At 36.9% G+C, this 258,872-nt stretch overlaps 1 protein-coding gene across 1 annotated transcript; it reads right to left on the bottom strand.

Annotated features, from left to right (window-relative positions):
- Positions 1–64,812: 64,812 nt before the first annotated feature.
- LOC150090538 (ATP-binding cassette sub-family C member 1-like) lies at positions 64,813–253,398 on the bottom strand. The gene is made up of 31 exons (XM_090378379.1): positions 253,314–253,398; positions 239,039–239,215; positions 231,448–231,573; positions 226,811–226,948; positions 218,014–218,127; positions 207,197–207,258; positions 205,239–205,373; positions 197,882–198,076; positions 197,354–197,528; positions 194,654–194,908; positions 176,535–176,600; positions 169,763–169,900; positions 153,881–154,027; positions 150,149–150,233; positions 138,730–138,923; positions 135,706–135,882; positions 131,350–131,517; positions 125,847–126,055; positions 120,201–120,312; positions 117,935–118,030; positions 109,716–109,836; positions 103,353–103,497; positions 103,040–103,205; positions 93,526–93,725; positions 87,083–87,209; positions 85,194–85,295; positions 81,132–81,275; positions 77,821–77,979; positions 72,558–72,724; positions 67,873–68,067; positions 64,813–65,129 (listed from the first exon to the last, which is right to left on the bottom strand). The coding sequence occupies exons 1-31, from the start codon at positions 253,356–253,358 to the stop codon at positions 65,018–65,020; spliced, it is 4,452 nt and encodes a 1,483-aa protein (XP_090234505.1). The 5' UTR covers positions 253,359–253,398; the 3' UTR covers positions 64,813–65,017.
- Between the last annotated feature and the right edge of the window lie 5,474 nt (positions 253,399–258,872).

The raw sequence follows: 258,872 nt of genomic DNA, 5'->3' as shown, positions 1-258,872 counted from the left end.
GGCGGCGTTGTCGAAGACGGTCAATCAAAATGGCCAAAATGGCCACATGAACATTATTATTATTTTAGGGTTACCCGTAATTAAATACATTAACCCGTATATGTGTCTGTAAATTGCGTATGTTCTATGGTTGATTTGCCTTCTTTGCTGAACGAAAAAACCCCAGTTACTGGGGAGAAACCATGCACACTATGCCCCATCTGCCTCACCCTAGTTACGCCACTATTCATCAGACCAGGAAAACCTTTTCCAGTCGGCCAATGTCCAGAAACGGTGCCCCCGTACCCACTTCAGGCAGAGTTGTCGAAGACGGTCAATCAAAATGGCCACATGAACATTATTATTATTATTATTTTAGGGTTACCCGTAATTAAATACATTAACCCGTATATGTGTCTGTAAATTGCGTATGTTCTATGGTTCATTTGCCTGCTTTGCTGGACGAAAAAACCCCAGTTACTGGGGAGAAAAACCTTGCTATCTACGCCTGAGACCAACTAACTCAGCCACGGAGTGAAAAAAAGCCCATTAAAGTTCCTCGCGTCATCGACGGGATTCGAACCCAGGCCTTTTCCATCCGGTGTTGGGAGGACGGTGACAATACCACTGTGCTACCCGCGCAGACTGGCCACATGAACAGGTCGCCTACCCCGTAGGCCTATCCGCTGGACAGTGTTCTTGGAACTTGGTGCTCCATGGTTGTCCTTCCGCACTTTTTGCACCGCTGCCGCCCACTTATTGTAAATGACACCTTTCTGGTTGAGGGATCGTGAGCCGTCTGTTGTCAAGGTTACCAACCACCGTTCACCTCGACTGTCAACCAGTAGTGATCTCCTGTCCCTGCACGTCGGGTGGTTGTATGCCTTTCTTCATACCATTCCCGTCACATTTTCACTACGGTGGCCTTCGAACCGACAATAATGCTTGCCGTTGCCGAGATGCTGGTCCTGCCTTCCTAGTGCTGCAGACCGTTCCCCCTTCAAACTCCGCCTGGTTATTTCCTTTCCCCATTGCACGTGCTTAGTACTAACGAAATGACAGGCACTATCCTTGCCGTCACTACATATGCTGCGTCGGTCGCTGACATCACTCCTAGGTGCTGTAGGATACATCCACGCTTGGAGACAGGTGGTCATAATGTTTTGTCTTGTGAGTGTATGTTTCGTCTTCCATGTTTCATTTGCCTGAAAGCAAGGTTGTTTCTCATAATATATACAACAATTCAGGTGGCGATGCTATGAAGAGACAGTAGCCATTGTGGCTTGCTAATCATCGTTTTTAGATGCATAATTAGTGTCATTCTTTCTAGTCAATAATGGGTGCACAAGCTGTATATAATCACTGGTTATATACAGCAGAGATCTGTATATAATCACAGTGATGAAGTTATATCAGTTACCCAATACAAGCGCGCAAAGTTTATAATAAAAAAAAAAAAAGTTTATAATAGCACTTACCAACTTTGATATGTTAAGCCAGTTCCACTGATTTGGTGGTGCATCACTGGATTTTATCTTCTTGAACTTCCACGGTGCAAGAATCCACAGAACGAGGCAAGGAACATAAACAAGTATCGTTTGTTGAAAACATGGCGTGAAGTCAGGAAGGGTAGAATTGGAGTGCAAATTACTCCAGCTGCTATCCTGTAGAAAACGAAAACATGAAGATTTACTGACATGCATTGCTGACAAAAGAAAAAGACTATGTCTGTGATATTTCAGTTTTTATGAGGTGAAGGACGAGGGTACGAAACTGCAAGCACTTCGAGTGACTGTGGTTCAAGCTCGCTTGACTACTAAATACGGAATAATTCTTATGTTCTCTCTATCTTGTGAATTCCACTGTTATGTGGTCTCCCCAGAGTATAAACAGAAAATTTATTTTATTTCTTTATATTTAAATTTTTAAAGCGGGGTTTCCAAATAGTTTAAAACAGTTTTTATGTACGATATTAAAAACACACACAACACACACACACACACACACACACACATATATATATATATATATATATATATATATATATATACATACACACACAAAAATTTTTATTAAATTCAATAGGTATAGCTTAATGCTTCCACTTTAATGAGATTTCACATAATTCGAAAACAGGTATCTCTGGGGGGCGTCACTAAAATGGAGGTGAATAACCGCAACCTACAAAGGAACCTATCAGTCTCTATATATAGCGAAGTCAAACAAAATCCAAATCATAATAATTCCATATTTACAAAATACAAAATTTAAAATACCGAAATACAGAAAAATACCAAATTTTAACAGTTATTATTGAATTAGGCTTACATTGAAAGGCACGTCATCATGGGGCTAGCGCCTCTCAATATATGTCATCATTAACAACATAAGCTATCTGTTAATAGCTTATTACATATATCAATAGATTTGCAAAGCGATGGTCCTTATGCAGCGAAAAATAATAAGACAAAAGCCTAGTACTCGCAGTGATTCCCTGACTATTATTGGCCTCGTGGTCCTTCAATTTTATTTTATTCTCTCACCCCTATTTTACTTTTATTTTTTGTTATTTTATTGGTTAAGTTCATTTTCACTCGACTGGTTTGCCATGCTATACTGGCATATATATTTTTTAAGTTTATTATGTAGTGGTTTGTGCTTTTCTGCTGCCACTGACGTTAGCTTTTCTACTATTTTTTCTTATTTTTTATTACTTTTATTTTTTACTCCTCTATTTAATTTTTGGATTATATTTACATGGTAGTAGCGTGACGATCTGCTAACACTCCGTCCGTACTGCCATCATAGTCTAATTTGAAAGAGATTGTTTTTGCATGGGTATGGCACTTCCATCATTTCTACTACCCAGGTAGTATGAATGCATCGTTTATTCATATCATGAACACCTTCACAACGAGTTGCCTAGGTATTGCACTACTTCAAATAAGTAACACTTCTCTGGTAGAGAAGACTACTGTTACTTATTCTCAGATGGGCATCACCACCCAGACGGCACCGTTTGAAATATGGTATGGGATAAAGATCTCAGTTATCCTCATACTATCCTTATTTGAGTTAGAAAAGCAAAAAAGATGTAGGAAGGTGATAGTAGGAGAGGAGGTGAAAGAAATGCCATCGAAGGAAGAAAGAGACAGTTACTTCTTCAACTCACACCACCAAAAAACTCATAAATTCCTCGAATAGGCAACGATTCCCCAGTAGAGAAGATTGTTGTTACCTATTCTCGGAAACCCCGTAGCCATCAGCCCCACTCCCCGAGACGGCATCGTTTTGAGATATTTGAGATATGAGATATTGTGAGGATAGCTTTTGTCTTATTATTTCGCTGCATAAGGATCACCGCTATGCAAATCTATTGCATCGGCTGTTTCATTTTAGTATCATTCCCTCGTTGCGTGGATTTGTTTAGCGTTAGAAATGCAGTGATTCCCTGACTATTATTGGCCTCGTGGTCCTCTGTCGAGATGGGGCATAATGGTCAGTTTATTTTATTTGATTAATTATGATTTTTAGTTTATTTGGTCGCATATCGCTGGTAGTCAACGCTTCCACTTTAGTGAGATTTCACATAATTCGGAAACAGGTACCTTCGGGGGGCGCCACTAAATTTCTTTTGACTTGGTTTGTATTTTATAAATTATATTAGGAACGTTGCTTCAGCAGTAGCCTCTTTATTATTCCCCCCCCCCGTATTTTACTTTTATTTTTTTTTTATCTTATTGGTTAAGTTCATTTTCACTCTACTGGTTTGCCATGCTACTGGCATATACACTGTGCTGCCACTTTATTAGGTACACGCCTGCTGTGCACACAAATGGTTTGTCCCACAACGTTGCAAGTCACTTGACCACAGTTGTGGATATAAATGCAGTATCAGTTAAGCATACAAAACAGTAGCAAGAATGGGGAAAAGGAGTGATCTAACAGACTTCGAACATGGCATGGTAGTAGGTGCAAGACGTGCTGGACAAAGCATCTCTGAAATGCCAGTTCTCCCGAACTTTTCACGCACCACAGTTTCAAGGGTGTATCGAGAATGGTGCAACGAACAGAAAACATCCTCTCAACGGCACTCATGTGGAAGAAAATCGCTTGTTGATGAGAGAGGTCAGAGGAGGATGGCTAGAATTGTGCAAGGCCATAATGTCGCACATCACGTCAGAGTACAACCTTGGTGCGCAGAACAAAATATCGCAACGGACCACTAGTCGCACTTTCTCGTGAATAGGCTACAACAGCCACATCGCGTACCTTTGTTATCAATGAAGAACAAGAGAACATGCCTCCTGTGGGCACAGCAACACCAGCACTAGACTATCGAGGATTGGAAAACAGTTGCTTGGTCTGACGAGTCGAAGTTTCTGGTGCATCATGTTGATGGTAGGCTCAGAATTTTGCGAAAACAACGTGAATACGATTACTATGCAAGGTGGTGGGGACAGTGTTATGGTGTGGAGAACGTTTTCTTGGCACACGTTGGGTCCATTGATATCCATAGATTCACGTCTGAAAGCCACATCGTACCTAAACATCGTTGCTGACCAAGTGCATCCGTTCATGTTGACAGTTTATCCTCAGTCAGATGGTTACTTTCAGCAGGATAATGCGCCGGTGCACAAAGATCGAATCACTATGGAATGGTTCCGGGAACATGACAATGACTTTTCTTTGCTGCAGTGACCAGTCCGCGGATCTCAATCCTATTGAACATCTTTTTGATGAGCTGGAAATGGCTGTTCGCTGCAGGCCTACACCTCCGTCCACCTACACGCTGCAGGCCTACACCTCAAGGAACTGCGTTTCACACTCATGGCTGCATGGTACTCCATTCCTGCACAACGTTTTCAGCATCTTGTTCAATCCATGCCTAGACGAATTCAGGCTGTTTTAAAGGCGGCTCAACGCGCTACTAGGTAGGTGTACCTAATAAAGTGGCAGCACAGTGTATTTTATTTAAGTTTATATATATATATATATATAGTTGTCACATATATATGAAATATATGTGACAACTAAACTTTAAGTATACATTTTTCATTATATAAAGCTACCTTTAAAACGATATAAGAGAATATTATACAAACCAACTATAGATTACCTGAAATTTACAGTCACGATGTCTCGTGATGTTAGTTGCTTCAGCATAAGTTCTAAACAATCGAATCAACTTTCGTAATGCACTATTCACACCACCCTTTATGCAACCTCGCTTTATGTAGATTCGTTGTAGCGCAACTCCGTCTGAGGGACAATTGCGGTCAATTGTGCAAAACGAGGCGTAATTAGGGTTGATGGCACCCAGGGCATATTAAAAAAAGGGCGCCCCTTGAAAACTGTTATTTTGGAATTTTTGCATTTGTTAACCATAAAAATGCCCATTTAGACAGATATCTGGTGAAGATGCAGTAGAATTACTGCAGCTTTCATAAGTGTATGCGTGCACAGGATACCAAAATCGAAATTAGCTGCCTGGAGATCGTTAGTGACATCAGGTGGGAGGGCTGCGTTAACGCTACGGCCAAACCGGCCATGGCCGGGAAATTCACGCGAAGTGGGTCCTCATTTTCAGTGTAAATATTTTCTAAAGTAGTGATAAAAATTTCTAATAATAATAATAAACCAAGAAAACGTGTAATATAAAAGCATTCTTAAACTTAACTTGCTAATTAACGTGTTTAATTTTTTTTTCTTATACCTTTTTATTGTACAATAAATAAGTTAAAAGTTTCTTTTGAAATTGTTTTTATTATTATTTTATTTTTCAAGTCAAAAAACAAAACATTTTTGACCTCGCAGTTTACATTTTTAAAAAGGAATTATTATTCAAAATATAAATATAAAAAAAAAACCTGTGTAGTATTTTTATTTATATGTATATGTGTAATATATATATCTATATATATGATATGTAATATCAAATTTAAATATGGCCAGAGAAGGGGCCTCAAATTAAATTATGGCCGGGGGCCTATTTCATCCTTAATCCGGCCCTGTCAGTAGATAATAACACCGTGGGGCATTGTATATAAGCTGTGTACTGGAAGAACAAAATGTATAATGGTGGCACAGCGCACGCAAAATATATAGAAAGTATGTCTAAGATTTTGGATCATCTGATTGCAGATGCAGCCTTTGTTCAAGATGAAGAGGGACATGTGATGAAAAGGCTGAATCATTCTTACGTTAGAGTACAGGATCAAGATCCCTTTAGTTTGTATGAGTTCGGTGATGCAGTGCACCGAATAAGGAATAATAAATGCCCGAGGATGGTCCTCATCGAAAAAGAGGTAATTGAACCGGCCCGTCGGCTGGTACCGAGGATTTTTCTTGAGCTCTTCAATAGCTGCCTACATGAGGGATCTTTCCATCACTATAGAATGACGTTTTGCTAAAGCTACTATTGAAGGCACTATCTAAGCCAAAAAAATGATCCTGTCTTATCGACCAATTGCTGTTCTTCCTAGATTAGCAAAGATTTTTGAGAGAATGCTCGGGAAGGATCATGAATTGTACAGAAAGAAACCTACACTGGTCGAGAAAGATCATGGATTGTACAAAAAAAAAAGAAACCTACACTGGTCTGGCAACAATATGGATTCATTTAAGGTTGTGGGACAGAAGATGCGCCACATATTAGGGCCGAACAGTATGTCCTTGGAGTCTTTATTGATTTTGACTCCGTTCTTCACAAGTGGTGAAGAACTACTTTAAACGCTGTACAGTAACGTCAATCATCGGTTGGTTCGATTATATGAGAAGTGACCAGAAGATACCCACAGGCATGGTTTTTGAACCGCTAATGTGGAACTCAGTTCTGGAGGACTGGTTGCGTAAGGACTTTGAGCATACAGCGATGGTGGCGTATGCTGATTGACAGATGCAACTAGGTCACGACGCATTTTATATGAGCTTAGTAAGTGGTGTAGGTTAAACAAATTAACTGTTTCAGGAATTAAAAACAAGAAGAGCCATTTGTCAAGTGGAAGCCCTCCAGTTGCGAGAATGAATAGGTTGAGGCAATTATAATATCTGGGAGTTATTTGATGGTTCTTTGATTTTCAACTTGCATATGAATATGTATCATAATTTTTCATATGAAGGATTGTGCTGTGCGACATAATAGAATGAATTCGTTTCCATAGGAGCGGGCAAGGATGTGATGTTCTGAATCTGGGTGGGTGTCCACTCCTGCTTCCACGTCACTGACGTCTTCAGTTTCCTCTTGATATCCCTTGGCAATTCACGGGGCTCGGCACTGTTGTGATTGTCATGGGCAGCGCCTTGTGCTGATTCGTGATATTACAGAGCTCTAGTCCTTGTGCTGGCAGTTCTATCCTAGGCACTTGTGGTGCAGGCGTTTTTCAGCACAGTACCTAGTTCTTACAGGCTCTGGGATGTAGATTCTTGAAGAACTTCCTGGTATCGTGAGGATTTCCTTACTCACCTTTCATTTCTGATTTCGAATGCTTTGCTGTAGCCATCTTAATTAATGATGCTGTGGACTTTGAAATGGGCTGACAGTTATTTATAAACCGAACTTGGCCACTTTAACCTGGACGTCTCAACCAGGACTTTAAACTGCCTTCTGTATGTATTTTATTTATTTATTTTATTATTATTTTTTTTGTGTGTTGCTTTAATGTGCGTGTTTCCGCCCTGCAATTTGGCAAAAGCAAGGGAGGGGTTACATTATAATTATGTAAATTATCTGTAGATTTAACAGTGGTGTTGCGAAATTTAGGCAGCAACTGCTTAATGCAATAAATAAATAAATAGCGCAAGTACCGTAGATAACTGTTTGTTGTTGTAGTAGGGTTTTTAGGGGCATCAGCGATTAAGGCCATACTGCCCCGTGTGTATACTATCTGTAAATCGTGTGTGTGTTCTGTGGTCGATTTTCTGTTTGCTGGGCGAAAAACCCGAGTTACCAGGAAACAAAACCGTGTTACCCTCGCCTGAGACGGACCCACTCAGTCATGTGGAAAAAGGCCCATAAAAATTCCTCACGTTATCGACGGGACTCGAACGCGGTCTCTTCTATCCGATGTGGGGAGGACGCGATTCTATCAACTGTACTAGCGACGAGGCCACACAACAGGTTGAATTAATCCTTCTAAGCAAAGTAGCTCTTTGTGTTATAAACTGTCTGTGATCACCACTCTTTGTGATGATCACAGACCAAGGGTTATCCCGTAAGTTATTTCAGGGTTTGCAGCCCGCATACAGTGCAAATCGGCACTAAACACCACATTTTGATTGTGTATTTTGTGCCATAATGCACAATCGCACAATCTTATGTTACTGTTTATTAGCTGTCCCTTCTTGGTAATTTATTTACGGATTTAGTTAAGTAATAACCCTTTAAAAAGAATAATAATTTTTAAATATGGCTCCTAAACGAGTCGTAAGGTAAAGTTCATCAAAAATTCGGCATAATATTGTATGGGTGAGTTGTTGTTGTAGTAGGGTTTTAGAAGCATCGGCGACTAAGGCCATATTGTTTCGTGTATACTGTCTGTAAATTTCGTGTGTTCTGTGGTCAACGTTCTGTTTGCTGGATGAAAAACCCAGATTCCGGGAGAAAACGCCATTGATATCCTCGTCTGAGACGGACTAACTCGGCCACGTTGTGAAAAATATCCATAAAAATTCCTCACGTCATCGACGGGCCTCGAACTTAGGTCCTTTCCACCCGGTGTGCGAAGGACGGGATTCTACTGACTCTGCTACCCAGGAGGGCCGGGTGTGTTTATCCCGGAGGTAGCATCAATTTAGATGTGATCGTCCTGAGCATGAATTTGGCTTTAGCGAGTCATTTGTAAAGCCAACTGATAAAAATCAGAACAATGCCATAACATTAGCATTTTTTTTTTAGCATTAGCAAAGGCACATGATGTAAGAAAGCAAGCTTATATAGCATCAGCCGAAAAAAAAAAAAAAAAAAAAACGATTATTTCATCCATCCCCTCGCTCCAAATGTTTGTCAAATTCTGCCTTGAATCTATTTAAGCTATCAACTTCTACAAAGAAAGATGGAAGTTTGTTCCAGCAATCAACCACCTGCTGGCTAAAGGCAAACTTCCGCACATCTATCCTACAACGGTCTTTCCTCAATTTCAATTTATGCCCTCTCAGGCAATTATTCTGAGCAAGAGGAAGAATCCCATCAGTGTTGAGCTTGCTCAAACCATTCAAGGCTTTATACACCTCAATAAGATCACCTCGCAGGTGCCTAGTCTCCAGACACTGTAATTTTCAAAACAGCCTTTCTTCGTAAGAGCAATCCTTTATTCCATTCACTAATTTTGTTGTTCTTCTCTGTACTCGTTCCAACAACTCTACATCCTTCTTAAAATGAGGCCTCCAGACCTTTATGCAGTACTCAAGGTGTGGCCTGACCATTGCCTTTTACAAGGGGATAATCACTCCTTATCCCCGCTAGAAAAATTCCTGCAAATCATTGACAAGACACCATGAGCTACTCTTGCAGACCGTCTGCACTGCTCAGAAAACTTCATATCTACCTGCACAATTACGTAACCCCAGGTCCTTTTCACTCTCTACTACTGTCAGTGTAGTACCACACAGTTGATACGTTACTCTGCGGTTACTGCTTCCCATATGCAGTATTTTACATTTGTCAATGTTAAACTTCAGTTGCCACTTCTCAGCCCACCTGCTCACCTTTTCTAGATCCTGTTGCAGCAGCGTACTGTGATTAATGTCATTAACAACCCTGCCGACCTTCGTATCGTGTGCAAACTTGGACATTAAGCCTGATATACCATCATCAATATCATTAATAAATACAGAAAACAATAATGGACCCAACACCGAACCCCGGGGGAATCAACTAATAACATTAGTCCACGAAGAGCAGTGTCTACTGATTACCACTCTCTGTTTTCTCCCACTGAACCATCCATTTATCCATAGCAGCAATTTGCCTCCAATGCCATGCTGCTCCAATTTGTGCAGCAGTCTTCCATATGCAACAGTATCAAATGGCTTTCTACGGTCCAAATATACGATATCAAAATTATTCTTTGCATCCAGTTCCTTTGTGACCACATCATAGTATCGAATCAAATTAGTCAGACAAGACCTCCCCTTAACAAACCCATTCTGTGTCTGAGCTATAACTGAAGTCTTGTCTAGATGGTCCTGCAATGCTTCTTAAACCAGTGTCTCCATTAATTTTCGTGGAACAGAAGTTAAACTAACAGATCTGTAATTAACTGTCTCACTTTGTTCCACCTTTGTGGATTGGGGTGACATTTGCACATCTCCAGTCCATGGGTACCCTCCCCTGAGTCCAAGGAAGCTCTCATAATTATGGCCAAGGGTTTGCTTACTTTCTTTGCTGCCTCCTTTAATATAACTGGATAGATTCCATCAACCCCAGGTGCCTTTCTTATGTTTATTGTCAACAATTTCTCCTCCACTTTACTCTCAGTTATTACAAGATTATCTAGCTTACTGCCAGAGTTTAATCCACCTCTGGCATTCCCCTCCATGAATAACTCCTCATGTGTGAATGTAGATGCAAAATATTCCTTCGGGCGAGTCGTGACGTTACGTGCAAGACAAAGCTTATTTGCTACGTATTTTGTGAGACATATTTTTATAAGAAAATTCGATCCTGTATAACAGAATAAGCAAGAGTGGGTTCTTTGTGATAACACTCTTGAATTCGTTACGAAAGGAGTTATTATTATTATTATCATTAGCTATATGGTGCAAGGAAGCCTGAGGCTTTTGCTGCACCAACCAACCAAAAAAAAAAAAAAAAAAAGAAAAAAGTTCCTGCTGGATTACCCAGAGAGAGAGAGAGAGAGAGAGAGAGAGAGAGAGAGAGAGAGAGAGAGAGAGAGAGAGAGAGAGAGAAAGAGAGAGAGAGAGAGAAAGAGAGAGAGAGAGAGAGAGAGTCAAAAGTAGAAGGGAATCACCAAGAAAGTGAAGAATGATGAAATCCAGCTCAGGATGTGGCATGTTGATGAAATTATTTTGCTTGATGGAAATTACAAAATAATGGATCGCCAGAAAAATGAACTGACAACTGTATGTAGTTTGGACTAACTATGGGATAAATTGGCTGCATATTTCAGTAGGGTGTATGTCACGAACTCAACTCTCCTTTAATTGGTCAACTTTTAACAAGAGTTTGTCACCTGCTATTCTAAACGAAAAAAAAAAAAAAATAATAATAATAAATAAATAAAATAATAATAAATAATAAAATATTGGTATTAATGTCCCCACGCGAGTTCTCATAATCGTAAGCGTATATTATATTTGTAGAAGTGTGTTCACGGGCTGATTTTCATGTTGTTCGGGGCTGAAAAACCCTGTAACCACTCCCTTAGATCGGCTAACTGTAACTCCGAAACCTTTAGGAATTTCTCTGGTCGTCGACGAGAATCGAAGCCAGGCTTACCTTCGTGTCAGCCTAGTCTATACGACTAGGCTGACACAAAGGGTTTTTTAAACGATAGCAAATCCAACCATCTCATTTAGCTGAAAGTTAAATTTACTTTATTGATAAAATATTTTAACTGATATGATACAAACTGAGATAGGTAGTGCATACGAGTGGTAATATCCAAGTTCTGTGAATAATTCTGATAACTGTGTCCAACTGCGGTCGTGAAGGTCTTTGTCGTGCAACAATTACAGTATTAACATTTTCATTAAATGAGCAATAAAAAATTCTCCCTTCTCCTGATCTACGCAGTACATGTGAGCGTCTGCGCGTGTAGCACAGTGATATCGTCACCGTCCTCCCTACACCGGGTGGAAAAGACCCGGGTTCGAATCTCGTCGACGACGCGAGGAACTTCAATGGGCTTTTTTCATTTCGTGGCTGAGTTAGTCGGTCTCAGGCGTAGACAGCGAGGTTTTTTTCCCAAGAAACTAGGTTTTTTCGTCTAGCAAAACAGGCAGATCGACAGACAACACAAGCAATTTACAGACAAAATACATATATGGGTATATATTAGAAATAATGAGTGGCCCTAATATAATAGTTTGAGTACGTGTGAGCAACACATTTATGATGCTAATAACATATCCAAAACGACTAATTATGATGGCCTCTACCCCAGTGGGCAGGAGCAGCAGTGCGTAGCACACGCTTCTTGATTAGACCGGGGTTCGAGCCCGTGACCACCAAATACGGAGGATGCGGAACTGATAAGTACACGTATAAGAGCGCTTGCGCGAGTTGATGTATGTCGTGTTCGGTTATGCTCTTCATAGATAGCAAGTTTTAGTTACTTATCCTTGACTGTACAGCATGATTCAAGTACCAATAGATTCCTCTTCTTCCGCCCAACACGGATGAGCCATCATCTCCATCATCAAACAAACAGGTACTTCATGTTTTATACTTTTTTATGCTATTGCTTCCATTATATTAGCTCTAACCCGTATACAGCCAGCAAACACTAGTGCCCTAAAGGCATATGACGACATCGTGGTCAACCTTGAGAAGTCACAAAGCCCTGCGCTGCTGAACCCCCAGGGTACGTTAAATTCTCCTATTCTTTCAGCTTTAAAAACTTCCCTCTCAGCAGAAATACAGTGGTTGTATCAATACTAATCTTCAGAAGTGAACATAAAGGCACTGAATAACCCGTCTTGTTCCGACCCCCACAGGCAAACCATCGTCAAGAGAACACCTAAAATACAAGCGGTTTTAATTCTTCGCAGAAAAAGTAATTAGTCGGACAAATTTCAACCTAAAGGCAAAGTATAGCAGAATCAAAATATTGACAAGCCCTCCCACGTGCTTCCGTTGTAAAGTTGATCAGGAACCCTCATTAAACAGTTCAGGCCAATCTCTCATTCTTCCAGCCTCTTGAAGCTCATGGAGAAGACATTACTTTCCACCATCACCAATCAAATCATGCCTCACAAACCTCCACAGATTCACTACAGCAGAAATCCAGTTATTGCTATGGATAAAGGTATGGTCAAATAACAGGAGACAGAGTGGTTATTAATGGCCGCTGCTCTTCATGGATTAATGTTATTAATGGATTTCTCAGGGTTCGGTGTTGGGCCCCTTACTGTTCCCAATATTCATTTATAATGCTGATTAAGGCATATTAAGTTTATGGTGGCATTCGTTCGCATTTTAATCACGATAAGTGAACACTTGCAGTCGATACCGGATGAGAAAATGAAACTAAACACAAGAGGTTAGTGACACTAACCTCTTTCGTTTCACTATCCTCGATGCTATCATAAGGCAAAGTGCCAAAATCTTGGAATATACTGAATGGGCCATTCCGTATATGCATACCAGGTCAAGAACAAACTGATATTATGGTGCTAGCTGATATCAAGAAGCTAGCTAGTAAACATAATAGACGCAAAGAACTCTGAGAGAGCCATGTCGGTAAGTGACGTAACAATACACCATTAAAACACTAAATTCTACGAAGTAAATTCACACGACAAGAATAAATAAATCCTGTTCAGATCCCTATAGATTGGAGATGTTCAAATGTCTTTCCTATTCACAAAGTGGGTGATCAAAGGGCGAAGTGATTACAGACGTAGACGCTTGACTTTCTGTTCCAGGAAAATAATGTCAGTAGTTAGAAGTTTCAGGATCACCTTGACAGGAATGCAATACACTGCAATCATAGCAGGCATTTTAAGAGGCAGACTTGTCTGACTAATCTGATTACTTAATATGATGCAGTAACAAAGGAACTGGATGCAAAAAATATTAACATCATATAAAATTTTCTGTTAATACTCTGAGACGACCAAACGGAGTTCACAAGGTAAAGAGAATACAAGAAACAGCACCGTATTTAGCAGTCACGGTCTTGAACCCGGTCACTCAAGGAACATGTACTTATGCACCCTCTCGCTTGACAGTCTATGGCGGCATATACTTAGATTTTAGTAATGTCCTTGATATCACTCCACATGAAAGACTCCTGCAAATTGGAGCAGTGTGACTTTGGAGCCAGTTATTGCTACGGATAAAGGGATGGTCGAATAACAGGAGATAGAGTGGTTATTAATGGCCGCTGCTCTTCATAGATTAATGTTATTAGTGGAGTCTTCAGGGTTCGGTATTGGGCCCCTTATTGTTCCCAATATTCCTTAATAATGCTGATGAACGCATGTTAAGTTTATTATCTGTTTGCTGGCAAACGGATCTCTCATTCTTCTCTCATTCTTCTCTCATACAATAGACAATACAAATCTGGGCAGGATGATTAATGACAGTAATCACGATGTACCATTCCAACAAGACCTAGATAAATTAGGTAGGCGGTCTGAAAAGTGGCAGGTGAGGTTTAACATTGATGAATGCAAAGTACTGCATTTAGTTAGCAGTAATACTAAGATTTTAAATACGGTCGTAACCCGCATTGGACCAGCGTGGCAGATTATAGTCCATTTCCCTCAACATGAAATGAATCGTTGAGGAGGATTCCATCATACAGTGGATTGATAATGGCTGCAGTTTACTTTTTTTTTTTTTTAATGCTAAGATTGTATACCAATTAGGTGATACTGCACTCAAGGTGATGAAAAATGAAAAACACATAAGAGTAATTGGCTGACATGAAGTTCTCTGAGCAATGCAAGCAGGCTGATAGAGCAGAGACAAAGAGGTGACTGTTCTGTTGTACAAGGCAATAGTTAGGTTGCACCTTGACTACTACATACAGGTTTGGAAGCCTCATTTTGTAGAAACTCCGAGACCAGATTGAAATGTTTTAAGTCTTTAAATGTATGAGTAAACTAAATGTTGATGGCATTCGTCCTCTTTCTCGGACAGCACACGCAAGGAAACATACATTTAAATGGATGCATTTTAAAACATTTGGATTTAAAATTGGACTGAATTTTAAAGAAAATGGATTTAAAAACAATACATTTAGATGATTGCAGGATGGATTTGAGAAATTTTGTTTTCACTCAAAGTAATTGATTGTTCGAACAAAAACTTCCTTTTAGTGCTGTGAAAGTGAGTGGTTTGAATAAATTTAAAAAATTATTAAAAGGATGGGCAAATTAAGTGGGTAGTTTTTGTTTGTTTTTTGGCTGATGTATAAGCTCGCTTCTTAGCATCTTATTGTCATTACCAACACTAATACTAAAATTGATTATAACCAGCTTTTATAACTTTATAATAAAAATTGCATTCGTCACTTTTCAGTTAAAGAATATTATAAAATCTGAAAATCGTATGACTTTTTCTTATTTGCGCATGGACTTATGTTTTGCATTTTTATTGTTCGCTTGGGTTATGTTTGTTATTAGGAGCATTAGCAACTAAGGCCATATTGCTCCGTGAATATGCGGTGGTCATTTCTGACCTTTCCGCATCCTCCGTATTTGGTGGTGACGGGCTCGAACCCCGGTCTAATCAAGAAGCGTGTGCTACGCACTGCTGCTCCTTCCCACCTGGCTACGGAGGCGCCTTGCTTGGGTTATAGTTGTTACAATGAAATGCAGTGCGTTATCAGACGTATAAGGACACCAAGAGATACACGTATTCATATTATTATTATTAGCCATATGGTGCAAGGAAGCTGAGGCTTATGCTGCACCAGCGAAAAAAAAAATATTTGAGTTACTCTGAGAGAGAGAGAGGGGGGGGGGAAATCACCAAGAAAGAGAAGAATGATGATATCCATCTCAGGACTCTGAATAAATGTATGGGCTCATACATACTCACATCTGGTTAGTATGTATGAGCCCCCCTGGCCCACTTTTGCCTTTGAATACAGCATATAGACCACCGCAAACTTTCCACCAATTTTTGCAAGTTTCAATAGAAATATTTTGCCATTTTTAATGCAAGAAATCTTTTAACACAGCTGCTGTACATGGTTTCCACGGTTTAAATGCAATTAAGAGCGTTGAGCCGATAGTTCCAGTTGTAGCATATTGATCCCTTCAGACCAGATCATCACACTTTATGACAGGGAATTCTCGCAGAAACATGTATGGCTCTTTACTATAATATTTTATCAGCGCAGAATTGTTTAGACTGTAGCCAATGGTGTGTTTAATTCAGCGGTCCAAAGCCATGCCATGAAAAGTATCCCCATACTCTTGAGCCGGCCTAGATTATAATTAGCTGCAGCTGCATAAAATTAATCTTGAGAAGTCTCATTACTGTATACATTTGGTAACCAAATTCGTTGCATTTTTGGGTGGCACAGAATTATTATCATGATAGGATCCATAAAATTGTGCAAAAAAGAAATAAAAAAAAAGCATATCTAATAGTTATACACATACTTTTGTACAATTTACTGTTTGTATAAATCTACTTACCCATAGAGATGTATTACAGTAATCTATTTCAATTGTCATCGCTCATCAACTGTATTTAGATTCCTTGAAGTCTTTTCGCTGATACTTAAAAAAAATATGAATTTTAATAAAACGGAACTAACAGAATCGCAACTTATATGTATACAGTACATTGATAATGAACACAGATAAGCTATATAGCAAGTACTAAATAATCTCTCCCCGTGAGTTTGACATCACATCATATAAGTTATACACGTGACTGTTTCTCAGATCTATTTTTGCTATTCTATGATCGATAAGATATGCGTAACACGTAATGATAACATTTAATACGAATGAGATAAAATTGAAATTCGCTAATTTTCATTTTTTTTTAAAATACTGCTCTGTATAATAATAATGGACTTTCTTCTTTTTTTTTTTTTTTTTTTTTTTTGGTGTTTCCAAACACAAAAAAGTATTTGGAACCTAAGGATTTAACACAGAAAAGACACTGCCCATAAGTTACTCAGATGATGCTTGTAAGGTATTGGGAATACACAGTAAATGCATACCGAAAAGGGTCGGCGTCGACTAGAATGATTTTTAGTGCTCCTTAGTCACCTTAATTTTCAACCATAGATATTGATACTGTAATTCCAAAGAGTTACATAATACGCCCGATATGCGACAAAAGACACAAACAGCACTAACTAGGAATACTGTACCACAGAGAAATGTTAGTAAGAAAGAATGTTTGTTAATACTATTTTATTACCTCCAGGGGGCGGGCCGTCCCGAGGGTAAAAGGGGTGCACTCTCACCGGGCGTCAACGTTCAAGGGGAACTTGAAAACCTGAAACTTGCATGTACATATGAAGAAAATTTTAAAGGGGGGGTGCCAATTTTCAATTGGCGAATTGATTACCTCAGGGAGGTAATCAATTCGCCAATTGAACCTAGGAACCTAGGTTCAATTGGCGTATTGAACCTAGGTTCAATTGAACCTAGGAACCTCCCTGATTACCTCAAAATGATAATGTTTTTCCGCCGTTAGTACTGGCTGATAATGTTAATTAGTTCATGTTTTTGTTTATTGATGCTCAGTCTTTTTTAAAATATAAATTAAACGTATCTTTATTCATTCTAAATACACTGAAAAAAGTCGCTCATGTCCTTTTAATTTATTAAATACATTGATGGTATTCATCAATAAATAAATATCTGTTTTTCTTCTTGATATTTAGTTATCTCATACAAATTAGTTATTTCATATTTGAATATTGAACCTTCAACTTTAAAATTAGTTTTAAAATTATACATAAATTAAAATTATATACATTTCATCACACAGCTATAATGCAGTGGAGTATATTTAAATGCTACTAGGGAAAAAAATGCAGTTTGGTTACATTTTAAGATACAATCAGATAAAAAAAAGTACTTGTGAAGCTTAAATATGGAGAAAAATATCTCTACCCATTGATAAAAAATAAATAAATAAATAAACCTGTCATACTTTTTTAAATTAAACTCGCCTAAAAGCTATGCCGAAGGGAAATAAAAATGAGAATAGTACTGTAAAATTAAACACGATATTAATTCGATCTTAAAAATAGCAAGAGCTTCAAATGGAGTAACTCACCTTGACTATTATAATTAGTTAAATGTGTGCATTTGAATTATTAACAGTTAAACCATGTATTTGTTATCACAGAGCGAATAGCTAATCACGCGACAGTTAAGTGAAACTTCATTCTGGTTCTCGCTCTCCGCAGTTCCGCTTTAACAGTACCCCCCTTTCCAATTATTACGCGACCTTCGTTCTGCTACTATGCAAGTTTATAATTTTTTTTTTGCATAATCGGTTGAAGATGTGACTTCGAAAACATGGTTTGTTTCTGATCGGTGTTTACTTTTGCTGAAACAAACGGGTTCCACTTTGCCGGTTTCTCCGTTCTTTTTCTTTACTTTTTTTGTTTTTGTTTTGTTTTTTTTATCGCTTTCGTCTGAACAGGTTTTCAGTTGCAGTTAAGTCTTCCCACAGGCAAATAACCATATAGAGCAAGTGAACGTCATTCGCGGTCAGAGACGTTTTTATAAATTTGTAGACTCTAAACTGAATACCTGTACACCTGCAATTGCAAAGAGGTTCGGAAAGATCATTTTCCCGGCGCTCGCAACCCTGTTGTTAATATGGCGTGAAACAGGATAGGAAAAGGGAGTTCAATTCGAAGACTTACAAAAAACTTTGAGATTTGCTCCTTATTTGGAAAAAAATCGCAAGTTGGTAACTAAGTAGTTTTATAAAATTTTTGTGTGGCATAGGCAGTCGGTCCCAGACGAGGGTAGCATGTTTATTTTATTTTATTATTATTATTTTTTAAATTTTTTTTACCGGAAACTTGGGATTTTCATCCAGCAAAACAGCAAATCGATCATAGAACACACGCAATTTAATATATATGGCGCAGTATGGGCTAAGTCGTTGACGCGCTTAAAACCCTACAGCAACAACAACAACCAACTAATTTTAGTATTGCGGTTATTCGGGATTTCCATCCAGCAAAACAGCAAATCGATCATAGAACACACGCAATTTACAGACGTAATATATATGGCGCAATATGGGCTAAGTCGTTGATGCGCTTAAAACCCTACAGCAACAACAACCAACTAATTTTAGTATTGCGGTTATTCACCTTGTGTATTTATTTTTTCCAACAGCGCATTGCCGACCGGGCTAGCCGGGTGGGTAAAGTGCCTGCCTAACAACCCAAAGGTCGCGGGTTCGAATCCCGCCTCGGGCTTGGATCAAAGTACTGCAAAAACCTTGGGAGGTGCATTATGGCCACAGAAGCCGATGCACCAACAACTACCAAAAAAAAAAAAAAATAAAAATAAATAAATAAGAGCGCATTTGAACGAACGTTAATTTCTGAGTAAAGGTAGTTTAAAACCGGATTTCAAACCTCATGCTGATTTATTTTTGCCCTTGAAATCTACCACTGGTTAATATGTGAAGCAACACAACTTGTCCTCCTTTCTTCCCAAGAAAAGAATGATTCATAAGATGCAGACTGATAACAGTAACTTGTCTGGTTGTAAAATATTTACAATGGCATTGCACAATATGAAGAGAACTCAACAGCACCTATTCTCGTCAGTAGCTCTAGTATAATTGGAAATAGCTGATATGAAGACCTCGCATAACAAACCGATTACGTACTCTGGTAGATCTTAATTTAAGTCTTTATTTTTAATTGTGACGTATACCAATATAATAAATAGTGCATAAATGAAACTCTGTCCAGAACAACCATTCACTTGTATTGAAAAAAAAAAAAAAAAAAAAATGTAAATAAATAAAAACTATTTTTAGTGCATGAACGCGGAATGTGAATCACAGGGGTGTAACAAAAACAGACGGACCTTGGAGCAAAAGAGGCGAGAAACCATAAATTATTTTTGTCTCCTCTTCGCCAGATTTCTGAATGCTCCTACGTGATCTATAATAGCCATACTAAATCAGCCGTCGGGTCAACTGACTCTTCGGCCCACAACAGTGGCAGACCTGGCGGTATGATAGTTTCGCCACTGCATCTGCGTAGTGTAACTTTTTATATTGTATACAGAGTCAATAGTTAAATAAAATAATGAAATACATGTTGTTCCAGAATAGCTGTTATTGTTGTTGTTCTATTTAGGGGTTTTGGCACAAGGGCATCGTGGGCCATACTGTGCCTGTTCATGATTTACTTATGAATAATTTTACATGTTATTATGATCTGAGACAGTTATACAAATTTATGCTTTCAAATCGTTAAACAGTTCTTCGAAATTTGCATCATTGCCAAGAATATATGATAAAGTTAAGGGTTGGATAGAGCGCTAAAGCTGGATTTTCGGATAGTTGAATGTTGGGGACTTTCAATAAGAATATGCTTTATTGTTAGTTGCGACTGGAAAAAGAAACATCGAGAAGAGTTCTCTCCCATAAGCAATTACAGATGAGTTGATGCGGAGTCTTGTTAGAATCACTTCTCGCCTGCTTCTCCTGAAACTATATGCCCACAGTTGTGGCTGTTTTTTTTTTTTTTTTTGTTTTTTGCAACAGTTTACGAGTATTGTTCATTTGAGTTTGTCAGAGTTGAGACCATTGTTTGCTATATGTTGTTTTAATAATGGATTTGTAGAAATTGTAGGGCACTTTCAGTTGACAGAAAGATCCAGTGTTGGTATGTTTAACAGCGTCATCTGCACGCACGTTATTGTTTTTTTTTTTTTTTTTTTTTTATGTAAACCCCAAACACGAGAAGTATTAGAAACTATAGCACTTAGTACTGTACCGTGCTTGGGTTGGAGGTTGAGAAGACGAAAGAAGATATTTGTTGACATTATAACTTTAATATAACTGGATTTATCCAGTTATATTAAAGGAGGCGGCAAAGCAACTAAGCAAACCCTTGGCCATAATTATGAGAGCATCCTTGGATTCAGGGGAGGTTCCCACGGACTGGAGATGTGCAAATGTATTCCCAATTCACAAACGGGGATCGAAGGGTGATGCGAGTAATTACAGACCAGTTAGTTTAACTTCTGTTCCGGGTAAAATAATGGAGTCACTGGTTAAAGATGCATTGCAGGATCATCTAGACAAGACTACAGCAATAATTCAGACACAGCATGGGCTTGTTAAGGGAAAGTCTTGCCTGACAAATTTGATAGAATATTATGAATGGAGTCACTGGTTAAAGATGCATTGCAGGATCATCTAGACAAGACTACAGCAATAATTCAGACACAGCATGGGCTTGTTAAGGGAAAGTCTTGCCTGACAAATTTGATAGAATATTATGAATGTGATTACAAAGGAACTGGATGCAAAAATAATTTTGATATCATATATTTGGATTTCAGGAAAGCTTTTGACACTGTTGCGCATGGAAGTCTATTGTACAAATTGGAGCAGAATGGTATTAAGGGTAAGTTGCTACAATGGATAAAAGGATGGTTGAGTGGAAGAAGACAGTAGGGTGGTAATCAATGGGTGCTGCTCTTCGTGGACTAATGTTATTAGTGGAGTCCCACAGGGTTCGGTGTTGGGTCCACTGTTGTTTCGTATATTTATCAATGATATTGATGCAAGTATATCAGGCTTAATGTCGAAGTTTGCAGATGATACAAAGGTTGGCAGGGTTGTTAATGACAGTAATGGCAGTGTGCTACTGCAACAGGATCTAGATAATTTGGGCAGATGGGCTAAGAAGTGGCAACTGAAGTTTAACCTTGACAAATGCAAAGTACTGCATATGGGTAGAAGTAACCCCAGAGAAACGTACCAACTGTGTGGTACTACACTTAAGATGGTAGAAAATGAAAAAGACCTGGGAGTTATTGTGCAGGCAGATATGAAGTTTTCTGAGCAATGTAGACATGCTGCCAGGGTAGGTCATGGGGTTTTGTCAATGATATATAGGAATTTTGCTAGCAGGGAAAAGGAGGTAATTATCCCTCTGTATAAGGCAATGGTCAGGCCACGCCTTGAGTACTGCGTACAGATCTGGAGGCCTCATTTTAGAAAGCATGTAGATTTGCTTGAGCGTGTACAGAGAAGGGTAAGAAGATTGGTGAGGGGAATGAAGGGATCCTCTTCCCAAGAGAGGCTTAAGTTCTGCAAATTGCAGTGGTTGGAGACTAGGCACCTGCGCGGTGATCTGATTGAGGTATATAAGGCCTTGAATGGGTTGAGCACGCTGAATTCTGATGGGATCCTTCCACTTGTTCAGATTACGAACCTAAGGGGGCATAAATTCAAATTAAGAAAAGACAGATGTAGAATAGATGTGCGGAAATTTGCCGTTAGCCATCGGGTGGTTAATTGCTGGAACAAACTTCCATCTCTCGTTGTGGAAGTTGATAGGTTGAATAAATTTAAGGAGGAACTGGACAGGCTTTTGAAGGGAATGGTGTGATTTTTTTTTTTTTTTTTTTTGGTTGATGTTGCATAAGCTGATACACATGCTTTCTTGTATCACATGACACTACTACTACCATTAGACTTGAACTTCTGTAGACTGTAATTTTCAGGAAATACGTATGAAGGAAAGTTGTTCCAGAAAACAGCAATTGAATGAATAAACGAGCAAGATAAAAAGTTGGCTCTGTGAGTTTAAAGTTGGACAGTAAATGGACGTTGGCTGGTGGCGAAACGTGTTCGGACTGTTTTGAAAGAGAGAGAGAGAGAGAGAGAGAGAGAGAGAGAGAGAGAGAGAGAGAGAGAGAGAGAGAGCGGGAATTACAGAAGTCAATTCAGAAGAACAGTGCCCATGGAAGTATCTGTAGAAGAGACATGCAGCAGAAATAGTACGTCTATGAGACAGCGAGTGGAGAGACTCTCTTAGAGATGAATCCTTAATTAACCTAACTGCCCTCTTCTGAATGGAATCTAGAAGCCTGAGAGAGGTTTTGGGGGCACCACCCCAGATATGGGAACAATATTCCATGGCAGGGCGGATTTGCGATTTATACAGAGTGAGCAGCTGTTTGGAAGAAAAGTAACGCCGAGAGCGAAAGAGAAAAGCAAGTTTTTTAGGTGCAGAGGAAGCAATATTTGTAATGTGCTTGTGCCAAGAGAAATTAGAAGTCAGGGTAATCCCCAAAAGAGATATATCATTTTGCCTAGAAATCGGAGTGTCACTAAAGATAAGCATAGGAGCAGAAGAATACTTTTTGCGAGATATAAGACAAGACTGAGTTTTAGAAGGGTTGAAATCAACAAAGTTGTCTTTGCCACACTGGAGAATTACCTGAAGATCGGAATTTAAGGAATTGGTAGCAGATTTTCGAGAGGTTGAAGCTGATTGAGCAGGACAAGGTTTCTCAAAATCGAAAGTAGAATGCAATGTGCTATCATCGGCAAAACTATGGATAGGATTTCCAGTCAATGAAGAAGGTCATTAATATACAAGAGGAAAAGAGTGGGGGAAAGAACTGCACCTTGGGGGACACCAGGATTAGTGGAGAAGTCAGAAGACAGAGAGCCATCTACCATCACCCTCAGTGAGCGATCAGAGAGAAAACTGGATAACCAATTACTAAAAACAGTTGCAAAACATAAGATGGAAGCTTGTTTAGAAGACCTTTATGCCAAATACGATCGAAAGCCTTTGAGATGTCAAGAGCAACTGCCTGTTTCACCGAACTTTTCCATTGAATTTGTCCATAAATGGATAACATAAGCCAAAATATCACCAGTGGATCGATACTGACGGAATCCATACTGGCGGTCGTTGATCAGACGGAAGGTTTCTAGGTAGTTTAAGAGTTGGCGGTTAATTTATTTCTCCATTACTTTAGAAAGAGTAGAAGTAATTGCAATGGAACGATAATTGGATGGGAGGGATTTGTCATCCTTTTTAGGAACTGGCTGGATATGAGCAAATTTCCAAGCAGAAGGAAAAACACCTTTGGAATAAGAAAGTGAAAAAAGGCGGAAAAGAATAGGAGTATGTTCGGGAGCACAGGTTTTGAGAACAAGTGGAGAAATGCCATCGGGACCTGGAGCTTTCTTAGCATCAAGATTCGTCAAAATCCTTCTGACATCCTTTTGACGAAAGACCACAGGAGGCATTGAATGGAGCGTGTTGGGAATGGTGGGTGTTGGAAGATATGAGTTGGAAGAAAAATGGGATGCTAGCAGTTAAGCTTTATCCTTGGCTGAAGTGACAACAGAACCATCTGGTTTGGACAGATGTGGGAGCAGAGATGGTCAAAAGTTGCAGACAATAGCTTTGGCAAGAGACCAGAATGCTCGGCTGCCATTAGGGCAAGAAGCAAGTTTTCTACTCTTAGCCTGTTCAAATTCTAGTTTGGAATGATTAATAACTGCTTCACAATTGTTGCGAGCTTTGGTGTAGGCAGAAAATGAAACTGAAGAATTAGAAACAAGCCAATTACAATATGCAGCTTTCTTCTCTTGAACAGCCTTAGCACATTTATTGGAAACCCAAGGTTTAGATAAAGGACAAGATTTTAAATTGGAGTGTGGGATAAAGAATTCCATTCCTGCAAGAATAATTTCACTGACACGATCTGAGCAAACGTTGACATCAGAAGTTTTGAAACAGTAATTCGACCAAGGAAAAGAAGAAAAGAAATCTCGCAGGTCATCCCATTTTGCTTTCTTAATGCCAAACAACACGAGGTTGGGAATATCCATGAGATAAAGGCTCCTTTGGAGAAGAGACAATGACCAAGTTGTGATCTGAAGTGCCTAAAGGACCTCTCACTTCGACTGTGTACTTAGAAGAGTTGTTTGTGAGAAAAAGATGAACCGTGTTGGCTGTATGATTAGGATTGTTCGGTATTCTTGTAGGTAAATGAACAAGCTGCGTAAGGTCATTAGTAATTGCAAAAGCCTCAGCATCTTGACCAGCTGGGTCGGTGTGACTAGAAAACGGAAGCCAGCTAGAGTTGTGAACATTAAAATGACCAAGGAAAATTACCTCCCTGTTAGGAAAGTTGGACTGGAGAAAGTCAAGGTGCAAAGAGCTCCAAGTGATTAGTGGAGTTGGGAGAACGGTATAGACAACAGATGAATTTGACACAATGAGGTAGAGAGATTTTAAGCCAGAGAAGATCAAAGAGAGGAGATTCCAAATTGCCAAGTCTCTGACAGGGAATATCAGAACGGACATATGCACAAGTACCACCTTTGAGGCGAAAGGAATCATATAGCGAATAATTTGGGCATCTGAGATGAGCAGTACTTGAATCAACCGATAACTGAGATCTTGTCAGAAAAAGTACATGGGGTTTGGCAGACTGAAAGTGGAAATGGACATCGTTGAGATTAGAATTTGCAAAACTTAAGCCCCTCTTGGTAAGCGCCCCCCTTTGTTCCATTCAGTAATCTTGTTGCTCTTCTCTGTACTTGTTCCAACAGGTCTACATCCTTCTTAAAATGAGGTCTCCAGACTTATATACAGCACTCCAGGTGTGGCCTGACCATTGCCTTATACAAGGAGATAATCAGCTCCTTATCCCTGCTAGAATAATTGCTGTATATCATTGACAAGACACCATGAGCTACTCTTGCAGACCGTCTGCACTGCTCAGAAAACTTCATATCTGCCCGCACAATTACCCCCAGGTCTTTTTCATTCTCTACCACTGTCAGTGTAGTACAATACTTTATGTTGATACTTTAGTTGATACTTTACTCTGGGGTTACTGCTTCCCATATGTAGTACTTTCCATTTGTCAATGTTAAACTTCATAAGAATGGGGAAGTGATGGCGCCTGGATGCACCGTGGGACGAAAACAAGCCTGTGGCAGCAGCGTCATGCTTTTGGCGATGTTCTGCTGGCTGGGATACGCTGGGTCCAGTCATCCATGTGGCGGGCATTCTGACGTCTATCAGCTACCTAAACATCATTGCTGACCAGGTACATCCTTTCATTGCAATGGTCTTCCCCTCTGGCAGTGCAGTCTTTCAGCAGGATAATGCGCCATGCCACGCCGCCGAGACTGGTCCGCGGAACATGAGAAAGACTTCCAGGTATTGCCCTGGCTTCCAAATTCCCCAGACATGAATCCCATCGAGCATCTGTAGTTTGTGTTGGAACAACAACTCCGATCTGCGGCGTCTCAAGCACGGACCTTACAGGAGTTAAAGGATCTGCTAATTACATGTAGGTACCAGATACCACAAGACACATTTAGAAATCTTGTAGCGTCCATGCCTCGCCGGGTACGAGGTGGTCATAATGTTCTAGCTCATCGTTGTACTTTATAGTAGGGCATTAGCTGCCAATGCGCCATTAAAAACCAAACCAAACCAAACTTTATAGTAGTCTTCTGCTATTTGAATTATGCCTTCTCTGCTATTTATAGGTATCCATCACTATTCTTCAGATTTAGTATCATTCGTCTTTCTGTATTACTGCTCATGACTACTGATTTAAGTCCTTTGTTTTCCCTTAATACTTGTTCTACTTTTTTTGTGTTAACTTTTATTATATCCTCTCTCAGCCTCTTTCTAATGGCTTTCCATAACTCAGTATCTTCCCCACTCAAGCTGGGGGTCTGAAAGCCTTTTGTAAAAAGGGCTATCATAGAAAAATAAATAATAATAAACAAAAATTTACTAAAATAATATAATATAATAATATTATTATTAATAATATAATAATATTATTATTAATAATATAATAAAATATATATGAGCAGTGTGCGAAACTCAAATTGGTTGGGTGTATATTCCTATTGTGAAACTTCTCGAATATTCACTACCAATTCCTTAAATGCCGATCTCCAGGTAATTCTCCAGTGGGGCAAAGACAACTTAGTTGATTTCAATCCTTCTAAAACTCAGTCTTGTCTTATATCTCGCAAAAAGGATTCTTCTGCTCCTATGCTTATCTTTGGTGACTCCTATTTCTAGGCAAAATGATATATCTCTTTTGGGGATTACCTTGACTTCTAATTTCTCTTGGCACAAGCACATTTCAAATATTGCTTCCTCTGCATCTAAAAAACTTGGTTTCTGCTTCATGCTTTTTCTACATGGACACTGTTCTTCTGAATTGTCTTCTATAATTCTCGCTCTCTCTTTCAAAACAGTCCAAACACGTGCCACCACCAGCCAACATCCATTTACTGTCCAACATCAAACTCACAGAACCAACTTTTCATCTTCCTCGTTTATTGCTATTTTCTGGAACAACCTTCCTTCATACGTATTTCCTGAAAATAACAGTGTCAAAAAATATCCTCTTTCGTCTTCTCAACCTCCAACCCATGCACGGTGATAAGTACTATAGGTTCTAATACCTCTAGTGTTTGAGGTTTTCATAAAAAAAAAAAACAAAAAAAAAACAAACAAACAAACACAGCTGTCAAAGGCACACGTAATGGTTATGTGTAAATGAAAAGTTTACTTCCACACATCGCTTTTATTTGAACTGTCTATGGAAAGACACCACTCTTCTGGTTGTGACTATTACTAATTTCTTCATAAAGACTAATGAAATCAAAACAACAGACAGAGTGAAACAAATCATATGAATTTTGTACGCATTACAGCTTTCGATTTTCGATCATATGGATCGTACTGCGCCCACTGAAGACTGATGCCGAGTACTCTGTGCTAAGGCTTGCGCTTATGTTAACTTAGATACAAATACCGTTATTCACAACTCTGCCTAAGTTGCTAATATCTTTATAAATTGTATAACATAACTTGAATAGGTCAATCAGCTATACATTTGAAAATTTCAGATACCGACAGGACAGCTGTTTCAAACATTACTGGCTTGGCAGCTGGTGAGTGATTTCTGTTAGAATCTGACTGTGAATGTATAAGTGTAAGTGGAAGTAAACTTTTCATTTACATATAATGTTACATGTGCCTTCAACCCCTAGAACCGGACTGCGCCTGCTGTAAGCAGTAGAATACTATAAGATTGCAGGGGACATTTCAACACTAAAGTTAAAATCAAATATATGATTGAAAATCGAACACAGTAAGGCGTATCAAATTTATTTTTATATCAATTTCTGCGTTGAAATATTTCCTGCAGTGTAGAACTGTGTTGTAGTACGTTCGGCAGAACTCATTTACATTTATACGAAATCCAGGTTTGGCAAAGCCTAGATGCTGGATTCAGACATTTTGTTCAGCACACATTTCCAAATAAATGAAAGAGAGTATTATGAACAAAATAAGACGATTTGCATTAGAACTAACGAAACATCGACAAAAAAAAAAAAAAAAAAAAAATCAAATCAGGCTCCATTTTTGAAATTTCTATTTTAAAAACGAATATGCGATACTGTTGATTGACTTAGTATAATTAGAAACACAAACAGCAGAAGATGTTTACTATATACAGTACTTGTCAAAAAATTGCATCACTTGCAATTTTTTACCAATTTTCACCGGATTTCGGTGAAAGTTGGCAATATATCATATATGTTTTGTAATAGCATTACCCTGTTGCATCATCCATTCCTAGCAAGCTCTCTTAGATTGATGCCACGCGCCATACATTATTGCATCACCCTAGCGGCAGCATAAATACAGTGCATATGCCACGTACCCAGTATTCTATGCCGTTGCAATGGCTGAGTTTTCATAATTAACACTTAGGAAAAGTGCTGCGTTTAATGCAGAGGGACATTCTACGCATGAAAAACTAAAAGGATTCACTATAATCAGTCAACAGTGGCACGTTTATTACGAAAATTATCAGACATTAGCAGTCTAAACAGAAAGGAAGTGAACATCCACGAATATCTTCTGCAGTGCAGGATAGATTTTTGGTCCGCCTGTGTGTCAGAAACAGATCGTCATCAACAGATTTCAAAACAGCATGGGAGGAGGATACAGTAGTATTGTAAAGGCAAGTACTGCTATAGTACGTAGATGCCTTTTCTCATCGGTATTAGTAGCACGTCGCCCAAGATAAAAGCCACTTTTAACACAGAAAATTAAAGCCCAGCGTCTAAAGTGGGCAAAAGAGCATGCTAGTTGATCTGAGGATCAGTGGAAACGTGCTGGTTTCTCTGGTGAATCAAAATTCATCTTGCATGGTTCCGACGGCCAGAAGACTGTTAGATGAAAAAGAGAAGTAGAATGTCATCCTAACTGCATCGTCTCCACAGTGAAACATTCTGCATCTCAAATGATATTATTTCACATAGAGGAGTTGGTTATCCTGAATTTGTGAAGGGTATAGTGAATGTTGAGGGGCACAAGGACATTTTTGAGACAAAATTACTTCTCACAATTAGAGATCACTATGAGGATGTTGCCAATTGTATTTTTCAGGACTGTGCTCCATGTCAGAGAGCTAAAACCGTAAATACTACTTCATAAAATTAGCAAAAGTTTTAAATTTATGAAACGTCGCAGCCTTGCTTAAACGAATGTAATTTAGTTTGCTGTCGTTGATGTCCACAAGTGCAAAAATGGTTGAAGGATAAATCAATTCACACAATAACATGGCCTGGGAATAGTCCAGACCTCAATCCAATTGACTTGTTGGAACAAGAGTGTTTCAGTAATGCAAAAGAAACTAAAAACACTTAGCTTCGGGAGACATTAATCAGTGTTTGGTATCATGAGATTTCCCAGGAATGCATTCGGAACCTTATCGAGTTGATGCCCCTGCGATGTGCAGCAGTCATCAAAACAAGAGGTGGGCCAATGAAATATTAGTGTATATTTTCTTTTCTTTTTTTTTTTTTTTTTGGTTATATACCTGCCTGTCGTCCTAGTGTGAGCAAAGTAATGAAAAAAATAAATAAATAAATAAAACATCACTGCTTTCATAGAATTTTTGTTATTTTATGAACCATAAGTAACATGCTGTTATATTGGAGAAAAGAACTTATTTCATTGTATATTTACCCATAAGGTATAAAAGTAGATTTTTCTGCAATTAATACTTTCATATGCGTATTGTTATTACTTATGTTCTTTCAACTATTTCTAAAAGATTAACTGCCAATATAAGGACAAACAACCTAAAAAATGAGTTGGTGCAATTTTTTTGAGCACTGCTGTATTATTTTTCAATTAGAACAAATGAAGTTTTTGACGAAAATTATTTAAAAGGCCAGTCGGATTTTGCTCTAGCGAAGCAAGTTTAATGCTTGGTTGCAGATCTTGAGTTCATACACGTCTAATTGACAATTCCAAAAGGATTCGTCCTTATTAAAACTGGTCGAGTTTTCGGATCAAAACGGGCAGCATGAAGGATCGGAAAAGGTGTACGAGCATTCCTGCACTTTTCGAAAATTTTACGAAAAATAAAAATTTTGAAATGGAAAACTGATTAAAAAACAAGTGCTATCTAAAGGACTTGGCTTTATTGGTAGATACGAGGGGGTATAAAAAAGTTTGTACCCTGACCTAAATAAAACATCATTAGGAAGATGCCGTTTTTAATATAAGTTGTCTACATATTCAATAACTAACACGTGAAATTTCATTCTCGTAGGTGATCGTACACCAGAGGAGGAGCCCAGAATCTGAGGAAGGACGCTATGGTTGACAAAGTGGAGTATCGAGCAGTGATCAAGTTCCTGCATTTACTGGGCAAGAAAGCTCAGGAAATTGACGAAGAAATGAAAGCTGTGTATGGGCAGACTTGTCCATCCTATGACACTGTAAAAAAGTAGAAACGGGAGTTCCAGTGCGGTCGTACAAGTGTCTTGGATGAGCCAAGAGAAGGAAAGCCATCAACATCCACCGACAGTGAGACGGTTGCAAAGGTTCAGCAGCTGGTGCTGAGTGACAGACGTGTGACAATTCATTTCATCGCAAATGCAGTGGGAATTAGTTATGGGTCTGCCTACAACATTTTACACATAAACAAAAAAAATAAAAAAAAACAAACTATTATTTTTAGGCCACCCAAATAACTAAATTCATCTGCCGTGCTGTGTGTCTTATGTCTGTTATTGCATGTGTTCTGTGGTCGATTTGTCTGTTTTGCTGGACAAAAAACCCCAGTTTCTAGGTGGATAAAAACCTTGCTATCTACGCTCGAGACCGACTAACTCAGCCACGGAGTGAAAAAAGCCCATTAAAGTTCCTCGCGTCATCGACGGGATTTCAACCCGGGCCTTTTTCACCTGGTGTGGGAAGGACGGTGACGCATTTTACATGGCCATCTATCTGCACATGTCTAAGGTCTCCGCACGTTGGGTTCCAAGATTGCTGACGCCTTTGCAGAAGCAATGTTGATGCAATGTTCTCGCCAACTGTTGGATTTGTGTAATGCGGATGTTGAGAACGTTTTTGATCGGTTGGTGACAAATGACGAATGCTGGGTATGATCCGGAGACTAAAGACGTCAAATCAGTGGAAGCACACCTCCTCCCCACCTCTCAAAAAGGCAAAGACCACTCCATATGCGAAGAAGGTGATGTTGTTCGTGTTTTTGGGACAGAAAATGGCTTATCCTGACAGATTACTTACCTCGTGGTTCCAAACTTACTGGAGAATACTACAGAAATCTTTTGAAAAAGTTACGCGATGCTTTGAAGGTGAAAAGGCGTGGATTGTTAACCAAAGGTCTTCTGTTGGACAATGCACCGGCTCACATGGCCGTTGCCACCACCAACTTTGTTGTCCAGTGCGGCTTCCCACGCTATTCTGCTGACCTAGCGCCGTCTTGTTTCGAGAAATGAAGAAACCATTGCGTGGACACCGCTTTGATTCGTCTCAGGAAGTCATCAACGAAGTGGAATCGTGGTTTCAGGCAAAAAGTGCGGATTTCTATGATCAAGGCATTAAACAAGTGATCCATAGATGGGAGAAATGTGTTACTATACATGGAGAGTACATAGAAAAGGATTAAAGTTCCTGTGAAGTTTCACTTTTCTAGGGCTATTATTTCTAGGTAAGGGTACGAACTTTTTGATACCCCCACGTATATTACACAAAATTTTTGTGTTGTCATATGCTTTAAAATCAGGATCACAGAATATTGTAGCAGTCGATCTACAAGATGAGAACGTTTCCAATCTTTAATTAGAAAACTTAATTAAAAGAACTACATTGATATAAAAGAATTATATCAGCTTTCCAACAATAAAAAGTTTACATTATCACGAGAAACAAATGGATTACAAGGTACAGACCAATGCCTTTTCAAAAATATGTTTTGAAGAAAACACAATGTACGGAAGTTTTCCAAGAGAAGATTGATAAGAAACGTCATAAGTAAACATGCGTGCGAGATTATTGTACATTGGGCATATTTTTTAAGAAGGATAACTATAATAATTTAGTAGATGGTTCTAAGATTTACGATCTCCTTGACTTATTAGAATCGAAAATGTAAGACACAGGAGAAATACTCTCCCCTATGGAAGAACGGCGAAGAGAAATTGCAGCATGGCGAGTATACTGAAAGATCGACAGTGATTTTTTCTGATGAACACACATTTAGTGATAACAGGACGTCTTTGTCTGTTAAACATATCGGTGATTTCGTAACAGTATATTTAATTGACCAGCCAGGCGACGACCCCGGGATCAAGAACCCTACGTGAAACATGGTTATAGAAAAGATTCTGGAAATAATCCGTCCGAGTGAAAAAAAAAAGAAACAAATAACAAATTAGTTAATGCAGGCAGTGCGTTACATTTCGGGCGTAGTAGCAGCTGGTATTATTTCATGATTTATAACAAAAAGAAATCCTGTGTTGTTTCTTGTATTCTCTCAACCTTGTGAACTCTAACTATGTGGCTGTGCCGGAGTATAAACAGAAAATTTATTTAAAACTCGAGCAAAAGCAACGACTTTTATAGGCAAACCGAGAACATTTCGTTTCTGCGCATCCGCCATACTGTTCCTTCTTTCAGTTAGCACACGGCAACGTAGCCGAATGGTCAAACGCGAAAGTACATTAATGCAGGTTTGAGCTGACTGTAGCTGCATTCGCTTGTAGCACAGTACATATGAGTACTGTCCTTCCACAACGGGAGGAAAAGGACGGGGTTCAAATCCTGTCTATGACGCGAAGAAATTTTGTGAGCTTTTTTCACAATATGGCTGAGTTAGTCGGTCTCCGGTGAGGGTTGCATGGTTTATTGTCCAGCAGACAAATCGACCACAGAACACATTCAATTTACAGACACAATATATACTACGCAATATGTTACTGATGTCACTGATGCGCCTAAAACTACTACAACAGATGCTAACCCTCCTAAAAGGATTCTATGCTACAATGAGCATCGATGAGAGACGGGTGTACATATATGAGAAGAGTACATCGAGAAGACTGCCTAATATGAAACAGGTAAGACTATATAAGACTATATAATCACACACTACAATCAAAACTTGAGGTGAAATTTGAATCGAGAAGTTAGGAGAAAAAGAAGTCTGATCTAGGTCACTGTCAGCCTACTCTAACGATGTCTCCTGCTCCATGCCACAGTGCTTTGGGGGGTTCACCCTTTTAGAAAGTCACCCAGTTGTCAACATTTCTGGGTCCATCGGTCGGATGCAATACCAGTTTGTTGGAAAGATTTCCAAGCTCCTACTCTTAAAAAAAAAAAAAAAAAAATCAAAGGTTTCCACCCATACTTTTCTTCCTTATATTAATGATCTTTCATTGATTGAAAATCTGTTCGTATGCTTTTGCTAATGATAGCACACGCTCCACCTTCCGGTTTGAGGGTGGAGCGTGTGCGATCATTCTCCGGAGTGGGGGGGAGAGGAAAGAGAGGACAATGGAGAAAAGTTAACCTCAATCCTGAAGCCAGTAATGTCTTATTAACAATAATAATTTTCATCTGCAAGTCGTAAATGGTTTAGGTACTCTCCGTTCACATTGACTCCTTTCTGCGACCAGTCTAATCTTCTGAAAGCTTCCTCAAGGGTAGCAGTAAACAGCTTCGGAGATATTGTGTCGCCTTGTCGAACTCCTTTCTCGATTTTAAATTTCCTACTGTCTTTGTCTAGTCTAATAAAGAAGGTAGCATTCTCATATATTTTCTTCAAAATCATAATATGTGGGGTATCTGTGCCTTGTCTTTCCAGTGCCCGAAACATTGCCTTATGCTGTATGGAGTCAAATGCCTTTTCATAATCCACAAATGCCAGGCCTAATGGTGTTTTATATTCATTTGCTTTCTCCATTAGCTGTGATATTACGTGAAGGTGATCCATAGTTGAGAATCCTGTCCTAAAGCCAGCTTGCTCTTTCGGTTGATTCTCATCAAGTATTCTTTCTAATCTGTTAGTAATGACCCTTGTGAACAACTTGTAGATGTGGGATAACAAGCTAATTGGTCTATAATTTCCAATTTCTGATTTATCTCCTTTCTTATGCAGCAAAACTATGATTGCATTATTCCACTGCTTAGGCGTCACACATTTTCTAATGCACTTTGTGAAGAGCCGTGCCAGTTTTTGTGTTATGTCTCTTCCTCCCAATTTTAACAAGTCTACAGTAACTTCATCTTCTCCCGGGGCTTTCTGATTGTTCATTTTCATCAACGCATGTTCTACCTCATCAGGAAGAATATCGGGTATGTCGTATGTGTTGCTAATTTGCAATCCATCTTCCCCACTGCTGGCATCATTCCCTCGCTCCTTGTATAATTCTCTATAGTAGTCTTCTGCTATTTGAATTATACCTTCTCTGCTGTTTATAAGTAAACCATCGCTATTCTTCAGTTTCAGTATCATTTCTCTTTCTATATTACTGCTCATGGCTGCTGATTTAAATCCTTTATTTTCCCTTAATGCTTGTGTTAAATTGTGTTAAACCTTCTTATGTCCTCTCTGAGTCTCATCCTAATGGCTTTGCATAACTCAGTATACTCAATTTTTTCCTTGTCAGTATTTATCTTGCTCTTCATTTTTCGCCTTCGGTTCATCATGACAAGTGTTTCTTGACTGATTTTTTCCTCTTTGGATTTCTTTTTCCCTATAGGTTTCTTGGGCTTTATCACTTTCAGAAAGTTGTAATATTCCTCGTCGATATCTTGGTCCTCAGTAGTCTGCAGAAGATCAAACTTGTTCTTAAGTTCCAGTACATACTGCTTTTTCTCCTCTTCTGTTATCTCGAAGACCTTTGTATTATTTACTCGAGTCAGTTTTTTCCTTTCCTTTCCTACATCTATATCAAGTGTACATCTTACCATTCTGTGATCACTTCCAACATTTACCTTATTCAGGACGGTAACATCATTCACAATATATCTTCTGTTAGTGAGGATGAAGTCGATTTCATTAGTTGTTAATCCATTTGGACTCTTCCATGTCCACTTTCTGTTCACCCTTTTCTTGAAAAAAGTGTTCATTACTGACAATCCTTGAGATTCTGCAAATTCCACAAGTCTTTCATTTCTTTCACCAATTCCAAAATTTCCTATCGTTTCTGTGCTGTTTTGTCTTTTTCCAACCTTGGCATTAAAGTCCCCCATAATAATAATGTATTGGGTTTTCTACTCATCTAGAAAACTCTCAATTTCGGTGTGCATTTCTTCAACCTCTTCATCATCATGGCTCGATGTTGGTGCATAAATCATTATAACCTTTAGCTTATACCTCTTAGAAATCTTGAGTATTAGTCTTGACACCCTTGGTGATGTACTTTTGAATTCCAAAATGTTGTTTTTAAAATCTTTATGGACCAGAAACCCAACTCCACCTTCACTTCTTTCGCTGTTTCCATTGGTGTACAGTAGATTTCCACTTGATAAACTTATAAGTGATTCATTACTTCTTCTTGTTTCAGCCAAACCGATGATATTCCAATTCACATTTTCTAATTCCTTTTCCAGCTCTAATATCCTGTCTTCACTGATGAGTGATCTTACGTTGTAGCAGGCCAAGTTCAGTTTCCGTACATGGCAGCCTGGTCGTACCCAGAGATTCTTAGCACCCTCTGCTTCCACTCTGATCCTCTCGCTGCCTAAGAGGGGGAGTGAAAGCCGCTGGGGACTGAGGGCCATTTGTTTTGTCGTGCTGTCATATGCTGGAGGGTTTGGTCTTTTCCTCTTCACGCTGACCAGGCGTCTTGAAGAGAACCACTCTACACGTTCGTTACCACCTAAGTGACGTAACAGGGCTTACCATCGAGAAGGTGTGCATGAGTGGATTTTAGGGAGGCAGGCCAACCGGACTTCTCCTAAATCTTCTGTAATAAAAAGATATTGGATCCATCAGTGTTTTAGACTGAGTGTCTGATAACACACATGATACCTGTTCCCCTCTAAGCCCCTCCCAGTTGTGGAGTTTTAGGCGCATCAGGTACGCAGGCCATATTGCGCGTGTTCTGCAATCATTTTGCTGGACGGAAAACCCGAATATCCAGCAGAAAAAAACCATGCAACTCTTGTGTGAGACCGAAAAAAAGCCATGTTGCGAAAAAGGCTTATAAAAATTCCTCACGTCTTCGTTGGGAGTCGAACTCAGGTCTTTTCCAGCGGTGTTTGAAGGACGGTGATTATACCACTTGCGCTACTCTCACAAACAGGACTCTTCTTTGATTAGCTCTAACTTCTGACTTTTCTTAACAAAAATATTTCACAAATATCGCATCCTTCTGTATCGAAAAAACTAGGCTTTCCTCTTCGCTTTCCGCATTATTTTTTATTTTGAGCAGTTGTTAATTGTGCACAGTAGTGATGCGTTCCTATTTGCCGCCAGTAAGCAAAATAACACTTGCTGCCCTAAATGTTGAATACTGATAAAAATAAATAAATTTTCTGTTTATACTCCGGGACGACCAAACGGTCAGAGGAGTTCACAAGACAGACAGAATACAAAAAACAGCACTGTTTTCAGCAGTTACGGGCTTGAACCCCGGTCACTCAAGGCACGTGTACTTATGCACCCGCGCGCCTGACCACTAGGCTACGGATAAGCGTTAACCAATCAGAAAACAATATTAAAAAAATTTCGGCGCCCTCATGAACTGCGCCCGCAAGCGACGCTGATCTCGCCTACCCATTTGCGGCGGCCCTGATTATACACATCAAAACCGCCTTACTACTGAATGCTGTTTGCACATCTAGAGAGGTTTCTTCCCAAACCATTCCAAACGAGATTTGGAATGGTAGGTAAGAAACTTCTGGAAAAAAAAAAACGTTTGGGAAGAACACTGTCATGTTGTGTTCTATGTAGAAGTGTAGCATGGCCATCTTTTCCATTAGGCACTATGTTAAATTATTCCTAAGGCCTTCGAAATATAGGGATCCAAAAAAAAAAATAGAATTCAACAATTTTATTCAACAATAAAATTCTACAAACTAATTTTTAAGCACAGATTTCTAAGATAAATTCTTTGTTCAGTTTTTTTATGTTAGCATCATCATTAACAACGTCATCAAAGTCCGTATTGTGAGTAAGTTAGTGTTGGAATAAGTGAGTAAGCTCTGTTGAAATAACTTCTAAACCAAATTTATAGAAACCCTTTCAAATTTCTTTAAATGCAAAAAAAAAATAAATAAATAAAAATAAATAAATAAATAAAATAAAATATAGCGCAAGGGTATTAATATGCTCGTTATAATGTAGCGAGGCTCGGAATGAAGCATACCAGTTCTGCGAACACGAAAATCGGGCCCTGGCAACCAGATTAATTAATGACTCCCCCCCCCCATCTTGTACAAACTCATACAGGTCCTCAGTTTCGGCCTCGTGCCTTTTTCTATAGATATTTCCACGGGTAATGTTCATAACTATAATTCCAAACACTGAATTAATGTGTTCTTCCTCATTTTTCCCTTCCACTTCTGTTCTTTGGAACAACCTTATCTGAAAATTACAGGTGGGTGGTGAAGTTCCCCCATGCGAACTGTAAGTTCCCCCCCCCACCATATTTACCAATTTAAAAGCTGTCGCGCTTAAAAAGAAAGATAACAAGACTGAATCCCATTTCAATTTTGAATAGCTTGGTTCTGTAGTTACCAGTATCAGGTAGGATGTGAAGGTTGTCTCGCTCCCAACGTGCGCACTTTAGTTTTTCTTCTGCCCTACCGTATTTACCAGTTTATAAGATGTCACGCTTAAATTAAGTTGTTTTCACGATTGTTGAATTACTATACATTGTAAACAAGTACCAAAAACTACTACATTTCGATTACTGTTTATTTGTAATTAACATGTTTTTGCGAACAATTCATGCACTATGTGTAAATTTATCAATTTTTACATTTTCTGAACTTTATATAGAAAAAATAATAATAATATTAACTGTTTATAACTCTGGCGTGATCCGTGGACGTGTTTTTTATGAGTTATTTAACTGTTGCATTAGAATTTAATTTAATTTATTTATTTTTATTCTGGAGTACAGTACATCTTGATTTATATTTTAAATGTACAGTATATGAGAAAGTAAGTTTCACTTAATGTTTCATTTTCTTCTTTATCTGAGCTAAGCAACTTCCCTTGGACGACCAAGTGGGATGCATCCGTTTATTTGATAAGTGCACTCGCACCCAACTTAATTAGGGTATCTCCCTCTGCCTAGATTTTCATGGCCTTGAACTTGCTTTACGTTGGGAAACGATGTACAGTACTATGCATAGTAGTACAGTCTATCCTCGTATAGCACGATAGTTGCGTTCCTAGAAACCATCGTGCAATGCAAAATCGTGCAATATAAACAACAGGCCCTATGGGAAAAGTAGGGTTAGGTGCCGACCACCCAAGATTTAACACACATTTGGAACCAAAACATTACCAAACACAATAAATAATCGGGTAATTTTAATCGTTATAAAATACGTAAGTATTTTATAACGATTACGTATTTTATAACGATTAATTAATCGTTATAAAATACGTAAGTATTTTATAACGATTAAAATACGTAATAAAAATAATATTATATTATAATAAAGTATTTTTTAATACTAAAAAAGTATTTTTTACGAATAAAATACGTATTTTATTCGTAAAAATTTATTATATTAAATAAAATAGTCGTAATAAAATACTTAACGTATTTTATAATACGTAAGTATAAATTATAATACGTAAGTCGTAATAAAATATTGCTAATGCTTTTGTTTCTATCGTAAGCAGACTTGCTTTTTGTTTGATTTTCTATCCAAACAGATGACAGCCGTTCCATCTCTTCCAATTCTTGTGTCTTAATCTAATGGATATTAATTACACTTTGAGTTGTTCCCGCTATGAAAGTTGTTTTTATTTTCGCTGCATTCTTTGTAATTCTCGGCGTTGCCTCATTTAGGTCTGTAGCACGTGCAATATCACATGGTCTTTAATTTCGCTCAAAGCGTTTCACAATTTCGTATTTTTTTCTCTATCGACAGAAGAGGACTGGCCATAAGCCTTACGGGGGAAACCACGTAAGGCTTCCCCCCTTACGTGGACCGGAGGCCGGTGTGATTTTGGCCATAAACCGTAGTATGAGGCCACTACAAATTTCCCCGGGTAAGAATTTTTGACCCAGTCCGCCTCTGTTTATCGATATTGCTTCTTTTTTTTTTTTTTTCTCTCTGAATCTGCAGTGTCTTAGCCAGGACGCTTCCTTTTCACACCTTTTAAGTATTTTACTAATTTTTACGGAATAAAGCACAATTACAAAATGAGGAGGCACGCTTGATACACATAAACAAAGCTGCGCGCGTGTAGCAACTGAATAAATAACACCGTAAAGGCCGAGATACATTATTAATGAACACCTCACATTTTACTAAAGCACATTTCTGGAGGTTACTACCATAAAACAATAAAAACAATTTCCAGTTGCGTTTCTGCTAGTGGAATCTGTTATAAACTGGTAGTAAACTCCATCTAATTGCATTTGCGATTATACCGATAGCTGGAATTGTGTTGGTTTTTACGTTATTATGGTGAAATGTGTTTCCCCTTCACTGATATAAAACACATAAATACATTTTCAGACTCTTCTTCATTGCTATCGTGTTGCGTTCAGTTGGGGTGATTCCGCGTTCGACTGCCATTTCTTGTAAACACAAAGGCGAATCGTGTATATCGAATTCGGTTCGTGTTATATAAGATAACGTTCCCCTATTTATAAATCGTGTATGATCGAATTCGTGTAATGCAAACACGTGCTATACGAGGACCGACTGTACAGCGTTTTCCAGCCATTATAATAACAAGGTTTGCCTTAACTTGAAGAAAATACTTGCGCTTTTTTTAGGAGTAAAAAAAAAAAAAAAAAAAAAAAGAGTATAAACAAAGGAAATTAAAAAGAAACAATAAAGGGTTTATTTAATATTGAAAATATTTAAACCAAACACAGTGAGGTATTCAGAATTCTTTTTTTTTTTTTTTTTTTTTTAATTAGACACCCACTTTCATATTGTGTCCTCTCACCATCATTTCAAAAGAAAAAAAAAAAAAAGTGGCCAAATTCGGGACCCCAAGCAATTGTTGCGAATGGATAACTGCTTCAGCGAGACAGAGACTCAAGTTTCGTGGTGGTGTCCTAATACAAAACAAGTCTACGTGACAATGCCCGCTGAACCGGAATCTCTAACGTGACAGGTGAACTATCACAAATGAACTATCGGACCGACTACGGTGTCAAGAGGGGTCATCTGATAGTAGACGACATTCATGCATGCATGTTTTATGAACACAGTAGGCTATACTTATAGGGAATAAGCTTTTTAATTTGAGACATTCCCAGATGAAGAATTATAATAATAATCGGGCAATTTTTAGTTTCTTTCCTTCTTGAAGAGAAACCGAATGTCAACAATTTTCTGCAAGAAATAATTATAAAATGAAAAAAAAAAAAAATAAAAAAATAAATAATAATAAAACAAAATAAATTAATTAAAATGGAATTTGGGTTATTGGGAATTTGTGAATTTGGAATTGTCAACGTTAAACTTCATTTGCCTGACCACTAGGCCGCCGTAGCCTAGTGGTCAGGCGCGCGGGTGCATAAGTACACGTGCCTTGAGTGACCGGGGTTAAAGCCTGTGACTGCTGAATACGGTGCTGTTTCTTATATTCTGTCTATTTTGTGAACTCCTCTGAGCGTTTGGTCGTCCCGGAGTATAAGCAGATAATTTATTTATTTGCCACCTCTCAGCCCATCTGCTCAACCTTTCCAGATCCTGTTGCAGCGGCATAGCGTCAGTAGTGGCCTTAACAACCCTGCCAACCTTTGTATCGTCTGCAAACTTGGACATTAAGCTTGATATACCATCACTAATATCATTTATAAATACAGAAAACAACAATGGACCCAACACTAACCCTGAGGGACTCCACTAATAACATTAGCCCACGATGAGCAGTGTCCATTGTTACCACTCTCTGTCTTCTCCCCCGCAACCATCCCTTTATCCACAGCAGCAATTTGCCTCCAATGCCACACTGCTCCAATTTGTGCAGCAGTCTTCCATGTGCAACAGTATCAAAAGCCTTTCTAAGATCCAAGTATATAATATCAAAGTTATTTCCTAAATCCAGTTCTTTTGTGACTACATCATAGTATCCAATCAAATTGGTCAGGCAAGACCTGCCCTTAACAAAACCATGCTGCGTCTGAGCTGTAACTGAATTCTTGTCTAGATGATCCTGCAGTGCTTCTTTAACCAGTGCCTCCATTAATTTTCCTGGAACAGAAGTTAAATGTTCCACAGGCTCTCTCTGTTATAGTGTAGTGTGCTTGCTGGACAACGTACACTGTAAACCGTATGGCTTCCAGGCAAGGTCAAACACTAATTTAGGTACAGTGTATCCAGAAAACCTGGATTTTATATGATCGACTAGTGTTTTATTTTTAGGGCTACAATCTCGTGTCCTCAAATGTTATCCTAAACATGGAGGATAGATCCGCAACAACAAGAAGGCCCTGTGATTTTCACTCTAAAATCCTCCTGGAAGTTAGATCTTAGAGTGCCGCAAAATTATGGTTTGTTTTCTCTATAACTTATGTTGTGGATTGTGTGTGACTAGAGAATGGTCATGAGGCAGAAGTAAACAAATAAAACATGATTTATTAAACATAAGCACATATTATACAAATGAGTGAAAGGAACAAATAATTGTGTCTTCAACGTGTAATCTATACTTTTAACTCTAAGTAAACAATGGATTAATGTGATAATAGTACATGTCTGCAGATTTGTCTACGTTCTTCATGAAGTCTTGGGGAGGACAGCTATTGCTCGTACTCTATGTAGTTAACGGATATTTGGCTGTCCGAACATTTTAGCATTAATGCTGGAGGACATGTATTTGATAATCATAACTAGTATTAAGACATTTATAGTGATGGGACATTCCATTTTAAACTCTAGGAGTTAAATGTGATAATACTGATACTTATTAAAATATGTCTCTTGGAGGAGAGATGTATGTGGGTGTCAACCGTAGAAAAGAGGGGGGGGGGGAATGGTCTTATTGTTGGTCAGTTTCGTTAGGTTTATCCTCTAAAATAAGGGTTAACTTACCAGAAAGCCTTGTCTTTCTCCAGGGATTAAAGATTAGACGTAGCGGATCATCAATACTGTAAAGAAGACGTTCTTTTCTTGATTCTCTCTCTCTCTCTCTCTCTCTCTCTCTCTCTCTCTCTCTCTCTCTCTCTCTCTCCTAATTCCTCTCTTCTCTACGTCTCTTTACTGCCACAACCACACTCCACATAACGAAGGACCACCATCACCGTCGCCAGAATGCCCAGAAAACAAGAATGATCCGCCAGAACCCCTTTCTTTTCCCTCCTCAAAATATATATGTCTTCCCCTTTTTTTAGATTAGAATCCTCGTATTGGTCTAAAGGCTAATTTCGTGGGGAAAAGAAATTCCCAGGGACTGTTGTGCTAGAAATCTGTCGCAATCAAAATGCAATTCATGAGGGGCAAAGGGGAACTTCATATTTGTATCGGGTTGCGTCTCTAGACTGTCCAGCGGTAATCACTAGATCTAAAGTCTGTTCATTTCTACCTATTTACATTTACAGACAACAATCACGAATAACGACCTCTCGCTACTAACTAGTGGAGACGTAAGGGTGGTGTAATGTTTCACGACTGCTTACGTGCGAAAACGAAAGTAAAACACGGCCTTCTGCCGATCATCTTACACATACAGGCAGTGACTCAAGTATTGGGGGTCTTGAAGCAAAGATTGCATCTTATAGGCAAGCCAAAAGGAATAAAAATGAAAGCATTTTTATATAAACTCACAGGTCTATAATTACTTGTGTCAGCCTTTGATTCTCCTTTGTGAATTGGGGTCACATTTGCACATCTCCAGTCTATGGGTACCTCCCCTGAGTCCAAAGGACTCTCATAATTATGGCTAAGGGTTTGCTTACTTCCTTTGCTGCTTCCTTTAATATAACTGGATAGATCCCATCCACCCCGGGTGCCTTTTTTATGTTTATCCTCAACAATTTCTCCTCCACTTTCCTCTCAGTTATTACAAAATCATCTAGCTCACTGCCAGAGTTTACTTCACCTCTGGCATTCCCCTTACTGAATAACTCCTCATGTGTGAATGTAGATGCAAAATACTCGTTTAGTTTGTTAGCTACCTGAGCAGGATCCTCAACTGTTGAACCATCAATATCCAGTGGACCAATCTGATTCATCCCTTTCCTTCTAGAGTTTACATAGGTAAAGAACTCTTATCTGTTTTTCTTTGCATCCTTTGCCAATGATTTCTCATAATCTGCCTTTGCCTTCCCAATCTCCTTTGTGACTTGGTTACACACCAGCTTATGTCTATCATAGGCTTCCACGTCACCCATTAATTTATATGGATCCCATGCATTTTTCTTCTCTGCCACATGTCTCATTAGTTCATCTGATAACCATTTAGGCCTAAACCTTGAACAATATTTCTTAGTTGGTATGTAAAGCCTGGTAGCCTCCAAAATTAGTTCCTTGAATGCTTCCCATTTTGAGTTTGCTGTTGGTAACATAATCAGTTGGTCCCACTGTCTAGAATTTAAACACTGTCTCAGACCAGCGTAGTAGCCTTTACAAAAGCAAAAACCCTTCCCTTTACCCCTGATGATAGTTACCTCTTTGAGTAAATCCCACTTCAGCACACTGTGATCACTGCCACCTAGTGGTTCCTTTATCTGCAGATTCTTAATGCATGAAGAATCACTACTGATAATCAGATCAAGAGTATTACTCCCTCTAGTTGCCTTCCAAACATGTTGATGAAGAAAACAATCATCCAATAAATCCACAAAACCCTTGCTAGTGTGTGAGTGAAAATCCACAAATTCCAGTCAATATCTGGGAAATTATAATCTCCCATTATAAGACTCTGATTTACTGGTCCACCCACTCTATTTCCCTGTACAGTTTCTTATTATACTCATCAGAGTCATTAGGCCGATAGCACATACCTACTCTCAGTTTTGATCTTCTAATGCTTATGTCACACACCAAACTGACTCAGTTTTGATCTCCTAATGCTTATGTCACACACCAAACTGACTCAGTTTTGATCTCCTAATGCTTATGTCACACACCAAACTGACTCGACACTGCACTGTCCAGCGATGTCGACTGGCTTCACTTCCTTGGATTTTATGTGTTTCTTAACTAATAGCATAACCCTCCTCCCTTCCTATCCTGTCTATCCTTTTTGTCGATGTTGTACTCCCCAAATTCCAGTTCTGCATTACTTATATCTGTATGACACCACGTCTCTGATATCCCAACAATATCTACCTTTGATGTTTTGAGCAATACCTGAAATTCATCAATTTATTTACCAAACTCCTAGCATTGGTGTACACGCAAGTATACATGCACCTGTTCCTATTCTTAGCTACCCTAACACAACTCATGTGTTTACTTGTATTGCAATGACTCCCAGCAGTCTCTGAAATACCCTGCATCTTGTTTTCCAGGCTGCTGCTCATTCCAATAGAAGCAGTGCAAGAATCACTTTCACCTCTGCCAGTGGCTACTATTAATCTATTAGTCCTTGTATCCCCACCCCAAGGTAGCAGTTTTCCGACCCACCTAACACTGCTTCGATAGCATCAGCAAATATTCTTGCACCCTTTCTATTTAAGTGTATCCCATCTCTGTAGAAGCAGTCTCTCCTGTTAACAAGTACAGAACAGGATGTGAAAAATTCTACCCCTTGAGCCTTGCATAATCTCTCCAGGGCCGAATTGATCAACAGGGCTCTCATCATATACTCCCTCCTATCGTGTCTGGGCAGAATTGCAGACACTTTCAAATTCACTGCTTTTTTTCAACAGTGACCTGTACTTGTTAAGTAATTCCGCCGGTCTCCTACTATTAATATCATTAGTGCCAACGTGTACAACTATGTGCCCTTAAAAGATGATATCCGCTCTACAACGTAATCAACCTTTGCCCCTGGCAGGCATACCCTGGTCGTGTTCCACCTATCCTTTTTACATAGCATGTTCCCCGTTTCCCTGACAATAGAGTCACCAACAACTACTAGTTCCTGTGGGACCGGCGCATTCTGCCTTGGGGGTTGCCGCTGTGTTGCGTGATGACCAAGTACAAACTCTGGCGTTGATGTGGGCAGATGAGAGCTTGATGGGCCCCTCAATTTAGATTCTTCGAGGATATCCACCCTGTCCTTCAAGCTCTCATAGAGGCCCAAGGTTTTTACATTTTCTAATTTGATCCAAGCCCGAGGCGGGATTCGAACCCGCGACTTTTGGATTGCCAGGCTAGCTCGGCTAGCCCGGTCGGCAGGGGATAAACTGTAGATACAGTATGCCCATATATAAAGTAGAACAATCAGAAGAAATAGGGAAACTCCAGTTGCAACCATGAAATATGGCCGCTGATGCCCCATCTCTTCAGGAGAAAACATAAAGGCATTCAAGCAGGCCAATGCCTCTTAATCTCGAAATTGAAAGGTACTTGCACAGCGAAAACATACCGAACTCCCCAACTGATTCCACAAACTGGTTTCGCCTGAGGAGAAAGATGGACAAATTCTCAAGTTTTTAAAAAAAAGTAAGCAACAATGCATATTTATATATATAATAAATTGTAAAAACTGTATATTAGTGTATAAAAATACTGTAAATATAATGATATATCATTCGTTTCTTTCTGTTGCTGTGCACTATTAAGGCACGTGCCTCTAGTTCAAGCTTAGGATTTTATATTCTGCGTATACGGCATTCTTTTAATCATTACCGATATCCTTAATATTTAGTAATTTCAATTAATAAAAGAGAAGAAAAAATATAATCACCTTCTATTAATTATTAACTAATTCATTATTAGTGTGGGGACGGGACAACTTTATAGAGATTATGATGTCATTGACCGATAGATGGCACTATGGAATAAAAAAAGGACAAGAATCATGCGTTACATGAAATTATTTTAAATGAACTTTGCCACTAAGAAATCTCTTACCGTTTTGTGAAAAAAAAACAAAACAAAACAGTTTTCCTCATAAATGTTAGATGGCAATACTAGTCTTCATTTTGTTCAGAAATGAAACTCGTACAAATTTAGCATTTACTTCAAGAGGCCATATTTTCATTGTTAACAGATCCCCACAGTCAAACACAACATAAAAAAAGAAGAAACTGATTTCGGTGTTTTGCCTTATTTGCATGCTTCGCCATCTGTTGGGCGATTTTAGCAATACGAATTGAAAGAAAGAAATGAAATACGTATTAGTTAATGCGATAAAGCGCACATTTCATTTAGAATCATAGTGTCATGCGTTTTAGGCTGTTCATTTCCCCCTTTTGTTAAATTCCTGTCCACACGCATTTTTTGTTTCGAAATTGCAAGTTTAATAATTTACAATACCGAAAGAAATTATTGTTAACTTGCATAGGGTTACAATAATTTGCAGTCCTATGCACTTTGAGGGAAAAAAAAAGAGAGAAGACAAAATCTGCTTTTAACTATTAATTAATTCATTATTTCTACAGAGGTTAAAGAACTTTCGAAAGATTACCATATAGTTCGACTGACATATGGCATTACAGTATATCATAATGATATAGTGCGATGGAGATTTATTTAGTAAACTTATTTAATATTTGATCGATACAGATCAAATCCAATTAACAGTTTATTTTGGGTTGAGATTTTAGAATTTGCGCCAAGGCAACTATGGCTTTATTATTGTTTAGTTTTTGTACCAAAGCAAATGTGGCTATAAGAGTCAGAGTTATACTGGTGTTCAAAGAAAGTGCAACACCCCTTAAAATTGCAATTGTCATCCGAATAACGTAAATATATTGCAACATTTCTTACAGGTTGCATCAGATAAGATTGACACGCGCGTAGGTGATGACGTAATATTGCATCAGCTGTTACTTTCAGCTATATAAGCACACTCTGCAAGAGTTGCAGTCATTCCTTCTTGTGTCGGGATGACGAGTTACGTGCAGTTTACGCCATGAAGAAAGAGGGCCATTGTTGCTTTACGTGAGGAAGGATGTTCTTCCCGTTATATTGCTTATAGAGTGTCTTGCAATCAATCGACAGTGAATAGATTTCTTTCCAAACTCAAGAATACTGGTTCTGCTGATAAGAAAAAAAGGAACCGGACGCAAACGTCCGGTTCCTTTCTCAACGCCAAAACAGGACCGGGTCAACGCCAAAACAGAACCGGGTTTTGAAGCGCTTATGCCTTAAAAACCGTAAAGCTTCTTCATCTGAGCTCAAAAGAGAATGGGAAAAACATATAGGAGTGGTAGCAAGTGCAGTCAGAAGATGCCTCTTCAAAAATAGACTTGTAGCCCGTCGTCCTAAGAAGAAACCCCTCCTCACAAAAAATGAAAAAGGCCCGATTAATTTGGTGTAAGGAGCGTATCAAATGGATCCCCGAGCAGTGGAAATCAGTTATTTTCTCGGATGAGAAGAAATTCAACCTACATGGCTGTGAGGGGAGACAAACGATTCGCCGTAGACGTGGTGAAGAATACTATCCAGACTGTATGGTGTCTACAGTGAAATTCCCACTGGATACCTGGCTATATTGGAAGGCAAATTGCTGCCAACCATTAGAGATCATTTCAACCTGCCATGTAACTGTATCTTTCAGGAAGACCCTTCTCCTTGTCATCGGGTTAACTACAGAAGTGCCTTAAGTAGGGGCTCTAGTTATTTTAGCTTCATTTCTGCATTAGAGGTTCAACAGTAATGTGTTTACATTTGTTACAGGTGAAAAAATGGTTGGAAGAACGTTCCATTACAACTCTTAGCTGGCCAAGAAACAGCCTGGACCTGAATCCTATAGAGAACTGTTGGCATCGTGTAGAATTTGCAGTTGCCAGAAAGAAACCAAAGACCCTTTGTGAACTTCAGGAAGATATAATTCGTGTTTGGAACCACGAACTATCAGTTGATTATCTTCAGAAATTGATCTTGTCAATGCCTCGACGGTTCAACTAAAATATTAGTTTGCACCTGGTGAATTTTCATTTTGGTTTCCATTTAAAATGATAAACTGAAGCAAATTGAGGGCTTCTGATTTAGGTCCATAATTGTCGTGTTCACCAAATTTGTTGTATAAAGGTTGAAAATGCTTATTATGGAATATTTTGAGAGCACCTGTCAAATATTACTTAGCTTTACCTTAACTATTAATAAATATGTTTTGATTATATTTCTATTTGTGATGCTAGTCATTAATGTAACATACCATCGCGAAAAAGAGTTAGAAATGTTACATTCCTAGGTGATGCGCTTTCTTTGAACGCCAGTGTATATGTCTCTAGGCTGTGTGTGGGTACTGTACTTGGTTTTCTGGATGAAAATTCAGAATTACTGGGGAGGGAAATGTAGCCTCAGTGTAAAAAACAAAATATTTCTCTCGTCTTGAAGAGGCTGTAAATTGGTCTTTTCCACAGATCGTTCGTAACCTCTGTGCAAATCATGCGTCGCGGTAGCACACCGGTTATAATCACTGTTCTCCTCACACCAGGTGAAAAGGCCTAGATTCGAATACGGCTAATGGCACAAGATACTTTTAAGGACTTTTCACTCCATGGCAGAGTTCGTCGGTCTCAGGCGAGGACAGCTGGGTTTTTTTTTATCCCGGAAACTCGGGTTTTTGTCCAGCAAAACATGCAAATCGACCATTGCAAACATACAATTTAGGAACAATACATATGGGTAGAATAGGGTGTTCCCGGGTAACTCTAATTTGACAGCTTTTCTTGGGCAACTCATGAAATACTTTCAAGTTCAGTCGACTATGGGAACTAGAATGATTATAATCACCACCCTTCCTAGCAGCGAGAGAGAGAGAGAGAGAGAGAGAGAGAGAGAGAGAGAGAGAGAGAGAGCAAAATCTGTGACACTTCATGTGGATTGAGAGATGAAAAGACAATACATTTTTGACATTTTGTTTCACAAAAACCAAATGTATCTATATATACATCAAAAAGGTTTTCCTCAGTGATATTTATTCGAGCCAATGCGAGAAGAGGGCGAGGCAGTTATGGCACTACAAATGCAATTAATTATTTACAACTGCCTCCATAACGTTCACTAACCTCGTGCACTTGCTTCCCTGTCTAACATTTGACGTTCCATTGTAACGATTTTTGTGTATTAATGAATATTGTATATTTGAATGAAGATATGAAGTTTTCTGAGCAATGTAGACAGGCTGCTAGGGCAGGTCATGGGGTTTTGTCAATGATATATAGGAATTTTGCTAACAGGGAAAAGGAGGTGATTGTCCCTCTGTATAAGGCAATGGTCAGCAACGCCTTGAGTACTGCGTACAGGTCTGGAGGCCTCATTTTAGGAAGGATGTAGATTTGCTTGAGCGTGTACAGAGAAGAGCAACACGATTGGTGAGGGGAATGAAGGGATCCTCTTACCAAGAGAGGCTTAAGTTCTGCAAATTGCAGTGGCTGGAGACTAGGCACCTGCGCGGTGATCTGATTGAGGTCTATAAGGCCTTGAATGGGTTGAGCACGCTGAATTCTGATGGGATCCTCCCACTTGTTCAGAATACGAACCTACGGGGACATAAGTTCAAATTAAGAAAGGATAGATGTAGAATAGATGTGCGGAAATTTGCCTTTAGCCAGCGGGTGGTTAATTGCTGGAACAAACTTCCATCTGTCGTTGTGGAAGTTGATAGATTAAATAAATTTAAGGAGGAACTGGACAGGCATTTGGAGGGAATGGTGTGATTTTTTTTTTTTTTTTTTTGGCTGATGCTGCATAAGCTCCTACACTTGCTTTCTTGCATCAAGTGCCACTACTACTACTACTACTACTACTACTACTACTATTTGTAAATACAGTAATTTAGTATTTTTTAAATATTATTTATGCTTTGTAAATATTTCAGTGAAGTATTTTAGTCCTGTTCTTTCGGATGCAACAATATTCTCATGCATTAGCCTCCGTAGCCAGGTGAGAAGGCGCAGCAGTGCATAGCACGCGCTTCTTGATTAGACCGGGGTTCGAGCCTGTCACCACCAAATACGAGGATGCGGAAAGGTCAGGGAATGACCACCGCATATTCCCGGAGCAATATGGCCTTAGTTGCTAATGCTCCTAAAAACCAAATAAACAAACAAACTCATGCATTATGAAACCTGAAACAAAAGGCCTTTTCCTAAGTGACCTATGTAAACCCAGGTAAATAATTATGCTGTGATATTTATTTCACCTTGAGAATTCCGCGCACTACAAATGCATAAGTAAATAATTACATAGGTCATTTCCTGATTAGATATTGATCATAGTGACATAGTGTTTTTTATCTGGTGGAACCGTGGATCTCCCCTAACACTGCGTTTTTACTCTGTGTAGAATACAATACTCTGCACAAGGCCAGGGTGTGCGTTAGTGTGTTTTGTGAAGTATTAGTGTGGGTTGTGTTGTTCCTCTTGCTACTTAGCCTGGGGGCCTGTGGAGAGCCACTAACATCCTCAGTTTCCATCACTGCCCTGGGGAGGCGGGCCTGGATACATTAGGAGAGAAGAAAGCTCTGGCGGGGTGAATCCTGGTGTAGCCTAGTCATCCAAGGAGAGCCCAAAAAAAAAGAAAAAAAAATTATTGGAAAAGAGATAATGGGGGGATAAGAAGAAAGTGGAATAAAAGGAGCAGAGAACAGAAGGGGTAATAGTTGAGGTACTTGCCTGATTTGAAAGGGGAGACAGTAAGGGGAGGGTGGTACAGGATGCCATCCTGGTCCAGAGGGGTGGGAGTTGAAAGTGGCTGGTGGGGTGAGCCATCATGCAAAAGGGGTAGGGGCCACCCAGGTTAGGGGAAGGGGATTGGGAGAAGGAGACTCAACCACCCCATGTGGTAGGAATAAAAGAACCCAGGGAAAGAGATTCTTGTGGTGGGGCGGGCTTTTTTCAGCTCTATTTCACACTGGTCTGGGGGTTACCCTAATGGCCAGTGTCAGCGTCCCACACCATGCCAGCTACGAAAAGCTACAGCACGGTGTCAGCTTGGATAACTATGAGGGCCTGCATAGCCATCAGTCTGTCCAGGGAAGAGGCTAAGATAGAACATGCAATTAATAATAACTTTCATTCACTCAACATTCACACAATTTTACTTTTTATAGTATTTTTTACACTTTCTATTATTTTCTTTTATACAGGGTGTCTCAAAAATATTGGTACAAACGTTTAGGGGAGGTAGGTAACATATAAAGGAATGTGAATCGCATAGGAACCCATAACCGGAAACGTCACCATAAGTCGGTACACGGCGCTGTTCATCAGTTCGCAAGAGGAGAGGGAAAATCTCTGGTTTACTCATTGAAGCAGTAGTCGCCGCACGAAGAGCATGCATCGATATACGAACTGTGAGCTGGCAGACATGCACCTAGTGTATGGATTTGCAGAGGGCAATGGATGAGCCGCTCAATGAATTTATGGAGAACGCTTCCCAGACAGACGTACCTTTTGTTTGCACGTGTGCATCAAAATTTGTGCGATTATGGGTCATTTAGAGGTAACAGGAGTATTGCAGGCAGACCACGTTCGACGCGAACTCCCACCATGGAAGAAAGTGAGTTGAATGACGTCCAGAATAATCCTACTACCAGCACGTGCCGTTGCCTCTTCCTTAGGAGTGTCCCGTTGCAGTGTACAGCATGTCTGGCATGACGATTCCTTACACCCCTTTCATCTCCAGAGGGTTGAGTTACTGCTCCCCCAAGATCATCCTGCACGTGTGGCTTTTGTGCAGTGGTTTCTCCAAGAAAGTGTTCAAGACTTGAATTTTCCAGCCTGTTTTGTTCACGGATGAGGCTTATTTCACTCGGGAAGGCTTATTCAATCAGCAAAATGCTCATGTGTTGTCATGTGTTGGCTCGTGACAACCCACATGGTGTGCGCCCAACAACATCACTTCGCAATAAATGTGTGGGCAGGTATGGTCGGTGATTGCTTAGTCGGCCCATACCTGCTACCATCCCGCACAAACTCCGCTAAATATCTGATCTTTCTTGAACAAGTTCTACCAGGGTTACTTGACGATGTTCCAGCAAATGTGAGACGCAACATTTGGTTTCAACATGACGGGGTGCCTGCCCATTATGGAAGACGTGTTCGTGACCATTTAAACAGGTGTTTTGGGCGTCGATGGATTGGCCGTGGTGGACCCGTTGCCTGACCCCCAAGCTCACCTGATTTATCAAGCCTTGATTTCTTTCTGTGGGGGCCATCAATTCCAGGTGTGTTCGACCGTGTCCACCAATCCATGTTTATGGGTTATGGGTTCCTATGCGATTCACATTCCTTTAGATGTTACCTACCTCCTCTAAACGTTTGTACCAATATTTTTGAGACACCCTGTATATTAGATTATTATATCGATCAGTGCATTTTGACAGGTGTGTCTTTTACGTAGAAAAGATTTGATTTACTCCATCCTACCTCTACATATTACATAGAAAAGCATGCTGCTATTTGGTTTTTTTTTTAGGATCATTAACAACTAAGGCCATATTGATCCAGGGATATGCGGTGGTGATTCTCTGACCTTTCCGCATCCTCCGTATTTGGTGGTCATGGGCTTGAACCCCGGTCTAATCAAGAAGCGTGTGCTACGCACTGCTGCTCCTGCCCAACTGGCTACGGAGGCGCCAGAAAAAACGTGCATGGGCGAAGCCCTCTAGTGCGTATTAAAAAAAGTAGTGTAGGGTTTTAGGAGTATCAGCAACTAAGGACATATTGCTCCGTATATATTGTCTGTAAATTGCGTGTTCTTAGGTTGATTTTCTGTTTGCAGAACGAAAAACCTGAGTTTCTGGGAGTAAAAACCATGTTACCTTCTCCTGAGACTGACTAGCATTAGCGTTAGCATTAGTAGAGGCATATGATCCAAGAAAGCATGCTTATGAAGCATCAGCCAAAAAAAAAAAAAAAAAAAAAAAAACACTTCCACTTCACCCCTCCGTTCGTTCGAAATAGCTGTCCAGCTGAGCCTTAAATTTATTTAGGCTATCAACTTCCACAACAGGGGATGGAAGATTGTTCCACCAACCAATTACCCGCTGGATAAAGGCAAATTTCCGCACATCTATCGTACAGGTAAGGTATGTTCGTGTCAGACGGCACCTGGGATTTCTCCCATCTCCGCGTGTGTTTCGCTGTATCGAGGACAGTACACTGTCAAGCCAGAGACATCTATCGTACATCTGTCTTTCCTCAATCTGAATTTATGCCCTCAGGTGATTATTCAGAGCAAGACGAAGAATCCCATCGGCATTGAGCATGCTCAAACCATTCAAGGCTTTATACACCACTATCAGATCACCTCGCCGGTGCCTAGTCTCCAGACACTGTAATTTGCAGAACTTAAGCCTTTCTTAGTAAGAGCAACCCTTTGTTCCATTCATTAATCTTGTTGCCCTTCTCTGTACTCGTTCCAGAAGCTCTACATCCTTCTTGAAATGAGGCCTCCAGACCTGTATACAGTACTCAAGGTGTGGCTTGACCATTGCCTTATACAAGGGAATAATCATCTCCTTATCCCTGCTTGAAAAATTCCTGTATATCATTGACAAGACACCATGAGCTACTCTTGCAGCTCGTCTGCACTGCTCAGAGAACTTCATATCTGCCTGCACAATTACCCCAAGGTCCTTTTCATTCTCTACCACTGTCAGTGTAGTACCACAGAGTTGATACGTTGCCCTGGGGTTGCTGTTTCCCATATGTAATACTTTACATTTGTCAATGTTAAACTTCATTTGCCACCTCTCAGCACATCTGCTCAACCTTTCCACATCCTGTTGCAGCAGCATAGCATCAGTAGTGTCCTTAACAACCCTGCTAACCTTTGTATCGTCTGCAAACTTGGACATTAAGTTTGATATACCATCATCAATATTATTTATAAATACAGAAAACAATAATGGACCCAACACTGAACCCTGAGGGACTCCACTAATAACATTATTCCACGATGAGCAGTGTCCATTGATTACCACTCTCTGTCTTCTCCCCGTCAACTACCCCTAATAACTCGACTAACTCAGCCACGTTGTGAAAAAGGCCCATGAAAATTGCTCAAGTCATCGACGGGACTCGAACTCGGGTTTTTTCCACTCGGTGTGGGGATGACGGCAATTCCACCAAAAAAAAAAGGCATAAAAAATAAAAAATCAAATACATAGGATATATGTAAAGCGATCTGCAGTTCTTATAGCAGCAAATTATTTCCATGAAAAACAACACGTGTTAATGCCAGAAGATTATGAAAACATGCTTTTTGTTTTCAGGAAATAAATATAAGAATAATTTTTCAAGAGAAGTAGAAAGGATATATGAAAAGTAAGTATTTAAGTGTAGTTGTTGCAGACCCCGGTGTTTTCCCCATTGGCCGCTTTTATACCTCTGCTTATGGGTTATAAGCAGAGGTATAAAAGTTTCACAACAAGAGGTATCTCTTGTTGTGAGACTTGTATAATAACTGGTCACGTGCGTGTAGTGTTTTGTGTGTAAATTTTGTGCTCTGTTCTGCTGTTATGTTGTGTGATGGGCGTTTGGCATCTTACCAAAAGTCTCATTCAGGATGGGACTTTTTGTAAGATGCCAGGATATCAGGATCAGCAACCAGAGGAAGCTCCTCAAAGACATTACTGTCCTCTTTGAGGAAAGGGTCCAAATATCATGGACCAAATCTCACCCCATCAAACTCCATTAATAGGGAAAGATTCATCATTAACAAATATATGTACTATGGGCAATCAGTAGTAAGTCCAAGTTGGCTTTAACAGTTCACCAAACAATACAATTCCAAAAGGATAATTCACTGGAGCAGCATGCTCAAGGATAAAAAAAAAAAGAATCTTCAGAGGCAGTAGAAATCCAGTAGTTCTAATATAAACAATAACATTGTTATCATCTAATACAAGTAATCACTGTGAGAACTCGTAGTTAGAAATCACTTTTCTGTACACCAGCGTTGAACTTCAAAGAGTCACAAGAAAAAATCTATCATGAGTTAACTGATCATCTCTCCTTTTGAAGACACGAGAAGCAAATGTATTAAGAGCATTAAATACAACCTGAGGTTGAACAAGTAAAGGTTTATTTTCATTAGTGAAGTGCCGCGGAGTAAGCCGAAGTTCTTGTCTATAGTCCAGCTGGTAGTGTCAATCAAATAAGATTCATGTTCTCTTCATCCCCACACAGACAAAGTGCAGTAGGAGACAGTCCTAGTTTAAGTTTAAACAGTTTACTATTAATGCTGCCATCTGTTTCAATGTAGATGGAACACAGTCTTTTCCTTTCAGAAGCCACAGAAGCACTCAAATCAAGCTACACATCTTACAAGGAAATGGCGTACTTTCTTCAGTTGATAACTCATGTATCTGTATTGGATCTTATAATGTACTGGTAGTTTTCCCAGCAGAACCTGTAAAGCCATAGTAGATGTATTTTTCATCCAGCAAAACAGGCAAATTGACCATAGAACACACGCAATTTACAGACATAATACACAGCAGATGAATTTAATTATTTGGGTGGCCAAAAAATAATAATTTTAGTAGATATAGTCCTATATGCTCTAGACATCATCATGAGGGCAGCATGCTGGGCCTGTAACAACTGTTTAATCACAGCAGACTTAGTTCTATAACCCCAAGCACCAGCACCATAGGTAATAATAGACAAAAAGACAATTGAAATATACTCTGAGAGAATGACCTCTCAGACCCCACTCCTTTCTGGTTACTAATCGTAATCTTGCTAGAATTGATTTACATTTTCCTTTATGTACCTTACATGAGGCAGAAAACTTAAGGTGTCATCAAGGTAGATGCCTAAATACTTAGTTGTGGAATTATACTTAATGGACTGCCCTCAATACTTGAGAAATGGAGGATGCCCCCTATCTAGCTTATTTTTCAACATCTGAGACCTGGAGTTTGTGTATTTCAGACCAAGTGGAAAGTTCCTGCAATACATGATTGGTCATAACCTTCAAAGATGTTATTGAGTTTCCCTGCACAAGAATGGTAAGGTCATCAGCATCTTCAATCATGGTGATTGCTTCAAATGATCTGTTAAGCCAAGAGTCAAATACAAGATTCCAACAAAGGGGACCCAATATTGACCCCTGTGGACATCTTCGTGAAACATTCCTGGAGACTTGTACAGATCCAGTCTTGATGACCGGGCTAGCCAGGTGGGTAAAGTGCCTACCTGGCAACCGAAAGGTCGCAGGTTCGAATTCCGCCTTGGGCTTGGATCAGAATAAAAAAATGCAAAACCTTTGGGAGATGCATTATGGCCACAGAAGCCACTGCGCCAACAATTAACAAAAAAAAAGATCCACTCCTGACATTTATGGAACGATGTGAGAAATAGTTTGACAAAAGATTGTATATTACTCGACACTTTGGCCTCCAGGGAAAATCTCCTTTGAAGTACACAAAGAGGCCAAACAAATATTTAGTTGTAGTCTGCACCTGTGATGCTAGAAGAGAAGCAATTGCATCCTCCATACCCTTGCTATGTGTAAATCCATATTGCACCGGAGACAGAAGTCTTTTATTAGTGTAGGCAATCAAAACCTATCAAGCAATAACCTCAAATGCCTTGCCCAAAACAGGGAGCAAGGCAATAGGCCTGTAAGAGGATAGATCAGACTTGGCCTTCTCTATTCTTTTTAGTAAGATCTTCAAATTAGCAATCTTCCATGCCCTATTAAAAATGCCCTGCAAAAGATACGAGTTAAACAAAACAAGGATAACAGCAGGAACAATCTTCCACACCGGTTTAATTGCATCAACCTCCAAACCATCATTACTTGGGCATTTTCCAGAGTGCATTGATTTGATAGCAGAGTCAATCTCCTCTATTGAGAACGGGGGTTCATCAGGAGAACCGGTATGGCCAGAGTTTTTCATTTTGATTTCTGCTTGCATGGGATGAACACAATTCTCATTATCTTGATTAATAATGACATCACGAATCCTATTAATAGTGGGTGCCCAAGACAAATTATCCTGATCTCTCACCCTGATAATCTGCCAATGCAAATTCACGTTTGGAAGAAAGACAGAATTACAGATGATAATTCGGAAAAACAACGCTTGCAGATAGCATAGTTGAGTATAATCGTGAATCTTCCACACTCGACGGAAAAGTGCTCAATTCAAATCTCATTGATGATGTCAGGAATTTTATGGGCCTTTTTCACGTGGCTGAGTCAGTTTCGGGAGGTTTATTTCGACATGGTTTATTCTCTTTGTCCACCAAACAAGCAAATTGACCACAGAACACACCCAATTTATAGGCATGATATACATACAGTGCAGTATGGTCTAATCACCTAATACCTTATAACAATCTACAATTGTAAGAATAGTATCCATGGAAATATCCAAAGAAAGGGCATGCAGCAAAAACTGAACAACAGTGATAGGGAATAAAGCTGGGCTAGTAAAAAAGGATAAGTTAATTATCCCAACGACTCTTTTGGATAGAATCAATGAATTTAAGAAGTTTTGGAAGCATCATCACTGGCTGATTTAGGCATTACTGGGGTAAGATGCTGTTTAGTAGTTTGGTATTTAGTGCACTCCCTTCCCAAATTATATCTAGTGCATAATATCAAGCAGCAACATAAAAGTACATAATAGTATGCTAATGTTTTATGCATGTTATTGAATACAATAGTGTATTTTTATGCTATATGAACTCTAAAAAGCAGTCCCACATAGGATCCTGTAGGTGCTTAATCCTCTGTCGGACATTGCCCTGTATGAGAGAAGTGTTTTCTCATATGAACAATGTTCCTTAGTGTTGTATATTTGTGATTTGTAAATTGCTGTTCAGTCATGCTCAGAGAGAGATTAGTTATTCGTGATGTTCTTATTTCAAGAATGATGAAGAGTCAGGATTATCTCCAGTAACATGTATTCTTGTCTTGAAATTATTGTTGAAGATCAGAATATCAGCTTTTTTTTTTATTTGTAAAAATTAATCAGGATCAGAACTTTTAAGTGCAGTAGCAATTTTCTGCATAGATGAATAAAATCACCATTCTTTCCAAACCAGGTGGAAAAGGCCTGAATTTGAATCCTTTCAATGATGCAAGAAATTTTTATGGGATTTTTTCTTCAATGTGGTTGAATTAGTAGGTAACAAGTGAAGGCTCGGCCACATTCATAGCCGAGTGGTGAGGAACGGGAGTGCAGTAGCACACGCTCTTTGAGTAGACCGGGGTTCAAGCCCCTGACTGCTGAATACGGTCGATCTGCCAACCCACACTGGACCAGCGTGGCAGATTATGGTCCATTTCCCTCAGCATGAATTGTTGAGGAGGCTTCCATCCTGCAGTAGGTGATAATGGCTGCACTATATTTATTTTATTTAAGTGAAGGCTGCATGGTTTCATAACCTGGAAACCTTGGTTTTTCATCCAACACAGGCATATCAACCCTAAAATGCACATAATTTACAGAAACAATATACTTTCTCATAGCTTTAGTTGCAGTGGCACTTAGTACACTCACACACAACATAACATTAATTCCAGTCTGAGTTCAATGGTGATCTTCATAGACATTTCACCACTCAAGCAGTGTAAGAACTTAAGGAGGGCAGTGTTCAAATTAAGTGAAATATGTTGGAACTAGTTAGAGAAGCATTTGTTCACATATGCAGTACATCTATTGATTGTTCCTTTTTAAAATTCTGGGATGCAGAACACAGTTTATCAGTTTTAAAAACTATATAGGAAAACTGTCAAAAAGGAATTTTGTTTGCAGATACTGCCATGGACTGTTGCAGACCACTATTTATAGACACAGTAATTTTCTCTGCCAAGAGCACATTCTGTATTTATAGAAAAGAAAGCCAATAGTGCAATGTAATTTTTCAGTCAGTTTGCTGTTTATGGGAAAAAAAAAATGAGTTTCCAGGAAGGAGAAAAAATATACAACTCTCACTTGAGACAGTCTAACTCAGCCATGGGGTGAAAACAGCCCATAAAAATTCCTTCATTGATAAAAGATTCAAACTTGATTATGCCATTATGTGATTGGCTTGCATATTACACAGCACTTAAGTTTCATGTGGTTATTTTACCCTTCTTTAGCAATTGCAATAAGTATTTACTGAATGTTCTTTTTTCTGCGATGTAGTGGGTCGAGATTGTCATCCTTCATTACCAGACTTAACCGAATTAGAATTCTTTGGTTGTTTTCGGTGGATTATTTTATGCATCTGATAGAACTGTCACAGTGGGACAGTTCTATCAGATGCATAATTCATGTTGTGTAGCTGTGTACTCATTGTTTATTTTCATCTTTGTGCAGGCAGAAAAAGGAAGCCCATGGGAACCCTGACTTCCTCTACCACAGTTGTTTTAGTAGGGTTTTAGGAGCATCAGTGACTAAGGCCATATTGCTCCGTGTATTATACTGTCAGTAAATTGTGCGTGTTCTGAGATCGATTTTCTGTTTGCTGGACAAAAAAACCCAAGTTTCCAGGGAGAAAAAAAAAAAAAAACATGCTACCATCACCTGAGAAAGACTCAGATACATTGTGAAAAGGTCCATAAAATTCCTCACATCATCGATGGGATTCAAACTGAAGTCTTTTCCGCCCGGATGGGGATCCTACCAGGTTTGCTGCCCTTGAGGGCCCTATATCTGAGATCAGTAAGCTATGTTGAAGAATTTTTAGTGTCAACAAGAGAGAGTTGAACCTAGTCATTCCCCAAATGAATGACAAGTTGCGAGTTAATTTCAGTGTCAAGGAGTATAATTTTTGTTTTCAAGGTTACAAAATTGAGGGATCATTAAATGTTACAATTGATGCTATTCTCATGACGTTATGCAACTTATAGCACCTGGTATTTTATGCCACTATGGGCATCCAATAGCAGGTGGCATAAAATACCTTTGACAGAAACCATGCATTTCTGTTTTTATACAACTTCTGGGCATTTTGGATTATTTAAATTTTTTTTTTTACTGGACACTACCGTTTTTTTTATTGTATAATTCTGTAACTAAAACTTTTTTTTTTGGTATATTTAAAAAAATAAAAAAACCCAACAAACTTGGCAAAACCAAAATATTACCCTTGAGTATCAAATAAATCATGATGAACTGCATACTCAAACTGATAAGAAATTTTACACCATATTGTTAACAATAGCTGGATACTTGCATGTTTCAATGGACCTTTTATTGATGCAATACTCAAGAGTACTCCCGAATAACATCATTCTGGCTTGTCACATGCATCAGTAGTGTTATGTACACACAATACAGGACACAAGCAAGTGTGGTTGATGATCCTAGGTGCTATAGACTGCTATACAGGAACAGTCCTTCCACAATTTGAATTTATACCCCTTTAAATGTGTAATCTGAGCAAGAGAAAGAATCCCATCAGCATTGAGCTTGCTCAAACCATTCAAAGCCTTATACACCTCACAGGTGCATAGTTTCCAGACACTGCAATCTGCAGAACTTAAGACTTTCTTGGTAATATAAAAAAAAAACAAAAAAACTGCAGCCATTATCAACCCACTGCAGGATGGAAGCCTCCTCAATTCATGCTAAGGAAAATGGACCATAAGCTGCCATGCTGTACAGTGCAGGCTTGCAGATCAACTGTGTTTAGCAGTCAGGGGCTTGAACCCCGGTCTACTCAAAGAGTATGTGCTACTGCACCCCCTTCCTGACCACTACTACGGAGGTGTAACCTTTCTTGGTAATAGCACCTCTATATTACCAAGATGACCTCAGGTAGAGGGAACAGGGTTATTCCTGTCCAGTTATACATTAAAGGAGGCAGTGAAGAAAGTAAGCAAACCCTTAGCCACAATTATGAGAGTATCCTTGGATTCAGTGGGGATCCCAGTGTACTGGAGATCTGCAAATGTATCTCTAATTAACAAAGGGAGATCAAGGGGCAACAGGAGTAATTAGAGACCTCTCAGTTTAACTTATGTTCCAGGGAAAATAATGGAGTCACTGGTAAAAGAAGTAATGCAAGATCATCTAGACAAGACCCCAATTACCCTTCAAACAGCATGGGTTTGTTAAAGTGGAAACCTTGTTTGACCAATTTGATTGGTTACTATGATGTCTCAAAGGGACTGAATGCAAAAAATAACTGATATCATATACTTGGATTTTAGGAAAACTTTTGATAGTGTTGTATATAAAAGACTGCTGTACAAATTGGAGCAGTGTGGCATTAAAGGCAATTTACTGCTATGGATAAAGGGATGGTTAAGTGGAAGAAGACAGAGTGGTAATCAATGGACATTACTCTTCATGGACTGATGTTATTAGTTGAGTCCCCATGGTGCAGTGTTGGGTCCATTGTTGTTTTCTATATTTATCAATGATATTGATGAAGGTATATCAGGCTTAATGTCCAAGTTTGCAGACGATACAAAGATTTGCAGGGTTGTTAATGATAATAATGACAGTATGCCACTGCAACAGGATCTAGGAAAGGGCAGATGGACTCAGAAGTGGTAACTGAAGTTTAACATTGACAAATGCAAAGTACTGCAAATGGGTTGCAGTAACTCCAGAGAAACGTACCAACAGTGCGGTATTACACTCAGGGTAGTGGAGAATGAGAAAAACCTAGGCGTAATTGTGCTATTAGATATGAAGTTTTCTGAAGAATGCATGCAGATAGAGGAGAACAGGTTCAAACATTTTTACCAGGGTAAACTTGTAGTAGCCTCATACTAGTGTTTGTGGCCAAAGGTTTTCCGGCCTCTGGCGTTTTCCCTTTAAGTCTAATGGCCAGTCTGCCTCTGAATGGAGACAGGATGCTAGGACAGCTCATGAGGTTTTGTCAACGATATACTGGACATTTTCTAGCTGGGATAAAGAGGTGATTATCCCATTGTATAAGGCCAGGCCATCTCGAGCACTGCATACAGCTCTGGAGGCCTCATTTTAGGAAGGATGTGGAGCTGCTGGAACGAGTACAGAGAAGGGCAATGAGATTGGTGAGGGGAACAAAGGGAACTTAAGCCCTTACCAGTAAAGGCTTAAGTTCTGCAAATTGCAGCATCTGGAGACTAGGCACTTGCTAGGTGATATGAGAGAGGTATTTAAGGCTTTGAATGGATTGAATAAGCTGAATGGGATTCTCTCTCTTGCTTATTCTACACTTGTGAGAGGGCACAAATTCAAATTGAGAAAGGAGGGTTGTGGAATAGATGTGTGGAAGTTTGCCTTCAGTCAACAGGTGGTTGATTGTTAGGACAAACTTCCTTTTGTTGTGGAAGTTGAGTTTAAATAAATTCAAGGAAGAACTAGACAAAATAATTGGATGGGAATGAATAGGTGAAAGGGGAGGTGCCGTGTTTTTTTTTTTTTTTGCCTGATGCTGTATAAGTTTGCTTTCTTGCATCATTTGCAACTACTGATGCTAATTAAAAATGATAGTTGCCAAATGAAAAATATAGTTGTAAAGTATTAAACTTGCATTAAATAAAACCTTAAATTTTATAAATTTCTGATTTGAACTAAGTACGACTATTCAAATTATTAAAAGATCATGCTATCCTCTTAAAATAAGAGGTATATGAATGATACTGACCTATACGGACAATTAAAATTGAGTCTTTCAAACAAAGTTCAATTATCTTTTCCAAGATTCATTTATTTGAAAACAGATCAAGAAGTCACCTGCAGTCCTTTAGAAATATTAGTCAAAATTCGGGAGTAAATGTATCAATCTGAATATTTCGTGTGTGTGTGTTTGGTGGGGTGGGGTTTACATAAGTGGGTGGATCTGTTTCTAGAAGTCATCTCACATACACTTTAAATAATGCATCCTTTTATAAACGAATTGCCTTGAAAAATCTCCTATCTGTGTTTCCAGCTAATAGTAGACTGTTTTAATAAGAATTCTGTTTATGCATGGGTAATGCACACGCACAATTTTTATTACCAAGGTAGTTTTAATTATATCTCATATTGTGAATACCTTCACAGCGAGTTGCCATGGTATTGCACTGCCTCAAATAACGCTTCACTGTTGGAGAAGACTAACGTTACTTATTCTTGGTGGATACCACCACCCAGGCAGCAATATTTTTAAGCTTGTTGGCTTCTCATCAGTGGGTGGGCAGGTACCCTGTTGTTGCAATAGTGACAACTCAATTATGAAGTATAACTCCACAATATGAGAGATGCCTGATGGTGTGTGTGGTTTAATCTAAAGGATATTTCTTGGCTAAATGCTTAAGAGTATGAAGAAATTTGTATATTCATGCACACACATTGCAACAGGATACCTGCCTACCCACCAATGAGAAGCCAAGAAGCTTTAAAACAGTGCCATCTGGGTGGTGGTATCTGCCGAGGATAAGAAACAGTCTTCTCCATAGGTGAAGCATTACTTATTCGAGGTAGTGCAATACCATGGCAAAATCGTGAAGGTATTCACAATGAGATATAATTAAAACTACCTCGGTAGCAGAAATTATGTATGTGTATTACCCATGCATGAACAAATTTCTTCATACTCTTAAGGCATTTAACCAAGAAATATCCTTTAGAGTGTTTTAATAGATGGCATTATGAAAATCAGATGAGCATATCACTGTCAGACATCATCTGACCACAGCTTACAGAATTCAAAATTATTCTAAAATTTGGATCCAGATGTTGATGAAATCAAATTAAGTTATAAATAGATTTAGAGGTTATTGAAACAAAAAAGTAATCAGTTTTTTTTTTTTAATATTTGAATAGAAACATTAAAAATATCTAAAACAATTACTATATTATCCAGACTATAAGAGGCACTTTTTCCCCTGGAAAATGTCTAAAATTCCCATGTATCTTAAAGTCTGAAGATGCATGCAGTGATTTCTTATCTTTAATTGTGCATACAGACAGTATGGACAAAATGTCAAGATGACTTTCTAAAAAAAAAAAAGAAAAACTAGCTCTTTTATTGTGTGATCATTTCAGATCACATATAAGAGGCAACAAAAAGGATAGTTGCTAAATTAAAATGGAAAGTCAGCAGTAATTTCAGGAGACTTTAGCCAACTGCAATCATTGGACATCTCAGTTAACAAACCCTTTAAATTATTCATACGAATAATGAAACAAATGGATGACGATACAAAATCATGATTTCACACCAACAGGATGAATGAAGCAACCGCTTCCTGGGTGTATGACTTGGTAAAAAAATTAGTGTGAGTTAGTGAAACGCAAGATAGTTGCCATGCCTTTCAAGAATTGTTGAATCAGTAACACATCTTGGATGTGTCCCAAAGATGACCCATTCTTCGAAGCAAGTGGGAGCTTAGACTATAATATCAGTAATAACGAGTGTGATGGTGATAGTGGCAATGCATGATTGGCATTATGAGTATAAGGCTCATTTTGTAATGAAATTTTTTTTTTTAAAAACACTCGTGAATTTGCAATCAAGTATTTTTTCTCATTTTTTGCCTTTCAAAATATGCATGCAGCTTATGACCCAGTGTTATCTGGAAAACGCAGTATGTAAAATAATAAAAATCAAACAAACAAGTTATATTTAATAATGATTAATTTTTAATGAGTTTCGGTGAGAACATTTTTTTTATAAAAACTTAATACGAAAAATTGCAAATCCCAATTTATAAGTGGACGTAAGTAGGCGTGGTCGTGGTCAGAGAACTTCATTGATTGGGTGTGAATCTCTGCATTCTTCAGCCCATTGCTGCAGTGTTGTGAGGGAAACTGACATCCCTCAGTGAGAAAGCTGTCATGCTTGTCTGGTTCATACCTTGCTTTTCTCTTATAAAGTTCAAGTAAGACCAGCATCTTTGGCCAGACAATAAAAATGCGATGATGTATTTTGTAGTAGCTGACTGGGATTTCCATCTTCTATGACTTGACCACTTGATAAAACAATTACTCTGCAGGAAAAAAAGAAGAAAATATTGATTAAGACTAAAAGTAAATACAAATGTTGAATAAAGGAAGGAATTCTTGTTCTCATAAAAACCAGACAAAATACTGCCTATTTTTGATGACACAAAAAGAATTTCTTAAAAATATTTTGTTAGAGGATTTATACTTATAAAAAATGATGCAATTAAAACTGAGCACTTTGTACTATATCTAATATCACAAAATGCTTGAAAAATTTAGAAATGTTTTCAATAAGTTTATTCATGCTAATTAAGTCATTTTTGTGGTTGAAAATATACTTTAAAAAATGCAAGTCAGTCTGATATATATATATATATTTTTCATATGAAAATCCCAAAGCACAAGAGGTAAAACAATTACTCTGCACAAGAGGTATTTAAACCTATAGTACTTAGTACCATGCATGGGTTGAAAGTTAAGAAGATGAAAGAAAACACTTGTTGCCAATAGACTTGAATTTCTGTAGATATAATTTTCAGGAAATACATATGAAGGGAGGTTGCTCCAGAAAACAGAAGTTGAAGAAATAAATGAGGAAGAAGAAAAGTCTGTTCTGCGAGTTCAAAGTTGGACAGTAAAAGGATGCTGACTGGTTGCAGCAGGTATTCGAACTGGTTTGGAAGAAAGAGCGGGAATTATAAAAGCCAATTCAAAGAACAGTACCCATGGAAGTATCTAGAGAAAAGGCATGCAGTAGAAACAGAATGTCTATGAGACAGAGTGGAGAGACCTTTTCTTTCCACTTTTTCATTTTTCTGTGATTTCCTATGCCAATGATTTATTAACTGTAAATAAATAAATACTATAGGAATGAATGAAATGAAATCAACTGTTCTGCTATAAACACTGGACATAAGAGGGACAACACACTGTGTGTGTACGTTCACAATATCGGCTTGAAAATGATAGTTATATGTCTTGTCATGCATCAAGGCAGAAATACAAAGTATTACGATTTTTTTTAGCAGCTCAAGCTGCTAAACCAGTGAAAATCCACTGCAGGAAGAATGCCATTTAGGGTGACATGCTTGATCATCATTTGGAAGTGTGTGAAAAGGGTTAGGATAGCCTACAGGATTTTACATTACTCCTCAACAAGTGCAAATACACTATATGAGGGGAGGTAGAAAAGTTTGTGGCCTAAGAATGAAAGAGCAGTGGTACAGTTAAATTTATGTACTTAATGTATAATGCTTTAAGTAGTAACCTGCCATGTTTCATGCAGTTTCAATAAGGCTCTTTAATTACAGGTCCTGAAGTCAACAAAGTTGTGCGAATGAGGAAAGACAGACAAAAATCAGTCATCATACAGTCATCCGATATTTGGGAAAAAAGGGACTGATGCCAAAGGCAATTCATGAGAATATGGTTACAACACTAGGGAAAGATGCCCCTTACTATTTCATGGTTAAGCAGTGGGGAGAATTTAAATGAGGGATGGAGAGCCTGGAAGATGACCTACATTGTGGAATACCTGCAACATCCATTGTTCCAGAAGTCATTGACAATGTGAATGATCTGGTGATGTGATTGACGAGTGACAGTTCAGTACATTGCCAGCTTCTTGGGAAGCTCATCTGAATGTGTGTGCAGCATAATAACAGAGGTTCTCACTATGAAAAAGGTGTCAGGACGATGGGTCCCAAACTTGTTCACACCAGATCAAAAATGCAAGAGTTGTCATGTCAAGTGAACATCTGCATTGTTTTCAAGCATATCCAGCAAATTTCCATGCAAGTTTTTGACTGTGGATGAAATGCAAGTCAATCACTTTCAGCACGAGACAAAGGAGCAGTCCAAACATTGAAAACATAGCTCTTCAGCCCTTCTCCCCTACAAAGAAAGCCAAGTTGATTCAGTCTCCTGGCAAGGTGATGGCAGTGGTTTTTTTTGAATGTTGTAGTGTTGCTAGTGAATTAGCTTCAGAATAGCCAGACAATCACAGGGCCATATTACACAGGCAAACTTTGTGAGGCATTTGCATGAAAATCTCAAAGATGAATGGCAAGGAAAACTCTGCAAAGGAGTATTGTTCTACCAGGACAACTTGCCTGCACTGCATAGTGCAGCCATGGCGGTGCAGCTTTGACCATCCCCATATTGACCAGATCTAGCACCATTGGACTTGCACCTATTTCCTTATCTGAAAAAAATACCATCCATTTTCCCACCAACAGTGACATGATTGCTGCAGTGGATGCATTCCTGGAGATTCAAAGAACTTTCTTTGCAGCTGGAATTAACAACAGTGCGGCATCAATGACCACACTAATGTCGCACATTTGTCCACAGGGGACAAATGTTGAAAAGTAACATGTTACAAGACTCCTCAAAACTCAAGCCACAAACTTTTCAAACATCCCTTGTACAATCACTCCTGAATACACCATTGAAACAAAGTTTGGCTCAAAATAAAATCTGAGAATAACATGCAGCAATTTCACTGTATTGTTGAATGTGTGGTTCTGTACATAACTTAGTACACATGGAACTGAGAGTCAAAGTGTATGTACATTCGGTGATGAGGCAGCTGAACAGATTAGGTGGAACAGATGTGTATCAACATATCTAGTTCTACTAGCCTCCATCATGGCAGGAGTAAATCATGGGTGACCATGACATGGAGTGACAAAGTTGTTTAGTAACTAACTAGTTCAGTAGTTAAGATAAATAGATATTTATTAATGCAATAAAAAAAATTTAAAAAAAAGACTTCCTTTATCTTACCTATCATAATCTAATATCGTATGTAATCGGTGAGCAATAGTGATAATAGTGCAGTGAGAGAATTCCTCTTTGATAGTATTCTGAATTAGCTGATCTGTTTCCAAGTCTACTGAAGCCGTTGCCTCATCCAGAATCAATATCCGTGTTTTTCGTAATAATGCTCTAGCCAAGCACACCAACTGTCTTTGTCCGGCACTAAGTAGAAAGAATGAAATTAAAAACTTAATTACCAATTAATTATTAATAATTCCAATTTAAAATGGTTTTAATTCTTCTGGAGCAAGAAACAATGCTATTACAAAAATATTATGATAGTTTTTGCTCTACTAACTTGTGACACTTCAGGAACCTTTCTAGTTTCTTCTTTTACCTTTAGTTTTGGAAGGGAATCCAAATGATCAATTATGAAACCTTGAAAATACCCTAAATACAACTTGGTTTACATGGAGTTTAAGTTTTCAATGGACCCCACTTTACGATATTAATCCATTCCACAGGAACCGTTGTATTGTGAAAATATTGTAATGTAAACCCAATATAACATGTTTTTTGGTAATCCATTCCAAGACGTTGGAAGTTGAAAATTTTGCTATATAACTAAGCTATTTATCTCTCTAAAGGGTAAATTTTTATAGTGGAAATTGTATTAGTTTTATGTAGAATACTGAATAAAGTAAAGAAGTGTCAAGTGTGGGATTTCCCTCATCTCCTCATTTGCTTTCATTGTGGATGTAACATCCACAATGTAACATTGGGCCTATACAGTTCACTGTATAGGCCAGAGATTTAAAAGTGTATGGACAGTGCATATGTGTAGTGTTATGTATCATTATTCATCTGGCCATTTAGCTGCTGAGGCCCAATGTTGCCCCGTGGAGGCAGACCAGGTACACCAATATTTTGAGACAAGTACTCTGGCAGGTCATACCACCTAGTTTCCTGAGATTTTGGTGGCTAGGACCTATATGATTGTCTAGATTAATATGTACATTACTGTATTATTATTTGTCCAGTCCGTTAAATCTGAAATCTGTTATATCGGGGTCTGTTAAATCGAGGGATTACTGTGCATACTTTATTGATATCATAGACAGAAATAGATAAAGGCAACCTACAGTTTAACCTGTTTTATTGAAATTTCCAAAATAAAATAAAACAATAAAATAAATAATAACATAAAATAAAATAAAATGCACATAATGAAGTAATTTTGTATAATTCATGCTTCTTTCTCTTCCCACCATTTTGGATTAACCTCAATACAGGAACTCCCCGACTTACGGAAATTCAACTTTACGTAAGTTTTTGCTGGCCAATGCAAACTTAAAAAAATCGTGGAAATGTATTTTGCATCCCGTAGGAATAAATGGAGGTATCATGAAAATATCATAATGTGAACCCAATAACACTTTTTTTTTTTTTTTTGTAATTCTTTCCTTGGAAGTTGAAAATTTAGTTATATTACTAAGCTGTTTATCTTTCTAAAAGTTCATATTTATAATGGAAACTGCACTACACTTTCATTGTTATCATATGTTCCCGTTATAAGAATCAATTACGAACACCTTTGTGATATTTTTCTAAGGCGCATTCAGGGAGGTCACGACCATAAAACAATTTGCACTTTCTGGTTTATTGGGCTTTTCTGTTAGTGCATCTAATTATAAATGGGTAGTAAACTCGATCTTATTTCATTTGCGATACCAATAACTGCAATTGTGTGGGTTTTTACGCTGTTATGGTGAAATGTGTTCCCTTTACTGAAATCTTCAATCATAAAAAAAATTTTTTAAAACTTCTCTTTATTCCTATTTACGTATTACAATGGTGAAGGGAAAACAACCAACGAAAAGTGCAAGTGCTGGCACTGCTAGGAAATGAAACAAAATTGATTTAGAAATGAAGATGATTAATTAAGTACGAAGCAGGACAAAGTTTGTCATCTATTGCACAGAATTAGTTCTCGCTGATTCAATGGTGAATACTATTTTAAAGGACAGTGCACGTATAAAAGAATATGACAAAGGATCAACGCACTTAAGATCAACAGTGATCAAAAAAAACAGCGTTCAGGTGGTATATCGTAGATGGAACAGCTGTTAATAATATGGATGGAAAATCAGATTCAGAAGAGAGTGCCCCTGAGTCTAATGACCATTCGAGCAAAAGCAACAAGTATTTATAAAGGGCTCTAATGCATTAAGGGCTTATGCCTCAAGCTGCGAAAGAGTTAGACTATGTATATCTTAGTGTACTTGCATCATTTATACACAGCCAATTATAGATTAGCAAATTTGCAATAGCGGCATCGTTTAAGTTACATCTCATATTGTGAATACCATGACAATACCAATGTAACTTAAACGATGCCGCTATTGCAAATTTGCTAATCTATAATTGGCTGTGTATAAATGATGCAAGTGCACTAAGATATACATAGTCTAACTCTTTCGCAGCTTGAGGTGTAAGCCCTTAATGCATTAGAGTCCTAACTTATATCATACACCATCCAACATCTCTCATATTGTTGGGATATACTTCACAACTGTTTTGTCATCATTATATCACTTGCGTACCCACCCACCCACCGAAGAAGGGCCAAATAGCCCTGAAACAGTGTCGTCTGGGTGGTGGTATCCACTGAGAATAAGTAACAACAGTCTTCTCCTTCGGGTGAAGAATTACTTATTCGAAGTAGTGCAATGCCATGGCAACTCGTCATGAAGGTATTCACAATATGAGATGTAACTTAAACGATGCAAGTGAACTAAGATATACATAGTATTTATAAAGATATTAAGAATAAGTACAGCGAACCCCAACCCAAGTTCGTGGCAAGCAACAGGTGGTTTAATAGGTTCAAGCATCGTGCTGGTTTCCACAATGTTAAAGTATGTGGTGGAGTCGGCAGTGACGATTCTGCAGCTGCAGAGAAATTGTGATGTGCTGAAAAAAAAATATTGATGAAGGTGGCTATTCGACAGAGCAAATTTTTAACATCGACGAGACTGCTCTGCATTGGAAAAAAATGCCATATCGAACACAAATTGCCAAAGAGGAAAATACAATGCTAGGTTTCAAAGTACCAAAAGATGGGGCTAATGCAGCAGGAGATTACAGATTAAAACCACTGCTTGTGTAGCATTCTGGAAATCCTTGTGCATTTAAGAGCATCAATAAAGCCACCCTACCCATGCATTTCTGATCGAACCAGAGAACATGGATAACAATATCTCTTTGAGGATTGGTTTAAATGCTGCTTTATTCCTGAGGTTGAAAAATATTGTAAAGACAACGACGTTTCTTTCAAGATTTTGCTTCTATTATAATGCTCCTGGACATTGTACACATCTAGATGATTTCAATTTGAACAAGAGTCATATTTCTACCGTCAAACACGACTTCACTCATCCAACCTATGGATCAGGGTGTAATTTTGAATTTAAAAGCATACTATTTGCGCACAACATTTGCTCAGGCATTGTTTTCGGTACACAATGAGAAAAATTTTACATTAAGACACTTTTGGAAATCTTACAATATTTAACCTGGCATCTTAAACATTAAGGCCTGGGTGGAAATTACTAAAAGTTGTTTAAATAGCACATGGAAGAAAATATGCCCACGGCATGTAAAAGGCGAATCATATGAAGATGCTATAAATAAGATTGTAAAGGTTGCTGAGCTACTTCAGTTGGAGGTTGTTGCCAAAGACGTGCAGGAGTTAGAGAGAAGGAATTATCTAACAAAGAACTTATTACTTCCAGGCAGCGATAGTGAAATAAAAAAAATGCTGACGAAGCTCAAGATGAACCAAAGACGCTTCATCACCAGAGAGATGGCAATGGCATTTTGTGAAGTTGCATCAGCAAGGGTGAGGTTTGAGAAGCTGGATCCTGACAGCAAACGATTCTTAAAAGTTAACAGAGGGGTGAATGATATGCTTGCTTGCTACAAAGAAATCTACGATGAAAAGAAAAAAGCCACGGTCCAGTCATCCATTAATATGTGTTTCGTAAGATTGAGCGGCCGACCCCTTCCACAGCCCTCAACCTCCGCATCGGCTGAAGATGTTGATTCTGGCAACAATGCTCAAGAGGTAAAACTTACTGATGTTATGCTTGTCTCCTCTTTTTTTTTTTTTGTAATTTTATAATTTTTAAATATTTTAAATTGCAAGCTTTTGTAATTTTTTTCTGTGCATGAAAAAAAAAAAAAAAATAATAATTCTATTCACATGTTATTCGTTGAACATTTCTTTTTTTCTGTGCTAAATAGCCAAGAAGCACTTCACATGTGGCTTGTTGCAATTTCGTTATCAGCTCCCAAAAATGTTGTGGGAGTTACAAATAACAGATTCTTTCAAAGCTACTAGGACTAACCAAAACAGTGTGTTATTTGTTTTGCTGCATAGCAACAGCATATAAAGAGATGGTATTGTTACTAAAAACTTTTTAGTAACTAAAAACTAAAAACTAAAAAGTTTTTGGTAATAATACCATTATAGTTTTACTTTAAGGTACTTAAGCTCTCATTAGGTTAACTATTTTTAAGCTCTAATAAAATTTCACACTTGGCTCAATTCCACTGCACCCTATGGGAGGTTAATTAAGTAATTAATAATGTTAATGCTATATCAGTTGTCTACTGAATAATTAATGCATATGAGTTGCCAAAATACCTACCTTAAATTTTCTCCACCTTCTGTAACTGCATAATCTAAACCTTCTGAAAGTGATGATACAAACTGTTTTAAATGTGAATGTTCCAAAGCTATCCATATTTCATCATCAGAATGCTCTTCCCAAGGATCAAGATTAAGGCGCAAAGATCCAGCAAATAAAACAGGATCCTAAAACAGAAATTTAAAAATGCTTTAATGACTGTATTATAGAGTTTTTTTTTACCATAGCATAAAAAATTAATCCAGTGACAATATTAAATATTTGATAACCATGTTCCATTTCAAATTGCTATATCTGAACTATTATACTTAAATTAAACATTATATGGAGACACTCTTGACATGACAGCAATATTTAATCAACAAAATTCGTAATTAAAGTGAATCATCAGTAACTTGTAGCTTGAATAGAAATAGGTGCTATTAAACTACACATATGACGAATAAAGTTTACTAAAGATTACTGAATGCAGGGGAGTACCAGAACTGGATAATTCACAACACTAAAATTTAAAGGGGAAGATTCTGCCAAGGAGAATTTTAAATAGTTAAATTGCGACGTAAAAATTAAATCATTAAGATATAGCAGTTAAAATTATAATAATGATAAATAAATTTTCTGTTTATGCTAGGAGGATGGCCACATATGGTTAGAACCAAGTTCAACTCAAAGCATGCATTACTGTAGTCATATTCATTTGAATACTCTGATGTCACAACCTAAAATTAACTGAATTTATATAAATCAAAACCTCAAAAGCTAGCATACACTTAATTAAGGAAATATAAACTGTCAACACAGTTTAAAGAGATCCATAAAACAAAATAAAATTGAACTTCAAAATAACTAATAACACTATAAATTAATATCAGTTGACTACTGAATAATTATTTATGTGAGCTGGCAAAAGCCTTATTTGTGTGCATCACTAAAAACAAAATAAGTCTGCTACATAACCTCTTAACACCTCATATTGTGATGCAAGTCACTATGAGTTGCCTTGTTTTTGCACTTCACATTAAAATAGTACATATTGCTATTTATTTTTTATTCATGTCACTATGATGAAACTGTATGCATTACTACATTCAATTTCTGTTTTGGGGCTACTCTAGTCTCTCCACTGATGGAAAGGTTGACTTTGTCTTCAAGGTTTGGACTTCCATTCATATTGGAGATGACACTGTCATCTACAAGTTTACCCAAATTGCTAATATCATTTTAATAACACCAAACCTTGAAGGCTAAAAAATCAGTCTCTGTCATTGAAGGAACAAAAGCATTCCCACAACAGAATTAAATACAGTAATGCAAACAATTTCAGTTATTTCAATGCTGCCCTGAATTATAAACTTCGAAACATTTATTACTTTCTCGTGTAGGATAGAAGTGGGCCAGTATTAGGGGTTAAAAGCCATATGTAACTTTTGTTATGTGTTGTATTTTAAATGTAAGTTTTTCTTCCATATTCCATTTGTAGGCTCACTTAGGCTCAACACATGATTCAACAGTTAGAGGCTGCTCATACAGGCTGCCTCTAACCCGAGTGAGCAGTAAATCTTGAAACACCTATCTCGACAGTCACTTAATTTTAAAAAGATAGCAACTTCAACTTTTTGGTGATGCTACTTACATTAAAACAATTTTAGAAATTTAGATTGTCTCTAACGTCAATATAAGCTGAAAGTCTTATCTTTTTTGTGGGCGAGACTAAAGTATCCAAAACAGATATTTAATGCAGCAATGCATGCAACTTTCTAATTTATTTCAATGCCTGCAATGAAATATAACCCTGCAACATCTTGTCATATTCTTCACAATCTTCTGGTCTAGACCAGAAGACTGAAGAATATGACCAGGGTCTTTACATGCAGATGGAATGGGCAAGCAAGCGTGAATGTCTTATTATGGATGGCTTTAATCTGCCCCAAATTGATTGGAATAAGTGGGAAAAACTCATCATGGGGAAAAACTTGACTTTGCATCAGTCTTTACTGACAAAGACCCTTCATGCTGAGAAGAGGCTGTGCGAGTTAAGCTGAGCTATATGAAATTAAGTGATTTCGCAATTACAGATGACTGTTTATTAGAAAAACGTTTGCTCAAGTAAGACTCCCAGAGTTGATGGCATATACTCTGTAGTTTTGAGAGAGAGCACAAGGGAGTGTATTGAACCATTGAGGTTAATTATGAGGGCATTTTGGACTCAGGGAAGATTCCTTTGGATTGAAGGAGTGCCAACGTATCACCAATACATAAAAGCAGTTCTAAGAGTGAAGTTGGTAACTACAGACCAGTTAGTCTGACTTTAGTGGTAGGAAAAATCTTAGAAGCAATGATTAATAGGGACATTTAGGTAGATATGGCATTCTGAAGAACATACAACATGCTTGAAGGGAAAATCTTGTTTAACTAAAAGGCTATTTTAACACAGTTACTCATGAGCTGAATTTTGGGAACAATTTTGACATAGTTTATAGAAAAGCATTTGACTCAGTATTGCTAATAGTAGTGCACTAACACATTGACACTAATGTGTTACTGCACTCTTTTCCTTGACCAATCTTTAAGGAGTAATGCTATTTATTTGAAGTCCAACACCGAGACATGTGATGATAATTTTTAAATTTTGCAATTAAGTTAAAAAGACATGAGGCATTAGTATATTATGACTGTAAACTATATTCTATAGTTTATTTGCCTGTTTTGTGGTATGAAATGTCTTGTATCTGACACCAAGCAATTTGGCAACAGTGTGAGAAAAAAAAAATTTCCTCTTGTGTAGATGAACCCAAGCTATTTCCATATTTGTAGAAAGAAAACAATTGTGTGTGCCCTGTGCTAATTGTGAGGGCAGCATATGAGATCATGCTTCATAACATGAGATGTTCACTGCATTTTGTAGCAAACTTAGTGTGCTATGTACACAAATTAAGTTTTTGCCAACTTATGTGCTTTAATATTTTTCAGCTCTTGTTTGCATGAAGCCTTTGTTCTGAGTTTACTTGAAATTACTGAATTATCTAATACATAATTTGATTTTCATAAGAATGTAAATCATACCTGTATTTATTTAATTTTTTTATTTGAAAAATATGAGAATTAACTCATACCGTTTTATAGGAAGTTCTTCGGCCTGACACTCACACATCAAACTAATCAAATTAATACATTATATGAAACTAAATTTATGACACGATATTATGATTTAAAGTTGTTATTATATATACGGGTTTCTTAAAAATAATCCTGTATTCAATTTCCATAATCTACTCACTGCCAAAAGGAAGAGCAAAGTGAAGTCAATGTACATCAACATCAATGTACCACCACAACTAAACCATCCAGCAATAATGGAGGGGAAATTGAAGACAATTGTCAAATTTACTAAAATATTTTAGATTAAACTTCTTAATAAGGGACAAAGTTATTTCGGGATGGTCCGTGCTCACAAGAAGTAAAGTGACACTTAACAATCTCCACTCTCTTTTATACTATAGTAATAAAGTAGAAAGGATTGAGCTGTATTGCTCTTATATATTTTGAAATCTAAATTTTTTTATTTACTTTGTTTTGGTGCTATATTACAGGGATTTTTGGGAAGTTCAGTTTGCAGTTATTTATCACTGTGGAATTTGAAGTGATAAACAATTCATTAATCTCAATTAGTTAATTGAGATATCTTAAGCCCAATAAATTGCTGCAGTTAGTAAGAAAGGAATATAGAGTAACATATGCTATTTAAATTTAAGGAAGAACTGGACAAATTATTAGAGGGGTCAGACAGGTGACATGGAAATGTGTTTTTTGTTTTGGCTGATGCTGTATAACTTACTTTCTTGTATCATTTGCAACTACTATTAAGACTATTAGTTTTTTAAAGTATAAAAAAAAATCATGATACCTTTATAGTCACTAGTCACATTTTTTTAAAGCAAAGGATATGCTGCAAAATCAAAATCAGTGAAATGAACTTCCACTTAACTGGTTGAAGCCAAAAAAGGCTACTCTTTTGGCTTGAAGTAACAATACATAAAAAAAAAAGTAAAAAAAAAAAAAAAAAGTGGCCATTTATTAAACATAAAAAGTAATTTTTCAATTATAGGTAAGTTACAGACAAATCTAGAGATAAACTGAAATATCTCTTAAACCTTGCAATTTAGGGAGGTACATGAGGCATGGCAATAAAGTTCCTGAACTGGTGCTATTGTAGTTCACCATTCCCCCAACTGATGGTGGTACAAAGTTTGTCTAGTAGGCTGATGGGCTGCAAGTAACAACCAGGTTCGTTAGTAGCACTAACATTCCGTGTCATGATTTTGCAAGAGCGATGAATGAATATCAAATTTTACTTTAAACTGGGAAAATTTGCAATGGAATCATATGAAATATTAAAAACTGTTTATTGTGATGAAATGTTAACTCACACTAGTGTGTGTTTCAATGGTATAAGCAGTTTCAAAGATGGACTTTAGGATTCCAAGAAGGGAATTGCAAAAGTTCAGGGAAAGTGTACAAGAAATTGTTGTTTGACCCTCAGATGATGGCTAATGAGTTCGATATGAATAAGGAAGGTCTGTGCAAAATTTGTCACAGCCTCATGGATGAGCAGAAGCAGTGAACATGTGAAGACTTCATCCAGACTTGTCAAGGCAATCCTAATTTCCTTGACTGTAATGTCACTGGAGATGTGTTTCAGTACACCCCAGAGAGGAAGCTTTGGAGCATGCAGTGGACTTCAAAATCATCACCAAGGCCCAAAACATTTCATTTACAGAAGTGCAGGATCAAGAGAATGCTGATCATGTTTTTCACGAAAGTGTGACTCACAAGGAATTTATACCTGAAGTGGTGAGAGTCAATGCTGCATTCTCTGTACAATATTTCAAAGACTATTGAAGCAAACTTCCGGAGTAAGGCCGCAATTTCAAGAGAAAGGCATTTGGTTCTTGTTGCACAAAAATGCTTCTGCCCATTAACTGTCAGAAGTGATAAAATACTGACATAAATGTGTCTTTAAAACAAAAAGCATCCCTGTTAGCAAGTTTCCACATAACTGAATTAATGCTCAGACAGTTTTAAGTAGGATCATTATTTTATGGCAATCGGATAAGTTTAAAGTGGCTGAACCATAAAGGGTGGGTGGAGAAGGGTATCTCAAAAGAGAACATTTCAGCTGGAGGATTAGTTAAGTGAACATTAGTTAAGAAAGAACTTTCATTATCTTTCCATTACTACATTATACACAGTGAAGAGATCTCACCTGAGGAATGATAGATAATGATGATCGTAAAGTATGAAGTCCTATTTTGGTAATATCTACATCATCAATATAAATATGTCCTCCAGTAGGATTAATAATTCTAAATAAACACATAACTAGTGAAGATTTTCCAGCCCCAGTCCTGCCAACAACTCCAACCTACAATAAAGATTATTAAAAAAATATTTAATATTAATAACTAATGAGAATATGAAATAATAATAAGAAATCTCTGGAAATTTATTTTTGAATTTGCAGAATAAGGATATTTCACACACAAAAGAAAAATTAAACTAAAAATTTTAAGCAATACTGAAAGTATGTTATTTTTCTATTAGCCATATGTTTTACACATGTAGTGTGTGCTTATGGGAATTAACACCAATACATCAAACAAACACCATAGGCATGTTTCTGAACGTATCGGCAAAGTTATCTGGAAGAGTCAGGTGTAGGCATAAAGGAGTCAAAATATGGAGATCATCTGATTGCAGAGTGTGGATTTATTAGGACAGGATGTGCTGTCATGGGCTTGTGCAAGTATGTTAGATTTTGGTTGGTTTGATGACCCAACTGTTAAGACAATCGATTATAAAGTTCATCTTAGCCGTTATGTAGCATATTTCTACATAAGGCTAATTTTTTTTTATTATTAAATGATATAAGTTAGTTTGGAGAGATTTGTAAGGAACTTTTTTTTTTAATCCATATTACAATACAGATTTATATCTGTGAGATGATCTGTATAACTGTTGTCATCCAAGTTATACCCAGCAGGTATAAGGTAGTTTATAATCATTAAATTTTTAACAGGTTGCTAGATTGGTAAAATTCAGTGTTGAACTATCAGACTTCTTTTAACTATTTTCCTTCGTTGAAGGATGCTCACTCTGTATTCTATCCTATTTCCTGTTAGATCTCTAACAGGAAATAGAATAGAATCCAGAGTGAGCCCCCTTTCTTCTAATGCTTAATTTGACATTATCTATCCAATTTCCTCATGGTCTGCCTCTAATCCTGTTATTGCTTCATGATCATGACATTTCATCAACTAAAAATATATATCACAATCATTATTTTTTTTTGGCTGGTGCAGCATAAGCCATAGGCTTTCTTGCACCATGCGGCCGTTACTAATACTAAACTGCTGAAATTTGGGAATATATAGTGCCCACCACAATCAAGCAACATTACACAACTAAGTCTTGGCTGTTTAAGTGGAATGCCTTTAAATACCATCTTCCTTCTCAGCTGTGTACCATTGACATGGCCTAGACACTGAGTACCATGTCTTTCAACACCAGCACTGGATGCCTAATTACCATCACCAAATTTCTGGGTTATGTTTCAGTGGCACATATCACAGCCATCACTAAGATCATCCTCAGAACTTAGTTCTAATCTCCAATGATTGCATCTGTGTGATAAGCTTGTATCATTACAATGTTCCCACAGGTTTAGTCCTTGGATGCTGACTTCACAAAACTTGTTACACATAGAGTATAGGAACAAGATTCTCCAGCAAGGCTTCCCTGTCTAACCAGGTATTCCATTCTACCCCAAGACTTTCTCTCTCTCTCTCTCTCTCTCTCTCTCTCTCTCACTCTCTTCATTTGTTATGAGATTTCTATTGCTTCCATTAGTTAATTCCATTTACTTTTTAAAATTCTCAGCTCCATGAGTTAAAACAGGCCTGGAAACAGAGTTTAATCAAACAATTTTTTTTTTTTGCTTATTTCAGTACAAATGAGTTAATTTAACTGGCTTCATACACTTCCTGCTTTAGTTATTCTGCTGTTTATTTATTTCCATGGATAATCTTCCATCGTCATTAAAGACTGTTCTTAGATACAAAATTACTAATTTGTTCTAAATTTTGGTTATTTATTAATAACTAACTATTCCTTATCTCTCTAAACTTTCATAACTTTTTGCATTAATTGTAAGAAATGCAAATTATGTATTATTTTGTTATTATTGTAAAAAGCAGTTATTTAATTATCATTGATGATTTCAGAAATAGTTACATATTTCTATTCTCACCGTGAATGGAGGATATTCAGGGTTGCATCCTGCCTTTAGATTGTTGCCACAGTCAACCCAAGAAACATGGCTGCAGATATGATTCAACAGAATGTGTAACTATTTGCATTGCTGTTTTTACAACATAGTATTAGTATTAGTAATGGCCATATGGTGCAAGGAAGCCTAACACCATATGGAAAGCCCAAGGCTGCACCAGCGAAAAAAAAAGCAAAATAATAATAATAATAAAATGAAATAAAATAAATAAATAATAAGAGAAAAGGAAATAGACAACCTATGCACTTTCTTCCTCCCATAGGTTAATATCCATCTGACCTACGAATTTCTCCAAATTGTCAGCCTCAACCACCCATGTAGGTAACTTATTCCAGTAATTTATAACTCACTGGCTAAAATAACTGAATAATTTATGTTTGTTACTATAAATGTTAAGGTAAAGTCAAGGTCATTCACTAGCTTTTCCATATAACACTCTCACTACAACACCACTCTCAACAAACTGCTGATCTAAGAAAGCAATTCTTACTTTCAGCAATCAGTACCATGAATTATGCAGGTGAAAGGTATATGAATGCACTCATGTGAAGTGAGAGAGAATGAAGAGGGAACCTAGTGAATGACCTTTAACTGTTTTAACTCTAACAATTTATTTTTATACACTGCTTTACAACCTTGAATTTTATTATATTTTATTTTTAAATTCATTTACTGCTGTACCTCAACTATTTGCTTCGTTATTAAATTCAGCAAAACAGTTACATCACTGAAACTGTGAAATGAAATTACATATGCACAGTTCAGAAATCCACAACAATTCTAGAGCAGAGGATCCCACATATTCAAATGCTGGAAAAACTTGCATTTCTAGGCAATTGTGTGCTAAAGTAATAAAAAATAAATAAATAAAACAGGAACTGAAAAATTAACTTGCACTAATGCTTTCTGTAAAAGTGTTTTTTTATGAATTAACTCAACTAGCAATCATGTGGGAGTGATTTTAAATCTTCCTTTTTTTTCTTTTTCTTTTTTAATGCTTAAAAACTACTCTCCCCAAGTGAAACTGTTTCAAGATGACTTTTTGTTGATTTCACTATTAAAATGAATTTTCGCGCAAATGGCCACCAGGTTTAAAATGACAAAAAAAAAAAAAAGGAAAGAACAACCTGTTATGCATAAACGACTAAATTAATACAGACTAAGAGAACAAACAGCTAAATCATTTAAAAATTTCTTCAAGCATTCTAGCCCAGCCTAAAAATCCATACTTTTTCTTGTGGCTTTATATGGAGACTAATATTACGTATGACAGGATCTAATCCTTCTCGATAAGTAGTACTGTAGTCTTCAAGTGTAATGGCTCCTTCTTTGGGCCATCCTGGAGCAGGTTTATACTGCTTTTCCCAATCATCCTGCAAAGGAAAAATTTAAATGTTATCCTTATTCCCTCAAAGAAACTATATTAATTTTTCTATTATTTATTCTTATTTATATAAAAATTAATCCATGAAGGCAAAGAAAAATATAAATTCAAAAGTGCTAAGCAACAGATATATATAATCATATCATTATAATTTAAAATTATTGACTTGAATGAACACCCAACTCATTATCACACAGAATGACTTTAACACTGATGCATTCAACTACTTTAGTTTAAAATAATTGAAACACACATTTTAGGAGGATCGTTATTCTTATAAATTTAAGCAAAACAGGTTTGAAATATTTCTAGAAAGTGTGGTATTGGTTACCTTTATCTATTTAAAATTTCATTACTTTTATTTATTATTATTATTTTTTTTTTTTGCAGTTTGAGTCTTTATGAATGCATTTTTACCTACGGAAGACAAATTTCAGGAAAGAGCATTTGTCTGGTCATTTCATAATGTAGCAAGGGCCACATTACATAATGACAAGTGATGATAAAAGAAGTATTTATAAAATGATTAAGTGGTTATTCCTTAGACATTGTGATTTCTTCTAGGAGGAATTATTTTTTATTTTATTTTGATTCTACAGAAGATTATTGCAAATCTGCACAATCATATTTACACAAATTTAGACAGTTTATTTATTTTGAATGCATTGAGTAAAAAGATGTATGCACAGAGTTTACAAAAATAAAATAAAATTTGTAGGTTGTAATTGATCAAAATCAGTAATTGTAATTAGTCAATAATTAATAATATCTAAGATAGACAGTAAATAAAACTGGACTACTAAATAATAAGAATTAACAAATGCTACTACAAAAAATAAAAAATGAACCAGTCCAAAATTTAAAGCGAATCAAGCCATTCTAATAGTAGTAGTAGCAGCAGCAGCAGTGGCATTTGATGCAAGAAAGCAAGTGTATGAGCTTATGCAGCATCAGCCAAAAAAAAAAAAAAAAAAACCACACCATTCCCTCCAAATGCCTGTCCAATTCCTCCTTAAATTTATTCAACCTATCAACTTCCACAACGACAGATGGAAGTTTGTTCCAGCAATTAACCATCCGCTGGCTAAAGGCAAATTTCCGCACATCTAATCTACATCTGTCTTTTCTTAATTTGAATTTATGCCCCCTTAGGTTCGTAATCTGAACAAGTGGAAGGATCCCATAAGAATTCAGCGTGCTCAACTCATTCAAGGCCTTTAGATAATGCCTCATTGGTACAATTATGAGGAGCAGTGATTCTTCCAGGAAGGCCCTGTCGGGAGGTTAAGCCAGATAATATATGTGAAGCATCTTCTACAGTTCCACAAGCTCAGGGGGAGAATCCCTGAAGCCCCATCTATGTTCTGATTTGGCACACATAACACAATCAGTTCTAAAGCGGTTTGTTTTCGTCATAAATATCTTAGAAGGTCAAATCCTGCTATGGGTTTGTCTACTCTATCGATAAGATGGGAGTTGGGGATCTGATTAGAATTAAGATCCCATTCTTGCTGCTAAGCAAGATGGGTTGGGATATCCTGTTCAAATAGTGAAAGATCATTCCAGATCAGGTGCCTGCTGTTCAGTCATGGAGGAGGTGCATTCCAGATGTCATTGTGCAGAGGTAGCTCTGTCCTGGTTTGGATATGTTGCAGCTGTTTAACTGTCTTTTTCTGTCTTCGAAGGTGGGGAGGTGTGATGTTCGAAAGGACTGGCATCATTGTGCCAGTGATGTTTCTCATAGTTCGATTTAGTTGGGTGTCGATGAGGTTTGTGTGGGCAGAATTTTTCAAAACTGGACAGCAATACTCTGCAACAGAATAACAAAATCCAAGGCCGGAAGTTCTTAAAGTATGGGGATTAGCTCTCCATCTAGATCCAGAAAGCATACTCAGTAAATTATTTCTTCACCGGTTTATCTCTCACTTTTAGAAAGTGGTGTTTGTAGGTCAGTGAAGATTTAGACAATGAAGTATACTATATACTTGCTTAGGAACACTGCATAGGTTATTTCCAAATAAACTAAATTTGGGCAATTTTATTAGTAAGGACTATTATTTCACAAATGTAAGCTTCTACATTTGGGAAATAATAACCCAAAAATAAGGTTGTATACTAGGTGAAGTAGAGTTAAAGGGTGTAAATGAGAAAAGAGACTTTGGTGTTTTGATAAAGTCACACATGAAGAATGGTGTAAGTCAATGATCAGGAAGCAGTTGTAAAACTACCATTACTTCAAGATCCACAAGTGCAGTTTTGCAGTTTTTCCACTACCAGGACAACATCAATTGTCTCAATGATTCACCAAACCTTACCTCTTGTTGAAGAAGTAAGGTATAATGGAACTATAAACCTTCTTGAAGAAGGTTTATAGTTCCATTATAAAAGTGGATGGCAAGACTTCATTTGGAAAATTGCGTTCATGTTTAAAGGCCACATTTAATGAAAGATATTGAGCTTGACAGGGCGAAAAGAGCATACATATGAGAAGAGACTGCAAAGATGTAGGTTACAGCCAGAAATGTTAAGTGTGGCTTAATTAATCAATGTCAATTCCTTCAATGTAGTAGTAGTAGTAGTGGCATGTGATGCAAGAAAGTAAGTGTATGAGCTTATGCAACATCAGCCAAAAAAAAAAAAAATAAAATATCACACTATTCCCTCCAAATGCCTGTCCAGTTCCTCTTTAAATTTATTTAACTTATCAACTTCCACAATGACAGATGGAAGTTTTTTCCAGCAATTAACCACCCGCTGGCTAAAGGCAAATTTCTGCACATCTATTCTACATCTGTCTTTTCTTAATTTGAATTTATGCCCCCTTAGGTTCGTAATCTGAACAAGTGGAAGGATCTCATCAGAATTCAATGTGCTCAACCCATTCAAGGCCTTATAACACCTCAATCAGATCACCGCACAGGTGCATAGTCTCCAGTCACTGCAATTTGCAGAACTTAAGCCTCTCTTTGTAAGAGGATCCCTTCATTCCCCTCACCAATCTTGTTGCCCTTCTCTGTACACGCTGAAGCAAATCTACATCCTTCCTAAAATGAGGCCTCCAGACCTGTACACAGTACTCAAGGCGTGGCCTGACCATTGCCTTATACAGAGGGATAATCGCCTCCTTTTCCATGATAGCAAAATTCCTATATATCATTGACAAAACCCCATGACCTACCCTGGCAGCCTGTCTGCATTGCTCAGAAAACTTCATATCTGACTGCACAATTACTCTCAGGTCTTTTTCATTTTCTACCACCTTAAGTGTAGTACCACATAGTTGGTACATTTCTCTGGGGTTACTTCTACCCATATGCAGTACTTTGCATTTGTCAAGGTTAAACTTCAGTTGCCACTTCTTAGCCCATCTGCCCAAATTATCTAGATCCTGTTGCAGTAGCACACTGCCATTACTGTCATTAACAACCCTGCCAACCATTGTATCATCTGCAAACTTTGACACTAAGCCTGATATACCTTCAATGTTAAAATGATATCATTGGATAACTGCAATTTTCACACACCAGGAGGCATAAATATAAATTATTGAAGAAAACTGATAAACTGGATCTTAGAAGGTTTACATTTGATCAGTGTGTTTATGACCCACCAGAATAAACTGTTTTTGAGGTTGGTTGAAGCTGACAGTGAAATTTAACAGGCAACTGAATCAGTATCTTATGGCAGCAAGAAGACTACAATAAGAGTGATATGGTGCAGCCCTTATTATATATTTGACCATTCATTATGGCTCGCTTATGCAAAAGAAGACAGAACTGCTGATCTAGAGTAAACAGTACTTGCCTTGCCACAATGACTATTATTAACAAGAGACCATGGTTAAATAAGCTACAGAAGATATATCATATATAATAATTAAAGACAATAATAAATAAAGAATTCTCACCTCTAATTCAATCTGAGAATATTCCTGGACTCTTTCCATTGCTACCATACTAGTTTCCAACTGTGAATTTATCCTCACTAGCCATCCCATACCATCAGTCAACTGAATTGAATTTCAGAAAAAAAAAAAAAAAAAAATTAAACACTATTTTTTAAATAACTGTTCTTTATACAAAATTATTATACATTTAAATAAAATAATGTGAAATGAATTGTTATTTTATATAAAAAGGTAAATTTTTATTTATTTATTTATTTTTTGGAACTGTTTTTTTTTCAAACAATGTATACCAGCTTGGCAATTCTGAAAAACTTATAATTTTGAATTAAGTTACCACTAACCATTCATTAAAAAGTTTATCAAAGGGAGATTCACAGTTTATCAAAGGGAGCAATATTTTGTTCAATAATTTTTTTTAGAGTTAGTGCAGTTAGAGAAAAGGAAAAATAAGAATTATTAAATAAATCTAATATATACTTATTGGAATTTTTCTTTATATTCTAAGAACTTATTTAAAATTCATTAGGGAGAGCTAAGAGATGTGCGAAACAAACTAAATAAAAAGTTTGTAAAATTTTTGCAAAAGATATGGAAACAGAATGGTGGAAAAACATTTTGGAATTCCATTAAATTTCAGAATGGGGGGGGGGGGAGAAGAACTATACCTGAGGTAATTCAAAATGGAGGCCAAGTTAAAACAAAAAAGAAGGCTATTGCAACCCTTTAATTTATTCTCCTTATTCATATTTTCTGAGAAAGAAAAACAATGCCACCAGCATTTAGTTTATTCAATCATTTAAAGCTTTAAGCATTTCAATCAAGTCTCCTTGCAGAACTTAATTCTTTAATGGTAAGAATACGCTTTTGTGTCCTCGGCTAGTCTAGTTGCACTCCTCTGCACCTTTTTCAACAGTTCCATATTTTTCTTAAAATAAGGCTCCCAGACCTGTATGCAGTACTGAAGACTCAGCCAAACCACTGAAATATACAAAGGGGTAGTCACCTCCAAACTGTTTACAACATTCATGTTGTAGACAAAGCCTCATGAAAATTAGATAAACAAAAAACAAAAGTTATGACAATTGTGAGAAATAAGAAAGTCAATGCATACACACTAAATAACCAAAAATTGGAAGAAATTAGTAATTTTATATATAGAACATATTCCAGGTTTTTCATGCAAATTGTTCGAAAAACCTTGTACAGACACAATATACAATGGTGCAACATGGTCTAAGTCACTGATGGGTCTAAAACCCAAGGATGACACCATCTAGAAACAGTTGTTGATAATGGAAGATTAGACAAGGATATAAACAACAGAATAAGTAAAGCAAGAAATGTAAAAAGCCAGTTAAACAAATTCACTTCTAGCAAAAGAGAAAGCAGCAAAAAGACAAAATTAGTACATATAATTCAGTTTTTAAGCTTATTTTAAGCTGTGGAGCTGAGAATTGGGTAAAAAAAATATGAATTAATCAAAAATTAGAATTTCAGAAATGAGAGTTTGAAGGCAAATTAAGTTTGTATGTTCTTTTTTTTCTTATGCCTCACGTCATGTAGCTTTTACATCTCACCTGACCTTTTTTAACCTTTTTGTTAACAAAAGCATAAAAATAAAAGCACAGACTTGCACAAAAAAGCAGCAGATATGGTTCTTTTCTTTACTCTTTACAATATTATTATATTTAGTATGATGATATTTTTATATCTTTATATTAAGTGGAATTTTCTTAAAAATCTAAATGAATACCAAAATATAATTTTAGCATTTTGGAACCAGATATATTTCTTAATTTTTAATTAAACAAACTGAAATTTAGGTGGCATCTAAATATATAATAGTCACTATTTATTTTTAAGTATACTACATTAGGGATAATATTCACCTCAAGAGAGTACACAAGAGCGAGACCTACAATGCCTGCATTCAAACTTTCCTTGCCAATGACTGCTAGGAGAGCAGTTGTTATTATAATGATACCTCCAATTAAATACAAGGATTCCTCCATCCATCTGAAATGAATAAAAATTTTCAAATTATGATTATGGTTCTTTACAGAGTACTGTTTTAAATCAACACTTAAAGTTGGAGAATGTTATCATTTATCAGATTATACATACTGGCCTAATCACAGACATAACATGGAAGGAATATGAATAAGAAATAGACTACATGAATTCTATTTATGGATTATTTCTATAAATAGAATTCATATATTCAGAACTCAGTTCATTCACCATTGAATCCTGAATAATTCCATTATTCATTAATCCAATTACCCCATTCATTAATCGAATTACACAATTCATTTAACCCAATAACCTTCTCTTCCTTTCATAAGCCTTCCTCTTTCTTTTTCATCATTTCTAAGTAATCCTGATAAAATCTATGTACAACTCTTACACAAACTAATTTCTTGCCAATTTGAATATGTCTGATCCCATAGCTACATATGGCATCATGAGTATGCATCTATACAATAACTATTTTCCTACGCATATTTTTAATTAGTAATGACTTGTTTATAGAAACCACACTTCCAGCTGTAGGTAGCATTTTCATGTGATAACACAATACAAATCTTCACTACTTCCAAAAGGTCTCTACAGTTCTCATTCCTATCAAACAACTATTATAAACAGCCAATTCCTGTTTAATAACAAGGAGACAAATAAAATCTTGGAATGGAATCCTGAAGATCTCTCTACAGCTCTCATTCCCTATCAAAGAACTATTATAAACAGCCAATTCCTGTTTAATAACAAGGAGACAAATAAAATCTTGGAATTGAATCCTGAAGTTAAACAGTTGTCTTTGAAAATTCCAAGAAGAGAATATTTCTGAAATTTTCAGGTACTTCACCCTTTATTAGATTCATATTATTGGAAAATGATGCAAGAAAGTAAGCTTATATATCATCAAAACAAAAAAAAAAAAAAAAAAAAATGATCTATATCATCTACCCTGTCTTTTGTATAATCCAGTGGTTCTCAAACTTCTTTTTGACCACAGCTTCCTTGGTTCGATAAACTCATCCCCAGTGCCCTCTACCCAACGCTATAAAAATCATTATTCAGACTAGCAGTTTGCATGACTCACTAAGGAAGATAATGCAATAAAATTCAAAACAGTAACAATTAATTGCATATTTTTTCAAAATACAATGAAAAACTTTTTAGTTTATAATTAATTCAACAAAATTGATGCAACAAAACCTGATCCAGTGATACCAGCTTTTCAAAGTGATAATCATTTAGCAAGAATCTTAGCTACCACATTTAGTAACTACAATAAGTTCTGCTATAACACAGTACATATGTTCCTAAAAATCTCTGCGTTATGGTATTTCGCACATTAAAAACAATAGGGCTTATGGAAAAAATAGAGTAGGGGCAGAGCACTCAAAAAAAAAAAAAAAAAAAATGTTTCGTGGGGTAAGTAAAACACTAAAACAAAGAAACCCAATAATTTTCTAATACAGGCTTAAACATCTTAAATTTCTAATAAATAAATAAATATTACAGTAAATATAGAACAGTAATATATACACACTAACTGATATTTTTGTTTACTGACTTTTTTTTTTGGATTGTAAAATATAAAACAGTAAAAAAGATAAGCAATCAATAACGACAAACACAGCACACACAAATTGCACAAGTGAGATACACAGTAACATTTATGTGTGCATTAAAACAGAAATCTTAAAAATTAGGATTGAAGTGAGATTCTGAAAATTTATTTATGTTTTTTACATGATTGAAGATTTCATGGAAGGGGAAACACATTTCACTATAATATTGTAAAAACTCACAGAATTCCAGGTATTATCACAAATGCAATAAGATCAAGTTTACTACCTGTTTTATAATTAGATTGCACTAACAGAAAAAAAGCCAGGAACTGCAAATGGTTTTTGTTTTATGGTAGTGACCTCCAGAAATGTGCCCCTATGCTCAATGCTATCCCGTCTCACAAAATTTCTGTTCAAACAGAAAAATGTGAGCTCCTGAAAACATGAGTTGGCCTACATTATCACTTATTATCTTGTGAATACAGCGAATAACAACAGTGTGTCTCTTACCAATACAACTACGGCAAAAGGGAAATATAGCCCTTACACATTTGACATTTTTTAAGCTTCGTAAACTTGTATGTATTGCTGCACAGGTCTCTAAGTTTAGCTTGGTGGTGGGTTTTGCATTCACCTGGTGTTACTCGCAGACGAAATTGCGTTATACTCTCATTGTTCCCTAATACATCAGTTGTGTTAGAGTAAATTTCTGTTGCAAAAATGCACGTTATAGCAGAACTGACTGTACTTCATTGTTCAATAAATTCTTAATTCAGTAGATGGGGCTTGATGAAGTGATAGTTTCCCAATGTCTGGTTTAAAGTAACTTACATGAGTCTTAAATCAGCATGTTTAGTAATCTGGAGTTGAATGGAAAGAAGTTGGATAACCTAAAATTACACGGCACCAAATATGATGTTGGAAATGCAACAATGAGCTGATTAACCACTCTGCATAGTGCAGAATTGATTGTGATCGGTAATTTCCTTCTGTTACAACTCTTGGTACTATTTCTTAAACTCTGGCTTCAGCTCAATGTCATTTTGTACCTCAGTTACTTCTTATTCCACTATGCTAACTTTCTCAATATCTGAAAATGGATTATCACACAATCTAGAATTTCCATCAAAAAAATATCCTCAACTTGCTCAGACATATCTTTATGCATTACTTTGCAGGTCACGAAAAACCAGCAGATCATCATCTTGTATCCCACTTTTCCCTTCTAGTTCATACAGGCTTGGAAACTAGTATAGCTGACTGCTTATATTGCGCTTGAATAGAGTTAACTTTAAAATGAATTAGAAATAACAGATTTGGCCTTAAGAGATTGAACTCACTTCCTTGCAACTGAAAATTCATTTCACTGACATCTGCAAATAGTTTAGTATTAGCCAGATAGTGCAAGGAAAATGCAGGCTTTTGGTGCACCAGCCAAAAAAAAATAAATAATAAAAGGAAAAGCACATAAACTGAGCAATATCAGCACACCATTGGCTATTGCAATATTGCTGATATTTTGCCATTGAACCACTGGCTACTGCAATATTGCTGAGATTTTTGCTGTGTCAATTGCACTGTCACTATAAAAGCTGTATACTTGGTTCACAGTTTCATATGTTTTTTTGCAAAAATACTAAACTACATAAAATAACTTTAACAATGTTAAAGTTATTTTATGTAGTTTAGTATTTTTTTATTTGCTTATGTTGAAGTAATTTTATCTAGTTTAGTATTTTTATTTGCCTAAATTCAAAAAATAGCAAGGGCTTAATTTTTCAGTACTCACCTTGATCAATCTGCAATTGTTATGGTTTGAATGGCAAGAGGTAACTAGCTTTAAGGTGATTGGTTCTTAAATTAAGGGGTGGGCAAATAGTAATTATGATGGAAACGGGATTAAAATATGCGCAAGGAAGTAGAAGTGCACTAACTCCGGTCCTTGGTTGTCATTAAATTGGGTTAAATTTGGAATCTCTAAATAGTGGATAAGCCAAAAGTCATAACGAAGGACTTTCGTTAAAAAACTTCTTCAATTGGCAAGTTAAATGAAAAGGGAATGTGTACTGTATTTAAAAAGAATTTTGTAATCCCGTGATGCACTTTGTTACTTGCGGGACTCTCAGATTGGTGAGATTCCCAACCGGAGAAAGATTGAAGGGGAGTTTTGCATTTATAATATTTAGATCGGAGTGGTGATGAAACCATTCTATAATGAGGGCTTCGAATTGTAAAATTTGTAACTGTTTTTTAATTTTAATATGGTAATAGCTGAGTCAACTAAGGGAGTATGGTTGTTGGAGTGGGCATGTAAAGTAAGTTCAGTGCTAAGATTGTCCAGTTCTGAAGCTATTGTAGTGATAGTAGGCTCTGGTATTGGATGATTGGGTTGAACCGAATTTGGTTGTAGTACTACCAATGTAACAGGCGTTACAATCATGCTGACATTTTATTAAATAAATAATATTATTCATTTCACTTGGATATTTATGTGTTTCTTTATATTTATCGAAAAGTGATCCGAGTTTGTTATAACTTCAAAGTATTTTTATTTGCTTATTTTGAAGTAATTTTATCTACTTTAGTATCTTCCACAAGAAGAAAAGGTAAAATTTTTTGAAGATTATGCTTGCTCAATTTTAATTCTTTAGTTTATGAAAAACAAAAGATCATTCTTAATGTGTTTACTGATAAAATTTTACCCTAAAGGGTTGTTATAATGGATCTCCAGCCTGGGACATCAGGACTGAAAAGGAACAGGAATGGACAATATACTGAAGCTGATGACATTGAATTGGCTCGTTATAATATGTCATCTGATACTGAAACAGAATTCTATCCAAGTTATGCAGATTCTGAATATCATTCAAATGCATCTATTAATCAAACAACAGATACCAGCATACTTGGAGTGATAATTCTTCACAGATGAAATCCCTTGTTCAAGTACTTCAGAGAAGTGCCCCAAGGAAAATATAAGTGGTTGCAAACATGTTAAGGAATTTTTCAATATGATTCCATATCTCCACAGTTTTTTTTGTATTGAGCCATTCTTGTCATCACACATTGCGAATTTTAAAATCCTGTAAACAATGCATGCTGAGCTGAAGAACTAATGAACAGATAATAATGAATGTGGTATACTATACAAAGTCTATCCAGCAACATCCATCCCTGTCTTTACTGATCCACAAAAAAGATGTAACCTCCTTGTTCCCAGGTCCAGCAACTTTTTCCCCTTTGGCCAGTGAGTAATCTCGCATAGTGCTGAAGACAACTTGAAATTCACATTTGGTCCATTCATAATTATTTGAATCAATTTATTAAGTGGTAACATAGAAATTCCATCTAAAAAAAATTTGACTTTCTTTAATAGAAGTTCACTTTAAGAGATATGTGAAAGAACAATCCAAATTAGGCCAACTTCTCTTGGATAATAAGGATTAAAATCACATGGATGATTTCAAAACAAAACAAGGTAAACATCTTAATATCCTGCTTTTTCTGTTCACTAGTATGTTAAAAACAATTTCTTTTTCATCTGATAAGTAAGGTAAAACATCATTTGGGCATGGAATTTGGTATTTATGCTTGCAACTTAGGCCTATTAAAAAAATAAATAAAAAAATAAAAATAGCAGTCACAAGAAGATTAAAACATTTACTACACTTTTTTACCCATGTTGCTCAAAATGATAATCTTTTTACACACCTTACAAAAAGCGTGGACTTTCATTTGGAACAGCATTGATCCACAGTCAAGCCAGAGCTGATTGAACAACCTCTTGTTGTCCATATTTACTTCAGAGGTTATTTTCCTGATCCAGGAAGACAGTTAATTTCTGTCAAGTTCTTTTCCTAGTTATATTAACTTGACATGGCCACAAAAATTAAATAAAGAAATAACACCTGTTTCCAATAGCCACTTGTAGCAAATAAATAAATTCATTTATTTATTACAAAGTTGTAATAAATACATGAATAAATTAGGCAGTCAGTAGCTCCTGTTGTACAAGCCAGCTAAGAGTTTCACAAAAATGAGGACCTGCACTATTACATTTTACAAAGCAATTCTATTAAAACAGATTTTAGCAGACTGAGTAGCCACAGAATAACTTACTTCTGTGGTAAAAGCCACTACTAGCTCCTGTTGGATAAAGGAATGCCAACTGAAATGGGTCTAATTTGCTGAAAGGGGTGGCAATTCCTTTTGCCAAGCTAGAACCATTTCAATAAAATAAAACAAAATATTGCGCTGTTTATAATTCCTCATTATTTCTATTTTTGTCCAATTTTTATCATAATAGGCTCTATGAGCACCTGTTCCAACTTTCAAAATATTTCACTGGCCTTCCAGTTAGGCTCCCCCTGTCATAGTATGACACTGTATACAGGTCAGTGGTAACAGTCATCCCACATTTTATGGTATGTATTATAATCACCTTTCCCCACAATGTCTCATTTTTAGTCCTCTACTATTAGTTCTTATTACTTTGTAACTTTGTTTTTCTATTTCAAGGGGCCAACACACCGTGAAAACCAGTGAAATATCCTGTAACGGTTCCCTACGCTACATGTGGCTCCCTAGTTATGTACAGCTTCATACTCAGCCTTTAAACTTCTATTCATTAGTTCCTCAAGCATTCCTCATACCAAAGATGATTACAAGTATTAACAAGGATTTCTTATGTGAAGTAATTTTATTATATTTATAAGCTTCAATTTATGTATCTCTATTATCTAAACACAAGTTACCTGTTAGCATTATTTTCCAGGTAGTAACAGTTGCGGTTCTTATCTATGTTGTTGTAACATTTCTTGACAAAGAAATCTTCAGCATTAAATGCCTTAATAATTGTTGTCCCAGAAATAGTTTCACTGAAGCTAGAATATATTGGTGACATAGTGAGAGATGTGAAACTCCTTAATTGCCTTGATGTTGTAACGTAGAGTTTCTGGGATAAAACACAAAAAAATAAATAAATAAAAACAAAAATCAAGTATCAATAAGGGGCAGCTATTCTACCTCAATTATACATACAAATTTAAATTATTACTTTAATTGCACCAGACCTTCCACTCATATACAAATGAATATTTATCTGTAGAATATGTTCATTGGGCCAATTTTGAAGGATGAAAGACCCTGCTGCTTTTTTCTTGAAATCACCCAACCACAGCCTGATTGAAGAGGCCTTTAAGAATTCCTTCACCCATTGATGGTAACAAAACCAAGAACATATCAAATGAGTTGAAGACAGCTGACACGATGCATCATGAAAACTAAGCTGCCACAGAGGACCACAATTATACACAGTTGTACTGAAGTATTAAGTGGTTCTGAAGTAACATACTATTATTTACTTGAAATTATACATGACGAGGTTTCACAGGCAGATCCCACCTTTTGTATTATTATTTTTAATTATAACTTTGTATAAGCAAGAACAGTTCTTTCTGTTGAGCAGTTGATGCCATTGCAATGGTTCAATAAAACATTGTTCAAATTATTATGCAAAGTAGTTCCTTGTCTTGATTATTTATTTATTTGACAAGACATATTTATGGATGATATTACTATCACAGTGCATGAGTGCATATCGGAAAATATGTATGAAATAATAGGAGAAATACAGTAAAGCAAGAAGTTATAAAAAAAAAAATTAATTATTACTAAACAAACCAAATTACATTTAATAAGCATTGGAGTCCTTGTAATTCTGCTTGGTATAATCAAGCAGAATTAAAGTTGAAATATTTGCATATGCATAATGCCAAATTTTATGGCCTCGATAGTTGAGTGGTCAGGAGTGGGAGTGCAGTAGAACACACACTCTTTGAGTAGACCAGGGTTCAAGCCCCTGACAGCTAAATATGGTCAATCTGCCAACCCACACTGGACCAGCGTGGAAGATTATGGTCCATTTCCTTCAACATGAATTGTTGAGGAGGCTTCCATCCTGCAGTGGATTGTTAATGGCTACAGTCTACTCTTTTTTTTTTTTTTTTTTAAATGCCAAATTTTACTGTGCTTAAATGATTTTATAAATTCAGAAATGGAAGAGAATATCAGTTTTATGTTTATATCATGTTTATGTTCCTCCCCAGCAGAATTAATAAAATTTGTTGTTCCCAAAATTAAAAAAAAAAAATTACTTTACTGAAATTCATCAGTAAAAGGTTATGCATTTGTATACTAAAACAGAACACAAAAAAACTTTTCAGAAATGTAAAAGAAAAATTTAATGTCACATGGAGGCTGTCAGACCACATGCTATTAATTTTCTAACAGTTGAGGTGCCACTGTCACATTAAAAATATAAATATGAAATATCATACTAACGAATTCCCCTATACAAATTTAGAAAAATAGCAGACAAGTAAAATAACACTACTTTGGCCATATACAAGGTTATTCAAAATGAAGTCTGGGGTTTCAGTACAGGAATTATTTGAAACCCCGGACTTCATTTTGAATAACCCTGTATATTGTAAACAGTATATACAGTGGCAGACAAAAAAATTACATCACCTAAAAAAAAGTAACATTTGCAGTGAAATACATAAGTTATTGTTTGATTAGTCATTTTGTTTGTCGCAAAGCAAAAGGTATTGCATCAGATGCTTCTATTGCAGACAGTAATTGCAAGGTATTGCATCAGCCGTTTCTATAAATACGGCATTGGTAGGGTAACATGCTCATCAGTACCTTTTTTGCAGAGGTGTCAGCATGGCTCCATATGTTCAGTTGATACTAAGAAAAAACAAAAAACAAAAAAAAAAAAAAAAAAGTGTACCTGTTGCTCTGTCCCAGGAAGGGCATCTTTATCTATCGCTGATAAAATAGGCTGCCACCAGTCAACAATATCCCGGGTGTTGAAATTAAAGCATGAAACCCGGTGATGTTAAGAGACCTGGATCAGGCCGTAAGAGAGTGATTATGCCTTCCCAAGATCAATATTTGAAACGGTTATACATTCGTAATTACCATGCTAGTGCTCCTGATCTAAAACTGAACTTTGAGATGGCCTCTGGTGTTGAAAAAAAAAAAAGTGCATGAACTATCCAAAGATTGCTTTTGGAATGTGGTACGCATGCCTATTAGCCCAAGAAGCCTTTGTTGACCCAACAAATGAGGAAGAAGTGACTTTCTTGGACTAAAGCGCATGTTTCATGGACAAAAGAGCAATGCGACACCACCTTTCCTGACAAATCGAAATTCAACCTGCATGGCTCAGATGGGAAGCAATATGTCAGAAGATGAAAACTGGAGGCATACCATCCTGAATGCATGACACCGACCATAAAGTTCCCTGCCAATCAGATGGTCTGGGGATGCATAACAAGCAAAAGGGTGGGCTGAATTAAGTTTATTAATGAAACGGTGAATGCAGAAACCTACACTGCTATCTTGGAGGTGTGCTTGAAACCAGTTATTAGGGATCACTACACAGACGTCCAAAACTGCATTTTTCAACAGGATTCAGCAACTTGCAACATAGCAAAATTGGCAAGTTTATGCTATTTAGATTTAATGAGTTTTTTTACTTTTACTTGTCAAAGGATAGTCAACATGGAAAGAGGTTACAGCAACGAAGAGTATGTGACATGCACTTCATGTATGGTAAAGCCAATGGTAGTGCACCCAAGGCCACATGTTTGTACCAAGAAGCATTTCCCTGCCGAAGGCAGCCCAACAGGTGCACATTCGTCAGAGTACATCAACGCCTTAGAGAACAAGGGCACTTTGCATATGGAGTACGAGCAGGTAGGCCCAGAAGCATAACACCTGATGTTGAGGAAAGGGTGTTAGAAAGAATAGAACAAAATCCAGGAATTTCAACAAGGAGGGTTGCTCTGCAAGAGTGTGTGGCGAATTTTACATTGCCAATTACTGTACCCCTACCATATCCAGTGTCTACAAGGTCTCAGCAATACAGACTACACTCCCAAAGTGCTCCCATAGTGCGGATCTGAACAGAAAATGTGCATTATCTCGAAATTGGTTCATTTGCAGCCTGATGTTCACTGGGACTTTTTTGCTTATTTAATTTGTACTTTTCACCTTTAAATTATTAACCATCATTTTTGAAACACCCTGTGTGTGTGCGTGTGTAGAAGATTTTTGCTTAATCCTATTGATCTACGACAGTGGTTTCCAAACTTTGTTACTAAGCCCCTTTTAAAAAAAAAAAAAAATCTAATCTTGGTGCCTCACCCCCTTTATTTCATAAAATAATACACACATTTTTAAATGGTAAAAAATGTATTAATACAAAAAAATGAAAAAAACATAATTGACAGAATAATAACAAGGTTTTACTATATATATATATATATTCATTTTTAAATTAATTTGTTTTTAATGCGATGGATGTGCTTGTTTATCAGCACAAAGTATCAAATCTAAGTGTCATTGAGGAGAGTGCTACTCGTAGCTATTTTTCTACTACTAAATGGGCTCGATATTTGGATTTCATTGCAGCTAATGCAGAAAATCCCGTTTTGCATAAATATGATGTTACGAATGGCAGCAGTACTTTGCGCTGCTTTGCTTGACAAAGTATTATATTCTTCACTTCAATTCAACCAAAACTAAACTAGGGTTTCACTCTGAAATTTTTGTTTCAAGCAAAGCAAAGCAATGCAAGTCGCATGATAATTCTATCAATTTTTCCTTTTCAATAGTTGTCAATCCAAATTCATCATCTTGTTCATCGAAAAATTTGATTTCCATAGCTCCAATTTTTTTTTATGAATGCTTTCACTGTCTTTTTGAATCAGTGAATGCATTTGTGGTCCTTGCATTAATTTATTCAAAACACTCAATTTTCCAAAAATTTCAACCAAATAGGAAAGTTTAACAATAAAGTTAATCATTCCTAAATAAATTTGCCTCTTCATTATGATTTTCATCAAGAAAAATTGCAATCTCTTCTTTGAGTTCAAACACCCTTTGAATCACTTTTGCATGAGATAGCCAGCACACTTCACAATAGTATAGAAGTGAGGTATAATTAGCTTCCATATCTTCACACAGCTTTGCAAACAACCTAACCTTTAAAGGACTGTTTTTTTATGTAGTTTATAACATTCGTAACTTTTGTAAAAATGTTGTTAAGTTCCTTGCTCATATTTTTTGACACAAGAGCTGTTCTGTTAAGCATGCAGTGCGTCCAGATAACTTCGGGTGCTTTCTTTTTAACTAATGCTTGAAGACCTGCCTTGTGTCCTGACATTGACTGTGCTCTCTCAGTACAGAGTCCAATGCATTTATTCCACTTTATGTCGTTCTCGTCAAAAAAGTGCCAATTATATTAAAAATTTCATTGGATGTGGCCTTTCGAGGAATGGGGTTGCAAAATAATATATCTTCCATTATATTAGTTTCTGCAACATAACGAACATATGCAATTAAATGAGCATCTTTAGCTACATCAGTTGCCTCATCTACTTGTATGATGAATTTCGAAGTACACAGTCGAGAAACTAACTGATCGCAAAGATCTTCAGATGTATCATCGATTCTTCCGCCAACTGTATTATCATCAAGTGGTATTTGTCGCAACTGTTTCGCCGAACATTTTAACCATATCAATAGCTGCTGGCAAAACTAGAGTTTCTCCTATTGTGTGTGGTTTTTTACATTTTGCGATTCTGTAAGAAACTTGGTACGATGCTAGCGATGCATTTGATGGAACAGAAACTATTTTTTTGAACATTTGCTTTTGTTTATTAAACTCATCTAATTTTCTTTGAAAAAATTCTATGGGCTTACCAACGTATTCAGAATGCATAGTTTTAAGGTGCCGTTTTAATTTGCCTGGTCTCATTATCTGCAGCCAAAACTTTCATATAAAACAAACACATTGGTTTTTCCAAGCCATCTATAATTCCCACTACCTTTATTGTATCAGCATCAGTATCTTCATTATTAGTGGATTTTCTCTTGTAACCAGTCAAAAATTTATCCATTCGTCTAAATATATTAGGATTAAATTTATATTCTTAAAAAATACAACTTCTAAATTACTAACGATTATTATCAGTAAGTAATCACACCAAAAAACAATAAAAAGCACAATCGCACACTGCTGAAACTATTTTTAACCATGCAGCTAATGCTATACTATGCAATTAGCATTAGTAGAAGCATTTGATGCAAGAAAGCAAGCTTATGCAGCATCAGCCAAAAAAAATAAAGTAAAATAAATAAATAAAAAATAACCACTTCCACTTCACCCCTCTGTTCGTTCGAAATACCTGTCCAGCTGAACCTTAAACTTATTTAGGCTATCAACTTCCAATCTACCTATATATGTCATACATAGTACACACTAAATTATATATATATTACATTACATCATATCAATCATAATTCATCAATCCATTTCAGCAAAATATAATTTTTTTTTTTTCCAAATAAATCTTTTTCTCATGTTTATATCGAAGTTACAGTGAGATAGGTGGCGGTAAATACTTTAAAAAATATGTTATAAAATTTAATGTTATGTTATGAAAGTTTATTTATATGTATATATATTTTTATTTATATATGTTATGTTATGAAAATTACATTTCCGTTAAAACTTTTCGCGCCTCCTTTTGCACTAGTCCGCGTCTCCCCAGGGAGGCATGCCTCTCAGTTTGGAAATCGCTGATCTACAGTATACACGAGAAGTGAATTTGATGAAAAAGATAAGAAATGTAGCGGTTTAGGATGAAGTGACCAAGTAAGATACATGAAAAAGGGGACCGATAGTTGGCAAAAACTTAAAATAAGAAATGAAAAGCAACCAAATATAAGACTACATTGCAGTGTTTTTCACAATTTCAGTGTCTTCATCAGAGGTCATCCACCAAAATTATGAGAAAGACAGCAATGTTTTTGCTTCTGTTTCTGACATGTTCTGAATGCTATGGTGCATGTGTGCTGTAGATACATGTTAAGAATGAAATTTGAAATTTTGTGGCAAAAATACAGTCTAATCAATTGTAATTATATTATGTAGGGCATACAGATCATGGATGACCTTACAGAAGCAAGTAAAAAGAATTGGGAAAAAAAAAAAACCTGAAGTAATAATATCGAAATGTAGGAATAGTCAAGAAGAAAGGAACTTACCATTACCTTGTAAGACTGAAAATGGCCAAATGACCAAGATGGCAGCATGCCAGTATATTTATGTATAGGTATGCTAGTAGTTCCTAGTGTTAAAAATTGGTGTAGGAAAAAAAAAAAAAAAAAATTGCATGGTATGGTGTCTGTACACTAGTTGGATGTATAAATTAAAATGCAGTATGTGGTGATGAATGCTGTTAAATACACGGTGTCCAAACTTCCTAGGATAGTTGAGAGATATAATAACTTACAAAGTAGCAGTGAAAAGCAGCTAAACTTTGTTAAAGCGAAAAATAGATTGGCTAAAGTAAGAAGGTAGTATCCTGCATATTGTGTTCGATAAACTAATGGCTCACGGGACATAATAAGTAGGGACAAGTAAAGCAGAAAGATGAATGAAGTAGAGGTAAGTAGCTGGGCTCTAGTAGTTCGGGGTTGCAAACCCATTCCTATAGTTAGGACCCTGAATGAAGGTCCGGGAGTGAGTACATCATGTATTTAAGGTCAGTTGTGTGGGTGAGAAAAATATGTGATAGATAATGAAATGAAAATTAAAAATTAAATTAAATACACTTATTACACTGTGTTAGGCCAATTAGTGGGTACAGGTTTTCTAAGCTGTAAGACACCACAGAGGCCTAGTGTATTGTATATACACTATTTACAAACTTGGTGTACATGGGTCTTTGTCATCAATTATTGCTGATTATGTTTTCTATATTGATGTCACATAGTTTTTTTATGTTTGACGATGTTGAGGGCTTTACAGAAGTGGTAGCGAAGATATGCTGTAGGAAAAAGGTTGTTTGTCAGTTTTTTGTATAGCATCTTGATGTTGTTGATGCTTATTTCCTTACTGCTGCAGATGGTTGCTATTCTGATGCTTTGTGTTAGTATAACATTGGTATGCACTCCTCTAGATATATTGGAATGCAGTAAATTTTAATACAGTAAACTTCATGCACTGTATGAAGTTTACTGTATTAAAATTGAATGCATTATGTTTGTTGTACAGGTTGATGGTAGCTTTGTTGTTTATCACTGCAATTTCAAGATCCAGGAAATATGCTGTAGTATCATTGTTGTTTGTTTTTTCTAGTTTGAGTTCATTGGGGTATAAGTGTCCATATTTCTTGATGAAGTTCGGGCAGTTAATAACTATGAGGTCATCTATATATCTGTAGAAGTTAAGCTCCTGTGGAAATGAATTTTCAGAACAATATAGATATAGGTTTGCTATTATGCATGAAGCAGGCCTTCCCATAGGTGTTCCCCATTAGCTTTTAGATATACTGTCTTGCCATTGTATACAAAGTTATTGGAGATGCATAGGTTCACTAGGTTGTTCCAGTAGTTGGTACTGCAGGTTATATTCTCAATATATATTTTGTGTATATATCTTTGAGTACTGTTTTTAGCTTGGTTTGGTTAATATTTGTAAATAAGCTGTGGAAGTCAAAAGTTTGTATACTGGAAATGCTGTTATTCTGTAAGGTTAATACTGGTAGGTTGTTAGGTCTAATGCAGTGTCCCTGCTAATTTGCTAATGCAGTGTCCCTGATCCATAATCAACATTATCTTCCCTCTATGATTACGTCTTAATTATTTCTTCTTATTATTTTTTATTATATATATATATATATATATATATATAAAAAAACACCTTAAAACTGCAGCCATTATCAACCCACTACAGGATGGAAGCCTCCTCAACAATTCATGCTGAGGGAAATGGACCATAATCTACTCAAAGAGCGTGTGCTACTGCACTTCCGCTCCTGACCACTTGGCTACGGAGGCACTAGACAGACAGACAGACAGAGAGAGAGAGAGAGAGAGAGAGAGCCCTCAATAATAATACAGTAATGTACATATTAATCTAAACCAAATTATTTTTTATTTATTTAGGTTATACAAAACTTCAGTGTTATTAGTAATTAAAATTAATAATAATTGCCTATTTCCATTATTGTTTTGATAATTACCTAGTTTTATTTTTATAATCCAATTCAGGAAAGTGTAGTCAGGAAATTTTTTTATTCTTTCTGAAAATTTGTTTAAATAGCTGTTTTCCCATATTACAGATAAGAGCAGTCGGTGACTTGCAAGCTGAACAGGACTTGAGGCACTAAACTGCAGGTCTACAGACTCGCTTTGTTTAGGTTTCAGTCTGCCTCAAGCTATCGTGCGGTCAGATTGTATACAGAGTGTTTCTGTGATTTCTGAATTGTGACTTCATTTATTAAATAATTTTGGAATCCTTACAATTTAAAATGGCATCAAGTGATAGAGGAGTTAAAAGAAAGCGTGTGAACTTAAATTTGGCACAACAATTACAGCTAATTGAGAAATTAGAACAAGGCATCTCAGTAGCACGTGTTTGTGAAATTTACGACGTAAAAAACAAACTCTTTCTGATATCCGTAAATCAAAAGCCAAATTGCAACATTTTATATTTATAACAGAATATTACATATTCTTTATTATAATTTAATAATTTTATGTTGTACAGTACTGTATATTGTATTAAAGCTTTTTCTTTGCATTAAGAACAATAAAAAATGCCCTCCCCACCAGGTTACATTCGATTTAACAGACATTCAGCATTAACGGACACCCCTTCTCCCCTATTAGTCCATTAAATTAAGGGTTTACTGTATAGAGATAATGTGACACTATTACCAGAAAACCTTAGACCAAAATTAGTCACTTGCAATGATGTAACATTGTGGTATTCAAGCCAAAACATTGCTCAAATGGAAAGTTGTGAGTTTAAATCCATAATGGGAGCAGAAATTATGTAAACAGTTCTTACAGTGATTTGGAACTCTGAGGATCAAATATGAGGGTAGCAGGTATGCTGAAATAGCAGTCAGAAATTATGATATATTAAAATAAGCTGAATATAACTTGAGCTACTGGCATTTGTCTTCATTTCAAAAATCCACAAAAAGCTTCACATTAGTCAAAAGTATTTATATCTAATTACAATTAGATTATATTTTGCAATTACTCATTAGTGTCAATTTTAATTAATCACAAGTAGAAAAGGACCTTAGACCAAAAACCTAATCAGCACTCAAACTAATATAGAACTTTTTTTAATGTACTTTTTTTTTGAAATTCTCAAAGCTCTCAACTTCTTACCTGCACAGTATAGTACAATATTATCAAAGGCGGTACAGCAATCAGTGAATAAACAGTTGTCAAAGAAATGACCACAAGTACACCAGGTATCCACAGAGCTGTACATAACCAAAAGTTCATATTGAAAGGAATTTCAATATCCACAGACTCCATGTCATTGCCAAATCTATATGAAGAAAATAAATTATATTTATTTAATCATTTAATCATTAAATAAATTTATTTAATATTTATTTAATCATACATAACATGATTAAATTACCCATTTTACTTATTGACAAATGTAAATCAACATTCCTTATTTCTGATTTACCTGTTTACAATTCTTCCCATTGGAGTGGCATCAAAAAAAGAAAGTGGAGCTCTTAGAACACGATTAAGTAATCTTTCATGTAAGAAGGTAGATGCTTTAACACCTCCTGAATATGCCAAGAGTGCTGTGACTACTATAAATACACCTGAAAATAGAAATATTTATTTAAAGATGCTTTTCAGCTCTGATAATAACTAAATTATCTTATTGACACAGGAACAGGCCCTAAGAGAACATTAGAAGTTTTCCTATATGAAGAGTATATGAGTATAATGAGGCCTCCAGGTCTGGAGGCCTCATTATACTCATATACAAAATTCAAAATTTTGCAAATTACAGTGTCTGGAGACTAGGCACCTGCAAAGGTGATCTGATTGAGGTGTATAAAGCCTTGACTGGTTTGAGCATGCTCAATGCTGATGGGATTCTTCCTCTTGTTCAGAATAATCACCTGAGAGGGCATAAATTCAAATTGAGGAAGGAGAGTTGTAGGATTGATGTGCGGAAGTTTGCCCTTTAACCAGCGGGTGGTTAATTGCTGGAACAAACTTCCATCTGTTGTTTTTTTTTTTTTTTTTTTTTTTTTTTTAGGAGCATTAGCAAGTAAAGCCATAATGCTCCTGGGATATGTGGTGGTCATTCCCTGACCCTTCCGTATCCTCCTTATTTGGTGGTCACTGGCTCGAACCCCAGTCTAATCAAGAAGCGTGTTACACGCTGCTGCTCCTGCCCACCTGGCTACGGAGGCAGCCAATCTGTTGTTGTAGAAGTTGATAGCTGAAATAGATCCAAGACTGAACTAGACAAACATTTGGAGTGAGTAGATGGATAAAATAAGAATGTTTTTTTTTTTTTTTTTGGCTGATGCTATATAAGCTTGCTTTCTTGCATTATGTGCCTTTGCTAATGCCAACTACAGCACGGGTCAGGACACTTTATAAAAAACACCTGATAGTGAGCTCTGTTAATCAGTGTTACTTTTGTTCTTCAGATGGGAAAAGCAGTGGACTTAAGCAAGTTTGACAAAGGCCAAATTATAATGGCCGAACAACTGAGTCAGAGCATATCCGAATCGGCACAGCTGATGGGATGCTCACGGTCAGTCGTGGAAAATTTACGGTCATGAATTTTCCTACCTTTTGGTACTAAAAGTGGTTAATACCATAAGATGGGAAAATTTATGAACCACCAGTGAGGTGTTGGACGACCATGGCTCATTGATGTTCGAGGTGGCGAAGGCTTTCCTGGATGGTATGTGGCAACAGATGGATGATTGTGGCACAACTTGCCAGTAATTGGAATGCTGGTGATGGGAGTAAAGTGTCACCACACAGTACATCGAACTCTGCTGAAAATGAGGCTGCATAACCACAGGCCGCTCCGAGTGGCCATGCTAACCACAGTTCACTGACGACAGCGCGTACAATGGGTATGCGAGTATCAAAACTGAACCTTGAGTGATTGGAAGAAGGTTGTCTGGTCCGATGAATCACGTTTCCTGTTGCACTATGTGGATGGCTGGGTAAGTGTGCGTCATTTACTTGGGGAAGTGATGGCACTTGGATGCACCATGGGACAAAAACAAGCCAGTGCTGCCGGTGTAATGCTTTGGGTGATGTTCTGCTGGGATAACCTAGGTCCAGTGATCCAGGTGCCGGGCACTCTGATGTCTACTACCTACCTAAACAACAGCCCTTTCATGGCAACGGTCTTCCCCTCTGGCGGTGCAGTCTTTCAGCAGGATAATGTGCCACCACACCACCTGGATTGTTCGAGACTGGTTCATAGAATGAGGAAGACTTCCAGGTATTGCCCTGGCCTCAATTCCTAGACATCAATCCCATCGAATATTTGTGGTTTTTGTTGGAACAGCAACTCCAATCTGCAGAATCTCAACCACGGACCTCACAGAAGTTAAAGGATCTGCTGGTTACGTGTTGTCTAAATGTCTTGTGATATCTGTTGGCCAGATATCACAAGACATCTATAAATCTTTTACCATCCATGCCTCACCAGGTACGAGCTGTTTTGGCTGCACGTGGAAGACCAACGTCATATTAGGTAGGTTCATAATGTTTTGGCTCATTGGTGTATAAGCTTGCTTTCTTGCACAATATGCCCTACTAATGCTAATGCTAAAAAAAGAAAAGAAAAAAAAAATCCTCTTAAGGTATGGAGTTATTTTTTAAATATTTTATGGAGGGTAGGGGGAAAATTGGTTACTATATTAATTACTTTGATCATACTGTGCCAATTGCTACAGTATATTACTCCACTCCCCTGCCTGAGATTGGACTAATTACTGCTCCAATCAAAGAAGTCGTTCAGAATTCCTCTGATCCCTGATGAAATTTGAACCCCAACCATTCCAAATGAGGAATTTACTGCTATGAAAGGATATTAAGGTACGAATGAACAGTCAGTCATTCTCTATTTCCACATCATTTCCCTCTTCACATTTGGACATGAATCAACTTGTAAGCTGATGAAAGTTAGGCTATTTAAAAAATGCTGAGATAGCATATCTGAATATAACCAGAAATTTTGTAAATAGTTCTTATAGTGAGTTGGAACTCTGAGGATCAAATAAGAGGGCAGCAGGTATGCTGAAATAGCAGTCAGAATTATGATATATTAAAATAAGCTGAATATAACTTTTAGAATTAAAAGTTATATTCAGCATGACGTTGATGACGTTGTAGAGCGAATATCATCTTTTAAGGGCACAAAAGGTGATATAGTTGTACACGTTGGCACTAATGATATTAAGAGTAGGAGACCGGCAGAATTACTTAACAAGTACAGGTCACTGTTGAACAAAAGCCGAGAATTAGGGTTGAATTTGAAAGTGTCTGCAATTCTGCCCAGACACAATAGGAGGGAGTATATGATGAGAGCCTTGTCGATCAATTTGGCCCTGGAAAGATTGTGCAAGGCTCAAGGGGTAGAATTTTTTTCAGCCTGGACTGTACTTGTTAACAGGAGAGATTGCTTCTACAGGGATGGGATACACTTAAATAGAAAGGGTGCAAGAATATTTGCTGATGCTATCCAGGCAGTGTTAGGTGGGTCGGAAAACTGCTAGCTTGGGGGGAGACAAAGACCAATAGATTGACAGTAGCCACTGGCAGAGGTGAAAGAGATTCTTGCACTGCTTCTATTAGAATGAGCAGAAGCCTGAAAAACAAGATGCATGATATTTCAGAAACTGCTGGGAGCCATTGCGGTACAAGTAAACACATGGGTTGTGTTAGGGTAGCTAAGAATAGAAACAGGTGCAGGTATACTTGCGTGTACACCAATGCTAGGAGTTTAGTAAATAAATTTGATGAATTTGAGGTATTGCTCAAAACATCAAAGGCAGATATTGTTGGGATATCAGAGACGTGGTGTCACACAGATATAAGGGATGCAGAACTGCAATTTGGGGAGTACAACGTCTACAGAAAGGATAGAGAGGATAGGAAGGGGGGGAGGAGTTATGCTATTAGTTAAGAAACACATAAAAACCAAGGAAGTGAAGCCAGTCGACATCGCTGGACATTGCAGTGTTGAGTCAGTTTGGTGTGACATAAGCATTGGGAGATCAAAATTGAGAGTAGGAGTGTGCTATAGGCCTAATGACTCTGATGAGTATAATAAGAAACTGTACAGGGAAATAGAGTGGGCCAATAAATCAGAGTCTTATAATGGGAGATTTTAATTTCCCAGATATTGACTGGAATTTGGGGGCTGGTCACTCACACACTAGCAGGGCTTTTGTGGATTTATTGGATGATTGTTTTCTACATCAGCATGTTCGGGAGGCAACTAGAGGGAGTAATACTCTTGATTTGATTATCAGCAGTGATTCTTCATGCATTAAGAATCTGCAGATAAATGAACCACTAGGTGGCAGTGATCACAGTGTGCTGAAGTGGGATTTACTCAAAGAGGTAACTACCATTAGGGGTAAAGGGAAGGGTTATTGCTTCCGTAAAGGCGACTACGATGGACTGAGACAGTATTTAAATTCTATACAGTGGGACCAACTGATGATGTTACCAACAGCAAATTCAAAATGGGAAGCATTCAAAGAATTAATCTTGGAAGCTACTAGGCTTTACATACCAACTAAGAAATATTGTTCAAGGTTTAGGCCAAAATGGATGTCAGATGAACTAATGAGGCATATGGCAGAGAAGAAAAATGCATGGGATACTTACAAATGAACACATGACACAGAAGCCTATGATAGATACAAGTTGATATGCAACCAAGTTACAAAGGAGGTTAGGCAGGCGAAGGCAGATTACGAGAAATCCTTGGCAAGGGATGCAAAGAAAAACAGCAAAGAGTTCTTTACTTATGTAAACTCTAGAAGGAAGGGGATGAATCAGATTGGTCCACTTGATATTGATGGGTCAACTGTTGATGACCCTGCTCAGGTAGCTAACAAACTAAATGAATATTTTGCATCGACATTCACACATGAGGAGTTATTCAGCGAGGGGAATGCCAGCGGTGTATTCAACTCTAGCAGTAAGCTACAGAATCTTGAAATAACTGGGAGTAAAGTGGAGGAGAAACTGTTGAAGATAAACACAAGAAAGGCACCTGGGGTGGATGGGATCTATCCAGTTATATTAAAGGAGGCAGCAAAGGAAGTAAGCAAACCCTTAGCCATAATTATGAGAGCTTCGTTGGACTCAGGGGAGGTACCCATAGACTGGAAATGTGCAAATGTGACCCCAATTCACAAAGAAGGATCAAAGGCTGACACAAGTAATTATAGACCTGTGAGCTTAACTTCTGTTCCAGGAAAATTAATGGAGGCACTGGTTAAAGAAGCACTGCAGGATCATTTAGACAAGACTTCAGTTATAGCTCAGACACAGCATGGTTTTGTTAAGGGGAAGTCTTGCCTGACCAATTTGATTGGATATTATGATGCAGTCACAAAAGAACTGGATGCAGGGAATAGCTTTGATATTATATACTTGGATCTTAGAAAGGCTTTTGATACTGTTGCACATGGAAGACTGCTACACAAATTGGAGCAGTGTGACATTGGAGGCAAATTGCTGCTATGGATAAAGGGGTGGTTGAGGGAGAGAAGACAGAGAGTGGTAATCAATGGACACTGCTCATCGTGGACTAATGTTATTAGTGGAGTCCCTCAGGGCTCAGTGTTGGGTCCATTATTGTTTTCTGTATTTATAAATGATATTGATGATGGTATAGCAAGCTTAATGTCCAAGTTTGCAGACGATACAAAGGTTGGCAGGGTTGTCAAAGACACTACTGACACTATGCTGCTGCAACAGGATCTGGAAACGTTGAGCAGATGGGCTGAGAGGTGGCAAATGAAGTTTAACATTGACAAATGTAAAGTACTACACATGGGAAACAGCAACCCCAGAGCAACGTATCAACTCTGTGGTACTACACTGACAGTGGTAGAGAATGAAAGAGACTTGGGGGTGGTTGTGCAGGCAGATATGAAGTTCTCTGAGCAGTGCAGACGGGCTGCCAGAGTAGCTCATGGAGTATTGTCAATGATATACAGGAATTTTTCCAGCAGGGATAAGGAGGTGATTATTCCCTTGTATAAGGCAATGGTCAGGCCACACCTAGAGTACTGTATACAGGTCTGGAGGCCTCATTTCAAGAAGGATGTAGAGCTGCTGGAACGAGTACAGAGAAGGGCAACAAGATTAGTGAATGGAACAAAGGGGTGCTCTTACGAAGAAAGGCTTAAGTTTTGCAAATTACAGTGTCTGGAGACTAGGCACCAGCGAGGTGATCTGATAGAGGTGTATAAAGCCTTGAATGGTTTGAGCATGCTCAATGCTGATGGGATTCTTCCTCTAGCTCAGAATAATCACCTGAGAGGGCATAAATTCAAATTGAGGAAAGACAGATGTAGGATAGACGTGCGGAAATTTGCCTTTAGCCAGCGGGTGGTTGGTTGGTGGAACAGACTTCCATCCCTTGTAGTGGAGGTTGATAGCCTAAATAAGTTTAAGGCTCAGCTGGACAGGTATTTTGAACGAACAGAGGGGTGAAATGGAAGTGGTTTTTTTTTTTTTTTTAGCTGATGCTGCATAAGCTTGCTTTCTTGCATCAAATGCCTCTACTAATGCTAATGCATTTCAGAATAAATTTTTCTTTTTTTATTATTATTATAAATTCTGATAAATTAAAAATTAGTTTAAATTTGCATTTGATCTTGACTTTCTTTGATTAATATTTTGTTCATACATCAAATTTAGGTCTATCACTATTCCATTTTCTTAACCATAATATCTAAACCTATCTGGAGAAAATTAAAAAATCAACAAAAAAAAAAAAAAATAATAATAATTAAGACAAAATGGTTACCTTGCAAAAGTGTAAATAATCCGTAAATTCCAAGTCTCAAGTTTCTTTGATTAAAATCTTGTTCCCCATTAGATTTTGGTTTATCATCACTCCATTCACTTAGCCATACACCTGAGGCCATCTAGAGAAAATTAAGAATAAGTACAATGATTACATTTATTTATTTATTTGAATATTAATACAACCCTGAATAAAATAAAATGGACAACATTTAGTGAATGCAAATTATTTTAGAAATAAGTAGTCTAGATTACACTGGTCAACACATAAAATGTTATGAAAATGAAAATACTAATCAAAATACCTAATCTTGACTAATTTTATGCTGATGAACACAAAAATCACATTAAAATTTGTCGATTGGCTCCTGTTTTCAAATTACAGTTGAGGTCTCGTATTAGCTAGTTACTCTACATTATCGACTATGACTCTTGGCAAAATGCATGGCAGCACCACAGTTTCAGTACAACTGTGCTTTTCTCACGTGATTGGCAGATGTTGCTTTGTTCTGCGTCATGTGATAAGTTGTCACCTCAAACGTGTCTTCAACTCTTTGCAGTAATCCTCGAATACAGCTAGGAGAGATTTGTCTCAGTTAACAGTTGTTCTCTGTGAGATTCCTACTTTTTTGTGCAGTATTTGTGTCGTGTAAGATTAATATGCCCCATAATTGTGAAGTCTGGATGACTTCTGTTATGTATGTGGATAAGTCATATTAGCTTCAAGAAAGTATCGATTCATAAAACGGCCTACTTCTTGTACTTTGGGTGTAAAGTAGGCGACCAGGACAAGAACTGGGCTCCACACCTATGCTGCACTACCTGTTCATCAAAACAACAAGTGGATGAATTGAAAGGGACGTTTTATGCCTTTTGCAGTGCCCATGGTAGAGAAGGAGCCAACAAATCACGTCACAGACTTACTTCTGAATGGTGTCTCCTATTAGAAAAGGGATGACAATGAAGAAAAGTGGACAGTGACATACCCAAATATACCATCTGCAATTCTTCCCATGCCTCACGGTGAAGTACTACCTATTCCTGAGCTACCCGACAGTTTTTTGTACACTCTAATGAAAATGAAGACACTGATGTACATCAATCTGATATACATAAAGAAGTACAGCAGCCATCTACATCAAGGGATCCACCATTTTGTCAAAACCTTTATCCTTTTGCACCATATGTTGTTATTATTTGGTTTTTAGGAGCATTAGCAACTAAGGCCGTATTGCTCCGGGAATATGCAGTGGTCATTCCCTGACCTTTCCGCATCCTCCGTATTTGGTGGTGACAGGCTCTAACCCCGGTCTAAATCAAGAAGCGTGTGCTACACACTGCTGCTCCTTCCCACCTGGCTACGGAGGTGTCCTTGTACCATATAAGATCACAGAAAGTGAGCTTAATAACCTCATCAGGGATCTTGAACAGCCAAAGAATAAGGTAGAACTGTTGGTCTCGAGACTATAACAGTGGAATCTTCTAGATCATTCTGTGAAAGTGACAAAATTTTGTACTTGAAATAAAGACTATGATAAATTCTATCAACCAGAAGGTGAACTCTTTTTTAAGGATATTGATGGCCTAATGGCAGCAATGAACATGAGGCACGTTCCCAAAGAATGGTGACTATTTATAGATGCTTCTAAGGTTAGCCTTAAGGCTCTTATCACACAATTGAAATATGCTGCCTTCAGTACCTCTTGTGTATGCTGTCCACAAAAAAGAAACATAAGCAAACATGGAGAACATCCTCTTATCAGAAGTATGGGTGGCAGATATGTGGTGATTTAAAGGTAATCACCATTTTATTAGGACTACAAAAGGATTACACTAAGTATTGTTGCTTTCTCTGCTAGTGGGATAGTCATGCCAAGGATATGCACTACAAGAGGAGGAGTTGGCCTCAATGAAAATCATTAACACCTGGAATGAAGAATGTAGCATTGGAACCTCTGGTAGAACCAAATAAAAAGTTTTTCTTCCACTACTCCACATCAAACTGGGGCTCATGAAAAATTTCATGAAGGCTTTGGAAGTGCATTCACATACTTGCAAGAGAAATTATCAAGGCTTAGTACAGAGAAGATTAAGTCAGGCATTTTCATTTTTCCACAAATAAGGCAACTTTTCAAAGATGAACAGTTTGAATGTGTCCTTAGTGATATCGAGAAATCGGCATGGAAAGCCTTTCGAAATGTTTTGACTGGTTTTCTAGGAATTGTTAAAGTAGGCAACTGCAAGTATCTTGTGGAAGGTCTCATTACTTCTTACGAAAAACTGGGGTGCAACATGTCATTGAAGATGCATTTCTTGCATTCACACCTGGATTTCTTCCTTCCAAACTGTGGTGCCATCAGCGATGAACATGGTGAGCTCTTCTATGAGGGTAGTTCAATAAAGATTTGCCCTCACCTACTTCCATATATTGCAGAGTCATGATATTTTGTGTGTAGCATCATACATATCTCTGTACTAAAGATATAAAATTTCAGCCCTGTGTCTTCATTTGTTTTTCTCTTGCAGAGCTAAATGTGTGACAAAGTAGCATCATGGACAAAGTTGAAGCCAGAGCTGTAATCCAGTATCTGTTTTTGAAGGGGAAATCTTCTAAAGAAATCCACGAGGAGATGACTGCTTCATCCGTATAAGGATGAAGCCCCATCCTATGCCATTGTGAAGCACTGGCATAGACAGTTTAGGTGTGGTTGGACATCGGTAGAATCTGAGCCCATTCCAGGTCATCCCCATTCAGCCATTGATGACAGCATGATCAGAAAAGTGGAGTCTTTAATCATGAAGATTGCCAGATATCTGTGCGTGAATTGTCCCAGGAGATGAAGATTAGTGTGGGCTCTGTTGAAACAGTCCTTCGTGACCAACTCCATTTACGGAAATTGAGTGCAAGATGGATTCTCCGATTATTGACTGGTTTCCAGACGGCTGATCGATAACAGAAATCACAAGAGTTGCTAGCACTGTGCCAAAAAAGCAGCCCATGGAACAGCGATATCATGGTTCCCCTTCCCCCAAGAAGGCAAGGGTCCAAGCATCAGCAGAAAAGGTCTTGCTGACAGTGTTTTGGGATGAGAAAGGCATAATAATGACTGATTACCTGCTGAATGGTAGAACAATTAGAGATGCCTATTATGCCAACTTACAAAATTATGGGAGAAAATCAAAACATGTAGGCGTGACATGCTGTCCAAAGGTGTGACAATGCTTCAAGACAATGCCTCAGTCCACACTTCTGAAATTGCAACAACACAAGCTTGTGGATACGAAATACTGCCCCATCCAACCTACTTGCCCGATCTTGCACCATCTGACTCCTTGTTTCTTTCCCTCAAATCATTTCTTCAGTGGACCCACTTCCCTGACGATGAGACACTCATTTCTGCAACAGAGTCATGGTTCAAAAATCAACCTCACCACTTGTACAAAAATGGTATCCGTAGTCTCATCCATTGATGGGAAAAATATGTAAATCTGCATGGTGGCTATGTAGAGGAGGACTAAAACCTGTGCCAAGAATCAACAGGCTAGCACCTCTGCAGCTAGGTCAGGGAGATTCTTTATTGAACCACCCTTGTATCAAGATATTGCAAGCGATGGAACAAAGATACAAAAGCAAATGGAGTGCCATTATGTTAGCTGATTATTGTTGGATGGTGAAAAGGGATGCTCCTGAAGCTGAATACAGGTGAAAAGGTCCCATGTCTGATACAGATATGTTCGTAGCTACATCTTACTGCCATATAAAAAAAATACCTTGTATAAATATAAAAAAACTACTTTTTTTTTAAAACAAGAGCCAATCTGCCATTTTAAACACTATTTCTATGTTTAGCACCCCAATATCTATAAAGTAAACTTACTTTCATAACCTGTAAAAAAGATATGATCCAAAATTTGTTGTTCAGTGTTATCTGTCATACAGTATCAATCACAAATAATGCAGACTTTGACTTATGTTGCTGTTATTCATTATAAACTCTTGTCTATGGGAACGGATGGTGAATCAGTAAAAGGTTCATTATGATGGTTTTCTTTACACACTTTCAACCTGAAACATTATCCATGCCTTTAATTATAAAATCAAATGTTAGATAAGCGATTTCAACTAACTTCAACAGTATCAATGATTATTTCCTGTTGTGCAGTCAAGCTGAACAACATTAATAAAATTCAAAAAAGATAAAGCTTACGTGAGATTGTAACATAATTTTCATGTAACTTCTAAATTGCACTGTTGGGAAAAAAAAAGGGGGGGGGGAGCTATATTCATTTTGTTATAACAATGGGACACCTCACTCAAAAATGAGACATCTGGTAACCCTACCTTATGATTATCTGCATAGCCAGATGCAGACAATCTTAAGGTCTAGATGACAACTGGAAATAATTAAAGGAAGTCAGACCTGACACTGGGTAAGTTAACCAAATCTAAAGTCCTGAATATATATACAGTGGATTTGGGCCACCGGTTAATCGGGACAGCTGTTTATTTGGGGCAAATTTAAAAAACAGAACCCAATCGAGAAAATAGCCAGGGTTTACTTTGCTTAATTGGGACAACATGCCGTTTAATCGGGGCAGGAGACCGCAGCATTGGAGATTACGCTACAATTGTCTGCGACCGTACTGTGTGGTCGGTATGGAGATCACAACCATAAATTTCTGGAGGTCACAACCATAAAACAATTAGCAGTCACCTGTTTATTGGGCTTTTCTGTTAGTGCAATCTATCATAAATGGATAGTCAACTCAATCTTATTGAATTTGCGATAATACCGACAGCTGAAATTCTGTGGGTTATTATGGTGAAATGTGTTTACACTTCCATGGAATCTTCAATCATATAAAAAAATTAAATTTTCAGAATCTTCTCTTCGTTCCTATTTTTAAAGCTTCGTAATGTGTTACTCAGTTCTCACTTGCACGTATCGTGTTACTTGCAATTTGTGTGTGTGTGTGTGTGCCGTGTTCTTTGTTATTGATTGCTTATCTTTTTACTGTTTTAAATTTTAACCCCCACTCACAAATGTCAACTAGTTAGTATGCACATAATAGTACATATTAATTATTCCGATTATCCAAATCATTTAATTTTTTAATTGGTAAGGTAATAAAGGGTAAATTCATGCTTAATATATTTTTTACTTTTATAGCCTGTGGATAATATTCCACCTATTTTGGCTAATTAGAATATATATATTGCTTAATAAAAATCATCATATAGATTAACTAAATGCTTTTCAAGTGGGTGGCAAGTGATAGCCACTATTCCAGCATGGAGGGAGAACCTGGCATGTAACTCCAGCCTACTTATGAAGCAATTCTAAACATATTAAATAAAAAAATGACTGGTATTAACAGTCCCCAAGTATGTGTTCACAGGCCAATTTGCATGTTGTGCAGGCTGAAACACCTGTAATAGCCCACAAAGGGGAAACCATCCCCCTGAAATTGGCTAAATACAAGATAAGTTTGAAAAGTTTGTGGCCTGAGTATGAAGAGTTTATCTCAACATAGTCCCCTTTGAAGTCGATACACTTTTGCCACTGACATTGCAATGCATTGATTCCAGAAGAAAACTTTCTTCTGGGCCTCCAAGAATACATCCACTGCAGTAAAGACATCACTGTTGGAGGAAAACTGGATGCCAACCAGGTATTTTTTTTAAATTAGGAAATAGATGAAAATCCAGTGATGCTAGATCTGATGAGTATGAGGGATGGTCCAAGGTTTCAAAGGTGCACTCATGGAGTGCAGCCATGGTACTATAGACTTGTGAGGAGGTGCATTGTCCTGGTAGAACAAGATTCCTTTGCCAAGTTTTCCTTGGAATTTGTCTTTGATGTTTTCATGCAAATGCCTCAAGGTTTGTATAATATGCCCCTGTGACTGTCTGGCCTTTCTGAAGGTAATCCACCAGCAACACTCCACAGCACCCCCAAAACTGATGCCATCACCTTTGCCAACGGAAGGAACTGACTTGGCTTTCTTTGGAGGGGGAAGAAGAGATGTGTGTGTGTGTGTGTGTGTGTGGGGAGAGAGAGAGAGAGAGAGAGAGAGAGAGAGAGAGAGAGAGAGAGAGAGAGAGAGAGAGAGAGAGAGAGAGAGAGAGAGAGAGAGAGAGAGAGATACACCTTTGCCAGGTCTCTCTCTCTGTTTATTCCAGTAATTAACAGATCATCAAATAAGATGAAACTTCATACAATCCAGTCTAAATTTCCTTGTAATTTGAATTTATGACCCATTTATTCACTCCAAAAGTTTGTCTAGTTCAGCCCTGAACTAGTTTCCTCTCTAAGGTACCTAGTTACCAAATTTTGTAGCTAAAAGTCTCTCCTTCATATGGGTATCCCTTTTGCTGATTTCTAACTGTGTACTGCTATTCAAGAAAAACACTCAAACTCTACATTTTTTTTTTTTTTTAAAGGTGTAGTCTTTGTACTTGAACACAGCATTTCAAGTGCAGTCTTATGATTGCCTTGTACATGGAGATTAGACCTTGCTATCTTTACAAGCAACTGTTTGGTAAATCACTGACAAGACACCATGGGCCCTCCTTGGCACCTGTCTGAAATGCATGGTGTACTTCATGTCCGCTAGTACTGTAAACCCTCAAACCTTTCTTCATTTTTTTTATTATTTATTTATTTTTTTAATTTGACCACACCAAGTGTGGTGAGTTATTTTGGATTGCTATTCCTGAAGAAGCACTGCTGAGCACTAATCATTAACTACTCTCTTGATCTTGACTGACATTACACCCAGTGTATTCATTCATTCATTCATTGATATCATTTAAAAAGATCAAGAACAGTGATCCCAGTACTGATCCTCTGGGGGGGGGCCTCTTCTCACATTAGCCCAATCTGTAGATTAAACCATTAATCATAAAGCTTCCCTGCAGCCACCCTGTGATCCATCTAAGGATTTTCCATGTGATTCAAACATGTTTCAGTTTATACATTAATCTCATGCAGGACTTGTGCATTATAGCCATTGTTGCTGATGCACCAACAACAACAACATGCAGAACTGAGTGAAATGCTTTGCTGAAATCCAAATAAAAAATGTTTAAACTATTTCCTACATCCAGCTCATGAGTGACTGTGCCAAAACAGCTAACTAAGTTGATTAAAAATGATTTTCCCTTTGGAAAATCATGTTGCATTTGCTTAGAATTACATTTCTATCTAAACAACCTGTATTATATTCTTGTTCATTGACTTCATGATATTTTATACCATTCTATTATCTAGGAAACTGGTGCTAGGATGGATAAGTATATTAAAGATGGATTTATTTATTTCAAAAAGTGAGACATTTAAAAAAAGTGATACACACTATCAAAGACAGTCAAAACATAAACACAATTTAATTCCACGTGCTCTTCACTTATATTAATACTGAATATCTAGAAAGCCATATCACAAAGGATCCTGCTGGATACTTTAAATGTCTATTGTATGTTTGATGTGTATGGTATGATACTTTAAATGTTTATGGTATGTAAATGTTTAAATATCTTTAAATGCTACTTGGCCACAGCTTGATACTTTAAATGTCTCAAAGTTCCAAGTGATTTCAATTCTCCTAATGCAATTACATTGCTTAACTTCTAAAATACCAAGCATTCACCTATGTTGTTGTTGTTATTTGGTTTTTAGGAGCATTAGCAACTAAGGCCATATTACTCCGGGAGGGGGGGGGGGAATATGCAGTGGTCATTCCCTGACATTTCCGCATCCTCCGTATTTGGTGGTCTTGGGCTCGAACCCTGGTCTAATCAAGAAGTGTGAAGTGTGTACTATGCACTGCTGCTCTTGCTCACCTGGCTACGGAAGGTACCCAGTCAACTATGATTTTTTTTTTTTTTTTTTTTTTTAGTTATAAGACTACCTGTGGAGAAATGTCTTCAATTAGACTGAAATTCTAAAGATATATCCACATAACTGAAACTGATACTGTCCCTATTTAAATATAAATTGTCTGTATTTTTAATATTACATTATTATAATGTTTTTTCTAGGTCCATCTGGCACTGCTGTATTTGATGCTACTTATGTATGCTTATTAAAGGATGTTGTTATTTATAATTGCAATGTAGGGCATCAAATTATTTATAGAACTCTGATTCAGTAAAAACTGTACATTGAAACATAAAAAATTCGATGCTTAATGATAATAGCAAGGAAACAGTCTTACCTCAGATGCACAATAAATAGCTGCAGCCAATACTGTAATAATAAACAAGATAATGCCCATGTAGCTGACATAATTGAGGTATATTCTGAAGTTAACCTAAATAAAAGAAAAAACAAATAGGAAATTACAAGAACATTATTTTAATTCATATAAAATACAAACAGTTTAAAAAATAAAAATTAAGAGTTACAGAATTATAAATATTAGAAAATTCGCAATTTCACAGACTAAAATTATTATAAAAAATTCCATATCATAATAAATGGCATAAATATTGATTCTGACTGTCGATTTTTATTATTTTAACACTGATAACTTTTGCTTTAATGCTAAAATGATGAAGTGATTTCAACTTTGTGGATGAAGTGATTTCAACCATGGCTGGATATGTTTTCAACATATCCAGCCATGGTTCCATGGGTAGTGTGTGTGTGTGGCCAGACATAATGAAGTTGTAGGTTCAAGCCCATAAACTGCTTTAAAAAAAAAAAGTCCTATTGTGACTGATAATCTAGCTGCTCTTAATACTTCAAGGTGTATGCAGCCACAACTTTTTAAACCCTTCTGGCCTCAGCTGTCTAGACAATAAATGAATTTTTATAAGGGCAGGAAACACATTTTGTCTTTGTAGACCTTGAAAAGGCCTACAATTCAGTTGACATTAGCAGACTCTGGGGACTGATGCAAAGGATGAATGTGAGCAATTCTATCATCAATTTGATTAAGAGAATGTATAGAAGTTTCAAAGCAGCTTAAGTGTGGGGGACTGCTATTGGCTGAGTCTATAATATCCAAAGGCCCCTCAGACAAGGAAATGGGATGTCACCGACCTTATTTAAGATCTGCCTTGATGCGGTACTAGCCTGTTGCAATGCTTTGTGTAGAGCTATGGGAATTCAGATTGGGGACAGTGTCATTCATTCACTATTATTCTATTATTCACTAATGACCAAGTGATAATTGCTCAGGATCGGGATGACAACACAGATTTCATGATGAGGAAATTGGTTGATGTTTACAGCATGAGAAATCTTAAAGTTAATTTTACAAAGACAGAGTATTTGGTAGTTGGTGGAGAAGGCAGAGACTTGGACCTTTTAGTTGGGAAAGTCAAAGAAGTAGACCACTTCAAATATTTGGGATCTGTTACACAGAAGTCAGGAACATGTGAGAAAGATGTAAGTGATCTTATTACCCAGGCTTGCACTTCTATTAGGCAACTGAATGGTGTGTTGTGGAGTCAACACATTCAACAGGAAACCAAGAAGATGATACTCCTAATGACAGTAGAGAGCATTTTGATGTATAGTGAGGATGGATGTTGAGTGAGAGGCAGAAGAATCATAAGAGCTGTGGAGATGGATGGGTTACAATGGCACCTGTGTGTGTCTTGCCTTCAAAGAGTTCAGAATGAGATCATCATGGAGAGATTCAATTTACGAGAAAATATAGTGGATTGCATGGAGTGTGGATGTTTGCAGTGGTATGGGAACATCCAACAGATTCCCCAGGAAAGTTGGCCTAAGAGTGATGAATTGGTCACCACCGAGAAGACAAAAGAGGGCATGGTCTTGACTTACGTGGAGAAGAAGAGTTGTGGAGGCGTGCGAGCCAGAGGGTTCCTGGGTCAACTGTTAAGCAGTGGAGATAACTTCAAAAGTGAAAGTAAGTAACAAACAAAGCACAAATATATTATGTTTATTCTACAGAGAGTGGTGGCCATAGCAAATTTTATGTTTAATTGGTTCCTTACTTCTCTTAATGTCTGGAGCAGATCAGGATATCCAGTGATATTTGGCTAGGATAGCAATCAGTGATTGAAGTATGATTTCTTTTCAGAGTTCACAAAGTGCTGGTATTCCTTGAAAAGATCGTGCTTGTGGACTGTTTCTTTTTGTGTTATTATTTTAGTAGTGCTTGTTCTTTGGGGAATTAAATAACCAAAGCAACACACATTCAACCAAAGCAACACATTCTATGAATGTGTGTTGCTTTGGTTCTTCTCTTTTCTATTCTTAACCTTATGTTTATTTTATCTATTTATTTTTGTTTTGACATAGGAGTGGTTAGGTCCACAGGAGCAGAATAGCACCTATAACCATATTAACAGCAAATAATAGTTTCCACTATTTTACATCTCCATCACAAAAAGCAATATATATATATATATATATAAAAGAAAAAATAACTAAATAAAATTATAGAATAAATGCTATACATAATTATAAAATAAATGCTGAATAACTAAATTTGAAGTAATAATTACCCTTCCAAGTTGCTTTTTTTCCAATTCTGTTAAATAAACTATATCATCCTCATTTGATAGGACAGCAGTTTCTTCATGCTTTGAGAGTCTGGAAATTTCTCTACACATCTGTCTATTTTCAAATAAAAAGTTCAGAATTAATATAATAAATGATAAACAAATTGTAACTAATCATTTTAATCAATAAAATAAAGTAATTTCAAGAAATAGGATATGCTGTAAAGTTATAATTTCAACATTTTTTTTTTTTTTTTTTTGGATTTTGACTTTCCAAATGAAATCAATTCTTTTAAAATTTCAATAAAAATTAAGCTTTATCTCTCAAATCAAAACAGTTCTATTACAACACTGATAATAATTTTCATCAGACATGTTTAAGTGAGCCCAATAACACTCAAGAATATCAAATATTGCAAGATAATCAATTAAAAATTTACAGTTAAAATATCTATTTCATTTTTAATGTAACTGTAAATGAAATAGCTTTTGAACACCTTCAATACACCAAGTGAGGAATGTAATAAAGTTTAAAATAATTCTAAAAGAAATTAATAAAATAAAAATATCCTCAGAAGAACATGCACTGACTGGCTTATTAAAATATAGATATAAGGGGCATTGTAATAATGGATTCAACATCCACATTATAGTGACATAATTTCAAAACTTTTTACATCACTTTTTTTATACAGTGGATTCCAGTTATTTGGGACAAATATTAAAGAACAGAATCTAATCGAGAAAATAGTCAAGTTTTCTTTGCTTAATTGGGGCAGGAGACCGCAGCACTCGAGATTACCCTATGATTGTCTCTAACCATACCAGGTGGTCCGGTCAGATTTCTGGAGGTCACAAGCATAAAACAATAAAAACAATTAGCAGTTTCCAGTTTATTGGGCTTTTCTGTTAGTGCAATCTATTATAAACAGACAGTAAACTTGATCTTATTCAATTTGCAATAATACTGACAGCTGGAATTCTGTGGGTTTTTACATTATTATGGTGAAATGTGTTTCCCCTTCCATGAAATCTTCACTTTTATAAAAAAACAAATTTTCAGAATCTTCTCTTCATTCCTATTTTCTAAGCTTTGTAACTTGTTATTCCATTCTCATTACACATATCGTGTAAGCTGCAATTTGTGCAGGCCATGTTCTTTGTTATCGATTGCTTATCTTTTTTACTGTTTTCAATTTTAACCCCTCTCCCAAATGTTAGTGAACAGAAACATCAACTAGTTAGTATGTACATATTACAATATGTATTAATTAAGCTATGTCCGTAAGCATAAATTTATTTTTATTTTGCTAACCTGTGGGAAATATTCTTCTGATTTTCAAGTATCATTTAATTTTTTAATTGGTAAGATAATAAAGTGTAAATTTGTGCATAATATACTTTACTTTTATAGCCTGTGGATACTATTCCTTCTATTTTAGCTTATTAGAATTGCTGTTTAATGAAATTAAAATTAAATTCACAAACATGTTCACAATGACTGGCACTTACTAGATATCGTATAGTGTGGTGAGTCCATCGTAATGTGATTTGACCATACAGAGAATCAATCGTAAAGCGGGGGGGTCCTACTGTATTTTTAGCTATTTACATGAAACTTCGCATAATTGGGCCAAAATTCACTAGTTCCGAAGTGTCTCAAATAACCGGACTATATTTTGAAAAATTAGTTGCTTGTTTATTCTTTTTAGGGATTTTTTTTTTTTTTTTGTTTCATCCATATTTTTTAATGCCTACCAGCTTTTAATTATTACATTAAAATATAATTAGTGGAAATCTAAAGTGAATCTCATACTGGAGGAATACTAAGATTAACATTAATGTAATGTAACGCTGCCTAGATGGTTAATTAGCTTTGTCAGGTATGGTATGGTATGACAGTTAAGTTAGTGTCGAGTAGCTAGAACTACTGGTACATTGGGCACAAAGTATGCCCACAACTGCTGCTATCTACTTGTAACACTTGTTAATGTTTCTTGCATTTATGCTATATAGAAAGGAGGCGTTTTAAAAATAAATATCCTTGAATTTCATAATGGTATGCTCAGCAACTCTTCAGCTGAGATCAACAAATTAACCATATTTTTATATTATAACACAAATGTAATTAGATTTCTTTTAATGACTTAAAAATAAATATGGTATAGTCAACATCATAAAGTAATATTAAACTCATAATACAAGTAACAGATAAATTTAAGGTGTCGTGGATATTAGAATTTAGGCCTTTTAGTTATGCAGACAGAGTTAAGTAGCAAGAAAAACAACTTTACTTGAAAACAGAAAGCTGCACTGGCTTTTACTTTTTGAAATAAAGCTCATTTCAATGCTGTGCTCAACTATGATAAAAAGTAGCACTCTAGCTTAGCTACTTTTATCATATTTGAGCTAACTACTATGATAAAAGTAGCATTGTAGATGAGAGTAAATCAGCATGCATTACCAAACACATACTAAGAAATGGTAAACTGTCAAATACATTACAGCAAAATTGGTGTAGTGCTTATTTAAAAAACAAAGCAAAGTCTTGCAAGAGTCATTTGATAAGTGGAAGTGTCAGAGATGGAATTCTATTCACAGCTAAACGAATTTGGAATTATGTAGGGTTTTAGGTTCATCAGCAACTTAGACCATATTACATTGTATATATATCATGTCTTTAAGTTAGGTATGTTCTATAACTAAATTTCCTATTTTCTGAATAATTTGCAGCTTTCTAAGATGACAGATTGATTTCTATTGGACACTCTGAATTTGCATGCCAGGATGCCTATTATATCAAATATTCACCTTTGGCAATACTGTTCACAATAAAATATGCACGAAAAACATTTTGCTCTTAATTTTGGCAAGCAATGTATAATATACTATGTACTCTGCTATCCATGAGAGAAAAATTAGGAGCATTTTCTCCTTAGTGGTACGTGGTTATCATCCTAGAGTGACCATGCTTTAGGAAACTGGAAGAGAATGTTGTTGTAATAGGGTTTTAAGGGCATCAGCAACTAAAGCCATATTGTTCAGTGTATACTGTCTGTAAATTGTTTGTTCTGAGATTGATTTTCTGTTTTTCTGGATAAAAAATCTCAAGTCACCAAGAGGGAAAACCATGAGACCCTTCCCTGAAACCAACTAACTGAGTCACGTGAAAAAGGCTCAAAAATTCCTCACGTCATTGACCAGACTTGAACTTGGGTCTTTTCCACCCAGTGTGGGGAGGACTGCAATCCTACCAACTGTGTTCCCCACAAGGATGGAAGAGAACATGGTCAGGGTCAGCCACAATTTGTGAGCCCCTGTTCAAGAATTACTTGTGGGCCCTGGGGTCCCATATAAAACTTTATATGGGGTGTTTTTTAATAGTGATTTAAAATTTTTTTTTCAAGTTTTACAGTAACTAAGAAATAATTAAATTTAAAAATAATTAATTTAATTTATAGGCTATTAAAGTGAAAATATAATATTTTCATACTATATAAATGATTAAGAATGTTTCCATTATTATTAAATATATTTATATCATGTAAATTATTTGCATAAAAGTCTTTATAAATATTAATTTCTTAAAAATTATCAGTGCACCTAGATAGAATAAGAACAGTCATTGTAGTAAGAAATAAAGTATTTTAAAATATTACACATTTTAGTATTTATGATATCACTTTAGTAAATGATATGATAATAATGACTTTTTATTCTTTATAATGATTTTAATATTTTACAAAACACAGGGCCACTGCGATCCTATGTGCTGTCAGTAAACGAAATCAAATTTTTCATCCCAAAATATTTGGATTAAAAAATAAAATAAGATGTAAATAATTATTATTCATTTATTGAAAAAGAAAAGAATTGCAACATATCTCTCATATAATATAATGAAACAACAAAGAAAAATAACTATCATTCTGGAAAAAAAAACTAAATTCTAAATCACAGTAACAGAGTGCACTATTTATTTCAAATGAATTATTTGCCTGCCGTGTTGAATACTGTTAAACGTTAACCAATCAGATGATCAGCAAGACTTCTGGGTATGTGAGACAGGGTTGGTTAAGTTTTACCAATATTACTAATTTGTAGAATGGTAATCCCCGACTCTTAATTCATGCTTAGCAGCAGCACTAATTGCCTCAATTGCCTGAAGGCTAGAGTTGCGAACGATATGTTTTGCAGTTAAGTCTTGTAATCTGTTCGTTATATGGAAACTATTTTAAATGTTTGATATCAAAAGAAACATACACATTGAGAATGAAGTATATGCTCAGAGTAATTTAAGTCTACTCACGCAAGTGCTCTTGGAGTGATGTGGGTAACTAGACATTTAGACAGCAGTAGGCTCATTGATAGAAATGTGGAAAAGACAGATGATATTATTATTTAGACCATTTGTGTGCGAGGCCCTGTTTGATAGAACTGGTTGAACATGCTTTTTGCCAGCGCCGAAAATGGTTACGGGTTACTCTAAATATAATTTGTGTAGTTCATTGTGAAAAATGTTTTTGAGAAGTAAATATTTTCTCCTTACACAGAATGAGAGAACATGGTACAAATGAAAGGTTTATGTGAGGTGATATGGAAGACACTGCTGACTATTTATGACTATTAGAAAAGCTTTTGAACCTAAAGTCAAGTAAGGCAACTGAAGTTGATGGCATATACCTAGTAATTTTGAAGGAGGTGGCCAGAGAGTGTACTGAACCACTGAGGTTAATTATGAGGGCACCACTGGATTTCGGAGAGATTCCTTTGGATTGGAGAAGCACCAACACATCACCAATATATAAAAGGTAGTTCTAAGAGTGAAGTCAATAACTACAGACTGGCTAGTCTCATTTCAATCGTAGTAAAATCCTTGCAGGCAATGATTAAGAGTGTAATCTAGGTGCATTTAGATAGAAATGGCATTTCAGAGGAAACACAGCATGGTTTTTTGTTAAGGGCAAATAGTGTTTAACCAACCTATTTTGACACAGTTATTCATAAGCTGGATGTAGGGAACAATTTTGACATAGTTTATTTGGATTTCAGCAAGGCATTTCACTTAGTCTTTCATGAGAAGATAAGGTGTCTCTATTGGTAGTTGAGGCAGACAATTTGAAGAAACTCAAAAGGTCAACTGGATAGTTACCTATGTGAGGAGGGAAGCACATAATTCATATTTTTTTTCATCCACTTTTTATCCCCCCCTGGCTGGTGCAGCAAAAGTTTGTGGCTTCCTTGCACTATACAGTTAATGCATAATCAAAGCAACTAGTCAAATGGAGAATAATGGTAGTGTAATACTAGTGTGACAGGAAGACACTGCAGCATGTGCAGATATTAAAATTATGATTAAGCTGGGATGAGCGAACAGAAATATGACTTGTGTCCATTCAGTTCATGACAAAATGAAAGTAAAACAATAACAGAAAATTTTCGTGTAATTATTATGCATGAAAATTTTTGCAAATGTGTAATAATAATAATAATAATTATTACTGCATATTTGTAAAAAAAAAAAAAAAAAAATTGGGAATTTTATTTTGAAATTCTGAAAGTCAGAAACACTGGTGAAATGAATTTCGCAATGAGATGGCAAAATACTTCTGCAGAATATTAATAATGATATAATTATGAGAGACATACTTTGGATTTTTGATAATTGATTTTTCAAAATCTCCATTTCCTGCTTCTGTGTTTTGACGAAGGTGTTGCTGAGTAAATTCTGCAAATGCTTTGTTCTTTTCAATTAGTTCCCGATAGGTGCCTTGATCTTCAATCTGTCCATCTTTAAGGACAATGACATGATCAACCTCAGGCAAGAAAGATATGTTGTGAGTCACAAGAACTCTAGTCTGAAAACAAATATGAATTAATAATTTTACAAAATTATGATTTTAGATAATTATTAACAGCTCTCAACAATTAAAAAAAAAAAAAGAGTCAAACTCCCATATTTAAGAAGTTTGGGTATCCACAAATGATTATGTAAATGTTTTTTTTTTTTTTAAAACATGAATGAAAGATTTCTCAAGCATGTTATTTACAAAAAAACTTATATTAATATAAACAAATAATAGTCTGAATACAGCTAATTTTTCTGTTGTTTGCAGTGAAGCAAAACGTATTTGTAAACCCTGCAGGAAAACAAATATTCTCATAACTGATGGCCTCAAGCTGATCATAGTAGCAATGGTAGCAACCATTATGAAAGAATTTACATTACTATTCTCTTACAAGATACCAAAAAAGAAGTAAAATAAATACTTTGCTCAAGTGATAAAGCAACCGGAGCTTGTGTGGAGCAGAATAAACACTCAAAATATTCTGTTTGTTTTTCTGGATAAGAAAAACAAACATGTGTTATTTTGGCAACCTTTCACTAAGAATTTACAAATAGAAAGTGGAGACAAAAAGATTTATGCACAATTGGCACTGCATGTAATATCAATGCATATAAAAATATTCTATTGCTGTCAATGAAATAATTGATGTTTCTGGAAGGTATAAGGTCTCAGCAGGCTAAAAACAGAAAACCATTGCACAGAGGAATAACTAAAGGTGTGTGTGGGGGGGGGGGGGGACTGTGGATTTATAGTTAGGAAGAATTAGGAGCAATTCATAATTAGGAACAATATAACATGGGCATGTGGTAGGATTCAAAAAGAAATAATTACATTTTCACATATAGAGAATAATACAGTTTTATATAATCATATTTCCACTTAGCATTGACAAGACTTGCAGAAATAATAAGAGTATTTGTTTATTCTCTCTCTCTCTCTCTCTCTCTCTCTCTCTCTCGGACTGGATAAAGAGTGCACTAGGCTCCCACACATGTCCCGAGATGCAATTTATAATTAGGAACAGTATTTCTATATAATGATAACTAAATGAAGCATGTCAACAAAACGTTTCCTACTTTTGTTACAACACTAATGCATTTTATATTGCATTTTATTATTAAATACATTTATATTTAGTTACATGTGTATATTACAACAAACAAACAAACAAACAAAAAAAAAAAAAAACACACCATACGTGCCACGAAGTGATAAATTATGTAGATTTTCAAGGTAGATGCAACTGTCAATAAAATTTTCATTCTAATATCTGGCATTTTAAATTTATTTCTTTTTCTGAAATTTCCTAGTTGTAATGCTGTACTGTAAGAAAAATATATTACGTAAAGAATCTCTATGCTAGACTAACAAGCATATAAAATAAATAACATGGTAGAAACATTACTTTTACAAAAAAAAATAAAAAACTGTACTTTATTGTGTGTGTATACACACACAATATTCATTCGGGTTCATCTTCGTTTTCCTCCTCCTCAGCAAAATTCAGTAACAGACTGGGCAATTTCTTCATCTGTTAAAGCTGTAGTAACTTGTAGATCACCATCTGTGTCCACCCAATCATTAAACTCCTGTTAACCCATGTCTTCAGGCTTTTCAACGTGATCAGTATTGTGACTTAGTTGCCCATCATGAATAATTAATCCACATTTTTTGAAACAGTTGCTAATAGAGGGTTCGGAAACTTCATTCCAGGCACTCATTGTCACGTGAATTGCATCTAGAATAGTTATCTGCTTTGTGATATCGGATGATGTTCCCAAAACTTCATCTATATAACCTGGATGATTCTTCACCTCAATATCTGATCTATAAAAGGTCGTAAAGGTTTTTATTATTCCCTGGTCAAGAGATTAAATCAGTGATGTGGTATTTGAAGGTAGAAAAACCTAATTCAATGTTTTTGAAAGTCACCTTTGGATGAGCTGGGCAGTTGTCCAAAACAAATGCAATTTTTTTGTTTTTCTTGTCGAATTTCAAATCCCATTTACGAAGATAATTTTCAAATAAAGAAGCTGTCATTCAAGCATGGGTATTATTGGCATATTCAACAGGCAGCTGTTTTACTCCTTTAAAACATCTAGGCGATTTACCCTTGCCATTAACTAACGGCGTCATCTTGACTGTTTGGTCATGTTGCATGTTAAAAGAACTGTAATCTTGTCCTTTATCTTCTTTCCTGCAGACACAGACGAATTTTTAAAAATCATGTGGTGGTCTGGGGTAGCCCTGTAGTACAACCCTGCTTCATCTGATAAAAATGTCTTCAGGATTATAAGTGTTTAACATAGTTTGCCAAGAGGTTTTCAACCAGGTGTCAACTGCAGAACCATCGGAATCCTGTTTTTCTCTGTGAAGTTTTTTGTGAACAACATCATGCCTCTCCTTCTATCTTGTCAGCCATCAGTCCATCACCTTAAACTTTGTCTAGTTTTTCAGGAAAATCATTAGCTTTTTGAAGAATGCTATGATTAATTGGCACATTAAATGAGCTGGTCTGTTTGAACCAAATGAACAGAGCTTCATCTACTGTTTAGTATTTCCCTTCATGCTTCCTTTTTCTGGTTTCACTACTCACATTAGTGTTTAATGTGTGATGTGATTTTAAGAATTTTGATGAAGATGACTGAGGCATTCCTAATTTTACTGCTGCTTCCTTTTGAGACATTGCCTAAGTTTAATTTCTATAATTCGTAACTTATCTTTTCACTTAAAATTCGCTCTTTCTGTTCACTGACATTTTTTGTGGTAGTAAAATTTAAAATACAGTAAAAAAGATCCACATTTATAGGCTCAACAATAACAAAACACAGGGCACACACACAAACTGGAGCTAACACAGCACATGCAAGCGAGACGAAGTTTAGATATAGAAATGAAGAGCAGATTTCAGTGAACAGGAAACATTTCACCATAATAACATGAAAACAGAATTCCAGCTATCGGTATTATCAAATGAATAAGATAAAGTTTACTACCCATTTATTGCACTAACAGAAAAGCCCAATAAACCGGAAACTTCAATTTTTTTTTTTTTTTATTGTTTTATGGTTGTGACCTCTATAAATCTGACCTCCAGAAATGTGCTTTAGAAAAATATCACAGAGGCATTCAAAATTGATTCTTATAACCGAAAATGTGATTCTAGTAAACACTTTCATTGTTTAGTGCATTTTCAGTGCATTTTATTGATTTGGATCGGTTCTTCGAAATTTGATTCTATTGAGTGGCTGATTCTAATAACCAGTGCCTACTACGCACACAGTATAATGCGGTTAATTGGTTCCAAGGAAGTACCATGCTATAGAAAACTGCACTAATCAATACATTATTACATACAATGGATTATTGTTTATTTTTTTTATTTTGCCAAACGTACACCTTGCCAGCCTTTAATTACACTGTAAGGCCTTACCAACGATCAATTATTTGGTACCAAAAAATTAAAAACGTGTATTTTTTAGAAATGTTTATTACTGAAAGCCAGGAACAAAGTCCACACAAGAAGCATGCAAAAGCTCGACGAAATTTACCAGTAAAAGGTACTTTGCCATATCAGCATTTGTATTGTTGCTTGCTCAGTAAACAGGCTGTGAGTGTTATCAGTCTGGAGTAGAAGTTGAATCCCATGGGAGTTTGAAACCCTCCTGAAGTGTGTTGTAACCTGACCTCTCTTCTTTAGAATCATTAATTGAATCATATCGGAAGTTCTGACATCATAAAAAATGTTCGTAACGTAGTTTCACCGATAAACTTTTCAAAGTTTGCCATGCTTCTTGTGTGGGCTTCCTTTACCTTTTTGCTGATTTTTTTTTTACTTAATAAACAGTTTATCCACTAGTCCACCAGTGATTCTAAATAATAAAAAAAAAAGGGTCAGGTTACCCCCTCCACTTTGGAAGGGGTTCAACCTTCTATGGGATTCAATTTATACTCCTGTCCGATAACACTCACTGTATGTTTACCGAGTGAGCAACAATACATATGCTGTTACGGCAAAGTACTTTTACCGATAAATTTATCGAACTTTTGCATGCTTCTCGTGTGGGCTTTCTTTACCTTCACCACAGTTTTTTTATCGTTTTGAAAAAAAGTTCAACAATGAAGTTTATACACACTTTTTCTTCTATAACAACAAACTGCATTTTCTATAGCATGTCGAACTCTAGAGCTTTGTTCAATGTTAGGATGAGCATTCATAAGAAAATCAGAAACATCTTCAACCTTCCTGAGCAACACTGAAAGATCATTTAATGAAAATTCCCTTGTAGATACCTGGACATCATCTTCATTTTTTTCTTCATCTTCGTATGCTCACATCATGTGTGATTTTAGCAAATAATGCAACATCTTCATGACTCTATAATTTCAAAGTTTTTATTCTAGTTATAATCATTTACATTTGTTTGATGCATTATCTTATTGGCCTTTCCTTTTTTCACTCTTAATTACTGTATTAAAAAAATAATTTTCATAATGCAAACCACGAGATAGAGCCAATACAACCGCAAGCAACTGAGACAATAATGAGCAAAGACAACTGTTCTCCAACTACTCTAATACAACACTGAAGTGTGAACTGCATGCAGGAACGTTGCCGCATGCAGCGTTGTTGCATACGGCAACGTAGCGGTTACGACCTACAACTGATTTTGACATTCCGATTTGTTTTAAAATCAAACTATTTTGTTTTAAAATCAAACCATTTTGTTTTAAAATTATAAACTGCATTGTAGCAAAACCTGCTCTGATCAAAACTGTGTTTTGATACAGACAGACAGGGTCATCAAAAAAGGTGTCCGTGATTTCTCTTTTAATTAACTTATCTTCGGAAATATTGGATGCTTGCTACGATCATAGCAGCAAACAGTGTGGTAACTCACTAAGTTTTATTTGACACCTCAGCAATGACCTTGGCTGTGCCGTAAGTGTATGCAGAATGACTCCTACGTGCACCACCTTAGTCAGTGTCTGTAAGATGGCCGTGCAACAGAAAGCATGGTGTGTTATGGTATGCTGAATTTAAATCTGTCATAATAGTGCAACATCAATACCGATGTATGTCGGTATTGAAATTCAACGTACCACAACACACACTGCTTTCTTCTGCATGGCCATCTTACTGACACTGACTGAGATGGTTTAAAAGTTGTGTTGTAAAATGGTTTACTTTTTAAAAATAGGAAACTATAGAATAACATATCAATAGATTTCATGTGTCTATTTAAAACTTAAATATGCCCCAGGAATTTGTTTTTAGAAAATTATCAAGCGGAGAACCTTACCTTATTTTTTAATAGACCAGATGGACCGATTACTCTGTCAAATAAATGAGTAGCTACATGGGCATCGACAGCACTCAGTGGGTCATCAAGCAGATAAATGTCATTATTCTGATAAACAGCACGTGCAAGACTCACACGTTGTTTTTGGCCACCACTTAGATTAATTCCCTGTTAAAGTGAAATAATGATTTAATATTTTGCAATGAAAAAAGAAAGCAACAAATCAAATTTGAATTATTTAACAATTAGTGAACAAGTCTGTATAATTTGAAGTTTTTGCAAGATGTCAAAATGCTTAGAGAGACTCACTAAAAGATATTTTTTTAACTTTCTCAAGCAATAGTAGTGATTCATTGTGTATTTAAAACCTTCAAGGGCCTTTAGACAGCAGTGATCATAATGTATTGATGTGGAATTTATTCAAAGAGATTACTACTCTCAAGGGTAAAGGGAAGAGATATTGTTTTCCCAGAGATGATTACAATAGACAGACATTTTTAAAATTTTTTCAGTTAAAAAAAACTTTTCAGATCAATATTGTAAAAAAGTGTATATGCCACATGGGAAGTATTCACAGAGGTAATCATAGAGGCCACTGAGCATTTTATACCAAGAGATATTGTTCAAGGTTTAAACTAATGGATGTCAGATAAACTGATGAGCTTAGTTGCAGAGAAGAAAAATATATTAGGTGATTATAAATTGTTGGGAGATAGAGAGTGGTACCTTAAGTTTAAACTATATGTAATCAAGTTAGTTTGGACATAGAAAGGCAAAAAAAGAAAAGGAAAGAATCACATATAAATATTTTGAAGCCATGTTCACATATGAAGTTTTTAAAGACAAGGTTAGCAGAAGTTCATCTAAAGCTGATTGGAAGTCAGAAGAGAAACATGCTGCAGCTAAAAGTAAACAAAGAACCTGGGGCTGACAGAATCTATCCAATTATTCTAGAAGCTGCAAAAGAGGTAATTAAACTGTTTAGCCATAATAATGAGAGCATGCTTAGATTCAGAAGTCCCTACACACTGGAGATGTGTGCAAATATATCTCTTATTCAGAAGTGTGATTCAGAGGTTGAAGTGGATAACTACAGATCTGTAAGTTTGTTCTCTGCATCAGAGAAGATAATTGAGTCAACAATTCAAAAAGTGATGCAATATCAGCTTCAATGGAGTGGAGCCAAAAAACGATCAAAGGATGTATTCTTGTCAAGGATAGATCATACCTTCAGATCTGATTAACCACTATGGAGTTGTCACAAAGGAAAATGGATTCAAAGAATAATACCCATACTTAAATTTTAATAAAACCTTTGATACTATTCCACATGTACAAATACTATATAAAGTGTAGAAATATGGCATTAGGGGATAAAAACTATTATGGATAAAGGGATAGTTCTGTTGTTGGAGACAAAGAGTGGAGTTACAACAGGGATCAGTGCTGGGCTCCTTACTCCTTAATTAATATTTACTAATGATAATGATGCAAATAGTTTAAGTTTTATGTCTAAGTTTGCTAACAATACAAAGGTAGGCACAGTAGTTAATGTTGTTGTTGTTTGGTTTTTAGGAGCATTAGCAACTAAGGCCATATTGCTCCGGGGATATGCGGTGGTCATTCCCTGACCTTTCCGCATCCTCCGTATTTGGTGGTCACGGGCTCGAACCCCGGTCTAATCAAGAAGTGTGTGTGCTACGCACTGCTGCTCCTGCCCACCTGGCTACGGAGGCGCCTTCAGTGCTTGTAATCCTGCAGTTGCATCATCACAAAATACCAACAAACTCATTCAGTTTGTCAGTTTAACACATCACTGATTTTCTATTAATCATGATTAATGGAAAAATATACAGGGTGTATCATAAATTTGGAATCAGAGGGAAAAGTAACTAATTCATATATTTTCATCTTTGCCGCTCCAAGATGTCTTTAAGGAAGAAAGAGTCTAGACAATTCTTCTTATAGGAAATTAGAGTCAGAGAGAAGTTTCTGCAGAATTTAAAAGAAGCCAGACCAAGAGTCAATAACAGAGTTGTGTTAGTAAACTTGTTGCAAAGTTTAAGAAAACAAGATCCGTAGATGATAAACCAAAGTCGACCTTCGAAAAGGGTCACCAATGATGAAACAGCCACTGCCATCCTCACTCCTTTATGCAAGAGTTTCAGTCTTTTAAGATTGCTCTCTGAGACAAGAGTGCCAAAAAGCAGTATTCGCTGCATCCTCAGGGTTCACAAATGGCATCTATGAAACATCTGATCTTGTAGAAATTAAGTGAAGATGATCCAGACTGATTAATGAAATTTTGTGAATGGGCTAGACAACAATAAGCTCAAAATGCATATTTCTCATTCACAATTCTCTTTAGTGATGAGGCTGTTTTTTTTTTATGGAAACAGTGAGGAAAATCAAAAGAACGCTCGCTACTAATCTCAAAACAACCCTCACTGCTCCTTCAAAGGAAGAAGTGTAATGATACGGTGTGGTATGTGGAAATATCACAGCATAGGCCCCCTTCTTTTTTCAAGGAACTGTCACTGCAGACACCTATTTATGTATGCTCAACGAGGAATCATTCTCCAGTGGCTTGAACAAAGATGGAGATTTTCTGACATGGTTCCAGCAAGATGGTGCTCCTGCACATTGCAGCATCTATGCAAGAAGGTTTCTGCACCAACAGTTTCCTGTTAATTGGATAGGAAATCAAGGGCCTGTGGAATGATCAGTGAGAAGCCCATATCTCACACCAGTAGACTTTTTCCTCTGGGGTCACGTGAAGGTCCTGATCTACACAGAGAAATTTCATTGTTGAACATTTGCAGCAGCACATTACTGATGCATGCAACACCATTACTCCTGACTTCATTCACTGTGTGCTTGCTGACTGGGTATCTCGTGACTGGGTATATGGATTTGTGTATCAGGAACAATGGTGGACACATTTAGCATATTCTGTGAATAAAACTGTTTGTATTGTTATTTTTAATTTTTCCCTATGATTCCAGACTTATGGACACCCTGTTTATAAAAAAGAAAGTAAATGGAAAGAGAAGGTTGCAGCAGCTATGTATATTTCTCAACAAAGCTGTAAATAAGAATTCATATGTGGTGACCCCATTTTATAATACTTAAACAGGGTAAGGTTTCAATTCATCCAAAGTTTATCTCAGAATACTTATAACTGAAGCACAAAAAACATGCAACAATTTTGTATGTTTTTGGAATATAACCTTAATGTGAGAAATTGTAAGGAATATAACCTTAATGTGAAGTACAGAAATTAGTGAAATCATTGAACAAAAGACTAGCACTTGTAAAACCCTTTGGTAACCCTAGACCTACATGCAAAGCTTTTTTCCAGGTCCAAGAGAACATAAAAGTGTAAAGTATTGACAAAAAATAAGAAACTGAATGTAAAAATCCAAAATAAACCTTTATAGTACATGAATAAATATGATCGCAACTTACCATAAAAATCATAATAAAACTTTACACTGAATTCACTACATTGATAACAACGATACAGTCACATAAATTAAATTTACTAAGAATAAACCCGATCAGCAGATGAATACTTGCAAAATTTCGATAAAATATAAATAACAGAACTGTAAGTACAGTGGTATCAATATTCATTATGTCATATCTGTACAATGTATAGATTATTAAATAATGAATAAAGAGCATTTTCAGAATTGTTTTATTATTTGATTTCAAAAATGAGGTTTTTGTTAAAAACAAAAAACTGACTTGAAATTCAGCTTTCGTTATCATCCAGTAATATTTTTTTTTTTGTAGGATTGCAAAATATATATAATACTCTTATCTGAGAGTGTGTGTGTGAGAGAGAGAGAGAGAGAGAGAGAGAGAGAGAGAGAGAGAGAGAGAGAGAGAGAGAGAGAGAGAGAGAGAGAGAGAGAGAGAGAGAGAGAGAGACCAAGAAAAAGAAGAATGATGATATCAAGCTCAGCAATAATATGAATTCTATAACATTTCTTCTGCTACATCAGGGGTTCTCAATCAGGGAGGAATTTTAGTGTTTTGGGATCACAGATTGACAGACTCAGACTGTTGAAATATTAATCTTTCTACAAACTACAGATTGTACATAATCTACAGGACATCACACTTTATTGGATCACATATTAAATTAAAAATAAAGATAAATATTTCACTTTATCTTTTTGGAATGCACCTTTTGAGTCGGACAATCTTGGAAAGGGAGGAAATGACATTCTGACATATGGTGAAAAGGGTGCATGGTGCAAAAAAGGTTGAGAACCACTGTGCTATATAGAATTATTTTAATCTATCTAAGTACTTATTAATCACTGCACATAAATGTTAAATTGGTACCTTTTCTCCAATTTCTGTCATATCTCTTCCAGGAAGTATTTCCAGATCAGGGTTCAGTGCACAAGCATCTAAAATTTCTTGATATTTAATTGTTTTCATATCACTAGTGAATAATATATTTTGCTTTAAGGTATTATTTTGAATCCAGGCTTGTTGAGGAACATATGCTACTGCTCCCTAAGACAACAAAGAGAAATAAATAAACTCACTACATTTACAATATGTTCACAAAAAAAATATTAGAAATTGAATTTATGTGCAGCAAGATTTACAATGGATGGACTCCCTTGGTAATGTATATATAACACATCTATTTGGAAACCAGGTTAATCTGCATTAGTTACCCAAATTAAATAGAATTTGGTATAATCAAACACACAGTAATGGGAAAAAAAAAAAAAAAAAAGTCTTAAATTTTATTTTGATAAGACCAAATATTAGAAAGATATCACTGGTAGGAAACCTAAGTTGCTCATTTTAACCTCTAAAGAGCACTTTACAGTCAATGGCAAATTTACAGAATCTCCCATCCCCTTAAAGAAAACAATATGCCGCTCCATGCTATGTCTGCACATAAACAGGCAGCAGCAGTAGTATACTGTTTTTCTGGATAATGAATTACATTTAATACAACTGTTTGCATAGGCCAGAAATATGATAATCACTTTCAATGTGAAATGTCTTATGTGTGGAACACTTACCCTTAGCAGTTCTATCAACTGCTAAGGGCAAGTGTTCCACACATAAGACACCAATGGTTTATAGCTGTGAAAATCAGAAGTTGATAAAATATGACAAGAAAAGAGTGATAAATGCCAAAAATACTGGAGGACTAAGAATTATAATACATAGATAAATGGGTACACGAGCCCAAATAATATTTTGGTACAACAGTGGGTACATCTCAACATAGCAGCTATTCTCACGACAAAAATAATTTTATCTAGTTTAGGCTCCAGTATCAGAAGACCATACCACAGACTACTACTGTCTATACATAACAAGAAATGTTTGTAATGAGGATCAATATAAGAAAATTAAAGTCCAAGGGAAAAAGCAATAGTGATCTCAATGAACTATCCATTGAGAATATATGTATATACATACACTGCCCTACCATTAATATTAAGACACCTGCATATCTACAAATAACCTTTATTTACAGAAAAACTAACAGAGTGTGCTGAAATGTTTAGCCTTTACAATAACCTCTAGTCTTCAGGGAACATTCTCCATCAGATTTTTGTAAATGTCATCCAACATTTTCTGCCATTTGGCCTTCAAATTGGTGACCAGTTTAGCTGTTTTTTGAGTGACCTCTCTTTACACACCTGATGATCCAATTAATCCCAGAGGTTTTCTACAGGACTAAGGTCCTCAAACCAATCCATCAACAATGCGAGCAGTATGACATGGAGCACTGTCCTGCTGATACAGGTATGGGCCTTCTCCAATGTGCTGCTACAACACAGGCAATGCATTATTGTCCAAATTTCAAGATAGTTTGGTATCTTGATAATTTCAAGATTAGAATGATATCTAATCATTCACAGTTTTGCTCAAAAACAACTAATAGTCTCAGGCAAAACAATGAAAAACAGCCCCAGATCATCACGATGCCTCTGCCAAACTTCACTGTTGGGATAATACAGTCCAGCACTAAGTTTTCTCTGCACCTGCCATACCCAGACATGACTGCAGACCGGTAGATGGCATACTGTAACTTGTCACTCCAAAGCCACAGCTCTCCATTGGTCCGTAGTCCAAAATTAGCAGGGCCTTATACCAGGCTAGATGGCATCTGGTACTAGTTGGTGGCTTGTGGAAGGCTGCACGATTGTGTAATCTCATATCACACAGTGTCCTGCACACAGTACTAGTACTGATGTGTGTCCCAATCATCTCACTTGGGTTGGGTGTCCTGCAACAATGGTGACTTGCATTCCAAGCAGACGATTATTTGCAGAGCTCTCCTGTCATGTTCTATCAGCTTTAGAAGTTTTCTGCAATGTTTCATTACAGTTTTGGAACCAGTCCATTTTCATTTGCAGATCAAATAAACTGTTGACCTAAGGATCATCAATGCCATTGCAATGTCACATACAGACTGTTTGCTCATGTGGCACCCTATTATTCTGTGCTGGAAGTCTATTAAATATTAACTCTGTCGGTTACAGCATTTTGCATTAAAAATCTTACAACTGTCTCCTTGAAGGCCTACGAGCATATTTACAATTGTGTCTGACACATGGTGCTGGAGGGGTGTTAATGAAGGGGTGTCTGTATGTTAATGGTAGAGTAGTGTATATTTGGTGTTATTTGAATAATTTTTCACATAAAATTCTGTTCAACTAATGCAATAAGTATATCACATGGAACAAACCAGCTTAGGTACTTAGGATGATATAGTCCTCTTTCACAACTTCAACAACTAATCTGAGTACACTATATCCTCAATATGTGCCTCCGTAGCCAGGTGGGCAGAAGCAGCAGTGCGTAACACATGCTTCTTGATTAGACTGAGGTTCGAGCCCATGACCACTAAATACGGAAAGGTCAGGGAATGACCACAGCATATCCCAGGAGCAATATGGCCTTAGTTGCTAATGCTCCAAAAAACCAAATAACAACATCCTCAATATATACAAACTTAATCTCTGGGAAAAAAGACTAGCAAAAAAACTACTTAGGATGAAAAAGGGAAGGGAAGGCTACAGAAATGAATGGTATACAACCAGTAATCCTTAAAAAAAAAAAAACAAAAAAAACCCCATAATGAGAGTGTATCGCAAAATAATCCTTTTACCGAGTAATCTACTTACTAATGATAGTTACTATTATCATTTTATGTTTTCCAATTCCATAAGAGATCTAAAAAAGGTGATCTAATTACCAACGAGTTGACTTCTGGGATGGTTGACATCATGGATATACATGGTTAACTGGGTTTTATATGTTAATTTCAGTTGATATATAATTTATTAATTGTAAAACTAGTTAAAAAAAAAAGCAAAATAAACTCACTTTTATATTAATGGTTCCATCTACTTTATACATCTCACCTAGCAGAGCAGATAACAGTGAAGATTTTCCAGCACCAACTGGACCTACAACTGCTACAAGTGATCCTTCTTCAACTTTTAAAGTAATGTTTTTCAGAGTTGAAGTCTGATCAGAATCCCATGCAAATGTTCCATTATCAAATACAATACTGTATCCTAAATTTAAACATTTTTTAGTTATCAAAATGAAAAATAATTTGTATAGCTGTATATTTTTGCTAACATTAAATACGTTCAACTGTAACACTATTTTAAAAGAAAGAAATGCTTTCTGCTATTTTTCCAGGAAAACCCAATGCCAAGACTGGAATGGATATATATACGTTCATCAGTTTGGAGTTTTCATAGAAAGATAGCAAGAAAAAAAAAAACATTGTCTATGATGTAATAAATATTCTTTTAAATTTACAAAACTAATTTTTTCCCATAATTGGGAATAACATTCTTATTTCTATTTAAATCCTGAGGATAGTAGGATTAGAAATTATCAGGAATATATAAATTACAGTAATTATCCCATTAAAATTAAGATAACTTATAGATGTGTAGTATGGTTATGCATAATATATATATATCTGATAATTAAAATAAATCTAATATTTAAAATAAATAAAATAAAATCATCAGCCAGTAGTAGTACTGGCTGATGTTTTTATTTTATTTTATTTTATTTTAAATATCAGATTTATTTTAATTATCAGATATATTTGGGCTTCATATGGAGGATGTGCATTTGCTGCCTCTAATGATAGCTTCATATTTATATTTATTTATTTTTATTACTTTTGCCTAACTTTTACATATATATATATATATATATAAAATGAATCTCAAGGGAAATAACTTTTGTTCAGTAAAAACAAGATTTTATTAAATAAAAATATTGTGTTTTATAAGAAGCAACACATTAGGTTCACAAAAAAACATAACTTCATAAAAATTACATCTTTTTCAATATAATTCCCAAGCTTTCCATACACTTGCTATATCTTTTTTCTCAAACTAAAGCCTATAACAGAAACAAATTGATCTGTAATAGTGCCACAGAAAAGGTTAGGCTGGCAAAAGCAGATTATGAGAAAATCACTAGCAAAGAGAACAAAGTGTGGTGATAAGGAATTCTGTATGCTTCACATACACTGTGCTGCTGCTTTATTAGGTACACCCCTGCTGTGCACACAAATGGTTTGTCCCACAATGTTGCAAGTCACATGACCACAGAACAACCTTTCTAGTATCAGTCAAGCATACAAACCATATCAAGAATGGGAAAAAGGAGTGATCCAACGGACTTCGAACGTGGCATGATAGTAGGTGCAAGACGTGCTGGACAAGCATCTCTGAAACAGCAGTTCTCCTGAACTTTTCACTCACCACAGTTTCAAGGGTGTATTGAGAATGGTGCAACAAACAGAAAACAGATGGTGATCTGCTTGGTGCAACAAACAGATTATGGTGTTTGTGCAACAAACAGATTACGAACAAGGGGGCAGAAATTCAAATTGAGGAAAGACAGTTGTAGAATAGATGTGCTGAAATTTGCCTTTAGCCAGCGGGTGGCTAATTACTGGAACAAACTTCCATCTGCCATTGTGAAAGTTGATAGCTTAAAAGAAATTCAAGGAGAAACTGGACAAACTTTTAGAGGGAATGGTTGTGCAATTTTTTTTAAATTATTATTTTTCTTGGCTGGTGCTACATAAGCTCATACGCTTGCTTTCTTGCATCACACGTCTCTATTACTATAAGAGAACTGCTAAATTATGTGTAACTGACAGCGGGATTGCAATTGGTTGGCTGGAACCACTTTAATTAATAAATAAATAAATAAAAAAACTTTAAGATCCGCAACTGTACACGATACACAATGTTCATACACTTTTAAATCTCTAACCTTTACAGCTTACTGTAACACATGACAATGTATACTACACGGAGATGGGGAAAATGCCTGGTGCCGTTAGACCCTAAACACACTTTATACTTAGTCTAAGATACGGTTTTCCAACTGCCTGCAGTCTTGCTGATGTAACTTACCTAAAATCCAGATATTTAATACGGTAAACAGAGCCTCTGGTTGGAATAATGGGATGTATGATTTTTAATCCTGGAAAGTGTGGTAGTACCGTGATGATTATAATCATCACCTTCACCATATTATGTGGGAAAGACCCGGGATCGAATCTAGTCTATGATTCAAGGAACTGTTATGGGATTTTCTCACTCCAAGGCTGAATTAGTTTGTTTGAAGTATGGACAGCAAGGTTGTATCTTTCCCTTCCCCCGGAAACTCTGGTTTCGTCTAGCGAAATAGGTCAACCGATCAAAGAACACATTCAAATTATTTTCATTATTTCAGTTCGCAGATATCAGTGGTTATGGTAACCGTTGGCCCAATATCGGTGGAAAAGGCCCGGGTGCAAATGGGGTTTTTGATATTGGAAGGAAGTTATGTTTTTTTCACTCCATGGCTGAATTTGTTGGTCTCCTGCAAGGACAGCATGGGTTTCTCCTGGAAAAATGAATGATCCATTCACTATACATGGATGGATCATTTTGTTCTTGGGTAACCATAATGACTTTTTTTTTTACTCTAGAAATGGTGGGCTGGATTTTCTTATTAGGGAGTTGTGCACATTGAACATGATAATTACATAGAATCCCAGTGTGCTCCCAGCAAAGAAATAAGCCCATTACCGTGTGAGGGCCAATTCGGATTGATAACAACACTGTACTCCCCACATTGGATGGAAAAGGCCCGGATTCGAAGAACATTTATTGGCTTTTTTTTTTTTTTTTTTTAAAACTCTGTGGATGAGTTAATCGGGCTCAGTCGTAGATATCAAAGTTTTCTCCCAAAAACTGGGGTTTTTCGTCCAGCAAAGCAGGCAAATTTACCAGAGAACACACAATTTACAGACACAATACACATAGGTAGATGAAATTAAATTTCCAGGGGACCCTAAAAAAATTATTATAGTTTAGTAGTAGGAGTCATGGGCCACCAGCTCACACTTCTCTAGAATGTGAGAACAATAACCGCACTTAGTGAGATATGTCCGATCTAATTAAATGCGTTTCCCCTTAAATTTATCAATGCCCTCCGTTTTTGATGTCCAAATTGTGGTCTGAGTGTGAGTCCATTCCCAATCCCTCAGATTCATCCATCCACTTTGTGATATATTATATGGGAGCCATGCTTCAAGAATGTATAATGGAAAAATAAAAATAAAATACTAGGAATGGTATATCAACTAAAAAGCCGATGCAAATATTCCGGTTCAAAATAATGTTCATCAACATTAATGCTGACAGTGTTAATGGAGTTTGTCTGTTATAAAGTTTTAGGTCTATATTTCCTATAAATGTCATGTTTTCTGTGGTCTATTTTCCTGTTTACTGGACAAAAAACCAGAGTTTCTGGGTGAAAATATATCACTTGAACCACACTTAGTGAGATACATCCGATCTAATTAAATGCGTTTCCCCTTAAATTTATCAATGCTCTCCGTTTTTGATGTCCACGATTGTGGACATCAAAAACGGAGCCAAATTGTGGTCTTGATATCTGTTGATGATCCTGCTCAGATAGCAAACAAACTGAATGAGTATTTTGCATCTACATTCACACATGAGGAATTATTAAGGTTTGAAAATGGCAGAATGTTATCAAATTGTAACAGGGTGCTTAAAAATTTTTTGTAATAACTAAGAGCAAAGTGGAGGAGAAATTGTTGAAGTTAAACATAAGAAAGGTAACTGGGGTGGATGGGATCTATCCAGTTATATTAAAGGAGGCGGCAAAGCAACTAAGCAAACCCTTAGACATAATTATGAGAGCATCCTTGGACTCAGGGGAGGTCCCCAAGGACTGGAGATGTGCAAATGAATCCCCAATTCACAAAGGGTGACACGAGTAATTACAGACCAGTTCTTCTGTTCCGGGTAAAATAATGAAGTCACTGGTTAAAGATGCACTGTAGGATCATCTAGACAAGACTGCAGCAATAATTCAGACACAGCATGGGTTTGTTAAGGGAAAGTCTTGTCTGACAAATTTGATAGGATATTATGATGTGGTTACAAAGGAACTGGATGCAAAAAATAATTTTGATATCATATATTTGGATTTCAGGAAAGCTTTTGACACCGTTGCACATGGAAGACTATTGTACAATTTGGAGCAGAATGGTATTAAGGGTAAGTTGCTACAATGGATAAAAGGATGGTTGAGTGGGAGAAGACAGAGGGTGGTAATCAATGGGTGCTGCTCTTCGTGGACTAATGTTATTAGTGGAGTCCCACAGGGTTTGGTGTTGGGTCCACTGTTGTTTTATATATTTATCAATGATATTGATGAAAGTATATCAGGCTTAGTGTCAAAGTTTGCAGATGATACAAAGGTTGGCAGGGTTGTTAATGACAGTAATGGCAGTGTGCTACTGCAACAGGATCTAGAAAATTTGGGCAGATGGGCTAAGAAGTGGCAACTGAAGTTTAACCTTGACAAATGCAAAGTACTGCATATGGGTAGAAGTAACCCCAGAGAAACGTACCAACTGTGTGGTACTACACTTAAGGTGGTAGAAAATGAAAAAGATATAGGAGTAATTGTGCAGTCAGATATGAAGTTTTATGAGCAATGCAGACAGGCTGCCAGGGCAGGTCATGGGGTTTTGTCAATGATATATAGGAATTTTTCTAGCAGGAAAAAGGAGGTTATTTTTTATTTTTTTAGGAGCATTAGCAACTAAGGCCATATTGCTCCGGGATGTGCAGTGGTTATTCCCTGACCTTTCTGCATCCTCCGTATTTGGTGGTGACAGGCTCGAACCCCGGTCTAATCAAGAAGCATGTGCTACGCACCGCTGCTCCTTCCCACCTGGCTATGGAGGCGCCACTGAAAAAGGAGGTGATTGTCCCTCTGTATAAGGCAATGGTCAAGCCATGTTTTGAGTACTGCGTACAGGTCTGGAGGCCTCATTTTAGGAAGGATGCAGATTTGCTTGAACGTGTACAGAGAAGGGCAACAAGATTGGTGAGGGGAATGAAGGGATCCTCTTACCAAGAGAGAGAGGCTTAAGTTCTGCAAATTGCAGTGGCTGCAGACTAGGCACTAGCACGGTGATCTGATTGAGGTGTATAAGGCACGCTGAATTCTGATGGGCTCCTTCCACTTTTTCAGATTATGAACCTAAGGGGGGGGCCATAAATTCAAATTAAGAAAAGACAGATGTAGAATAGATGTGCGGAAATTTGCCTTTTGCCAGTGGGTGGTTAATTGTTGGAACAAACTTCCATCTGTAGTAGTGGAACTTGATAGGTTAAATAAATTTAAGGAGGAACTGGACCGGCATTTGGAGGGAATGGTGTGATTTTTTTTTTTTTTTTTGGCTGATGCTGCATAAGCTCATACACTTGCTTTCTTGCATCATATGCCACTACTACTACTCTGTGAAAACATCCTCTCAATGGCACTCCTGTGGAAGAAAATAACTTGTTGAGAGAGGTCAGAGGAGGATGGCTAGATTTGTGCAAGCAAACAGACAGGCCCCAATGTTACACATGTCAGAATACAACCTTGGTGCGCAGAACAAAATATCACAATGGACCACTAGTCACACTTTGTCGCGAATGGGCCACAACAGCCAGTACAAGAGAGCATGCCTCCTGTGGGCACAGCAACACCAGCACTGGACTATCAAGGAATTGGAAAACAGTTGCTTGATCTGACAAGTTGAGGTTCCTAGTGAATCATGTTGATGGAAGGTTCAGAATTGGAAAACAACATGAATCTATGGACCCTTCATGTCTGACGACTACTGTGCAAGGTGGTGGGTGCAGTGTTATGGCATAGAGAATGTTTTCTTGGCACACATCAGGTCCATTGATACCCATATATTCACGTCTGAATGATACATCATACCTAAACATTGTTGCTGACCAAGTGCATACATTCATGTTGACAGCTTATCCTCAGTCAGATGGTTACTTCCAGCAGGATAATGTGCCAGTGCACAAAGCCTGAATCACTATGGAATGGTTCCAGGAACATGACAATGACTTTTCTTTGCTGCAGCAGCAAAGAAATTAAGGGAGTGAAGTTGAAAAATATGTAATTAATGATAGTGAAATGTCATATGACTATTTAATGGGGAAAGAAAAAAAAAAAAAAAAAAAAAAACTTTGTTGGAATGGGTACAAAGAAGAGCAACAAGATTGGTGAGCTGAACAAGAGTACTTATCTGGAGACTATGCAGCTGCAAGATGTGATTGATATATATACAGTCTTGAAAAGATTGAATAAGCTAAATGCTGATGGAACCCTTCCTCTTGCTAGACTACACCCAAGGGGGTAAAAATTCAAATTATTGAGGAAGAATAGTTGCAGATCAGATTTGCAGAAATTTGCCTTCAGCTGGATGGTATTAATTGTTTGAACAAACTCCCATCTGGTGCTGTAGAGGTGGGTAGTTTTATTAAAGTCAAGGAAGAACTAAAATTGTTAGATGCAATGAACACGTAAAATGGGAAGTTTTGGTGGTTTTTTGGGGCTGATGCCATATAAAAGTTTGCCATCTTGCATCATTTGTTAAAATGATGATTACTACTAATAATCCTAAACAAGCATAATAATATCCATGCTTGGGCATCTCTGCCCAAGCATGGATATTATTATCTCTCAATTATAAATCAACATATTAGCTGGTCTCCTGATTGGCATGGGCAATGACCACACAAGCCAATACAAGTATTGCTAATTTTCAAACATGATGGGACACACTACTGCACATGGTGACATACTCAACAAGTGACAGGTCAGCAGAAGATGCTATTAGGGCTCTGCTGAATGGCACAAAGTAAACCCTGGAAAAATAAATCATATGTATTTTTCTGGATTTTAAAGCAGCTTTTGATAGGGTCTGGTGGGGGAGAGTGCTCAGGAGGCTAAAATTGGCTCAATTTTCTGGAAGATTAATAAGATTTTAAGAAGTTATCTTAGTGAGAGGCATATAATAGTGAGAACATTATGAGGAGCTTAACCAGAGGTTGGCAATTAGAGGTTCAAACCCCATGGTTTGATTTCAGGCCCACACTTGTGGAGTTTTGTGATGGATGGGTCATTAAATAGGGACTGGGGAGACTCTGAATTGTATGTGTATGCAGATGACTTGGAAATTTTAGTAAAAGGAAATTCCAGAAAACAATTAGAGGAAAGAGGACTGAAATTATGAAAATAATTTGTCTATGGGCAAATGAAAATAAACTAGACATATCTATTGCCAGGTCTAGAATATTAATGCTTACAGGAAAGTTGAGCATTACAAGGCCTATTGTGTGCACTTCTGCCAGATCTTTGAAATACTGTATGCCTATAGTGTTAAATATTTAGGAATCATATTGGATGAACAATTGACCTTTCTACCTTAAGGTACTTGAGAGAAAAAAAACATTTTATACTCTAAAATAAGGAGAATTGTTAGAGTGGAGTGGGGTGGGGTGTGAAAGAAAAGCCATTGAATCTCCTTACCACCTTACCAGATGGAGCATGGTGTTATAGAGCAGAAAATTGTCTTATTAAGAAGCATTTAATTTCTGCTCAGAGACTTTCACTTGTGGCGGTAACCTGAGCTTGTCAGACAGTGTCTAATGATGCATTAATAGCAGGAAGGGAGCCCGCAGACTTAATTGTAATTAAGTAGTATTTGGTTTATTCTACTCTTAAAAATATTCCAGTTGAAATTATGGGTATTGCGGCTTGTCTTGAGAAAAATAAGTTATATATACGAAGCAGGACATGAAACTTGAGAAGAAGAGAATACAGAAAGAAACTGAAAGAATACAGGACATGAAACTTGAGAAGAAGAGAATACAGAAAGAAACTGAAAGAATATAGCAATGCAGGTGGAACAAATCTGACAAGGGTAGGGGTACTTATAGCTTTCTGCTTAACGCTGTTGCCCATTAGAAGTATGTGAGGTGGCCAGATCTGGGTCGTCACGCTACTATGGTAATCACAGGACATGGACTGAAGGCAAGGTGATGGGAGCTGGGGATGGAACAGACTGGACTGTGTTCATATGGAGAGGTAGAGAATTCAATTCACATTATAAGGTGCCATGTGATGTATGAGGATTTAAGATTGCAGATGTTAGAGGATATGAATTTACTGATATATTTTTAACAATTAAAAATTATATGAATTTTAAAGAGTTTGTAAGGAAGGCCTTCGAAAGAGGACGAAGTGGGAATAAGGCAATGTAAATAATAGTGTATATTTTGTAAATATTGTATATAGAATTTGTATATCGACGTACACTAATGAGCCAAAACATTATGACCACCTACCTAATATGATGTTGGTCCTCCACGTGCAGTCAAAACAGCTCGTACCCAGTGAGGCACGGGTGCTACAAGATTTCTAAATGTCTTGTGGTATCTGGTACCAACATGTAACCAGCAGATCCTTTAACACCTGTGAGGTCCGTGGTTGAGATGCCACAGATTGGAGTTGCTGTTCCAACACAAACCACAAATATTCAATGGGACTGATGCCTAGGGAATTTGGAGGCCAGGGCAATACCTGGAAGTCTTCCTCATGTTCCATGAACCAGTCTCAAACAATCCGGATGGTGTGGCATGGCACATTATCCTGCTGAAAGACGCCACCGCCAGAGGGGAAGACAAGACCGTTGCCATGAAAGAGTACCTGGTCGTCAGCAATAATGTTTGGATAGATGGCAGACATCAAAGTGGCTGGCACATGGATCACTGGACCCAGGGTATCCCAGCAGAATATCATCCAAAGCATTACACCACCACCACAGGCTTGTTTTCGTCCCATGGTGCATCCAGGTGCCATCACTTCCCCAGGTAAACGATGTACATGTACCCGTCCATCCACATGATGCAACAGGAAATGTGATTCATCAGACAAGACAACCTCCTTCCAATCAATCAAGGTCCAGTTTCAATGCTCGTGTGCCTATTGTAGGCACTGCTGCCGGTGAACCGTGGTTAGTATAGGCACTCTGAGTGGCCTGCGACTAGCAGCCCCATTTTCAGCAGGGTTCGATGTACTGTGTGTTGTGACACATTACTCCTGTCACCAGCATTCCAATTACTGATGAGTGCAAACCTGGGAGAGCCTTCGCTCACCTCTAGCAGCGATACGTCATGGTCGTCCAACACCTCATCGGCGGTTCGTGGATTTTCCTCCTCTGACCACTTTCGGTAGGTACTAACAACAGCTGGTCAGACTGCTATCAGCATGCCATTTCGGATATGTTCTGACCCAGTCATGTGGCCATTACAATTTGGCCTTTGTCAAACTCTCTTAAGTCAGCTGACTTTCTCATCCGAAGAGCAAGAGTAATCCTGATTAACGGAGCTCAGTATCTGGTGTTTTTTATATCGTGTCCAGACCTGCACACGTGCCGTAGTTCACCTGCAGTTGCTTCGATTTGCATAATGACTAGCTGGTCAATGTTTTGGCTCATCAGTGTATAGCTACTGTATATAGTATTTGTTTTAAATCATACAAAAAATTTTACGTTATATTATGCAGAGTTTTTATTATATATTGAAAATTTTATTTTGAAAAAGCAATAACAGTTCAGGAATGTGATTCGTAATTGAAACAGACCAAGAGCAACAGTGTACGCCTGTCCTCTAGCATCTGGGAAATCTGAATTAATAACTGTATATTTGTAGCATGGTATTTTTTTTTTTTTTTTTTTTTAAATTGTACTAGATAATAGAGAACTGCTTCTTCAATGGTATGGACAGTAACCAAGTTATGAAGTCTAAAGATTTTTAGATAATGACTGAGGCTAAATGGACAATTTAATGATGATTTTTAAATTAAGTGTTAATAAGTGTTGAATTGTGTCCTTAATTCGGATTGGCCTATGGCCCAGGTAACGTGTATATTCTGAGGTAGAAAATAAAATGTAAATATAAATATCCCATGTGAACACAACTCAATCACAACCTTTTGTAATAATATTGAATGGGGGAATGTATAGCATGGCTGAATGGCAGATATTCTCGGGGTCTAGTGTACTAGAATTACAGGAATAATGGAAAGGCATTATGTTTACCAGAGAATTTCAAACTCAGAACTGTGGTAATAGGTACAGAGCCTAGAAAGACAGCTTTGACAGGACAACAAGAGGATTTCAGTGAGTAGAGACCCCTCTTTTGCAATGTACTAATGTATGTGGGGTGATAATTTAATTCGAAGACTGGTGCAAGATTTTATCTTAATTGTCATCATTTGAATCTTCTGTGGATCTCTCCTTCTCAAACTACTCTTCCTTGAACTTTACACACTTTTACCACTGTCGTAACATGCATTAAATGCTTCTTGTACGCCATTTTTTGAAAGACTGCAAAGTGCTTTCATTGTGGCTCTGCTCAAACTGTTGTGTCGAACACAAAATGCTTGCCTTTCAGAACTTTATTCAGATGTTAAAACATTAAATCACATGGGACTATGTCTAGTGAATAAGGGGTATGTGGCAGATCCTTGGCACCTATGGCAGTGATAACTGCCTGCAAAACATTAGCCATATGGGGGTCTGGCATTGTCTTGATGGAAAACCACTTAACACTGGAATATGGCTGTCCTACCAAGAAAAATATTGCCACATGCTTCAGTCATTTCTTTAACTGAAGCCTCGTCTGACAATAACAAATCACATATTGCTGTCTAATCTGCATGTTGCTAAACAACTTGACAGTAACTGAAGATCTTTGTGTGTGTGTGTGTGTGTGCGTGCGTGCGACACGCACACGGTGGAATCTCACTATTAGAAATATATCACACAGCTATCTCTTATTCAATTTTATTTTATGGTCAGATATTAGCATTAGTTGAGGCATACGATACAAGAAAGCAAGCTTATACAGCATCAGCCAAAAAAAAAAACACCTTCCCATTTCACCCACCTGGGAAGGGTTTTTTGGCTAATGCCATATAAGCATGCTTTCCTGCATCAATCATATGCCTCAACTAATGCTAATATTTGACCATAAAACAAAATTGGGTAAGAAAAAGCTGTGATACATTTCTAATAGTCAGATACTGCAGTGTGTGTGTGTGTGTGTGTGCGCGCGCGCGCGCACACACACACACACACACACACACACACACACACACACACACACACACACGGGGGGGGGGGGTGAAATGGATTGCAATGATTAACCGAAACTTCACTTAAATGATGTACCATGTTATGGAATATTACATTGTGGGAAATAATATATATATTTATTTTGTCAACTGCAACAGATTATGCTAGAAATTCTGTTCCACTACTGTCTTGTTACAAATATGGACTAACCTTAGAAAATAAACTTTATATTTTACTAACCTTCTTCTGTTACTTTTCCCACACAACTAAGATCAAGTTCTTCACTGTCCAAAAAATTTTTCAGTCTTCTGAGTGAAACACGAGCCTAACAAATAATAATAAAATTTAATAGATATACATACATGATTTGATTAAAAAGCTTGGTGAATGATTTTGTAATTTACAAATACATAGCAGTAGCTAAAAGATAGTGAGTGGAGCTTACAACATCTCTTGAGCATGTGCCCTTATACAGCATAAGCAAAAAAAAAAAATATGCACTTCATTTGTCCATCTCTTTCAAAATTGATAAAATAATAATTAAAATAATTAAATTTTTCATTAAATTAAGACTTCAATTTAAAATAAATTACAAAAACTAACTCTGCATTTTAAAAGCAATGATTTTAGCATTAGTAGAGCATATGATGTAAGAAAGCAAGCTTATACCAGCATTGACCAAAAAAAAAAAAAAAAAAAAACCTCCTTCCCATTTCACCCATCCATTTGCTCCAAATATTTGTCTAGTTCTGCCTTGAATTTATTTAAGCTGTCCACTTCTACAATGACAGATGGAAATTTGTTCTAGCAATCAACCACCTGCTGGCTAAAGGCAAACTTCTGCACATCTATCTTACAACTGTCTTTCCTCAATTTGAATTTATGTCCCCTCAGGTGATTAATTTGGGCAAGAGGAAGAATCCCATCAGCACTAATGTTGCTCAATCCATTCAAGGCCTTATACACCTAAATTAGATCACTTTGCAGGTGCCTAGTCTCCCAACACTAATTTGCAGAACTTAAGCCTTTCTTTGTAAGAGCAACCCTTTGTACCATTTGCTAATCTTTTTGCCCTTCTCTGTACTTGTTTCAACAGCCTCTATATCCTTCTTAAAATGAGGTCTCCAGACCTGTATACAGTACTCAATGTGTGGCCTGACCATTGCCATATACAAGGGGATAATCAGCCCCTTATCCCTGCTAGCAAAATTCATGTATATCATTGACAAGACACCGTGAACTATTCTTGCAGACTGTCTGCACTGCTCAGAAAACTTCATAACTGACTGCACGATTACCCCCAGGTCCTCTTCATTCTCTACCTCCCTGAGTGTAGTACTACACAGTTGATACATTACTCTGGGGTTACTGCTACTCATATGCAGAACTTTGCATTTGTCAATGTTAAACTGTAGCTGCCACCTCTCAGCCTATCTGCTCAACTTTTCTAGATCCTGTTGCAGTAGTGTACTGTCATTAACAACCCTGCCAACCTTCATATTGTCTACAAACTTAGACATTAAGCCTAATATAATATTATCAATATCATTAATAAATACAGAAAACTACAATGGGCCCAACACTGAACCCTGGGGGACTCTACTAATAATATTAGTCCATGAAGAGCAGTGTTCATTGAAATTTATTTAATTTAGGTGTATAATGTTGATCATGTTATGATAATAGAATCCCAAAGTGGATTCAGAAACTTAATTCTGTCCTTGAGTTCACTGATAGCCAGTACAATATATTAATAAAGGCAAATCAATGCAAGGAAGTCAGGTTTATTCAGCATCAGCCTTAAAAAAGACACTTGGTTTTAACCAAGTATCAGTACAATTCTACCTTAAATTTACATAAGCTCTGGTTCTAATATATTAGGTAGTAATTTATTCCAACGGTTAATAATACTTTTGCTAGAAGAGCATTTTCTTATATCCAGCTTGCTTTCAAATATCAAATATCTTTCCTTAATTTAAATACTATTTCATGCCACCTGCAATAGACTTTTACTTAGTAACAATATTAATTAAGCCGAGCAATGCAAGGAATAAAACTTATTCTGCATTAAAAAAAAAAAAAAAAAAAAAAAATTTAATTTGTCCATCATTAAAAGAAACTATCCAATTCTGTCTTGGGTAAGACCTTATTCCAATTATCAACAACATGTTGCTGAAAGTGAACTTCACAAGGTCTAACCTTGTTACTTACCCAAATTTTATATTCACACACCCTTGTTGCATTTTAACCTATCAGTGTTAATATATGGCTTTCATTCATTTTGCTTATTCCTTAAGGAACTTAAACATCATATCCAATCGCTCCTGGATAATTCAGGAGTGAACAGATCACTCCAAAGGTGGCCAAGTGTCCAGGCAATCTAGTTTTCCCTCAATCAATCTAGTCGGCTTTCTTTGAACCCTGTATAGAGGTTATGCATTTTTTTATTTTATTATTTTTTTTATTTTAGTGAGACCTCCAGACATGAATGCAATATTCCAAATGTAGTCACACCACTGTTTCATAAAGAGGAATAAAAAATCCTTTTTCCTGCTAGCAAAGGTCCTGCAGAGAACATATAATATTGAGCTTTTCTAGTCACTGCTTATGTTGAAAGGAAAGCTTCCTCTGCTTGTATCATAGTCCCTAAACTTTTACCATCCTGAACAAACTTTAATTGTGTGGCCCCTCAATCAATAAGTCACTCCAGATTTATTTTCCCCAAACGAAAAATATCACATTTAGTAGAATTACACTTCAGTTACCATCTTTCAGACTACCTGTAACCAATCAAGTCATTCTGAAGCAGCATAGCTTGGTCGAAACACAAAACAGCTTTCTTTATATATCCCCACAAATTAAAATTAAATATCAGTGGTTTTAACACTAAATTCTATGGAGCCCACTCACTATGCAGGCCACTCAGAAATATGGACACCGATTACCACCCTTGCCTCCTTTCCCTCATCTAACCTTTAGCATTAGCATTAGTAGAGGTAATGCTTATGCAGCATCAGCCAAAAAAAAAAAAAAAAAAAAAAACCTTCCACTTCACCCCTCCGTTCATTCGAAATATCTGTCCAGCTGAGCCTTAAATTTATTTAGGCTATCAACTTCCACAACAAGGGATGGAAGTCTATTCCACCAACCAACTACCCGCTGGCTAAAGGCAAATTTCCGCACATCTATCCTACATCTGTCTTTCCTCAATTTGAATTTATGCCCTCTCAGGTGATTATTCTGAGCAAGAGGCAGTATCCCATCAGCATTGAGCATGTTCAAACCATTCAAGGCTTTGTACACCTCTATCAGATCACCTCACCGATGCCTTTGATTCACTTAAGCATCTTCCAGTAATTCCAGCAAGCTCCAGTATGTATCCTTTATATTAATAAAGAATGTGTATTCTTTACAGCATTCTTCATATCAAAAACTAACTTTATTGCTCTTCTGTTGAATCTTTTTCAGCAGATGGGCATCCCTCCTGAAATGAGGATTTCAAAGCTATATATAATACTTGAGATGTGGCCTAATCAAAGCTTTATGGGGTATACCATTAATGCCACATAATAGGCATGAAAAACAATTCCTTCACTAGAAATAAATCAGAATGTCCCATAAACAGTTAATTCAGTACTGACTTTTAAATACAGTTTAAGGCTTGCTGCGACTAAGTCATTAATATGTTCCTGGGATTTTTTTTTATGGGGAGCTGTATGACAAGTACAAGTTTACCTCATAGGGTTTAAACCTTGATTATTATTATTGTAATTAACTGGTTTTATCAATTTTGCATTAAGACAAATAATGCCACAATGGGTCTTATATACAGGGGCTACATAATATGTGTTTTAAAAGGTTAGTTGCAGTAAAAAACTAGCACTTTAACAGGAAACTTCATTTTTAAAATTGTTAAATTACAGTAATTCCTACTAATTAAAAATAAATACAAAAGCATGCAAATCAGCTTACCCGGATTAATCTTGTCAATAAATCTGGGAGGAGGCCCATTGGAAAGCGCAGTAAGTTGAAAAGAGACAAAGACACAAATGCTTTATTGGCATCAAGAATATTGTGAGGATCTACTGCTGTGTAGACACCAAATGTGGCCAATGCAATCTAAATGATGAAAAAAAAAACTCATTTTAATTTCTGCATGAGGAACTGCAGAAACTTAGTTGATAGCTAATAAGCAATTCATAGAATTAGTAGATTTCTTCAATAAAATGTCATATTCCCATTAGATAAAATGGTAAACTGCAGCCATTATCAATTCACTGCAGGATGGAAGTCTCCTTAACGATTCATACTGAGGAAAATGGACCATAATCTGGCACTTTGGTCCGGTGCGGGCTGGCAGATCGACCATATTTAGTAGTCATGGGCCTGCACTCCTGATCTTGACCACTCTGCTATGGAGGCCTGGAATATCTATAATATGTAGCATTAATTTGATACTACTATACAGGTGACCCCCGCTTAACGCTGATAATTCGTTCCGGAAAAACAGAGCGCTAAGTGAATCTGTGCTAAGCGAGCGCTGCATTCCCATAAGGTAATATATGTATTTATGAGTTTTGGTCGGTGCCATAGGATATTTCCTAATCAATAATAAACGATAATGAAAAGATGTACAAATGTCGGTCAAAATATTTGTACATATAAAATATTCTGCATTACATACGTATATAATTATGTGGTAACTATGTATCAAAATTAAACTTAAAATTACAATTTAAATGATCTAAATTGATTTAATCAAAAAAAAAAAGTGTGTGATTTTGGGCTGTAATTTGGCCCTCTTCCTGGTAAACTAAAAGGGGTTTTAATTTTAAATCCCCTACAGCGTTACCACCCAACAAGAAAGTCAACCGATCCTTCGGCACTTTGAAACCTGGTATGTTTTTTTCTTCTTTCAATATGAAACTTCTTTTAGGCATTCGTTTCCAAAAATAGTCCTACTTCATCTATGTTAAAAACTTGTTGAGAAGTACAACACATAATACCCCTCTTCAATAATTTTAACAAGTTCTTTTTTGAAAGTTTCGGCTCCTTGATCTGCACTTGCGGCTTCTTCCTGGGTTCTAAATCTATTCAGCCAGCCCTTACTAGTTTTAAATGGTTCCATATTTTTTTTTTCAGGCGAGTTTTCTTCAGATCATCATATAGACTAATCTTTCTCTTTTTTTTATAATATTTAACTTAACTGAATTCTGCATTGGATATTATCTTCAATAAAATTAATTAAAGTCTCTCCATTTTAATCCTAATAGCCGGCCCAGCCCTAGTTGCTTGCAGTGGAACAGCTGTCTTTCCCGCTGCTAAAATTAATTCTTTTTTTTTTTTTTTATAATTGTTCTTACAGTCCTAAATTATGGCACACATCCACTTGTTGTTAACTGCAATTGATTCGCTTCAAAACGTCTAATTTAATTTTCAAATTCAGTCTTTTTCTTACATTTATAGTCTTTGTACTGCATCCAGTTTGTTCCTTTTTCATTCTTATCCGCCATTATTAACTCTTTGAAAATGTAACTGCATTGGTTGCATTAATTATGATTCAATGTTCGAGTAACTGTCTGTTACACACTATGTCTAATACTGTACTGAGTGATGACTAGACTTCGGATAAATACATATAACGCAAGCAATACACTTGATCATTTTTTAAAATGTTGATCTCTGAACTATATAACAAGACACTACTGCAATTAAATTAGCATGCGAGAAAATTTCTCATCAAAATTTCTCTTGATGAATATAGACTATTCATCAAGAATAAAATAAAAACAATATCATTTATGGATGTAATCACTGCTCTCACATAAAGGATACACTCAGATTTTATATAGAAAATCTCTATATATAAAACACTTAGGTATGCCGCCCAAATTTTCGAACTGCTAATTGTTGCCAGCACCTGTTCAAGCTGTTCGCTTCGCTTGACCACCATACTTGGAATTCTTTATTAATTTTTGTACTAATGTTTTTCAACTGAAGAAAGGCAATGTATGCGTGAAAGCTATCAATGTATGTTTATTTTATCTGTCTTCAATTTTAATAAACCGTTTAAGTTTAAAGAAGTGTAAAAATGACTGAACAGCGTGTAAGAACTTTGAGAAAATGTAGAAAAAAATGCTAATGAAACATTAGAGGAGAAAATAGATTAAGAGACTGAAACAAGACTCTACGACTATGAAGCGGACAGAAAACTTGGAAGAAAGATTGGAAATGAGAAGACAGGCAAAACGCTTAGGACTAATCAAATAGAATTACTAGATGCAAATAATCAATAAGCTGTAATTAAAGTAGAAGAGCATGACATAGGAAATGTGTTACAACTGTGAGTATTGCAATGCAAGATATTGGGGACATGAGTTAAACGCATCAAATAAATACACTGAATGCTGTAATGATGGAAAGGTTTCACTTGACCCACTGTCTCAGACAGTGAATGCACATGTATCCCCTTACAGGGGATACACATGAAGAAACTAACTACAGAGAACATATATGAGAGTACAACTCAGCAATGGCATCTGCATAAATGGGTGCAGGGATTAAATCACCGCCTGGAACTAGTCCATACTGTTTTAGAATATGCGGCCAAATTTGTCATTTGGTCTCACTGCTATATCCACGAGGCAAATAAGCCAGGATATGAACAGCTGTATATTTTTGATTCTGCTGAAATAACAACAAAATGGCTCAAAAAACAAGTAAACCAAGGTCTTTGGCCAAAGTAATGCAAAAATTGGACAAGATGGTTAAGAGACTATATAATGCACCTACATTCAAAATGGAAGTTGCTAAAATATTTGCTGGAGAAGAGAAGACGGGTAACCACCTGAAAATAGAGACATATGCATATATCCCACAGGTAACTGCTGTAGAATTATATCACCAATAAACAAGAATGGTGAAGATTGATGGATCTAGATTAAACTATTTACACCATAATCAGAAAGATGGCATATGTTATGCCGGGTAGATGTAATTTTTATTTCCTTACATGAAATTCACGTCAGTATTCTGCTAATCTTTAGTTTAAGCATTGTGACTTCATTGGAAGTGCACACTTTTCACTTCCCAATGTCCACATGCATTTTCACTTTTTTGCAGCTGGAATCATGTAAGTACTGCACGACAAACATGAAACAAGTGGATATTTGTCATGCAAATATTGGCATATGCTAATAATACCACTAGTAGGAGTTGGAGCCTCATCTGGAACCCAACATCCCTAACAGCTTTGAAACTGAAGAGAACATCATTTGGAATGACCACAGCAATATTGCAAAGTCTCAAATCAGTGTTTTAAGCAATGTAAATTTTTGCAACTGGACATCTCAATTTTATTTAAAGTAACTTATTTCAAAACTCATCTACAGTTCTGGGGGGGGGGAGAAAAAAAAAAAAAACACTTCTGCTCTCCGGCATATGAAGACTGAACTTTATAAAGCTAATTCAGTCCAAACCATATTCAACTACTAAATCATCATATTTCCTGATGTTCCTTCAAATGGATCTCAGATGATCATGAATAAAATCACAGTGACAAAGTATTGGTTCAAACAGTTAAACCGAAATTCCAAGAATCAAAAACATACTTCTAGGAGGTGATTATCTCTCTTCATATAAGGTGGTTAAGGACACATACAGAGTACTGCATACAGGTCTGGAGCCCTCAGTTCAGGAAGGATGCATAGCTGTTGCAACGGATACAGAGAAGGGCAACCAAGGGGTGCTCTTACGAAGAAAGGCTTCAGCTCTGCAAATTGCAGCATCTGGAGACTAAGCACCTGCAAGTGATCTGTTTGAAGCTTTAAACAGCTCGAGTCAACTCAATGCTAATGGATTCTTCCTATTGTTCAGACAATGGACAAAGGGAGCAAATTCGAACGGAGGAAGGATGACTGCAGAATAGATGTGTGGAAGTTTGCCTTCAGCCAATGGATAGTTGATTGCTGGAACAAGCTTCCATTGGATGGTTTGAATAAATTCAAGGAACTAGATAAACTATTGGAGGTGATGAATAGGTGAAGTGAAATTTTATTTATTTATTTTTTTTTGGTTGATGCTGTTTAAGCTCGCATCATTTGCCACTACTAATGCTAAAATACTTTAATCAAAAATTATGGATTTCATGTATTCTACTTCCTTAGAAATGTTTGCCACTCAGAGAGCTCCTTACTCCATTTTGCTTTCCCCCCCTCTTAAGAAACCAACAGCAATCTTCCATCGGTACTTTATCACTTTTCCATTATATGTCCCAACGAAAGCATTCCCATTGTTCATCACCTACATCTCCCACATTTTGAGGGGAAAATACTGAGATTGGAATTAAAAAATGAATTTTCAAAGACATCTGGCAGCCCAAATCTTTATAATATTGCAGTAAAATTGACATTAGAGATTCATATTTATCTTGTTATTTCTTCCAAGAAATTTATGTACAACTACTTTCAAGGATCACAAATCTGTTAGTGTAGTATCCTGTTGCTTGGTTTCAAATATATCATCTTAGAGGAGTCTCTCTGAGGCACAATGAAAACCTCTTCTTTCAGTTTTGCATTTGTTAAATTGAGAAACATCTCCCTTAGGTAAAGGCTTCCATAACAAAATATTTGGGAAATGCTTTGCAAAATTTTTGATATACTGTACTTTTAGTTCCTGTTTAAAGTAATTTCCACTGTTGTAACATTAAATCAAGGAGTTCTGCTTGCTCTTTAGATAAGTCTAAATCACAAACTAAATCATTCATCTTTTCTCACTTAAGTGCAGTGCATTATAATTTTCTGCTTGGTAGTCCAAATCTGTTGAAATGGACAGACCAGTAAAGTCCATAACACAAGATTCCTCACTACATTCATCACTGCTTCCTTTATTCCATGATTTTGGAGGATCTGGCAGGTTTTCATTATTTGGAACAAGCTTATTCCAGATGATATGATATGATTGCATTTTCTGGGCATTGCTGATATTTTTGTCATTACGCAAAATTAGCAATCATCAACACAGTTGTGCAGCTTTTAACTAAATCACAGGAGAAGCAAAAGACGTACAGGTAATCCCCATATAACAGTACTTCTACAACACTGTTTCGTTCTAACATGACTGATTGTGTGGCAATCCTAGCACAACACAGTACTCGCTTTCGCTCTAACACAATTAGAAAATAGCAGCAAACCTCACACACACAACAGGGTCTTTGAGCTTTTGTGTGGGGAAAACCCTGTTATTATGTTGGATATAATTTTTCAACATTTCCATTCTTTATTGTGAATTGAATCCCCGCTGTTGATTTGCTAGTTGTTATGAAGAAAAAAAGAAAAAATTGGGAAATCCCCATCTTTTTTATTTTGTTGGGAAATCCTCATGTTAGGTTCTGTGTTATTGAATTTGTGCTTGTTCAAGACCATAAAAAATTGTGACTTTGAAGGGTGCAGTTTGTGACTTTTATGGTTTTTGTAAGGTTATTTTGGTTTTGGAAAAATGAACAAAAAATTAGAACTGCTGTTGCTACAGGTGAGGAATAGAAGAAGAGATCATGAACAGAGCAAATAATTGATGGATGAGAATGAGAACCTAATAACCAAGGATGAAGAGATAAGAGAAACACGGAAGTATTTTGAAAATCTGTTGAATGTACAGCTGGCAAAACGGACAAAGTCAGGTTGATCATAGGAAGGAGGATGGAAGAGATACGGAGAGAGAGCAGACAGACTTGATGTGGAATGATGTATTGCAGGCATGGAAATACATCAAGACAGGTAAGTCTGCTGGTATGGATGAGATAAATGGAGAGATGTTTAAGGCTACAGGCGAGGCAGGGATAGCGTGGACAAACAGACTGCTCCGTAAGATCTGGGATGAGAGACAGGTGCCGAAGGACTGGAAAGGTTTGATCATCCTGTTGTTCAAGAAGGGGAACAGGAATAAGTGTTCCAATTATAGAGGCATCACACTGTCATCACATGTGAGTAAGCTGTATGAGAGAGTGTTAGAGCAGAAGATAAGAGGAACGATTGAAAATAGGATGGCTGAGGAACAGTATGGCTTTAGGCCTGGCAGATCGACGGTGGATCTAATTTTCTGCATCAGGCAACTGATGGAGAACAACAAATTTACATTATTTAAGTGTACCCCATCCCTGTAGAAGCAGTCTCTCCTGTCAACAAGCACAGACCAGGCTGAAAAAAATTCTACCACTTCAGCCTTTCACAATCTCTCCAGGGCCAAATAACAATATTTTTGTTAGCTTTTGGAACATAACCCCTTTTTTGTTCTGGTTCTTAGTCCCATATTACACTGTTTTGCACTAAATGAAATTCTGTAGGAATCTAACTACTGTGTTATAAGAGGGTTACCTGTATTTTATCTTCCCAATTAGCCACATCCTCAGATTTGTGGTGCAAGGTATACAGCACATATGTGGAGTCTAAGTTTTGTCCCGATCACTAAACTTGCAACCAAAGTACATAGAATATGCATATTTAGTAATACTGTAGACTGGAGTTTCTGTCATAAACCATCCACATGCATGTAACAGAAATTATCAGGGAGAGTCAGACACCTCTTTTGCTTCTGCTTAACAATACAAATTAATACATTTTAACAATACAATGCTAAACAAAACACAAAAGAAAAAACAATATTCATTATATATGCAGATTAACTGTACACATACTCACACTACAACTGTTTTTCTATTACTGCAAGAGAGAGGGGCAGGAGGGAGGGAAACAGACAACAGAGAGGGAATGAACATGTTAACCCTCCCCCCCAACATTACTGCTATCCAAGTAGAATATGCAAACAATATTATTTTCCAGTAATGCAACAGATCACTCATATCTACTCCACAAAAAGCCTTAAATTGTAGTAAGATATATGCATTATGGGTAAACACAAAAACCATATAGGTAGAAATTGTGTTGTGATGCTGTTGTGATGCAAAATCACAATTTCTACATTTAAGAATTAATTTTTGAAATTTACATATAAAAACTGACTGCAAACATCTGACATATTAGTGGAGGTAAAAAATCATGTTAGCCAGTGTAATTAATAGTAACAGCATTTAATTTTTTGGAATTTTTATGCCAAATAATTACTAGTAACTAATAATAATTATAGCTAATACTAATTTTATTGGTGTAACTATAGCTGCATAGGGCCTTTTCTTTCACCCTATGTAACTAACGAAACAGGCCTAGGCGCTCTGGATTCATTGAGGAATTTATTGTAGCTTAAACACAGAGCGTACAGATAAAGTAGAAATATATGAGCTTTCGGCTATATGGTAGCCTTCGTCAGAATTAAAATACATGAATGGCAGTTGGAATAGAGATGTGCACTGCCAGGTGCGTGAGACGCGAGGTTTAATTGTTTGTTGACGTCTGTGGCTGTGACGCATGATGACGTGGCCAGCGCTTGTCCAATGACAGAACTACTGACTCTGTGATCGGGTTGACTTGGTAACCACTGTTCCTGTTTAAGGATTTATCCGAAGATTTTATATTTAATGATTCCAACCAGGTACGCTTTAGGTAATGGTGGGATCTGTCTACCACCACGACATCGCGGTGTGGGTCGATGTCGTGGTGGGTTGTCCAGACATGCTCGGCGATGGCTGAGTGTTCAACATCCGCTAAACGGATCGCTCTTTTGTGCTCCGAGAGACGTTTCTCGAGTCGACGTCCAGTCTCTCCGAAGTAGCAGCTAGTGCAGTCACGGCAAGAGATGCGGTAGACTAAACCGCTCTGCAGAAGGGTGGGGACAGGTGTTTTCACGTTGGAAATGAAAGAACGCAGTTTCCTGCCTGGGAGCTGGATGCACTTTATTCCGTGCGTTCTCAGGATTCTGCCGATCTGTTGTGACAGGTTGGGGTAGTATGGGATGAATGCCCTTGTGGATGGCTCGTCACTGTTGGTGTTGTAGCTGGTCGTCACGATGTCACGTGTCTGTAGATCACACCTGTCGAGGACGTCAATGGGGTAGCCACACCTCGTAAGGTCTACTTTGACCCTAGTGACCTCTTTGCGTCTTTCATCAGCGGAGCTGGAGTGTGTCCAGGCGCGAGTAAGCAAGGTTCGGGCCGTGGAGAGGAGGTGGCCTCGCGCGTGTGCTGACCGGAAGTTGGTAAACTGGCCAGCACACATGGGCTTACGATAAACTGTAGTCCTCAGGTATGTGCCTTCACGTCGGACAAGTGTGTCTAAGTATGGTAAAGAGTTGTTCGACTCCAGCTCAATCGTGAATTTTATGAAGGGCGATAGTGAGTTGAGGTATGATAGAAGTCGCTGACCTGAGTCTCTAGGGATTACCACGAACACATCGTCAACATAGCGACACCAAAAGGCGATGTGATCAGGTGCGTGTGCAAACGCACGTCCCTCTAACTCCTCCATCACGATGTTTGCTGTGACTGAGCTGACCGGGGAACCCATGGCCGTGCCATGTATCTGCTGGTAGACTGAGTCATTAAATATGATCGCACCCCCTGTTAAGCACAGTCTGAGGGCGGTGGAAATGTCATCGGGTGTGAGACCAGTTCTTTCGTTGAGGGTTCTATCATTGTCCAAGAGTTGTTTTGCACAAGAAATGGCAAGTTCCACAGGGATGGAGGTAAAGAGCGATATGACGTCGAACGATGCCATAACTTGATTCTGCGAGATGGATACAGTGCGAATCCTCTTTATGAATTCAACACTGTTGGAAACGGTGTGGGTGGTCTTGCCAACCAGAGGAGAAAGAAGTCTCGAGACAAATTTAGACAGCTCGTAAGTCGGTGATCCACAGCAGGATACAATTGGTCTCAGTGGTGTGTCTTCTTTGTGCACTTTCGGTAGGCCGTAAAACCGTGGGATCTGACATCCGGAAGCACGGAGGTGATTACGGGTTGACTGTGTGATCTTCCCTTGTTTCAGCCAACTGTTGATGAGGATATTCACCTCTGATTCCCATCGCTCTAAAACTCTGTTGGGGTTGATGGTCAGGGGTTTGTATACAGTAGTATCCCGTAAAAGTAGTAGCGCTTTCGCCATGTAATCAGTGTGATCCATTACAACCGTACGGCGGCCTTTGTCTGCCGGTAGAATGACGATGGACGAATCCTGTTTCAATGCCTTGAGGGCAGAGAACTGTGTACGGTTGAGGTTAGAAGGGACGGGGCGAGCACGGTGTAGAACTGCTGCAGTCTTCAAGCGGATTGTGTTGGCTACATCTTCTGGGAGGCGTGATAAGCTGGCTTCCACACCTAAGGCGATGTCGGTGATCGGCGGGTGCTTAGGAAGAACGGCAAACGTCATGCCAAGAGTCAATAAGTTTACTTGGTCCGCAGATAACTGTTTGCTGCTTAGGTTCAATACGAAGTCCGTGGAATTAGTGAGAGGGGTATTACATTGGCTGCGCAATTGACGGGATTCATTAATCAAATTACAAAACTTACGTTTCTGTCGGGTACAATAAAGATCTGATTCTCTGATGGCCTGGTGACATAAAGTGTTGACCACATCGGTGTAAACGGGATCGGGAATCAGAGTCTTAAGGTCGGCTAGTAGGGTTGCCTTGCTCGCTGAAGCACGTTGTATGTCATGATGGAGGCAGCCGATCCATATACGTAGGGTTTTGAGGCCGAAGTTCCGACAGGCACGTCTCATGCGCTCATTAGAAAACGGTTGTTTGTAGCGAAACCCTTTCGGTATAATCTCGTTAGCTTTGCACCTATGCGCAAACCTCAGGTGTTGTCTACTACGGGCTATGAAGATAAAATCTTTCTGTAGTCTCACGACCATGTCGTATGCTGGTTGGCCAAGAATAGTACGAACATAACGAAACAGGCCTAGGCGCTCTGGATTCATTGAGGAATTTATTGTAGCTTAAACACAGAGCGTACAGATAAAGTAGAAATATATGAGCTTTCGGCTATATGGTAGCCTTCGTCAGAATTAAAATACATGAATGGCAGTTGGAATAGAGATGTGCACTGCCAGGTGCGTGAGACGCGAGGTTTAATTGTTTGTTGACGTCTGTGGCTGTGACGCATGATGACGTGGCCAGCGCTTGTCCAATGACAGAACTACTGACTCTGTGATCGGGTTGACTTGGTAACCACTGTTCCTGTTTAAGGATTTATCCGAAGATTTTATATTTAATGATTCCAACCAGGTACGCTTTAGGTAATGGTGGGATCTGTCTACCACCACGACATCGCGGTGTGGGTCGATGTCGTGGTGGGTTGTCCAGACATGCTCGGCGATGGCTGAGTGTTCAACATCCGCTAAACGGATCGCTCTTTTGTGCTCCGAGAGACGTTTCTCGAGTCGACGTCCAGTCTCTCCGAAGTAGCAGCTAGTGCAGTCACGGCAAGAGATGCGGTAGACTAAACCGCTCTGCAGAAGGGTGGGGACAGGTGTTTTCACGTTGGAAATGAAAGAACGCAGTTTCCTGCCTGGGAGCTGGATGCACTTTATTCCGTGCGTTCTCAGGATTCTGCCGATCTGTTGTGACAGGTTGGGGTAGTATGGGATGAATGCCCTTGTGGATGGCTCGTCACTGTTGGTGTTGTAGCTGGTCGTCACGATGTCACGTGTCTGTAGATCACACCTGTCGAGGACGTCAATGGGGTAGCCACACCTCGTAAGGTCTACTTTGACCCTAGTGACCTCTTTGCGTCTTTCATCAGCGGAGCTGGAGTGTGTCCAGGCGCGAGTAAGCAAGGTTCGGGCCGTGGAGAGGAGGTGGCCTCGCGCGTGTGCTGACCGGAAGTTGGTAAACTGGCCAGCACACATGGGCTTACGATAAACTGTAGTCCTCAGGTATGTGCCTTCACGTCGGACAAGTGTGTCTAAGTATGGTAAAGAGTTGTTCGACTCCAGCTCAATCGTGAATTTTATGAAGGGCGATAGTGAGTTGAGGTATGATAGAAGTCGCTGACCTGAGTCTCTAGGGATTACCACGAACACATCGTCAACATAGCGACACCAAAAGGCGATGTGATCAGGTGCGTGTGCAAACGCACGTCCCTCTAACTCCTCCATCACGATGTTTGCTGTGACTGAGCTGACCGGGGAACCCATGGCCGTGCCATGTATCTGCTGGTAGACTGAGTCATTAAATATGATCGCACCCCCTGTTAAGCACAGTCTGAGGGCGGTGGAAATGTCATCGGGTGTGAGACCAGTTCTTTCGTTGAGGGTTCTATCATTGTCCAAGAGTTGTTTTGCACAAGAAATGGCAAGTTCCACAGGGATGGAGGTAAAGAGCGATATGACGTCGAACGATGCCATAACTTGATTCTGCGAGATGGATACAGTGCGAATCCTCTTTATGAATTCAACACTGTTGGAAACGGTGTGGGTGGTCTTGCCAACCAGAGGAGAAAGAAGTCTCGAGACAAATTTAGACAGCTCGTAAGTCGGTGATCCACAGCAGGATACAATTGGTCTCAGTGGTGTGTCTTCTTTGTGCACTTTCGGTAGGCCGTAAAACCGTGGGATCTGACATCCGGAAGCACGGAGGTGATTACGGGTTGACTGTGTGATCTTCCCTTGTTTCAGCCAACTGTTGATGAGGATATTCACCTCTGATTCCCATCGCTCTAAAACTCTGTTGGGGTTGATGGTCAGGGGTTTGTATACAGTAGTATCCCGTAAAAGTAGTAGCGCTTTCGCCATGTAATCAGTGTGATCCATTACAACCGTACGGCGGCCTTTGTCTGCCGGTAGAATGACGATGGACAAATCCTGTTTCAATGCCTTGAGGGCAGAGAACTGTGTACGGTTGAGGTTAGAAGGGACGGGGCGAGCACGGTGTAGAACTGCTGCAGTCTTCAAGCGGATTGTGTTGGCTACATCTTCTGGGAGGCGTGATAAGCTGGCTTCCACACCTAAGGCGCACCTGATCACATCGCCTTTTGGTGTCGCTATGTTGACGATGTGTTCGTGGTAATCCCTAGAGACTCAGGTCAGCGACTTCTATCATACCTCAACTCACTATCGCCCTTCATAAAATTCACGATTGAGCTGGAGTCGAACAACTCTTTACCATACTTAGACACACTTGTCCGACGTGAAGGCACATACCTGAGGACTACAGTTTATCGTAAGCCCATGTGTGCTGGCCAGTTTACCAACTTCCGGTCAGCACACGCGCGAGGCCACCTCCTCTCCACGGCCCGAACCTTGCTTACTCGCGCCTGGACACACTCCAGCTCCGCTGATGAAAGACGCAAAGAGGTCACTAGGGTCAAAGTAGACCTTACGAGGTGTGGCTACCCCATTGACGTCCTCGACAGGTGTGATCTACAGACACGTGACATCGTGACGACCAGCTACAACACCAACAGTGACGAGCCATCCACAAGGGCATTCATCCCATACTACCCCAACCTGTCACAACAGATCGGCAGAATCCTGAGAACGCACGGAATAAAGTGCATCCAGCTCCCAGGCAGGAAACTGCGTTCTTTCATTTCCAACGTGAAAACACCTGTCCCCACCCTTCTGCAGAGCGGTTTAGTCTACCGCATCTCTTGCCGTGACTGCACTAGCTGCTACTTCGGAGAGACTGGACGTCGACTCGAGAAACGTCTCTCGGAGCACAAAAGAGCAATCCGTTTAGCGGATGTTGAACACTCAGCCATCGCCGAGCATGTCTGGACAACCCACCACGACATCGACCCACACCGCGATGTCGTGGTGGTAGACAGATCCCACCATTACCTAAAGCGTACCTGGTTGGAATCATTAAATATAAAATCTTCGGATAAATCCTTAAACAGGAACAGTGGTTACCAAGTCAACCCGATCACAGAGTCAGTAGTTCTGTCATTGGACAAGCGCTGGCCACGTCATCATGCGTCACAGCCACAGACGTCAACAAACAATTAAACCTCGCGTCTCACGCACCTGGCAGTGCACATCTCTATTCCAACTGCCATTCATGTATTTTAATTCTGACGAAGGCTACCATATAGCCGAAAGCTCATATATTTCTACTTTATCTGTACGCTCTGTGTTTAAGCTACAATAAATTCCTCAATGAATCCAGAGCGCCTAGGCCTGTTTCGTTATGTTCGTACTATTCTTGGCCAACCAGCATACGACATGGTCGTGAGACTACAGAAAGATTTTATCTTCATAGCCCGTAGTAGACAACACCTGAGGTTTGCGCATAGGTGCAAAGCTAACGAGATTATACCGAAAGGGTTTCGCTACAAACAACCGTTTTCTAATGAGCGCATGAGACGTGCCTGTCGGAACTTCGGCCTCAAAACCCTACGTATATGGATCGGCTGCCTCCATCATGACATACAACGTGCTTCAGCGAGCAAGGCAACCCTACTAGCCGACCTTAAGACTCTGATTCCCGATCCCGTTTACACCGATGTGGTCAACACTTTGTCACCAGGCCATCAGAGAATCAGATCTTTATTGTACCCGACAGAAACGTAAGTTTTGTAATTTGATTAATGAATCCCGTCAATTGCGCAGCCAATGTAATACCCCTCTCACTAATTCCACGGACTTCGTATTGAACCTAAGCAGCAAACAGTTATCTGCGGACCAAGTAAACTTATTGACTCTTGGCATGACGTTTGCCGTTCTTCCTAAGCACCCGCCGATCACCGACATCGCCTTAGGTGTGGAAGCCAGCTTATCACGCCTCCCAGAAGATGTAGCCAACACAATCCGCTTGAAGACTGCAGCAGTTCTACACCGTGCTCGCCCCGTCCCTTCTAACCTCAACCGTACACAGTTCTCTGCCCTCAAGGCATTGAAACAGGATTCGTCCATCGTCATTCTACCGGCAGACAAAGGCCGCCGTACGGTTGTAATGGATCACACTGATTACATGGCGAAAGCGCTACTACTTTTACGGGATACTACTGTATACAAACCCCTGACCATCAACCCCAACAGAGTTTTAGAGCGATGGGAATCAGAGGTGAATATCCTCATCAACAGTTGGCTGAAACAAGGGAAGATCACACAGTCAACCCGTAATCACCTCCGTGCTTCCGGATGTCAGATCCCACGGTTTTACGGCCTACCGAAAGTGCACAAAGAAGACACACCACTGAGACCAATTGTATCCTGCTGTGGATCACCGACTTACGAGCTGTCTAAATTTGTCTCGAGACTTCTTTCTCCTCTGGTTGGCAAGACCACCCACACCGTTTCCAACAGTGTTGAATTCATAAAGAGGATTCGCACTGTATCCATCTCGCAGAATCAAGTTATGGCATCGTTCGACGTCATATCGCTCTTTACCTCCATCCCTGTGGAACTTGCCATTTCTTGTGCAAAACAACTCTTGGACAATGATAGAACCCTCAACGAAAGAACTGGTCTCACACCCGATGACATTTCCACCGCCCTCAGACTGTGCTTAACAGGGGGTGCGATCATATTTAATGACTCAGTCTACCAGCAGATACATGGCACGGCCATGGGTTCCCCGGTCAGCTCAGTCACAGCAAACATCGTGATGGAGGAGTTAGAGGGACGTGCGTTTGCACACGCACCTGATCACATCGCCTTTTGGTGTCGCTATGTTGACGATGTGTTCGTGGTAATCCCTAGAGACTCAGGTCAGCGACTTCTATCATACCTCAACTCACTATCGCCCTTCATAAAATTCACGATTGAGCTGGAGTCGAACAACTCTTTACCATACTTAGACACACTTGTCCGACGTGAAGGCACATACCTGAGGACTACAGTTTATCGTAAGCCCATGTGTGCTGGCCAGTTTACCAACTTCCGGTCAGCACACGCGCGAGGCCACCTCCTCTCCACGGCCCGAACCTTGCTTACTCGCGCCTGGACACACTCCAGCTCCGCTGATGAAAGACGCAAAGAGGTCACTAGGGTCAAAGTAGACCTTACGAGGTGTGGCTACCCCATTGACGTCCTCGACAGGTGTGATCTACAGACACGTGACATCGTGACGACCAGCTACAACACCAACAGTGACGAGCCATCCACAAGGGCATTCATCCCATACTACCCCAACCTGTCACAACAGATCGGCAGAATCCTGAGAACGCACGGAATAAAGTGCATCCAGCTCCCAGGCAGGAAACTGCGTTCTTTCATTTCCAACGTGAAAACACCTGTCCCCACCCTTCTGCAGAGCGGTTTAGTCTACCGCATCTCTTGCCGTGACTGCACTAGCTGCTACTTCGGAGAGACTGGACGTCGACTCGAGAAACGTCTCTCGGAGCACAAAAGAGCGATCCGTTTAGCGGATGTTGAACACTCAGCCATCGCCGAGCATGTCTGGACAACCCACCACGACATCGACCCACACCGCGATGTCGTGGTGGTAGACAGATCCCACCATTACCTAAAGCGTACCTGGTTGGAATCATTAAATATAAAATCTTCGGATAAATCCTTAAACAGGAACAGTGGTTACCAAGTCAACCCGATCACAGAGTCAGTAGTTCTGTCATTGGACAAGCGCTGGCCACGTCATCATGCGTCACAGCCACAGACGTCAACAAACAATTAAACCTCGCGTCTCACGCACCTGGCAGTGCACATCTCTATTCCAACTGCCATTCATGTATTTTAATTCTGACGAAGGCTACCATATAGCCGAAAGCTCATATATTTCTACTTTATCTGTACGCTCTGTGTTTAAGCTACAATAAATTCCTCACCCTATGTAACTGAATTTTCTTTTACACTCACCACAATTTATTAAATACAGATAGTAATTAGTAATTTCTTAGTAGATAGTACTTTCTTATTCATTTATCAACATGTTTTAATGCTTGTATTTATACCTTTCTTATGTACCCAGTACTATAAAAGTACTAAGACAGTCTTTTACACTCACCACAATAGGGGCTGTACTCCACAAAAAGCTGAAACCAGAGTCAAAATAGAAACCAAGTCTCAAAAGTGATAATTCTGTGTTACGTACGGAACACACACGTTTGATAAATGGTGGTTCCCACCCATAAAGCTTTAGAACCTAAATAAAATGGAACATAATACAATTACTAAACACTGTGATATGATATATTATTTTGATAAAACAAGGTCAACATATCAAGCTAGTATTAAGATTTTACAATAAAAATAAAGGGGAAACATTATACAACATATCACTTTGAATGGGGGGAGAAGGAGAAAGACATTTTCACTATGAAATATAATAATTCGATAGTACAAAGTCTTTTATTATATGAAGCCAAGACCTGGACTTTCAACAGGCGAGGGGAAAACAAATTGCTCTCCACAGAAATGGATTTTTGGAGACTCCCAGCAAGACCTTCCAGGAAAGGCAGATAATGGAATGAAGACAAAAGGAAGAAAATGAAAGTGAAAAGGAATATTACTGCTACTATTGAAGAAAAGCATTTAAAAACGGTATGGACATGTAAAACAGATGCAAGAAACCAGATATCCAAAGGCTATCCTGGAATGGATACCTCCAGGAAGAAAGAGAAGAGGAAGATCTAGGAAGACATGGATGTCTTCCTAGCAGTGTTCAGGAGTGGGTGACAGCTCGAAGTTTAATTGACCAAGACACCATGAACCACACTTTTTGGTGAGAAAAAATTACTACTAAAAAAATAACTTGTAAGCTGAGAAAAATCATTGCATATGGAAACACCCCTCTTAAAGAAGAAATATAATAATTCATTTCTCTGAACAGAAGAAGAGTGAAGAAATGATAAACCTCTAATCATTCACTCATTTCTCAAAATACAAAAAAAAAAAAAAAAAATACTGCTAATGATAATATATTAATTTCTATGAATTTAGGCTGTTTGGAAGTAGACAGAGGGCTGGATAAAATTGGAGTTAAAATTGAAGGTTCTTCTGGAATGTTGATTACAGAAACATCTGGATCTATCTTGAATGTCATGTGTGTGTACTACACTCAATAATGCAGTTCTTGTGCATATGGGCATTTTTCTGAAAGATAGTTCCCTGTACACACTTCTGTGAGATAATCTGTAAAGAATCCCCCAGTCTTGGCAAAAGAAAGTTTGTAAGAATGAGTACTGGACAGAAGATGCAAGTGATAAGACTGTGGATGCAGAGAATTAGTATGGATCGGTGTGTCTTCTGAACATTGCCAATGACAAATTCTATAAAACTTAAAAAAACTTTTGTGTTTTTAGACGATATGGTTTGTATGTGTCTAGGCACTCTATTTTTAAAAACATTGCTCAACAGTGATCAGATTCATTGGAGAACTTTTGCACTGGCAGATGTCTGAACAACTTGATGGTACTGCTAAGATTATGCAGTGCAGGATTTTGTCATTTTTTTTTTTTTTTTTTTCCCCTGCTGAAACTGTCAGGTTCATTGGGCTCTGGTGATACAGGATTATGATGATTTTTTTTTTTTTTTTAATCTGACATATTTAATTTTTTCCCCTCATTATTGCAGGACTTTCTTGTTCCCTCTGTTTGTTTCAGTCCTTGTTGTGGGGGGACGCATATCTGACCTTTCTCTCCATTGAATGGCAGGTACTGGGAAGCAGTAGTCACCTTCTGTGTTTGCTGTTTCCTTCCTCCCTAGTAGCAAAGTGACCAGAAACAACTAAACAACACACTACACAATCATATCACTACACTATTTTTGGCTGTTTCACAAAATTATGCATTAGCACACAATACCATAGCAGAGTTGAAATGACACTCAGGATCCACACTATATAAGCTATGATATATGTCCCTATGTCATTAGTGATCCTGAAGGATCATTACTTCAGACAGATTTTGTCAATTCAAAGTCCGTGCAGTGCATGCTCTCTGATGCTGGTATGAAGTCATATTTAATGTTCATTACATTCCTTTAAATCTTGCATGGAGGAATTCTGAAGTCTATCCTAAATGCAGATATCTATACAGTTGATAAATTACATTTCTGTAGCATTAGATGGATTGTTGGTAGTCTCTCTGGATATTGGCTTTTAAATTAAGATAATCTTGAGGGGAATGTTGTTTTGTTTGACTTCTCTTACTATTAAGATATAACTACAAATTAAAAATCACAGTTACTCATTTACCTGAATAAAGAGCATGAAGTACAGGACCTATACCAATCCCTTGATTACATGCACATCTTGGACATTCGTGTGATCAGGATGTTCAAGCAAGTAAAATGGAGAAGACATAAGAGAGTGAACTGACCCCCCGGTTAGTCAATATAAGAGAGAGAGAAAAACCTATCTTACTCATTAATGATTGTTTTCTTATATTTACGTACATGGATTTTATACCCTGAGTTAACAGGGAAAAAAGGGAGAAAAAAATGGAAAATGAACCTCAAAAACAAAAAAATAAAATAAAAATGAAGGATAAAAAAGAACACCACAATTTTTACAGTACCAATTTATATTCTGTCACAAAAAACTTGCATCCACAATGCATCTATGTACCTTCCCATATTTCTATTTATTGTCTTGTCTTTAAATTTTCTTATGCACATAGCTTTTGTAATTTTTCTTTTAATAAAATCCCCAATCCCCCCACTTATTTCAAAACTATTTAGATTCAAAGTGTAGGAACAACTATAGGCATGTTCTATGATCTCCTGGTATTTCCCTTTCTTTGCTACATCTCTCTCTCTCTCTCTCTCTCTCTCTCTCTCTCTCTCTCTCTCTCTCTCTCTTCTCTCTCTCTCTCTCTCTCTCTCTCTCTCTCTCTCTCTCTGTGTGTGTGTGTGTGTGTGTGTGTGTGTGTGTGTGTGTGTGTCAAGCCAATAAACAAAATAGGCAATTTTCTGAAGGATGCAATTTCCCCATGTGCAGCTATAAGAAGAAAATTATATTGGAGAGACAGGACAGTTATTTGATACAGGGAATGGGGGGGGCATTGTAAACACAAAACAAAGGGAAATACTGGGAAATCACAGACTGCAGTAGTTCTTCCTACACTTTTAATATAAATAATTTTGAAATTATAGGGGATGAAATTTTACTAAAAGAAAAATTGAAGAAGCCATGTACAGAAAACTTAAAGACAAGACAATAAATAGAAATATGAGGAGGGATACAGATGTACTGTGGAAGTAACTTTTTGGGAACAGAATATAAGAAATGTAGATTTTTTTTTTTTTTTTTCCATTTTTTTTGTTGTTGTTTTGAGGTTCATTTTCAATTCTTTTTTTTCTCCTATTTTGTGTTAACTCAGGATATATAAAATCCATGTACATAAATATAAGAGAAATCTTTAAAGATAGAGTAGCTTTTTCTCAGTCTCTCGCATTGACTAATCAGGGGTAAATTATTTTTATGATATTTCCCTTTTGTTACTTGCCTGAACATCCTAACCACCAAGAGGACTTGTGCATGTAATCAAGGGATTAGTACAGATCCAAAATGCATTGTGCTTTATACAGGTAAATTTCATGCAGAAAGCTTAATTTGTACTTATATTAATGGAATTAACCATCAAAATATAATGACTCATTTATACTTTTACTTTTTTTTTTTTTAATCTTGAAGATAGTGTTCCAATCAAAGGACCATGTTTCTGGGTTATAGCCATTGGCATCAGTAAAAGTATATGATGCAAAAAAAAAAAGCATCAGTCAAAAAAAAAAAAAAAAAAAAAAAAAAATTCCCTTCTTATTTCATTCACCCACTCATTCCAAATGTTTCTCTAGTTCTGCCTTGAATCTATTTAAGCTAGCGACTCCTCAAATGACAGATGCAAGTTTGTTCCAGCAATCAACCAGCTGATCTGATTGATTGCTGGATGCGAAGTGATCTGATTGAGATGCATAAAGCCTTGAATGGTTTGAGCATGCTCAATGCTGATGGAATTCTTCCTCTTGCTCAGAATAATTACCTGAGAGGGCATAAATTCAAATTGAAGAAAGACAGATGTAGGATAGATGTGCGGAAGTTTGCCTTTACCCAGCAGGTAGTTGGTTGGTGGAACAGACTTCCATCCTTTGTTGTGGAAGTTGATCATATAGCAAACCCTTAGCCATAATTATGAGAGCTTCCTTGGACTCAGGGGAGGTACCCATAGACTGGAAATGTGCAAATGTGACCCCAATTCACAAAGGAGGATCAAAGGCTGACACAAGTAATTATAGACCTGTGAGCTTAACTTCTGTTCCAGGAAAATTAATGGAGACACTGGTTAAAGAAGCACTGCAGGATCATTTAGACAAGACTTCAGTTATAGCTCAGACACAGCATGGTTTTGTTAAGGGGAAGTCTTGCCTGACCAACTTGATTGGATACTATGATGCAGTCACAAAAGAACTGGATGCAGGGAATAACTTTGATATTATATACTTGGATCTTAGAAAGGCTTTTGATACTGTTGCACATGGAAGACTGCTACACAAATTGGAGCAGTGTGACATTGGAGGCAAATTGCTGCTATGGATAAAGGGGTGGTTGAGGGGGAGAAGACAGAGAGTGGTAATCAATGGACACTGCTCATCGTGGACTGATGTTATTAGTGGAGTCCCTCAGGGCTCAGTGTTGGGTCCATTATTGTTTTCTGTATTTATAAATGATATTGATGATGGTATATCGGGCTTAATGTCCAAGTTTGCAGACGATACAAAGGTTGGCAGGGTTGTCAAGGACACTACTGACACTATGCTGCTGCAACAGGATCTGGAAAGGTTGAGCAGATGGGCTGAGAGGTGGCAAATGAAGTTTAACATTGACAAATGTAAAGTACTACACATGGGAAACAGCAACCCCAGAGCAACGTATCAACTCTGTGGTACTACACTGACAGTGGTAGAGAATGAAAGGGACTTGGGGGTGGTTGTGCAGGCAGATATGAAGTTCTCTGAGCAGTGCAGACGAGCTGCAAGAGTAGCTCATGGAGTATTGTCAATTTTTCCAGCAGGGATAAGGAGGTGATTATTCCATTGTATAAGGCAATGGTCAGGCCACACCTAGAGTACTGTATACAGGTCTGGAGGCCTCATTTCAAGAAGGATGTAGAGCTGCTGGAACGAGTACAGAGAAGGGCAACAAGATTAGTGAATGGAACAAAGGGGTGCTCTTACGAAGAAAGGCTTAAGTTTTGCAAATTACAGTGTCTGGAGACTAGGCACCAGCGAGGTGATCTGATAGAGGTGTATAAAGCCTTGAATGATTTAAGCATGCTCAATGCTGATGGGATTCTTCCTCTAGCTCAGAAAAATCACCTGAGAGGGCATAAATTCAAATTGAGGAAAGACAGATCTAGGATAGACGTGTGGAAATTTGCCTTTAGCCAGCAGGTGGTTGGTTGGTTGGTGGAACAGACTTCCATCCCTTGTGGTGGAGGTTGATAGCCTAAATAAGTTTAAGGCTCAGCTGGACAGGTATTTTGAACGAACAGAGGGGTGAAGTGGAAGTGGTTTTTTTTTTTTTTTTTTTTTTGGCTGATGCTGCATAAGCTTGCTTTCTTGCATCAAATGCCTCTACTAATGCTAATGCGCCTCTACTAATGCTAAGCCTACTCACTTCCAAGATAAATTCTTTGAATGCTTCGCATTTTGAATTTGCTGTTGGTAACATCATGTGAGCAGGATGTTGGTCCCACCGTATAGAATTTAAATACTGTCTCAGACCACTGTAGTCACATTTATGAAAGCAAAAACCCTTCCCTTTGCCCTTTATGGTAGTTAACTCTGAGTAAATCCAAGTTCAGAACACTGATCACTGCCACCTAGTGGTTCCTTTATCTACAGATTCTTAATGAACGAAGAATCACTACTGATAATCAGATCAAGAGTATTATTCCCTCTAGTTGCCTCCCGGAACATGCTGCTGTAGAAAACAATCATCCAATAAATCCACAAAAGCCTTGCTAGTGCGAGTGTGACCAACCCACAAATTCCAGTCAATATCTGGGAAATTAATATCCCCCATTATAAGACACTCTGATTTACTGGTCCACTATTTCTCTGTACAGTTTCTTATTATACTCATCAGAGGCATTAGGCTTATAACACACTCCTACTCTCAATTTTGATCTCCCAGTGCTTATGTCACACCAAACTGACTCGACACTGCACTGTCCAGCCACGTCAACTGGCAGTGCTTCCTTGAATTTTATGTGTTTCTTAACTAATAGCATAACCCCCTCCTCCCTTCCTATCCTGTCTATCCTTCCTGTAGACAGGACAGTGAAGAGCTCGAACCCCGGTCTAATCAAGAAGAGTGTGCTATGCACTGCTGCTCTTTCCCACCTGGCTATGGAGGCAGCGTCTAATCAAGAAGCATGTGCTATGCACTGCTGCTCCTGCCCATCTGGCTACGGAGGCACTGGTAACAAATGAGAAAAATTCATTCTCCGTTATACTAATTATACAAAATTACATTTAGGATATTAATTCAAAGAAAACGAAATGGACTTTAAAAGTCTACACTAAACTATAAGTACACATTGCCAACAATCTGCTTTCTAACAGAAGAGAACACGTCATGTGGTTTGGAGTGCATCAAGTTCTGTGACAATCATGTGCATATATATTGAGATCAAACAATACACATAATATTTATTATCTTCAAGGTCTATAGTAAAATTAATATCCTTAAAGAAAATGTTATATCTTCCTGTAATATCAATAATATTGCAGTAAGCAGCAACTAAATAATGTATAATTATAGGCTGCCATCTTACCTTTATGCCATTTAAGATTTCATTCATTATTTTTAGCCTTTCATCTTTTTCTTCCATCCGCTTTTCCTAATTAATAAATAAAACAAATTAAATGGAAAGAACTTTTTTTTTTTCATATTAAAAGTTTTACATTCACTAAATCATTTAAAATTTATAATAAATATAGAAAAAAAATTAAGAACATGTGAAAATGTTTGAATAAAATGCTAATTTGTAACAGAAGTAAAAAGGTACTAGATAAACTACATAACTGAATTTAAAAATAAATAACACTAGCCAACACAGTTTTTACCTCCAAGAACTTAAATGCTGTTTTTAACTAAATTTTTATGTGTAGATTTTGAAAATCAATATGATAGTTTCACATCACTTCACAGTTATTAAATATAGAGGGAGTTGCGTTTTACCAAAAAATAATTTACCAAAATAATTTTGCATAATATATGTCAGTAATGCAGGACATATTTATTTTAACAGATATAAGCTAATTCTCTTAGTTTGAGCAATCGATTCTGGCTTGGTTTTCTTGTGATAAACATAATCAGACTTCTACCTATGGTTCTTAGATTCAAATTCTGATGCAACAATTTACAAATTTGAAGAGAGTACACAGCGTTTTTGGTGAGGAATTTTTGTAGGCGTTCCAAGATTTTTAAAAGTATTAACTGATTGTGACATGTTCTCAGGATTGTACATCTATCCTCCAAACATAAACAGCCCCTCGATCAGGTGATCAAGTTCAAGTTGAGGATTCCCTGGAAGCCTCCACTTCACAAGATGTCAACTATCAGCCAGTAAGTTCAGGTAGTGAGGTACATTTAATCAAACAAGATGAACTGAATGATTTGGTTCGAGACTTCAATTTGCTGAAAGAACAAGCTGAACTGTTAAGTTCTAGATTACAGCAGTGGAATATACTCACAACAGGAAAATATTTCAGCGTTTCATAAAAGACACGAAAAGTTTTTGAAATACTTTGCTATGGATAATGGTATGTGTTTTTGCAAAGACATTATTGGACTTCTGAAAGAACTAGGTGTTGTGCATAAGTCAGATGAATGGAGGTTATTCACAGATGCCTCAAAATTAAGTTTAAAAGCAGTTTTGTTTCATAATGGCAACAAATTTCCATCAGTTTCTGTGTTTCATTCAGGTGGAGTTAAAGAATTGTTGTTATTTGGTTTTTAGGAGCATTAGCAACTAAGGCCATATTGCTACGAGGATATGCAGTGGTCATTCCCTGATCCTTCTGCATCCTCCGTATTTGGTGGTCACGGGCTCGAACCCCAGTCTAATCAAGAAGCGTGTGCTATGCACTGCTGCTCCTGCCCACCTGGCTACAGAGGGGCCTGAATTTAAAGAAAGTGAAAACATGTCTAAGGTTCTATAAGTATAAAATACCAGGATTATGGTTGGAACATATGCAGTAATCTTAAGGTTATTGGTTTGCAGGGGGTTTCACAAAATATAGTTTTTTGTGTTAATGGGACAGCCATGCAACAGAAGAACATTATGTTGTGCAACATTAGGACAAGCAGAACAAATTCATACCAGGACAATGTTACGTAAAATATATTCCTTTAGTGCAATCAAACAAGGTTCTTCTTCCACCCCTACACATCAAACTTAGATTGATGAAAAATTTCGTGAAGGAACCAAGAAGGTAATGGATTTGCATCCTTGAGAAGTGCGTTTCCTAATTTAACATATGCCAAACTTAAGGAAGGAAGTTTCGTAGGACCCAAAATTAGGACAAGCAGAACAAATTCATACCAGGACAATGTTATGTAAAATATATTCCTTTAGTGCAATCAAACAAGGTTCTTCTTCCACCCCTACACATCAAACTTAGATTGATGAAAAATTTCGTGAAGGAACCAAGAAGGTAATGGATTTGCATCCTTGAGAAGTGCGTTTCCTAATTTAACATATGCCAAACTTAAGGAAGGAAGTTTCGTAGGACCCAAAATTAGGAAACTCCTGAAAGACAATGTGTTTGAAACCCAGTTAAAGGAGGTTGAACTGGCAGTTTGGCGATCATTTAAGACAGTAGTACATGGTTTTTTGGGTAGTAGGAAAGAAAAAAAACTATGAAAGATTGGTGTCTAATTTACTCAAATGCTACAAAAACAAGGGCTGCCAAACTTCATTGAAAATTCATTTTCTTCATTCCCATCTCAAATTTTCTCCCGAAAATCTGGAAGATGAGAGTGATGAACAAGGGGGTTGCATCAAGATATTTCCATGATGGATAAGAAGTACCAAGGTCATTGAGATCCTGTAATGATGAGGGATTACTGCTGGTTCGTTGTGAGGGAGAGTAAGCAGGAATACAAGAGAAAATTCCTTAGTAGCAAACATTTTTAAGGACAATTACAGGTATGCTGATTATATATTATTGAAATATAACTATTTTGCAATGATTTATGATATTTTTTCCAAAGTGAAATGAGTTATAGAAAATGTATAATAATATATATATATTTTTTTCACTTACAAACTTGAATTATATATGTATTTCCCTTTATTTTAATATTAAACATCATTTAATATTAAAATAAAGGGAAATACATGTATAATCAAGTTTGTTGGTACATCGTTTGATATAGACGTGATAGACTTTTTATGGTGATTTTCAGAATCAGAGTGTTTATTTCCTCCAGAATCCTATATTTTCATTGCCAACAAAAAATATTTTGTTGGCTAGTGTAATTAGTTTATGGCAAATAAGTTCTGAAACCTGTGCCATGCATTTATCATCAGACATTTTCAATCCACTGCAGGATGAAGTCCTTTCCAGTTCCTTCTGTTTTGTGCAATGGCCATCCATTTACTACCCGTACTGTGCATTAGTGTTTGAAATTTTGTATTTTCTTATCTACTTTACTTTTTTAACTGGTGTAGCAAAAGACTGGCTTCCTTGCCCTATATGGTTAATACTACAGAACTATCAGTGATATATCACAATACTTTGTTCGTAGTAGTGAACTACAACAGTAGTACTAAATATTGTGATATATCGCTGATAGTTCTGTAGTAAATTTTTAATTCATAGTGTATTTAGCCTTGTGCATTTATTTTCTTAGTATGGTTAACACTAATATTGATACTGCTATTATATTAGGTTAATTTATTTTGTTATTATAAGCTAGTGGGTACAGAATGTATGACCAAATACTTGCAGTAAGCTCTGCAAAGTGAAAAATACTGCTCCCCATCTGCCTCTCTTTAATAAAGTGCAATATAAAGCATGGAAAATCATAAATAAATGCACAAATCATGAAAGGACTGAAACTTTACATTTACAATCTATAAGCCCAGATATAATTATTCATCAGTACCAAATGGCAAGCTTCATCTTCAAGTCTTTTTCACTAGATTTAAGAAAGTGACAGGTTACTTCATGTATCGCCTTAATAAGGCACAGATAAGGAGTATTGATAAGACATAAGATAGATCACGTAGTTAGTGAAGGTCATGATTATTAACACTATAATTACTAAGAAATGATTACATACACTTCATTATGCGTTGGAACATAACAGAAATTTATGAAGCTTTAATTATAATTGTTAATATTCACATGTCACATAATATGGAGAACATTGTTTCCTTTATCAGTGGAAAAAAATGTTACGTCTCTAATGGGCATACAATTTTCCTTCTCATCAACAGACTTAGATAAGGTATGCCATTTTATAACCTTAAAATCTGCATGAAAAATTATTCAAAGATATTCAATTATTTTTTAAATATAAAATTCTTCTACACTAAAAAGTATGTATGAGGATATTTAAACTTTGTACATTTTTTTTTTCACATGAAAAAAAAAAAAAAAAAAAAATGGCTGCATTGGAACATCTTCACATTAAGTAAGCAAAACTTGAAAGAAACTAAAATTGAATAAACTATGTGCAACAGTAATGGACACTACCAAGAGAAGTAAACATCTGAAGCAAGCGAGTGTCTCTGTTGGGATACACATGGACCAAACGTAGTAGCAAAGCACTTCAGTAAATAGTCGGAAAAATGCTGCTCATTTTAAAAATTGTTTTTCAGTAACTGCTATTAATATGCTTAGGAACATTTCTTGTTCTTATTTTTACATATGGCCAAACTTCTTCAATAACAAAACAATTAAAGATGCAGATCGATTAGAAATATAATAATTGAGAAATTCATATTTCATAAATTGGGATAGATGTCACTCATGTAGGGGGATACACTGACTAACAGGCAGAGGCGAGACTGATTCTTGCACTGCTTCTATTGCAACATGCAGTAGCCTTGGAAAGCAAGGTTTCATGAATTTCAAGACCTGCTATGAGTCATCATGAAACAAATAAATACATGAGCTACGTTAGAGTAACTAAGAGTAAGAATACATGCATGTACAGTAATACTAGGAGCATAGTAAATAAATTTGAAGAATTTATTAATTCATCAAATGATGACTTAATAAATACTGTGGAAATATCAGAGACATGGTGTCACACTCAGACATAAGGGATGTAAAATTTGAATATGGGGAGTATGATGGGTACAGAAAAGGTGTGACATAAGCCAGTAAATCAGAATATCTTCTAATGGAGGACTTTAACTTTCTAAATATTGACTGGAGCTTACGGGTTTTTCATTCACATACTAGAAAAAAACTTTTGTAGATTTATTGGATAACAGTTTTGTAAAACATGTTAGAGAAGCAACAAGAGGAAGCAATACTCTTGATCTGATTGTCAATAGCAATTCTTCATGCATTAAGAATCTGCAGGTAAAAACTCTGGTTGGCAGTGGTCATAGTATGCTGGTGTGGGAATTACTTAAAGGCAAAACTACTGTCAAGGTTAAAGGGAAGGGCTTTTGCTTTCATAAGGGTGACCACAGTGTCTCAGACAGTTTAAATTCTATACAGTGGAACCAATTAATGATGTTACCAACAGCAAATTCTAAATGGGAAGCAGTCAGGGAAGTAATCATAGAAGCTACTAGGTTTTTCATACCAACTAAGAAATACCATTCCAGGCTAAGATCTAAATGGATGTCACATGAACTGTTGAGACATGTGGCAAAGAAGAAAAATGTGTGGGATGCATATAAATTACAGGTGATACAGAATCCTGTGGTAGATATAACCTAGTCTGAAATAAAGTCACAAAGGAAGATAGGTAAGCTCAGGCGATTACAAGAAGTCTCTGGCAAAGAATACCAAGAAAAACAGCAAAGACTTTACTCATATTAACAGTAGAAGGAAGAGATTGAAACAAAATTAGTTCATTTGATGTTTTAACTGCTGATGATCCTGTTCAGGCTGCTGATAAACTGAATAGCTATTTTGCATGTACATTCACACATGAGGAGGCCTTTAGGGAAGGAGAAATGCCAGAAGTTCATCAAAATCTAACAGAGCTATATGATTTTGTGATAACTGAGAGGAAAGTGGAACAGAAATTGTTGAAGCTTAACCATAATTACATGAGTAATTATAGACCTGTTATTTTAACTTCTTCCAAGGAAAATAATGGAGTCATTTGGTTGAAGAAGTAATGCAGACAATCTAGACAGTAATGCAATTATACTACAGTCACAGCATGAATTTAAGAAGCCATCTTGTCTGACCAATATGAATGGATTCTATTATGCAGTAACAAAGGAAATGAATGCAAAAAAAAAAAAAAAAAAAAAAATTTCTTTTAATATCAATTCTGGAAAGTTTTTGATATTGTTGCACACAAGACTGATATACAAATTGGAACAATGTGGTATTAAGGGAAAGCTACTGCTCTGGATAAAGGGATAGTTGAGTGAGAGAAGACAGAGAATGACTATTAATTGACACTGCTTATCATGGACTAATGTTATTAGTGGGGCCCTCAAAGATTCATTGCTGGGCCAATTGTTGTTTTCTATGTTTATTAATGAATGTATATCAGGCATAATGTTTAAGTATGCAAATGATACATAGGTTGACAGGGTCATTAATGACAGTAATCATCAATAGATGTGCGGAAATTTGCCTTTAGCCAGCAGGTGGTTGATTGCTGGACAAACTTCCATCTGTCGTGGAAGTTGACAGCTTAAATAAATTCAAGGCAGAACTAGACAAGCATTTGGAGTGAACGGATTGGTGAAATAGGGGTTTTTTTTTTTTTTTTGGCTAATGCTGTATAAGCTGATTTCTTGCATCATATACCTCTATTAATACTAATGCTAAGCTACTGCAACAAGATTAAAAAAAAATTAAACAGATGGGTTGAGAAATGGCAGTTTCTCAGATTGAAGATGCAAAATATGCATATTGGTAGCAGCAATCCCAGATTAACATATCATGTAGTACTACATGAAAATAGTGGAAAATGAAAAAGGGATGAGGGTAATTATGCAGTCAGATATAAAGTTCTCTGAGTGATTCAGACAGGCTGCTAAGACAGCTCATGTGGTTTTGTCTATAATATACAGTAACTTTGCTAGAAAGGATAAGGAAGTGATAACCCCATTGATAAGGCATTGATTAGGCTGCACCACATACAGGCTGCAAGGCCTCATTTTGGGATGTACATCTGCTGGAACAGGTACAGAGAAAGGCAATGAGATTGGTGAAGGGAATAAAAAGGTTGTTGTACTAAGACTTCCATTTTGCAAACTGTAGTGTCTGGAGACTAGGCACCTTCAAGGTGATCTGATCGAGGTGTTTAAGGCTTTGAATGGATTGAGCAAGCTCAATACAAATTTACAAAAGTGTAACGTGAAATATAATACAAATGTGAAGTGCGGAAGGGGTGAAAGGTTATATTTCACATTACACTTTTGTAAATTTGTATTTATTTTAATTTACATTATTAACTTTATTTTTACACTGCATAGGGACCACCTTGTCTACTAGTATTATGATAAAGGCAGCATATCTGCTCCCCCCCCCTTTTTCAAATACTGCAGACAAGTTTGGAAATGCAGTGCCTGATACATGGTCAGGAGTAGTCCCCTGATGAATTTCCTGACTGTATATCATATTTTCATCTACTATATTCAGATTTTGCATATTTGCCATAACTTAATTCGACCTCTTGCTAAAATTGCCCTCCCATATCTGAATATAGTATTTACTTACTTATTTATTATTATTTTTTTTTTCCTCAGTCCCAGCTAATTTTTGTACTAGGTTTTTCAAATTCTTTCACCTGTTTAACCACTACTTCACTTCCACTTTCGACTATCCCTTAAACTTCGAGCTGCTGTGAGAGTACACGTGCTGCTGCGAGAGTACACATGAACAGGCAAAGTTTTTACGGGCTCCAGCAAATAGAAAAGTTTTGCTTTTTTATTGACTTAAATTGGCATACTAATTTATTTTTTAAAGTTGCTTTATATTCCTAGTAACAATACTTTAGTTTAATTTGAATTTAGATAAGAGATTTTCTACGTTATTATTTAGTATCGGTAAGGGTATCAAATCCATGTGTTGAACAGGTTTTGCCGCTCCCCGAGAATGCAAAGTTTTTAATTATACTTAGCCACTTTATTAACTTAATTGTTAGATTAAATTATTTTATATAAGTAGCTTATAGACCCGACCAAGCTCCATGGTTTATTTTGAATTTATATAGCGCGATTGGGAAAGTAAATACCTCATGTCCATAGATTAACCGTTCGTAACTTGGCACCAATGTTATAGATACAACATGTGCACCGAACTAGATAGCGTAAGGTCTAACGGAAAACTAGATAGTAAGTATAGTAGTATTAATTAATCAGTAAAATTTATTAATCTTATTAAATTTCATTATCAACTGAATTGTACCTTAACTAAATAAATATAGCGACCTAGTTTTTACAAACGTAACATCATAAATTAATACATATAAGTTGACAGGGGATAAGAAAGTCATAACGTAACTCTGAGATAACATTCGACACCGAAATACATATATATATAGTGTTATAACTGCATTGGAATATAAATTTAGGGTTATATTTTGTATTGGAATTTTATTGAACTTGAATAGAAATCATGACTCAGACCAGAGCAGCAAAGCAAAAGGCTCAAACTAGTGGAAATGCTGTGGCTCAGGGTAGAACGGGGGGGGGGGGGGGTTGTTTTCTGAATCACAGTCTATTGAAATTCACTGCTTGTTTGATGTTTGTGGAGCAATCAGGAATGGGACATGATATTGCCAGGGGGAATTAGCATTAGCATTAGTAGAGGCATATGATGCAAGAAAGCAAGCTTATTCAGCATCAGCCAAAAAAAAAAAAAAAAAAAAAAAAAAACCCTCTCCCATTTCACCCCTCCGTTCGTTCGAAATACCTGTCCAGTTGAGCTTTAAATTTGTTTAGGCTATCAACTTCAACAACAAGTGATGGAAGTCGGTTCCACCAACCAACCACCCGCTGGCCAAAGGCAAATTTCCGCACATCTATCCGACATCCGTCCTTCCTCAATTTGAATTTATGCCCTCTGAGGTGATTATTCTGAGAAAGATGAAGAATCCCATTGGCATTGAGCATGCTCAAACCATTCAAAGCCTTATACACCTCTATCAGATCACCTCGCCGGTGCCTAGTCTCCAGACTCTGTAATTTGCAAAACTTAAGCCTTTCTTCGTAAGAGCAACCCTTTGTTCCATTTACTAATCTTGTTGCCCTTCTCTGTACCCGTTCCAGCAGCTCTACATCCTTCTTGAAATGAGGCCTCCAGACCTGTATACAGTACTCAAGATGTGGCCTAACCATTGCCTTATACAAGGGAATAATCACCTCCTTATCCCTGCTAGAAAAATTCCTGTATATCATTGACAAGACACCATGAGCTACTCTTGCAGCTCGTCTGCACTGCTCAGAGAACTTCATATCTGCCTGCACAATTACCCCCAGGTCCTTTTCATTCTCCACCACTGTCAGTGTAGTACCGCAGAGTTGATACATTGCTCTGGGGTTACTGTTACCCATATGTAGTACTTTACATTTGTCAATGTTAAACTTCATTTGCCACCTCTCAGCCCATCTGTTCAACCTTTCCAGATCCTGTTGCAGCAGCATAGCGTCAGTAGTGTCCTTAACGACCCTGCCAACCTTTGTATCATCTGCAAACTTAGACATTAAACTTGATATCCCATCATCAATATCATTCATAAACACCGAAAACAACAATGGACCCAACACTGAACCTTGAGGAACTCCACTAATAACATTAGTCCACGTTGAGCAGTGTCCATTGATTACCACTCTCTGTCTTCTGCCACTCAACCATCCCCTTATCCATAGCAGCAATTTGCCTCCAATGCCACACTGCTCCAATTTGTGCAGCAGTCTTCCATGTGCAACAGTATCAAAAGCCTTTCTAAGATCCAAATATATAATATCAAAGTTATTCCCTGCATCCAGTTCTTTTGTGACTACATCATAGTATCCAATCAAATTGGTCAGGCAAGACCTGCCCTTAACAAAACCATGCTGCGTCTGAGCTATAACTGAATTCTTGTCTAGATGATCCTGCAGTGCTTCTTTAACCAGTGCCTCCATTAATTTACCTGGAACAGAAGTTAAACTAACAGGTCTATAATTACTTGTTTCAGCCTTTGATCCTCCTTTGTGAATTGGGGTTACATTTGCACATCTCCAGTCTATGGGTACCTCCCCTGAGTCCAAAGAAGCTCTCATAATTATGGCTAGGGGTTTGCATACTTCCTTTGCTGCCTCCTTTAATATAACTGGATAGATCCCATCCACCCCAGGTGCCTTTTTTATGTTTATCCTCAACAATCTCTCCTCCACTTTCCTCTCAGTTATTACAAAATCATCCAGCTCACTGCCAATGTTTACTTTACCTACATCATTCTCCTTCCTGAATAACTCCTCATGCGTGAATGTAGATGCAAAATACTCGTTTAGATTGTTAGCCACCTGAGCAGGATCCTCAACTGTTGAACCATCAATATCCAGTGGACCAATCTGATTCATCCCTTTCCTTCTCGAGTTCAAGTATGTAAAGAACTCCTTTCTGTTTTTCTTTGCATCCTTTGCCAAGGATTTTTCGTAGTCTGCCTTTGCCTGCCTAATCTCCTTTGTGACTTGGTTACAGACCAACTTATATCTATCATAGGCTTCCATGTCACCCATTAATTTGTATGTATCCCATGCATTTTTCTTCTCTGCCACATGTCTCATTAGTCCATCTGACAACCATTTAGGCCTAAACCTTGAACAATATTTCTTAGTTGGTATGTAAAGCCTGGTAGCCACCAATATTAGTTCCTTGAATGCTTCCCATTTTGAGTTTGCTGTTGGTAACATCATCAGTTCGTCCCACTGTATAGAATTTAAATACTGTCTCAGACCATCATAGTCGCCTTTACGAAAACAAAAACCCTTCCCTTTACCTCTGATGGTAGTTACCTCCTTGAGTAAATCCCACTTCAACACACTGTGATCACTGCCACCTAGTGGTTCATTTATCTGCAGGTTCTTAATGCATGAAGAATCACTACTGATAATCAGATCAAGAGTATTGCTCCCTCTTGTTGCCTCACGAACATGCTGATGTAGAAAACAATCATCCAATAAATCCACAAAAGCCTTGCTAGTGTGCGAGTGACCAACCCACAAATTCCAGTCAATATCTGGGAAATTAAAATCCCCCATTATAAGACTCTCTGATTTACTGGCCCACTCTATTTCCCTGTACAATATATTATTATACTCATCAGAGTCATTAGGCCTATAGCACACTCCTACTCTCAATTTTGATTTCCCTATGCTTATGTCACACCAAACTGACTCGACACTGCCCTGTCCATCGATGTCAACTGGCTTCACTTCCTTTGACTTTATGTGTTTCTTAATTAATAGCATAACCCCTCCTCCCCTCCTGTCCTGTCTGTCCTTTCTATATACATTGTATTCCCCAAATTCCAGTTCCGCATTACTTATATCTGTGTGACACCACGTCTCTGATATCCCAACAATATCTGCCTTTGATGTTTTGAGCAATACCTCAAATTCATCAAATTTATTTACCAAACTCCTAGCATTGGTGTACACGCAGGTATACATGCACCTGTTTCTATTCTTAGCTACCCTAACACAACCCATGTGTTTACTTGTAACGCAATGACTACCAGCAGTCTCTGAAATATCCTGCATCTTGTTTTTCAGACTTCTGCTCATTTGAATAGAAGCAGTGCAAGAATCACTTCCACCTCTGCCAGTGGCTACTGTTAATCTATTAGTCCTTGTATCCCCCCCAACTAGCAGTTTTCCGACCCACCTAACACTGCCTCGACAGCATCAGCAAAAATTCTTGCACCCTTTCTATTTAAGTGTATCCCATCCCTGTAGAAGCAATCTCTCCTGTTAACAAGTACAGTCCAGGCTGAAAAAAATTCTACCCCTTGAGCCTTGCACAATCCCTCCAGGGCCGAATTGATCGACAAGGCTCTCATCATATACTCCCTCCTATCGTGTCTGGGCAGAATTGCAGACACTTTCAAGTTCAACCCTAATTCACGGCTTTTTTTCAACAGTGACCTGTACTTGCTAAGTAATTCCGCCGGTCTCCTACTCTTAATATAATTAGTGCCAACGTGTACAACTATATCACCCTTTGTGCCCTTAAAAGATGATATCCGCTCTACAACGTCATCAACCTTTGCCCCTGGCAGACATACCCTGGTCCTATTCCACCTATCCTTTTTACAAAGTATGTTCCCCGTTTCCCTGACAATAGAGTCACCAACAACTACTAGTTCCTGTGGGACCAGCGCATTCTGCCTAGGGGGCTGCCCCTGTGTTGCCTGATGACCAAGTGCAAGCTCTGGCGTTGATGTGGGCAGCTGAGAGCTTGATGGGCCCCTCAATTTATTTCCTTCGAGGGCATCCACCCTGTCCTTCAAGGTCTCATAAAGGCCCATAACAACGCTGAGTTGTCGCCTGATTTCCTTGCACTCCTTACATCGTGCACACACAAAGACATCCCTTTGGCAGTATCATGTCCCGTACCCGACTGCTCCGCAAACATCAAGCAAACAGTGCATTTTAATAGACTGTGATTCAGAGGGCAACTGCCCCCCTCAGTTCTCCCCTGAACCACAGCACTCCCATTAGCTTGAGCCTTTTGCTTTGCTGCTCTGGTCAGAGTCATGATTCCAATTTAATTCAATAAAATTTAAAACAAAAATTAAATCCTTAAGTTATATCCCAAAACAGTTATGTTATATATATATATATTTTTTTTTTTTTTTTTTTCAGTATCTAGTGTTCCCTTTATACAACTTCCGTATCACGTGTACCACTATAGTTATGTATTAATTATTTGTTACGATTAAGTCGTTATATATATTTATAGAGTTAAAAACACAATTTAATTGACAATAAAGTTTATCAAGATTAATAGATTTACTGATTAATTGACAATATTATATTATGCAGTATACTACACTAAGCTTATGCTATCGTGTAAAAATGGCGGGAATTCACGAACGGTATTTCTACGGACTCGTAAGTATTGATTAGCTTCGAAATCTCGCTATCTCAATTTAGACTAAACTAAGGATCCTGCCTAGGTCTATAATCTACTTATAGAAGATAATTTGATATAACAATTGGTTAATAAATCGACTAAATTTGGTTAAAAGACCTCTCGTTCAATTTGTGACACGTGGATTTGATACCGTTACCGATACTAAGTAATATCTACGAAATCTCTGTCTAAGTTAAACTTTAAACTAAGTATCGTAACTAGGAATATAAAGCTACTCTAGAAAAAAGTTAATATGACAATTTAAACTAATAAAGCAGAAAATAAATCAGGAAAAACTTCTCTGTTTGAAGAGCTTTAAGGAGCAATGTCTGCACAGGCTAACCTTGCACCCAGACTTTTTTCAGAAATCAGGCACCAACTCAGCATTATTATGGGCTTATATGAGAGCTTGAAGGACAGGGTGGATGCCCTTGAAGGATTTAAATTGAGGGGCCCATCAAGCTCTCAGCTGGCCACATCAATGCCAGAGCTTGCACCTGAACATCAAGCAACACAGCGGCAAACCCCAAGACAGAATGCACTGGTCCCAAAGGAACTAGTTGTTGTAGGTGACTATTGTCAGGGAAACTGGGAACATATTGTGCAAAAAGGATAGATGGAACAGGATCAGGGTATATCTACCAGGGGCAAAGGTTGATGATGTTGTAGAGCAGATATCATCTTTTAAGGGCACAAAGGGTGATATTGTTGTACACGTTGGCACTAGATGATATTAAGAATAGGAGACCGGCAGAATTACTTAACAAGTAAAAGTCAATGCTGAAAAAAAAAAAAAAAAAAGCCGTGAGTTAAGGTTGAATTTGAAAAAGTGTCTGCAATTCTGGCTGGGCACAAGAGGAGGGAGTATATGATGAGAGCCTTGTCGATCAATTCGGCCCTGGAGAGATTTTTCAAGGTTCAACAGGTAGAATTTTTCTCAGCCTGATCTGTGCTTGTTAACAGGAGAGACTGCTTCTACAGGGATGGGATACACTTAAATACAAAGGATGCAAGAATATTTGATGATGCTATCGAGGCAGAGTTAGGTGGGTTGGAAAACTGCTAGATTGGGGGGATACACGGAATAATAGATTAACAGTAGCAGCTGGCAGAGGTAAAAGTGATTCTTGCACTACTTCTATTAAAATGCAATTGAGCAGCAGCCTAGAAAGCAAGGCAATGGGAATTTCCAGGACTGCTGGGAGTCATAGTGGAACAAGTAAATACACGGGCTGTGTTATAATAACTAAGAGTAGAAACAGGTACATGTATACTTGCATGTACACCAATGCTAGGAGTATAGTTAATAAATTCAATGAGCTTGAAGTGCTAGTCAAGACATCAAAGGCAGACATTGTTGGGATATCAGAGATATGGTGTCAAACAGATATAAGCAATACAGAACTGGAATTTGGGGAGTACAATGTGTACAGAAAAGATAGACAGGACAGAAAGGGAGGAGGAGTTATGCTGTTAGTTAAGAAACACATAAAAATCTAAGGAAGTGCATCCAATTGATGTTGGTGGACAATGCAATGTTGAGTCTGTTTGGTGTGACATAAGCACTGGGAAAGGAAAAATAAGAGTAGGTGTGTGTTATAGGCCTAATGAATCTGATGAGTACAATGAGCAATTGTGCACAAATAGAGTGGGCCAGTAAATCAGTGTCTTATAATGGGAGGATTTTAATTTCCCAGAGACTGACTGGAATTTGCGGTTTAGTCACTCACACACACACTAGCAAGGCTTTTGAGGAGGGAGTAATGATGAGGGTCTTCTGAATTTATTGGATGATTGTTTTCTATAGCAGCATGTTCAGGAGGCAACTAGAAGGAATAATAGTCTTGATCTGATTATCAATAGTGATTATTCATGCATCAAGAATCTACAGATAAAGAAACCACTAGGTGGCAGTAATCACAGTGTGCTGAACTGGGATTTACTTAAAGAGGTAACAACCATCAAGGGTAAAGGGAAGGGTTTTTGCTTTCGTAAAGGCGACTACGGTAGTCTGAAACAGTATTTAAATTCTATACGGTAGGACCAACTGATGATGTTACCAACAGCAAATTCAAAATGGAAAGCAATCAAAGAATTAATCTTGGAAGCTACTAGGCTTTTCATACCAACAAAGAAATATTGTTCAAGATTTAGGCCTAAATGGATGTCATATGAACTAATTAGACATGTGACAGAGAAGAAAAATGCATCTGATACATATAAATTAACATGTGACACAGAAGCTTATGATAGATATAAGCTGGTCTGTAACCAAGTTACAAAGGAGGTTAGGCAGGCGAAGGCAGATTATGAGAAATCTTTGGCAAAGGATGGAAACAAAAACAGCAAAGAGTTCTTTCCTTATGTAAACTCTAGAATATTTGTAAAATAATAAGAGGAGTTTACCTCAATATAGTACGTAGAACACTTCCACATAATACTTTCCAGAAATTAAAATTAAAAAAATCAAAAACTTACATTAGAGTAAAAAATAAATAACTAAAAACCAATTTATCACAATTCAAATCAATATAACACAATTAAACAAGAAGGAAAATAGTTTTGAATATTTTCATTAGATTCTTTTTAATTGCGTTAAATTTATTTTTAATTATTTATTTTTTACTCTAATGTAAGTTTTCTATTTTTTCATTTAATTTATGAAGAGTATCACACTTCCGTATGATACTCTTCTGAAGAGTATCATACGGAAGTGTTCTACATACTATATTGAGCTAAACTCCTTATTATTTTACAAATATTAATATCAACGTATTGAGTATTACAGCTCTGATTCACACTATGTAAACTCTAGAATGAAGGGGATGAATCAGATTGGTCCACTTGATATCGATGGTTCAACTGTTAATGATCCTGCTCAGATGGGTAACAAACTAAATGAGTATTTTGCATCTACATTCACACATGAGGAATTATTCAGGGAGGGGAATGCCTGAGGTGTATTCAACTCTGGAAGTAAGCTAGATAATCTTGTAATAACAGAGTAAAGAGGAGGAGAAATTGTTGAAGATAAACATAAGAAAGGCACCTGGGGTGGATGGAATCTATCCAGTTATATTAAAGGAGGCGGCAAAGGAAGTAAGGAAACCCTTAGCCATAATTATGAGAGCTTCCCTGGACTCAGGGGAGGTACCCATACACTGGAGATGTGCAAATGTGACTCCAATTCACAAAGGAAGATCAAAGGCTGAAAAGAAATATAGACCTGTGAGTTTAACTTCTGTTCCAGGAAAATTAATGGAGGCACTGGTTAAAGAAACATTGCAGGATCATCTAGACAAGACTTCAGTTATAGCTTGGACACAGCATGGATTTGTTAACAGGAAGTCTTGTCTGACTAATTTGATTGGGTGCTATGATGTAGTCACAAAGGAACTGGATGCAAAGAATAACTTTGATATCATATATTCGGATCTTAGAAAGGCCTTTGATACTGTTGCACATGGAAGACTGCTGCACAAATTGGAGTAGTGTGGCATTGGAGGCAAATTGCTGCTATGGATAAAGGGATGATTGAGTGGGAGAAGACAGAGATTGGTAATCAATGGACACTGCTCTTCCTGGACTAATGTTATTAGTGGAGTCCCTCAGGGTTCAGTGTTGGGTCCATTGTTTTTTCTGTATTTATACATGATATTGATGATGGTCTATCAGGCTTAATGTCCAAGTTTGCAGACAATACAAAGGTTGGCAGGGTTGTTAAAGACACTAATGACAGTACACTGCTGCAACAGGATCTAGAAAAGTTGAGCAGATGGGCTGAGAGGTGACAAATGAAGTTTAACATTGACAAATGTAAAGTACTACATATGGAAGCAGTAATCCCAGAGTAACGTATCAACTCTGTGGCACCACACTGACAGTGGTAGAGAATGAAAAGGACATGGGGGGTAATTGTGCAGGCAGATATGAAGTTCTCTGAGCAGTGCTGACGGTCTGCAAGAGTAGCCCATGGTGTCTTGTCAATGATATACAGAAATGTTTCTAATAGGGATAAGGAGGTGATTATCCTCTTGTATAAAGCAATTGTCAGGCCACACCTTGAGTACTGTATATAGGTCTGAAGGCCTCATTTTAAGAAGGATGTAGAGCTGTTGGAACGAGTACAGAGAAGGGCAACAAGATTAGTGAACAGAACCAGCGAGGTGATCTGATTGAGGTGTGTAAAGCCTTGAATGGTTTGAGCATACTCAATGCTGATGGTATTCTTTTTCTTGCTCAGAATAATCGGCTGATAGGGCATAAATTCAAATTGAGGAAAGATGGTTGTAGGATAGATGTGCGGAAATTTGCCTTTAGCCAGCGGGTGGTTGATTGCTGGAACAAACTTCCATCTGTCATCGTTGAAGTTGATAGCTTAAATTGATTCAAGGCAGAACTTGACAAACATTTGGAGTGAGGGGATGGGTGAAATAAGGTTTTTTTTTTTTTTTTTTTGGCTGATGCTATATAAGCTTGCTTTCTTGCATCACGTGTCCTTGCTAATGCTAATACTTCTCTTAGTTCAGGCACCATGTGTACTTTTCATTTCCATTTTTACAGACACTATCTATTTTACAAACCACACATTTATATCCTTTTGCTTCCTTTACTGCTGCACTGCACGTTTTGGAGCATTAGACATACAATAACGTTTACTATTTTCCTTTTTCTGCTTATTTTGCTTCTTAACAGTTGTATATATATATAAAAAAGATTTTTAATATATTAAAATATATTAATACATTAAAAAGATTTTTAATCAACGAATTTTTTTTTTTTTTTTTTTTCCATACAAACTATATGAGAAAAAAAAATAAAAATAATAATAATTGCCAGATTTATAAATGTCCAAGTTTAATGAAATTTGGGTTATGTTATTTATTTGGTTTTTAGGAGCATTAGCAACTAAGGCCATATTACTCCGGGAATATGTGGTCATTCCCTTGACCTTTCCACATCCTCCGTATTTGGTGGTGATGGGATGGATTAGACCGGGCTCGAACCCCGGTCTAATCAAGAAGCGTGTGCTACGCACTGCTGCTCCTTCCCACCTGGCTACGGAGGCGTCCATGAAATTTAGGATGGCTCAACAAATCTTTTTAAAAAACTAAATATAAAATTTCATATAAATCTATCTACTGGGAGTTCAGTTGTTACATGCAGATTTATGTACACCAGAGCCATGTTCACATATTTACATTCATAAATACCTGAACACACCCAAATATGGCTCAGCATACTTTATCCCAAAGTGCTGCAATCTAAAAGTTTAGAGAAAATAACTTGCATGTTGCTTGATTGACAGACAAAAACATTTTTCCTGTCTTTGTATAGCAATATACATACAGAAAGTCAGAGAAAAAAAAAAAGCCTTTCTGTCAGTATATTACATAACATGCAAATTATTTTTCTGTTAATAACTCTTCATTTTGCCAATGATAAGAAAAAAAAATAACCACTTTAGAAATGCATAGACAACTGTAAATAACAATAAAATTTCCAATTTTTATGATATTCTAATGAAGCAAAGTGTGGCAATTAGTTTATTTATATAGAGATCATATCATATAGATCCTTTTTATCATTCATTAAAACAAAAATTTACCTGTAGTAAATCTACTTTTCTTCCAAGGACAAATGTGAATGGAGTAAGAATAACAATAACAACAATTCCCATTAAACAAGATGGTCCAAGATAATGCCACAGAAAGTACATCCCAAGAGCTAATCTTACTGGTACACTCCACAAATTGTGAAACATGAAAGTAATTTCTAGTATTTCATCTGTGTCTGTTGCCATTAAATTGATAATTTCACCACTTGTATGTTGCTTCTTGGTAGAATTGCTGATTCTAAATAGCTATAAAGAAATAAAATGAAGGTAAATATGAATTCAGTGCAAAAACAAAACATTTTACCTGTAATCTTTTATTTTTTCATCAAAATTGAAAATGATCTGAATTTAGCTATTAAAAGTAATATTAAAATTAAAGTTGCAGAATAATGCAAGAAAAAGTTTATGTAGCATCTGATCTCAAAAAAGTTCACATTTCTGATTTCAAATTTTTCCACAATGGTTATTTATCATTCTTTAAATTTACATAGGGCTCTTCACCCCCACAAGGCTATGTGGATCTTATTCTAAGTTTCAACTAAAAGAAAGTTTTTTGACATCCAGTCTATAACCACATAGTCCAGCTGCAAATTAAAAAATATTATTTTGGTTCTAATAAGTGATTTCTACAATTCAACTATGCAGGTTTCTTTTCTTTTTTCTTTTATGGCATAAGGAATTTTTACAAATTAGGAAGAAAATTATTATATTTAACACAATGAACATTTTGCATAATAATAATTACACTTAAATTTTCATGAAAAGATCATTAATGTGGAATTAATATTAATCACCATTATCCTTAATTTCTTTATGAAATTAAAATCTATCCTACAAGCCAAATTTTGTTGCCTTTCTTTTATGTATTACTTCATGTCTCCAAAAGTGTTATACCAGACAGTAGTAATCAGCCAATTTAATGTTGGCCTGCTCTCCCTCATACCTCCTCTTCATTCACTTGATAAAATATTCCCTTTTTTCATTATTAAAACTTCAGGATTTTCAAAGAAGCAGTACAATGTGAGGTAAGATATAATGCTTCAAATTCGTACTATAATTCTAATTTTATTGAGCATACTGTTGACAGTACATTGGTAATTTGGGTTCTTGTGATGTCATAAAAATGTTAATAATATATCTTTAAAAGCAATCCACTTTTTTTTTTTTTTTCTTTTAAGTCTTGTTTTTTTGAACTGTTCATCTGAACTTAAAATTTTATTATCTGAGAACCTACAAAATTCCTTCACTAAGTATTACTTCTGATAGGGATAAGAATTTACTGCACAGATCAAGGCTTTTATGAACTGCTTCATCAAGTGCAATTTTATATGTATAGGATTTTTTATTATTATTATTTTATTTTAATAATAAAATTATTAAAATGCAAGAGAAATCTATAACCAGTAGTTTTAAAATTAAAAGGCAATGAAATGAAATTCAATTTAAATAGCTCACTTATATAAATGTAAACATTTTGGAAAAAAATCTGTATGTTCATGGTGAAAATTGGATGCCATTTTAGGAATTAGCATAAAACTGCTACACAATTCCTGCATGTTAATAATTTCCAAATTTTGTAGCTTACATAATTGAAATCTCTTCTTTATGAGCATTTTTTTTTTTTACATCTAAAACTAATCTTGTTGCCCTCCATCATATTTTTTTAAGAAAGTTTGTCTTTCTTCAAATGAGGCTTGCAGACATGTATAGAACATTCAAGGATGTGGTTTGATAATTTATTTTTATAATTAACTTCTTAAAAAAAAATAAATATATAAATTCACTGATAGTCCTACTACACTGCTGAAAGAAATTAATATCAGACTGGATTATAACCATAGATCCTTTTTATCTCCAACAATGCTGCACTAGCCCCCCACCCTCCAAAGTTCAGGTAAATGGCACCAGTTGATAATTTAACTCGGGACTGCCATGATTCAAGGTGTAGAACCTTGAATTTATTAGCATTAAAACTGTCAATTTTTAAATTTTTTTTTTTTTTTTTTTTTTTTTTGATTTGGTAGTTGTTGGCGCATCGGCTTCTGTGGCCATATTGCACCTCCCAAGGTTTTTGCAGTACTTTGATCCAAGCCCGAGGCGGAAATCGAACCCACGACCTTTGGGTTGCCAGGCAGGTACTTTACCCACTCGGCTAGCCCGGTCGGCTTCAATTTTTAAAGATCCAGTGTATAATCTATTTAAGTCATATTGTAGTAACATACTTTTGTCACTGCTGTTAGCAGCCCTGGTCATCTATTAATCAGCTGACTGATCTGAGATTTTTAATACCATTAATATCATTAATGAAAATCAAAAACAACAAGATCTCTGTTTTCATGTAGGGAGAATATTTCAGAAATTTTTAACTAACATTGTGAACAGAACTGAATGAGAAATGTGCTTGTTGTAGCTACCTTGAAAACAATTTGAGGACTTTCAATCAAAACCACCATGAAACTTGTCAAGAAAGTAATGGTCTTTCAAAATATTTCCTATCAAGGATAGAAATGGATTCTTTAAAAATTATATATCATTCTTTTAATGGTTGAAACTGATGGGATTTGAACAGGAAATTTCAAAGTTAAAATAAAATTTAAAAATAAATATAATATTATTTAATGCCAAGCCTGGATGGCTTCTTATTTACAAAAATAACAGTTTATAAAAATGATTATCTAAACATAAACTAACCTTTCTGTAGATAGCGGATATAAGTGCTGATTTCACTTGAATAGAAGCATTTTGCATGATGGATAAATACTGGGTTTCAAAGAAACCAGTAAGCAGCGTTCCAGCACAGAAGCCAAATACGTATATAAACCCATGCCAATAGACTTCATCACCTTTTATGAAATCTAAAATACAGCTAAAAGACATACATTAGTGACTCAGGTAATGCTTTATAAGAGAGAATACTATGGAAAAATAACAAATAATGTTAAGAGAGAGGGAGGGGGGGAGTTTTTTCCCCTCAGAGGAAAATAGCACAAGTATAAATTTTCATTTTTAAATATAACAATATTTAATGAAATTTCATGAATACAGAATGAGTTAATAATACAGCATTTGAAGAGTAAATTATATAACTGTTTTTTTATTTATTATCATGTAATTTACAATGAAATCTCTTCATTGTAAATTGCTCAGCTAAATGTCTTTAACACAAATAAATAATGCATCAAAATTTCATGAGTTGAAAAATATATCATTTTTACTTACTTTAAAATAAGAGGGGGAGAATAACTTAAGAAAACGGATATCAACTGTAGAACTGCTCCAATGAAGAAAAATTTCCAACACGTAGATGCAATGGCTAATACAAGGGATCTTTTTTTCACAGAAACAACAGGTTCATTATAGCTTTCTAAGACAGGAACAGAATCATCATCAAATGGTTCTTCAATAACTTCGCAACTTTTGGGAAATAAAGTGTAAATAATCAATATAAAAAAGGAGATAAAGAATGTATTATAACTGAATTACTTCATTATATGATATGATAAAATATAAAATAGAATCAAGTAATAGGTTAGCTGCTTCTTGGCAATAACTACCACTACAGTCACGGTACACCAATTCTCACAGATATAGACATATACAGATTATGTGCATTATGCACATATTATCCAGACTGATAAACTCAGAATAACTTGCAGGGTAAACTATTCCCTCTTCGATTTAGCTCAGCTTGAAGAGACCATTCAAAAATTCCTTTGGTCACCAATAGGTTTTGAGCGTGACCTCTAAAAACTGAGTAACAAGTGGAGAGGTAACCTCATAGATGACAAAGTAGAGTAGCAAGATTTAACACATTTTCTGGCAATTTGAACCATTCAATTCATGGTTCCATTCAATGCCTCCTGTGGTCTTCCTTCAAAAGGATGTTAGAAGGATTTTGACGAATCTTGATGGTAAGAAAGTTCCAGGTCCTGATGGTATTTCTCCACTTGTTCTCAAAACCTGCTCCTGAACTTACTCCTGTTCTTTGCCACCTTTTTTCACTTTCTTATTCCAAAAGCGTTTTTCCTTCTGATTGGAAATCTGCTCATATCCAGCCAGTTCCTAAAAAGGGTGACAAGTCCCTCCCATTCAATTTTTGTCCCATTGCAATTACTTCTACTCTTTTTAAAGTAATGGAGAAATCAATTAACCGCCAACTCTTAAACTACCTAGAACCCTTCCGTCTGATCAACGATCACCAGTATGGATTCCGTCAGTGTCGATCCACTGGTGATATTCTGGCTTATGTTACCCATTTATGGACTAATTCCATTGAATTAGTCCATAAATGGACTTTTGATCATGTTTGGCATAAAGGTCTTCTAAACAAGCTTCCATCTTATGGTTTTCCAACTGTTTTTTCTAATTGGTTATCCAATTTTCTCTCTGATTGCTCACTGAGGGTGATGGTAGATGCTCTCTGTCTTCTAACTTCTCCACTGGTGTCCTCCAAGGTTCAGTTCTTTCCCCCACTCTTTTTCTCTTGTATATTAATGACCTTCTTCCATTGACTGGAAATCCTATCCACAGTTTTGCCAATGATAGCACATTGCATTCCACTTTCCATTTTGAAAAACCTTCCCTGCTCAATTAGCTTCAACTTCTCGAATATCCACTACCAATTCCTTAAATGCCAATCTCCAGGTAATTCTCCAGTGGGGCAAAGACAACTTAGTTGATTTCAACCCTTCTAAAACTCAGTCTTGTCTTATATCTCGCAAAAAGGATTCTTCTGCTCCCATGCTTTTATAGTGACACTCCGATTTCTAGGCAAAATGATATATCTCTTTTGGGGATTACCCTGACTTCTAATCTCTCTGGCACACGCACATTACAAATATTGCTTCCTCTGTGTCTAAAAAACTTGGTTTTCTCTTTCGCTCTCAGCATTACTTTTCTTCCAAACAGCTGTTCACTCTGTACAAATTGCAAATCCGCCCTACCATGGAATATTGTTCCCACATTTGGGGCAGTGCTCCCAAAACCTTTCTCGGGCTTCTAGATTCCATTCAGAAGAGGGCAGTTAGGTTAATTAATGATTCATCTCTAACAGAGTCTCTCCACTCGCTGTCTCATAGACGTACTGTTTCTGCTGCATGCCTTTTCTACATGGGCACTGTTCTTCTGAATTTGCTTCTATAATTCCCACTCTCTCTTTCAAAACAGTCCAAACACATGCCGCTACCTGCCAACATCCATTTACTGTCCAACTTCAAACTCACAGAACCAACTTTTCATCTTCCTTGTTTATTCATTCAACTGCTATTTTCTGGAACAACCTTCTTTCATACATATTTCCTGAAAATTACAGTCTACAGAAGTTCAAGTCTAATGTCAACAAATATCTTCTTTCGTCTTCTCAACGTCTAACCCAAGCACGGTACTAAGTACTATAGGTTCTAATACCTCTCTTGTTTGGGGGTTTCACAATTTAAAAAAAAAACACGCACACTTTTCTGCAATTTCATAAAACATCATCCTTTGAAGCTAAAATGGGTAAGAAAAAAAATATTCTCAACTATTATGTATCTGTATTTAATATATATATTGTAGATGCAGTTAAATATAGTATGCTAAAGCATTCTATATTTAAATTTGAATACTAAAGCATTCAAAGTATATTTTTGGTGAAATGTGCTATTGGGCACACATGATTAAAATGCAAATCACTAATGGTATTTCCTGTTAGATAAAAGCGATTTTTGTATAGAATAGTTCAATTAATTTGTTGCCTCAGGAAATAGTTTATCATACTTTTTGAAGTCATTTCATGTTTTAATGATAGGAGTTTATAATTTTATTGCACACGTATAAGGTACAAAGAATTTCCATTAGATTGCCACATTGCTATATGATTTGTAAGAAATTGGGAAGTTAACCAGTTGTCAAGCCACTGTGTTAGACTGTAGTGCTATATTGATTTTTTTTAAGCATAACTATTCTTGTGTACTTGTATACCTCATTAAGTCAGAACAGGGGCTAAAATTCAATCCATTTCTACTGTATATTGCAATAAGGATAATACTTTAAATCTTAAAAAAAAAAAAAAAAAAAAAAAATTTAATTTGTTAAGATATATTCTCACATAAATCTTATGGGAATCTTAAAATATATTCATACATAAATCTTCACCTTACTATTTATACAAGGCAACCAGGAATCAGATGGTGCACTTCTTCCAGGGCTACTTTTAATCACAGATCTTTTAAATGTTTCCATCTCTATTTATTAATTTTAACCAAATTCTTAATTAGTTTTAATCCTATTCCACTTTAACCTCATATAACCAAGCAGATCAATTGAGGTGAGTACCGAAAATTAAGCCTTTATGCTATTTCTCCCATTAGTCTAATTCTTATACGGTACTTAAAGAGATTCTATCAATCACCTAAATAAATCTTATGGTTATTTTAGTCAAATTTTTGGAAGTGGATATTTTACATTTTGGAATACATTCTCTCATCATATTTATGGGAAAAACTCCCATTTATGAATTTTTGCTTTGCTTTTCAGGAACATGTGGTGTTCGTATATCTGAAGGTTACTATATGATAATAAAGAAGGGGCAAACAGGTATCCTGTGTGTTATCAGACACTCAGCCTAAAACACTGATGGATCCAATATCTCTCTATTACAGAAGATTTAGGAGAAGTCCGGTTGGCCTGCCTCCCTAAAATCCACTCATGCACACCTCAATGGTAAGCCCTGTTACGTCATTTAGGTGGCAACGAACGTGTAGAGTGGTTCTCTTCAAGATGCCTGGTCAGCGTGAAGGGGAAAAGACCAAACCCTCCAGCATACGACAGCACGACAAAACAAATGGCCCTCAGTCCCCAGCAGCTTTCACTCCCTCTTACGGCAGCGAGAGGATCAGAGTGGAAGCAGAGGGTGCTAAGAATCTCTGGGTACAACCAGGCTACCATGCACGGAAACTAAACTTGGCCTGTTATAACGTAAGATCACTCATCGGTGAAGACAGGATATTAGAGCTGGAAAAGGAATTAGAAAATGTGAATTGGAATATCATCGGTTTGGCTGAAACAAGAAGAAGAAATGAATCACTTATAAATTTATCAAGTGGAAATCTGCTGTACACCAATGGAAACAGTGAAATGAGTGAAGGTGGAGTTGGGTTTCTGGTCCATAAATATTTTAAAAACAACATTTTGGAATTCAAAAGTATATCACCAAGGGTGTCAAGACTAATACTCAAGATTTCTAAGAGGTACAAGCTAAAGATTACAATGATTTATGCACCAACGTCGAGCCACGATGATGAAGAGGTTGAAGAAATGTACACCGAAATTGAGAGTCTTCTAGATGAGCAGAAAACCCACTGCACTATTATTATGGGGAACTATAATGCTAAGGTTAGAAAAAGACAAAACAGCGCTGAAAGGGAAACTATAGGAAATTTTGGAATTGGGGAAAGAAATGAAAGACTTATGATTTTGCAGAATCTCAAGGACTGTCAGTAATGAACACTTTTTTCAAGAAAAGGGTGAACAGAAAGTAGACATGGAAGAGTCCAAATGGATTAACTACTAATGAAATCGACTTCATCCTCACTAACAGAAGATATATTATGAATGATGTTACTGTCCTGAATAAGGTAAATGTTGGAAGTGATCACAGAATAGTAAGATGTACACTTGATATAGATGTAGGAAAGGAAAAAACTGACTCGAGTAAATAATACAAAGGTCTTTGAGATAGCAGAGGAGGAGAAAAGGCAGTATGTACTGGAACTTAACAAGTTTGAGCTTCTGCAGACTGCTCAGGACCAAGATATTGACAAGGAATATTACAACTTTCTGAAAGTGATAAAGCCCAAGAAACCTATAGGGAAAAAGAAATCCAAAGAAGAAAAATTAGTCAAGAAACACTTGTCATGATAAACCGAAGACGGCAAATGAAAAGCAAGAAAAAAAACACTGACAGGGAGAAAATTGAGTATACTGAGTTATACAAAGCCATTAAAAAGAGACTCAGAGAGGACATAAGAAGATTTAACACAAGAAAAGTAGAACAAGCATTAAGGGAAAACAAAGGATTTAAATCAGCAGCCATGAGCAGTAATATAGAAAGGCAAATGATACTGAAACTGAAGAATAGTGATGGTGTACCTATAAACAGCAGAGAAGGCATAATTCAAATAGCAGAAGACTACTATAGAGAATTATACAAGGAGCAGGGGAATGATGCCAACAGTGGGGAAGATGGATCGCAAAGTAGCAACACATACGACATACCCGATATTCTTCCTGATGAGGTAGAACATGCATTGAAGAAAATGAAGAATCAGAAAGTCCCGGGAGAAGATGAAGTTACTGTAGAGTTGTTAAAATTGGGAGGAAGAGACATAACACAAAAACTGGCAAGGCTCTTCACAAAGTGCATTAGAAAAGGTGTGACACCTAAGCAGTGGAATAATGCAATCATAGTTTTGCTGCATAAGAAAGGAGATAAATCAGAAATTGGAAATTATAGACCAATTAGCTTGTTATCCCACATCTACAAAGTTGTTCACAAGGGTCAACTAACAGATTATAAAGAATACTTGATGAGAATCAACGAAAGAGCAAGATGGCTTTAGGACAGGATTCTCAACTATGGATCACCTTCACGTAATATCACAGCTAATGGAGAAAGCAAATGAATATAAAACACCATTATGCCTGGCATTTGTGGATTATGAAAAGGCATTTGACTCCATACAGCATAAGGCAATGTTTCGGGCACAGGAAAGACAAGGCATAGATAACTCATATATTATGATTTTGAAGAAAATATATGAGAGTGCTACCTACTTTATTAGACTAGACAAAGACAGTAGGAAAGAAGCTGTTTGCTGCTGCCCTTGAGGAAACTTTCAGAAGATTAGACTGGTCGCAGAAAGGAGTCAATGTGAATGGAGAGTACCTAAACCATTTACGATTTGCAGATGACATTGTGGTTATAAGCCACGATCCCAAAGAATTAGAGGAAAATCTTAATCAGTTATGCACAGTTAGTATGGATTTTGGACTAAAGATGAATATGGCTAAAACAAAAGTAATGATGAACAAGTATGCCACAGAAAGGGAAATAATGATTGAAGGAGCAGTAACTGAAAAGGTTGAGTCATATACTTATCTGGGACAAGTTATTAGCTGTAATAATGATAAATGGCTGGAAGTCAAGAGAGGAATAAATTTTGGATGGATAGCATTCAGGAAATATAGTCACATACTGAAGAGCAATATCCCAGTTTGTCTGAAACGTAAAATAACGAACCAATGTATACTCCCCACCATGACTTATGGAAGTGAAACTTGTGCACTCACCAAAAGAATGGAAGAGAAGCTGAGAACTACACAGCGAAGAATGGAACGAATCATATTGGGAATCAGACTGTTAGATAAGAAGAGAAACACATGGATTAGGCAGAAAACTCAAGTAAAGGACATTCTTATCAAAACTAAAGAACTAAAAAATGGTCTTGGGCAGGACACATAGCTCGATGACAGGTGGACTAAGAAAATAACAATGGTACCCAAGAGGAGCTAGAAGAAAACCTGGATTATTGTTATTATTTTGGTTTTTAGGAGCATTAGCAACTAAGGCCATATTACTCCGGGATATGCGGTGGTCATTCCCTGACCTTTCCGCTTCCTCCGTATTTGGTGGTGACTGGCTCGAACCCCGGTCTAATCAAGAAGCGTGCTACGCACTGCTGCTCCTTCACACCTGGCTACGGAGGCACCCAAGAAGAAAACCTGGAAGGCAATGGAGATGGATAGATGAAATTCATGAGTTTGTTGGTGGTAAATGGATGGCCATTGCACAAAACAGAAGGAACTGGAAAGTTGCTGGAGAGGCCTTCATCCTGCAGTGGACTGAAATGGCTGATGATGATGATGAATAAATTCATTGTTTTCTTTATTTCACTAAAATTTACTACATTTTGCTTTCCATTACTTTATATTATTTCTTACTATATACATTAAATAAAAACTAATTAAAAATTAAGCAATAAATTTAATCCCTTATTTTTCTGAAAAACCTATATTAAAGCCAAGCATATTCTGTTTGATGGCAAATTTAATTAAAAAATAAAAAAAACCATGTTTAATCAATGTTTTAAAAGTGTGAAAAAAAAAAAGTCACTATCAATTGGCCTCAGCTGGTTGATAGTAGAATTTAGTTTATTAATTAATTTATTAATTGATTGTAATTAATAAAGAATTAGAAAAACATTAATATAAAATGAAATAAACTTTAGTAACAGATGAAATAATATTCACTAGAAATGAAGTGAAGTAATTGGGGGGGGCCTTTTTTACCCCATCATTTTATTAAATTTAATTGATATACAATTTAAAGTTGGACTGATACTGCTGAAATACTGCAAATTATTATTTAAAAATTACGTAAAATTCCATATGGTGTATTTTTCAAGTATACATTACTAATGTATCATTTCTAAATTTAAAATGTTTGTAATAAATTCAAGATATTTACGCATTTCTTTAATAAATAAATATGTGAACAGTAACACAAAATCAAAAAAAACTGTTCAACAAAATATATTACCGTTTTGGAACCTGAGGAGGCTTTGGAGTATAACCACGAATGAAGTGTTTAGACACGCATTCTGATTTTAATTCAGAACATGCTGGTAATAAGTTTTCTAGTGTCAGTGTACCTTTAACTCCTTTTTTTAAAATTCTGGAACAAAAGAAAATTTTTTTTTTCAGTTATAATAATCAAAATGTTATTACAAATATTAAATATTCTAATAAATTAGTTTTAAATTATATTACAAAGTACGTGAAAGTAGTTGTAATAAATTATGCTGTTATAGTTCTATTAGCAAATCTTTGATGAGCAGGGAGAAAAGAAGCCTTTACTATTCCCCATGTGAGAAATTAAGAGTTGATCAGTAACTATCTGATGTGCATTGTCAATGTCTTACAAATGCTTTGGTCCTGTCTCCACAATGTTTTGTTTTGATAAAATTAAAAATTAGTTAAAGAGTAAAATGTTACAGTCAAATAAAATAATACAATCTCAAGGATGAACTAGACAAACTATTCAAGGGGATAAATAGATGAATTATTTATTTTTTATTTTTTTTTGATGATGCTACATAAGCTTGCTTTCGTGCATTATTTGCCACTATTAAAACTAATACTAAATCCCGAACTCCATTGGCAAGAGAATAGCTCACTGAATATGAATAACTCAAGATAAAAGAGAAAACTTAATTTTGAAACTTATTATTTTTTATTTTTTGGGAGTGCAAATCTAGCCTTCAATGAAGGAGGTTAAATTCACTGGCTTTGTAAACTAATTTCTCTGTGAGATTGGAGGCAATTTTTACCAATTCCCACAGTCAAGAAAAACTGAATGGGGGGGGGGAACCTTTTATTTGTTTAAAATAAAATTAAAAAAAAAAATTCCCTTTACAGAAATCCAGTTTATCTGAAAGTAGCACAAATCTGAGGCAACTATCATGTCAATTTACACTAGTATGAAAGAGCTCAGGCCACATGAAAATGATTTTGCCTTTTCTTTTCTCTCCTTCAGTTAGCATAATGGATGGTTTATGCTAACTAACATGAAGGATGGTATTTCTTCTAATATTCTTTAATTAATCTAATCTATCCATCCCCCCATCCAGACCTATAGATGAAACCAATTTCTGATTTTTTTTATGCAATCATATCAGGTAATGTCTACATGGGAAATTAAACCAGATCATCATGCAACATTTTAAGACAAGTGAACGACAAGTTTGTGGTTGATAAGTGCGAAATAATGACCTCTTGTCTATTATATGGTTATTATAATTAAATCTCATCCTTTGTGTTTGCAAAATGTCAAGAGAAAGGGATATTTCTGAAGTTAAGCAAAGTATTTCAGGTAAAAATGGATGATTCATCAGAAAGTTAATCACCAATTAAATTAATGCCCCACTCCCATATTCTTCAGTTTAGCATATTCAGACCTCTATTTGTTCAGAATAATGAAAATTTACTTGAAAGGAATGAAATTTGAAAGCAATAATGATGTCATTAGAGCTTGGTGAACTCAGGATAAAACCCAAAATGTAGCCTTCTACAATCAAGGAACGATGCAGAACTATTGCTGTAGAAACTATAGAACTATTGCTGTATATATCGACATCACATATTTTAAGGTCATGAATTTATCAATCATCCCTCATATACAATGGGGGGAGGTACAAAATATAAAATATATTTTGTACTCCCCCCCCCATTGGAATCAATAATCATATTATATACTCTCACTATTTAACTATACATTGTACTTATCTTACAAAACTGTTTACGAACCTTACATAACATAACATTTTTTTTATGATAAAAAAAACTTTGTATCATATTTGTATCATAAAAAAAAAGTGAAAACTTTTTTTTCAGTATAAATTCACAAAAATAATTATTACAATGTTTTCTTTTTTTCACTTCTTGCAAAACAGTCCATTTTTTACCAGAGAGGTTTTCATACTGAATAAAATTACTTACCCAGTTATCCAAAAGAAAGTCAATCTAGAAAATAAGGAAGCTCCTGTGAGTGGACAATTATCCTGAAAACAATATTTAAAACAATTAGAATATTTGAAGTATAATTTTAAAAGCAGTATAAATTTAAGAAAACACTTAACTTATTTATTTTTTTATAAATAAACCTTTTTCAAAATGTCCCCTGAATAATGATTTTTTTCAGAGGACATTTTGAAAAATTATTATTTATTTATTTTTCAAAATGGTCCCCCGAAACAAAAACTTTTTTTTTCTTCTTTCAACAAAAAATACTGTTACATTAAAGCCTGACAACAAGACAACTTGGTAATAATTGTTAATTGCACTGTGGATATATTAATTTGTTTCTATAGTGTGGAAGACATATCATGTGTGTGTGTGTGTGTGTGTGTGTGTGTGTGTGTGTGTGTGTGTGTGTGTGTGTGTGTGTGTGTGTGTGTGTGTGTGTGTGTGTGTGTGTTATGAAGGAAACTTGTGTGCACGTGTGCACACACACACAAGTTTCCTTCATAACTTGAAGAACAATGTATATTTATTGTTCACACACAAGTTGCTTGACCCTAATGTGAACCAATGTATATTAGTATTAGCAAACAATGCAAAAAGAAAGCAAAAAAAAAAAAAAAAAAAATTCCACATTATATGTCCATCCCCTCCAAGCATGTAGAGTTCTTCCTTAAAATTATTCAAACTATGACTTCCACAATACCATAGTTTGTTTCAGCAATCAACTTCCCACTTGCTGAAGACAAATTCCAAACATTTATCTCACAAACATCCTTCCTCAATGTGAATTTATATTTATGTCCTCTCATGTGTAGTCTGAGCAAGAGGACAGATTTCATCAGCACTAAGCTTATTCAAATGGATTGACTTAGTCAATCCATTTAAACCTCAATCAGATCTCCTCCCAAATTCCAGAAACGAAGTCTCTTCATATGAGTGTCCTTTTCTTTCCCAGTAATTCAATTTTTGTAATGTTACTGTAATTAAACACCTTTGGAAAACCTCACCAAACTTAGACATTAAGCCTGATATGTCTTCATTAATATCAATAAATATTAAAGAAAACAATAGACCGAGCACTGAACCTTTTTCAGTGCTAGGTCTATTGTTTTCTTTAATACCCACTAATAAAACTGGTCCAAGAAAAACAATGCCCAATGATGACCACTCTGCCTTCTCTCACCCCACCATCCCTTTATCTATAGCACTAACTTGATGTACAACAGTACAGCCCTAATGTACAGCAGTCTTTTGTGTGGTACATTATCAAAGGCTTTTCTGAAATCTAAGCATATGTCAAAATTATTTTTTGCATCTAGTTTCTTTGTTATCATATCCAATCAGATTGGTCAGACAAAATCTCTCATTAACAAATCTATATTGTATTCTTGTGTAGAGAGTCTTGCATTGATTTTTTTTTCTACCAGTGATTCCATTATTTTGCTTGGAATGGAAGTCAAGCTAACAGGTCTGTAATTACAACATCCTCTGATCCTCCCTGCCCCTTGTGAATAAGAGATTGTTTGTTATTTGGTTTTTAGGAGCATTAGCAATTAAGGCCATACTGCTAAGGGGATATGCGATGGTCATTCCCTAACCTTTCCGCATCCTCCGTATTTGGTGGTCACGGGCTCGAACCCCGGTCTAATCAAGAAGCGTGTGTTACGCACTGCTACTCCTGCTCACCTGGCTATGGAGGCGCCTGTGAATAAGAGACATTTTGCACAAAGATGCTCTCATAATTACAATTAAAAGGTTTGCTGACTCTTTTCCTGCCTCTCTTAACCTTCCACCACTCACACTCTCAACTTTAATAAAGATATTCATGTAGCATATTCCCTTTTTGTTTTAATTATATAAAATTAATTTTTAGCTCTTATATTGAATTGAAAACTGATCTATTAATTATTATTTGCTAAACCCAATTAAAAACTATCAAATGAAAATAAATGAGAGAAATCAATAATAAAAGTTTTTATTGTATTTTCACGGTCACTGATCCCCTGAATGAAACTCAGATGCAATAGGAATATCTATATTTGTCAGCTGTTCGGATTTGGCTGGTGAAATCAAAGCTCTATGGCAAGATTACCCGCCTGTCGCTGGCACCTAAGAGATACCGATTGGAATGGAAGTTGCCTAGAAGAAAAGTAGACACTTCTGTTCACTTGGCATTTGTTAAATGCAAAACAAAAATTTAACATCTCACAATTCATAATACAGGCACTCCTCTACTTACGTACAACTCGCAGATAAGCACAAAGCTGTTGTTATGTTTGGTTACAAGTATCAATTTTGAATGCCTTCGGGGTATTTTTCTAAAGCAGATTTCTGGAGGTCACTACCATAAAACAATTAGTAGTTTCTGGTTTATTGGGCTTTTCTGTTAGTGAAACTATTAAAAATGGGTAGTAAACTATCTTATTGCATATACCGATAGCTGGAATTCTGTGGAATTTTACATTATTATGATGAATCTTCAAATCATATAAAAAACATAAATATATTTTCAGAATCTTCTCTTCATTCCTATTTTTTGAGTTTCCTAAAGTTGTTACTACATATCTGACTTGTGCGTATTGTGTTGCAATTTGTGCGTGCCATGTTCATTGTTATTGATTGCTCTTTTCTTACTGTTTTAAAATTTTATGACAAAAAAAAAAAAAAACAGCAGTGAACAGAAATATCAATTAGTTACACTATTAATTAATCTATGCATAAATTCATTTTTATTTTGCTAACCTGTGGGAAATATTCTTCCGATTTTCACGCATCATTTAATTTTTACAAATTTACAAGTGTAAATTTCTGCATTAATATCTTTACTTTTATAGCTGTGGATAATATTCCTCCTATTTTCACTTATTAGAATAGCTGTTTAATACAATTAAAATTCAGTTCACAAAAGTGATCGCAATGACCAGTGCTTACTACATATTGTATAGTGAAGGAATTTTATTTTGGAGAGTCCACTGTTAAGTGATTTGATCATATATTAAATTATGTATCGTATTTAGATTAAATTAGTTTTCAATAAATACTATACTCTACATTATTATTCATTGTTTTTTCAGCCTCATTTAACTCTGTTACAAATTGTAAAATGTTGTACATGAAGTTTGTTGGAGTTATAATCTCAGTGCATTGTACCATACTGTACATGTATTTTGTATCTACAAGACCGAAGTTGGACTTGCGTACATGAAAAAAAAAAAAAAACTGATTAAGAAAATAAGTAGAGGAGTGCCTGTATATCAAAATGTAAAGAGAAAATACCACATAACCAGTTAGAGAATATTGGTGAGCAAAGGTACATGGGAAGATTCGATTTCATTTACAAATTAAAAAAAAACAGAAAAAAGTGGTGCCTGTCAGATGCCATGTTGGCAACAGAAGGTTAATATAATTTGGATAGATCCCATCCCATGTGCCTTATTCATGTTTAACTTCAAAAATTTCTCTTCCACTTTCAGTTACCACAAACTGATTTAGCTCCAAGTAATTCAATATACTTCTGACATCCCCATCCATAATAAATTCCTTAAGTAAAATATCTATTCAGTTTGCCAGCAATCTGAGTAGGATCATCAAGAGTTATACCAGTCATATCTAAGACTAATGTAATTCCTTTTTTTTTGTTTTAATTATATAAAATAATTTTTATATCAATTAAAATTAATTAATAGTACAAGAATCACACTTTCAGCTGCTCTTAATCTATGTCTTTCTACTGCTTAAATAAGTAAAGAAATCTTTGCTACTTTTTTTTGCATCCTTTGCCAGACACATCTTGTAATCTGCTTTAGCTTACCTATACCCTTTGTGACACAACTGCAGATTACTTTATATCTACTGTAGGTTTCTGTATCACCTGATAATTTATAAGCATTCCATACATTTTTCTTCTCTGCCATGAATCTCACAGGTTTATCTGACATCCATTTGTGTTTAATCCTTGAACAGTATCTCTTAAAAAAAACGGCCTCCATAGCCGAGAGGTCAGGAGTGGGAGTGCAGTAGCACACGCTCTTTGAGTAGCCAGGGGTTCAAGCCCGCCCCTGACTGCTAAATACGATCAATCTACCAACCCGCACTGGACCAGTGTGGCAGATTATTAACAGCATTTCTTAGTTGATATAAAAAGCCTGGTAGTTTCTATGATTACTATCCCAAATGCTTCCCATTTAAAACTTGTTGTTGGTAACAAAATCAGTTGGTCCCAGTAAATAAAATTTAAGAGGTGTACAAGGCCATTGTAGTCACCTTTACAAAAGTAAAAGCCTTTCCTATGCCCTTGACAGCAGTTACAGCTTTAAACAAATTCCATGTCAATATACTGTGATCACTGCCACCTAGTGAGCCTTATTTGCAGATTCTTAATGCATTAAGAGTTTCTGCTGCCAATCAGATCAAGACTATTGCTTTCTCTTGTTAACTTTAACATGCTGGTGCAGATGACAGTCATTCAGTAAATCCACAAAAGTTCCTGTTACTGTGTGAGTGACCAACCCACAATTTACAGTTAATGTCCAGAAAGCTTAACCCTCCTCCATTATAAGAAATTCTGGTTTGCTGGCCCACTATCTGTATTTATAGTTGTTTGTTACAGTCATTAGTCATTATGCCTATAACACACTCCTCTCATTTTTGTTTTCCCGTTGCTTATGTCAGACCAAACTGACAACATTGCCTTGGCCACTCAAGTTGACTGGGTGTACTCTTATATTCTATTGCTTCTTAACTAAGAGGCATAACTCTTTTCCTCCTCCAATCTGTACATGTTGTACTCTCCATATTTGAATTCTGCATCCCTAATGTCTGAGTGACTTTACATCTCCAATATCCTACAATGTCTGCATTTAATAACAACCAATACTTTAAATTCATCAAATTTGTTTGATATACTCCTAGAATTAGTGTACATGCAAGTATACATATACCTGTTTTTTTTCTTTTGGTAACCTTAACACAGTACACCTTGACCATCCTGCAGGCCACACCTCATTTTCAAGGTGCTGTATGTCCCAATAGAAGCAGTACAAGAATCACACTTTCAGTTCTGCTTGTAGCTGCTCTTAAGCAGCCAGACTGTGTATCCCCCCCCCAACATACCACTGTTGCAACTCATCTAACACTGCCTCAATGGTATTAGCAAATATTCTTGCACCCCATAAAAAAAACTCTCTCTCCTGTTAACAAGCACAAACCACATTGGGAAAAATTCTAATCCATGAATCTTGCACTTGTCAATCAGTTTAGTCCCTCTAGGACCAAACTGATTGACACGGCTCTCATCATATCTACCTCCCCCCCCCCTCCCAACATGTCTGAGCAGAACTGCAGACACTATCAAATTTAACCCTAACTCGACTTTTTCTCAACATTGCATTGTACTTTTTAAGTAAATCCTCAGATCTCTTATTCTTCCTATCAATAGTGCTAACATGTATGGCACATTTTGTGCCCTTAAAATATGATTCTACATAATCAATTTAGCCCTGGACAACATACCTTAGCCCGATTCCAGCTATCCATTTCCAGTCTCCCTGACAATAGAGTCATCAGCAATGCCAATCTCCTATGCAACCAAAGAGCTTTGCAATTGTCTTTCTGTTGCTTGAGTGTGGGTTCTAACATTCAGCTGAGTGCTTGAAGAGTCCCTCATTTCAGTTCCTTCAAGGGTATCAATGCTATCCTTCAAACCATTGTATAAACCCATCAGAAAACCAATTTCCACTTTGTCTCCTCATGCTCTTTAAGTTGAACACAAAAGTATCCCTTTTGCTATAACATGTTAAGCTAAAGGTAATTTTGCAAATAGGCAACATGCAGAGTACATTATAAAATCCTGATTCAAAGAATTGCCACTGGCAGTTCTCTCCCAAGTCAAAGCATTCCTACTGCTTTGAGCCTTTTATTCTCTGCTCTAGTCTGAGGAATACTGAGTTGAAGAATACTCCATGAAACTAAGAGTTACAAGTTCAAGAACACTACACTACATCCAGATTATTTAGCAGCATTACTTACTAAGTTATTTTAAGTTATATACTATGTGATACAGTTACATTATGAAATTGCATTTATATTGCTATAAATTTATAGACTTGATAAAAATACTTATAATATTGACTATATTGTTACTGAGTTACACAGAAGAATACTAAATTGTGTTTATATCGTTCTTATGTCAATATTATAACATGGTAGCTATATCATTCTTATATCAATACTATAACAATTGTGGCTACATTATTCTTATAGTGATACAGTAACAATGGCAACAGACTACAAATTTTGTTTTTTAAGCAATTTTGAAAACCAAGTAAAGAATAAATTAATCAAATCAGAATAAACACAAGTATTAATAAAGTAATATGGGCAGGAAACTGATTGAAAATCATAAACATTATTTCATGATAAACTAACTCGTAGCCCACCTGTACAATCGCACTCCAACCACTGGTTATTTTACATGCCTTCACATTTCTCAATTCTGAGAGGGGGTTCAGATGGCACCATAGTTCAATTCTGTGTATCAGTAATGTCATACAATTTGTTTATCAAAAGAAGTGTAATTTATGCATTTTTGGAAGAACTGCAGAGTACTAAATGTTGGTACATTTTGTTCTTATTAAGCACAGATATGGAAGGGGGATCTGAAGGAATGTGGCTGCTTTTGTCCAGTTATCCTAAACATAAAAAAATATATATATAATAATTCACAATGATGCACATTAGTATATCACCCTTTGACTCTGGATTTATAGTATGAAATTTTTAACAGCACTGCAAAATCTAAAAAAAAGCAGTAAGTGTAATGAAGTTGTCATACTCCTTTCTGAAGACCATGGAAGCCAATGTTATATCTGCAAACTTGGACATAAGGCCTTGAATGGTCTGAGCAGGCTCAATGCTGATGGGATTCTTCCACTTACTCAGATTAAGAACCTGAAGGGGCATAGATTCAAATTGAGGAAAGCTAGTTTTAGAATAGATGTGCAAAGTTTGCCCTTAGCCAGCGGGTAGTTGATTTCTGGAACAGACTTCCACCTGTTGTTGTGGATGTTGATAGCTTAAATAAATTTAAGGCTGAACTAGACAAACATTTGGAGTGACCAGATGGGTGAAATTTGGTTTTTTTTTTTCTGGCTAATGCTGTATAAGCTTTCTTGCATCATATGCCTTAACTATGCTAATGCTACTAATGTGTACCTTTGAAGCTTTCGTTATATAATTAAACTGGTCTTTTTTGCCTGTTTATTGGGAAGTAAGAAAACAAAAATTTCAAAATGAAGTACATACAGTATAGCTGCTAAATATTTTTTTATGTCAAGGTACAGTAATTTTTGTCAAAAAAAAAAAAAACACTGTAAGTTACTCTAGTTTTCAAGAAATAACAATTATATTGTACAGAATGAAATATTCATACAATAAAAATGGTTGCTAAATTGGTGTCTTTCAGTCATTGTCCATTAATTAAAGAAATGATAAATTTGGTTTTCAGTTAACCACTATTAGTTTATAGCACAGGTATTAAGGTTGTCCCAAGACACCCTCATTATGTCAAAGATGCACAATAGTTGCAATTTCAAAGTGCTAATTAGATTTAAACGATATGAGCATCTACATCAATACCTTGGTTTTTTTAAAATAGCTTTGTTTTGCATTTGATATTTAAAATAGTGCTAATGTATTTAACGCATTGACTGCCAAGGCTTATTTGGGTAAACTGGTCTCCAACGGCAATTTGAGTTAGGCACGTTAAATTATTCAAAACCCAAATTACAGGCATACCTCGGTTAACGTTACCTCTGATAACGAAGCTTCGATATAACGAAGTCCGCAATTTCAAGCCGCATTTACATAAAAAAATATATATTCCAGTTTAATCACCTGAAATCTAAACAAACTGAAGAAATTACAGAAACCTTTGGGGCTTCTCGTGGTTGGTTTGAGAAATTTAAAAAACGGGCCAGGATTCATAGTGTAAAATTAACAGGAGAAGCTGCAAATAAGTTTCCAGAAAAACTAAAGGAAATAATTGAACGTGAAAATTTTCCAAATTTGGTGTTCAGTGTTGAAGAAAGCGGTTTGTTCTGGAAACGGCTACCAACAAAAAGCTTCATTTCTGTTGAAGAAAAATCAGCTGCTGGGTTCAAAGCAGCCAAAGACCGTTTAACGTTACACTTTGGATCAAATGCCTCTGGCGATTATAAATCAAAATTGTTATTAGTTTACCATTCAGAAAATCCGAGGGCGTTAAAAGGTAACATAAAAATGAATTTACCTGTAATATGGAAAGCAAATAGAAAAGCGTGGGTTACCAAGGAGTCATTTACTGATTGGTTTGTTAACCACTTTTGTCCTGAAGTAAAACGGTATTGTCAAAAAAACAACTTTGAAGAAAAAGCTCTTTTGTTAGACAATGCTCCGGGACATCCTACTGATCTTAACACGTTGGACACATGCATTCCTGTCAAAGTTGTGTTTCTTCCAGCAAACACAACTTCCCTGATTCAACCATTGGATCAGGGAGTAATAGCATCATTTAAAGCTTATTATCTGCGTCGAACATTAAGCAGTTTAACTGAACTAGAGGATAAAGAGGAAATGACAGTTAAAACTTTTTGGAAAAACTACACCATTAAAAACGCAATTGAAAACACTGATAGTTCTTGGAAAGAAGTCACTAAGAAATGCTTAAATGGAGTTTGGCGCAAAATATGGCCAGAAGTTGTACTAGAAGAAGAAAATAACATCCAAGAAATTAGAAATGAAGTTATCCAGATGGCTCAATCAATAGGTTTCGAAAATGTCGATGAAGAGGATGTTAGAAATTTATTGAATGTAGAAGATGATGGATTTTCAGTGGAAGATTTAGAAAACCTTGTTAGCAACGAAGACAAAGTTAATGAAGACGAAGTTAAATAAGTTCCTGCCGAAAAAGTGTTAACAACCAAAGATTTAAAAAAGGTGCTTAAATGACATTGAAAACGTTTTAAATTTTTTTAGTAAAAATGATCCTGATTTAGGAAGAAGTTTTATTGTTATGCGATCTGTGTTAAATGCAATAACTCCGTATAGGCAATTGTTAAATGAAAGAGAAAAAAAGCATAAGCAATCAACTTTAGACTCATATTTTAAAATGTGATTTCACTTTGTATGTAAGTTGATTGTTTATTTAATAAAACTTTTCTTTGTTCGAAAAAAAAGCTTTTCATTTTCTTTACGTAGGAACGTATCCCTATTCTGGCCATAATATTTTTACCTCTGAAAACGAAGTTTCGCTTAACGAAGTAATTTCGTGGAACGCATCCTATTCGTTATTCGAGGTATGCCTGTATAACATATAGTCACCACCAAAACTCATAAAAACAGCTTATTGTTGTAAAAAAAGGCCTCGCAAATTACATCGTAGTTGGTTTATGTAATAGAAAATTCTTCGCGGCAGCCAACTAAGAGCTAACTCGATTAAATCAGACGTGTTGTAACTTGCAGAATTCTCTGAATATGAATCTGTGCTCTGCGTAAATCCACTGCAGTGACACAGGCTTTGTCATGTATGTTGTATTTAGTACTTTGTTATGCGTTTTTTTTTTTTTTTTTACAGAAAAAAAAAAAAAACACACATGGATAAGAAACCACTGACCGAAGAAGAGCTTCAGCTCTGTGATAATATGAGTGATCGGAATTTGAAGAACTTTTTGATGAGTTGTACGGTTCTGGTTTATAGATCAATCGGATCACATGCTCTCGTATTATTGAGCGCATTATTTAGTCAAAAAAAAAAAAAAAAAAAAAAAGAAACACGTATTATTTAGTCAAAAAAAAAAAAAAAAACTGCATTACATATTATAGAAATATATATGCATAATGCATACATTCTTTTCCATCAAGTTATGGGTTTCTCTCAATTTCAGACATTTTATGGTGGAACCCGTAACTTGACGAAAAAGTTGCACTGTATCTTTGATTGGAGAAAAAATTCTAAATGTTCCAAGAAGATTAGGTCTGAATGTAAAATTCATTATTTAGAATTTCAGTTGGCTATGCCACCAACTGAAAAAAAAACCATGCCTGACTAAGCCGTGTAGAGTATGTACGAGAAATAAAACACTCCGTGGAACAGTTATTATTGTCCAGTGCACTAAGAGAAGCTAGCTCTTTGTGTGAAGAAAATATTTTTTTTTTTTTTTTTTTGTGAATAAATTCTGTTTTCTGATGCAGTGGTTGATTTTTCATTCTTATCCCAGAAGCCAACTATCCATCAGTTGCATATATTATTACGAATATACTCGTAGCTGCGCCTGAAAGGCAAGTTGTACCAGTTCGAGTTAACTCATAGCCTGCATCCTGAACCAGATTACCAAATACGAATTAACTCTTAGTCGGCATTCAACGTATTAAAGGCCAATTTTAATTCAATATTTCACTGACCATAATGTAAGTACGGAGGTTGAAAAATGTAGGTAATAATAAAATAAACTTTATTCTAATAAAATATTATATAATGTATAAAATTATGTACATAAATATTTTTAAAATCTATAATAATAATAATAATAATAAAAATAATAATAATGTAAAAAACAACACAACAACTTTCTTTTAAAAGTAAATTCTTACTTTATTAAAAAGAACGTCATTAATCAAAATTATCCCCTTCACCAGATAAAAATAGTTACTTCAAATGGAACAAATCAGTATCCTAACCAACTATTAGAGCAAATTAATAAAAATGCAAGCATTTTGCCAAAATTTAAATAAAAAAATTACAAAAAATTCAAACTTACCTCTAATACATCGGATGCTTGTGTTTCTGCAAATCCAGAGAAGATCAATTGAATAACTGCCAAAGTAGAAATAGCTCCTTTAATAACATGGACATCTGTTTCATTAATAGGAGCCTACAAATGATGAAATATGAACTTAAGAGTCAAGGATTTACTGTTTAAATTTAAGAGATATCAAAAAAAAAAAAAAAAAAAAAAAATTGTCATTCTTGCTTTTTAAATGTTAAAATCTCATTTCTGCTAACTGATTTCTCCAAATTAAACAACTTTTAAAGCATCAACAACAAAAAAAAAAAAATTTCACATCACCTACCCATCCCCTCTAACCTTGAAATTATTCAAAGTACCCACTTACACAACAACAGATGGAAGTTTGTTCAAAAAAAAAATCAACTACTTGTGGGCTGGGCTGAAGGCAAACCTTCATGCATCTATCATGCACTTATCCTTCCTCAATTTGAATTCTTGCCTCCTCATGTGTGTGATCTGAGCAAGAGGAAGAATGCCATCAGCATTGTGCTTGCACAATCTTTTCAAAGCCTTAAACACCTCAACCATATCAGAATGTAGGTACTAGTCTCCAGACACTGCAAATTGCAGAACTAAAGCCTTTCTTGGTAAGATCACCCTTTTGTTCCCCTCACCAGTTTTGCTGCCTTTCTCTGCACCCTTTCCAGCAGATCTACATTCTTCCTAAAAATTTATTGAACCACTTGATATTAAATAAAATTTTTCAGCATTAGCATAGGCATACAACACAAGAAAGCAAGCTTATGCAGCATCAGCCAAAAAAAAAAAAAAAAAAACCCTCTTCCCATTTCACCCTTCTATTCATTCCAAATGCCTGTCCAGCTCAGCCTTAAATTTATTTAGACTATTAGCTTCCACAACAAAAGATGGAAGCCTATTCCACCAATCAACTACCCACTGGCTAGAGGCAAATTTCCGCACATCTATTCTACAACTATCTTTCCTCAATTTGAAACTGTACCCCTTCAGGTTCTTAGTCTGAATCCCATCAGCATTCAACTTGCTCAACCCATTCATTATACACCTCAATCAGATTACCTTGCAGGTGCCTACTCTCCAGGCACTGCAATTTGCAGAACTTAAGCCTTTCTTGGTAAGAGCACCCCTTTGTTCCCCTCACCAATCTTGTTGCCCTTCTTTGTACTCGTTCTAGCAACTCTACATCCTTCCTAAAATGAGGCCTCCAGACCTGTACACAATACTCTAGGTGTGGCCTGACCATTGCCTTGTATAACGGAATAATCACTTCATGAACATTATTTAACACTTTGAATTAATCAGAAAATTTTGTTATTATTCAGTATTCTTTTTACATTATTATTACTTTTTTTATATATCTCATGAGAATAAACCAATATTAAGTCTTGACTGTTTTGTAAATTCTTTAGTTTTAACTCTTAGGTGTCAGAGTAAATCAGTGCATGCTTGCTGAAAAAAAGAAGGAATAGTGTTCAATAATGTTACTGAAAACAGTTTTGACAGGGCTTCTTTTTCTACTCATTACAAGGCTGTTTCAAACTACACAGGAAACAGGAAAGATTTTCCCTCAATTAGCCTCTGACCATAAAACTTCACAACACCAATATCAGGATAAGCTATACATCATTTTACAAAGAAGTCATACAATTTATAAAGAAAAATTACCTAAAGCTTGAACAAGTCAATTATATGTCATCCATAACATAAATCCAGTCCTAATCCAACATTTTGGGGAGCTGGTGGATTTTTTTATTTATTGATTTAAAATTTATTGTTTTTGTATAGCTTTTGATTTAAATTTAGTAGTATAGCATTTTTTTTGTGGCTTTTCTGATTAAATTGGTGCATTTATTCTTTATTTGGCCTTGTAATTGCATAGAAACCACAGTCAATTTCTGCCAGCATTGTATTGATAGTAGCATTCGAATCTGCCACCATTGTTTATTGAATCAATATAGCAGATACTGATAGTTCTATGAAACTTGTAGCAATGTAATTAGTATCAGCAGAAAATTATAAATTATAGCACTACTTATGTGATTCAATAACTAAACTTGTCATGTTACTTCAGACCTTGACTCATGAATATTGTCTATTGCTTTCCTGATGTTGTAATTTCTCCATAATTCAACTGAAGAAACTGCACCATCTCCAGTTGTTGCTTCAATTGCTTGTGCAAATGTTCTGTGTAATACGCCTTAAAAGTAGCTATTATGCCTTGATCCATAGGCTGTAAAAGCGCCTTAAAATAGCTATTATGCCTTGATCCATAGGCTGTAAAAGCGCCTTAAAATAGCTATTATGCCTTGATCCATAGGCTGTAAAAGACGTATTTTACGGTAAAAAAAAAATAATAATAACTTTCACGTTACACAAATCAGAAAGTTCTGGCGGGTGGCCCGGGGCATTGTCTAAAATTAATAAAATTTTGAACGAAAGATTATTTTCTTCACAGTAGGCCTTAAATTTGGACAAAAATAGCTAGTGAACCACTCTTCAAATAAAGCTTTTGTGATCCAAGCTTTCCTATTAGAGCGCCAAACAACAGGTAGGCTTGCTTTATTAAAAGCTTTACCGAAAGATCTGGACGTTTCATTTCTATGCATAACCATGGGCTTTAATTTCAAATCGCCTTCTGCATTGCCTCCCAATAAAAGTGTTATTCTATCTTTGGAAACTTTATAGCCTGGTTGAGCCTTTTCTTTTTTTTTTGCTAGTAAGGTTTTTTTGGCATTAGTTTCCAAAAATGGCCTGTTTCATCAACATATTTGTTGATCTACGTAGCTGCCATCATCAGCAATTTTCTTTAAAATTTCGGGATATTTCGTGGATGCATCTTTATCTCCACTTGCCGCTTCTCCAGTCAATGCAATGTTATGCAGTCCAGTTCTTTTCAAACCAGCCTTTACTGGCAGTGAAATTTTCTTCCGTTTCCACTTCAATCACTTTTTCTTTTGAAGAACTTGCTTGAACATTTTCTTCAGTTACCGCTTTACCAAAGTTTTCTATTATTGACTTTTCTTTTAACATTGCAAAAATACTCAAGGCTTTTGTTTTTATGGTCATTGTGCAGATTGGAATTCTCTTTTGATTGCAATCTTCTATCCAAATGGCTAAAAGAAGTTCCATCTCAATCATCGTAACACTTCTATTTCTTGTGGTTTGTGTGCATGCTGACGATGAAGCAAGATCGTTTTCCTTATATGCACTGGCTTTACTTAAAATCATCTGAACATTGATTCAGACATTCCAAGATGTCAAGAAATTTGTATTTTACTATCACCATCTTCAATTTTTTCATCTAAAGTTATCACTTTTCTTTTCTTTTTATCAGAGGCACTGTCAGACACATTTCTTTTCCTTTTATCCATAGTTAATAATTATGTAATATATAAAAAAATTAATAGAAATTAATGTAATTAATTAGTATGCACAGTAATTAATGGCAGGAGGTGTTAACATGCACCGCAAGAACAACTGATCTGCATGTACGTAATAAATGTGGTGCAGCCGATGGCTGTCCTTCAGAGTGCATAAATGTTCAATTGTTGTAATAATACATGTTTGAAATAATCCATTTCTTTTTATTTTCTTATGGTAGAAAAACAAACTAGCTTCCCACACTGTATCTTGCATTCATTTTTGTTTATTTCTCGATGGAGAAGGTATAACGTGATGCAAAATAAACAGTAACTCCCTTTTGTGAACAAAATCGCATGCTCACTAAGAAAACAAGCGATGTGTTTCTATAATGGTCTCTAATGTTATGCATACTTTAGCAGTGTATTTACATTCATAGCTTAGTACTGACTTTCATAGCATCGCCAGCTTCAGTTTCTTTGGGCCAAGCCAAAATACTGCGCTAATCGAAAATTGGTAGCTAAATATAAACCGCGTTAATTCAAGTCTCATGCTAATCGAGGGATTCCTGTATTCATTGAGCTTTTAGAATCAGTGATAAAATTTAAAACATAACTTGATAGAAGATAAGAAATTCATATAAGTTAACTCAGTTGTAGATAAAACTTGAGAGAGAGAACTGCATTGGGATAGAAGTTTAGTGTGATATTTTTAATTGTATTGAGATTTTAATTGAATTCGTACCTCAGATCAGAGCAGCAAAGCGAAAGCCTCAAACTAGTGGAAGTGCTGTGGCTCAGGGGAGAAATGGGGGGGGGATGGTTATCCTCCGAATCACCGCCTTTTGAAATGCACTGCTTGTTTGATGTTTATGGAGCAATCAGGAATGGGACACGATATTGCCAAGCTAGTGTGCAATGTAAGGAGTGTGAGGAAATCAGGTGGCGACTCAGCATTGTTATGGGCCTATATGACAGCTTGAAAAATAGGGTAGATGCCCTCAAAGGAATTAACCTTGTGGGGCCCATCATGCTCTCAGCTACCCACATCAGTTCCAGAGCTTGCACTTGAACATCACACAACGTAGCAGCATTCCGCAAAGGCAGAATGTGCTGGTCCCACAGGAACTAGTTGTCAGTGATTCTATTATCAGGGAAATGAGGAACATATTGTGCAAAAAAGGTTAAGTGGAATAGGGCCAGGGTATGTCTGACAGGGGCAAAGGTTGATGATGTTGTAGGGCAGATATCATCTTTTAAGGGCACAAAAGGTGATATTGTTGTACACGTCGGCATTAATGATATTAAGAGTAGGAGACCAGCAGAATTACTTAACAAGTACAGGTCAACGTTGAAAAAAAGCCATGAGTTAGGGTTGAATTTGAAAGTCTCTGCAATTCTGCCCAGACACGATAGGAGGGAGTATATGATGAGAACCTTGTGAATTAATTCGGTACTGGAGAGATTGTGCAAGGCTCAAGGAGTAGAATATTTCCCAGACTGGTCTGTTCTTATTAACAAGAGAGACTGCTTCTACAGGAATGGGATACACTTAAATAGAAAGGATGCAAGAATATTTGTTGATGCCATCGAAGCAGTGTTAGGTGGGTCAGAAAACTGATAGCATGGGGGACACGGCCTAATAGATTAACAGTAGCTGCTGGCAAAGGTGAAATGAGCAATAGCCTGCAAAGCAGAGTGCAGAGGATTTCACAGACTGCTGGGAGTCATCACAGACCAAGTAAATACATGGGCTGTGTTAGAGTAGCTAAGAATAGGAACAGGTGAATGCATACTTGCATGTATATCAATGCTAGGAGTTTGGAAATAAATTTGATGAATTGGTAAAAACATCAAAGCCAGATATTGTTGAAATATCAGAGACTTGGTGTAACACTGATATAAGGAATGCGAAATTGGAATTTGGAGAGTAAAATGTGTACAGGAAGGGAGGAGTGTTTATGCTATTAGTTAAGAAACACAAAATCTAAGGAAGTGCAGACACTTGACATGGGTGGACAGTGCATTGTTGAGACTGATTGATGTGACATAAGCATTGGGAAAGCAAAATTGAGAGTAGCAGTGTGTTATAGGCACAATGACTCTGATGAGCATAATGAACAACTGTACAGAGAAATAGAGTAGGCCAGTAAATCAGACCATCTTATAACGGGGCATTTTAATTTCCCAGAATATTGACTGGAACTTGTGGGTTAGTCACTAACACACTAGCAAGGTTTTTGTGGATTTATTAGATGATTGTTTTCTAAAGCAGCATGTTCAAGAGGCAACTAATGTTATATACTCTTGATCTGGTTATCAATAGCGATTCTTCATACATTAAGAATCTGCAGATAAAGGAACAACTGGATGACTGTGATCACATTGTGCTAATGTGGGATTTACTCAATGTTTGTTTTTTTTTTTTTGTTTGTTGTTGGCACATTGGCTTCTGTGGCCATAATACACCTCCCAAAGTTTTTGCATTTTACTCTGATCCAAGCCCGAGGCGGGATTTGAACCGGCAACCTTTGGGTTGCCAGGCAGGCACTTTACCCACCTGGCTAGCCCGGTCGGCGGGATTTACTCAAAGATGTAACTACCATGAAGAGTAAAGAGATGGGTTTTTGCTTTAGTAAAGGCGACTAAGCTGTAGGATAGATGTGCGGAAGTTTCCCTTTAGCCAGCATGTAGTTGGTTGGTGGAACAGACTTACATCCTTTGTTGTGGAAGTTGATAGCCTGAATAAATTTAAGGCTTAGCTGGACGGGTATTTGGAACGAATGGAGGGGTGAAATGGGAGCGTTTTTTTTTTTTTTTTTTTTTTTTTTTTTTTTTTTGGCCGATGCTCCATAAGCTCGCTTTCTTGCATCATATGCATCTACTAATGCTAATGACTACAGTGGTCTCAGAGCTTTTTTTAGGTTTTTTAGGTTCTATACAGTGCAACCAACTGATGATGTTACCAACAGCAAATGCTAAATGGGAAGCATTCAAGGAAATAATTTTAGAAGCTACTAGGCTTTTTGTTCCAAAAAAGAAATACTGCCAAAAAATAAATACCTAAGAAATACTGCTCTAGGTTTAGGCCCAAATGGATGTCAGATGAACTAATGAGACTCGTGGCAGAGAAGAAAAATGCATGGGATGCACATAATTTGTCAGGCAACACAGAAGCCTATAGCAGATACAAGCTAGTCTGTTATCAAGTCAAAGTCGGTTAGGCTGGAAAAGGAAGATTACAAGAAATCCTAAGCAAAAGATGCAAAAAAAAAAAAAAAAAAAAACCAGCAAAGAGTTCTTTACTTATGTAAACTCTAAAAGGAAGAGGATGAATCATATTGGTCCACTTGATATCGATGGCTCAACTATCGATGATCCTGCTCAGGTAGCTAACAAACTGAATGAGTATTTTGCATCTATATTTACACATTCGGGGAGGGAATACCAGAGGTGTATTAAACTCTGGCAGTAAGCCAAATGATTTTGTAATAATTTAGAGCAAAGTGGAGGAGAAATTTTTGAAGATAAACATAAGGAAGACACCTGGGGTGGATGGGATCTATGCAGTTATATTGAAGGAGGCAGCAAACGTGACCCCGATTCATAAAGGGGGATGAAAAGGTGACAGAAGTAATTACAGACCTGTTAGTTTAACTTGTTCCTGGGAAAGTAGTGGAGGCACTGGTTAGGGACGCACTGCAGGATCATCTAGACAAGACATCAGTTACAGTTCAGATACAGCATGGGTTTGTTAAGGGAAATCTTGTCTGACCAAATTTGATTACATACTACAATATGGTCAAAGGAACTGGATGCAAAGAATAATTTTGATATCATGTACTTGGATCTTAGGAAAGCTTTCGTTGCACATGGAAGACTGCTGCACAAATTGGAGCAGTGTGGCATTGGAGACAAATTGCTGTTAAGGATAAAGGGATGGTTGAGTGGAAGAAGACAGAGTGGTAATCAATGGACACTGCTCTTCGTGGACTAATGTTATTAGTGGTGTCACCCAGGTTTCAGTGTTGGGTCCATTTTTGTTTTCCGTATTTCTTAATGATATTGATGAAGGTATATGAGGCTTAACGTCTAAGTTTGCAGATGGTGCAAAGGTCGGCAGGGTTGTTAATGACATTATGCTACTGCAACAGGATCTAGAAAAGTTGAGCAGATGGGCCAAGAGGTGGCAACTGAAGTTTTAACATTGACAAATGTTAAGTACTGCATATGGGCAGCAGTAACTCCAGAGTAACGTATCTACTGTGTGGTACTACGCCGACATTGGTAAAGAATGAAAAGGATCTGGGGATAATTGTGCAGTCAGATATCAAGTTTTCTGAGCAGTGTAGACTGGTTGCAAGAGTAGCTCATGGTGTCTTGTCAATGACATACAGGAATTTTTCTAGCAGGGAAAAGGAGGTGATTATTCCCTTGTATAAGGCAATGGTCAGGTAACATCTCAAGTACTGTATACAGGTCTGGAGAATTCATTTTAGGAAGGATGTAGTGCTGCCGGAACAAGTACAGAGAGCAGCAACAAGATTAGTGAATGGAACAAAGGATTACTTTTACAAAGAAAGGCTTAATTTTTGCAAATTACAGTTTGTGGAGACTAGGTACCTGCAAGGTGATCTTATTGAAGTGTACAAGGCCTTGAATATTTGAGAATGCTCAATGCTGATGGGATTCTTCCTCTTGACCAGATTAATTGTGTGAGGGGACACAAATTCAAATTGAGGAAAGACAGTTGTAGAATAGATGTGCAGAACTTCCATCTGTCATTGTAGAAGCTGACAGCTTAAATAAATTCAAGGCAGAACTGAACAAACATGTGGGGCGAATGGATGGGTGAAATGGGAAGGGGTTTTTTTTTTTTTTTGGCTGATGCTGTATAAGCTTGCATCATATGCCTCTGCTAATGCTAAATAATATGAATATGAAACTGATGAGAGGCCCATTCTATGCAAATGAGTTACATTTAAAGGTAACTAAATCCATAATTCCTTCACCCACTCACAATTCAACTCCAACTAGATTTTCACTCAACAGGACGACATTCCTTCAATTCACATTCTGCAGATATTACAATACTTGAGCTATGTTATATCATGGTCAAATATGCAAACATTAAGTCATTACTTAGAACTTTCTTGTTGTTTCAAACTTTTGAATTGTCATTTATTTTTCAGTATTTTTTTTGCAACGTTTGCTGTACTATTTATGAAGAAAACATAAAAGAAAAATCAACGTCAATAAAACACTTTTCTGATAGAATAAATTTATTTGTTAATTAATAATTTAAGTTTTTATCATCATTTTGATTAAAATAAAGTGTTTGAATTATATACCTTTTTATATTTCTTTAAAATAAATGGAGATTATTATGAGGTATATTACCTACTTAAAAAAAAAAAGTTTTGTCTTACCATTTTGTGGAAATGAAGAAAAGCCGAATATGTTCGCAATATTGTTGATATTGACATAGCCAACCAAAAGACAGACAAGGTCAAAGATGTTCGAAACCCTTTTTTTCTTGAATGCATTGAAACAAATATTGCTATCAGCTAGAAGGTAAATGGAAAAAAATATATATATATTAGTTAAAACTCACAATTAATAATAAGAAAAAATCAAAATCTATGGCTGAAAAGATTGTCACCATGCTTTTCAAGACAGGGAGATACTGCTCTGCAGAAGTTTTTTTACTTTAAATTCCTATGTGTGAGTATAATTCTCAGCTTGTGGAGTTCAATTCCTATTTATTTATTTTATTATTTTTTTTTTATTAAAGAGAAATTAGAGAATTTTTTTTTTTTTTAATTTTCTAATGCCCCCCCCCCCCAATAGAAATAAAATCAGGGCAGACTGATTCATGCCAGTCTGCCTGATCATCGATATAGTGGTTTCTCACTTGTTTGGATGTTTGGAGAGGTGTGGGTTCAAATCCTGCTAGAGACCAGAGGAACTCCTAAAAGCCTCTTCAACTCTAGCTGCAGTTGACTAATGTCAGGTAGAGCAAGAAAGTTTTTCTCCAGGAGTTATTTGGGTTTTCAGCCCACAAAATGCTAATTTGCTCATAAATACATCATCATCAGCCATTTTCAATCCACTGCAGGATGAACGCCTCTCCAGCAACTTTCCAGTTCCTTCTGTTTTGTGCAATGGCCATCCATTTACCACCAACAAACTCATGAATTTCATCTATCCATCTCCATTGCCTTTCAGGTTTTCTTCTAGCTCCTCTTGGGTGCCATTGTTATTTTCTTAGTCCACCTGTCATCGAGCTATGTGCCCTGCCCAGGACCATTTTAGTTCTTTAGTTTTGATAAGAATGTCCTTTACTTGAGTTTTCTGCCTAATCCATGTGTTTCTCTTCTTATCTAAAAGTCTGATTCCCAATATGATTCGTTCCATTCTTCGCTGTGTAGTTCTCAGCTTCTCTTCCATTCTTTTGGTGAGTGCCCAAGTTTCACTTCCATAAATGATGGTGGGAAGTATACACTGGTTCATTACTTTACATTTCAAACAAATTGGGATATTGCTCCACAGTATGTAACTATAATTCCTGAATGCTATTCGTTCAAAATTTATTCTTCTCTTGACTTCCAGCCATTTATCATTATTACAGCTAATGACTTGTCCCAGATAAGTATATGACTCCACCTTTTCAATTACTGCTCTTTCAATAATTATATCCCTTTCCGTGGCATACTTGTTCATCATTACTTTTGTTTTAGCCATATTCATCTTTAATCCAAAATCCTTACTAACTATGCATAACTGATTAAGATTTTCCTCTAATTCTTTGGGATCATGGCTTATGACCACAATATCATCTGCAAATGTAAATGGTTTAGGTACTCTCCTTCTCCATTCACATTGATTCCTTTCTGTGACCAGTCTAATTTTCTGAAAGCTTTTTCAAGGGCAGCAGTAAACAACTTTGGAGATATTGTGTCTCCTTGTCGAACTCCTTTCTCAATTTTAAATTTGCTACTGTCTTTGTCGAGTCTAATAAAGGAGGTAGCGTTCTCATATATTTTCTTCAAAATCATAATATATGGTGTATATATAATATATGGTGCCTTGTCTTTTCAGTGCATTTATGGAATACATAGTATGCATTCCATAAATACATACTATCTATAAATATATCATTATATTTAAATATAATAAAATAATATATTGCACACAGTACAATATGGGTTTAGATGCTAATTTCATATATAAATAATGACAACAAGTTTAGGTCAGTACTGAGAGTATCAAGAATAAATAGAAACTGTGGTTTAACATTAATAAATGCAAGGTGATTATTGTGAGCTGATGAGGCTCATTTCCAGTGAAATGGCAGCATGAATTTCATAATTAATTTCAAAGTTTGGTTCATCAGGTGCTGGTGCGCTCTCTCTCTCTCTCTCTCTCTCTCTATCTACAACACACACACACACACACACACACACACACACACACACACACACACACACACACAATATTCCAACCAAGTGTACATTCAACAAGACTTCTAACTTCTTTCTAAGGTACTGCATACAATGGAATAATTATCTTTGTCATGATTAGCAAAATTCCTATTCATCACAAATAACACATGACCTGTTAGGAGAATTTCATGTCAGTTTGTACACTTACTTCCAAATCAATTTCATTATCAACTGTCTTAAGTTTGTTGTTTCCAAATTCCTTCATTTCCCAAAACAGTACTTTAAATGCCATTTTTCAGACTAAGTAATTTATCTAGGTCTTCTTGAAGCAACATACCAGAACAAGGGTAAAAAGCACAATAAAGGTAATGGAAAATGATACGGATGAAGTTAAAACAAACAAAGATATCTTACAAGTACAGAGTAAACACTATGATTAACTACTAAATGAATAATCTGAAGATATTGTCAAAGAAGTGGAAAATTGAAATAAGTGAAATTTTGGATAATATCTCTATTATGGAGTAGAAAACGTTTTCGGAAATATAAGCCTGGAAAGACAGCTGAAATTATACCCAAAATGCTCAAAGCTGAAGGGAAGACAACATTATGGTTATATTAGAATTAGTAGAGACATATGATGCAAGAAATCAAGCTTATGCAGCATCGACCAAAAAAAAAAAAAAAACTTCCCATTTCACCCATACATTTGCTCCACATGTTTGTTCAGTTCTGGCTTGAACTGTCTATGCAAGTATCTTAGAGAAAGGAGTTAGAAGTCTTGTTGAATATAATCTTGGGGAATGAAGTCAGACTTTAGGATAAGTGAGGAGTGCCAGATCAAGAATTTGCACTAAAACATTACAGTAAAGTCAAGCAAACATAAGAACCTTTATTTAGGATTTATCTGCTTTTTCAAATCAAATATGGCATCAAGGAAAAACATTTAAACAGAATATAAAAAATCTGTATAGAAATGGTAAATTATTATTATTACATGCAAAAATAGTTTGGATGATCTGCAAAAATCTCTGAATAAATTAGCTATAGCAGACATTAGAAGAAAGAAGGTTTATCTTGCCTATGGCTAAATAAAAAAGGATAGCATGGAGGAAAACAACAAATGGAACAGTTGACAGTCCAGGACCGATTATTTATTCTCTTCTCTGTGTTGTTGACAAAATATAACAATATGTACTAAGAAAACTGCATTCTTTTCTCAAAATTATTTTTGATTCTTCTGTGGTGTATGAAAAATTTTAAAAAATGATCTAATAATTCTCTAGTAAATTTATTTTTAAACATTTACTTAGGAAAATGATGACCAAAATTATATTGAATAATAAACTGTGCCAACTTGTGAATAAATTATACCAACTGCAATTAGCGTAGTTAGCATAAAATTATAAAAATATTCCAATGCTATCTATCAGTGCCACATATGGTTACTATTATTTGCAAGACATCTAATTTTAATCAAAAACAGAGAAATAAAATTCAAATTTCTTTCCACTATAGAAAGAAATAGATTTTTCTCCCCTGCACTTTCTAGAATAAGTTAGTGCACTTATCAAAAAGTAAAAATAAATAATATAGAAATAGGCATATAAGATTAAGGGAAAAAAAATTTTTATTTTGGATTCAGATTAATACAAGCAACTGAAGACTATTTGCATGATGAAAATCTATTACTAACTGGATAGTTAACCAACTATCCACTAATAGTTAATCAACTAATCAGCTTTCATTCTTTGTCCTTTTATTTAATCAACTTTCATTCTTTGTCTTATGTATTCTTTCATTTCAACTTTCATTCTTTGTCTTATGTATTCTTTCATTTCAACTTTCATTCTTTGTCTTATGTATTCTTTCATTTCAACTTTCATTCTTTGTCTTATGTATTCTTTTATTCTTTGTCTTTCATTCTTATGTAAACTCTAGAAGGAAAGGGACGAATGAGATTGAACCAATTAACATAGATGGGTTGATACTGATGATCATGCTCAGGTAGCTGATAAACTGAATGAGTATTTTGCATCTACGTTCACACATGAGGAGTTATTCAATGAGGGGAGTGTCAGAAGTTTATCAAACAAACAGGGAGCTAAGTGATTTTGTAATAACTGAGAGCAACGTGGAGGAGAAATTGTTGAAGTTAAACATAAAAAAGCACCTGGGGTAGATGGGATCTATCCAGTTATATTAGAGGAGGCAGCAAAGGAAGTAAGCAAACCCTTAGCCATAATTATGAGAGTTTCCTTGGACTCAGGGGAGGTCCCCATGGACTGGAGGTGTGCAAATGTATCACCACTTCACAAAGGGGTTCAAAAGGTGACAAAAGTAACTATAGACCTGTTAGTTTAACTTTTGTTCCAGGGAAAATAATGAAATCACTGGTTAAAGAAGCATTGCAGGATCATCTAGACAAGACTAGACAAATGAAAAATTAACAACACCACAAAATTAATGCAACAATTAGAATTATATACTTGGCAAGGTTGTATTTTGCTACCTTAGTAATTGTGCTATAATTAGTATTCAGCTAGAGAGAGAGAGAGAGAGAGAGAGAGAGAAAAAAACACTTTACTTAAATGGAGTTATTGTAATTAAGTTACACTCACCACTGTAACCAACTGAAAAAGTGGGGCACACACAGTTGACAAATATATAGTTGAGTGCCTTAATTCCTGATACATGTTCACTGCAGCATCAACAGCAATAAGCAAAAAGAGAGAAGAATTCAATACCTGAAAATAAAAAAGTTTTACCAATATATTAAAAAATAAAGGACATTTCGGTACATTATATATCATATTTGTATGCACGTGTGTTACCCATGTATGCCCTAATCATACATATATATAGTATATAATAATTACACCTTTTATTATATAAAGATTAAATATTTATTTCCCAAAAATAAATTACCTCGTAATTTTGAGAGATTAAATTTAAACAATGAAACTGGATTGAAAATGGTATATTTTTAATGAGTAATGTATTGACCGGGTTCAAAGCTTCTGCTTGGGCTTCTTTTTTAGTAATGGTAATAAAAATAGTAGTATTTCAAATAGGCCTCTGGGGTTGGGAATATTTATAATAATTGCACAATCACACACCAACCATTATTAAAAATATAAATAGTGTTATGTTATATTAAAATAATGATGGATAAATGAAATAAACAGAATGATAAAATTCCACCGGATAAAATTGATAAAAAAAGGTAACTGTCTGTACAATAAAATATGAAATTTTAAACTGCAAAGAATTATTTACAATAAAACAATGTAGATAAAACACAGGATGATAAAAGCACTAAAACACCATAGCTTTCAGAGGCATCCGCCACCTTTTTCAACAGTGAGGTTTATCGTATGGCACATCCTTAAATATCAGCAGGCTCACAGTTCTCAGCACGTGGTTCTACAGGAGTATGGGCAGCATTCTCCTCATGTGCACTGGAACCGGAAATGGCTCGGGAGCGTGCCAGGCAGAACGACTCATCCCATCCAAGAACCACTGCCTCAAAGAGGGGATGAATGCAGATTCCCCTGTCTCTATTAATGGTATTGCTCTCAGAGGAACAAATCCGCAAGCTCTCGAGCCATTTGCAGTCCCAAAATCTATGTGCCCGGTCGACGATAACAGCTTCGTCTGGGGAGATTTGATGGTGCTCCTCCCAAAAATGTTCTGCCACAACAGACTTCCCATAAGCCGCAGTCTTTATCACGTTTATATGCTCCCCCAGACGATCTTTGAACCGACGTTTCGTTTCACCAACATAACATTCCCCACAATCCGGGCACCTGATCTCATACATGACCCCACTTGTAAATTCCCTTGGTATGGGGTCCATACCAAGGGAACCTATGACACAACTGTGTGCAACCTCTGTCCCGGAAGCTGCACACAGCGTGTCTGGCAATCGTGCAATACCCGAGCTATACGCTCAGTTAGGCCCAGATAGTAGGGAATGTATGCGGTGGCAACTGGTGTAAACGGTTCTCTTCGTCCGTGCTCCGCTCCTCGGATATATTCATTTATGATCTTCTAGGGGTAGACGCATTTTCTGAGATCTGCTGTGACACGCTTAATTTCTTCTTTTCTATCCTCGGGGATGCTGCAATGGGACCCAGCCCTATCCAACAATGCCTTAATAACACTATTCTTATGATGGTTGGTTTGTGCCGTATTGTAATGTGTATATTGGCCCCAGCAAATGGGTTTCCTATATACACTGGTTTTCAGCCTAGGGCCTTCCCTATGTACCAACACATCAAGGAAAGGGAAGGTACCCTCTACTTACACTTCAGAGGTAAACTGAATAAACGGAGAGAAGGTATTAAGGAAACTAAGCACCTCATCCTCTCTCCCCCTCCGAATAATTTTAAACGTATCGTCGACGTATCGTTTCCATGCATGCAAGGGGAGAACCGACCCATCAAAAATCCTGATTTCGGATTTTAACAGATAGATTCAGATAAAAAATAAAACTATTTATATTTTTAATCACGGTTGGTGTATGATTGTGCAATTATTATGAATATTCCCAACCCCATAGGCCTATTTGAAGATTTAGTTAGGAGTTATGGCCATCCTGTGTTACGGTACATCCGAGAATTTCAGAAGTGCAGTGTAGGAGAAGCCAAGCAGAGACAGCATTTAAGGTTTGCACATCGTTGCAAAGCATATGGGCTTATACCCCGTGGATTTCATGTTAAGTTGCCTTTCGAGGATGATCGTCTGTTGAGTGCTGCCAAGTGGTACCAGAAGAAAGTGTTAAATATTGGATTGGAAAATTACATAGTAGTTTGAACTATATTAGGAGATGCAAAGGTTTGTTTTTAAGAAATGCAAGTGGTAGTGTGACTATAGCACATTTTTTGCTTATTATGAGGGTAGTGTCAGCCAAAGCAGCCCGAATTTCAGATATTTACAGGCAAAGGCAAATGGGCAAGTTTAACAGGTTAATGGAGGAGGCAGCAGCCAAACTTAGTATTAGAAGTGGTAATGTTACTAGTAACTTTATATGCAATTTGAGTAGCAAACAATTAACTAAGGAACAGAAGGGGGTGATAAACTTTGGTATGAAGTTTGCGGTGATCCCTCCTAATCCGCCAATTGCGGAAGTGGCTGTGGGCATCAAAAGAGCTGCGAGTAAATTACCTGTGGTCGTGGCCAAAGAAATCCATACAAGAACCTCAGCCATTTTGAGTCAGGCTAAGGCAGCTCCCTCCAACCTCAGCATTAGTCAGAGGAAAGCGCTTAAGGAGCTTAGACAAGATGGTAGTATCGTGGACTTGCCCACAGATAAAGGTTGGTCGATGGTGATCCTTGACAAAGAAGAATATTGTAGTGAAGCCTTGGAACTTTTGAATGATAGAGCGACATACAGGGTTACTCGTAGGAATCCATTGGTGGGTTTGGAACGGCAGGTAAACAAGACTCTACAAGTTTGGCTGAAGGCTGAAAAGATTTCCAAAGATGTGTATTGGACATTGCATGCAACAGGATGCCAATTACCTAGGTTCAACGGACTTACAAAGAACCATAAGACGGGGGTTCTGCTTAGGCCGACTGTGTCATTTATAAGCAGTCCTACACATGCTTTGTCCAGGTTCCTAGCCAGACCGATTTCTCCTATTGTTGGACGTTCTGATTTTACCATCAGGGATAGTAGAGACTTTGTGTGATTCACAGGGGATCAGGCTATAGAAGAGGGCGAGGCCATGGTATCATTCGATGTGATATCCTTGTTCATGTGCATTCCTATTGACCATGGGGTGCAATGTGCACGCATGGCATTGAAGAAGGATGACATCCTAAGCAATAGGACTCTGTTAAGCGTGGAGGACATTTGTAGTGGGATGGGTGGAGCTATGTCTCTCAAGCACCACCATGGTGTTTCAAAACAATGTACAAGCAGGTTCATGGCGCAGCAATGGGTTCCACAAACTGGAGTGGAGTCAGTTGCTAGTGTACTTAGCTAAGCTACTTATCAAAGGGTAATGAGTAGTCTATATATACAAATCATTTTACAATCATTATGCAATTCCCTTACAGATCATTAAAAAACCCACTTCCAATCTTGTTTAAAGACTAATTTATTTATGGATGTAGTGGTGGTAGTAGTAGTGGCATATGATGCAAGAAAGCAAGTGTATGAGCTTATGCAGCATCAGCCAAAAAAAAAAAAAAAAAAAATTTTTTTTTCACACAACCATTCCCTCTAAATGTTTCCTCCAGTTCCTTCTTAAATTTATTTAACCTATCAGCTTCCACAACGACAGATGGAAGTTTGTTCCTGCAATTAACCACCCGCTGGCTAAAGACAAATTTCCACACATCTATTCTACATCTGTCTTTCCTTAATTTGAATTTATGCCCCCCTAGGTTCGTAATCTGAACAAGTGGAAGAATCCCTTCAGAATTCAGCGTGCTCAACCCATTCAAGGACTTATACACTTCAATCAGTTCACTGCACAGGTGCCTAGTCTTCAGCCACTGCAATTTGCAGAACTTAAGCCTCTCTTGGTAAGAGGATCCCTTCATTTCCCTCACCAATCTTGTTGCCCTTCTCTGTTCACGCACAAGCAAATTTACATCCTTCCTAAAATGAGGCCTCCAGACTTGTACGCAGTACTCAAGGTGTGGCCTGACCATTGCCTTATACAGAGGGACAATCACTTCCTTTTCCCTGCTAGCAAAATTCCTGTATATCATTCAGAAAACCCCATGACCTGCACTGGCAGCCTGTCTGCATTGCTCAGAAAATTTCATGTCTGACTGCACAATTATTCCCAGGCTTTTTCATTTTCTACCACCTTAAGTGTAGTACCACACAGTTAGTACGTTTCTCAGGAGTTACTTCTACCCATATGCAGTACTTTACATTTGGCAATGTTAAACTTCAGTTGCCACTTCTCAGCCCATCTGCCCAAATTTTCTAGATCCTGTTGCAGTAGCACACTGCCATTAACAACCCTGCCAACCTTTGTATCATCTGCAAACTTTGACACTAAGCCCTGATATATATTCATAAATATCATTGATAAATATACAAAACAACAGTGGACCCAAAACCGAACCCTGTGGGACTCCACTAATAACATTAATCCACGAAGAGCAGCACCCATTGATTACCACCCTCTATCTTCTCCCACTCAACCATCCTTTTATCCATTGTAGCAACTTACGCTTAATACCATTCTGCTCCAATTTGTACAGTAGTCTTCCATGCGCAACAGTGTCAAAAGCTTTCCTGAAATCCAAGTATATGATATCAAAATTATTTTTTGCATCCAATTCGTTTGTAACTACATCATAATATCCCATCAGATTTGTCAGACAAGACTTTCCCTTAACAAACCCATGCTGTGTTTGAATTATTTCTGCACAGTCTTGTCAAGATAATCCTGCAATGCATCTTTAACCAGTGACTCCACTATTTTACCCAGAACAGAAGTTAAACTAACTGGTGTCACCCTTCGATCCCCCCTTTGTGAATTGGGGATACATTTGCACATCTCCAGTCTGTGAAGACCTCCAAGGATGCTCTCATAATTATGGATAAGGGTTTACTTACTTCCTTTGCCGCGTCCTTTAATATAACTGAATAGATCTCATCCACTCCAGGTGCCTTTCTTATGTTTAACTTCAACAATTTCTCCTCCACTTTGCTCTCAGTTATTACAAAATCATAACGCACCCTTCTACAATTTGATAATCTTCTGGCATTTTCAAACCTTAACTCTTATGTGTGAACGAACATGCAAAAAAATAAATTCAGTTTGTTTGCTATCTGAGCAGGGTCATCAACAGTCGAATCATCGATATCAAATGGATCAATCAGATGTCCATGTTATTCCCCTTCTCACTGGGCTTTGACTGCGTGACAATTTTGCAATTGACATTTTCCTGGCCAATGAATTGGATGGGGAGAATCAATTCCCTGGATTCAACTCACTCATTGGACATAACCCCATTAGCCTTTTTTCTGTGGGGTTATTTGAAGAATTGAATGTATTGTATGCCTGTTGCAAATCTGGAAACTTTGTGAGCGAATTGCTAATGCAACTGCTTTTGTGACTCTTCAAATACTAGAAACTTTTGGCATGAAACTATAAACTGTTTGGACATCCTACAAATTGTGCCCATGAGGAAACATTTAACTTTTTGAGTTGTTCTTTGATTAAAAAAAAAAAAAAAAAAAACTTTGTCAATATCTCTTGAAGTTAAATGTTATGTGGTCAACAATATCAGTCTTTAATGTCCAAGTTTGCAGATGATACAAAGGTCAGCAGGGCTGTAGATGACAGTAATGGCAGTGTGCTACTGCAACAGGATCTAGAAAATTTGGGCAGATGGGCTGAGAAGTGGCAAATGAAGTTTAACATTGACAAATGCAAAGTACTGCACATGGGTAGAAGTAACCCCAGAGGAATGTACCAACTATGTGGTACTACACTTAGGGTTTCAGAAAATGAAAAACACCTATGAGTAATTGTGCAGTCAGATATGAAGTTTTCTGAGCAATTCAAACAGGCTACCAGAGCAGGTCATGGGGTTTTGTCAATGATATACAGGAATTTTACTATAACATAAGCAGCACAGAATTGGAATTTGGGGAGTACAATGTAGACAGAAAGGGAGGAGCAGTTATGATGTTAGTTAAGAAACACAAAATCTAAGGAAGTGCATCCAATTGATGTTGGTGGACAATGCAATGTTGAGTCTGTTTGAAATGTTGAAAAGGAAAAATGAGAGTAGGTGTGTTATAGGCTTACTGAATCTGAAGAGTATAATGAGCAATTGTGCAGAGAAATAGAGTGGGGCAGTAAATCAGAGTGTCTTATAATGGGGGATTTTAATTTCCAAGAGATTGACTGGAATTTGTGGATTGGTCACTCACACACTAACAAGGTTTTTGTGCATTTATTGGATGACTGTTTTCTACAGCAGCATGTTTGGGAGGCAACTAGAGGGAGTAATACTCTTGATCCGATTATCAGTAGTGATTCTTCATGCATTAAGAATCTGCAGATAAAGGAACCACTAGGTGGCAGTGATCACAGTGAACTGAAGTGGGATTTACTCAAAGAAGTAACTACCATCATCATCAGGGATAAAGGGAAGGGTTTTTGCTTTCATAAAGGTGACTGCAGTGGTCTGAGGCAGTACTGCATGTGGGAAGCAGCATGTTCGGGAGGCAACTAGAAGGAGTAATGTATCAACAGAGTAATGTATCAACTCTGTGGTACTACACTAACAGTGGTAGAGAGTGAAAAGGACCTGGGGATAACTGTGCAGTCAGATATGAAGTTTTCTGAGAAATGCAGACTGGCTGCCAGAGCAGGTCATGGGGTTTTGTCAATGATATACAAGAATTTTGCTAACAGGGAAAAGGTGATTATCTCTCTGTATAAGTGAATTGTCAGGCCATGCCTTGAGTACTGCATACAGGTTTGGAGGCCTCATTTTAGGAAGGTTGTAAATTTGCTTGAGCGTGTACAGAGAAAGGCAACAAGATTGGTGAGGGGAATGAAGGGATCCTCTTACCAAGAGAGGCTTAAGTTCTGCAAATTGCAGCAGCTGGAGACTAGGCACCTGCGAGGTGATCTGATTGAGGTGTATAAGGACTTGAAGAATCCCATCAAGCACGCTGAATTCTGATGGGATTCTTCCACTTGTTCAGTTTACGAACCTAAGGGGCATAAATTAAAATGAGGAAAGATGGCTGTAGAATAGATGTGTGGAAATTTGCCTTGAGCCAGAGAGTGGTTAATTGCTGGTACAAACTTGCATTTGTCATTGTGGAAGTTAATAGGTTAAACAAATTTAAGGAGGAACTGGACAAACATTTAAAGGGAATGGTGTTTTTTTTTTTGGCTGATGCTACATAAGCTCATACGTTTGGTTTCTTGCATCTTGCATCACATGCCATGATTACTATTATGTGAACTTTTAACTCCTAGACCTGGGCTCAGTAAAGCATATGTATTTTTTTTTTATACTATATTAAAATATCACTCACAATACTTTATACTTAGAACAGGATTTTTTTTTTTTTTAGTTAGAACATATAGGCTATGATAAACACTGACCAATCACAAAAAAAAAAGTAATTTTAAAGTACATCAGAAATTCTAGCCATATTATAAATCATCTCCAATGAATTATTAATTATTTAATAATATAATCCATACTTACTAATTTAGTGATGTTCAAAAGGCCCCATGGGATGGTAGAAGGAGAATGCAATGATATCAGGTAGAATTCCAAAGGAGCAAATAAAATAAGAATAAAAAGTGGAAGTAGCACCAGTACAGTATCTTGGAAACATGCTGTAAAATCTGGTGTAGTGGTATTCCAAGTAATATCAATGTCCTGCAAAAAACAACATTAACTGTTATATATATGTTGAAAGAGCTTGAATCATAAGTATGAAATTATCAATAGACCAGATGTATTTACAGTGTGACTTAAGATTGTTCAAAAATCATTAACATTGGAAAAGAAATGCAAAAGAAGGAAATTGTGCATAACATCAACCTAATTTTGAAAATTTAAAATTCTATACAATTCATTTTTATTTGTATTCCAATGTTAATAACTTTGAAAAAATTCTAATCCTTTAATAAGTTTTCTATACTCCATAATAAAAGGCAGATGCTACTGCTAGCCTAATTACTCAATGATAATGATTAAAAGCAAATTTTCTTATGTCTATTCTGCAATTAACCTAATCAGATTTAAAAAAAAAAAAAAAAAAAAAAGATATTTCCAACTTTTAGTTTACATAACATTTATAAAACCAATCTCAGGGAATAACACAACCTGCAGCTACAAAAATATTCATGTGTATGGTGATAAAATTCCATACCAACTGCAGAAGTTCATGACTAGTAACTGCAATTCAGCAAATAAGTAATGTGTTTAGGCTAGCTAGTTCAATTCAATTCAATGATAACTTGTTGATTACACATCAAGACCCTGCTGTAAGCATTCACAAGGAGTGCCAAGAGCCGGCATAGACCAAACATAAATAGCCTTGCTTGTGCCACCTCCCCGACCCCCCAAAGCTCACGATTCCCCTCTAACAAAAATTCTCCAAAGATCCAGGCCTCCAACATGACGTGTACCAGGTAAAGTTAACTGGGCTTCTGACACCAACTGTTAAACAACTGTCTAGAGGTTTAATTTGAACCATTACCACTCAGCTGGAAAAAGCAGTGTCAAAACATGGTAATCATGTTCTACACACCAGATTATCTTAGAGATCAAATAAGCATCTGCTTTATTAAAATTTTATAAATCATATGTCATTTTTGAAATAAACTCATTACCTGAAATGAAAAATGGGTTATTATCACAATGTTAAGCACCTTCAAGGTGGGAAAGTATTGAAGAATCTAAGATACAATATGGCCAAGAAGTTTTCATCTCCGAGGAAGGTTATGCTGTTTCACGAGATTTTGGTGTGTGGTTTATTTTAAACTGTTGTAACCTGCCAAACCACCTACAAAAAAAAAAAAAAAAAAAAAAAAAAAACTAATGTAGCCGAGTGATCAGGAGTGAAAGTGCAGTAGTACACACTGAGTAGATCATGGTTCACACCCATGATTGCTAAATACTATTAATGATTATATTCATTATTTATTGTAAACCTCTGACCAGGTGGCTGTGCCGGAGCATAAACAAGAATCAATTGCCCTGTAGAACTTAGAAGCAGAAAAATATCCTTCTTTGACAAATCAGAAGGGTGTTATGTTTCATCAGGACATCATCCTCATACTGTTGGTCATGCATTTTATCAAAATGAAACCTGACCACCGCAAACACTTTTGCAGCTTCAGAAGTTCCATATACTAGTATAGAATCTGTGTGGTATGAGTTAGTTGGACTCAAGTATAATGAGAGTGGAAGTAATCTACAGACCAGATGATTGTGAAGCTTATGACAAAGCCTGTACAGGCAATTTGGGATGGATAAGCAAGTATCTTATATGTAATTATCTTATATGATAAGTACCTTATTATGAGCGATTTTAATTTGCCCGTATTTAAATGGTGCAAGTGTGGGGGAAGAAAATTTTTAAATCAACTGGATGATTGATATTTGTATCAGCAGTTATGGAAAATACTAGGGGCAAAATATTCTAGACCTGATCATCACCCATGAACCAGATTGACCACAGAGAGCTGATAGTACAGGAAACATTAGAAGGGAATGATCAGGCAGTTTCAAGCTGGATAACAAGGAGAGAGTTAATACTTGTTAAAGTCAAAGTAATGGATTTTAATTACAAAAAAGTCGTAAAAAACACAGTCCACTTTGGACAGTTTCTTTGCCAGTAGCAAAAAGACTTGAAAAGATACCTGATGCTTGATATCACCACTACACCACCATTGATTTCATCAGCTCTGCACTTCAAGTTGAAGGTAAATGCTAATTATTGTTTGTTTTTTATTTTAAGATATTTTATGACTATTTTTATCACTAATTTTTTAACACATAAGAAATATCTATTTTGCGCGTTGTTGGGGTACAAATTACAGGAAATCAATGTATTATTGATTTGAACTTACAATATTTAATGGGTTTTGTGTACCGTGGATGTTGAGGCCCCATTGTACATCGATGCTATTACCAGAACTACAGCAAACATGACCTTGATACCAAGAGATCTGCAGATGACTGATTGACAATTTCATTTTGAATTAAAACTTGATTTTTGAGAAGTTATACCATCAAATAGAATTTTAAAAGAAATGTGTTAGAACAAAAAGTAAAATATTTGTATTTTTTCTACAAAAATAGTCAGTTAGGATTTCAGTAGCATTCTGTTATGGGTTTTTTTTTTTTTTTTTTTTTTTTAACAAATTGAATTCCTCCAAGTGTTGGAAACCAATCAATATATAAAATGTAGTAGTAGTGGCAAATGATGCAAGAAATAAAGCTTATACAGCACAAGCCAAATGGGGGGGGGAACTTCCCACATTACCTGTCCAATCCCTCTAATAATTTGTCTAGTTCCTTCTTAAATTTATTCAAACTACCCACTTCCACAGCAACTGATGTCAAGTTTGTTTCTTTTAGTACTTCCCTATTCCTTTGAATTACTAAGAATTTCTACATTTACTAAGAATTTCTATAGAATCTATTACTTGTAATATACAATTATCAACTCCATTATAACGAAGCATAAAAGTACATAAAACTCTCACAAAGTTCTACTGGGCTGTGTCTTAAAATAATCTATATTATAAACAGAGAAGCCTTACGCTACTAGCTTGGACATAAATCACATGTCTCTAGTGATATTCATGCATATGGGTATTGTGCCAAATATGGAAATGCACTAGGTACTTTGTGTAGTCACTGGACAGGGCAGGACACAGATTGAGAAAGACGGGGAGGGGGACATTGTAATCATTCCTTTTCCATCACGTGCCATCCAGGTGCACGAGGCGAGTACTGGAGAGGCCAATCAGATCTTAGGTTTATGTAAACTCTGGAGGATATTCTCCCTATTAAAAACTGGGTCCTGGGAAACCTAGGGAATTCAAGGGGAGAAAGGAAAAGTAAAAAGTCCAATAGAACTGAGAGTGGAGAGGAGAGTGTCATTGCAGCAGTTTGACCATAGTGCACGAAAAATGTTGTGATAATATTTCTTTGTGATATGGTGTCTGTGTCATCGCCAAGGAGAAAGCCCCCGCCCAGTTCCTCTGGATGAAGTTGCCCATGAGAGGACAGCAAGGAAGCGAGAGGAGAATGGGGTAAGTGAGAATCCCTTTCCATAAGAGTGAAAGGATTTTGAGGAAATGATAACTGAACAGAAAATATTCATGTCAATTCTTACCCATAATGAATGACGATTTCTTCCTAGGAATATATATTTCTTCTTAATGTTATGCCTAGTATATCTTGTGTTTCTTAGTATTCTGGTAATTTAATAGATATGGTTAAAGAACTGATATTTCCAATAACGTACTTTCTATGTAAAGCAATGACAATGGCTATTTATGTGAAATTACTATAATATGGGTTCAAACGAATGACCACTATAACTAATTATTATGCTGATTTATTCTCGTAAATCTAGCATACGTTATATTAGAATGCTCACATCTTTAATCCTTTTAATCTTCTTGGATGGAAGGTGTGATGTATGTTTGTTTGTTTATTAATTTGTTATATTAAATGTTTTGTTTGAAATAATTCTCATTCTCTCTCTCTCTCTCTCTCTCTCTCTCTCCTAACTATTCATTAACACCAGAGAAAACCAATTGTAGAATCAAGAAAGGTTTTTGCGGCGTTAGAGATTTTAAGCTAATTAGCATAACTGAGTCTAATGTAAACATCGCTAATCCAAATCACGATATTCTATTGGTGGAGTGATTCCTCCCCTTTTAAAATATTCAGGATATACGAAATTATTGTCCTATTTTACCACTAGACGGATATACAAAGCTAGAGGAATGTTCAGAACTTAAGTGCACTCATAGCAAAAAATATTAGGAACACCTGAACTCCCTATCTTCATTTAGCATCACATAGGGGTCCAGGAACACCCTCAAACACTGAGGACAAAGCCCCAGTAACACAGGCGTCGCAAACCCACCTAACAGAAGGGGCCTTAACCCCCTTAATACTGGCAGTAACCCCCACTAGGATCAATTAATCAGTAAAATTTACTAATCTTATTAAATTTCCATTGTCAATTATATTTGCACTTTTTAAACTAAATAAATATAATGACCTAATTTTTTATAAATGTAATGCTATAAATTAATATATATAACTTGACAGGAGATAAGAAAGTCATAACATAACTCGGAGATAATATTCGATACTGAAATAGATATATATAGTGTTACAACTGCATCGGGATATAAGTTTAGGATTATATTTTGTATTGGAATTTTATTTGAAATTGAATAGACACCATGACTCAGACCAGAGCAGCAAAGCAAAAGGCTCAAACTAATGGGAGTGCTGTAGCTTAGGGGAGAACCAAGGGCATCAGTTGTCCTCTGAATCACAGCCTTTTGAAATGCACTGCTTGTTTGATGTTTGTGGAGCAATCAGGAATGGGACATGATATTCCCAAAGGGAATTTATTTTTTTGTGCACGATGGAAGGAGTGTGAGGCAAACAGGTGCCAGTTCGGCATTGTTATGGGCTTATATGAGAGCTTGAAGGACAGGGTGGATGCCCTCGAAGGATTTAAATTGAGGGGCCCATCAAGCTCTCAGCAGACCACATCAATGGCAGAACTCTCACTTGAACATCACGCAACACAGGGGCAACCCCCAAGGCAGAATGCGCTGGTCACAAAGGAACTAGTTGTTGTTTGTGGTTCTATTTTCAGTGAAACAAGGAACATATTGTGCAAAATGGAAAGGTGTAACAGGATGAGGGTACGTTGCCAGGGGCAAAGGCTGATGATGTTGAAGAGTAGATATCATCTTTTAAGGGCACAAAGGGTGATATTGTTGTACACATTGGCACTAATGATATTAAGAGTAGGAGACTGACAGAATTACTTAAAAAGTACAGGTCAATGTTGAAAAAAAAGCCATGAGTTAGGGTTGAATTTGAAAGTAGTAGTAGTAGTAGTAGTGGCACTTGATGCAAGAAAGCAAGTGAAGGAGCTTATGCAGCATCAGCCAAAAAAAAAAAAAAATAATCACACCATACCCTCCAAATACCTGTCCAGTCCCTCCTTAAATTTATTTAACCTATCAACTTCCACAACGACAGATGGAAGTTTGTTCCAGCAATTAACCACCCACTGGCTAAAGGCAAATTTCCGCACATCTATTCTACATCTGTCCTTTCTTAATTTGAACTTATGTCCCCGTAGGTTCGTATTCTGAACAAGTGGGAGGATCCCATCAGAATTCAGCGTGCTCAACCCATTCAAGGCCTTATAGACCTCAATCAGATCACCGCGCAGGTGCCTAGTCTCCAGCCACTGCAATTTGCACAACTTAAGCCTCTCTTGGTAAGAGGATCCCTTCATTCCCCTCACCAATCGTGTTGCTCTTCTCTGTACACGCTCAAGCAAATCTACATCCTTCCTAAAATGAGGCCTCCAGACCTGTACGCAGTACTCAAGGCGTGGCCTGACCATTGCCTTATACAGAGGGACAATCACCTCCTTTTCCCTGCTAGCAAAATTCCTATATATCATTGACAAAACCCCATGACCTGCCCTAGCAGCCTGTCTGCATTGCTCAGAAAACTTCATATCTGCCTGCACAATTACTCCCAGGTCTTTTTCATTTTCTACTACCTTAAGTGTAGTACCACACAGTTGGTACGTTTCTCTGGGGTTACTTCTACCCATATGCAGTACTTTGCATTTGTCAAGGTTAAACTTCAGTTGCCACTTCTTAGCCCATCTGCCCAAATTATCTAGATCCTGTTGCAGTAGCACACTGCCATGACTGTCATTAACAACCCTGCCAACCTTCGTGTCATCTGCAAACTTCGACATTAAGCCTGATATACCTTCATCAATATCATTGATAAATATACAAAACAACAGTGGACCCAACACCGAACCCTGTGGGACTCCACTAATAACATTAGTCCACGAAGAGCAGCACCCATTGATTACCACCCTCTGTCTTCTCCCACTTAACCATCCTTTTATCCATTGTAGCAACTTACCCTTAATACCATTCTGCTCCAATTTGTACAGTAGTCTTCCATGCGCAACAGTGTCAAAAGCTTTCCTGAAATCCAAGTATATGATATCAAAATTATTTTTTGCATCCAGTTCCTTTGTGACCACATCATAATAACCAATCAAATTTGTCAGACAAGACTTTTCCTTAACAAACCCATGCTGTGTCTGAATTATTGCTGCAGTCTTGTCTAGATGATCCTGCAATGCATTTTTAACCAGTGACTCCATTATTTTACCCGGAACAGAAGTTAAACTAACTGGTCTGTAATTACTCGTGTCACCCTTCGAACCTCCTTTGTGAATTGGGGATACATTTGCACATCTCCAGTCCGTGGGAACCTCCCCTGAATCCAAGGATGCTCTCATAATTATGGCTAAGGGTTTGCTTAGTTGCTTTGCCGCCTCCTTTAATATAACTGGATAGATCCCATTCACCCCAGGTGCCTTTCTTATGTTTAACTTCAACAATTTCTCCTCCACTTTGCTCTCAGTTATTACAAAATCATTAAGCACACTGCTACAATTTGATAACCTTCTTCCATTTTCAAACTGTAATAATTCCTCACGTGTGAATGTAGATGCAAAATACTCATTCAGTTTGTTTGCTATCTGAGCAGGATCATCAACAGTCGAACCATCGATGTCAAGTGGACCAATCATATTAATCCCCTTCCTTTTAGAGTTTATATAAGTAAAGAAATCCTTGCTGTTTTTCTTAGCATCTTTTGCCAAAGATTTCTCGTAATCCGCCTTTGCCTGCCGAACCTCCTTTGTAACCTGATTACAGACTAGCTTATATCTGCTACAGGCTTCTGCGTCGCCTGATAATTTATATGCATCCCATGCATTTTTCTTCTCTGTCACGAGTCTCATTAGTTCATTTGATAACCATTTAGGCCTAAACCTTGAACAATATTTCTTCATCGGTATGAAAAGTCTAGTAGCTTCCACGATTAATTCCTTGAATGCTTCCCACTTAGAATTTACTGTTTGTAACATCGTCAGTTGATCCCACTGTACAGAATTTAAAAACTGTCTGAGACCACTGTACTCCCCTTTACGGAAGCAAAAACCCTTTCCTTTACCCCTGACGGTAGTTACCTCTTTGAGTAAATCCCACTTCAGCACACTGTGATCACTGCCACCTAGTGGTTCCTTTATCTGCAAATTCTTAATACACGAATGATCACTGCTAATAACCAGATCAAGAGTATTACTTTCTCTGGTTGCCTCTCGAACATGCTGCTGCAGAAAACAATCATCCAATAAATCCACAAAGTCTGACTAGTGTGTAAGTGTCCAACCCACAAGTTCCAGTCAATATCTGGGAAGTTAAAATCCCCCATTATAAGACATTCTGATTTACTGGCCCACTCTATTTCTCTGTATAATTGTTCATTGTACTCATTCGAGTCATTAGGCCTATAACACACTCCTACTCTTATTTTTGCTTTTGCAGTGCTTATGTCACACCAAACTGACTCAACAGTGCACTGTCCATCTATATCAACTGGATGCACTTCTTTTGATTTTATGTTTTTCTTAATTAACAGCATAACACCTCCCTTTCTGTCCTGTCTATCCTTTCTGTACACATTGTACTCCCCAAATTCCAGTTCTGCATTCCTTATATCTGTGTGACACCACGTCTCTGCTATCCCAACAATATCCGCCTTTGATGTCTTGACCAACACTTCAAATTCATCAAATTTATTTACTATACTTCTAGCATTGGTATACATGCAAGCATACATGCTCCTATGCCTATTCCTTGTTACCCTAACACATCCCATATACCCAACTATTCCAGGATGACTGCCATCCGTCCCTGAAACCCCCAACACCCCTCGCTCCAGGTCGCTTCTTATTCTAATAGAAGTTGTGCAAGAATCACCGCAAGTTGTGCAAGTGTCCGCAACTCTGCCCAGACACGATACGAGGGAGTATATGATGAGAGCCTTGTCAATCAATTCGGTCTTGGAGACTGTGCAAGACTCAAGGGTTAAAATTTTTCTCAGCCTGGTGTGTGCTTGTTAACAGGAGAGACTGCTTCTACAGGTATGGGATACACTTAAACAGAAAGGGTGCAAGAATATTTGCTGATGCTATCGAGGCAGAGTTAGGTGGGTTGGAAAACTGCTACATCGGGGGATACATGGACTAATAGATTAACAGTAGCCGCTGGCAGAGGAGAAAGCGATTCTTGCATTGCTTCTACTGAAATGAGCAGTAGCCTGGAAAGCACGGCAATGGGGATTTCCAGGACTGCTAGGAGTCATAGTGGAAAAAGTAAATACATGGGCTGTATTAGGGTAACTAAGAGTAGAAACAGATGCTTGCATGTACACCAACACTAGGAGTATAGTTAATAAATTTGATGAGATTGAAGTGCTAGTCAAGACATCAAAGGCAGATATTGTTAGGATATCAGAGACGTAGTGTCACACAGACATAAGCAGTGCAGAATTGGAATTTGGGGTGTACAATGTGTACAGAAAGGACAGAAAGGGAGGAGGGATTATGCTGTTAGTTAAGTAACACAAAATCTAAGGAAGTGCATCCAATTGATGTTGGTGGACAATGCAATGTTGAGTCCGTTTGCTGTGACATAAGCACCGGAGAAAGGAAAAATGAGAGTACGTGTGTGTTATAGGCCTAATGAATCTGAAGAGTATAATGAGCAATTGTGCAGAGAAGTAGAGTGGGCCAGTAAATCAGTGTCTTATAATGGGGGATTTTAATTTCCAAGAGATTGACAGGAATTTGTGGGTTGATCACAAACACACTAGCAAGGCTTCTGTGCATTTGTTGCACAATTGTTTTCTACAGCAGCATGTTCAGGAGGCAAGTAGAGGGAATAATATTCTTGATCTGATTATCAAGATTGATGAATAGAGATTCTTCATGCATTAAGAATCTGCAGAAAAAGGAGCCACTAGGTGTCAGTGATCACAATGTGCTGAAGTGGGATTTACTCAAAGAGGTAACTACCATCAAGAGTAAAGGGAAGTGTTTTTGCTTTCATAAAAGGTTACTACGGTGGTCTGAGACAGTATTTAAAGTCTATACGGTGGGACCAACTGATGATGTTACCAACAGCAAATTCAAAATGGAAAGCATTCAAATAATTAATTCTGGAAGCTACTAGTCTTTTCATTCCAACTAAGAAATATTGTTCAAGATTTAGGCCTAATTGGATATCACATGAACTAATTAGACATGTGGCAGAGAATAAAAATGAATGGGATACATATAAATTAACAGGTGACACAGTGGCCTATGATAGATATAAGCTGGTCTGTAACCAAATCACAAAGGAGGTTAGGGAGGCAAAGGCAAAGAAATCTTTGAGAGAAATCTTTGGCAAAGGATGCAAAGGAAAACAGCAAAGAGTTCTTTACTTATGTCAACTCTAGAATGAAGGGGACGGTAATCCTGCTCAGGTAGATAACAAACTAAATGAATATTTTGCATCTACATTCACACGAGGAGTTATTCAGAAAAGGGGATGCCAAAGGTGTATTAAACTCTGGCAGTAAGCTAGATAATCTTATAATAACAGAGTCAAGTGGAGGAGAAATTGTTGAAGATGAACATAAGAAAGGCACCTGGGGTGGATGGAATCTATCCAGTTATATTAAAGGAAGCAGCAAAGGAAGTAAGCAAACCCTTAACCATAATTATGAGAGCCTCCTTGGACTCAGGGGAGATATTCATGGACTGGAGTTGCACAAATGTGACCCCAATCCACAAACAAGGATCAAAGGGACACACAGGTAATTACAGACCTGTTAGTTTAACTTCTGCTCCAGGGAAATCGATGGAGGCACTGATTAAAGAAGCATTGCAGGATCATCTAGACAAGACTTCAGTTATAGTTCAGAACTTTTTTTTTTTTTTTTTTTAGGAGCATTAGCAACTAATGCCATATTGCTCTAGGGATATGCGGTGGTCATTCCCTGACCTTTCCGCATCCTCCGTGTTTGGTGGTCACAGGCTTGAATCCAGGTCTAATCAAGAAGCATGTGCCACACACTGCTGCTCCTGCCCACCTGGCTACGGTGGCACCTAGTTCGTAACACAGCATGGGTTTGTTAAGGGGAAGTCTTGTCTGACTAATTTGATTGGATATTATGATGTGGTCACAAAGGAACTGGATGCAGGGAATAAATTTGATATTATGTGTTTGGATCTTAGAAAGGCTTTTGATACTGTTGCACATGGAAGACTGCTCCGCAAATTGGAGCAGCATGGCATTGGAGGCAAATTGCTGCTATGGATAAAGGGATGGTTGATTGGAAGAAGACAGAGTGGTAATCAATGGACACTGCTCTTGCTCTTCGTGGACTAATGTTATTAGTGGAGTCCCCCAGGGTTCACTGTTGGGTCCATTGTTGTTTTCTGTATTCATTAATGATATTTATGATGGCATATCAGGCTTAATGTCCAAGTTTGCAGATGATACAAAGGTTGGCAGGGTTGTTAATGACAATAATAATGTAAAGTACTGCATATGAGAAGCAGTAACCCCAGAGTAACATATTAACTGCGTGGTACTGTACTGACAGTGTTAGAGAATGAAAAGGAATGGGGGGGGGGGATTGTGCAGGCAGATATGAAATTTTCTGAGCAGTATAGATGGTCTGCAAGAGTAGCTCATGGTGTCTTGTCAATGATACACAACAATTTTTCTAGCAGGGATAAGGAGACAATTATCCCCTTGTATAAGGCAATGATCAGGCCACACCTGACCTTAAAATGAGCCCTCCTTTTAAGAAGAATGTAGAGCTGTTGGAATGAGTACAAAGAAGGGCAACAAGATTGGTGAATGGAAAAAAGGGTTGCTGTTGCAAAGAAAGGCTTTAAGTTTTGCAAATTACAATGTCTGGAGACTAGGCACCTGTGAGGCGAACTGATTGCGGTGTATAAAGCTTTGAATGGATTGAGCAAGCATAAATGATAATGGGATTCTTCCTCACACTCACCTGAGAAAGGCATAAATTCAACTTGAGGAAGGATAGTTGTAGGATAGATGTGCGGAAGTTTGCCTTCAGCCAGCAGGCAGTTGATTGCCGGAACAAACTTCCAAATCTGTCGTTGTAGAAGTTGATAGCTTAGATAGATTCGAGGAAGAACTAGACAAACATTTGGAGTGAGTGGATGGGTGAAATGAGAAGGGTTTTTTGGCTGATGCTATATCAGCTTACTTTCTTGCATCACATGTCTTTGTTAATGCTAATTGTTCGAAAATCTCACCGCCAACCTCAATGCACTTTGCAACTGTTTTGGTAATATAATGTGTTGTTGTTCTGAGACTGTCTTGGCATTGCTTTATGAGGGCAGCAGTATCCAAAATGTAAGTGAGTAATTCGTGTCATGTATTCACCTTTTCTTTGTATGTGGTGCTTTTCATACATCACCACACACACAAAAATGTAACTGAGTGAGGTCTGGAGACCTTGGTGGCAAATGAACGGAACCACCATGGCCGATCCATCATTCAGGGAAAGTTCAAATTAGATATTGTATCACCAGATGGGTATAATGTGCAGGAGCTCCATCATGCTGAAAGTACATACCAATCCTTGTATCCAAGGGAACATCCTTCAACAGCGGTGGAAGTTCATTTTGCAGAAATTCTAGGTAAATGGGCCCTGTAAGACAATTTTGTAACACAACAAGCCCAATCAACTGATTGTCAATGATACCACACAACACGTTTACAAAGAAGCAATGTTGAAAATTTGTTTCTACAATGGCACGAGGATTTTCTTCTGACCACCTATGAGAGTTTCGGGTGTTGTTGAAACAGTCACAGGTGAAAATAGCATCATCACTGAACAGTATTAAGTGGCAATTAGCATTTAATCATCGCTGGGTGTCATTACCCCCAGGGGCTCACATCTGGTGAGTATGGGCCTGGCACACCCAGGGTCCTGAGCTGGATATCACCATTCTTATCTTTCTTGGTGATTCCCTTCTACTTTTCTCTCTCTCTCTCTCTCTCTCTCTCTCTCTCTCTCTCTCTCTCCCTGGGTAAATTCAGGAATTTTTTTTTTTTTGCCTGGTGCAGCATAAGCCTCAGGCTTCCTTGCACCATATGGCTAATAATAATAATAATAATAATAATAATGTGTTGCACCTGCTATATGTGAAATGGATACAAATTGTGCTCACAATGTTCACCATACTCTTGTCTGTGGAACACCGACATGTGTAGAAATTCTTCAAGTGCTAATAGTAGGACTACGTTCTACTAACTGAAGTAGTTCTATTTCATATACATTTTGTTCAGTTGCACGTTCAGAAGAAATATGAGCACTGGGAACTGTACCAATCTCACGCAGTTTGGTGTAAACACTAGTAAATGCTCTTAAATCTGGTATGCTGTGGTTAGGAAACCGTCATCGGTATTCTCTACAAGTAGCACTAGCATTTCCACCACAAAAACTGTAGACAAACACCATATCAGCATGTGTGACGACATGCAGAATTCTTAATGCTTTTAACACCAAATAGCGTCAGGTTATAACTGCTTCTTTGTCACATCTGATTCGGGGAGTTGTGTGTGCCAGTTTTAAACAGCTGTATCTCTGTATCCATTGAGAATTGGACACATGTTTATATGAACTTTTTTACTCAGAATAATCGATACTATAACCTCCCAAAATATTTACTATTACTCATGAATCACCCTGTATACTTCTATTCACAGTTCTGAAGTGGAATAATTCCAACCCTTTCTCCTAAACCAGTTATTTGTTATTTTGGTTTTAAGGAGCATTAGCAACTAAGGCCATATTGCTCTGGGAATATGCGGTGGTCATTCCCTGACCTTTCCATATCCTCCATATTTGGTGGTGACAGGCTTGAATCCCGGTCTAATCAAGAAGCGTATGCTACCCACTGCTGCTCCTTCCCACCTGGCTACGAGGCACCAACCTAAACCAGTCTAAACATATGAATCAACCAGTAAACATCAATTTATGTTTTGGCTCTAAGTCATAAGTTTCCATTTGCTAACTTCGTTTCTTCATTTATTCCTTCTACTTCTATTCTCTAGAACAACTTTTATCCTTATGACTGCTAAAAATTAAAAACAAACAGAACTTTCAAATCCAATTTAGAATCAGCACAGAGACAGATTTAAGGCTGTCTCAGGCCTAAGATGCAAAGTCTATAGATACTCCCCCCCAACACACACACATCTCAAAGGTGCCCTAGAACTATTTCCTCAGGCTCCACTTTGATGGGAAATATATCCTTATATCATTTCGCCCTAGAAATATATCCTTTGTGTCACTTCGCCCTAGAAAAAACAAGAGAGAGAGAAAGAAAAGGGAATCACCAAGGAAGAAAAGAATGATGATATCCAAGTCAGGATCTGCCCCTGCTATATTCTGACATACATAATAGAATCACATAAAATAATATAGAGAGCGACCGAGGGGGGGGGGGTGACTGTAGGGCCTTAACCATTCCAATGCCATCAAAATAAAAAATAAATAATAATAAAAACCTGAGTAATCTTTATAGAAAAAATAACTATTCTGATACACAACCTCCCTCAGAGAAAAATCTTGGGTGCATCAAAGAAACAATATATACATTAAGATTCGTAAATAATTCATTCCAGCAAATTCGTTTATTGCTCACTGCATGCTCTGACATGTTTTGGTGTAAGCGACGACAAAGTAAGCTGGCATTAGAGACAGCACATATTGAATAAAATCAACATTTATTTCGTAGATTTATATTCAAATCAAAGCAAAAATCATCACTTACCCACAACGGGGAATTGCAGTAACCTAAATTATCCACTGACATCATCAAATAAATAATCTATGATTTTAATTTTAAGAAACGATTCACCACACAGACGCAGCAAGATCAGAAATATCAGACAAGTACCGGCACGAGACTACCGGCATCCTTATATACGGAGAAGAATAACAGCCAGCTGGTGTGCACGTGTTACGATTGCACCACATCAGTCGTAGCTAAGAAACGACGCCTCTTTCGTTTATTTCGCTTATAAGATACCATACTCTTCTAATCATCGGTTTCAAGTCATGCTTTTAAACATAGATTACTTTACAGCAAATATTTAAATATTTCGAAATATTTATTATGACTCATAAGGTTCTTCATGTCACTTGGAAATATTTCATTCCATTTTTTCTCTTTGTAATAATAAAAATAATAATAATTATTATTATTTATTTATTTCAATTTTAGGCAAATACAGTATCACTATGAGATGTCGCCGTAGCCTAGTGGTCAGGCGCGCGGGTGCATAAGTACACGTGCCTTGAGTGACCGGGGTTCAAGTCCGTGACTGCTGAATACGGTGCTGTTTCTTGTATTCTGTCTATCTTGTAAACTCCTCTGACCGTTTGGTCGTCCCGGAGTATAAACAGAAAAATTTATTTATTTATTATGTCTGCTATGAGGGTGTTGTTTTTTTGGAACAAGATACAAATTTGGATATCGTATTGTATACAGTAATAACTTTTAGTTTCAGAAATTAATGTACACCCTATTGAAATAAAGATTTATGAGTTTTAATTTTACAGCAAAATATCGAAATACAAAATTGTGCTGAGCAGGTCACAGTTATGCATGATTAGTTAGGATCAAGCCTTGGTAAGGTAAGTCTTGACGGTCTCGTGTGCGAAAATCTTCACGGCCTCGTGTGTGAAAATATTTTCCTTTACAAGTACAGTACTCGAGATGCGTGCGCTCTTGCATGAAAAACACATGTACAGTACACTGAAATAGGATTTATATCATTTGGAAAAAAAACATTATTAAATATTCAAGACAAACTTCATACGTTTTGTAAATCGAAAATAACCTACTGGATTGCAAAGAAAAAAAAAACTTTAAAATGATATTTTACGTTTAGTAATGATCACCCTTATACCAAGTGAATATCAGTTAATAACTAAATTCCTATATAGAAAGTTGACGTTTCGGGAATCTTGCCGGTACCCATCATCAGACCTTATATTAACTGTTGTCAGCCTCCTGCTCTCCGAATGTCTCGATTCCTACTGTGTATTCCGAACTATTTTAAAATGATATTTCTTTTTTTAAATAATGCTTCGTTTCCAAATGTATCTTTATTTTAAAGTAAAAGTAGCAGCAAGAACATTTAGATACACAGTAGTTTCTTATTTATTTTTTAAAATAAATATTGGCAATTAAAAATTTCCCCACACGGGAAAGTCATATATTTGTGGGCATGTGCTATTGGCTACATTCAGAACATCATCCGTACATTTTGGCACCTGTCAAAATTCTTAACTGAATTAATAAATAGCATCAGCATTACTATTAGCAGGGCATACGACAGCCGACCAGGCTAACCATGTGGGTAAAGTGCCTGCCTGGCAACCCAAAAGTCGCGGGTTCGATTCCCCCCTCGGGCTTGGATCAAAGTACTGCAAAAATCTTGGGAGGTGCATTATGGCCACAGAAGCCTAAAAAAAAAAAAAAAAAAAAAAAAAAAGGGCATACGATACGAGAGAGCAAGCGTATATAGCATCAGCCAAAAAAAAAACACTCTTCAAATGTTTGTCTAGTTCTGCCTTGAACTTATTTAGGTTTCTGACCTCCACTACAACAGATGGAAGTTTGTTGCTACTATCAACCACCCGCTGGCTAAAGGCGAATTTCCGCACATCTATTCTACAATTGTCTTTCCTCAATTTGAATTTATGTCCCCTGAGGTGAGTAATCTGAGCAATAGGAAGAATCCCATTAGTATTGAACTGGCTTATCTGGACATGTGTTAGGACGGCTCCTAGAACGTTAGTTCAAATCCGCCTCGTATTACTGTAGGTTTTAACACTATAAACTAGACCAGACTTGGAGTAGTGTGATGTTTGTGTATTTTATGTATGTTGTGTTGTTGTGATGTGCTGGCAGCGATCACCTGGAAGGATGCTTCCAAATACTCGTCCACACAACGGGAAGGTGGGCCAGTTCCAGAAGATGTCCTATCTTCTGAACTGGCCCACTATTTAAAAAAATGGAGAAAAAAAAAACTCTGGGTGGGGGCCCGCTCCAGAGATAAAAAAATAAATAATAAAATTAAATAAATAAATAATAAAAATTAAATTAAATAAATAATAAAAATTAAATTAAATAAATAAATAATAAAAATTAAATTAAATAAATAAATAATAAAAATTAAATAAAATAAAATTAAATAAATAAATAATAAAAATAAAATAAAATAATAAAAATTAAATAATAAAAATAAAATAAAATAATAAAAATTAAATAATAAAAATAAAATAATAAAAAATAAATTAAATTAAATAATAAAAAATCTCGCCAACTAACTACAAACACCACGTTAATCCCAGTTAATTATCCAAAGTTAAACCAGTCCTTAACTGTGGAAGCATACTTTTTCTTAGATTAAATACAGCTTTATTATTATTAGAGATATGGTGCAAGGAAGCCTAAGGCTTATGTTGCACCAGCCAAAAAAAAATGTCTGAACTACCCCGAGAGAGAGAGAGAGAGAGAGAGAGAGAGAGAGAGAGAGAGAGAGAGAGAGAGAGAGAGAGAGAGTGAAGGGAATCACCAAGGAAGAGAAGAATGATGATATCCAGCTCAGAACCCTGGGTGTGCAAAGCCGTGAATTTGAAAGTGTCTGCAATTCTGCCCAGACACGATAGGAGGGAGTATATGATGAGAGCCTTGTCGATCAATTCGGCCCTGGAGAAATTATGCAAGGCTCAAGAGGTAGAATTTTTCACAGCCAGGTCTGTGCTTGTTAACAGGAGAGACTGCTTCTACAGGGATGAGATACACATAAATAGAAAGGGTGCAAGAATATTTGCTGATGCTATTGAGGCAATGTTAGGTGGGTCGGAAAACTGCTAGCTTGGGGGGATACAAGGACTAATAGATTAACAGTAGCCACTGGCAGAGGTGAAAGTGATTCTTGCACTGCTTCTGTTGGGATGAGCAGCAGCCTGGAAAACAAGATGCAGGGTATTTCAGAGACTGCTGGGAGTCATTGCGGTACAAGTAAACACATGGGTTGTGTTAGGGTAGCTAGGAATAGGAACAGGTGCATATATATTATTCTGGCTGAAGTTCAGAACGTTGCGGGCGTGGCCGAAGAACGGAGTGATTATCCGGTAGAGTTCTGCGATTGGCTGATTATTGGGAATGCGTAATTTACCCCATTTTGTGTCTCTGGTTTTTTGATTGGATGCAAATTCGCTTCTGATTTTAGCGGGAAATGCCAAATCATCGTGTTGCTTTACTGCCCTCGGTTATTGTTGTTTCGTGTTATTCCGTTTCGGAATGCATGTGTTTTCAGTTTGGATATTTGATGAAGTGTACTTCATTAAGCATGAGGACTGATCAGTTGAGGTTTTTTTTTTTTTTTTTAGTTGTTTCTTGACGATTTCATGTTTTTCGCAGTAATTGTATATGTATGAGTTAGTATCAGGTTCTCTTTATATTAGCGGGGGTGGAGGAGCAGCATCCCCAGAACAAAGAAAAAAATTCTGTTGACGTGCATGAGCAATTCTCATTCTTTAATGCACGTGAAATCGTCTAGTAAAGCACGGAGGAGAAGAATCAGTGGTAGCGGTGGTAATTTTTGTTAGTTTAAAAAAAATTGCCGTTTTTGTCGTTTCTGTTTCTTTATTTCAGCTCGGACATATTGCGATGTCACGTGACATCTCCCGATAACATGTAGCCCAGGAGGAGAGGGGAATAACAGTGAGTGCTCTTTCTCGCCGAAGTACGGGGTTGTAGCCGTGTTCTTGAGCATAACCCTGCGAAACATAAATATGAAACACAGACAGTGCCGGACCAAGGTATTTCGGCGCCCTGGGGCAGAAAGATTTTTTAGCGCCCTTTATTAAGGATATATTTTTACCTCCTTGTTCTTCTGTTTTTGGCGCCTCGGGCAAGAGGCCTGCTAGTCCGTGCCTTAATCCGGCACTGAACACAGATACAGATAATAAGAAAATTAACACGTTGGTTGATGAATGCTCATGGCAACATAATACATCATATATGAATCTCGAGATCTAGAAACTGAGTAATCACTACCAATTATAAGTCTGTGATATCATGTACTGTATTTATTTCAAATGAATTATTTTCCAGCCAAACATTAACTAATCAGATGACCAGCGCGACTTCTGGGTATGTGGAATAGGAGGTTGAATAGGTTTTACGAGTACCATTAAATTATAGAATGGTAATCCCTTTAACTCTTAATTCGTGCTTAGCAGCAGCAGCATTAATTGTCTCATTGTCGAGAGACTTAACTGGGAACTCTTAATGAGCTCCCAGTTAAGTCTCTCGTAATCCGAACGTTATATGGAAATTTTCTTTTCTACGGAAACTATTTTAAATGTAATTACCAAAAGAGCAATTTAAAAAATATGACTAAATAGAAAATTTCGTTTTAAAGCACTTCGTTAAATGGAGGTCCGACTTGTACATGCCAAAAAAAATTTTGGCGCACTCCTGGACTGCCGCCCGTAGCGACGCTTACCCTGCCTAACCACTTGCGGTGGCCCTATCTCCAAAAGCTGCAATTTGCAGAACTTAAGCCTTTCTTGGTAACACCAATCAAATTAATCAGGCCTTTTTCATTTTTTGTGTGAGGAGGGGCTTCTTCTTAGGACGACGGGCTACAAGTCCAATGATGTTTTTTCTTCCGATTCTCTTTTCAGCTCAGACGAAGAAGCTTTACGGTTTTTAAGGCATAAATTCTTCAAAACGGTCCTGTTTTGGCGTAGAGACTAGTTTGCGTCCGGTTCCTTTTTTCCTATCACCAGAATCAGTATTCTTGAGTTCGGAAAGAAATCTACTCACTGACTATGGACTGATTACAAGACACTCTATAAGCAATATGATGGGAAGAACATCCTTCCTCACGTCAAGCAACAATAGCACTCTTTCTTCGTGGCGTCAACTGCACGTAACTCGCCAAATTAAAAACACAAGCAAGGAATGACTGCAACTCTTGCAGCGCTTGCTTATATAGCTGAAAGTAACAGCTGATGCAATATTACGTCACCATTTACAAGTGTCAATCTTATCTGATGCAATCTGTAAAAAAATATTGCCATATACTTACGTTATTCGGACGACAATTACAATTTTAAGGGATGATGCACTTTCTTTGAGCATCAGTGTATATGAAAATGCCTGCATGAAAAACAAACAGCAATGGATTATCATACGGCATCTTTTAGTTATTATTATTATTAGTCATATGGTGCAAGGAAGCCTGAGGCTTATGCTACACCAGCAAAAAAAAAAAAAAAAAAAAAAATTCCCTCATTAACCTGA

This window comes from Mastigoproctus giganteus, chromosome 1 (assembly GCF_048544385.1).
Source record: "Mastigoproctus giganteus isolate SK-2022 chromosome 1, ASM4854438v1, whole genome shotgun sequence".
Lineage (NCBI taxonomy): Eukaryota > Metazoa > Arthropoda > Arachnida > Uropygi > Thelyphonidae > Mastigoproctus > Mastigoproctus giganteus.
This window is presented reverse-complemented; position numbering and strand designations above follow the sequence as displayed.

Coding starts and splice junctions, on each gene's coding strand:
- LOC150090538 (XM_090378379.1), bottom strand. CDS start 253,358: ATGATGTCAGTGGATAATTTAGGTTACTGCAATTCCCCGTTGTGG. Junction 154,028..169,762: donor GGAGTACAGCCCCTATTGTG/GTGAGTGTAAAA, acceptor TTCATCATTTAG/ATTGCATTGGCCACATTTGG. Junction 109,837..117,934: donor CTATTTATTGTGCATCTGAG/GTAAGACTGTTT, acceptor AATTTTCTCTAG/ATGGCCTCAGGTGTATGGCT.